This window comes from Cydia fagiglandana, chromosome 17 (genome assembly GCF_963556715.1).
Source record: "Cydia fagiglandana chromosome 17, ilCydFagi1.1, whole genome shotgun sequence".
Lineage (NCBI taxonomy): Eukaryota > Metazoa > Arthropoda > Insecta > Lepidoptera > Tortricidae > Cydia > Cydia fagiglandana.
Genome location: NC_085948.1, coordinates 4,456,784 through 4,722,661, shown reverse-complemented (window position 1 = coordinate 4,722,661; position 265,878 = coordinate 4,456,784). Strand labels below are relative to the sequence as shown.

Here is a 265,878-nt window from a genome sequence, read left to right as displayed (position 1 = left end):
ATCCTCCTGGCTCTGCGCTCCACTGAGTCCAAAGCGGCGAGTTGGTATTTAGCTGAGCCATCCCACATGATATGAATTACGAAAACTGTTATTACAGTCAGCGTTTTAGTTACTTACTCAAACAGCCTCAAAAACACACATCAAACGTCAAAAGTAGCCTTGCCCATAGACATAATATATATATAGACGGTGTCTCAGCGAGCTGTCACTGTTGCCACTTTTGTTTAGTGTACGATTAACAATGAGGCCCACGTTGCTGTAGCCATGTCGATAAAGTCATATCGATAAACTATCGACATTTCTTGCAATTTTAATTTTACTTCAAAGGCTTAACGATACCTATAATGACCAAAAACGCTTTTATTCTTTATTGTGGTTATCAGATCACAATTTTATAGTCACGCCCCAGCAGGGAACCAAGGGAAAGTTCAGATATTTAATTAAAATACATACATACCTCCTAAAATAGGTGTTCCGCAATAATTGAATTATATTATTATATTATAATATATTCATTATCCATTAGCATTTCAATTATGTTTATGTTTAACGAAGATATTGAAGCTTCAATTAATCGCTATTTCGTTCCGCTGTGCAGCGTTTATCGATATATAACATGATTAAAATCGACTTTTCACATCCCTAAAAAAGCACACATATACGCTTTTACGCACACATACACAGCCTGGGCGCATCAAGAAAGGCAACACTTGATTTGAAGTCCACCTTGTCAACAGTATGGTTGTCCTTTTTTGACAAACGGCATTTTAAAAGAGCTAGGAGAGAGAAATGATACTAGTTGCTGCGTCGTGAAAGAGAACAGAAAACGTTGGCCCCTTGGCCTTGCCTTCGTTGCAGGGATGCCAACTTAGTGGTTTTACCACTAAATTTAGGGGGAAATAAACCAGCTAGGGGTTTTTTTAGGGGCTAAATATTTTGTGGTTTTTTTTGTAGAGTAGAAAAGTGCGGCAATTTTGAAAAAATGTAGGCGTGAAGGGATATCGTCTCATAGAAAATTTGAATTGCGCCTTTTTCTACTGACAAGATTTTCTTGACCATCTATGTATAACGTTCATATGTATGATCATTAAAATGTCGAACCGGTTGAAAATCATAATAATGTTCTAAATTTGGAAAATCTATAATAATTTCTTTAATTTTTTATTTAGTGGGTTTTCCAAAATAATAGTACAGTTTTAGGGGTTTTTAAGTTGAGCTCAGGGGTAAAAAAAAAATCGAGTTGGCAACCCTGCTTCGTTGGTTGGTTGATTACTTTTCAATACGCTTCTCATTGCCTCGATTTACGCGCCAGGCCAGACGTTCAAAAATTAGTATTGAACGATTTTAAAGTTCACAAGTTAATCTCCATTATTACAGCATAATGAGTAATATAAAAACTGTTATTGCTCCCGTAAATATCGCAGTGATTAAATATTGGGGAAAACGCGACGAGGAATTGATATTACCGTTAAATGATTCCGTTAGTGCTACTTTGGACACAAGTGTTATGTGTGCCAAAACATCTGTGTTTACCGGCCCACAACTTACCAGCGACGAGATATGGCTCAACGGCAAGAAGGAATCTTTTACAAATAAGCGGCTAGTAAATTGCCTCGAAGGAATAAAAGCTATAGCTGCTAAGGAGAAAAGTGTGGACGAAGAATTCCTAAAATGGAAAGTTCATGTGTGCTCTGTCAACAATTTCCCGACGGCGGCCGGCCTCGCATCCTCTGCAGCTGGGTATGCGTGCCTAGTAACTGCATTAGCGAAACTTTATAATGTGAAATCGGATGTTAGCTGCGTCGCAAGGTTGGGTTCTGGCAGTGCTTGTAGAAGTGTTTATGGTGGTTTTGTTCAGTGGCATGCAGGAACGGATCCCACTGGCAAAGATTCCATCGCAACTCAAATTGCAGAAGCCTCTCACTGGCCTGAAATGAGAGCTCTTATACTAGTGGTTGGTGACAGTGCAAAGAAAACTAGTTCAACAAAGGGCATGAAGATAACGGCTGAAACCTCTGAACTTCTCAAACACCGGATTGACTATTGTGTGCCACAGAGAACCACCAATATTATTCAGGCTATAAAGGAAAAGAACTTTCCAAAGTTTGCTGAAATAACTATGAAAGACAGTAACCAATTTCATGCGGTCTGTCTGGACTCTTACCCACCTTTTGTATACATGACGGAAGTGTCCCACAAGATAGTTGAAGTGATTCACAAATATAATGAGGTCTGTGGTGAAGTGAAAGTTGCTTATACTTTTGATGCAGGCCCAAATGCTTGTTTGTACCTCTTAGAGGAAGAAGTGCCAAAAATAATTTCTCTTGTAAAATATGTTTTCCCTTCTTCATCACCAGATAATTTTGTAACTGGTCTCAATTCTAAACAGCATGAGCTAAGTCAAGATTTTCTGAATAAGTTTGGATTGGAACCAGAATCTGTGGATTTGTTGAAATATATTATTCATACTAAAGTAGGAGAGGGGCCAGCAGAAGTCACTGATGGCTCACATTTGTTAGATCAAAATGGTCTTACTCTCTAAATGTTGGTGTGGCCAATGTGTGGGGTAGAAATAAGTGGATGAATGGGTATTTTATGAAATAAATTATATTAACTTCTAACTTAAGAATACACTAAAATTATATTTACAATTTTATATTGTGTAACTACAAATGAGTGAGAGACGAGAGCATATATTTGAAATGTTAAATATGATATTACATTACAATGGAATGGTTCAGAATAAATTACTATCTCAAAGCTACATCTTTTTTAGATAAGGATGATAATGAAAACAAATGTAGTCAGTCCTTTCATTTATTTTTAGATATTCATATTGGATATAGGCATAAAATAAATGAAACCACTTTATCGGGCGGAGACTGACACCTGCCATACTCGGATGATGTTGTCAGAGTATCCAGCAAAGAGGGTTTGACCGTCGGTGGACCACGCGAGGGAGAGGCACTGGGGCGGGTCGGCCTTGGTGGGGTTGATCACATCAGGGCGGAGTTCCTCAACCATCTCCTTGCTTTCCAGATCCTAAACAAAAAAAAAGACTAATTATGAAACATTCATACATACTAAAATACGTCAATATGTAAAATGGAATAAGACACCAAACTTTGAACTGCAGTAAAGATTAATAAAATCTTCAATTGGTCAAGTACTTGTGTCAGAAAAAAAAAAAAACTGAGGGACTTCAGAAAGAATAACTGTTAGTCATATAGTCATACATACCCAGATCTTGATGGAAGGTCCATAAGCAGCGCAGAGCCAGTATCTGTTGGGCGAGAAGCAGAGGGCTGTGATGATGTCATTGTGGTCCAGGGTGTGCAAGTGCTTGCCATCATTCAGGTCCCAAAGCATGGCCTTCATGTCCTTGCCACCGGAGGCGCAGAGGGAACCATCAGGGGAGACGGTCACTGTGTTCAGGTAGCCAGAGTGGCCGAGATGGTTGATCTTGAGCTTGCAGTTGGTAAGGTGCCAGACCTAATAGACAAAGAGGAAATAAAATATTAATTTTTACAATGACTAGATTTCGCTAGTGATGGTATCTGTAGATTCCTGACACAGATTATGCAGAGTAATTTTATCTGTACATCATCAGTCATCATCATCATCATCTCGCAATTGGGCTTAATAGTCATTTGCGGAAGTGTCGCACTCTTAATAAAGACGCTCTTTAAACCATCATCTTATTGATGTGACAGGCCAATGACGATGATGACATCATCAGTGTATTGCTTTCATATACCTAATTGACAGAATGGAACACCTGAGGAAATTTAGATACCTATAACACATGACTAAATAGAAAATGTGTGAAATGTAATATTCCAGTTGAGTAAAAACAATGTTATAAATTACCTTAACAGTGCGGTCCCATCCAGCAGACACAATGATGGGGTTAGCATGGTTCGGGGAGAAACGCACGCACGAAACCCAGTCGCTGTGGCCATCATCCTGAATTGTGTACTTGCACTCGGCGAGGGTGTTCCACAGCTTGATGGTCTTGTCTCGGGAGCCAGAGACAATCTGTCTGTTGTCAACGGAGAATGCCACTGAGAGGACATCCTGTGATAAAAAGTTAGGTTAGTTACAGCTTGTATGAAAAAGACAATGTATATTGGAATGTGGTCTTACAAACTACTACTTACTGACAATGGATATCAGCGTAATAGCTTATAATTCTTCTGTCTCGTTAAGACGCAAATGCGACGTCGAATCTTCTGCCTCGCATAGGCGCAAACTTTTGTCTTCTGCCGCGCATCGGCTCTTTAACACTAAAACCTTTTAACACAACAGTTTTAACATTTTATCACACCTTAGTATGGTCTTCGAAACGACGGGTGGTCTTGCCGGCAGCAAGATCCCACAGGCGGAGGGTCTTGTCCCAAGATCCGGACAGGGCGTAGTTGCCGTCGCTCGAGAGCACGACGTCAGAGATGAAGTGGGAGTGACCATACAGGCGCTTCTGTGGCAGACCGTAGTTGGTCTCGTCTCTGGTCAGCTTCCATACGATGAGGGTCTTGTCTGAAAAGCAAATAAAGATTAATCGATTGTTAAGGTCGCACCATACGTTAGTTGTAGAGATACTAACGTCAGCCCCATATCCGCTTGCCGCTCAGGACTCGCGTGGCAAAGGTTTTTGTCATCATTTACAAAAATATAAATGGATTCATCGAAATAATAGCTTTATACAGCAAATAAAATACATAGTCAACTTATATGTGCTTGGGTAAGATAGATGAACATGGATATAGATATCAATTTAGGTTAAGTATATCACTTATAACCTTACCTCGAGAAGAAGACAGGATCATATCAGGGTATTTAGGGTTCGTCGCAATTTGCGTAACCCACCCATTGTGGCCAACGAGGTTGCCTCTATGCTTCAATGTTTCAGTCATTTTAATATTTTTCACGGCTGAGCACCGGACAACGACACTCAGCAACGCTACCGAAAAGAAAAAGACAGATTGCCACAGATTGTGCAAATAGGACTCGCCACAGATAATGTAAATTTATTTGATTGCTGCTCTATGGTTATGGTTGCTGGGATATGTTTTATTTTATTTAATATTTAGTTTTATTATTCTAAACAGGGTTTTAGAACAGAATATTGAAATTAAAATATGTACAACTGCCAGCTTTCAAAAATATTTGAAAGCTGTGTGGTTTGTCTATAACGATAAAAAAATAAAGCGTAAAAATATCCAACAGGAACCATAACTATACATTACTGTTTTTATGCAAATAAATAATGGAGGCAATAGTCGTTAATTAAAGTGAATATTAAAATTATAGCAAATATTAAGATAGCTTTTGTTTGATACATATTGCAGAAGATATACATTGTTACAAGTTTTTTGAAGTCCTTAAGTAAATATTTCTTGGTAATTGTAGTTTACAGTTTGTTATTGTAATTCATAATATACAACACGACCTAATGTTTTACGTTTACTTAAAAGTATATTAACTTTATAAAAAAAAATACAATGCCGCTTAATAATAGTATTAAAATTTGCACATTTTTGAACTGTTACTAAGCTTTGCCGTTAGTATTGATTAGCAGATTATGCGTTGGTCGGATCGTTCTGTAACGTATGAATAGCTCCTTCGTAATAACTGACGTCACGCCAGTGGTACGCCATTTTGTAAGTGTCCGCCGTAGTCAATTTTCTCGGTATAGTGAATAATAGTTTATTCGCATGGTTTTGTGTACGCTTAAAAGATAAGACACTTTTTAAACCTAATTTAACGTCTCGTACGTTAATTTCACAAACCACAAGTATGGAGGACAAGGCGGCGCTAAAGGAATTGGATCAATGGATAGAGCAGCTAAACGAATGCAAGCAATTGACAGAAAATCAAGTCAAAACGTTATGCGACAAGGTAATGTAGCTTTGTTAGTCATGTTTTATGTGTAAGAATTGGTTTTGCGTATGTTTTTAAAAGTGTTGTGAAGTTTCACGCTCGATCGAAGCCTATATGTCGTATGATTCATATACCTACATGAAGTAGTAACAATAACGCATACCGACATTAGTGGAAGCGGGGGCTATCCGTGGGGAGCTAACTGTCTGTTTGGAGTTGCGGAGGGTTGTCTGGTCGTCGCTGATTCTCGAGCGAGTGATAAGATGTAGGATGCACACCTAGGCAGGGCACCACACCCAGCTATCTATCCTTCCAGTGTAATATAGCCTAATTGGACAGGATATTTTTAGACAACCTGCGGAAATGATGCTGGCTATTTGTTAATTCGCGGATCGAAAATAGGTGTTCTGTTTAGTTTTCTGATAAGGTATCTCTCAGTCACATTTAATTAATTTCTTATTGAGGGGGTAGACACAGGTATGTACATCATGAATGATGTTCCCTCTTCAAGTAGGTACATTAAAACTGAATTTAGATCATTTTTAAAGATAAGTACCTATTGTAAAATAGTTTATGTTGTCAGATAAAGTTTGATAACACTAAAATATGGCTGGTATTTAAATGTTTAGTTGGCTAATAACCATTTTCAGCAGTATCTTTTGAACTTCCTCTAATTCTATCTGATGATGTTTGAAATATTAAACTAATACGATTTTACTTGTGACCAAAATTACATAGTTATATAGGAAATTATGGAATCCATAAATTATTATCAGAAATATGTCTTATGCTTTTGTTTTTACATCTGTCCCTGCTATAGATACTTGTGCAATAAACTTAAGTTATCTTGATAATGAAATCATTGACATGATAGGAGACGTTAGGTAAACATTAAACAATCTTGATTAGAGTTGCATTTAAATGATTGTGTTTAACTTTAACAGTGGATATGATTGCATAATTCTTAATTAATGTTCTAATTATAACATTACTGCTTTGATATTATACTGGTGGCAGATAATGTTAGAAAGAAGAATTAGATATATACTATAGGTTTCAGTAAACAGATTTGTACACATATTTAATTACACAAACAGGTCTACCGCAATATACTTTCATTGTTTTTACCTTAAATTCCAATGTTTCAGCTGAATTTAAGACTTATATTGCGGTAGACCCATTTGTGTAAGTAAATATGTGTACAAAACATGAGAATTTAAAGTGCACAGAACACCGCCTCTAGAAACCTAATATTGGCCATTTTGTTCGCGACGCAAATCACCAAACTGTGAGGCGCGGGAGGGGTGCTCCCGGCGTTGCGATTGGTCGTTCCAAACATGGCGCGCTGACACGTGTAAGCGTAGGGATGGGACATGTTCATTACTTGCAGTGGTACTGGTACCAGTGGTACCGTAATCTATTGTGGTAAAATAATTCTTCTTCTTCCTCGCGTTATCCCGGCATTTCACCACGGCTCATGAGAGCCTGGGGTCCGCTTGTCAACTAATCCCATGATTTGACGTAGGCAACTAGTTTTTACGAAAGCGACTGCCATCTGACCTTCCAACCCAGAGGGTAAACTAGGCCTTATTGGGACTAGTCCGGTTTCCTCACGATGTTTTCCTTCACCGAAAAGCGACTGGTAAATATCAAATGATATTTCGTACATAAGTTCCGAAAAACTCATTGGTACGAGCCGGGATTTGAACCCGCGACCTCCAGATTGCAAGTCGCACGCTCTCACCGCTAGGCCACCAGCGCTTCAAACAACAGCGCTTGTGGTAAAATAATTGTTATCAATAAAGTCCACAGATTTATTACTTCAGAATATTCATACAATATAATACAATATAAAAAGAGTTCCCTTGCACTTCTTCAAAGTTCATCATCAGGTATTAGGTCCATCTCGTGACCTAACTGCTCACCTGGATTCTTAAAAAAAATTACATCATTCATTTATTATTCATAAATCAATCATAAATTTCAAAAATACACTTTGGTGGCAAACGCAGCCTATGGAAAGCGATCATCCATTAATTACGTCACACGAATTTCTAGGTTTTTTGACCCCTCCCCCCTCCTTGTCACACTTGGTCACATTTTGCAAATCCCTCCCCACCTGGTGTGAAGTCATATTATAGGCAATTTTATTTTCAACGAAATCGGCAATACTAACTCGGAATTATTTTTTGAATTTAAAAATATTTTAGGTAAAACAAATATTAGTAATTTTATAACACAAAATCATTTAGGAACGAAAATTACCTAAATTACCTTCCATAACCTCATTATTTAAATGTACAGCGACGAATAAAAAAATATAAATTAATTTTCGGTTTCTGATGAATAGTGTTGAGGTTAAAGTGACGTCACAATGTTTGTGACTCGCCCCTCCCCCATGTCACAACATGTCACATTTTCTTGACCCCCCCCACCCTTAACGTGTGACGTAATTAATGGATGACCCCAAACTATACTACTAACTAATGGCGCTTGCAACTCCTAGTTGTGTCACATGTCATGTCACATGGGCGTTGCTCTAAAAACCTGCTAAAATATGATTATTTTCTTATTTTGATGCTACCTCAATAATGGTACTATAAGTATACTAACTAAAAACTAAACTAACATACTACATATACCTACTAAGATAAACTACCAAGTACCTAATTAAAACTGTAGATTCTACAGATCAATTTTATTTATTCTCAGTTAAAAATAAAAGAGAATCACAATTATCTTTTACATTTCTTAAAATGGTACAATATGGTACGAGCGAAAGCACGAAGTTACCGCAATTGACAAAACCATCACCATCACATCACTAGTTGTTGACGTGAAAGGGATAGCACATTGCATTTTCAAGTTGACGGAAAAGGACGGGCTACTTCACTGCCGCTCAGTACAACCATATTGACCAGTATAAAATGAACCCCGCGGACAAGAAACAATTTTCAACAAAATAGTGAATTTGACTTCCTGCGGAATGTTATTCCATCTGTTTTATAACTGGAAGTCTTAGATGACTTGCCACACCATTTTACACTGCAAAATCCCATGATTTCCCAATGAGTTAAATAAAATTGCGATTTATTTTCGTAAACACGCGCACGCTGTTAACAGGTCGTGAATTTGGACGCAACTGATCGGAGCGGCGCGCGTGCAATATTTTATAAGCGCTATTGCTCCGATGAGTGGAGGCCGCGAGTCGTCCTATAAGCTATGTCTATAGGGGTTGGTCTGTGTTAAAGTGTTAAACAGAGTTGTATTCGTTTTGTTTTGTTCAATTTTCAGACAAAATAAAACCAACTCTATTTTCTGCAATATAGGTTTAAATTTCACTGGCAAATTTTGTATTTTTATTTTGCATTGATAGATTAGTAGGATAAATAGGTTTGTTTTTGCCAGCAGACACAATAGTGATGTGAACCCTTAAAAAATATTTAACTGATTTGCAAGACCGAAGTGATCCCATAAGTGTTCCGTAAACAAAGTTTTGTACGGAACACTAAAAAACCAATGACTAAAATATATAGCCTCAAGACTATTAATCCATACTTTTATAGATTGAAGTGAGAAATAAATATTTTTGTATCATGATAACAACTCTTTGTTTAATGAGTTATATATACAAATTTGTCTTTTTTCTATGTCTTTTTTCTTCTTGTATGTTACCTCCCGTGATTCTTCTCACTTGATGGTCTCATCGGAAGATCAGCACTGGAAGTCACCAGCGACATGCTGAGATGGGGCCATTTCGTGGCACTTTAAACTTATTTTGTGTTTTCTTGTATATAATGTATTGTACTGATTGTTTGTGCTTACAAATAAATCTATTCTATTCTATTCTAAATAACAACAATATAAACATCTATATCTTTTGTTCTATATTAAATTGCCAACATTGTCAATTACCAACATGGGGGCAGGATAACTTAGCTTGATAAGACAACTCATATGAATACAATATGGTCAAAATGTGTGGGCTGCATTCACAGATAAATTAAACATTAAAAAGGCACCTTCGTCATCCTCTATATTCGCAACATGCATACTTGTAATGTGTGTTATATATGCTATTATAGTGTATCTATAGTGTAACTTTTGTAAAAAATACTATGCCCATGAGTCTTGGGTTATTTCTAATTTGTTTCCTTTTTTCCTGTTACGATTTTTCTGAGACGTGATGTTGAGGCTCAAGTTACAGAATTTATGTAAACATATTTTTCACTTTAAATTTTACTTTATGTTTATGAAACGACATTTTCAAAGGGTTTTCAAAGGGAAAAAACTATTTTGATAGAGTTTCTGAGAACTTTTATGAAATTATGACGTTTAAAATAACACTTGCGCAGTCTGTGCTATCAAAATCACTGCCAACCTAGCTTGGTCTAACTCTAGATATCCTGGATAATATCTTAAATTGACCTTGGAGCCAAGCAGTGATTGAATTGAGGCAATCAAGTAGCTCAGGACAAGTGGTAGCCTTAATTTGACACCAGCTGAACTGACAATAATTGGACAATTACTGTTTTGTCCAACAATCCAAATGTTTGATAAATGGGTTTCCGTTGTGGTAGAAGTGTAAAGTTGGCAATCGCCAGATATCTCATTAAATTATTGAGTTTGATTGATTGAAAACCAGATTCTGTAAGACAGTTTAAAGTACTCGTAATTGTTATTGTACTATGTTTCTTGTTGACCTAATTGTGATTAATTTATTTTATGGGCTAAGTAATATCTATACAAATCCCAAATTACGTAATTACAAAAAGCACACTATAAGTTCAATTTTATAGAATAGGTACTTGTAAAAGTACAAAAATTGCGCGAAAATGTTCTTGTTGTATTGAGCCATAGTATTAGTAAGATTTTTTATAATTTTCCGCTTCCTAAAGATAATTTTAAGTACATGAAAGGTTATTGCAATGTACTTGAGTTTGTGTACACGCTACTTACGCAATTGTCCTCGGCAAACTTAACTATCTACATTGCAAGTTACGTAGGCAACCAATTTGTAGCATTCAGTGTTTATATAGCAACGTAAAAAGCAATGTTTATAATGACAATGTTCACTAAAATTATTGTTGTTCTCTTATTTACGACACAGAAGTTCGATTGCAGCAAAAATTACTGCTGCCTCTAAAATGTCTACATGATTGTTGATCTTTGTTGAGTATTTCTACTATAAAAATACTAAGTGCCGATGCAGACGAACTGCAACACGACTGCAATTTGTATGGGAACTGCACGCCAACTGCAACGTCCGCGTGCAGTTCCCATAGAAGTTGTAAGTCGGGATGCAGTCCGTCTGTACCTGCCTGAGTACAAGCTAGTTGATATCGTGCAAACATTTCTTGAGAGCTTGTTAGGTGATTTTTTTAGGGTCTATTAGAAGAAAAAGTATGTTTCGGTCAATTAAGCATCTTGGCCCCATCCCATTCAATTTTGTGGTGGTAACAGACAAAAACATCTGTTTTTATGTAAAGCCTTTCATTTTTCATCTCACGCTTACTTACTCTCTTTGCCGCGCATCATGTAGGTTGAGAACTCCCGATCTAAATTCTGCAATACATCTTCATTACCTTATTATGTACCCATTACTAAAGTGGGTACTTTATTGAAAACAAATTTCAAGTATTGATCAGCCTCGAATGATACGACGCGCACTCTCCACATTTATGATAATGGCAATGTCATTTGAATCGTCGGCATCGTTCCACTCGATAAATTGCTCCCCGGAGGGTGAGATTCCGGATGTCACCCAATCTAGCTATAACCTCGCTTTTGTTTCACCCACAACCCCGAGGTTAATGTTCTGGAGCCACTGAACTCTGGGGTCATCGTGTACCCTTGAAAAGGAAAATTCTTTAACTGGTATATTACTACTCTGACTCACTTGCGGGTATCTGTAGAGGCGACAAAGTGGTTCTCCTCATATTTATCCGATCGTGTCCAGGCAGTCCGTGCTATCCGCTCACTATCTGATTGGTGTGCACTGAACACCGGTGTTCCTCAAGGTGGTATTCTTTCGCCCTTTTTGTTTTCCGTATTTATTAATTTGATTACCACCAATATTCGTAGCTCTTACCATTTGTATGCGGACGACCTACAGCTGTATGCTCAAGCTGATGTGAATGATATCAATTCTGCCATTTCTTTGCTAAACGCTGATCTAGAACACATCGCTGAATGGTCTGGCAGTTTTGGTATTAGTGTTAATCCATCCAAGTGTCAAGCCGTAATTCTGGGGAGCCAGCGCCAAATCTCAAAGCTTAGTACAGTCGCTATCGCACCAATCCTGTTTGATGAGTCTGTCATTCCCGTGTGCACTAAGGCTAAGAATTTAGGATTAATTCTTGATTCTACCCTTTCCTGGAGCAGCCAGGTAGCTGATGTGAGTCGTAAGGTCTCAGGCACACTAAGGACTTTGTATAAATTTAAGAATTTTCTCCCAGTAAGTACAAAGAAGATGTTGGTGCAGGCGTTAATTTTGCCAATTATTGATTATGGCGATGTGTGTACAACGAATGCCACTCAAGAGTCCCTTAATAAACTTGAACGTCTCCTCAACAACGGCATACGATTTATCTTTGGCCTGCGTAAATACGATCGTGTTTCCTATTACCGTCGCCAGCTCAATTGGCTCTCCATCCGTCGCCGTAGATCGCTTCGAATACTTTGTACTCTATTTTCAATCTTGTTTGAGCCTTCTGCTCCTGGATACCTAAAGAATAAGTTCCTGTTTGATACTCCTCGTCCCGGCTGTGAGCTGCGTACATCTCGTGTTCTCAAACTCTCAATTCCTGCTCACCGCACTGGGTTTACGACTAACTCCTTTGCTGTCCAGGCGAGTCGTCTCTGGAATTCACTCCCTCTCAATATTAGACAAGCCCCGAGCAAGTTAGCTTTCAAGCGGTTGCTACATAAGTATCTGCTGAAACAAGAGTTCGAGTAGTGTCCATCATTATATATTATATATTATGAGTATGTATGAAATATGTAGTAGTATATTAATTATATATATTCTAGTATATTTATTTGTGTATTCTATATGTAGTTTATCAGAATTATTAGTTGTTCGTTGTTCAGTTGTTTTCCAATGTTCTAATAAATGCCTCTGTTCTCCTTGCACCATTTTTACATGTCTCTGTTTGGCCCGATGGTTGACTGGTAGAGAATGCCATTAGGCATTAAGTTCGCCATTTGTACATTATTTTTATGTTTTGTGCAATAAAGTTTAAATAAATAAATAAATAAATATATTTGTACTGGAAGATGGTACCTAATGTCTTATTCACACGCAATGCGGTGTGCGTAAGTTTAAAATTATCATTAGGCGTTAGTTATTTTGATTAAGGACTCTATGTTTGTGAACGTTAGTGTCAATAACAATAAACTGGTAGAGTATTCCACTTTAAGTCATAAAAATATATAATAAAGGTTATGATACTTATGATTTTCGTATAAATCTACGCTGGAAGTGAATGGTTTCTTTGCAAGTTCAAAAGGACAGACTAATCCAATTGGCTTCATGCATGAAGTTTAAATTTCATTCAAATATTTTTTATTCGGATGATTGTTACTATTATATCATGTTACAAATGCATTTCCGTTATTAAATTATCATTGAATTGTTTAAAATAATAAATAAAAAGTACAAAAATTTGCCCGCGAAAAGCTAGTGAACGAAACGCAACGCCATTGGTCGAAACGTCACGTGACGTCACTCGTTGAGTTTAGTGTCATTTTATTTACGCATTAAGCATGTGACCCCATATTAGATCCAATACACTGCATGTGATATTTCTGAAAACATGAATAATAAAGATATCTTTTATTTATAATTTTTATAACCATGAAACTTTGTAAGTATCTGAACGGTTAGTGCTGTCATCTAATTTGTCATTGTCATGCGCACGGGATACTCAAAGCGCGCTATTTCAATTTTATCAATGCAAAATATCCAAACAACAAAGCGGTGGAAATTTAAGTGAAATAGAAAATATAAGTATTTATCAAATAAAACGACGCCACCGAGACGATGACGGACAGCGGGTTTGTCAAAGCGCAATCGGACAATCTACAACACATATGTAGATGCTTTCATGATGTCTGCATATTTCGCCAACAATAAAAATTTCGTTTCCGCTGAGATGAAAGGAAAGAAAGCTGAAAGGTAAATATAATAATATAATGAATTTTACTATGTGTGTGTGTAAAGCTCAAAGTGATAGCAAATGTATAGTTACCATAATAAATAACCTGTAAACTGTGTATGTATATTATACTTTGAAAACGCAAAGGACGAGTAACGTTTTATGCCCATGTATGTATCAACATTGTTGTAATTTTACAACAATGAAAAGTAGTTTTGGGGTTTAGTTTTCCTCTTTACATAAGTTTACTTTACTTAAACATGTCGTTTGCGTACTTTCGCATCTCTTGGCACGTCAAAAAATGTTTTCTCGGGTGCATTCATGGTAGTGTTTCTAGACATTGGTACTAAACAATACCTATTAGAAGTATAAAATGTTTTTTTAGTTTTTTCCATGTTATTAACAACAATACAACGAGTAAACACAGAAAGAGCGGAGTTGCTTGCATAAGTTTCATAGAAGAGTAAATAATAACAAACGTCAGTTAGTTCACGATCCAACGCGTGACGTCATCGCGTCATCAAGAATTCGCGCCAAAAATTATGAGCGTTTCAACCGCTCAAAATTTTTCAACATTTTAAATATTTTTTAATAAATTAATGGGAAACTTTATAAAGTAATTTTTATATTTTCCGGTGTTCAAACGATGTAAATAATGATTTGAAAAATTAAAATAAAATCACGCATGGGGCTAATTGCACGGCTTGCCTCATATGTTTCGTTACGTTTACAACATTATTATATTATATTATGACTGTAGATTTGAAACCGGCATTTCTTCGAGAAGGGTTCGATTCGTTTGCGTGACACGCAAACTACCCACTCTTTCATACTGTAGAAAATAGAAAGAGATGATGGGCATATCGCGTGACATTGAGTTGTCCGGTCAGTTATTGTGCTAATTCAAATATAGAAAAGGTGTTTTCCAAATTCCAATCCAATAAAAAACATATACACGCGACCTGGTAGCCTGGTACACTAGATTTGAATTTGAGAAAAACAGACGTTTTGAAACATGAAGGCGAACCCGAACCGCTACTTTTTCTTCTTCTCGTGTCGATGGTTTCGTTCATATTAAGCGTATACGTAACATACAATATCAGAAGTCCGTATATAATCCTCACGAAAACTCAAACAATAAGACAAATAGTTTTTTCTTCCTTTCAAGTTAAGAATTGCTCGATCAAACGAGCCCGCCGAAGGCGGGCGAAGTTCGATCGAAATTATACGAAGCGTCTCGTTCGAAGATGATAGATAACATGTAGTACTGTTAAGTATGCTTAAACTTCACAACGTTTAGAGATTTAAATTTGAAAAATATTCCCGCGCCCGACGCTATCACGTCGCGCGCGCCCGTGCCGGACGCCATATATTTTAGAGTAACTATGCGATATCACAGTTTCGTGTAAGATGATTACAGGGATGGGTTTCACTTTTTACGGTATTCATTTGAAATATCACTTCTTTTTTATGGGTGGGAAGTGATCATCTTCGAACGAGACGCTTCGTATAATTTCGATCGAACTTCGCCCGCCTTCGGCGGGCTCGTTTGATCGAGCAATTATACTACGCGTCTCGTTCTCGATGATAGATAACATGTAGATTTTTAGAGTCTGTGATAGAGCTATGTTTAAAAATATTTGTACTCTTTAAGTATAACATTTAAATTAAATGATACAAATATTTTATAACTTCGGCACAGTCTTTATTAATTATTCATAATCAACAAAAAAAAATAACAATTACAATATTTATGACATGCATATAATTAGCACAGCCTTATTTATCTTTAGTTAGAATACTAATAGCGAACTTATTATTTGTTTCTATAATAGGTTTGTTATAGAAACGTGCGAATGTTGTTGACCCTTCTGTCCAACCCGCAGTTCTTCTAATTGTATCAATGTCTATACCTCTCCTATAAGCAGTAGACACAGAGGCATGTTTTGCACTATATGCACTAAATTTTTCAGTATCAATGCCAGCCTTACCGAGTAAGGATTTGATCCAATGACCAATTGTCTGAGGACTGATTGGATTGTGAGGTTTCACCGATGACAGAAATAGTTTTTTATTTCCTCCTCTAATTGTTTCTGTTATTTTTAAATAATGAAGGATTATGGTGGCTACACAAACTTTTGGTCGTTCTCTGAAGAAAGGAATCATGAGTAGGGGTTGATTTTTTCCAAGTTTTGATGTCTTTATCCTATCAGGAATTTTTATTTGGAGCCCTGATGAACTTATATTTATCTCATCTATATTAATCAAGGCTATAGTTTGTAACCTATGGGCTGTAACTAGAACTAATAGTGTAGTCGCAATCTCTGATATTATTTTTAGGTTTAGATTCTCTAAATTACCTTGGCTTTCAATATATTCTAAAACTTGCTCGATATTCCATGTTTCTGAGTATTTAGGTGCAGAAGGACGTCTTCTGAAAATGCCCTTAAAAAATCTGGATATAATGGCATCATTGGATATGTCTCTTTTTGCTATTAGAGAAATTGCTGATCTTGTAGAATTTAATGTACCATAACTTGCATTTTCATTGAATCTCATTGTCAAAAACTCTATAACATTAGCACTGGTAGGATCAAATATGTCATATTTATTACTTGTAGCAAAATGTATCCATTTTTTGAGACATCCTTCATATTGCTTAAGGGTGGATTGCGCTATTGAGTCTATAATAAAATCAACCGACATCTCTGGAACTCCTTTTTTCAGGTACGCCTCCCTGATAATTTCCCTACCACTAGAGAAAGTTTGTGTGATAGAGGATGTATTCTGCTCCTGCAAGGAGAAAGGAGTAGGTCAGTTGAAGGTTCCAATATTATAGGTGATTCACACAAAAGTGATGTAAACATGGGGTACCACGCTTGCGTGGGCCAATTTGGTACAACTACTATCCCTGTTGCTTTATCATTAATTATTTTCCTCAATACTGGTAATATTACAGCAAAAGGGGGAAAGGCGTAGAAATGTTCTTTTTCCCATGAAATCGTAAAAGCATCTACTACTGATGCTTCTGGATCAGGGTAACGGGAGCAAAATGTTTTGCATTTGGTATTAATTCTGGATGCGAACAGATCAATACTACAGGTACCAAATTTTTTTACGATTTGCTTAAAATATTTGCCGGCTAGCTCCCATTCGGTGTCTAAGTTCGTATCGCGAGAAGCAGCGTCTGCGTCGACGTTTTCTTTTGACGCAATGTAAGAAGCTACTATCCATATTTTTCTGCTTTCACACCACTGCCATATTTTACGGGCTAATTCACTCAAGTGGGGAAATTTGACACCTCCGGCCTTATTAATGTAAGAAATAGCTGTAGTATTATCTATTCGCATTAGAATTTCACAGTTACTGAGTTTAGAGGCAAAACACTTTAATCCGAAAAATGCAGCTAGGAGCTCAAGATAATTTATGTGAAATTTTTTATCATCCTGGTTCCAGAATCCACGGGTAGTTATTGAATTGGATTCTGCGCCCCAGCCAGACCTAGATGCATCTGAGGAAATAATTATTTTGTATTTCTTTGTGCGTATGGGGTTAGAACCAGTCAATACATTTAAGTGCCACCAAGTAAGATCTTCTTTGACATAATCAGTAATTTTCATATAGCCTTCAAAATCATCATTATTTACAGTTAACGCTAGCCATTTAGCTCTCTCTAGTCTCTTACAATATATTTTACTATATTGAACTGCATGTGATGCTGCAACTAAAACTCCTAGCAGTTGCGCGAAAAGGCGGATCTTGTACTGATTTCCTACTTTAAAATGCCTTATGAAATTTATAATTTGATTTTTCTTATCATCTGGTAAATCAACTGAGTATTTTTCTGAGTCTAAAAAGAAACCGAGGTATTTGCATCTTTTACTTGGATTTGTATGGCTTTTCTTATAATTTATAATAAATCCTAGTTTTTCTAGAAATGTAATAATACTTTTTATATTATTTTTACAGGATTCATATGTATCACTAATGCACAGTAAATCATCTAAGTAAACTAAGGATAACCAGCCATTTAAGCGTATATTATTCATAACGGGTTTCATGATTTTGGTAAAAATATAAGGACTGGTGGATAAGCCGAATGGGAGACATGTGAACTGATATAAAATACCATCAAATCTAAACCTTAAATATTTTCTGCTATTTTTACACATTGGGACTAAAAAATAGGCATCTTTTAAGTCTAATGTTGCCATATACATATTTGGGGAAATTAAGTCTCTGGCTGCTCTAAGATCCTCCATTTTAAAATGAGAAGTTTCTATGAACTCATTTAATTTTTGCAAATTAATAATAAATCTATGGGATCCATCTGGTTTTTTAACTAGGAAGTAGGATGACACAAATTGTCCCTCGCAATCTGAACATACTTCAATAGCCCCTTTAGATAGAAGTGTGGAAATTTCTAATTCTATCTTTTTAAATTCACCCGGAGGCCAGTTGAGAGTTGGCTCTCGGTATTGAAAAGGTTTGTTTTTGAAAGTTATACTATAACCTCTGATACAATTTATAATAAAGTCATCAGTTGTAATAGTTTTCCATATATCCACAAAATGTTGTAGGCGACCTGCAGTATAATTTACCTCTACTTCTTCGATGCAGGACGGTTTTGTTTTTGTGTTGTGGAGCGTCCTGCATTCTGTGAAGACTTCGTCTGGAAAGGTTTCGGTTTGTATCTCACATTGGTGAATTGCCTCCGTGGATAATAGCCCACCTGTCTGGGTCTCGCAGGTGGGCCTCTCCAGTTTACCTGGTAGGGCTGATAGGAGTAATAGGGCTGTTGGTATGGCTTCTTAGCTGGTGGTTTTTCTGGTGCCTTAAGTGAAGCTGAAGCCTTCTTAATATTTTTGGCATCCTTTACTTGCTCATTTAGTTTGATACCATAAAGCCATTCGTCAGAATCTGTCGCTTCTAGGGTAGATTTAATGTCCTTATCAAGATTTGGTGTAATGAAAGATTTTCTTGCAACTGAGTGTTGATGAAATATATCTGACATAATTTTTCCAGTGTCCCAAAGATATTTCATAAGTTGCATGTGGTCAACTCCTTCGGGGTTTTCCATTAGCATTGATATAGCTGCCCCGAGTGAAATCAGTCCAGTACCCACACAATTTTGGGTGTCCACAAAGTGTTGATCTCTCTTTTTAGCAATTTCTGTTAAGTGGCTCACTATCTCCATATTTATTTTGGGTGCTTCGGTGCGAAGAGGTCCTTCTCTAGAATATTTTTTGATAAGACCCTTTCGAGTCTCCTCTGTTAGACCCTTTGTGATCCAATGAGTCCACTGTTTCTGTATAGTCTCATCAATATTTGTGGTTGCATTAGAGCAGGGTAATTCCTCTCCCATCATTTCTAGGAACTCCTGGTTCCAGTCTTGTGGAGCTTCAGTTGATTCTTGAATATTATCCTCGGGTGTAATAATATCAACATCGGAAGAAGGGGAAAGTTGTAAGTTATTAGCAGATTTGTCAGAGTCTTTATTAGATATCTCTGGTATATTTTCTTTATTAGCCTCCACAACATCTGTAAATGAAAATATATGTATAATACATATATATGACGTATTACGGTATTGCACTTGTAGTGACGAGGCAATTCTTTTTAAAAATGAGTACTTTTTGTACAAAAAACGAACAAGTTCTTGTTGAACTTCGTCCGATTACAGCAATAATTGCCGTATTTTAAAGAAAATATGCTTGTATTTCGAATGGAAAAAATAATAAACTCATGTTCGTATAGAACTGAACAAGCTCGTGTGGAGCTGCTCAATATATGATGTTCGCATAGAACGTTCATATTTAGTAGCTTTGACATACAAAACACCTTTATATTCCTTACCTGGAGCATTGTTATCCTTTTTTTGGCTTTGGATAAACTCCGTCATACATTTTGTTAGGTTATCAATTTGTTCCTGCATTAACTTGAGTTTTTTACAAGTTTTTCGATCTTCCCGGTCTTTAGATCGCGAACGTGACCTCTTTGACATTGTTAAAACGTGGTTGAAACACAATAAACGATAATAATTAATTAATTTAGTTTCTCGAACGTCAGAAGCTTTGCACAACAAAAACAATATATGGCGTCCGGCACGGGCGCGCGCGACGTGATAGCGTCGGGCGCGGGAATATTTTTCAAATTTAAATCTCTAAACGTTGTGAAGTTTAAGCATACTTAACAGTACTACATGTTATCTATCATCGAGAACGAGACGCGTAGTATAATTAATGTTAATAAAAACATTCATTAGGCCCGCGCTTAATACATGCGTACAATGTTACCTAACCTTAATTTTTTTTACAGGCAAAAGAGATTCTGACTAAGGAATCCAACGTACAGGAGGTGAAATGCCCCGTGACCGTATGCGGCGACGTGCACGGGCAGTTCCACGATCTGATGGAGCTGTTCCGCATCGGCGGGCGGTCCCCGGACACCAACTACCTGTTCATGGGGGACTACGTCGACCGCGGGTACTACAGCGTCGAGACTGTCACATTGCTGGTTGCACTTAAGGTCAGTTTTCCACGACTAGATGGAAATGTTCCGCATCGGCGGGCGATCCCTGGACACCAACTACCTGTTCATAGGCCACTACGGCGGTCGGCGACCTCTACCTACGCTGGAGTCAAGGCAATGTCACAGATCTAAAGCAAGCCAGCTCACTCAGCATGAGACATCTAAGGGTAAAGTCATTATTCTGAAGGCTGTAAACCATTTCAATCTTGCTGATGCTGATGCCAAAAGTGCATGCTGCAAGAAATAGTACCAGATTTTAGAACACTTGAGCAGCTATGCTGCATATCACGCAGTTGAGTTCAGCAACAAGATAGGCAGGTTCTAAATCTGCATAATTTGTTTTTATCATCTTGCCGAGCTGAACATATTGTGTTACATTATCGGAAGTCGTCATTGATCATATCATGATATAGTTATCAAAATCACGCTAAAAACATTAGGTATACAAATAATTCTAACCATTAGGTATTATTTGTGAAAACTGTTATTGTATTCGTATAAGAACATTAAGTTAAGAACAAGCACGTAAATATACTTTTTTAAGTTCTCAAGGCTGTCAACTATTTTGCTTTAGGAACTTGCATTTAACGCGTTGTTCGTTTTTTTTTTCATTTTAATTTTACACATTCAGTGCCGGAAACCCGACTATCGGGTATTTTATGATTTCGGTCCCAGGCCGGACGACCCGATAGTCGGGATCGTGGTACATAATTTTTGTGACCTGGAGCGGATGTCTTGTTTGCCTAGGTGACAATGAATGCGTTAACAAATGTAATTTGAGCCGTACAGATAAGCCTCGAAATAGCATCACACCCGATTAATAATCTGAATTATACCAGATTTTACGACTTGAAATATGGCGCATATTTAGAAACAGTAAAGTTTGTGTCCTTTGCGTCACTGTTATCAACGCAACAACTTGCATCTTATCTTGCCGCCTTTGAATATTTTAAATAGGTACTTATGAAACCACTTCACAATAGAAAATTATGAAATTTAGGCCTCTTAGGGGTCAGCTAAGTTGGCAAACTTTACTAAACCGGGAGTCGTGAAAATTAAGGGGAGCTGTTTTGGCAGTGGGATACTCAAACTGATAGCTTGCTTGATTGTCAGCTTGTTTTCTTGGGTCTAGGTTGATCTGTGTAAGACGTCCCCTAATATTTACATATTTATTTATATCGGCTAGTAAACTAAACGTTTGTTAGAAGAGCCACAGTTTACCGAGCCCCGGTCTAGGAAGTGTAATTATCCGAGGTGTCAGTGTCAGTCAACGTGAGACAGCTGTTCGCGATTCATCGCGTAGAAAATGTCACGCCAATCTGTGTGTCACTAGAGAGCGAAATTAAACTTTACTTCAAAGGATGTCGCTTTACGCATGGCATGGTTGAATGCACCGCGCCCGAACATGTTATGATTTGGCTAGTCATGTAATAAAAACAAGATAAAGTATTGGTCTAATAACGCAATTTTTATGGACAATATAGTAATTTATTTGTTTTCAGCATCAAATAAATTGACACGGACAATGTAGCCAAATATATCGTATCACACCATTGTTGCTATAGAAAAACACTTCATGCTGCCGTGCCTACAGTAAATGAGGTTGGAAAGATGGACAATTGGACACATAACATAATATTTATCGTTTTGGAAGAAATAATCGTTTATCGATTAGGTATTTCTAAATTTTTTACTGCTTTAATGCATTTGGTTAATGACCAATATACATATGTCATTTATCCTCACAAATAGACCAATCAATAATTATCAATAACAATAATAATTAACAAACAAATCAATAATTATACCAAGCTAATGAATTATACCTATCACTTTGCTAATTAGTCGTGGCGTGAGTGTTTAATCGATTTTCGTTTTCTCATGTTGTCATTATTAGACGGAAGTGCCAGATGGTTGTTATTGTTGTATGAACGCTTGATATCCAAGTGAATGTTTTCACATGCCGTACTAGTTTATACTGCGTATAAGTTATTGTGTCTGTTAAGACACGACGAAATAAAAACTAAATTGTGTTGCTCTGAAAGAGAATATTTTATTAAGTACAAAGTACAAACAATGATATTTTAATATCACAAAACATGAATATACAACTTAAAAAATATTTATTAATTGAGTCAATCTAACAAATTTAAATAAGAAAAAATCTGTAGCTATAGCATAGCTACGCATTCAAAAATCATTGAAATCTATAACTTATTATTTAGTTTACTTGATTAATACCTACTCATGAACACGTGCATGGGAGAAGAGGAAATCATCATCATTTATTTAAGAGTTAGACTCTTTGTCGGTGGAGCTTTTTCCATCCATGTCGGTCCTCTGCCATCTCCTTGACGTTGAGCTTTTCCTTTACTTGATCTATGTACATAAGAGGAAATAACAAAATATATTCTCCTAGACTGTAAACAGGTAGAAGTGTACCGGAGCAAATACCTAGGGAATCCGTGCACACTGAAGGAGGCAGTTAGCAACTTGAAGAGTTTGCTAGGTTTCGCGGAGGAACTAGGGTGGTTAGAGTAGGGCTACCTCGTTAAGCACAGTGGATGTCGATTACTCAAATCTTATAATAAAATTAAAAATTGTTAGGTAAGGCCCCCCCCACATCTGGCGTCTTTCGAGCGTAGGCGTCTACAATTCTATGGCCGCTGCTCGACGCAATGTCGACGCAGCGTCGACGCAACTGCGCAGCAACGTCATTTTCCATTGCGCTGACCAGACGCCGACAGACGCCGACGCTCGAAAGACGCCAGATGTGGGGGGCCCTTACTCGTATTGCAGTTTATCCGTCTTCTACACTAAGGGCTGATTTAGACGGCGCGCGAACTCGCATGCGATTTTAGTTACATTGCGGACTGTTGGTTACGTCCAATTCAACCGACCGATCAAAAACCGCAATGGTATGAAACTCGCATGCGAGCTCTCGCATCGTCTAAATCAGCCCTTAAAGCTAAATCTGTCTCTACTCTCGACACTCGCACGTCAGTACTTTTAACGATGTTTGGTTCTAATTGAACTACAGTTGTAATTACATTACATCCTCTTTTTACTTTGACGCCCGGTTGTTTTCTCACGCCCTCGGTGTACGATACGAAACAGCTGTACTCCAACTATTCCCAGCCGATCTCGACATTTATTTGACCTTTTTGCTCACTTGGGTACAGAATAAGTAAATAGTACTACCGTGCAGAAAGGAATCCGTACAAAACCGATATTTGACAGCGGTTCAGGGACGAATCATGTCCCCTTCTAATGTATGGCACTATCCCTTTCGTCTAATTAGGGTTGTCAAAATTCAATTAATTATCTTATCTGTGGTTGTGCACGCAAAGGGACGTCAACCTGTGCTAAGCCTAATAATTGGTCGCAGCAATGCTGAGCTGAGCCGAACTGAGCCGAGAATGCCCGAACGCTCTAGTATCACTATCCTACCCCTGACTTGGGTAACATTAAGTCGTGTGTGCACTTTAATTAGCTGTGTTTAGCGAAATGTGCGTCCTCGCGTGAATGCCCGCCTTTAGAGGCCGGAACGTTCAATTTTTATATAATTCCCTTCTTTTGGCCTTTAAGTGTTTATTACTTAAAAATGTACATTAATATTCAAATAAGGCGGTCGAGACCGCAAATATTACGGCGCTTCGTCACCAGGGTATTACTCTATAAAACTAACAAACTAGTAACGAGTTAAAAGTATTTTTGAATAAATTTCGTTTCCTATCGTTCGTAATGTGTATTTTATGCGGAAACTGACTCACTGGTCAGTCCTTTGCCCTTGATTATTCACTGACAATTAACAAAGTTCAAAGTTAAATAACATACGAAATAACTATTTTGAAAATTACCTGAACTCTAGTTCAGACAAACCCTGACTCAGATGGTTAGGTAGATGTCCAAACAGCAACACTGTACATCGATGGACCTTATTACAAAAGGCATAAGGTCCACCGACGTACGGTTAACAGTGTGGGAGATGGTACTGGCACTAAAAAGAAGAAAAAAGCTGTCTTCTGATAACACCCGGGGGCATTATACTCATTGTACGAACGAGTCTTGGCATACGTGAGAGGAAACGCGCTTTCTTATCCCTTATCTCAGATAACTGTGTTGACATCACTTCTTATCTCTTTATAAATACTTACATTAGCGCCCGAAATTGTTTATTTACGTTCGACCGCACCTTTGTTTTCCCTTTTTTAGGTTGATTAAAATTAGCCAAAGGTTATTTTTGCGTGTCTGTTGGACCTTAACGCAGCGGATCGATGAATGAACAATGACGGTGATGTACCGTTTAAATATAGTAGGCGGTGACCCACAGCGTGGCTAAATCGGCAATGTGATTATGTAGATTTTCATAAAAAGATAGCGCAGAGCGTGAAAATTGTATTATAGGTAGTCGTACTCATTTATAAGGACAGAATTGGACTGCTCTTTATAGGATATATCGCGCAGTGATGTCATGTCATACAATATTTAATATATTATTAAGTCAATTGCTTAACAAAATGGTTTATACGAATACATCACAAATACTTTGATTATTCAATGGGGTTGGCAACTGTCAAAGGTTTGCATAGATGGCGCCATCATACCTTGCCCCTTTTTCTATGAGATTTGGCATTATCCTTATTATTGACATCCAAGGTATTAAAAAAACAAGACATAATTCTAGGGATTGACGGGACAAGCTATGATGGCGCCATCTGCTAAAAATTTCCACCGGCCAACCCCATTGTTTAATGTTATAAACAAAATTACGGCAAGTTATGTTACACATGATTTTGTTTCTGACATTATCCAGATCCATTTTCGTTTAAAAAATAAAACATATGTACATACATACCTTTTATGTTTAGTTTTAATTCAAACGAAGAATGTCGAAGTGTTATCAAGGATGTACATAATTTAATATGGCTTTTAAGTAACTTAGTAGTCGAACTTAAGGTTCAATATGGCATACAGTGTATTCTAAAATCTTAGCATTGTATAACCTTTGTACATTGTTTGCAGGTGCGCTACCGGGAGAGAATAACGATCCTGCGCGGCAACCACGAGTCGCGCCAGATCACGCAGGTGTACGGCTTCTACGACGAGTGCCTGCGCAAGTACGGGAACGCCTCCGTGTGGAAGCACTTCACCGACCTCTTCGACTTTCTGCCGCTCACCGCGCTCGTCGACGGACAGGTATGGAAACTATACTCTGTATCTTAAGGTATTTAAGTTAAAGTAAACAAATAATTCGTACATTTTCGGTATAACATTTATCGGTTAACCAACCAAATGCAAAAACGCCTGGATCTGACACTGAACGACCTGACTTTAACCTACATTATTTGACCATGTAATGTTTTCATCTTTAAATTTTGACCATGTAATGTAGATCTTGTTTACTTTTATTTAAATACCTAAAGGTACAGACTATAGTAGAGATACCGCGGAGAACTATGAAACTTCCCCTGCAAAAAAATAACGTATGCGGAGTGAAATTTGGACAAAGTTCAATATTATTTGAAATAAAAAAAACACCATCCTTTTTTAAAATAATTATGTTTTTATAATAATGTCAAGGCTTAGTGTAAAAAATAGGTTACTCCCATGCGAGATGCTTTACGGCAGTTCTGTGGTACTTTGTCCATCGCTGTCGAAAACACAGATGTCGGCATTTTATTCAGCTCCGATTTTATTTTTCGAATCAAACTGTAGATTTTTGGGACGAAAATTATTGCAATATACTCGCCTCTTTAGATTTGCCCAAAAATCTTCTATAGGGCGAAGTTGCGGAACATTAGGTGGATTTGATGTCTTCGGTACGTATGGGATGTTTAACTCCGCCATTTTGCAAAGGGTTTTTTTGGAATAATGGCTTGAGGCTAAGTCTGGCCAAAACACTACATTTTCTCCTCTATGACTCGTATTTATGAAATCCCGCACTAATGGCAAACAACGCTCTATGTAGCGGTCGGCGTTCACAGCTAAACCTGACTCAAAGAATACAGGCTTAGGCATTCCGCGTCGACTGATGGCAAGCATAGCAAAACTTTTTTAGGAAATTTTGTATGCTCAACATATTTCACGTTCTCATCGGTTGGACCATTGGTGTTCTCAAAATAGTAATTGCCTTGCCACTCGTTTCCATCTAACGTGAAATATGACTCGTCATCCATAACGCAAGTGACATTGTTTCTAGCGTAAAATATTTCTTTGACTAATTTACACAACCGTACTTTCTGAGTGATTTCTTGGTTTTCAGAGACAGTGGGCTTAACTTTTCTACATCGCTTATCAATGCCCATGTCTTTAAGATATTTTTTAACAGTTTTGCCGTCAGTTTTAAATTTTCTTCCGAGCTCTCTATAAGATTGTGCGACACGGCCGGCCGTAATTTTCTTTAATCGAGCTCTCTCAGAAACCTTGCTCAAGCTGGAATAGTTTCCAGAACCAGGCTTTCTGGCAGTGGTTTTCATCAAGGCAAAGGACGCCAGAATATTGTAAATAGTGCTTCGACTCTCACCCATTTGCACAAAATGTTCCACCACCTTTGATTTCGGCCATAGGGGATGGCTACTATAGAAATTACATACTGTTTGACGACGGCGTTCTTGTTGATTTACCATAATTACAAAATTAAACAACCAATCTTTATGAGACTTACCAAACTGATTGACAGATATATTGGCTTTACATTGACAACACATATTTTTTATTTAGATTTTTGTGTTTTTATATTTTATATAACAAACTTTGACCAAATTTCACTCCGCATACGTTATGGCGAACGTTTTATCGGTGACAGACTGCATGGTGCAACTGATTCTTAGATGATTTATGCAGAGACCTGCAGCGAGCCTGTCGACAAATTTAATTGTGTACGCAATTCAGTTAAGTCAGGTACACAGTGCTAGTGCCGAACCTTTCCCCCGGGATGATTTATCTGTCTATGTCTGTGTGCAAATCACACACCCCCTTACATTTACATTTTACCCCTTTACATATCAATGAAAAGACTTTTCGCGCTTTAAAAAGATATATGTATTAACCTATCTAGATCTAAACATTATTTTCGTACTGAACAATAGACAGTCTTGCTAATAGCGATATTGTCCAATCATAAGATTCATAACAAGATAGCGCTAGCGGAAAAATATCAATTTACATTTCAATGCTAATAACCATTTCACAGTTATGTTACAAAAAAGTTATCATACTCGCGAGTGTTATGTCTAGAGCAAATAAACAAAAGCGTTGCAATTCCAGATCTTCTGCCTTCACGGCGGTCTCAGCCCGTCCATCGACACCCTGGACCACATCCGCGCGCTGGACCGCCTGCAGGAGGTGCCGCACGAGGGACCCATGTGCGACCTGCTGTGGAGCGACCCCGATGACAGGTGAGACACGTTACATAGCATCAGGCGGTCTAGCGTGAGTTGAGTTCTCGCGCGCGACTCTATACATCTGGCGCGACTTCAAGTATGGATTCGCGCGCGAGAACGCAACTCATGCCTGAAGTGACTATCGTCCCGATTCGAACTTTAAAATATGTCAAATATGAGGTACAGAAACGTGAAAAAGATACGTCAGTGTCATACGAGTGTCAAAAGTGATGCATTTGTTTCAAGAAACGTCACTTTTGATTTGACACGTTTTGACGCTGACATATCCGATCCATATCGTTTCTATACCTAATATTTGATGTATCTTAAAGTTCGAATTGGGCCGTATGATCGACACTATCATTTAACTTAAGGTTCCGTCACACAAGCGCGTTTTCTGGGCGGGACGTGAGCGCGGCGTAAGCTTTTTATATGTAAAAGCGGCGCGCCCTGCTCACGCGCCGCCCGCAATACGCGCCTGTGTGACGGAGCCTTTAGGTGGTTGTAAAGTAGTTGCGTGGTGGTTCTCTAGTAGAAGATAGCTTAGAAATTTACTAAAATTGGTTGAGATATTACATGGGATTGAATGGGGAGTTTAGTAAAACAGTTTTTGTGTCCCTGAATTGTTAGCTATTTTCATAGGCAACTTTTATATCGATACAGGGTCTTAGGGAGGTGGGGTTAATCATGGAGTTAATGTTTAACACCAATAAATACACTGCGAAACGAAATAGACTAATCATTACTTATTGTAATGAGAAGGTCAATGAAACAACAATAAAATTGACATACGATATGACCTCTTTAAATGAAGTCTGGGAAAACGCGCATTTTTGAGTCTTTATGTTTTCCGAGTAAAGCTCGGTCTTCCAGATATTATTAATCATAAAAGATGCCTTATTTCTGTCATATTTTAGATAACAAAATCCTTGTTATGACTAAGGCAAATTAAATTACGCATCGGCCAAAAGTTATCAAAACGTGCCGTATAGTACGGTTGAAAACCTGCATTTTGGAGGTTATCTTGGGCATTCCAAAACTATCAAATACCTACATTTGAACTGCTGTGAATGAAATAGTACAAGCCAAGGGCATTCATCTTCCGCGTACTAATTAACAATGATAATAGCCCTCGAGATTATAATGTTGTGTCTCGCCCTGGCTGATAAGATAGCGTGATGAAAGTATTGTATTGATTTTATATTTTTATGATAAGTTTGTTGATCCTGTCAATGCAGTTATTTTTGCGATAAAGTGCTAATTGTGGTTGATAGTACTTTTTTAATTGCGTTAACCTTGGACCTTTGAATTTAATTGTTTCTACAAGACTCATCGGTTTTCTTGGTAGTGAGACAGGTACAAGTACCATCGGCCGTAATTGTGTTATAATAGAAAACTGCACAAGTTTCCTTATAACATGACAACACTTTCAAAAATACCGAGTGACACATTTTTGTAATACTTATTGAACATTGAACAAAATCCTATCACGTTAGGCACGTTGCTTCAATAAGTAGTATAATAGATAACACCAGATTTAAAGTAAAGTAAAGTAAATACACTTTATTGCACCACAAAGAAAAATACAATAACAGATTATTAATGAATGAATACAATTATTTTCAGGCAACTATTGGCCCATAGATAAATAACTTAAAACTAGCATACATATTATTACAAAATATAATAATACTATACAAACCCCAGTACCCTCAGTCTCATAAACGCTGCACTTGTTTGCAATACGGTAACTCATTATGTTAATTAGCATCTTTGGGTACCTATTCCATATTAGACGTATGTTGGTACATATTCCAATCACTTAGCGCTGTTAAGTCGAGCGCAGACTAACCATACATACCAACGCCCACACTGTTAACAGGCAGTTCGTAAACCTTATTACAAAAGGCATAAGGTCCACCTATGGACAATGAAAAGTGTTGATGTTTGTACTACATACTTTTTTCATGTATTTTCAATGAAATTGCATGATCACGAGCTGGGACGCACAGGTAACTGTCTGCGTTATCGGGTTCTTAGATGGCGGATTAAATGACCACGTATGGCACCTTGGAGGATATAACCAATGGAGACGCCATGTCTAAAATTTTCGGTACAAAATAGTCTGCCGTTTTTAGCGGGGGAGGGGCACATCAAATGTGTAAGTACGTCATGTCAGATAAACGTCAGTCCATACATATGGTTGGCATGTGGTTGACCATTGGCCGCCTATTTTCGACAGAGGGGAACGCCTGTTAATGGCGGCTCCATTGTTAATTACTCCGAGTATGGCACGTATGCCGCAGTCAGCGCGCGTCTTTTGTTTATATGTTTAGTTTTTTATTGTCAATGAGCGAGAAATGTGTGCAAACATTTTGTAAATTTTGTGTGTAAATAAGTAACGACCGTTACTTGTATATATTATGTTTCTTCCTGTGCGATTGTGTAAATTTTGTATTACATACTGTACAGCCAAAATTTTTCGCGTTTCATTCAGCATCGGCCCGACACCGTATTCAGCATCGGCCCGATGCCTTATATGCATGGAGGACGCCCTTCCATAGTCTTTGAATCTCCAGGTCACATTTACGCTGGTTGTCTCAGTGGTCGGTTCAACCGAGATCCGTTAGCAAAGAGATTATCGGACTGCTAGACTCTAGACTGGACTGCACTGTATAATCAGTGGTTTTCGCTGGAAAACTCCGGTTCCATACATCCGACGCAACTACACGTCTAATCGCTTAATCGTGTTGACTAATTATAGTCTGTGTGTGGAACTGTGTGGATTCTGAGAAAGTGTCGTATTAACGTCGATTAACTCGTCACTGTAGGAAATAAGCTACAAATAATTATATCAGAGCACTGCAATCAAAACTGAACAATAGAAACCAAACTTAGAATAGAAGATGTAGTTATTTCAGTATAATTATGTGGATTATGCAGCAATAAACGATGCCTTTAGCTCAATTAAATATAGTTTTCCTTATTAATTGTCGAAACTCATTAGAATAATTATTACTTATTTATTATAATCTTACCTAACGCTCCATGGAGCTGGTTAACATATGACTCTTTTCCCCAGTTCCTTTTGCTTTCTGTAGACGGTATGGTGTATGGTATTGCGCAGGGTGAAAAGTTAATGTATTTAGTAAATCCTTTTTATCAGGCAAGTAAAACTCTTTTTCTCTCGGGTAGTATTTTTTTTCAAAAAGCCACACTTCGGGTCTCGATCCTGACTTGTGGGAGCAGTGGCAGTGACTAAGTAGAGATTGCGCGGAGCAATCCGTATGTATGGTTTACGATTATGACCGCACACAATGGAGACAAATTATATTTCTGCACGATTCTTAGCAATCGAGAAAGAAGTCGTCGTAAATTTAAGAGTTAGACTCTTGTCAGTGTAGCTCTCTCCATTTGACTATATCCAGGGCCGCCTCATTGATTTCCTTATACGACATTACAGCTACCTTTTATTTGTGTTATGTAGCTTATCCTCGGTCTTCCCCTTTCTCTCTTGCCTGCAATCTTTCCTTCTATTATGTTATTTATAAAAGCGTCATGTTGTATAAGGTGACCAATCATTTTCCCTCTCCTACTCTCTATTGTCCTCAACAGTTGCCTTTTCTCTCCTACTCTTTTTAACACTTCCTCATTTGTGGTTCTTTCTAAAGAAACTCTTCTTACTTTCTCCTTACCTTTATTCTTCTTACTTCTTTGGAAAGAAGTAGAGATTACCAAATTTCATGATACTAATTGAGTGTTTTTTTCGCAGAGGCGGATGGGGCATATCGCCTCGCGGGGCCGGCTACACGTTCGGGCAGGACATCTCGGAGACGTTCAACCACAGCAACGGCCTGACGCTGGTCTCGCGCGCCCACCAGCTGGTCATGGAGGGCTACAACTGGTGCCACGACCGGAACGTCGTCACTATATTCTCAGCGCCCAACTACTGCTATAGGTCAGTCTATTGGCACAGAATAAGTAATAGTATTACCATACAGAATGGCCACGCGCCGCCCCGCCCCGACTCGCATTACCTCGCCCCGCGACATGAATCTGGCGGACTTCTGGCGTCCTCTCAGCAAAGCGACTTACCCACACATACACAATGACGCGTGTACAGACGTGCCGCGCAAACATATAAACGCAAATGATTTTGATTTATAGCGTGTCCGCCCTGTGCTATTGGTCCCTTTACTAGGACTCATTTAGATGGCGCGCGAACTCGTATGCGATTTTAGTTACATTGCAGGCTATTGAGGTTACATCCATTTCTGCCGACCGATCAAATACCGCAATCCCGTCCCGTCTTAATGAGCCCTTAGGCCTGTTCGTTGCGAAACGCGATGGACATTTTTCAATTACTCTTTATTAAGGTAAACTTCGCGAGGAAACTTGTTTACATGTGTGTGTTGTTTTACCATTACAAAAAACTTGCTTTTACTGTTTAACTAAGTAGAAAAGTAAAATTAAGTGAAACCGAAAACAGTGCTCTAATGAATACAGTAATTGTAATTATTGTTTTATTTGAGATTAAGATTTTACTGCCGATTAATCTGTAATACTACGACTAATTATCAGCATAGATTTCCTGAAATCATTTACTATTAGCTTGGAACTTCTCCGGAAATAAACCCGGGATTTTCACAACAAGAAGAACGTAGACTTGGAATATTTACTTTTTTACTTCTCTCTCTAACTCTAGATGCTAATGGCCGTTACATAATATTTACAGTACATTGACTATAATCGATTGTCCAAGCCCGATGTTTATCTAGTGCGAGTCACAATGGCTGACAATGTGTTTGTTGCAGGTGCGGCAACCAAGCCGCCATTATGGAATTGGATGATGCGCTTAAGTACTCATTGTAAGTATCTGTTGTTGATTAAATACTGATAACTATTGGGTAATTTTGCTGATAAGTATAGTTTTTGACAGATATCATTGAATTAATTTTCCAGTAGGTTTGATAGGTTACAAAATCTTGGATTTTGTTCTAATTATCCGTTTCAAATATTATAATATGAAAATGAACATGTACATTTTGTATATAAAAGGAGATTGTAAAATGTTTAATGTTTTCTTATTATAGTGAATTTTAGGCAACTAATAGGCCCATAAATACCCACTATAACCTCATTAACATAACTTAAATGTATTCAGATAAAACTGGTATTACCAGAATGGAATGATTATAAGCGCAAAGTGATGACGCGAATTTGATTGTGGTGATCAAATTCCTATCGATTACATCGATTATATAATGGATATTGAAGTTTATGACCCATTGTGTGTATAGTTAGATGTGTGTTGTGTGCGTGTGTGTGCTGACGAGTGTGTGTGTTTGCAGCCTTCAGTTCGACCCGGCCCCGCGGCGCGGCGAGCCCCACGTCACACGGCGAACGCCGGATTACTTCATGTAGGCTGCACGTAAGTGTTTTCATGTTTTATTTTAGAAAGTTAGCTAAATATGAAAATTTAAAGCAGTTTTATTGTAAGGAAAATCAATGAAGATGTTACTTTTGTTTTTTTAGCAAATAGATTTTTGTCTAGATTTTGTGTTATTGGTTACTTAGTTTAGAAATATTTTATAGATGACAAACGTTTTACATTTGTGGGTGATACGTGATTAGACTAATTGAGCCGTTTATAGTTCGTAGGTTTCAAACAGAGTCCGAGCTAATCCTATTGTCTATTGTTAAGTAAAACCGCTCGTGCCACGTGCCACCACCACCTGCATAAAAACCTGCGTACTTCAGTTACTGAGTGCCGGCGAGTCGAATGCTACAGAACCAGTCTAAAATGTGTCATCGAGATGCGTATCAAAGGCGCGTTATCGGAGAGCGCGACTACACTGGTTTTTTGAGCGTTAGACTAGCCCGCGCTCAGGTGCCAAATAGAATAAGTATGACCCTTTTTTGCAGGTAAGTAGCACGTGCGGTTTTACTTAACAATAGACAATAGGATTAGCCGCCGGGCTCAGTTACGAAGCTACGAACTATACCTCAAGTATATTTTTGTATATCAATAGCATATAAACCGTTTGGTATCGATTTTCAATGGCGCCCGTATCAAGTTGAGATTTATCACCCGGTAATGATAATTTCCTGGATATTTCTGGGTCGGTAAGAAGCGACGGTATCTAGTGTCAATGTTTATGTGCGCTCGTCGGGTCAGCGAATTGTCATTATGAGGTGGCATTTGCTAGCTCGATAGGTTTCGAGGGCGGTTTTCGTCGGCGACAGCGTCGAGTGAACGTTCCGTGGTTATAGTTCGTTTTTCTTAGCATTAGAAAGAACTCCGCAGAAGCAAGCGTGCAGTTTTTATCAGGCTCGTTAATTGTTAATAATTATTGAATTATCTAATGTCGCATGGTCAATACATATAATTTACTTCAAATTGTTACCGCTAAAAGTGCCAGATTTAGAACCACAAGCGAACTTCTGCGAAGTTCTTTCTAATGCTAAAAAAAACGGACTATAGAACTGCGTATTAAGTTTGTATCTGTTTGCAGCGGAGGCGCACATGAAGCAGTCGGGCTCGGGCGGCGGCGGGGCAGGCGGTGTCGGCGGCGGCGGCGGGGGAGGGGGAGGGGGAGGGGGGGTGAAGCGGAGCCGCGGGCGCGCGCGCGCGCGGCGGGCGGCGCGCCTGCGCGGCCTCGCGCGCGTCGCCTCCTGGCTCGCCGCCGGCTGACTCCACCCCGCACACACCCGCACCCGGGGAACACACACACAACACTACACGGAACACAAGAGGACTAACGCGGCCGGTGCGGCGCGCCCCGCAGCGTCAGCCTACACATTAACGCCCTGCAACGCGGCCTGTAACTTACCATCACACGTTCGGTATCGCTCGGGGAAGTGAAACGTCCCGCGACGGAGACTTAGGTTAATATATAGCAGTAATTATATGTTTTTTTTTACTGTTAAGTGTTATGCGATATTTCTAAAGCGGGGTGGTTCACTTCTTCGGCGATACGTTGTCTAATACCTACCCAAATTAACAATATGTGTAGTAAATCGCTTAAAAAACGTCGGCATGTAAAATTGTTCTATAAGTAAATTACGCGTCAAATGGAAATACTAAATCACAATCTTTAATTGAATGAGTGTCGTCCATTCAAACATGTATCTCTTATTCTTGCTGTTTAAGCAATTGACTTGCACGTGGTCGTCTAGTTTCCTCACGTGTCTCGCCTACAACTTGCCAATGGAAACGTGCACCACATTAAATAACAGATATAATATAATATTATGTATACCATTTGTTTTTTCAAGATTGAAGTGTTCCATTTGACGTTTTTTTTTTAAATTTACGCGAGGAATCAAAAAACGTGCCGCTGTAGTTAGTTTAGTTCTGTTGTCAGAATATATTGTGTAAGTTCCCCGTCGTTCCCGCGCCCGACGGCCGCATGCGCATGATGGTTCACCGCGTCTCATCCCGCACCTCTCCGCCCCGCCACCGACCCACTACAACATCAAACCTTATCTAGGGATCTCTGTAAAAAACCTCTGTTCTAATGATGAACAGTATGGAAACGCGGCGACTTTTGTTCGTAGAATCATAGAGTAATATAAGTAAAGAAAGAGTGGTAACTCAATACATCAGTTTTCTTACCAAAACTCGAGCTATTTCGTAGCCTCGTGCCGCCCAATGTACATTAGGATGTACACTCAGTTTCGTTGAAATGTCAACCTTAATTAAAAAGAAAGTAGGTAGCATTTCATTTGTCTCGTAAAATTTTCGAACAAATGAAAATGAACCCAATTGAAAATACAACAAGATTCTAATTTCCTTAGCTATAATTTTGTATGGTGAGCGGCACGAGGGTAATCGACATCTAACGTCAAGTAGTGGATCTATCAGTACCGCTACTTGACACCAGATTTCACAAGTGTCGCTACTGACGAAAAATGTACTACTAAAACAATTTGTCAACTAATATTATAAGCAAAAAGAGTTAAAAATAGACTTTCAGTTAATCCGGTTATAATATTCGCTGAAAATTGTTGAGCAGTTTTCGTTCGCCGCGACATCTATTGTCAACTAGCAGTACTGATAAATTCCGGTACATGACGCTAGATGTCGACTACGAAATAACTCTCGTTTTGGTAAGAAAATTGATGTATGGAGTTACAACCCTTTCTTTACTTATATTAGGTACTCTATGGTAGTAGTTAGTCGGTGGTCGGGCGGCGTCCCACCGCGAGCCGCCAGCGTGTGCCTGTGCCGCAGACGTTGCCGACTCGCGGTCGGTTAGTCGTAGCATAATTCCTGTACTTGTGTCTAATTATTCGGCGTCTCGCCCCGCGGCAGTCTATGCTGGTATGTTCATTATAACCTGTCCGGACCTATTGTATGTACACTTATGTATCAGACACTTAGACCTCATTAAACAGCGTGCATTTGCTATCACAGTCGTTTTATTTCGCCACCGTCGACAGTCACCATTGACCGCGGCCCGGCATTATGGACATACCACCATGAGTCTCTGGTGACGCCTCACACCCCATGCTTGTGACCCATTCAGATCGTCGTGTCGCGATATAATATTGTCGGGTGACAAGCAAAAGTCACTAAGTACTATCAAAAAATTAAAGTAACAATGCACTTTATTACACTTGTAACACGGTTTATTGTCCAATAATTTCAATGGTGTTAGTGACTATTGCTTGTCACCCCACGATATGTTTATATAATTTTTGCAAAACTAGGTTACTGTAGATCAAATCCCGTGGAGTCCATTTTATATATCTTTTGTTTTTAGTCGACCACTTTTATATTTTAACTATTGAATGAATGTAATTGTTTGATAGTAAATTTTAATATATTATGGACTTTGTTTTACACATAGACTGGATGAAATGAATTTTCACGTAAACTCTACGTTCTTGCGTTCGATTCTGGACGCATTCGAAATACCCAATGTGTATTGCGTCTCACATTTTGTTTAATGAGAGAGTGAGACGCAATGAGATTGGTCAAAGAAATTGGACAGGTGGAATATCTTAGGCGTGATTACTTTGAATCGGACTACTAGAGGGGTAATAGTATGTAAACTAAAAAAAATAGGGAACGCTTGTTTCCTGACAGAATGGCATTTAAAATTATTTTATGTAGAGTTTTATTTATATGTGATGTGCCCCCCCGGAGTCCCTAGATAAATAGCTGTAGCACTATATTATGTTCAAAACATGCCCAGTGAGGCCATTCTGCCACGAAACGCGATATCGAGTCATGCTTTATCGGGTTTAATTTTCTAAATTCTCCTTTCCTTGTGCCACAGTACTTGTACCACAAAACAAATGTTTCACAACCGTGGAGCTTTAATAGTTTGTTTAAAAAAAAATATAATCAATTTAGGTAATCTTGTAAATACCTAAAGATCAAGGCATTACGTAGGTTGTTATTATTTAAAAATAAGTTTCAAATATTTCCCGAAACTACTTATTTCAACTATATAAAGGCAAGGTAAGTATATAAATTTATAATGGTAACATTTTTATATGATGGAAGCGATGGATGGTATTGAAATAGAGTGTTTGTACAGTTCGGCTCCGCCCGGGGGCGGCCCGGGCCGAGTGCACCGATGGCGTCGCCCGCGCTTGCTATCGTGATTTCGATATTCTTGTATCTCCATCTCGGTCACTCCAGTGTGCAGTGTTGCAAGAGCGATGGAGGTGGAGATTCCCGAATATACCCCCCAGGGCCGATCGACATCGGAACACTCGTTCAGCGTTTAGCGAGGCATTTCTTTTCACTTAGAATTTATTTATACAAATTATACTGAAATTTATTCCATTATTATTTGACCCAAAGTCTAACGGACTGTTTGTCACAGCTTTGGCGTGGTTATTTTGTGATCCCGGCTCGAAAGATTAATGTTTTATTATGTATGTACTTCTAAAACTGCACTTCGATTGAAACGCGTGTGTAATAATTTATACAAAGACTTTACCCACCAATGTCACCTGAAGCCACACGTTTCGTTGATCTAAGTATTAAGTATGTAAGTTGTAGGTAAAAAAAAGTAATTATATTACCCAAAAATACAAAAAAAAGAGTATGTATGATGCGGAGCTTCGTTTGAGCGAAATAAGCCAATTAGAACCTAATTACTGTACGCATAAGGTTGATTTGACTGCTTAATTTTTGTGTTATTTCTCCCAAACGAAGCTAGAATAAAATTTACAATAAGGCTTTCCTTGCAAACGGCATATAATTTATAAAATAAAAGTATCTGTTACAATGATGACATTTTGTAAGAGCCGAGTTTTGAATTATATCAAGGACTCGAAGGAACTGCAAATATATAGGTTATTGATAAGATAGAGAAACCTGGAGTCGTATTCCCTCAGTAAATAATAATGTAAACAACCGGAGACATACATTTATTCTTGCAACTGTATTATGCCCGTTGATAGGAATTAGATAATAAATAAAATTAATTATAAAAAGATTTTTCTTTCCAGCCCTTGCGATGTACCTTACAAAAAAAGTGGTAACTGGTTTAAAAGAAACTACAAAACACCTAAATGAAGTATAGGAGTATAAAGGTTCCGTCACACGGGCGCGTTTTCCGGGCGGGGCGTGAGTGTTTTATATGTAAAAGCGGCGCGCCCCGCTCACGCGCCGCCCGTGTTACGGAGCTTTAAAAGATCACACTAAAGATACACTCATACTCTCATACTAATTCTTCTTGGTATTAAGCCCGCTCCACACTCGTGCGCGAATCGCGGCGCGAAGCCGCGAACGCGAGTCTGGAGTCGATTTCGCATATCAGCGAACTAGACTCCACACTCGCGTTCGCGGCTTCGCCCGCGATTCACGCGCATAGTCTGGAGGGCGCTTTAGATGCAAATGCGGCTCGCAGCTTAATATTCTACTATACTCTGTGTCTTTAGGTATTTAAATAAAAGTAAACAAAATCGACCCTCAAATACTCGTAGCTTCAACCTTTTGGCCGCCGGACCTAGTCCGCAAAGACGCTCACTCACACGCCAGAGTAAATTCTAAGTAAACAACTAATAAAAAGGTTAGGGATTGCAAAATGTGATATCGATATTTACAATTTATGGTAAAAATCTTCTCAATTTGGCTTTGTTCTTAACCAACTTTAATTTATTTCGAGAATGCCAAAAATTAACATAGTTTTTACACACGACAATGTTAAAAATAAAGGTCTTTATCATTAAAAACAACCACTAAACAATATCGATTCATGACGTAATATCACCGCACTAGGCTCTACGAGAAGTCTTGTATACATGACAACGGCGCGCATGGACTGCCCGCAGTGCAGACCGACAAGGACCGTTTCCGCGCGGATTAAGTAATAATAGTCTCTAGGTCAACGGCGTAAGCGCTTGTCGGTACGTAAACTTTATTAGCGTATGGTTAGAGCCGCGCATCGTGTGTCGATAATATAAATGTACCGGAACTGCATTGGGGAAAATGACACGTGGGTTGAATTGTCAATGAGTGAAGAACAATAATATTGGAAAAGGGTGGGGATCAGAAATGTTCGGGAATGCATGTTTCACATTCGACATGTTCCTTAGAAGAGCTTGTCAGTTCCCGTATTACACCCTCCCTACCATAATAATTTTTCGTCAATTTCAAATACATAACATTCTCATAGTTAGGCGACACTGACTAGTCCGAGCGTCCGCCTGTAGGTACCATTCTTGTGCGAAGCGGTCACTGCAGGGTATCACTCCCCACTACACTATCATCTCAAAATGAATCATTTGTTCTGCAAATAGACCACAAGGACAGATTTACTTGTCTGACTCTACTATGGACAGCTGAACAAGTTCCCTGAACTCCAGCTATAGTTATGCCTGTCTCTCTCTCGTTTAACGTATTCTAGTTACTAGTTATCACCAATTGGCATTTAACAGGTGTTCAAATGCTTAAATAAAACCAGATTGGCCACTTGATATTTATTTTGAATATTCTCTAGAGATGCACCGGATATTCGGTTACTATCCGGTATCCGCCCTATCCGGCCAGTATTTTAATATCCGGCCGGATACCGGATAGTGCCCTACTATCCGGCCGAATACCGGATAGTACCATTGTTTGATTTTGGAGTAAACAAATTGGATTTAAGAAACAGTCACGGTCATAATCGTACTTGTTTATTATTTTAAAACAATTTAGAGATTCAACTAACTTGCACGCGCACTCATTTCGAACCTAGAAATGTGTCCGCGCGAACGTTCACTTAGAAACAGGTCAAAACTGCAGAATGCGCACCTGAAAAACCGAAATGTAGGTGCAGCTCTGCTGGCCGATATTCGGCGGCCGGATACCGGATATTCGGCCGATGGTCAGGCCGAATATCCAGTATCCGGCCAAACAACTATCCGTTGCATCTCTAATATTCTCATATCGAATTAACATTCCCATCCCTAGCTGTCTTGTATACAAGACAACGGCGACGAGGAACATGAAGAACGTTGAAAACTGGAGCAATTTTTTTGATTGCCTTATTATAAAAGAATGGATTTATTTATCTGCTTTAAATGCAATTATTTAAAAAATCAAAGACCTAAAACATTAACACGAGTGTAAAAATATACTACAATTGATGTTTTTTCACATTTACCGAGCGGTTGAATTTGTGTCTTGTATACAAGACAGCGGCGCCAGTGTATCGTTCTATCGTTGTCTTGTATACATGCCAACGGCGGTCAAAGGGTTAAGCCAGTTGTTAGTGTAAGTCTGGTCGTTCAGTGACTGAGCCAGGCGGTTTTGTATTTGGTCGGTTAACCAATAAATATTATAACTACCCGAAACTGTACAAATTGTTTACTTTTATTTAAATACATAAAGATACAGATAGTGCAGGAGCGCCTATACTTCGTTTTTTTTAGCATTAGAAATTAGGTAAACAATCTTGACGTGTCTTTTAATTGAAAAACACATTTTAAAAATAAGTTACGGCAAATTTGTAACAATTATGAATCTAATACGATCATTTATATTCGTCTGCTTTCATAAGTAATAGTTATAGATTTTTAAAAAGCGTTTTTCAATTAAAAGACATGTCAAGATCGCTTACCTTCTTGCAAGTTCTTTCTAATGCTAAAAAAAACGAACTATACGTTTGGTGACTGGTGGGTCTTCGTTAACGGTTCATAATGGCGTGGGGTAGTCCATGAAAAGAAACATACAGATCCTTAAAAGAAAATAATTTTATTCTCATAAATACAGCTTTATGTCGAGTCTCGTGTACTTTTTGTCGCGCATCTTTGGTATTGATACATTTTAATTCAACAAAATTGTTCAATACGTTAATTACCTGAACGTTTATTTTTTGCCGTTTTTATATATTGTGACCTTTTTTGCCACTTTTGTGTTATTTATTACTACTCAAATTCACGAGCACTTTCGATCCTAATAGAATAAAAAAATGTCCCAGAATCTTTTCTGTGGTGTTACCATTTCCCCATATACTTCGTATGGCGGTAACAAAAAGGAAAAGTTTGAAAAATGTATGCAAAATTTTAGGACACCATTTTTCTCCTATAAGGATGAAAAGGGCGATCCTGACTAGATAACACAAAAGTGGCAATAAAGGTCAAAATATATAAAAATGGCAAAGGGCTTGTGCACAAATCACGCGAGGTTCGATAGGGGGAGGGGGGGTCACGAAAAAATCACGATAGATCACGTTGGGCTCCCCCGAATAAGGAAACCTCACGTGTATTTTTCTACAGTGAACGAAACTATGAAAAAAACACCTACCACATAAGTAGATACTCTTCAATTGACAACATAAATCTTCACTTTGCACTTCAAAATAGCTAGTGTATGTAACGAAAATAAAAAAATAAACAAGATTTTCTATATACAATACAATTTTTCTTAAAATTAGGTCGAATACAAAATTTTCAAAAAATATACGTGAGGTTGTCTGGGGGGAGTGGGGTAGCGGAAAACCTCACAAAATATCACCAGGGGGGAGGGAGGGGTCAAAAAGTAGCCGAAAACACCTCGCGTGATTTGTGCACAACCCCAAAAAATAAAAGTAACGCTCAACTACGAGTGCCGACTAATATAATATACCTATTTAACACAAAATAAATAAAAACTTGTCCAAAAATAAACTTTAAACGAAAGACTCTTCTAAACAATATCATCAGATACAGAATGTATTTTGAATTTGTTGGAATGAATTGTTTTAAACTATCTATTTATTAATTTATACTGTCATGAATAAGAGAACCTAAACTTGTATACATTATATATATACAAAATTGATGTCAACATATAATATTACCTAATTAAAGAAGTTACTTAGTATCGACAAAATGTACTACATCCAGTAGAGCAACACATACCATAACTTCAACATATAGCATTCTTCTTTTTCTAACAGAATACAAATGAAAGAGATGAATACTATGTAACAGCGGTAAACAAGCATGTGGACAATTCGCAGAGGGGCTACCGCGAAAACCGAAATTCACAATTTGCGGGCATCTTTCTGTTTTACTCCAATGAAGGCGTAATTCGAGTGACAGAGAAAGATTTGCGAACTTCGACTTTCGCGGTTATATCCCAGATCATTATTTCTAGGAAGTGAGTGTCGTGGTAAGAAAAGTGCAAACATATGGTACCTTATACTATTATTAAAGCTACATAATGAGCTCAATACTATATACTTATCATGCTCAAATTATCGTCCTAACACCTACCGTACAAAAAACTTGCCAGTTGAATGAGAAATCAACAGTGAAGGGAATATGGTTGAATTTCTTTCGTTTTGGAATCAAACGAACAAAAACAAATGCTAATCAGTTGCGAATGAAAATATGTAGTTTAAATTACATTGGAGGAATTAGTACTATTGGTAGGACAGTGGGTATTAAGAGGTTAAATTTAACTAGAACTAGAACCAGGATTTTAATTCTTTAAATTATTAACGCCATTTAATTAAATAATTAAATGAAATGAAACGCAGTAACAGAGACCTATCTGTAACCAGTGGCGTAGCTAGCATGGGTGGCACCCGGTGCGGAAATTGTGGGTGTCACCCCAAAATTCAATGAAAATTGTAAAATGTATTTAAAAAGAGTAATTGTAATTTATGTTAAATAGCTCAAGATTTACTCCATCGCTTTCATTTTACATGATTTTACGAATTTTTATAGGTGGCACTACTAATGTTCACGGTCGGGTGTCACCCTTAAATGGGTGACACCCGGGGCGGACCGCCCCCGCCGTCCCCCCCTAGCTACGCCACTGTCTGTAACGAAACCACTGAAGTATGAATATAAGAAACTGTAGTTTATTATAATACTTATGATAGGTGCTTAACAAGATTTTAAAATAATACTGCCGCACCATACATCAGTGGCAGTATTCTGGTGCTGTGTTTCATAGGAATTAAAATAAAAAAGATCGCGGATTTTTTTAGAGTAAATGCCCTAGTAACGAAAATAATTTGTACTGCAGAAATAATCGACTACGTCGTTTCGGTGTAATAAAAAAGAGCTATTTAATAGCGGAGATTAAACTTAAAGCCTAAAATAAATAGACGCCGAAATATTTTTTACAGTACATATGGTCCTATTTTCCCGCACTAGTGCGTAAAATAGCACTTTTCGTGCGATGTCAAAAGTTTAAAGGGCCATATGTACTGTAAAAGGTTGTACGATACACGTGCGAATAGGTAATTCGCAACTCGTGTCGATAAAATTATTAAATAACTATTTAAGTCGAATTGACGTTTCTTACGCTTAGCAAGTAATGTCTTTACAAAACTTTCTTAACCTTCGTTTTCTTAATTTTGCTAAGTATATGCCAGATTAAACTGAAATTAATTTGCCATATTTTAACAATATGTGACGTCCCACGGGTAAAGGTACCTTATGGCGGTTGGCGCTTACGCTATCATTAACGCCGCTCCAATATTATTGCGGTGCTATGCGACGTAAGCGCCGACCGCCATAAGGTACCTTTTTCTGTGGAACGTCACATATTTTACTGGTTCAGTCTCAATCTTACAATATCCTCTAGCCGCCCAGAGACCTATAAAAAGGTCTCCGGTTCCATTCTAATTACAACCTTATTTTTGCCAAAAATGCAATTTTGATATTGCATTTTTGGCAATATTTGACGTCTGGCCGGCTAGAGGATATGACAAAACCACATGTCTCTGTCGATAATTCTTTAATTTTCACCTTTACTTTAAAAGCAAGAGAGTAATATAAAAGTGAAAGGCAAGCGTAATAACTTTTTTACAAGCCCGAACATCTCGTCCAGTGCATGTGGGCCATGGTATAATAATATACTCCGCCTGGTACCCTCTTCCCGTCTTTTCGTGGTCACGTGACTGACACAAGCCTACGTCATCATGCGACAGCGCTATATGATAATGGCCATGTTATTGTGACGTAGGCTTGTGTCACTCTGGGAAGAGAAGACCATGTTTATTAGACTATGATAAAGATGATGAGAATTCACATTTTCTCCAAGTTTTTGTCGCTTGTTGCCACAACAATTTCGTCATATAAAGCTGTACCACGATCCCGACTATCGGGTCGTCCGGCCTGGGAACGAAATCATAAAATACCCGATAGTCGGTTTACGGCACTGAATGTGTTAACAGTGAGGGCGATGGTATCCTTAACTGACCATCGGTGGACCTTATGCCTTTTGTAATAAGGTCCTCCAGTGGACAGTGAGTATGGGCGATGGTATTTACGCGACCTTCATGCCAGTGTCAAGTTGGAGCAGCTGCTTCATGAGCTCGTATGTTGAGAAGGAGGTCGCGACCATGGGTATGGCGCGGATGTAGTTGATGCTCATCCCGCGGTAGAGCCCCTTCGCGATGCCGTTCTCGCGGTAGATGAGCGTCAGCGTTCGGATCATGCCGGTGCTGAGAAAGGCCAGGGGTAAAAGTAAGTTTGATTATAAAAAAAAGAAATAAATTGGTTCATAAATGAATCAACTTTTCCTCGTCACTTGTTGCCGTGGTCACTGTGACTGTTAAAACCCCGGTTTAGGTAAGCTTTTATCGCTGACTGTACTTGTCCAGTACTAACGACGATTTTTTTGACTACTGTCTAAAACCAACCTAAAATATTCATTCACCAGGAATCGAACCTGAACTCGTAACATTAAAAAGCAAAGTTCACAACAGCCGTAGCGTTAAATTGATAAATGCTATCAATAATTTGTAACTCCGTAGTAAACTTGAAACTGATAACAACAAATATTGGGTCAAGACCACGCGATGTTAAGATTCGGTTAGGTTAGGTAGAAAACATTTGTCGTATTATAAAAGGAAAAGAGGCTGATTATTGATATTAGTGCGCTCGATTTCGTCACTTGAAAAACTATGGAAAACGGCGAAATGCTATTTTTTAAATACAAGCGATAGAATTGGGAATCTAGTTGTAATGACTACACGTTTTCAATTGTATTTAGTAGAATCTGAGAGCGCACCAGCGACGCTCTCGGCGGCAGAAAGCAGTCGCTGTAGCCGAAAACGGCTGGGATGATGATGAGTAGAATAGAGGGCTACTGTTACATACATACATACATACATATAATCACGCCTATTTCCCGGAGGGGTAGGCCCCTGTTACAAACAAATATAAAATAAAAAGTGTAACCCACCTTCTGTATTGTTGCCCACACAGTTGCAAGTCATGCAATCATACATAAAATATATCATTAATACATTTCACCACCACCAGTGCTATAGATAATAAAGAATATAAAATACATGTGCAAATCCGTACACGGCGGGAAGAAGTTGATAACTCGAGATATTTTATTGAAGAAATTCGAACTTAAAATAAAATAACATAAAGTTCAAATTTCTTCAATCTTTTCCCGCCATTTATTTTTTCCCGCCGTGTACGGAAATATGAACATATGTTTAGGATATAGGTTATGTGTACTGACGGGCATATAATATATGGTATATTCCCATCTGTCCCTGCTCGTCACATCACTGCCACGAGACAGGGGCAGAAGCAGATGGGAATGAACTCCTTCTGTTACTTCCTGAACGTGTTGACGTTTCAAGTTTTTACAATACATATGTATACTGGAAATTGGTGTTAGTTACTCGTAAAAATAAAAAAAACAATTCAGCCTATACACGTCTCACTGCTGGGCACAGGCCTCCTCTCATGTGGTGTTAGTTAAATAATAGTACATTACTACAGAGGCCGGGACGAAAGGGGTTCCGGCCGAAGACATATAGACGGCCGAGCGAAGCGAGGCCGGATAGGTCTGAGCGCGGGCAACCCCATTTCCCGCCGAGGTATGTATAGTGCTTTTCTCAAACATGCAATGAAATATATAAAATAAAAAATCCACGAAACCCAAGTTTTATTTATAGATAAAACTAAAAGTAAACTACACCCAAAATATAACCAACACGTACCTATATCATTATCACGCGTATGTTTTACACGAGTCGTGTATTTTTACTACCCGTATATTTTCATGTATCTTTGATTTTTTCACCTTGTATCCGTCTGACTGTCGTTTTCGTCACATAAGTTAACATAGTCTTTCATGTTGATATCATGTTTCACATACATTGTTGCTTTATGCATGGAGTAAATAAGTATAATTTCCACAGTGTTGACGAATTTGTAGTTACATTCATTTAAAATATGCCACAAAACTGTTTCTAATAAACTGTAAGCCATTTTTCTTAGTTTCTCAAATAATATAAAAATTTTACCTTCCAATAAAATTATTATTATGTTTCCTATCCACATCGGATATCTTCATTGAGAGAGTAACGCGATCGTTGACCAATGATGCCGCTAGCGTCTATGTAGTCGCTCCGCCCCACGCCGTGACGTAGTTCCGCTTCCACTTCCTGCGAACCGTTGCTCGCTTCCCGCTACTCGCCACCGCCATGTCATTGTTGAGGAGAAGTACCGTCGGCATAAAAGTAGCCTAGTAGCCTGCCAGGAAGGCATTACTCAGATATCCGATGTGGATAGGAAACATAATAATAATTTTATTGGAAGGTAAAATTTTTATATTATGTGTTCCGTACTCCACATCGGATATCTTCATTGAGACCTGTTTATTATCTCCTGGTGGCGAGTTAGCGGGCGCGCAAGCGATAGGGCTACACCTACTGTCATATATAGAACTCAGAGAAAGAATAAATATGTATACACCATATTGCAACCCATGAAATCACAGTGACTCGTTATAATGTGAATTACAGGAAATTGAGAATTGAAATTGTAATCTCAGGTTCGAATCTGACGTTAAACTGGTTTAAGAGAATTCTCATTCGAAATCGCATCCGGTCCGCAGAATCTCGGCGAGTCATGTTCCCAATTAACATAAGCGAAAATATCGCTAAGTGAATAGCTTTCCAGCCAATTTAGTTATTAAGTACATCGTGGATCAAAAGCAATCGTAGGCGAGGCCGGCTTGGATGAGACTGTGGCTGAAAGAAATAAGCGAAGTGTCCCCTAACATTTTGTGTAATTCTCGCAAGGTGACGTACCCAGACTACCTACTTATACTGGGTCTATACTTTATTCCGGAGCTTCTAAGAGTCCAGTCGGTAAGACACGTTATCTGGTTTAGAGCCGAATTTCGGACACAAAATAATAGCGTTAAAGTTATCTATGTAATTGCCCGGGCTACAGTGTAGTAGAGTAAGGTCATTGACCCTGCGGCCTGATGCTAACAGCAAAAGTGCGGCAGCTATTCTATCGTACTTCTTCTAACGTACCTAACGTTGTAGGGCTATTTAAATTAGGGCAAGTAGATGTCTCGCGTCCCAAGCTCGTGCTTTGGGAGGCGCTGGTCTCGCTATTAATGGCGTTGGAAGAAGGCATAGTGTCCGATAGTGGTTCATACACAGCACTTGTGAGAGGCTTATGAACGAGTATCGTTCTGAAAGCTAACATGAATAATAGAAATAGACGTCTGAGATATGCACCATAAAGACCGTTTCTACATTGTGGCCGTACATGCAGCCTAGACAAGGGGACGATCTAGGGGCTCCCGTTACTGTTTTCTATACAAACACAGTACCGGAATCGGGAATATCCAGTTCTTCCATATTAGTGAGACAGTGACAGTTGCGTTTCGTTCGCTACGTAGCGTTAGACCTTGGCATGTTATATGCATGCGCCAGTCACGCCAGTAGCGGATGTCACTCCTGATCCCGCCAGCTCGGTGTTGGAGCGTCCTATCTGACAGGAGCTACGCCTCATTCTTAAGGTCGTTGACTCGTAAGGGAGGGCGGTCTGACGTTGTGTTCACTAGGACCGCCAGTAAATTGCAAGCTTACCACAGCTGCTTTAAGACTCCTTATCACGCCGTCGCAGTACACAGACTAGGCTGGGAGGTGGAGACATCCATGCCAAGTCTCACAGGCAGCTGTCAAAGGTCGTGGTAGCAGTTCAATGAGTCTGTTAAGAAATACCGTGGCACAGTGCGAGGGCTCTCGAAAGCGGAGGCCGGCCAACAAGGCGCCTGTCAGGTGAAGCCAGTCTCGGCGGCTGCTGGGCGCAGCTGCCACTCGGGCGCGCAGTGACTTCTTGATAAACCGTCGCCCTCGGGGGTTGTACCGACCTGGCAAGTAGCAAGCAACCAGCGCGACCTGTAGACGATCTGCTGGCATCAGCAGTTTTTGCGACAGCCGTAGTAACGGAAGGGATGTAGTGTCGCCGTCGTTTTATGTATACTGTACCGGTGCGGTTGTATGTTTACACTTCTGTCGTCAGCGCTGCAGATGCGGCCCGTTAACGGTTACTCTTCGCTGAAAGGGCCTTACCTCGTACATTGTCTACCAATATTGGAGATTGTAACGGACTGCTTGCATAAGATGAGGAAGAAAGTGGTGCGAGGCTTTCGGCAGCTCCGTGTTGCTGGGGACTGCGAAGGCTTCACCTTCCTCCATGAACTAAAGTTTGCGAATTTGAGACTGAACAGAAGGCATTGGGTCTCATTTCTGCGAGAAACTCTGCAGCAAGGCAGGCCTGTATGTCGTGAAAAAGAAAACTTTCAATCGGTGTGTTGTGCCGCGTGTCCCACGTGATGTCTAGGAGCGTGATGGTCTAATTCGCTTTATCCGAAGAGACACCCTATATCGAGTTAGTATAGGGCATCGAGTTAGTAGCATGCTTTTAAGGAAATCGAACTGATGAAATCAAGTCTAAAATCGATTTTGGCGCTTTGCGTAACAAAAGTGTTTCGATAAAGTCGAATATAGACAGATGGAAACTGCTGGAGTCCTCCTGGCCCCTTTCTCTTAGCACCGGAAACTCAAGCTTGTTCAGGCGCAGCGGGTTTATTTGTCCCATTTTGTTTATTATGGCTTTTCGCACGAGTTCGTCTTTGTAAGACGGAACTTAAGCTGGAGAGCGCGAGCAAGCAGAGATAATTATGTGAAGTCTGCAGACCTTTTCGATGCCTTTCACCTCGGTTTCGAGTGGTCGCACAGGGCCTTGTCGCTAGCTGTTCTCCGGTTGGACCACTCCATGGCCTCGAGAAGTCGTAGGAACTTCGAAGCGACACAGCGAAGTCGATCAGCACCTTTATGAAGCCCGGGAACACGACGTATTTTCCTCTGAGTATCGACATATCTTACCGCTTTCAACTCCGGGCAGTCGAGCCGCACTAGGACGGGGCTCTTTACGACCTTGTCTGCCGTCGCCGGAGGATTCTTTACCCGAAACCAAGAGCTTAGCGGTCTGTTCGTGCTGTACCATACCATACCTATACCTGCACCATAGCTATAGGCGCCTGCGTACCTCAATGGAACCATGTGGACAGGACAAAACTGATACTGTGGCGCCCAGCGAGCAAGGGACGACATCGTCGTAGTTGCAGCATCGGTGGACAGCATCGGCGTGATTGTGGCAACCGCCGCCGCTCGGGAGGCGCCGGTGCGTGGAGCTAGGGGCGCCATCGTGGCGGCCGGCTCGGGGGGGGGGGGGGTGGGGCACCGGTGCCTGAGGCCGGGCGGCTCATGGCGGCCGCCACTGGTTCGGGAAGCGCTGGTGCGTGAGGCGAGGACCCATAGTGGCGGCCCGCTCTAGAGGCGTTGTCGCGTGAGGCGGGCGGCTCCATCGTGGCGGCCGCCGCCACCGGCTCGGGAGGCGCCGGTGCGTGATGCGAGAGGCGCCATCGTGGCGGCCAGCTCGGGAGGCACCGGTGCATGAGGCGGTCGCCGTCTGGCTGGCTGGTCTGGGAGGCACTGCTGTGAGGCGAGAGGCGCCATCGTGGCGGCCAGCTCGAGAGGCGCCAGTGCGCAGGTGGTGGTGCCATCGTGGCGGGCGGCATCATCGTGGCGGGCAGTGCCATTGTGGCAGCCGCCGCCGCCGCGTCGATGCGTAATGCGAGAGGCGCCATCGTGGCGGCCAGCTCGGGGGGCAGGCGGCGTCATCGAGCGGGCGGCGCCATCATGGCGGCCACCGTCGCCAGGCTCAGGTGCGAGAGGCGCCGTCGTGGCGGCCAGCTCGACAGGCGCCGGTGCGCGTGACGGACGTTACCGGCACGGGAGGCGCCGATGGCTAGGCTCGTAGCTGCACACATCATCACGGCGACGCTGTTGCCCTCGGCGGTGCCATCGTGGTGGCCACCACCGGCGCGTAGGTCACCAGCGGCGTCATGACGGGCGGCAACCAACGCGGCGATCGTCGCTGTACTCGTAGCATTTCCACTGCTTACACGTAACTTACCTTCCTTCCGCTAGAGCAGTCGGGACGCAGAAGCGGTCCGCCTTCACCTTGGCGCGATCCACCCGCGATGCGCCCGCAGCTGCAGGAGCGGGCGTGTGACGTCTCGCAGAGCCACGCGGATCTCTCGGAGTCCCGCTGGACTGGAAGCGTCCGCACCGCAACTGCAGCAATAGGAGCGGGCGTGTAACGTCTCGCGGAGTCCCGCGGACTGGAGGCGTCCGCACCGTGACTGCAGCAACAGGAGCGGGCGTGTGACGTCTCTCGGAGTCCCGCGGACTGGAGGCGTCCGCACCGCGACTGCAGCAACAGGAGCGGGCGTGTGACGCCTCTCGGAGTCCCGCGGACTGGAGGCGTCCGTACCGCGACTGCAGCAACAGGAGCGGGCGTGTGACGTCTCTCGGAGTCCCGCGGACTGGAGGCGTCCGCACCGCGACTGCAGCAACAGGAGCGGGCGTGTGACGTCTCTCGGAGTCCCGCGGACTGGAGGCGTCCGTACCGCGACTGCAGCAACAGGAGCGGGCGTGTGACGTCTCTCGGAGTCCCGCGGACTGGAGGCGTCCGCACCGCGACTGCAGCAACAGGAGCGGGCGTGTGACGTCTCTCGGAGTCCCGCGGACTGGAGGCGTCCGCACCGCGACTGCAGCAACAGGAGCGGGCGTGTGACGTCTCTCGGAGTCCCGCGGACTGGAGGCGTCCGCACCGCGACTGCAGCAACAGGAGCGGGCGTGTGACGTCTCTCGGAGTCCCGCGGACTGGAGGCGTCCGCACCGCGACTGCAGTAACAGGAGCGGGCGTGTGACGTCTCGCCGAGTCCTGCGGACTGGAGGCGTCCACCGTGGCCCGCAGCGTCGCGGTGTCCCGGAGTCACCTTGGACGACAGCAGAAGACGCGGCGCGCGCGGGCGGGGGCGGGCGCCGGGCCCGCGCCCCCGCGCCGGGGGACGTCCCGGTCGCGCCGCAACTAACAACACGAGGTACTCCCAGGCTACTGCCTGAGAACCCTCCTTTAGTGACGAAGTAACTTCTAGAATATCTTAAACTGGCTCACCGGATGGTTCGAGACAATCCAAACCTCCTTATCAGCGAAGCGCGGCACCCGGCAGCGGCGCGCGCAGGCCGTCCGCCGTCGCGCCGCCCCCGCCGCCGCAGGCACGATGACCGCACGTTCCCTCTCCGATGCGGAGCGACTTGTTACCACTTGTTAACAAAAACCACTGACGCACTTCCTACTTCGATCTCGAAAATGCGAGTTAACGGTAACGATTTTAGCAGCATGGAATGCGAAAATTAATTTAGCAAGAAAAAAGTGGGTAGAATCGAAAAGCACCGTTCGATGGCTTCGATCGCGAGACCGCCAAAAGACTAATAGTGGCGATCTCTGCCATATCTCACTATTTTAATCGACCGAGCTTTGGATCGGAAATGTTAAAGCACCATGCTGCAAAAATATACGCAAAAAATATTTGCGGACCATCGGTCAAGACGGTCGACGAAACAATGACATGGCGGTGGCGAGTAGCGGGAAGCGAGCAACGGTTCGCAGGAAGTGGAAGCGGAACTACGTCACGGCGTGGGGCGGAGCGACTACATAGACGCTAGCGGCATCATTGGTCAACGATCGCGTTACTCTCTCAATGAAGATATCCGATGTGGAGTACGGAACACATAATAAAATTGCCATAAGAAACCATATACATACTTCGTCTTTGGCTTGGCGGCAGAGGCAGCAGGTTATTTAAAATCAATTCCGCTTACGCTGCCAATTCCAACACCTACGATTACAATTAATATTAATTTCATTATTTCGTCGGAACTCATATTAAAGTAAAAAAATCAACAACGCACCATAAATCCAACTAAACAGAATGAAATTTTTTCAACTTTACCTCCATAACAGTTTAAAAAAAAATACTACGCGTGTTTGAGTAGACCTTTTTACCGCTAACGTTTAGATGAAATATTTTAAATGTTTTAAATTATTTGTGTAGTTAAATTTATAATTTAAAATTATAGAATTTGGTTAATAATGTATTATTTAATAAGTTCATGTTGATTTTATACAAATAAAACTGCAAATTATAGCAAACATTGTTTTTTGTTTTTTTTTATAGGCGTAGTGGCAGAGTGTCAATACTAACCATAAAGCAAATACTGCCTCTAGTTTTTTTTAATGGATGAATGCCACGAAGCTGTGTCACAAATATCTGTTGAAATCAAAATTAAAAAAGAGGACTTTGCCGGCCTAGGCCTGCAAGATTTGTATGAAATTCCATTAACGACCTTTTGTCCTAGCCGGACCTGAAACGTCATACTTCGCAGCCTATTATAAGGAACATAACATCAATATTTCATTGCATGTTTGAGAAAAAGTTATTTACATTTAATATTAATACCAGTAAAATTAATTAATAATAAGATGCCCGTAACCGCCTATTTCGCATTGCAATGTGAATTAGTCACATAAATGTTAGTTGAGCGTTTTACAAAAAAATGTACATTTCATTCATGTCTTCAAAATATTGACATCTTGGACTCATTTTACTCAGAATCATTTGTACATTCACGCCGCATACATGAAAAAATGTGTCCCACTATAACAACAAATTCTAAAAACAAAATAAAATAAATATTTAAGGCCCACTTGCACCATTCCACTAACCCGGGGTTAAGCGGCTAAACCTAATAACCTAATGTCAAATTGTACTGGTAACCATGGTAACTCCAGGTTTAACCGGTTACTAGAATGGTGCAAGTGGGCCTAAGTGGCGCTCACAAACGTGATTTTTTGCGTAATGGTACGGAACCCTTCGTGCGCGAGTCCACCTCGCACTTGGCCGGTTTTTAAATTTTTACTCACCCGAACTGCGCGGTGGCGGGGTCCATGCAGGCCAGCTGCATGCGTCGCCGCGTCACGTCGAGCGGGTACGACACGCTCTGCGCGACCGCGCCGGCCAGACCGCCACAGAGCAGCTTGCCGGGCACCGTTAGTACAAGACCGCCTGAAAACAATTCGCGCAAATAAGTTAATTTTATGGGGCAATTGATGTGCAACGAATAATAGTCCAGGCGATCTAGCACGAATTGCGTTCTCATGCTAGACCGCCAGGGTTAGCAAGCCGCGACTCGCTCTAACACTAGCGACAGAGTGAAGGGGTAGATCATGTAGATGAACATGAGGGAGGGACAGAGCTGTCGGCATGACTTGAAGCTACGACTTTAACTTCTACTTTAGTTGTAATTGTTAGCACAATCTTATCTCATGTACTCTGCGTCAATACGCCTTAACGCCACACTTTAACTTACCAGTGTTCCTCTCACACTTGCGACACAGCGACCTGGGTCGCACTTCATGCAGAAAAACTGCAGGGACTCGAAGCAGTAGAAGCTGAAGCCGGCGTAAGGGACCATCCCGCAGAGCGTCGGCACGAAGCCGCGGTATAGCGCAGTTGCATGGCCTTATCTCATGTACTCTGCTTCAGTATGGTTAACGCAACACTTTTCATGACTTACCAGTGTTCCTCTCGCACTTGCGACACAGCGACGTGGGCAGATACTTCATGCAGAAGAACTTGAGGGACTCGAAGCAGTAGAAGCTGAAGCCGGCGTAAGGGACCATCCCGCAGAGCGTTGGCACGAAGCCGCGGTATAGCGCAGTCGCATGGCCTTATCTCATGTACTCTGCTTCAGTAGTGGTTAACGCCACACTTTTCATGACTTACCAGTGTTCCTCTCGCACTTGCGACACAGCGACGTGGGCAGATACTTCATGCAGAAGAACTTGAGGGACTCGAAGCAGTAGAAGCTGAAGCCGGCGTAAGGGACCATCCCGCAGAGCGTCGGCACGAAGCCGCGGTATAGCGCGCGGATACCGCCCTCCTACAAAATGTAAACATTAATAAAAAATAAACTAAAAAGTCGTGAAAATATCTTGAAGTATTTAGGTGGTTTGCAATCGTCCGTGGGTGGGGAAGAACCAAACAAGTTAATTGAGATAACGCCTGCGGCCTTCGTCTAATTAGAAGTACAATATACACTTAGAGTTAGCTTCTGGAGTAAGTTGGTTAAAAACATGTGACGACATTTGGGGAAGGATTTATCTGAACTGAACTATGTCTAATGAGTTGATGATAAGTCAACTCGTGGGTAGCCAGCGCCGGCGCCCCGCTCGCCACGAACTTGTGTGTGATGTGTGTTTTCTCAAACTATAAAGCCGGGTACTCACTAGCGAGCTGTAACTGTAACCGTTGCATGTACTGTAACCAAAAAACATAGTGTGTACGTGGTTCGCAAACCTGCTGCGAGCGGTACGCGAACGGCTCGCAGCGAGCCGACATCTACAACGTACTCATTTCTGAACCCGTAACGTTGCACGTAACTGTAACAGTTACTGTTGCCAAAAGCATAGTGTGTACGTAGCTCGTGAGCCTGCAACGAACGCTACACGAGCGGCTCGCAGCGAACCGACGTTTACAACGTACTCATTTCTGAACCCGTAACGTTGCACGTAACTGTTACTGTTGCCAAAAACATAGTGTGTACGTGGCTCGCGAGCCTGCAACGAACGCTACACGAGCGGCTCGCAGCGAGCCGACGTTTACAACGTACTCATTTCTGAACCCGTAACGTTGCACGTAACTGTAACTGTTACTGTTGCCAAAAACATAGTGTGTACGTGCTCGCGAGCCTGCAACGAACGCTACACGAGCGGCTCGCAGCAATCCGACGGTTGTCGGTTTTTGTCGCGAACCAAAGGACGCTTGCACTGCGCTCGTGGACGTCAAGATTAGTTGTTGCTAGCCGCTGCGAACCAGCTATATATCGAGTATTTATTCGTCATGAGTGAATGGTCAGAGGATAAATGTATTTTTCACATCACCTATTCGGAAAAAGGCTTTTACTTCCCTGCAAATAGGAGGGATCAAAGTGGCACTTTTCTTCCCTGCTAGGAGGGATCAAAGTGGCACTTTTCTTCCCTGCTAGGAGGGATCAAAGTGGCACTTTTCTGTTCAAGCACACTATTTTAAATTTTTTTTGCACATTATTTTTTTAGCTTAAATAATCTGTTTAAGCATCAGATTGTGTCAACACTAAGATTTTTTTATTTTCCTCATAGTTGATGTGAAAAGCAGTATGTGTCACACGGTATCAAAATTATTTCGTCTTGGGCGTTAACACTTGAATCCCTCATTACGCTCAGGATTCAATATACGCCCTTGACGGAAATATATCATTTTGCTCCCTTGTAACACAAACTACTATTGCTGATAGACGCCTACAGGGAAAATAGTGTACTATGTAGTGTATTCTATGGAACTACTTTCCCGATAAATTCTATGAATCCCACATCTTCGTGGCCGTTTATGATCATCGAGTAGGCATCTAGTATGTGTTCTGCACATGCGCAAAATAGGTACTCGTCCGACATCGTGGAGTTACAAACCAAAACTCAGGATAGATCCGGCTTCCAGCGGCTTGGCCTTCTCGTACACACTAGAACCTCGTTACTGTATCTGTTCGGTTACAGTTACAGTTCGCAAAATGAGTACGCTCGGTGAAAGCGTTCCGCCGACGTCGCGAGCCGAAACTGTAACATGCGTACACACTAGAACCTCGTACTGTATCTATTCGGTTACAGTTACAGCTCGCAAAATCAGTACGCTCGGTGAAAGCGTTCCGGCGACGTCGCGAGCCGAAACTGTAACATGCGTACACACTAGAACCTCGTAATGTATCTGTTCGGTTACAGTTACAGCTCGCAAAATGAGTACGCTCGGTGAAAGCGTTCCGGCGACATCGCGAGCCGAAACTGTAACACGCGTACACACTAGAACCTCGTTACTGTATCACGCATGTTCGGTTACAGCTCGCTAGTGAGTACCCGGCTTAACGCCAAACTAACCGTGCGGAGCATGGTGGAGGCGGTGTGCGCGATGCCCGTGTAGCGGTGCTCGCCCGTCACCTGGAACGCGAGCCGCGCCCGTATCGTGTCGAGGGGGTACGTGAGCGTGACGGCCGTGACGGCGGCGCCGGCGCCTGCCACGAACTAGTGTGTGATGTGTGTATTCTCGAACTATAGCGTCAGGCTAACCGTGCGGAGCGTGGTGGAGGCGGTGTGCGCGATGCCCGTGTAGCGATGCTCGCCCGTCACCTGGAACGCGAGCCGCGCCCGTATCGTGTCGAGGGGGTACGTGAGCGTGACGGCCGTGGCGCTGGCGCCGGCGCCTGCCACGATCTAGTGTGTGATGTGTGTATTCTCGAACTATAGCGTCAGGCTAACCGTGCGGAGCGTGGTGGAGGCGGTGTGCGCGATGCCCGTGTAGCGATGCTCGCCCGTCACCTGGAACGCGAGCCGCGCCCGTATCGTGTCGAGGGGGTACGTGAGCGTGACGGCCGTGACGGCGGCGCCGGCGCCTGCCACGAACTAGTGTGTGATGTGTGTATTCTCAAACTATAACGCCAAACTAACCGTGCGGAGCATGGTGGAGGCGGCGTGCGCGATGCCCGTGTAGCGATGTTCGCCCGTCACCTGGAACGCGAGCCGCGCCCGTATCGTGTCGAGGGGGTACGTGAGCGTGACGGCCGTGACGCCGGCGCCGGCGCCTGCCACGATCTAGTGTGTGATGTGTGTATTCTCGAACTATAGCGTCAGACTAACCGTGCGGAGCATGGTGGAGGCGGTGTGCGCGATGCCCGTGTAGCGATGCTCGCCCGTCACCTGGAACGCGAGCCGCGCCCGTATCGTGTCGAGGGGGTACGTGAGCGTGACGGCCGTGACGCCGGCGCCGGCGCCTGCCACGATCTAGTGTGTGATGTGTGTATTCTCGAGCTATAGCGTCAGACTAACCGTGCGGAGCATGGTGGAGGCGGTGTGCGCGATGCCCGTGTAGCGATGCTCGCCCGTCACCTGGAACGCGAGCCGCGCCCGTATCGTGTCGAGGGGGTACGTGAGCGTGACGGCCGTGACGCCGGCGCCGGCGCCTGCCACGATCTAGTGTGTGATGTGTGTATTCTCGAGCTATAGCGTCAGACTAACCGTGCGGAGCATGGTGGAGGCGGTGTGCGCGATGCCCGTGTAGCGATGCTCGCCCGTCACCTGGAACGCGAGCCGCGCCCGTATCGTGTCGAGGGGGTACGTGAGCGTGACGGCCGTGACGCCGGCGCCGGCGCCCGCCACGAACTTGTCGCCGTGCTGGACCATCGGGATGCTTAGGCCGCTTAGATACTGGAAAAGAAGATGGATGTGGTCACGAGACTATGCGGAAAGTAAATTAACAGTGTCATCGAGAAAGGAATCACTCCATAGACGGAAACGGGTCGCTTTGTATGTACAGTCGACGTCAAAGATATGTTTTCATTTTTCGCCTTATTACAAAGGCATAAGGTGCAAAAGTGTAAACATATCTTTGACGTTGATTGTACCCTGCGAAAAAAAACATTGAAATTGCATTAACGTTTAATGCTGTAAACAGTTCTATAGGAGCCTTTGAAACAATGCAGTAAATTTTACTGTTCGTACGTTAAATTTGTTGATATATAGCCGTCAATCTTAATGAAATCACTTAAGTGTGAATCACTTTAATGTGTGCTCAAGAGATCATATTTTTTTAGTGTATAGACTATAGAGAACACAATTTTCCATATAAAGTGAGCCGTACTCATTGGTCTCGGGTAAAAATTCTGTAGTAAGTACTTCAATTTAATTTAATTCCATTCAGTATGTCAAAATGTACTGAAATGAGAATGACAACTATATCTCGACTCAACATTGGCGTTATGATGAGTGGCGGACTACTTTAATATAAATCGATAGATGAGCTATTATACATAGTATTTGTGAAACTTGTTGACAAATCACAGCTTTCTCGACTAATAACGTATGTAAATGCACGCCAGTTGTAAGTGTCGAGTAAGAAAATGACAAACTCACAAGATGTTAATAAGAAAATTATAAAGATTTGCATATTATGGCCGTTAATTCGTTAAAATACGACAGACCTCTCAGTGATCATTTGATCATCTTTATGCATGAACATTATTTACTTGTAAGTAGTAGTAAGGGGCTTGCCAAACCAGAGACCCCGGCAAGGGGGTCAGTGGGGCAGACTCGAGACAGCATTCTTGAGAATCGCGATATATGTGTGAACGCGCGTTTTGCAGTTCCCGAGATATTTTGGGTACAATACCAGGTGTAGGTATACGTCTACAGTAACGCGTGATGAGGGAAAAATGGAAATTTTTATTGAAATATCTCGATTCCGTAGCCTAGTATTGCAAAAAAAATGCAGTAATATTAGTAAATACCAAAGATAAATATGTAATACGGGGTTACATATACCTATCTATGGTTATAGTGTTAGCGCCGCATGAGACCCAAATTTCTGATGTCGCACGAGACGAGTCTCGCGACCAGTGACGTCACCCGAAGGAATTCGACCATCGGTACATAGCTGTCTCGGTGGCCCTCTTCGTAGATTTTTAATTTCTAATGACCAAAACCATGAGTAAACCGGTTGCGGACATATTAAGGACTTTTTGAAGAGAGAACTCAGAGCTAATCGTTTGATCTTTTAATCCTTTCCTTTTAGTTCTATAGTTTAGAATCCGTAGTAGACTTAAATAGTTTCCATAATTTTTACTAGTTAATATGATTCAATATATCTAATTATTATCATCGCCATCAGGTGTCATACAGGTTAATTTGTAAGCTATTTATAATTCAAACTACTGACAATACACGTTCAATTATATAAACTGCGTAAGTAAATAAAATAAAGCAAAGGCCGTCGTTTATTTACTTCAGCGCAGCTAATTGTTTTTACAAATCGTTCAGCTCGTTGACATGACATTGACGTAGAAAATAACATACAGTTAGCATATACAAGCTAGCAAAGGTCATGGTGGCTGGTGGCGGGTTCGATGGACTGCAAACTGACGAACGATTGTGGCCTGATTGTCATGATAAGTTGGCTTGGGCCGGTAACACTTTGGTCTTTGTGTTATATCGCCGTGTCATATGGCCACTATCGCGTCTTAGGTGCATAGATTTAGTGTTCTTCTTGGTCTTTCCTATTCGCAATACGAATTATAAAATTATAACAATTTTGATACATCCACTAAATAAGTAGTCCAGGAATTCTTTCTGTTACAGAAACGACCATTGTTTTGAATTTCGAGCTACTTAATAAATAATGTGGTTATTAACTTATTAGTCAGTGGAAATAGACTATTATATCATTTATATCGGTGTTAGTAAATGTTTAAAACATTATCAATTTGGAAGTAATCTAGTCGTTAATTCTTGTATAAATTAGAAATTGAAATTGTTCCTTAACAGCTAGTAATTGTAATATTTGCATAGATCGTTTAGATGATTGATTTCTTAATAAATATAGTTATATTAGGTGTAAAAATAATATGTTTGATTATGTTCCAGTTTATTAGAAATAATTGAAACACAATACAATGCAAGTCTTGTGCGAATGTACAAAAGCAAAATAATAAGAGCTGTTTCCCACTGGCAGTTTTTTGCGGGTACGGTTTTTTGCAGAATCCCGTTTTCTGTAGTATGCATGCAGGATCCCGCAAACAGAATCCTCGTGTGAAATATTAGCACCTAAGTATACTATATTAAAACGGGACCCTGCAAAAAACCGTACCCGAAAAAAACTGGGCGTCAGTGGGAAACAGCTCTAATGGGATACCTATTAGTATTCCTAGTAAATTGGTCAATCGAACTGGAATAGTAAAACAAAATTTAGATACACGGCGCGTCACCCTCCGACTACATACCGACTGTATAAACTAGGGTTGCCAACTATTTTTTGGTGGAATATATAGTATTTTCCAGAATATGACATCAAAAATATAGTACATTTCAAAAAAATATAGTACTTTTAGATAAAATACGAAACATAAGTGTACCTACGTTTAATCGGAAATATAGTATTTTAGCGTACTATATATTTTTCCAAAAGTATATAGTACAGAGAACCAAAATATAGTACAATACTATATAATATAGTACTGTTGGCAACCCTAGTATAAACATAGAATACTTGTATTTAAGGAAATCGGAAGCTATTTTAAAGGAGAACTTTGGTCGGAACTCCACCTGCCGTTTCTTGGCAATGCCATCGTGATGTATGCCTTGCATAACAAATTATTTTTAAACGCGAATACACGATTATAGATAACGCTATCCGCAATCTCTTTGTATACGAAATCTTTACTTTGAAAAAAATAATTAAAAAACAACTCTATCCCTTTTGTAATAGGGTTTAAATCCCATAAGGCGTTGCTTGGGATTAAAATGCTCATGGCTTTAATAACAATTGGAATCACGTATTGTATAGTCGGGTGAACTGCGATTATCATTAAGGAATTGCGAGATCAAGGATGGCTTTAGCAATCTCCTATCACGTGTTTGCACTATGTGGAACGTTGGAACTTAACATGCGTGGAATAGGGTCGCTTTTCTAACGGTATCTCAGTGTTATAAACCCTAAAGAATGAACTGGAGGCAAAGCGTGACAAAAGAAGTGGATGCGGATGTGACGGGAGATGGAACTGTCTGGGACTAAAAATAGTTTCCCATAAATATTGGAAATGGAGTTTTGAAGTCACTTGAACTTGGTAGACTGTAGTATTTACAAGTACCTGACAGGATTTGATTTGTGGTAAAAATGCACTTGTGCTGATGGTTACGACATCGGTATAAAAAGGGTATTTTTAAATAACTATATTTTAGACTTACAATACTTTAGTACATCAGAAGTCGACATCGACTTTTAAAGTGCTTTTTTTGTCCTCGTAATTGAAACGTAAGTACACAATTGCTATTGTTAAACGGTAATTAGATAGTTAGGCATTGAAATCTTTGAATAGGTATTTCAATTTTAAACTCCAGTCTTACCTAAATGAGCTACGGCTTCGCGATGTAAGTAATCGTTGCCGCCCTAAAAAGAAAAGGGGCCTTCCACGGAACAACACCTAATGATTAAATTGAGTATTACGCATAGTGTCGCGTGCTCATCGAGTCATCGCCGATGGGCATCGAAGTCACTTTCATTTCATATACGCTTTCGATTTCGCCGAACAAATCGTGCTTCGTCAAACCTCGTAACGACCACCATAAAACATTGGGACGGCACGATCACGAAACTTTTTATGTAGGTATCTAACCTACACTATAAAATATTAAATAAAAATATGGAGATATTTTCATTTCTACAACTCGACGTACTGACTGCCGTCTGGTCGGGCCAGTGCCAGGTAGGTTAGGTTCGACCCTTGGAGATTTGAGAGATAGCTACAGAAAAAATTGTTTAAAATTTTCAGTTAAGTAGTCAGTTAGCTCTTATTGGAGTTAGATTTTGCAGGTTCATGATACAATTTGGTATGGATATATTGGCGATAGTTTGAGGCCCGGGTAAGGACAGGATAGTTTTTATCAATAATCATCAGACAAGTCGCGGGTACAAGCAAGTATAAAATAAATTAAATACCTACATAGTCACATAGAGATCATAGAGTATCGTGAGTAGTAAACGTGGATATTAGTAGGTGTCTACTAGTTGTTAACTACGTGCCATAACTGCGAAACACGAATCGAGTCTTTGAGGCACCTCGATTATCTCCTACAGCTTATTTTACTACGCAAATAGCAGGGAGCGTACTATGTACTAACGTACTAATTCTTGTATTCTTCGATTAAATACAGGACTAACAAATGTAAAAGCGATACAAAATGTTAAAGAAAATACTGATTAAAAAAGATAGATTGATTTTGATTGATATAATATATGCTAAACATTGTAAGAATTCAGTTTATGTCTTATGTCGGATATTCTGTATGAATGTGCCACGCCTAGGTATAGAAAATTTCTTATGTATTCAAATGAAAATCCGTGTTGTCCGCCTACAAGTGCCTGTCACACATTCGCGGCAATCCGGAATAAATTGAATAAATTTGTATTTATTGACGGCACAACCAAGGATATCTTTTATTATTTTGAAGTATACGTCTAAGCTAAGTCTGCACCGCCTAGGCCATAATCATAACCGTCATATTTTCAAAATATTTAGTTAGAGGTTATGGTTGCCCTTCCACACTTTGCCGCTGCCAAGCGCCGTCTTTCATTAAACTTAACTCTAGTAAAAACGCTACAGTAAAAATACAGATACGAAATCGTCGATTAAATAATTTGATTGGTAGGTATATACATTTTTATATACTCCCTCTTATTTATCGATACTATACCTACATCAAATAAAAGGGAACAGGAAAAGAAGAAAAGAATATAAGTACATCTATTTGATAGGAACTTTCTTTCTCGTTACATTCTTTTGATAGGAACTTTCTTCAATATAGTTTCTTCTTCTTTCTATAGTTTTCTTCAGTCATTTGCTGGTCGTATTTGCGCAAATGTTACGCTACTCTCTAATACACAATCCTCTGCTTTCTACACGGTCGTCGGAGACGCGTTGGACAGAAACCGGTGGAGGCAGATCATCCGCTCCAGATGCAACCCTGATACTGACCACGACCCTGACATGAAAAACCGATCAAAGAGAGATTTGCGCAAATGTTACGTTACGATACTCTCTATTTTTGTCTATATAAAAAACAGATGCAACATGAACACTGAAGTAAACATAACAAAGTTAAGTAGATAATAGAGAATTGCAACGATATCAGGTGCAGGTATTGTTCACACGCAATTCGCAATAACGGTCGCCCTCCGACCGTGACCGAATACGGCTGTCCGGTGTTTAAACACAACTTTGTTTGTATTCCAAATTTAAGCTCAACTCTATTCTCTACGGAATTAAGTTCAAAGTCCAATGGTCATTTTTTCGGTTTGAGGTTTAGAATACCTGTTTGCACGAAGACCGGAGTATTCTGATATGAGCTTTATGTTATTGGAAATTAGGCTTATATTGCACTGTTTGGTCTGAGTAAGCAGTACTAGCAGTACAAACAAGGATTTGTTGGTTTTCTTATACCTATTACGAAAGGGTTAACTAAGATCTTAGCGAGAATAAGGACCTAAAACATTGCAAATAAGCACAGCACAGCTAATTGGTTTCGGTCGGACACTAAATAAAATTAACAGCTTTCAGTGAACCTTATGTGTTTACAATAAAAATTACGAATTGTCAGTTAAGTTTAATTAAGTACCTAATGTACCTATGTAATCGGATGTTCCAAAGATAGAGTAGATTTCGTCTTATTACAAAGGGACTCTTATTGGCTAAGGTGCACCTTAATGCACCTTATTAACTAAAGTGCAAAAGTCCAAAATTTTGTTCAAAGGTCTTTGACGTCAACTGTACCTATGTCTGTACCTATTTACTTAATTATGAATAACAACTTCAAAGTACCTACGTACCTATACGTATTTTTATATTTTTTAGAATCGAAAATACCACTCAATTGACGCAATGCAACAGACCGCACAATTGTGTCAATGGATTGTGGAATGTTTTTGTTATTGACTATAGAATATTAATGTATTAATTATTATCTACCTACCTACTTTATTAGCTAATAATAATTATATTGGTTACAGCACCTTTGACTGGGCTCCGCAACCACAATAGTTTTATTAAGAAAGCATTAAAATAAAAATAAAATAATTTTTATTTTATTTATTTTGCTTTTTCAAAGAAATGCACCACAGGAATGTATAGTACCTAACTACTTAGGGGTAAAACGGGAATCTAGAACCGCTTTCAAAAACGATAATAATAACGTCATAACATAATCACTAAATGACAGGCGACCAATGACTGTCGCATCGTTTCAATAAGCAGAAATTCCAAATTTTGTAAGAATGCCTCTCCAAAGGTTTTAGTCACCCAAATACCCAAAGAAACTCGTTAAAAAAATTAATAAGTAGCCTACCTATGACTCAGAATTTCTACAATGACTTGGAAGTACCCGTGACGGATTCTGATTGAACTTGTAACTGGAAAACAAAAGCAGAATGTTCGGATTATCCACGCATTAACGAAAAACCGGTCAAAGACGTAGTTTGAGTAGTATTTAAATTCCTACGGTGACTTGCATGTAGCCTTGGAGTGGAAAACTAAGTTAGGTTCTAATACTTAATGTTGAATGTAAAAACAACTGCTGCCTGTATATGAGGTCGAATCAATGGTAGGGGAACCATTAGTTAAGTTTACCCTAAATCCCTAAAACAAGATGCTCCTTGACACCACCAGAGATCCTAGGGCTGGCTCATTCCTTGGCCAAAGAATTGGAATGGCCATTCAGCGGGGGAATGTGTAGCCAGAATTATGGCCATCCTTCCGCCGGGATCAGATCTGAGGGACTATTTGTGTTAGTTGTAATTTAGCTTTTATTTAATTGTAATTTAAAAAGATATAAAGTAGAATTATCTTATGATTACTTAAGAGAGTAAGATGGCTAATACTGCTAATAGTACTCAATGCGCTGCGTGCGGCTCAATGAAAAGTTAGCTTCATTAGAAATATAAACTATAGCGACCCATAACAAATTATACATCTAAATCTTCATCAAGAATCACTCCAGTTCAGTAGTTTTTAGTTTATCGCAAACATACAGACAGACGCGGCGGGAAACTTTGTTTTATAAGGTGTAGTGATACAACCATAAAGACCAAATAAAGGCAGCAATGGACGGCCCCTTGCACGAATGCGCTAAACGCGCAGCCGTCAGGGAGGAGTGGAGGCGAGCCGTCAAACGTGTCACAAAGGGAGACTTCCAATGATGACCACGACCGCTCTGTCAAGAGTGACCCGATCAAGAAGAAGAAGATACACATATTTAACAGACACTGTTGCCGATTTTGGAGGTGCGATATATCGCGTCAGGAATGTCAATAAGTAATGGTTCATTTGGTACTCGTAACTCTAATAATAGCGTTGGAAGTTCATGGTTTTGCGATAACGTTAAACGTACCTAGTAAATTATCTTTAATAGAATAATAGACATCTCGAGTGTTTAAATAAGGGTAACATCTATTGTTAATATAGTCTAGTAATAGTATTTGTTTTTGGTTATTTTTTAAGGAGAATCATACATACATTTAAATAAAAAATATAAAGCTTCAGTAGCTTTCAGGTGCAAAAGTAGCAAAACAGTTTTTTTTTTGTTTTTCTGTTTTATTTTGAAACCTGAAAACACCATTCTAATAGGTACTAGGTAAGTTTCAATGCGTAGTTGCGTAGGTACTTTAATGATGTACCTATAGTTACATATGCTATTTATGCATCATTTATGTATAAGAAAACCAGATATAGGTATTATCCGTTTCTGTTTGCAATTTGCATACATATCCTGTTTATTCAGAATATAATACAAACGGGAGATTATATCTACCGACGCACAATATTATCAGTTCAGATAACTGAGAATGAGAATACCAAAGATATTGCCAAAGAGAGACTTGTTTAAGATGATATTAATATTAGCATAATATGCAGGTATATGCCGTAGGTATAAGCTTATGTATCTAATTGTTACCTACTGTCTGTTAGGTAGGTATTAAATTTATCGAACGAGCGCGTAGCGTCTCCATTTTCGCTTGAACAAAAAGCTTTCGTATGTCTGGTTGTCTTCCTCTACAGGTGGGATTTCTCAACCGATTCTCATGTTTTTTTATGAGCTGGTTTGATAACGATGTATATTATGCAATTTACTGCAGAATAAGTTTCGAAAAATATTCAAAATGGCGGAGCATTCACTCCATTTAAAGCTACGCAAAGACAGACTCCCGAAGTCAGCTCACGTACAAAACAGATGTAGGTAGTGCATTATTGTTTTCCATCGTATTTTCTCGGAAACGTTCGTATTTGGCATGCTACTTCAGTCAACCTCAGTACTTTTTGTTCCGAGACTGACTGAAATAGCAGACGTTCGTACGTTTCCGTGAAAATACGATGGAAAATAATTATGCACTACTTACATCTGTACGTAGCCACTAGTAAATAATACGCCTCACCTTTATAGGAGGAAATAATGGTCCTAAAACGAGTATTGAATATATAGTGGGTTGGGGTGGTAGGTATAATAGTTAGGTTATCAACTGTCTGGACTTTGTCTGGCTTCAAGGCGCGTGGTAGGTATATAGAAATGTGAAGTTACGAATTTGCTATCTATTATGAATTGACACTTATAGTATAATTAGATAATGCTCTACCTACAGCATAGTGTCCGTTTTTTATCTTATAAGTAAGTTTTTTAGCAATAAAGAATAGATTAATAATATAATATTGTAGGAAGCTGATCAAAACATTCTGCCAAGTCATATTTAGATGAAAATAAAATGGATCGGAAGACGCAACTAGACAGACCAATAACAGATAAATCTTTAGCTCACTCACATATTATTATTTAAACAAAACACATCATAACATGACATGTATGTATGTATGTATGTAGGTACTTAAATAAAGTGATAAACTAAAGCTAGTATTTATTTTAGATTTGGTTTTAAATTTCGTAACTTTTATGGGGTGTGATATTTTGATTTCTGATCAAATGGTAACACAAAGCAAATGGGTTCCAAGTGCATTTCTAACCAATCAAGTTAGGTTTTGGTGTAGGTTTAGGGAAACCCTTGTTTCTCTCCCCCACAGTGTAGTTGCCTAAAATTTTGATGCTGTTCATAGTCCCACAAGAAATTGTAACCATAAAATGCTTAAACATGGCAACAATTTAGTATGAAATTTTTTTAGTTTTATTTAATTTAATTTCTACTATTTTACGGCACACTATAATGGCTTACCTTTTTGTAAATCTCGAAGCTTGTAAACTGTGTAGCGGCATACGGGAATATCCGGACCATTTGGGCTCCATTCCCCTTGTACAGTGCCAGTAGGGACTCCTGCTTGACTATGGCCATGAGCCCTCCAACGACTCCATGGTGCTTGTAGTGTATGGACTGGGCTTGCAGCAGGATCTTGATGCGGTCTAGGGGGGCTACAGTTGTTTTGGCGCACATGCCGGCGACACCTGTTGGAATATACTTGTGGGATGCATTTTGTGTCAAGTGTTTTTGATTACTGACTTTGAAAAGTGATGTTTAGTATGTTTTAACCCCCTTCTTTATAAACGCGCTACAAGCCTCAATTAGTTAATAATTGTTTGTCTTTATCTGTCATTTTATAACAGCCACTTATGTATTTGTAAGAAAAGGATAAAACATTCATTTAACTAAATCAGGCCTGTAAAATTTTATGAATAAGGGGGTTAGTAATTACTCAAGAGAGTTTTATATTAGCTACTTGAGTTCTTTATAAAAATATAGGTAATAAAATAAATTAAAAGTGACTGAATTTGCATTAAATATATTAGGAAATGATATAGACATTACAAAACAAACAATATAAATTCAAAAACAGGTAACAGACACAGTAAAAAGAACTTTACTATAAATGTCTGCACATACCTATTTAAAAATAAATTTAATTTATGTGCAATATAAATATATTTATTTACACATTAAAATTCCTAAAAAAAGGAGGCAAGTTAGGAATATTTATATTTTGGTAATATATACAGTTATAATAGTAAATAAATAATTATATTACTTAACCATGGCAAACAAAAATTATTGTAATTAAATAGGGATAAGATAAAGAGATTAATTATTTGATAAGATTAAAATTATATGCCTATAAGGTGAATCTAACTAGAATTATTCCTATTAGAAGTATTAACTGAATTTTGTCACTAGAAAATAGAAAATATTATTGTCAGATTTTTATGATTTTCTATCTTTTTTCCTATTACATTCAATTTAACAAATAATTACTTTTTCCAAAAACAAATGGCATGAATATCAAACGAAAATATAAATTAAACTTACCTCCAGCCAACAAGCTCTTCATAATAAAGTCAAGATCATTTTTCTTCTCCATTGTTAGGGCCATGTTTAGTTGTTATTTATGTCTTTACGGTAAAATTAAATTCCGTTTGTTTTATGTGCGATATTCTGCTGGTGTATACGTGTCACGGCCCGCACTAATCCATGGTGTACTCAAAATTCTTGGTTTAATTTATTAGCCGCCGCCACTGGTCATTTGGCACGAACATCGGCACTTTCACCTGCAAGCAATCAGGTAATGAAGTATTCCTCAAAATATTCGGAATAACTTCGAACTCCGAAAACAATAAAATTCACAATGAACTCAGTTCAATTTTACCACATTATTAACACAACTAATAAAGTAATCCAAAGGGCTTCAGATGATATCGAACTTAATATAAACTGAATTGAATAACAAACGATACATACATTCCCGTTAACGTCTTTCTGAGAAATAAAAAATAATACTTTTTCTTCTTTGATTTCAATTATTGTAACAATGAACTTCAAAATTCATCCTCCTTCTATTGGCTGATAAAACCACATTCCGTTGAAATTGGTACATAATAAACCAATAGCAGAAGAGTATGTATTTTTTCATAAACAGTAAATAAAGAACTTACCTTATTTTGACGCATGTCAAAACTGACAGCTGACAGCATATACGTGTTCCGTTTCATCTACGTGTCATACAAAAAATAACAAATCGATTCTGTATGTGAAGTATTAAGCCTATTATTGATAGACTGACCACTCTTCAAAATTCTAATTAAGTTGCGTGTAAGAAAAGATGTGCTATGAATAAATGTTTCAATTTTTTGTAAATGTTTAATAGTATCATTACAATCCTAATTGCGTATAACGGAGTAGCGTGACTGCCAATAGCAGTGACATCTATTATATTTAGCTGCAACTACTTAGGTGCAGAGAAAACAAATGTTTCGGGAAAACTCCTAGAGATGGCAGAAATATCACATTACAGGTCAAACAAGGAAACTGAAAAGGGAAAATGTTTCCTTTTAGAGGAGGTTAGAACTTCAGGATGCGCGATGCGTATGATGTTGTGGGAAATCTTAATTACTGACGCAATATGCCAACTGAAACCAAATTAGATCAAAAGACGCCTCACTTGTTATTAATACCTAGACTCTACATAGGTAGTAAATTGTCTAGATCAAATTGTTAGTGAAAATTATTTTCAGTTTCATTGATCCCGCCCGTTTGTGGAGGTCACCTTGAGCGCGAAAGCTCAAATGGGAACAAGTTCGGTGGAAGCGTCACACCACGGAGAAGCTCCGTGAATGACGCCGCGCACGTATGGTTAACACTTTGATATTTAACGTAAATACGTATTTAAACTTAGTCAGAGCAGATTTCACCATGTTACTAAATGGTAACGCGTCGTGTCAATAATATACGCGGTACCGGTGTGGTGAATTAAATACGAACATAATTATATTGGACAGTTGATAAACTTTATTAATAGAAGTGAACATGGACGTGCCGGCAAAGGGAAATGTTTTGGGCAGTAAGTACCTACACTATTTCAGTAAATGAGACTTGCGAAATGTTACGTCAATGTTTTACCGGTGAATTATGATTATGAAATTAAAAATGTTGAATGGGAAGTTTCAATAACACGTACTTACCTATTTAATTATGTTAGGTACTTTACATCGCTTTTTACATGCTATTATAAGTTCGTTTTTTTTAGCATTAGAAGAACTTGCAAGAAGGTAAGCGACTTTGACATGTCTTTTAATTATATTATATTAAAAATATGAAACGATTACTTATGAAAGCAGAAGAATATAAATTATCGTATTAGATTCATAATTGTTACATATTTGCCGTAACTTATTTTTGAAATGTGTTTTTCAATTAAAAGACACATCAAGATTGTTTACCTAATTTCTAATGCTAAAAAAAACGAACATAGTGTTTCAAATACCTATTTAACACCACTCGTGGATTATTTATTCTGTACTCGTGGGCAGAGATGTGAAAAATACTTTATAAAAAGTATTTAAATACAAAATACAAATACTTCCTTAATATTACTATTTCAAATGCAAAATACAAAATAGTTTTTGAATTTGTATTCAAATACAAAATACGAAATAGGTATTTTCAAAATACTTTTTAAAAATACAAATACTTTGCGATAAAAGGTCTGAGTAGTGAATACCTAGTCTGAATTAAAAAGTATTACTCAGAATTTCCAAGTTGAAAAGACTCTTTATTCTTTGAAATCAATCCTCTATCTAAAGTGCAAATTTCTAGTTGTTTGCTCATATTAACTGGTAGGATATGTAGGTATGGATGATGGTTTTTAACGGCCAACTTTTAAAGCATTAATTTGTAATGTTTTACAGCTAGTATAATGCCTCTCGTTAGTGTGATGAAAACGTCTCGTTTGTATTTCACCAGGGCAGAAAAGTTTGTTCTCCTCTCGTGCCTTGAAACCCTCGCAACACTCAAGATTCCACTTTTTTAACCACTCGCTACGCTTGTGGTCATGTGCGACGTTACTAAACAGATTCAATAGTTCCATGTTAAAAGAATGAGAGAGTTGACAGGATTGTAACATCAGAAGAGATTGTAACTCCTACCTACATTACCTACCTACTATAAAGTATTTGGTGTATTTTGAAAATAGAAAATAGGTCTCAAAAACTATTTCAAATAAAATACAAAATAGTTTTCTTCAAAAGGTATTTAAATATAAAATACAAAATAGGTATTTTGCATTTTGTATTTGCATTTTAAATACAAGTATTTCAAATAAGTCACATCTCTGCTCGTGGGCACAGCGGGTAATAGGAATAACTTATAGATTAAGTATAGGTTACCTAAGTGAATGTTAATTGGATTCACTTATAGATTAAGTATAGGTTCCTAATTGAATGTTAATTGGATTCGGTGCCTTTAAAAAAAAGTTAATTTTGTGTTAGGAACCGTCCCGAGCAGTCACTTGATGCAACTTGAATGCAACAGGTGCTATAGTAAACTATGGTATTATCTACTCTACAACGTAGAGTTAATACTTAGTGGGCTAATTACTCCAAAAAGGGGGCGATTAACATTACGATGCCATACATTGTTTATACTGCTTCTACTTATTTAGTATATGTGTGCCTACAGCAGTCTATAGGTAAACTTACCGGATCTTTTATTTATTTATTCAGTCCACACAGCGATGCGATATATTTAAAACCCATAGCGTGGGCTATAGTGCTATAGTGTGTTTTAGCACCTACCCAGGCATATTGATAAGTTTACACAATTTACAACGGTCATTGACATTATTGAGTCGCTTAACTTCAAACTCGGGTAAATCCATCTGTCAGATTAAGCGATTTTATTGGTATTAAGAAAACGTAATAGGGTAGATATTTGCTGAGAGGGTCCAATGGATTTACCCGAGTTTGAAGTTAAGCGACACAATTACCTATATAGAACCCAAAGGTGCATAAGAATTTTAATCACGAGCGAATTACAAATACTTAATAAAAAAAGGTAATAAAAATATTAAAATTCTGCCAAGCTGATCAAATAAAGTGTAAGTAAGTAAAATTTTCTTAAAAATAAAGTCTTAAAGTCTGACTGATATATGCGTGCAGACAAAACCAAATCGAATAGGTAGGTACAGGAATGTCCTTGGCGGGTCTGAAGGTCATCTCCGGTTGCACTGACGTGAGGTCACAGGCGTTCAAGTACCTATTACCTAAAGTCTGAGTGTCTACGGTGGTCTACGGACTCTACGGCTAACATCGATAAAGTACATAAAGTAAGCATTATAAAGAATAAAGTAGGTACCCAGCAAACATTTTTGGTCGATATTCCGAAAAAGGCACCTATTTTAGGTCGCACAATTTAGGAGACCAAAATGAGGCACGTCGAATCGACGTCGTGGGCACGTCGAGTCGACATAAATGGGGAAAAAACGCACGTGCCGGCGACGTATTTATTGACGGTAAATTAGTGATTACAACCATTAGGTCAACACTAGGTCATGTTTCCGACGTGGATTCGACGTCGCCACGACGTGCCGCGTAGTGAAAATGTACTAATTTGGTATTCTTTACCACCTTTAGACGTGATGGCGACATATTTTTATCCATATAATTACTCTGCGAGGCAATATTTAGATGAGACGCGATGAAGAGAAAAAGAGACACAAACATTACGCTTATATATTCTTTTCACTCAGAAACAAAATGTCTAACAAGAAAACAACTTTAAGTTGTGCAATGATAATGGCGGCCACTAAGTCATTTAAAATAATTTAGGCCGATTACGCTGATGAAGAACGATGAAATCTAGTGCACAGAAATTTTTTTCGTGCAGTATGTTAGGTTTACATACAAAACTATCGATGGGCTTTTGAAATATTTAAGTTTTCAACATTTTATAAAATCAAAATGCATATATTTGCTTGTAATTGAGTGTTGTAATTGAATATTTGTGTGTGTGAGTGTATTGACTTGATCAAAAATATTGTTTTATTTTGAATATTAGCACAATGAAGTACCGTGCGATGGCACCATTCAAGATATAACAACTTAAATTATGCAATTTCATATTTAGCATCTCGTTATAATGAAAGAAAATGGCGGCACAACCTTATGGTATTGATAGTACTTTACAAGTGATTTTAACTATATGGTCGCAATTTGGTATCTATTTTAAGTAACATTTACCTAAAATTAGTAGCTAAATCGACATAAAATCGACGACCTAAAGGTCTCCGTATGAGAAATAATTACGTCGCAAATACACCTAAAATGTCTTATTAGTACATTTGACCTATTGGTCAGCCTTTGCAGTTAATTTTACCTAATATTTCGACTTATTTTCAACCATTAAGTCCCTGACTTCATGGTCCCCGTATAAGAAATAATTACGTCGCATATACACCTAAAATGCATTATTAGTACATTTGACCTATTGGTCAGGGTTCGAAGTTAATATTACCTAATATTTCGACAGATTTTCAACCATTAAGTCCCTGACTTCATGGTCTCCGTATAAGAAATAATTACGTCGCATATACACCTAAAAGGCCTTATTAGTATATTTGACCTATTGGTCAGGGTACGAAGTTAATTTTACCTAGTAATACGACTTATTTTCAACCATTAAGTCCGTGACTTCATAGTCCCCGTATAAGTAATAATTACGTCGCAAATACACCCAAAATACCTTATTAGTAGATTTGACCTATTGGGCAGGGTTTAAGGTTAATTTTACCTAATATTTTGCCTTATTTTCAACCCCTAAGTCCCTGACTTCATGGTGTATTTATGAAGTGAAATTTACGTTTTATTATCCCTATATTTTGACTTGGAAGTAAAAGTGTACAATACGTAAAATAATTGGTGACTTAGGACGTAATTTTCACTTAAATTGGTAAAATCTTCTTCGAGCCTAGGAAAAAATACTTAAAATGTTTGCTGGGTACCTACTTACTTAATTACACAATTTTTTTTTCGACACTAATAGCAAGATTAGCAAGTAATAGTAATTGTGCCTGTGACATTTATCATGTAACGGCTTGTAACGGTACCTACCCGTACCCGACTGTCAATTTGAAGCGAACGGGTAGTAACGTTACGTCTTACGTAGGCGAACAACGCGCGAACGCGGCGCGGCGCGGCGCGGCGAAAGCGGCCGCCGCCGCGCCGCGCCGCCTGACATTCGCGTGCAAGTCGCGCCGCACCGCGTTCGCAACGAGATCGCTTACGTAGGACACTTCTATGGGCATCAAAGGATTGATTTCGCCGCGCCGCGCCGCGCCGCGTTCGCGCGTTGTTCGCCTACGTAAGACGTAGCGTAAGTAGATACTTAGGGCCACTTGCACCATTCCACTAACCCGGGGTTAACCGGTTAAACCGGGAGTTACCATGGATACCAGTACAATTTGACACCGGGTTAACGGTTAAAGCGGTTAACCCCTGGGTTAGTAAGATGGTGCAAGTGCATGGCGCTTAGGCGAAAACGCTCTTGGTTCTTGATGGTCCTTGGACCATTGGTATGCAATGCAACTTTTATTATTATTGCATTTAGGTAGAAAATCAAACGAAACAAAACCTTCCATACGAATATCTGTTATCTCATTGGCATTTCTCTATTGTTTACTCATATGCCAGTTAAAAAGCTTACCTGACCGGCTTTTGTTTCACCCAATCGGGGTCAATGACACATATTCAGACATCGTAAATTTTATAGCATTTTTGTTGCTGCGGAGTGGTGTTAACGGAATTGGTATAGATAATTCCAACTGAAATTGTAAATTAAGGTGAGGTATGCCCGGGGAAAATTTTCAGATTCTGTCAAATTACCCCATTTCACACACAAGCACGCGTCACGCACACTACCTCACTTTACCGGGACAGGTCAGTGACCCATCCTGTTTTTTTTAAGATGCAAATGAGAGTATTTTGAGTTTCGTCTTAACCACTAGCCTCCTTTGAGGAAGAGAAACTCTAAAAAAGTTCCATTGAAAGAAGGAAGACAAAACAATATATTTTATCTTGTTCTCCTTGTCTGTTCATGTCACATGTGACGTACTTAAATGTAAATTAACTAAATAATCGAATTCATTAGATACTCGAACTAAATAAACCGAATTGATTTGTGCCTTATCGAAAGCCCTATTGATTAGAGTAGTACCTAAATAACGTTTTTCATGTCAAATGAAAAACGTTATTTAGGTACTACTCTAATCAATAGGGCTTTCGATAAGGCACAAATCAATTCAATGACAATTCATGAAAAACGTTATTTAGGTACTACTCTAATCAATAGGGCTTTCGATAAGGCACAAATCAATTCAATGACAATTTCATTAAAATCATATGTGTATTCCGATGATGTTATTATTATATAACTTACCTTAGCTTAGCTTCAGTTTGTATATATTTAGTTATACTACCTAGCTACTAAGAAAAAATTGCATGCTTCTTCAAGTGAAATGTAGGGGAGAGCGGGGACAAAAGTAACTGCGGGTGGAAAGTAACTATTGCTCTGTAGGTTTATCTAATAGACAAAATACCACTCCGCTGCTATTAAGTGATAGACAGTGGTGCCCCCTTCACTCAGTCAGCGCATTCAGTCGAAACGGTCGCCACGTGCTATTAGGTTGTGTGAGAGGACGCAACGTGATTTTTCGAATCTAAAGTACGTGTTTTGACTTTTAGTTATTTGATGTTTATGTTGTATTAAAATTCATACATTTTCTGAATATTTGCATATCCCCTAGAGTGGCATTGTCTGGCTCCCAGTCTCTATGGTGGCGGGGAGCCGGGAGACGGACAGTCATAACAAGCCGTTGAATGGCGGCGCCTCAGATTTAACGGTGGCTTGAGGTTGAGTGGCGCGGCCAATTTAGAAAAATATACGTCTAGTGGCGTGGCCTCCATGGGTGGTCATCGCGAATTTGGCGTGTGTTAGAAATATGACCATTTCTTTAAAAATATGTATGAATGATATTAATTATGTATCATTGAATTCAGCATAAAATGGCTTATTTGATTGTATACCAATGAATTTCATTATATTTATGTGAATTATGCTGGACTTGATCAAATCTCATAATACCAATTTTTTTTTCTTTCATGTATAAAAATACGTATAATTAGGAAATAAAACAATTGATTGTAGAAAAAGCAGCCTTTATGACAAAACATTACATTTAACACGATTCACACAGTTTATTTCACTTTTTATCACTGCGTATTCCATTTGTATACCTTTGTAAGGACAATGTTTTTAGCAAATAAATTTCTGGTTTCTAAATGTTCGCGGCTCGAGAGTCGGGTTCCGTAGCTCAAAAAGAAAAAACGGAACCCTTATAGGATCACTCGTGCGTCTGTCTATCCGTTTGTCACAGCCAATTTGCTCCAAAACTACTGGACCAATTAAGTTGAAATTTGGTATACATATGGAAGTCTGCTACCCAAAGACGGACATGTAATATAAACAAATGAATTTTAAGTATAGGCGGCTATTTTAAGGGGAATATGAGTAAATTAGAAAACCAAGTTTTGCAAACCATATCGTGTTACATAATAAAAGGGCTTATTTTGAGGATCTATATATTTTTTTTATAATTTTATATGAAACAGTTTAAAAGTTATTTAAGAAAATAGGCAAAAAATGACCGTCCCCCCCTCCCTCTTATCTCCGATAAAATTGGGTCTAAAATTTTGAAAAAAAATACACAACCTTCTACCTCTAGATGACAGGAAAACCTATTAGAAATCTAGAGTCCAGCGTGAGTCGGACTTAAGAAAAAAAAACGCGGTTGGGCTGTTTTAGGGACACAGCCGCAATTGTTTACGTGAAACTGAAACGTGGTGCGGACAGCTAGTGTGAAGGTCGATGGCCAAGCTCTGCGTTGGGCCGAAGGCCTGAAGCAAGGCCTGTTCACTTCCTAAGAAAGTTATGTCCCCAAATAATTGCGCATGTGTGCGCCTGAAGCTTCTATGTGTGCGTTGGCCTCCGAGAAAAAGTTGCGAGTAATAAAAATAAAAACATTTTTCTACAGCAACATTGCTCCCAACTCTGATTTAAATTATCACGAATTTTATACATTATTAATCATAAAACGGGACTTAAAACGCTTAAAACTTAATTATACGCGATTCAGTTTTAAAATTGAATATTTGCTTCCAACTGTCTTTATCAATGTCCATAAAATATATGGAGGGTAGGTACGTCTACCCACCATAATAAAAAATATATTTGTATAAAAAATATATGTGACTCTGTCCAACTGCTGTGGTTAAAGTTCATAACGAAAATTTTATTTATTAAATCTTTAAATAATAAATACAACGTAGCGATACTACCACTTAAGACTGTAAGTCTGTACCTACATGGATTACAGCAATGCACATAGAAAATGTGCTAAATGCGGAGCAACGGCTGTTGAAGCAGCCAGAGTGAAATTCACAGTTTTAGTGGGTTCAGAAGGAACCGAGTCATAATGCACCTGGAAAGCGTATTAATTAACCGTGAAGAAATGTATGAATACAAGTTGGAAATCTGTGTAAAATGCCGTGTGTAAAGTGTGTCTGTGTGTAAAGTGTAATAGGTAGGCATGCCTAATGTTATTTGTATTACACTGGAAACTTTGTGAATGCGCTTTATTAATGTCAAATTTTTATTAAGTTGTCAGGGTTTAATTTTCAGTGTATATTTCTATGTAAAACATATTTTTAATAAATAAAATTATACAATGTTATAAACATAAATATGCCTTTTATTTAAATCAATTGAAAATACCAAAAACAAGGGGTAATATTTGCATTTTTCATATATTTCGTGATATGAAGATAACAAATATGTTTATCAACAGAATTACTACCTACCAATACCCGCCAGGCTAAACCGGTTGTCAACTTTAGTTCTTGGTACACAACGCGGCGCTACTAGTATAAACGTATAAACGTTTGGGGACATTTTTTTCTATGGAGTTATCGTTCTTCTCCTAGTGAGTATTATATTCTTTGGCCTGAAGCATCCGAGAGAGCCCATACAACCATTTCCAGTCGCCGTTACGACGCGGTGTAGACACATCTTGTGTCGACACCGTCTGTTTCGGTCACAATTCCAGTCGCAGAGTCGTCGCCGTGTCGACACAGTTACCAGAAATGGGGAAGGGTCGACACATGACACAAAGTGACATAAAGTGTGGTCGCCGTGTGCACACATTGTTTCGAGTTTGCGACTACTTTATGCCAATATCATTCGTTCATTCGTTCATTTTGTTCCTGTCAAATGGAAACTGTCAGATGGAAAAATTGTTAAATAAAAATAAGTGACATTAATACGCCATCTCTAAAACGGATTACAAGACGTAATTATATATTGTTTGCATTTATATTACAATAGGACTAAAATTATAATGGGGTATTAAACTGCTCGAGTGATTTGATAAACTAAGTGTAATATAATCAACGCGCCACCACATTGTTTTAGTTTAGCCGGAAATGAAATTGTTTACTTCTCAGTGCCTGTGTTCATAACCATATTATTTGATGCATTTTTAGTACTTCGATGCGTATACTATACTTAAATAACAGAAATAACGCTTTACATACTACGAAACTTGTTAATTATGATGTATAAATATGGTTTAAGGCTGAGAAATATTGCAGTCACAAAGTAGTCGCAAATGTTTCGACTTTGTGTCGACTCTGTGTAGACACATGACACGCGCTGTCAAAAGTAATAACAAAGTTACTGGATTTGCAAAATGACTCCTTGTGTTCATTTGTTTTCAGATATTCTCAAAGTGTAAAAATGCCGTGGTCAGAGATGGGACTTAATAGATTAACTGTTTATTCGACTAATTAATGGAATAAAAAAAGTCCATCCTCAAATTTTAATCGCAATTAGTTTAGTCGACCTATAGATAGAAATTGAATTAATCTGAATATTAATCGAATAAATCTCGGTTGGAAGTTGACAGGGGGCCATTTTTGTACGTAAAAATAATAGAATAATAGAAATGTCTTGCATGCAGATGGTAGCCAAACACTTTGTCATAAAAGTCGAGATGGGTGTCGTTTTATACGTTTTAGGGGGCCCCAATTTTGAAAATGATCACCATTTTGGAATCCAATATGGCGGCCATGCACTATGTTAAAAGTCGACATGGATGTCGTTGTATTGGTCATGGTCATCATTTTCGAAATCTGCTCTTCCTAACACCTATAAATCAACATCTATGACGGCTTATATGAAAAAGTGCACGGCAGACATCTTGGAATCCAAAATGGTCATCATTTTCGAATTCTGCACTCCCTAAAACCTATAAAACGATATCCATGACGACTTTTATGACGAAGTGCACGGCACACATCTTGGATTCCAAACTGGTCATCATTTTCGAAATCGGCACTTCCTAAAACCTATAAGATTATATTCATGACGACTTTTATGACAAAATACGTAGCCGCCATCTTGGATTATAAAATGATCATCGTTTTCGAATTCTGCACTCCCTAAAACCTATAAATCGACATCCGTGACGACGCAAGTTATCTTTATTTTCAGATCTAACAAATTGCTACAGAATACAAAGGACAAAAAAAGAAGCGAGGAGGTAATGAAACAAGCAAAAATACAGATGATTCCTCGACGCAATTGGATGCTTCTTAAATTGTGTCCAGATTTTTTTGTCATAAAAGTTTTTATTTTTCACATATTACTCTCACAAGTTCCGTGATATTTCGACCTTGTAATTTTTTAAGTAAATGTTTTTGTTTATCTATGAGAATCTAACTAGAATAATATAATCAAGGTATGTTTATATTTGATGATTGAAATAGTACCGCGAAAAAAAAATATATATTTGTGTCTTATATTCCTGCCGAAGACTTTTATTTTTCCTTTTCCTTATACACAAGTTTGGCCAAGTAACAAGAATTTAGGGCTCTCAATTTTATTTTGACTTCTACAACAGTAAAGCTACGAGGCCATGTTTGGTATCGTTTTCGTATAAATTCGCAGTACCAAATTTAGTTATGGTATCACATTGACACCATTCCAAAGTAAAAACATATAAACTTATTAAAATACTTTCTTTTAAACTCCTCTTCACGCTTAAACTGCTGAACAGTTTTAATTTAAATTAAGTACACATATATTTTGAGTCCCGAGACAGGACATAATAAGTTATCTCAAAAATCATCCTTTAAAGGTGTGAAATGAGGTGTAGGGGGGAATTCAGAATTGACTTCTTGAAGTTAATACTGTTTAAGTTTAGGTTTGAAGTCATGTTTTTTTATCATTTTTAACTAAATCAAAGATGTAGACCATCCCAAATTTCATATAAATCGATTCAGCGGTTATTGATTTCCCGTACAAATTTCCACGCCACTTTTCACACCTTCAAAAGATGATTTTGGTTATAAGATCTATCCTATGTCCTGTTCCGGGACGCAAACTATTTCTATACCAAATTTCAACGAAATCGGTTCAGCGGTTAAGCGTCAAAAGGAGTTTTAAAAAAACCGGCCAAGTGCGAGTCGGACCCGCGTGTTAAGGGTTCCGTACATTAAGTCCGACTCGCGCTTGACTGCACATTTCTAATAGGTTTTCCTGTCATCTATAGGTAAAGAACTATTTTGTGTATTCAGACGGACAGACATACAGACGCACGAGTGATCCTATAAGTTTTTTGCTTTTGAGGTACGGAACCCTAAAAAGATTTTTTTTAATTTTGTGGAATGGTGTCAATGTGATACCTTAAATGGATTCAGCAACCCAGATTTATACAAAAACGATACCATACACGGCCTAGCACCTTCACTGATGTAGATATATGAAGATAAAATTGAGAGCCCTAAATAAACTTTCAAGAGCGGATATCTCAAAAACTATTCAACATATCGAAAAAATTGACTGAATAAACTTGTAACAAAACTTAAACTTGTGGAAATTAACTTTCATTTTGTATAAATGGCCATGTCGCTAAGATGCATAGTTTCCGAGATATAATCGAAAAACCGGAAAATGGGACCTTCAAACAAAGCCCCCTCTCTTCCTCCCGCTCAAGGGCTACGGCCGGGGACTTTTGATATGTTCACCTCCTAACTTGCCCAAACCAAGTTACAGAGTCAAAAATTGTGTTCCGAGCATTTCCCTCTACAACTTTTTGGAGCATTCGTTGGCTGACCTAAGTAGCTTATTGCATTTCTTTAAAAACTTTTCTGTAAAAGGTTGACGGGTGTTGGGTGTTTATATGGTTTTGGTCAATTATTATCATTTGCATCGCCCATGATGACTTACTAGAATTACTTACGAGCACACGAGACACTAATAGTAGTTTGTCAAACCTTGGTTTTCAAGAGGTATTTTATATTGACATTTGCTGTCACAAATTTGCTGTCAGATTTAGTCGCAAACCGCACGCAAAGTGCACACAAATGTGTCGACACCTTGTTACGGAAAAGTGTACACACGGCGACGACACTTTGTTTCGAAACAATTCTAGACACATTGTGTGGACTCTGTTACGACACATCTGACATTTAGTTACCACTTTGATGATTCTGCGACTGGAATGGTTATATGGGAGGTGCACCTCCACGCAAGGTCGAAGCATGAGCTTTAGGAGGTTAGTGCTCAAACAGAACAAATAATTGGTTTAAGTACGAGTAGCTAAGTGAGAAGGCTGAACTGCCGTATATCGCGACCATCGAATTTCGCAAATTGCGGGGATTTTTCTTTTACACCAATGAAACCGTAGGTAATTAGAGTGACAGAGAGAAATGCCAGCAATTTGCGAACTTCGATTGCCGCGGTTATAGCCCTGTTATCTTGAATTAACAGAGATACGCCTAACAATGAAAAAAAATATAGGCACTATGCTTAACATAATACTTGAACAAAAAAAAAATGGGTAACTAACTATCCTAAGATAGCCAGCCGTGTGTGGACGAATTGAATAAATAGTTGAATGTACTTAAGAACTTCGCTTTGCTCGCTCGTTCAAAAATGTGTGCAGTACTGAACCCTTGGGACGCGAGTTCGACTCACACTTGACCGGTTTTTATTTTGATTTGATATGTCATATTATATTAAATTACAGCCCACTGTGTCTTGTTACTTTTGACCCACAACGTGTTACTTTCTGCACGCCAACGGGGTCATTAGTAACAAAAGACGATTTTTTTAAAACAAAATACACAATTATAATGTTAGTCAAGACGTTAATGTACAGAACATGCACTGACGTTATATACGAGTATGACTACATTAAACTCATCAAAATAATAATGGCTAACCAGAAACTAAGGTCAAAGTACATAGTGTTACGTTTCTCCCCGCTCTACCCTACGCATCCAAAATTACTGTCCACCTATGTTCATCACTATATTTTTTGCAAATAAATATATCGTTATCTTTATCAATAAATAAAGTCCTGGCAGGGTGGAAATTTCATTTTGGCGGATTCTTTCTCTCTGCATCTGACTGTACCTACAGCTATTACGGCATTTTTTTGGTAAACTTACGGTTATATGTTCAGACTCTGAATCTCTATAGTTAATATTTAAGATATATGGACATATCGGTATCGGCATATTTAAGATATATGGTCCTTGAACTACGTCCAAAGAGAGGTATGGGAATGGGAACTGAGAATGACATCTCGCTTTGTGTGGTAGGGCACAGCACAGCGGATGTCATTCCAGATCTAGAGCAGAGCTCAACCTTACAGAAATCTGCAGCCAAATAACACTAGCACTAGACCCTACTCATAGTGTCCTTCCTGCCGGTGAGTATGGTTGCCAGTTATCAACGAGGGGTGCGGAGTGTTAGACTCGGCAACGCGCATGGAGTTGCAGGCATCCAAAGGCTACGAAGATTGCTTATCATCAGACGGGCCGTATGCTTGTTTGTCATCGACGAGGTATAAAATTAAATATGCACAGAATATCATTGAACGAAAAACTTTGTTTTATTTTATAGTAAATTAGTATAACACTCGATACATAGGCAATCACAAACCAGGCACCGCAGTGGTTTTGGGCTGTAAGCCTCGTAGGCCAGTATGTATAATGTATATCTCGGCCTCACAAGCCGCAAAAACTCGCTGAGGCTAGACCATAGCCGTTTATTTATTCTTGATTTCATGAAGGTTTGCAGAACAGCACGTAACCGCATTATACATCTATCTTAGACGGACCTCACAGCAACAAAATAGGTGTACCACTGCACGATTTTCAAGTAGTACACGAAATATTTACATAATGTTCCGTATTAATAGGTAATATTTGAAGATCAAAAGTTCTCTAACATAAATACAAGATCACAACATTGTCATCACAGTTCATTGACGTTGACGTACAAAAGTACGTCAAATAGGTATGCAATATTAATACCAGCATAATGAAAATTAATTCCAATCAATAAGTATGAGTCTTCAAACTTTTTTCATTCTAAGCCGGGTTTCAAGGAGCAAATTACTTAAATGATATTGGAATCGTATTGTTTTAAGATAGTTTACTGCGTTTTTCAACCATTATGCCCCAACAAATCAAATCTAAGATGAGACTCGAGCTCCATGTGATGATAATTATTTACCCTGTTTTTTTAAATACTATTTGTCTACTGGTATACTTTTTCGTATATGTATATGACTTAATGTCGAAATAAATGCGAAAACCAACTGTCATTTTAATTAAATTCGCGATACGTGTGCTTTGATCCGAGCCCAGCGGGCATCTGATCAAAGAAGTTGCGTGCACGGAACCGCTGATATCATATTTTCGAACTTATTTAGTGAATGTGAAATTAAAAAAAAAAAGGAATCCTGGTAGTCGTTCAAGCATACAATTGCGCGTACATAGAAGCAGTTTTCATATTTCTATCTTTTGTGCACAAATTGTTACGAATCTTTAAAGTCCGTTTTAGACCTATGTTCGTGATCGTTTTCTATCGAGCAAAAGTCAAAAACTTAGGATTCTAATCCCTCCACTCACTAGAAAAAGCCCTCAAGTTTGCTAATTGAATGTATGGCAGCCGTATTGTGATCCAAAAAAGAGCTACGGCTTTTAAAAAACTCCGTTTTCTGAACTCACTGCACCATTAGGGTTTAAATTGTTTATACCAATTCCGTTAACACCACTCCGCTGCACCGAAAATGCTATAAAATTTACGATGTCTGGTAATAGTAATAGTACATGTGATATTTTATCATGTAACGGCTTGTAACAGTAGTACCTAACGCTACGTCTTACGTAGGCGAACAACGCGCGAACGCGGCGCGGCGCGGCGCGGCGAAATCAATCCTTTGATGCCCATAGAAGTGTCCTACGTAAGCGATCTCGTTGCGAACGCGGTGCGGCGCGATTTGCACGCGAATGTCAGGCGGCGCGGCGCGGCGCGGCGCGGCGGCGGCCGCTTTCGCCGCGCCGCGTCGCGCCGCGTTCGCGCGTTGTTCGCCTACGTAAGACGTAGCGTAACGGTAGGTAGTAGGTACCCGTACCCCGTACCCGACTGCCAACTTGAAGCGAACGGGTAGTATATAAGTATTATATATCGATACTTAGGCCAAAACGCTCTTGGCCCTTGATGGTCCTTGGACCATTGGTATGCAATACAACTTTTATTATAAATTTTATATTAAAGGAAAAAATGGAAAAATTACGCTTCCGGCAGGACAAATAAAAAAAATTAACTTTTATTATTATTGCATTTAGGTAGAAAAAGAAACGAAACAAAACCATCTATATATATGATCGAGTCTCAATAACATTTTCTATTGTTTACTAGTATATGTCAGTTAAAAGCTTACCTGACCGGCTTTTGTTTCACCTAATCGGGGTCATTGACTCATAATAGGCATAATCCCGTGTGTTTAGAAGTGTGTGTGTGTGCGCGTGTGTGGACCTGATTGATTGCTGTTGATACCCAATTGGACCGATTCTTCTTTTCCGTTATATTTATATAAAATTTTACGGTTTTGAAGGGCTCGTTCTGGGCGTATTCTACTTACCTCAATACTCCTCAATACTACTTAGTGTCTTTTGAGCATCGGTGTCTAGTCGTATGCGAGTGTTTCACAATAACACGCGTTGTTGCAATTGACTTCTCGCACGTACATCACAGCCTAATCTAAGTATGTATGTATGTAATTTTCAGTTTAGATGTTTGCAATGTAAACATGATGATATCATTGATAGTCTGTATGAGTTGCGATATTTGCATCATATTTAATTTAGAATTAATATCGACTGGGTTTTGATTACTTAAACCAATCTTTTCTTCCCCAGGGGTAGTACCAGCGCGGTACATCCTCGCCATCCTCGGCTCCATAGCCATGGCCATCGTCTACGGGCTGAAGGTCAACTTATCCGTGGCCATGGTCGGCATGCTCAACTACACAGCCATCAAGACGTTAGAGGGAGACGCGGGGAGCCACTCAGCTGCTGTCGACTCTGGCAACGACTGTGGAAGCAAAAGCGCTGGGAACGTCACTCATCAAGAAGTGAGTTTGTCTAATAACTCTGGCAGTCTAGCATGAGTTCCGTTCTGGCGCGCGAGTCTATACTTGAAGTCGCGCTTGATGTATGGAGTCGCGCGCGAGAACGACTAGACCGCCACTGTAGGTACTTTCAGACTGTGAAGATTAACGTCTGTAGATTAGCAGGTATGCTGAGCTACACGTACGTGGGCCATAATGAAAGTTTATGGATTCTGATATTATGAGACGACTTATTTTTTCTAAGTGGCCAGTCCAGGAATTTTTGTATGCCCTAAGTACAATAGGGCATCGGAGGGAGGCATATGACTTCATACTTATATAGGTGCAGCGGCAATTAAATAACTGTTGTGGTCAGCCATGGACAGGGAAAACTCTTGGACACGGTCTGCGCAAGACCGTTATGTTAAAAATATAGGAGGGGCTTTGCATTGACGTTTTTCAGCCAAAATTACAACTGCACCGTATTTAATTTATTCATCAACAACATTCGAAATTGATTGGCGAATTGAGGCTAACTTCTGTAGTAAACATGCCACTGCGCCGATTGTTGCTTCTGCATCCATAATTGTGCTCCCATTTAGTTTACTGGGACGTGTATATTTAGTAATTGGGAGTGGGACAGTCATAAACTTTAAAAGATTTACATGGGTTAATAATAATGAGACATTCAAGAGCCTGCGAAAACCGGCAAAATGCGCATCTTAATTGAGTCAGCTGAAAATGCTGAAATACCCAATAAATAATATTGGAATGAATCCAAGGAATTTTGTTTTCAAAGCGTGTTTAAGTTGAGGTAGATTTTAGAATTGTTAAATGGTCATAAGTAATTTATGTTTGACATTAGGTATGTGGACGGACAGATAAATAGAGATAGGTGATGGACATACGGACACGATAAAACTAAAAGGGCTCCTTTTTTGCCACTTCATCAGTAACTATAAAAGGGCAAAAAAGAAACCCCATTAAAAACTGTCCTTAAATGCCTGTCTACTGTGGTTTATGTTTTTATTTGTGCCTTGGGGCAAAGGTTACATAGGGGTAAAGTTGGTATACTTAGCTACTCAAAAGCAACTGGGAGGTTCCTTTACTTTGACCTCTTTAGGCCCTAGAGTAAATACGCCCTCTGTAGTGGAAAAGAGACAGTATTGGAAGTGGATGTTCCAGTTATTGAATACTATGAATATTTATTATGTCTTATTTCATATCTATTTATGTTGTTCAAGTTGGCGAACAATAAGGTTATTTCGATCACCTAAGTGAGACATGATGCATCAAATTTCAATAAGATTCAATGAAAACGAATGGTCAACCAATTAAGGTTGGAGCAACAGCGAATTTAGAGCCATCGATTTTCACGCGGAGCCATCGTGTACAATGAGGGTTAATAATAATGCGTACGTTTCTCCTACTATAAATTTGATGATTTCAACGCTCTCTAACAGAATGAAGGTCATTTAAATAACGAAAATTGTTACTTTCACAACAAGGCATTAATCGATTTTAGAACCCCTTTGACGGCCGGCTACTCTGACTTCCACTGATGAGCAGAGCTGACACATTCCCGGATCTAAATAGAAGTACCTATATCGGTAGATAAATTCATTAAAGTCGAGTTTGCAATTAGAATTTTAAGTTATGATTAAACCATATCTGCTCTAAATAAATAAATATATATAAACATGTCACACTAAAAAATACAAATTATTATTATGAAGAAGTTGATGTAATTACACATACATTAAATTAATTAATTTATTTTAGTTTAATTTTAATTAAGGACCTCTTAACGAGTAAAGGCCTCCTCCAAATTATTCCATGCCTCTCGGTCGTTTGCCTTTTTCGTCCAGTCTTTACCTGCTACTTTGTAAATCTCGTCGCTCCATCGTTGTTTTGCTCTAAATATATATAACAATTACTTAAAGGTACATACCTAAAAAATCTATCTCTTTTTGTATTTCCAGATCGACGGTCCATTCACGTGGGGAAGCACGACGCAAGGCATCGTGATGAGTTCTTACTTTTGGGGGTACTTCATCTCGCAGATTCCTGGTGAGTTTCCATATTGATCTTTTTAAACTCGTTTTTATTTCCCTGATACTAAAATGATAGCTCTGATAACGGACATAAAAGTGCTTTCACGTAACTTTCGGCGACTTGTAGTAAGTGGCCCGCAAAATGCTTAAAGGGCCCAAAATGCCCACAGATTACCAGTTCGCCGGACGATATCAGCCTGTCAGTTGTTCAGAAAAGTCACCTTCTGTGATTAACTGACAGGCGGATATCGTCCGGCGAACTGGTAATGGCCCCTTTAGTCGAACACGATAATTCTCCCGTCATTTTGACCAGAATGATGGACTGAACTGACGCCAGAATTGTAGGTAACCGATGTCTAAAAGGCAGCGGTCGGCAACCTTTTAGCAGCCAAGGGCCACATAGTAGTTAACGAAATAGACGCGGACCCCACTTTGTTAATATTTATGACTTTATCAGACAATGTCGTTTATCAATCAATATTACCTACATACTAAAATAGCCAGGGAGGCTCAAGGGCCGCAAGTGAAGGGTTTGGCCTGTTGCCGACCGCTGGTCTAAGGTGTTAAACATTTAAATGTTCCAGGGGCGCGGATAGCGGAACTGTTCTCAGCCAAGTGGGTGATGTTCTTCAGCGTCACCATCAACGTGGTGTGCACGTTGCTCACACCCGTGATGGCTGAGTGGGCGGCCGCGGCCGCCGTCGTCATGAGAGTCGGCGAGGGGATTGGCGGGGTAAGCATTGCCGTTTCGTAACGAACCTTAAAACCTCCCAACTTATATAGTCCAATACTGCAACTATGGTCCTCAAGTTCAAAAGAAAATTAAGTATCAATACCAATATTCCTTTTAGTTTACTCTGAGTTTTTTCTTCCATTTATAAACATATCTTGCCTTTAGAACTACAAAAAATACCTACAGTAATAGTCACACCTGAACGAAAAAAAATATAGTTAATTTTGGACCATAGTTGACAGCTTTGGACTATAGTCACAGAATAAATAATAGTACTACCGTACAGAAAGGAAGCTTCCTACAAAACCGAAGTTTGACAGCGGTTCAGGGTCGAATCATGCTATCCCTTTCTAATACATGGCACTATCCCTTTCGGCTAATTAGGGTTGTCAAAATTCAAGTGATTATCTTATCTGTGGTCGTGCACGCAAAAGGAAGTCAAGTGGTGCCAACCCTAATAATTGCTCGGAGCAATGCTGAGCCGAGCGGAGCCGAGTTTGGCCGAAGTCAGGAGCTTCGCACCCCTGCTATAGTTGGGAAGTTTTACCGAACCTAAACTATTATAGTACAATTTGGCCATATAAATCAATCAATTGGCGATGGAGCGAGCTATGTTCAGGAGTTCCTCTGTGAGACCGCAGTAAAAACGAGGAAACCAACAAGAGAAAAAAGGGGTCGTCGCATGACCGGCATGACATAGATGAAAAGAGTTGCCAGAATTATCCGGCAGTCAGCTGAGCGGGTCTTGCTCGAAGAACCAATGCACTCAGGGCGCAGGCAGCCACAATAAGGCCGGTTGTTGTGGATTTCCAGCAGTGATCGTATTTCGGTTGATATGAACGGGAATACGGTGATGGTGTTAACATCGTTCATTTTCCAGGGCGTCACGTTTCCCGCCATGCACGTACTGCTGTCAAAATGGGCGCCGCCGGCCGAGCGGAGTGTCATGGCGGCCCTGGTGTACGCGGGCACGTCGCTCGGCACCGTCATTTCCATGCTGCTGGCAGGCATACTCACAGCTCAGCTCGGTAATTCCTTTAAATTTTAAATAACATTTTGAATACGGCAGTCGGGAAAAGGGCACAGAATTAATGCCATTGACTCCATGAACTCGGTGATATCTAGTAATAGATATTGCCACACTATGCTTGGTTGGGTATTGGGTAGACCATCTGGTCAATGAGAGCAGATTAGCATTAAGTCTGCCGATTTACATAATTGTCATCCATGGACAGTAAAGTTCCTATTTTTATTACAAGTCCAATTTTTTATTTAAATGTTCCTTTTGGCTGAGATCATTATCGAAATGGCCGCCGAAAACAAGTTATCGTCTCGTATGTTCTGATTATATTACATTACACGATCATGATCGAGATCTGTTACCAGCAGTCAGTAAATTAGATCAACCCAAAGAATACATTTATAAGAAATATCTTTACATACCTATTGTTCTTACAGGTTGGGAGAGTGTATTCTATGTGATGGGAGGACTGGCAGCGATCTGGTGCTTGCTGTGGGTGGTACTGATCCAAGATTCTCCGCAGCAGCAGCCTCTCATCAGCGCGGAGGAGCGGAACATGATCGTCACGTCTTTAGGAGGGAAGAGTGATGATCACGGTCATAAGGTATTCATCATCTTATGAGTCCCGTCCCGTCTTCGCCATTCCGAGCTGAATTCATTAATCATTCTTGTTTCCATCCTAAGTTGGCTACCATCCGACTGTTACACCACTTATAATAACAAACGACGAACGGATTTACGTCACGGACATGTACGAGTAGTCCCATAGGTACAGCTGTTAAGACAATTTTCGGGCAACATACTAGGTACCACAAGCACCCCTACCACAGACGGTTTGGTGCAACTGGGAAACGGCTACAGAGAGCCTTACTATTTTGATTCTATCTTCCTCCTGATTCTTGATCCTCCTGGTTGTCCTGATCGAAATACGATACGTTGAATGGAGAAAACTTCGGAGAACTTGATAATTTCCGATCAAAGCTGAATAAAGTCAACCAAGCAACAATAATTTATATATAGAAAACAGCAATCTTATCTTTCGCTCGCACCTATCATCCTGATAGTTTCCTAAACGATTGTCATCTTGTAGCTGCGGCCTCTGTACAAGAGTATACCCTAAAAGAGGTGCGGTACCATTTTACCAACCGTTGTTTTTTCCGTAGAACCTGCCAGTACCATGGCGCGCGGTGCTGACGTCACCCCCGTTTCTGGCCATCCTGGTGGCGCACGCGTGCTCCAACTGGGGCTGGTACATGCTGCTCATCGAGCTGCCCATGTACATGAAGCAAGTGCTCAAGTTCGAGATGACTGAGGTCAGTACACATATCAATAGAGTTCGTGTATATTGCCAGTGCCATGGGTGCTGATATCGCCTCCACTCCTGGCTCTCCTGGTGCACGCGTGCTCCAACTGGGGCTGGTACATGCTGCTCATCGAGCTGCCCATGTACATGAAGCAAGTGCTCAAGTTCGAGATGACTGAGGTCAGTACACATATCAATAGAGTTCGTGTATATTGCCAGTGCCATGGGTGCTGATATCACCTCCACTCCTGGCTATCCTGGTGCACGCGTGCTCCAACTGGGGCTGGTACATGCTGCTCATCGAGCTGCCTATGTACATGAAACAAGTGCTCAAGTTCGAGATGACTGAGGTCAGTACACATATCAATAGAGTTCGTGTATATTGCCAGTGCCATGGGTGCTGATATCACCTCCACTCCTGGCTATCCTGGTGCACGCGTGCTCCAACTGGGGCTGGTACATGCTGCTCATCGAGCTGCCTATGTACATGAAACAAGTGCTCATCAAGTTCGAGATGACTGAGGTCAGTACACATATCAATAGAGTTCGTGTATATTGCCAGTGCCATGGGTGCTGATATCACCTCCACTCCTGGCTATCCTGGTGCACGCGTGCTCCAACTGGGGCTGGTACATGCTGCTCATCGAGCTGTCCATGTACATGAAGCAAGTGCTCAAGTTCGAGATGACTGAGGTCAGTACACATATCAATAGAGTTCGTATATTGCCAGTGCCATGGGTGCTGAGATGAGATCACCTCCACTCCTGGCTATCCTGATGCACGCGTGCTCCAACTGGGGCTGGTACATGCTGCTCATCGAGCTGCCCATGTACATGAAGCAAGTGCTCAAGTTCGAGATGACCGAGGTCAGTACACATATCAATAGAATTCTTTATTGTACGGGTGTAAGAGCGTGTAACGAAAACAATACTTTAGCGAGGTTCAAGTCCTCATTTGCACGTATAACTAAAAATGGCACACTTTTTGAAAAGTAACATAAAATTGTCGAACGTTAAGTTTTCATATCAAGTATTAAATCAAGTACCTGATGCCTACTTATGGCGCTCCTATGGGAATTATGGGATATTTTATTGTCAGATTGTCACAGTCTAATTAGTGCTCCATCTATTACCCTCTGATTTTTATTCTGTGTGACAGTGTCATGGAAAAACTACATAACATTAGATTCATGTACTTCATACTGTTTACAGAATGCCGTTACCACCGCTATGCCATTCCTGACCCTTTGGTTCTTCAGTATGGGGCTCAGCAAGACCCTGGATTGGCTGCGGGGACGCGGCAACATCACCACAACTACGGCTAGGAAGATTGGCACTTTGTTTGGTAAGTGGGTCATTCTATTACCTAACATCTATTGCCAGAAAAAAGTATGATAGATATTGAATTTGTTTATAAAACTTTACAGTCATAGGAAAAGGTGTGCGCACCTCCAATCTCCGACGGTGCGCAGACCTCTTCTTCTTAATAAACTGTCGCAGCAACAATCAACTGTCCAGATGCTGTGGCCAATGATGATATAAAAATTGTATTTCCAAATTATACCTGAACTAAATAATAGTTTGTTGACCAAAATTCATACATTAATATTGGCTAATGTAAAAAGATGCCAAAGATGTGGTAACGCAGAGGTAAATGTTTTATTTTCATACAAATCGAGAGACAATCAAGGACCTCTGAGTTATTTACATTTGTTATTTATTATAGCAGCAACGGTTTGCCACCTTGTAGCCTGAATCGGAAACAAACTTTACATTGACAGTTCACGCCAAATCAAGTGCTGGTCTCTACAGTTCACGTGCATTGCACGTTCTGCCATCTCGTGGCCTACATTTGAAGATGAAACATGATATTTACACGCGCTAATAAACAAGGTGGCTCGACCTGTGCTGCCCCCTACAGTAAACGCTCCCTATTGGCAAAGGGACAATTGACGCACATTAACTTAAACCACCATTTTGTATTGATTATCTGATTCAGAATCATTGACACTATTAAGCGCCATGGATGCTTGATCTTCCCTGACTTTTGAGGTTTTTAGGGCCTGGGATTAAAAAAAATCTGATACAGCCTTCAATGTTCCCGATCGACTTCATCAGCTCACCATAATTTGAGATAAGAACACTTATTTCAATGTTTTTGTTCCCAGCTTCTGTGGTGCCAGCGATCTGCCTGTTGGCGGTGTGCTACATCGGCTGCAACCGCGCTGCGGCCGTGGCTCTCATGGCGATCGGAGTGACTTGCGTCGGCGGCATGTTCTGCGGGTTCCTGTCCAACCACATCGACATAGCGCCTAACTTCGCAGGTACTTAATAAAGCCATAAAATGTATCCCAAGGCCTTGGTTTTATCCATAAACTTTGTTTGCAACTATCCTACAAAAAAACGGCAATTCCAACCTCTCGTTAATAAGTTGTGATTCAACAAAATTGCTAAAAAGGGATATCCAGCTTGATTTTTGGTCGTTGAGTAACGCACGTCAGGGCTATAACCGCGAATTACTTTGTTCATGTATTTGCCTCTCTATCGCTCAAATATGCAATGCAATTAGACAATAATGCCGAAAATTAGTAGTAGTTTCTCCCCTCTCCTGCCACCACCGTCGCTCGCGCCGAGGTATCGCGGAGAGCTGCAGCCCGCAGTTTGCGATGGTCCTGAACGCTTCTCCCGTTGAAAATGCTTCTCGATATGGAGCGAAACATTTCGAGCAATCGTCGACTTAAAATGCGCGAGTGACATATGGTTTAGTATATTAATATGACTTTATCCATTCGTTTCAGGAACGTTGATGGCGATCACGAACACCGTGGCCACGATCCCTGGCATCGTCGTCCCTATTTTCGTTGGAGAAATAACCAAAGGCAATGTAAGTATTATCAAAGAGAATTTATTGTAATAGAGGGGTAAAGTCTGAAAAAAAAACGTGCCCCTAAGTTTGGCATCCAAAGCAGACAGCGCTGTACTGCGCCATATGTATTGCGGTCACCGAATTGTCAAACGTCAACTTTTGTCAATCAGAGTTACCGCAAAATGCATGGAGATGTACAGCGCCATCTTGTATCATCATCATCATCTCAGCCATAAGACGTCCACTGCTGAACATAGGCCTCCCCCTCTTGTATACCTGTCAAATTTGAAGCACGAAATTGTCTTAGATTTTACGCATCTTACCCAATAAATATATCTTTGGTATTACCTTTAACTTCCAAAATACTGGACGGAATCTTTGACTTTTTGATTTGTCCAGACGTTTCGAACTTAATTTTATACGCGAACTACACGGCATACGTTGCTAGGAAGCTCAAATGTTTCTTCACACTCATATTTTGCTACTGCATTCTACGAAGGCGAAATCCTCTGGCACTCATAATTGAAATTCCGATGAATACAAACATGTATTCATTCTTTTAACCTTTTAACCGCCAGCAATTTTTTATCGAGCGTGCTCATGTCGCCACCGACAGTAATAGTACCACGCAGAGTAAGGTTGGCATAGTTACGGGAGTTATAAATGTGCTGTAAAAACCAAATCGGATCTTTGTCTTATTTATCAGACTGTGGCGAAATGAGCTGGATATGTAATGTCTTATATATCAGACTCTGGCGGTTAAAGGGTTAATCTTTTATCATATTTTTCTGCAAAGGTATATGTAGATGGTCAAGCAAATCTTGTCAGTAGAAAAAGGCGAGAAATTCAAATTTTCTATGAGACGATATCCATTCGCGCCTACATTTTCTTTGCCGCCTTTTTCTACTGAAAAAATCTGCTTGAGCAACTTTATTTAATTTGTTCCAGAAAACCATAACCGCCTGGCGCGTGATATTCTTCGTGACCATAGCGTTGTACGTGCTGGAGATCCTGGCGTACACGATCTTCGGCTCCGGTGAGGAGCAGCCGTGGAACAAGGTGGCGCAGGAGGAGCCCGCGGAAAACAAACCGCTTAACAATGACACTGAGAAGACACACGTGTAAACTAAAAAAATATTCTGGTGCCGTACTGTTTATGTTGGTTTAACGTGAGTTAATCTGGGGAAAATCACATACACCCTTTCTGTTTCTGTTGTCAAAATTGCTTCAGTCTCTAATCGTTACTGTGCTTCGCGCATAGTTAGAGTGAGACAGGGTTATTCAACACGCTTTCACGCGTACCTATAGGTAGATTGAGGCAGATACATATTTAAAACGCTTCACGTTCTTATCAATATGATTGGGGCTTTAAGATCATTACGTTACATTACTTGTTTCATTTAATTGTCTACGGTTACCATATGGTCTACATAGCAACCCTCGGTCTTCTTGACCGTAGCCCTGTACGGTACGTGCTGGAGATCCTGGCGTACACGATCTTCTGCTCCGGCGGGGAGCAGCCGTGGAACAAGGTGGCGCAGGAGGAGCCCGCAGAGAACAAGCCGCTCAACAATGATACCGTGAAATGTGTACACTAAAAAAAACATTCTGGTGCCGTATTGTTTATGTTGGTTTTACGTGAGTAAATCTGGGGCAAATCACATACACCCTTTCTGTTTCTGTTGTCAAAATTGCGTCTTCAATATTCAGCGTCTTTTTCTTTATGTGTGAATTTTCCGTACGTGGGTAGGTACAGTCAGCAGCAGAAGTTGCTAAACAGGCCAGGTGTTCAAAATGATCTTGACGCGACTTTATTGTTAAGAGAATAAGAGCGTGTCAAGGTAATTTTAAACACCTCATCCGCTTAGGAACTTCTGCTGCTGCCAACGGTACTAGGTATCCACTTAATTTCCAACTTTATACAAATTTATATTATTAGCTGTTGACCGCAGCTAGTTAATGTTTGTGGGGTTCCGTACCCGAATCAATTTTAATTTTTTCTCTAAAATAAATAAACATTATTCGATGTGGTTGAAGAAAAATCGTCCAAAGCATTTAAATAAATAATTAAGCCTGTCAGTCGAAGCGTGTAATACATTCGAAAAAAATATTGCTAAATTGTGATGGTATTTACAAACAGTAATACCCTTAACTGTCCATCAGTGGACCTTATGCCTTTTATTTACCAACTGTAAGTGAGGGCGATGGTATGATATGAAACTATTATCGATGTTAAAAGTGCAACTCGCAATTGACCGAATTACAATAGCGCCAAATGCGCCAATGCATTTCAGTGTGAATCTAGTGAAGCTGTATTTGAATTTTTATTTTTACGGTGATGTTATTTTATATGTAAGTATAGGTACATATGTATTATTTGATGTTATCCTCGTAAGGTCCACCATATTATTATAAAGTTTCATATTTTGCATTTGAACTTTTTTATATAAGTAGTCAATTGGGATTAGGTATAATTTCACTAATTTCGTTTGCTTCAGAAAGCAATGAAACCAAATAAGTGCTATTTTATATTTGGTTTTGGAGGGGGTTTTAGGGGACGGAAAATCGATCTAAGTAGCTAGGTCTTATCTCAGGGTAAATGCGCATTTTTGAGTTTTTATATATTTTCCGAGCAAAGCTCGGTGTCCCAGATATTAAGTATTAAAATTACTATTAATCTAAATAAGTGTATTTTATGTTATGTCTCAGAATACTTACAGCTTTAGAAGGATATCGGTTATTTTTATAACATTTAGTACTTATACATACTTATTAAGAACAATTTTCTTAAGCTTTTGACGTAACACATATGTTATGTAAATTATGTATTAGATACTTGTCGGCTACATACAATATTTAGTAAGATTCTTTTTCTTGATCGGGTCACTCTTGACAGAGCGGTCGTGGTCATCATTGGAAGTCTCCCTTTGTGACACGTTTGACGGCTCGCCTCCACTCCTCCTTAACGGCTGCGCGTTTAGCGCATTCGTGCAAGGGGCCGCGCAATTAAGGCAATTTAGTAAGATTGTATGATAGGAAATTGGTTTAATTCAAACGTTCCAGTATTGTTTTTATTATTAAGAAATATAACATTTATATAATCATGCAGTTTTAAAATGTTAAATCAAAATTAAATAAATTAACATAGATAGTCTGATATTATTGACAGACATTAAAGCTACCATAAGTAATGCATAAATATAAGTATGCAAGCGGTATGAAGTAAGGATTAATAAATAATTTTATACGTATGTTCTACAAGATATATATTATTCAAAACATACCAACACATTGTATGTATGAAAATTTATAAAAAATATTTAAAATTATAAAATTAATCGATTTAGATGTCAATTTTTAAAAACGGATTTCGTAATTTTTAGATTTTTAAATACTTATACCAGTAAAAATTAGATTAAGTTATGTATGACTCGACTACTCTACTTGTACTTATATGTATTTTATACTTACATATACTTAATATAATTATAGGTGGTTTGCCAAAGACATACTTTGTTAAGAGTATTTTAATTTTCTAGATTTAGAACAAGATAAATATCTAGAGTAAGATAACATTATTATGTCCATGACATTTTGTGCAGGCTAATAATAAATAAATGATGAATCTGCAGCTTTTATCTTTTTCTACAGATAATCAACATTAAAGTACTATTTTTATTTATTTATTAATAAATTGATGTTTGCTAAATCAACATTGCGTTTTATTTACAAGGAAACGTTTTACTTATTCATAGATATTCGCTTTTAGGGAAGTTTAAATTTTATGAATAATTAGAATACTACCTCTACCTAGTTAATTACCTATCTTGAGTAAACTTTAATATTTGTGGATTTAACATTTAAGGGTCGATCAACTTTTTTATGTCATATCGTGTCCCAACGATATAAAAATTCAAATCTTACAAATCGTAACAGTTTTTAAATTTATCTGGTATATTATAGTAAATTAGCCAAATAATTATTCAAACTAGAACTTAAAAACTGAAAGAATTATTTTTAAATATAGTTTTTTTTTGGTGACCCAGGAGATAATTTTAGACTCCCATACAAAAAAAGCATGTCTCAATCGCATGTCGGCTTCGGTTTTTACTTAACAGTGTAAAAAATGTACTCCACCATATTCACTACTAACGCTTAATTAAAAAGGTATTGACATCTAATTTACAAATTCGATGCTAAAATTTCGCTAGATTTCGTAGATTTATTTAAAAAAAAAGTTCTTTTTGCGTCCCGAAACAATGATTCATTTTTAAGTCCCCTAACTTACCACACATTACAATGGCAACGAAGGCTCAAAGTTATGACACTGTATCGCCCAGCCAATAGGCAGCCGATCTAAGTATCACGTGACAAGATCCACCATTACGGTTACTTTCTTATTCGCCGGCCATTTCGTCTGTGGTTCGAAGTGTGACAAGATGTGTTAATTGTCGGTCTGCTGACTTACTGTGATATTTCGTAAGTAGTTTTGTCTTTTTATATTAATTTGTAGCTTTATAGATCCTTCTTAGCTCTAATATGGTCTAAAAATATACTTTTTTGACATATTTTTGTGGATAATAACTAAAATTATTGATTTGACTTTAAATGTCTTCTGGGTCACCGTTCCCCCGGGTCACTTTTCTGGTGACCCAAGAGACTGTGATGGTGACTCAGGAGACTTTATCAATACGTTTTGATAAATTTGCTTCTTTTCATGGATATATTAACTTTTTAATAGAAATTAGTAATAAATTATTACTATGTCTCTTTGAGACACTGACTATGAAGAGACTATATTGAGCGAAACCAAGGCTCCAAAGTGTTCGCAAAGGACAAGTCTATTGGGTAAAGCCAGCTGACAAAGCTGAAACAGGAAGATGGCAGCATAACGTCGAGCAGAGCGGAGGTTTTAGGCGAGATCGAGAGGTTCTATGGACAGTTATACACTTCGATCCAAGATCCAAGCTGTCCCGACATTATACCGAAGATATCTCGGACATCAGTCTGTACGAGATTAGGATGGCCCTGAAGCAGCTTAAGAACAACAAGGCGCCGGGCAAAGATGGAATCACTTCAGAGCTTCTGAGAGCGGGTGGAACACCGGTACTTAAAGTCCTCCAGAAGCTCTTTAATTCCGTCTTGTCCGAGGGCATAACGCCTGACCATAGACCACATCCATACGCTGCGGCGAGTTATACAGAAGACCGAAGAGTATAACTTGCCATTATGCTTAGCGTTTGTGGACTATGAGAAAGCCTTCGATTCGGTGCAAACATGGGCGGTGCTTGAGTCTCTTCAGCGATGCCATATTGACTATCGGTACATCGAAGTGTTGAAGTGTTTGTATAGTAACGCCACCATGGTCAGAGTACAGGAGCAGAGCACGATGGCGATTCCATTGCGAAGAGGCGTAAAGCAGGGAGACGTTATCTCTCCGAAACTGTTTACTGCCGTAATGGAAGACGCCTTCAAGCTCCTGGAATGGGAAGGACTTGGCATCAACATCAACGGCGAATACATCACTCACCTTCGGTTTGCCGACGATATCGTAGTCATGGCAAAGTCGATGGAGGAACTCAGCATGATGCTCGATGACCTCAACTGAGTTTAACAACGGGTGGGCTTGAAAATGAACATGGACAAGACGAAACTTATGTCAAATGCCAATGTTGTGCCCATCCCAGTCTCTGTTGGGAACTCGGTACTCGAAGTTGTTGACTCGTACATCTACCTAGGACAAGTAGTCCAATTGGGTAGGTCCAACTTCGAGAAAGAGGTCAACCGCCGAATCCAACTCAGTTGGGCAGCGTTCGGGAAACTACGTAATGTCTTTTCGTCCGACATAACTCAGTACCTCAAGACAAAAGTTTTTAATTAATGTGTGTTACCAGTGATGACTTACGGCTCCGAAACGTGGTCTTTCACTATCGGCCTCATCTCAAAACTCAAAGTCGCTCAACGAGCTATGGAGAGGGCTATGCTCGGAGTTTCTCTACGTGATCGAATCAGAAATGAGGAGATCCGTAGACGAACTAAAGTCACCGACATAGCCCACCGGATTAGCAAGCTGAAGTGGCAATGGGCAGGCCACATTGCACGCAGAGAAGATGGCCGATGGGGTCGAAAAGTTCTCGAGTGGAGACCACGGACTAGCAAGCGCAGCGTAGGACGTCCACCCACAAGACGGACAGACGACCTTGTTAAGATCGCCGGAAGACGCTGGATGCGGGTCGCTTCCAACCGGCACGTATGGAGGTCCAAGGGGGAGGCCTATGTTCAGCAGTGGACGTCTTATGGCTGAGATGATGATGATGTCTCTTTGCTTATGAGCGGAAGTGGTCTAAAAACTTTGTGCAGACGCAGGCGACGCACAGAGCTCGACGTTAAGCGTGACGAGCTAAAGGCCAGACCACCTATGGCCATCACGTACAATTATATCGGAGGGGTGCTGACCTGCAGCGAATGTAGCCGCACATTTGCTGCAAAGATTGGCTACGTCACTCACCTGAGAGCACACCAGCGACGCTCTCAGCTGTAGCATAGCAGTCGCTGTAGCCGAAAACGGCTAGGAGGAGATGATGATGATGATGATTTTTGAGCCTTTATGTTATTGTTTATTCGATATTAAACTTTCGTGAGACATATTTTAAATTGTTTATACGACAACGGTTTCACTCACTTGAATTTTTAGTCGCTATTGGCGACATGTTTCGGGCCCGTCGGGGGTCCTTCCTCAGGCTCGAGTGCTCGCGGCGGCTGCAACTCGTGCACTGATCGCGCCGCTCGCCTCGTCGCTCGTTGCGCGCGCGCTGACAGAGCGGGGGCGGGGGGCGCGGTGCACTCCGCAGCCGGAGTTGTCAGGTCAAGGTCTGGTAGGGCGGCTGCATCGACTGGCATCAAGCACACTGCACTCACTATGTCCACGCGATCGTCACAACGCACATCCCGCCTAATACCAGGAATTATAGGCTTCCATGCAGGTGGCAACATCCAGCCTCCGTCTCGATTGAAATTAGGTCGGCGTCCAATTTCAATCGCCTCGCGAATCTTACGCGGCACAAAACATTTCTCCCGTACTAGTAATCTCGCTCTATCGAATCGAATGAAATGGGACGCGCCTGTATCGTACGCGTGCTCTGCCACCGCTGAATTCCTGGTATCCATGTTCTTTACGCTGCGTATGTGTTCCGACAACCTCGTGGAGACATTCCTTCCAGTCTCACCCACGTACGCCCTACCACAGTCACAAGGTATCTCGTATACCCCCGGGTTCCCCAGCGGGTCCTTGTCCTTTAGACAGATGCTGCGCTCTCCAAAGGACAAGGACCCGCTGGGGAACCCGGGGGTATACGAGATACCTTGTGACTGTGGTAGGGCGTACGTGGGTGAGACTGGAAGGAATGTCTCCACGAGGTTGTCGGAACACATACGCAGCGTAAAGAACATGGATACCAGGAATTCAGCGGTGGCAGAGCACGCGTACGATACAGGCGCGTCCCATTTCATTCGATTCGATAGAGCGAGATTACTAGTACGGGAGAAATGTTTTGTGCCGCGTAAGATTCGCGAGGCGATTGAAATTGGACGCCGACCTAATTTCAATCGAGACGGAGGCTGGATGTTGCCACCTGCATGGAAGCCTATAATTCCTGGTATTAGGCGGGATGTGCGTTGTGACGATCGCGTGGACATAGTGAGTGCAGTGTGCTTGATGCCAGTCGATGCAGCCGCCCTACCAGACCTTGACCTGACAACTCCGGCTGCGGAGTGCACCGCGCCCCCCGCCCCCGCTCTGTCAGCGCGCGCGCAACGAGCGACGAGGCGAGCGGCGCGATCAGTGCACGAGTTGCAGCCGCCGCGAGCACTCGAGCCTGAGGAAGGACCCCCGACGGGCCCGAAACATGTCGCCAATAGCGACTAAAAATTCAAGTGAGTGAAACCGTTGTCGTATAAACAATTTATTGTTTATTCCTTTTGAAAACTGTGTATTTGAAATTCGGATGAGGCGAGCTTTTCTTTAGCCACTTTGGCTGTCACTATATTTTTGATGTTGATTGTACTGATTGCTGAGAATCATTTACTTTGATTTTTGTTTAATTGTTTTGATTTCTGAGTGTTTTTAGACTGATTAGACTTACTGATAAGTTAAAATGTGAAAACAGAATGACAGAATGTCTCTTGAGTTACTAAATTTGTCTCTGGAGGAACCAAAAATGTCTCTTGGATAACTAAATTTGTCTCTGGGAAAACTACGATGTCCCAAAAATTTTTAGGCATGTTTCGCATTTTTCTGGAAATGATTAAAGTGAAGTGGAAGTGATTAATAAATGTTTTTAACTATAATATTTTGATTATTTCGTAACATTAACATATTATTCCGATAGGTAGAATATGCATGGTTGCGGTATTTGAGTAATATAAAAACTTTTCGTACATTTTACGACATAAGTGACTCAGGAGACACTATTAGTTGATTTTAAGGAAAACCAAAAAGGGTCTCTTTAATTTTAAGTTAAAAGAAGCAAAGAGTTTATGCTCCTTTATATAATAGACGAATATGTATTTCGATTAAATGAAGTTTTATTTAATAAATCCCGGGTAACCCAGGGGACACGTTTTGAGACAGCACAACATATATAACACCAAAAGTTGTCAAAATAATAAAATTTGTGCGCGGCCCGTAATCGCATACAAAACTTTAAATGTTCTTGTACGCTAAATGTCTGAAAAAAAATCATAATTAAAAGATTTATTTTTTCGAAAAAAATCTTTCTCCATGACATGAAAAAGTTGATCGACCCTTAATGTTTTTAAGGCGGTTAACACACTGACGCTGTAGCGGATGCTTAAGTAACTGTCCGTGGTAGAAATGATAATTAGTCGGAAATAATAAAACGAAAATTATGTTGTAACACAAACAATATATTTACAGGTACTTTCATACAAACTATTAGTAGCATACTATGACGTCCATGATATGACATCTATGACGTCCATATCTTTTAGATTCTACAATCAGGGTTTTTGGTTGCACACTCCTGACCAATTAAATTTCAACCGACATTCTATTTTTAAAGCTATGTAGTTCAGTGTTTAATCAGAAACACTTTCAATTTACTTTCAAAGGAATTTGAATCTTTTGTACAGTAAATACATTCCATATTTAAATGGCAGCACCGCACTGCGCAGCGTCCGCGACTACTCGCCACCATTTGCGTTGCCACTAAAAAATGAACTGTAACTAATATATTTAAGGTCCAAATTCCTTTGCTCCTAGTACGCCGCGCTTTGGTTTCAACCGTTTGATTTGAATCATACATTACTTGGTCAAATAAAGTTACTTAACACGGACTAGCCTGGCGATGTAGGAGGGCCCGAAGTTGGCATCGTTCGTGGGTGTGACCAGCTGACCGTAGCGCGGCGCAATGGATCCAGCGGCCAGGGATAGCGTGCCTGCCAGGTTTGCGAACGGAGCGGATAGGTCTCTGCAATGGTTAAAAAAAACATATTATGGTTATAAAATTCATTCAATAGACGAATGACTTATTGTGTTGTCTCTGGTCTGACTTAAACTGCGGTGTATGTATGAGGAAAGTAGCTACGTCGTATCTACTAGCTAAGTTGTTTTCATGAACTCCTGAGTTGACATAGCTAATTTAAATAGAGAAGTTGTGGTAACAAACAGGTAAGAACTAGGGCTCGCGGTCGAGTCCGTGTTTCGTTTACACGTTTCGGATACCCGTTTCCGAATAACACGTACACGGTTTTCTGGCCCGTTCCGCACGTGTAATTAAGAAACGTGTAATTGAGATCCGTCTCCACGGATAAACGGGTATTCGAAGAAACGGATCTTATTTACCCGTGGCTCCGGACACGTCCTTGACGAGTAGCAGCGAAGGAACGAGCCGGCGTGGCGTACTTACTTAAGAGCTACAAATAAATAGACAAAAGATTCATGACGAGTTTCCGTCATATCTAACCTTATTACGTGGTCCATAGAGTCGAAATTCAACAAACGGTTTAAATACTCGTAACCCTTTTCTGAGCAGGTAGTTTTTGCTTGCAATGTTGCAATACGAGTAGAAAATTAGAAATACAGTATACCTATGCTACTTATCAAAATAGTATTTTGTATAAGACTTCAAATACTAATACTTTATGGTTTATTATTAATAAATCATTTGCTTCGATATAATTGCTTCTTTAATTTTAGCCGCTGTATTTGTTACAATTTCATGTATGTGTTCTGTACAGGTTCTCCTTAGTACACCGACATAAAGCTTAGAATTGGCTATGGCAGGTCTGATAACGATTTGGGATGCTACTTGTTTTCGGCGATATCAGACAAAAGGGTATTGGAAAAGAACACGTTGAATGGAACACCACCGGCCGGCATTTATTACCTGAGCACTAGTGTGAAAGTGACCCAAGTGAACATGAATGATTACCAATTTTGAGATCTATCTTAATGTATTTAACAATATAATTGCAAGGTAACCAAGGTAGCATGGGTTTTTAAAGTTCTCGCGTGAAATCCTGCGTTTCAAATGCCGCTTTTGTGTACTTTTTTTTGCATCGTTGGTGGATTTGCTGTTCTCGCGCAACAGTTAGGTAATTGATAAAATAACAAATGACCACAAAGTAGTAGTTGGTGGTATTTATCTGCACACCTATTATTCGCGAAACTATATAACTTACACCATTATAGGTATATAAAATGTGTTTCTTTGATTGAAATGTAAAATGAATGAAATTAGCTTAAAAGCAATAATAGTAAAAAAAATTAAGGTTCTAAACTAGGGACGGGTAGGTTTAAAATTAAAAATAGTAGACTATATAGAATAGGGACACCTACCTCCATTCATATATTGTATAGTTGGCTAAATATGATATATTAACACATGTGTTAAAACTGTTATAAATAATTTTAAAAATTCTTACGCCAAACGAGTTCATCTGAAGTTAACATTCAATACTAGACCTTGCATACCCAGACCTAGAGCATTGATTAGCTCAAACTGTTTCAGATCCGTTCGGGCCGGTGTTAAGTACCCGTGTAAACGGAGATACGTATCTGAGAAACGTTTCTTGGGAACGTTTCTTGGATACGTATCCGGATCCCGGCGGTTCCGTGTAAACCGTGTTCTTAGCACCGCCGGTCTTAAGAACACGGGTATCCGTTTCGGCGTGTAACACGGATACCGGGAGCCCTAGTAAGAACGAAAAACGAAAAGGCGTTTAAGGGCCACCCCACACTAGCGTCTCTCGAGCGTCGACATCTAGTTAACGCAGCTCGACGCAGCGTTGACGCAATTGCGCAGCGACGCCATTTTCCATAGCGCTGAATAGACGGCGACGCTTAGAAGACGCTAGTGTGGGGTGGTTTAGTGATGTGTTTGAACAACACACTCGTTTGGACGTAGCTGAGGATGGTATTCCACCTGTCCAATTACTTTGTCCAATGTCATTGCATCTCGCTCTCTCATTAAGGCAAAATGTGAGACGCAATACACATTGGACGGATGGAATACCACTCTGAGTGATGAATACTTTATAGACAGCCGAGCATGAGTGAGGCCATCTCGACGTACGAGTCAGGCAAGAATATATATAATTATACCGCGTGTGGCCTGTAACACGAGCAAATAATTAAAACATAGATTGTACTCCTCAAACGGTAACACGTTACTTTTGTTCAACAACTTTTACAAATTATGAAGTATTTAGGCTCCCTATTTTTCACACAAAATAAATATCATCTTCAATGGCCGCCATCGCCACACCATATCATTGTGATTGACGTTGCTTGTCACGCCTTGAACATAACAAAATTCGCAATACATTGCGTCTTAGAATAAACTTTAAAGTGTATTAAAAATCAAACCACAAATTATTTTTAAAAGTCGCTGAACAAATGTTGGTCAGTATGAGGAGTACAGCCTACAGTTTAATTTTTTGCTCATATTACAGGCTACACCCGGTATAGGTACGAGTATTTATAAAACTTACTTGACAGTGGCGATGACTCCATGCGTTTCAAATGCATGCTTGAGCGCCATGTGGACAACGCCATCATTTTGGACGGGACTGAGCGAACACGTGGAATATACTACTGCGCCGCCTACTCGGACTAGCTTCAAGGCGTTCCTGCAAATTGTACAATATATTTTTCACCTCAGCAGCTCGAACAAGGGTACTTTGCTTCTTAAAACAGTGAGCAAAATGCGATTTTGCTCACAGAGTCATTTTGTCTCACTCAGTGAGCAAAATCACATTTTGCTCACTGAGTGAGACAAAATGTCATTCAAGTGACCTTTATAGTAAAATGTCATTTCAACATGCGGGGTCTAATACAAGTTCGATATACTTGGGTTCTATTATCTCTGTCCCTCTAGGTATGTTCTCACTGCTTAGGGTGAAAAATTTTGTGTACTACACGAGATCAAAGTTATTTACATCTCTTGCGCTTTTGAATCCCTTACTACGCTCAAGATTCTAAATTAGATTCACTCGCTACGCTCTTATATTTTCTAGAATCTATTATAAAATCTTTCGCTTGCACGGGACAAATAAGCACTCGAAGAAATATCAAACTTTGATCTCTTGTTGTACAAATAACTATAGCATAGATTCATGAATTTGTGGAACAAGAGGGTGGATTATTGCTACGAGTGTTATTGAGACTCAAGCGAGCTATATTCGACAGTAAAATTTAGGAGTGTAGCGAGTAATTCTTTTTCTTTCTTCTTTATATTTAAGAGCTATGCTCTTGTCGGGTAATTCTTACGCTTAGTTTAACATATCAATAAATCTCTAAGTCTTAGTAATAATAACCTTACTCTTACATTTATTGCATTACCATACAAAGTTTAAACTAATGCAACTGTTTTCGATTGAATAGTTAAACACGAAAACAGAAGATTTAGGTGTATAATTTGAATAGTTAACAAATTATACACCTAAATCTTCCTCAAGAATCACTGTATTGACAGGTGAAAATCGCATGAAAATCCGTTCAGTCGTTTTTAAGTTTATCGTGAACAAACACACAAAAACAGACAGACGCGGCGGGGGACTATGTTTTATAAGGTGTAGTGATAAGTAATAACAATAAAGAAATAGGCAAACTTACGTCAACAACTGCGCCTGCATTTCCGGCATACGCAAACGTTCCTTCACCCGATCCGGCCTGAAGATGTTATTCTCATCCTCGTTCATGGTGTGTCTGTCCGTCGTGCACGGCACGTCTACCAATACCTGCAAGGACTTACCATTGTCAACGTCACGTGGATTTTGAGGCTTATTGCGACGAGATAAGGTCTATGTTAGTACGATAGCTTGAAGTGTATCCATTCTAACTTTGAGAGACTGCAGCGGTGTAGTTTTACGGTGAGTTTACTACGGTAAACCCGGCTAACGTGCGAGGGAGGTCAATATACGGGTTTTTAACCCTTAGCCATACTTTGTGAGATAAAAATAGTGTTAAAAAGTGGTTAAAAATAACTGCATTCCCGTGCGATAGGCCAATATACGGGTTTTTACCCCTTATCCATACTTTGTAAGGTAAATAACTAACCCCGTTATTCATAAACGCGTTACAAACCTCAATTAGCTAATAATCGTTTTTGTCTTTATCGGTCATTTTGAAGAAGAAGAAGAAGAAAATAAATTTATTCAGGACGCTTACAGTATTGCTTAAAACTAATACAAAACTTTTATAAGTATAAAACATAAACGTCACTGAATAGGTCTCCCCTCAGCTTGATGACAAGTTACCTTTCAGGTATCTTGACGCTGGTCTTCCGTGGAGACCTGTCCAAGCGATCGCGTCAGCACGTAAACTTAACTAACATTGGTTAAACTAAATCGAGATCAGAACTAAAATCACAAATAAATATTACTTCAATTTGACCTATTAAGTATATATAATGTACGGCTTATTTAATAACATATTTGTAAGACTTAGAATTTATATAACTATTTGTATAAACTATTGCATTAAATCATTCACTGAACTAAACTTATGATTATGACAGACAAAATTGAAAGATCAGAGATTGGCACTTAGGCGTGATCTACTCTTTGAGCAGATTTCTGCAAATTCAAAATATACTTTTTGTATTTTACTTTAAAAGATAAAATAGAGTGAGAGTTTCTTATGGGCGGCGGTATGTTGTTCCAGCATTTCGTGGCAGAATATCTAAAACTACCACGAAATGCAGTTGTATTGTGCCGTGGGCAGATAAGACGAGTAGCTTCTCTAACAAGCCGCTGAGAGAATTGCATTTTTTTAGATAAATATTGGGGTGTCAATGACTTAACAATGCCAAATAGCATACATGCGAAATGCAAAGAACGACGTGACTCCATGTTCATCAGCCCGTTGTTATTAAGGTAAGGTGTTATATGAGTTCTGGGCGGTATAACGAAACAAAATCGAGCACATGCGTTCTGCACTCGCTGTATGAGCTTTTTTGTTTGGTATAGAAGGCATCTTCCTATAACCGTATCTGCATAATTCAGTTTTGATAAGACTAGAGATTCACAAAGAGCAATTCTAACATCAGTTGACAAATATTTACGAACTTGGTATAGTATTTTAAGTCGATAAAAACAGATTCTCGAAATATCTATCACATGGTTATGGAACTTTAGTTTACCGTCCATAAGAATGCCTAGGTTTTTAGCTTCTGTGACCTGATCAATGCTGTCCTTGCCGATTTTAATAACAGGGTTACAATTGATAATCTCACGTCTTTGCTTATCAGAGCCTAATATTATGAATTTTGACTTGAGAGGGTTTAAAACCAGACCATTTCGGCTGGACCACTTAATTATCCGTTCCAGATCGTCATTGATTTTATCGACTACACTAGGAGTATCTATAGGCTTGACAGGCAAATACACCTGCAGATCGTCAGCATAAATATGATATTTACAGTTCTGAATAGAATTAATTATATCTGCACTATATAGAATATATAAGATTGGGCCTAATATTGAACCCTGGGGAACACCATGGGAGACAAGGGAAGCTTCAGAAGTCTGGCTAGAACCACTCTCAGTATTTAGTTTTACTCTTTGCAGCCGACCGTTTAAATAACTAGAAAACCATTTCAGGGTAAGAGAATCAAAACCATAAAATTTTGACTTATGTATTTGTAAGAAAGGGATAAAACATAGTTAACAACTTTAATAAGGTAGGGAACCAAACCCTATACAAAAAATTGGCTGTCTAATATACTCAACATCGACGTCGGATTAGCAAAAATGTATGAAACAGTCGATTTTTTCACGATTTACCCCCTTATAAACATTACGGGCCTGATTAATTTAGTTAAATTATGTTTTATGCTTTTCTTACAAATACATAAGTCAAAATTACAGGTAAGGACAAACGATTATTAGCTAATTGAATAGCATTTATGACGCCCCTTTATTCATAAATGGTTAGAGGTTGATCCCATAATGAAAGTAGCAGTGGCGGCGGGTCCATAAAAGCCGATTCCCACCGGCTTTCCTGTTTCTGGACGTTTAAGCAGAGTTGTAAAGGAAATATGTAAGCCAAATTAGCCCCGGCTTGCCTATGGATATGTTTGACGCGCCGCCACTGGAAAGTAGCTCAGTATTTCCCATATATTCATCTCACAAAGTATGGCTAAGGCAAAATGGTAATCGCTTACGTTAGCAAGTAAGGCTGTACGTCTGGTAAACCGAGGCGGTCTTTGACCCGCGCCAGGTGGTAGACCAGGTTAGCGTCTTGGTTGATCGTCCGTCTGTCTGTCGTGCAAGGCGCATCCACCAACACCTGGAGGGGGGAGTAGGTTAATAATTACCCCCCTTATTCATAAAACTTTACGGGCCTGAAAAGGTATCATGGTCGCATTTTTATCACCTGCCATGCCATGCGTCACTTTCACACTTACATATTTGTTAGAACGTGACGGGCGTGGTGACAAATGATAAAGAGCCGACCATCTTAGCCCTACTGATTTAGTTAAATTATGTTTTATCCCTTTCTTACAAATACATAAGTCAAAATGACAGATAAGGACAAACGATTATTAGGTACGTGAGGTTTGTAGCGCATTAATGAATAAGGGGGTTACACTTTAGAAAACAGCGTTCCTCGGAAGTCACTTGTACAAACACTAGATGGCATTGATTTCAAATAAGATTATAACAAAAACTAAGTCATTTAGTTTATTTAGGAACTGTTTTCTATAGATATTTTCTTTATTAACTTAATTCCTTCCTACAGGAGCGGACCGGCTTTTGTCTTTTATATATGTCGGCGGCCGATAGTAAGATCAGGCAGATCGTCATAATGTTCCTGTGTAATGTTTTGACGATAGTCACATTAAACCAATATATAGGTAGGATAGGTTCGTTAGGTTACTTCAGATGCCCGAAGGGCAAACTACCCAGAAATAGGAGCCCCGCGTAGCGGGGCTCCGTCGACTCAGGGTACGAGTCAAGGATTTTCACGTTTCACGATATGCCTGACCTTACGATCGGCCGCCGACATATATACTTTTATGAGATTCTATAATATCTTTGGGCTCGGATATAACAACAAGAACTAGTAACGCCATCTTGTGTAATGTAATGTAAAAACAAGACGCTTTCTACAGTTCCTACGCACACAGTTGCCGGGCTGACCGTTCTAAACTCGCGCAATGATCACATGCAGTCCCTTGCGGTACGGTATGTACGTTGTTGCCAAAATTATATGACGATGAACTGCTGCACCAGAACATTGCTATATTTGGCTATGGACAAGTAGAAGAATACCTATGTAAGTATGTTTTTAGGGTTCCGTACCCAAAGGGTAAAACGGGACCCTATTACTAAGACATGGCTGTCCGTCCGTCGGTCTGTCACCAGGCTGTATCTCACGAACCGTGATAGCTAGACAGTTGAAATTTTCACAGATGATGTATTTCTGTTGCCGCTATAACGACAAATACTAAAAACAGATTAAAATAAAGATTTAAATGGGGCTTCCATACAACAAACCTGATTTTTGACCAAAGTTAAGCAACGTCGGGAGTGGTCAGTACCTACTTGGATGGGTGACCGTTTTCTTTTTGCTTTTTTTTTTTGTTTTTTTTTTTGCATTATGGTACGGAACCCTTCGTGCGCGAGTCCGACTCGCACTTGCTCGATTTTTAATTGAGCTAACGCAAATCTGCGATTTCGAAACACCGAGTGTGTTGCGTTGCGGACTATATTTTACTACTTGTATTTAAACCGACAAATGGACATTTAAAAATTAAATTCATAATAAAAAAGTCCTCATTACGTACCTTATCAAAACCGACGTCGTCAGTGAATTCCCGTCCGTCGCGCGTGGATATGAGGACGCGCTCGCGCCACGAGTTGCTGGTATCGAAGTCGATCAGGTAGTCGCGGAATATGCGGCTGATCCTGGAATGTACACTTGACTTCAATCGGGGATTCATTTCTTTTTTATAGTCCTTTTTTTTAAATATTATAAATTGTATATTAACTCACATTTATAGACAGGTCTAATGCGAAATTACCTCTTACCTCTATGAAATTATGATGTATAAATAACACTTGCACTGCGTGGGCTATCAAAATCGCTGCAGACTTTTCATGGTCTAACTCTAGTAGTTACAATCAATGTTACCCCGGCTACACACGTTAACTATAAATCGTAGCGATTAAACTGTGCAGTCCGATCGGACTGGACAGTTTAATCGCTACGATTTATAGTTAACGTGTGTAGCCGCATTATATGATATAATACTGATGATTACCTGTTTGTCCTTGAAATGGAGGAGTCATTGCACACTATGACGTCGGGTAACAAGGTCTGGAGCGCGACGAGGGCCTTGCCTCCCGGGGCGGAGCACAGGTCTAGCACGCGGTCGCCGGGGGACAAGCATAACGCTAGCACTGCTAGCACGCTCCCACAGTCCATTGGATAATAGTTCATTACATCTAAAAAGGGTAAAAAGACGTTAAGACGAAACAGGAGCTGAGTATTAAATATTTTAGGTAAATATACCCGTCTCGCTAACGGAAGCGGCTCCTAAAACTAGTGCGATAAGGACAAGGCGAAAAATCCTGCGTAAAAATCTCAAAAATCGAGGTACGAAACCTACTCGACTGTTTCCTCCTCCAGAACTTAACCAATCAAATTTGGAAATCTAAATGATTATGAAATTATCTGTGTCGGACCGTTTTGCTTTTTTGGCTAATTGATATCAGTTTTGAATACTACGCCTCTAATTGCGGCATAGTCAATGACGCCATTTTGGCCATTTTTGGAGGGCTCTAGACCCCTTAAAAAACAAAAATATCAAAAAAAGCAAAACGGTCCGACACAGATGTTGACAATACTAATCTGTGTTGAAAAAATCATTGCTCTATCATCAAAACCCACGGAGGAAACAGTCGAGTACGTTTTTATGGAGAAATGACCACTCCTGTTGGCTCTTAATAAAATCCCATGTTGAATTTTAATAACCAAGGATGAAATTATTGCCAGATCAGAAATGTAGATCCTTGCACAATTCGTTTAAAACAGGGGGTATTACTGGAATGCTCTGCCGCCAGAGTGCAGCACGAGCACCCATCGTAAACCATAGAGTAACTTAATACATACTGCGCCTTAAGGTCTCTTCCCACTACAACGTATCATACCATGACCGTGCAGTGAACGTATCAGGCACGGAATGTAACGCGATACGGACTACTATGCCCACTACACCGTGTCTACATTGTTTCATATCCGTACATAACGGATTTAGTGGCCGTAGTAACCGCGTATCATCCGCCCAGAGCATCCGCCTATGATCCCCGTAGCATCCGCGTTTCATCCCCTTAGTACCCGCGTTTTATTCGCGAGAGCAAGACTCGTCAGAAAGAGCTAGCGAATAGTTATCAGACTGGCAAGAAATATGGCAACGCGTTTATAACGGGCTTAGAACGGTCACCACAAGCGGTTATAACCCGTATGCTCACCGTTTCTCCGCCTGCACGCACCGTTCTGGCAACGTTGCGTGCCGTGCACGGAGCGTTTCGGCACCGGCAAAATATCCTCGCCGACAATTTTTGACGGTCCGTGCATGGCACGCGACGGGTATGGTCGGTGACGGAACGGGCTAGTGAGTATAGTCTCATACTTTTTAATACAAAGAATATTTTTTTGCCTGAAACGTTACTACTACGGTCATGGTATGATACGGTGTAGTGGGCAGAGACCTTTAAACGGTTGTTTGACATGTTTTCACAGACAATAAAATATGACATTGATACATCAAGGCGGTTTGTTTACAAATGGCCTACCGGGAAACGCGAAACTCAGCTATCTGCCTCTTTATCGGTTGAATATGCAAGAGCAATAGAGAGGACACATTTTCGACTCTCGTTTGCGGTAGACCCTTAGATTTTGACTGATTGTGGTAGTGGCGCCCCCTACGCAGTGTTTCCCTATTGAATAGCGGGAAATGTTCGGAGACATACAGCCCCATCTTACTGTCATATTCGAAAATACGATTTTTTCTTAGACTTTACAACTCTTTTACAATTACATAATAACTTTTACATTTTGATACCACTATCTAGCGTAAAAGTCTGGCACTTTATACTACGTAATATTATAAAAAAATAAAAGTAAAATAAGACACTGCTACTTACTAGTTTTACATCTCTTTGGTTCAGGAAACATGCTCCACTCGCTGCCCATTTCGTATGTGTACACTTTGAGGTGCTCCGGAAAACTGAATTCTGTCTCTGGCTCTATTGCCAACGGGAAGTCTTTATCTTCTGTAATATGTGAAAACAACCATGATTTAGGAGAACAGGGTTTTAATTACATATGTGGGTCTAAATTGTTTTCGTTGTCTTGTTTTTTGTCCCCAAAAAATGTGAGAGAGTGGAGCTTTTTGTATGAGGTGAAATTTTGTTTTTAATATGTCTCATTTAAAATACAATTTACAGCTAGAAAGACATGCGGTAGTACTCGAGTTTTTTTATTTATTTGATAGAAGACGGAAATACAAGCGTGACAGAGTGGTCAGAACAAGATAACGAAAAAAGTTTTGACGAACTGGTTTCAATTGTCTTTCGTTATAGAACCAAAACGTCCATACAGTAAAGGGCCAAAAAGAATGCACATCGGCAATCATCGCATTTCCGAATACAAACGAATGCTCATTTCCATGTACATCAATTATTAGGTTAGTCGTTTATCAGAATTTGAATTTAGAACTAAGTACTTTATTGTTGTTTTGTTTTGATTTCACGTGAAATATATAGAGCTGTAAAACACGATGTAACAATTTTTAATTATTGCTATATTCTTGTTAGGGAAAAATAATCTTCATAAATATATATTTTATATAAGATCGACAAAAAGTGTAATATTGTAATGACAAATCTCTGTTGAACCTTCTTAAAATAATTACTTACATTAACATCCTCATGTTTTTTTAAATTGGTTGGCTTCAGATAAAAAATATTTATAAACATTGTGGATAATTTCGCGTGACTGGTAGAGTAACGGCTTACCTTTTTTCCCTATAGATGCCATAGTACAAATTTAATTGTATAGGGGTTTTAGCAGCTCTATATATATATTGACTTAGATAGGCGACTGCACTCTCTCGCATTTGAACCATGACTGACAAAACAAACGTCATGGTGTGTGCGACACAGATATCGCTATACGAAGTCGAAATTAGCCGATTGCCTCTTTCTAAAGCTCGATGTGCATTCTTTTTGGCCCTTTACTGTACATTTATGTTTCAAATTCTGAACCGAAGACGAACGACACGACATTGGAGTGCGCAGTGGGTCCAACGTCCCACCGTCCCAATTTTTCAAGGGCCGAAAATGCTCGGCAAATGAGCGCGCGCGGCGCGCCACATTCGTCATGTAAAATAACAGTTGGATTAAGCAGATAATTATGTTTTTGATCCGGTTTCAAAACATTCCTTATGTTTTAACTTTATGTCTCAAAAACCAACATACGAGCATAGTAAGAATAATGCAGCGACTCTGGCACCCACTCATCCATGCCCTTCAGCTGCGTGGCCGGCACATACTGGTACAGGGCCTCAGAAGTGACCCCCATTGACGGGTCGATGATGCGGGACATGTCCATCTGTGCGCTGGCCAAGGATTCCTCTAGGGTCAGGTTTTTAAGGGGCCTGGAAAATAAAAAGACAACAAGATTATGTATCTTATCATATTGAGAATATTTGTCTATTTAGGTCTCCGTGCCTTCGCTTGAACCACATTATGAGATAACACCCTTGTAACTCAGCCCTAATTAACCGAAATTTATCAACTAGTAGCGCTATCTATCACATACTAATGTCGCCCGGTTGCTTTTTTCTCCTTAGTACGCTTTTGAAACTCAGCCGAGCAACACGTTTACAAAGCAAAAGTGTGATAATCTCAGTACCTGTCTGATCTTTCTCTTTAAATTATGTCACAAGTTATAGTATGAATTTTATGAGATGATTTTTGGTTCGGATTCTTGTGTGCGGTTTTACTTACTACTGACAATGAGTTAGCCGTAAGGGCCAGCTTGAACACTCTTCTTCTAGCAGTCTGTGCCACTCTTGTCCCTTGGACAATTGGAAAGAACAACAACACACAAAATTAGACCCACCCAGGCATCTTACAATAAATGCAATGCATTATTGAAATGAATAAATATTAGGGGGCATCTTACACAAATCAACTTTGACCCAAACTAAGCAAAGCTTGCATGGGTGCTAGGTGACTATATACATACGATATTTTAGTCCTAATATGATTGATTATTGTCACACTTACTGTTTCTCAACTTCCTTCTCTTCCTCGCTACTTCTAATCGTCATATCACTTAGCTCCAGCTTCTCGGGCAGGCAGTCTTGCGGGTATATGCTGGATATGTCGTCCGACTGCACTTTGGCTGTGTACTGTTCTAGGCTGGTTGTGTGTGTGTCTGACTGTGTGGGTGTGGGGGGGTACTGCTTGTGAAACTCTTGCTGTACCGACATGAGGGCTTTGAGGCAGTGGGCACCTGGAGGGAATGGGTAGCAGTTTTAGATAGAGTTCAATCTCTTGTATTGGTCAATCATGTTAGACCTGTCTTATAAAATAATTAAGGAAAAATAGTATTAATTGTGAAAGAAATATGTAAAGTACAAGGGTTTTTTTTAAACATATGCTTTTATAGTAATATAGGTATTTAATATAGACAGTAACATTAAAATATAGAAAAAACATTATCCAAAAACAAATCCTAGTTAAATTGATTTCTGACCTTTTTAAGCACCTATGTTCCTAAATTCTATAAATTCATTATCATTAAGCAGGTTTTGCAGAAAGAGCTAAACAACTAGAAAATATGTTACAGACACTAGACAAGGAAAGCGATGAAGTAGGCTTACAAATGAACAGAAGCAAAACGAAGGTAATGACTAATAGCCTTGACACCCCCATCAATGTAAAAGGAAATACAATTGAATATGTAAAGAAATACATATACCTGGGCAAGCAAATTTCCTTTTCACGGACTAATAACGAGGAAGAGGTAGATAGAAGGAAAAATATTACATGGCGAAAGTTTTGGTCATTCAAAGAAATTCTGAAAGGAAAATTTAGTATGAAGATAAAAAGAATAGTAATGGACACATGCCTTCTGCCTAGTTTATTATACGGATGTCAAACGTGGACTTACACCAACAAGATCAAACAAAAAATAAACACCACACAACGAGCCATGGAAAGAAGCATACTGGGAATAAACAAAATGCACAAAATTAAAAACGACACTATAAGAATAAAAACAAACGTCAAAGATGCGCTCACACAAGCCCTTAAGCTCAAATGGCAATGGGCAGGACATATTTCAAGATATACAGATGACAGATGGACAACACTAACAACAAGATGGAAAGGACCATTACCAGCCAAGAGGAAAGTTGGCAAACCAGTCAAACGGTGGACTGATGACATAGTAGAGGTTGCAGGAAAAGACTGGATGTACAATGCCAAACACAGACATTTATGGAAGAAATGGGAGGAGGCCTTTACCCAAACGGGATCCATACCTCACGAAAGGAGGAAAAACAACAGAAACAACAGCATAAAAACATATTTTAACAGAAACTAAAAAAGAGTTATGGAAATAAAGAGGCTATAATAATAAGAATAAGCAGGTTTTAAAAGCTATCTACAAAATATTGCTTTTATAAATAACATTCTGCACACATTCTATTCCATTTTGCGAAATCATTACTTTACTATGCCTATAAAGGCACCCCACCAGTGGCGGATTTGCAGTGTTGGCCGCCCTAGGCCCTGTACTAACTACTAGCCGCCACTTTCTCAGCACGCATCATATAGATTGCCACCTCTAATGTCTTGCCGCCGTAGGCTCGGGCCTGCTCTGGCCTTAGGGCAAACGAAATTTGAAATCAATGATTGTAGGAACTTGCAAGTAAATATAGTTACTTACCTCTCTCGGTGAGAAAATCAATAGTTTCTTCAGAGTCCCCGTAGTTGTTGACCACAGCTACGTACTTGGAACGCCGCAGCATCGCCTCCTTCATCGGAGGCCATTTCCCGCCGAACACCGACCCGTAGAACTCGTCGAAGTGATTCTGAGCCTTGTACTTTGGACTAGTTTTCTTTTTTAATTTAGCCTATAGATATAAATTAAACGAATTATAAAATATTTTCATTATAACTTCACAAAATAAAAACAAAGTAAAAGTTAGTTACCCAATGTGTTTTGGATTTGTATCTTATTTGTTGCACTAGTAATGCATTTATGTGAATATTTTTGTAAATATTTATAACTGATAACATTTTCTTAACGTAATAAATAAAAACAAATAAATATTTTTAGGTTATACGCAACACAGCTAAAAGTTTGACAATAACACTTGACGTTTAGGTCAGTGTGACCAACAAGTAAAATATAGTTCAAATTAATCAATATCCATGAATGGTTTCCTTAAGCTATTTAAGCACAAGTTTTAGCAGTCTTAAATATAATATGGGTTGTCAAAATGACAGCGACAAAGAAAGAACGAGCATACTCACTCCATCACATTTGCGCCCGCGAACAGCAAATTGAATTATTGATTTGTTTACAAGGACTCAGCCAAGAGATTTTTCAAGTATCTTATAATTATAGGTATATCTTACAACCTTGAAGAAGCGATTTAAAGATAATATCCCGGCTTAATTACAACCTTACGTGTTGAAGCCTTATCAGCTGTCCGTACCACCTGTGCGCCGCGCCGAACTAACTTTTGAGGGCTTTGAAAGCTTAATTAGCTCTGCCTGGGTCGAGTTGTTTTATCGATTGCATGCCCCACTTGTGCCTTGGTACGTTGGTGGACCTCGGAACCAGTACGAGACACGATAAGCATCTAAAAATGCGTCGTGAATCGTCGCTGATGGTCGCACTGTCGACCGGAAAATTGGGTCAATCGTAAGTAATTTTAAAGTGCGATTTTGTGACAGTTAAATGAATAATATTGTGAAATTATTATTTGTTTGTTTATTAAAGGTTTGGTAATATCTGCGGGGCGATGGAGGCTTCAGAGCTTGTAAATTGAAGTGTTTGGAAGAATAGCTGTAGTCATGTATGGAATGTTGTCGGCTGGAGTGACGGTGGGCATTAAGGAATGGATAGCGGCAGGCTGGAGGCAGTCCCGGCCGGGGCGGTGCACCTGGACACTGTGAGGGCCCTGCACCAAACTGTGGTATCTCTACGGACAGCTTTAGAAATATCTAAGAACGAACTGAAGGAGCTCAAACAGAAATATGAGCAGCATTCTCACTGCATTGAGTATGCTGATGTTATAGAGAAACTGACCTTGGAAAATCACATCTTAAGGCGTAAAATTATAGACACTGGTCAGGAGGACTCGGGTTCCCAAAAAGTGAAGCTTGAAGTGACATACAGTCCTCACTCTCAGCATGTAGATGATTATAGTGGAAGTGAAGTGGTGATTAAAACTGTGAACAGTGAAATAAACAGTACCATAGAGACTCTAGAGCCAGACCCTGAGTATGGGGAAGAGGAATTAGTATCTTCAGATACCAAAGAACCAGATTTTCAAGAAGATATAAAATCTGCTGATTCTGATAGACTTTCACCAATTAGTGAACAAGCATCAGAAAAAAAAGAGTCATCTGTAGAACAACCCTCACAAGTGCAAGAATCGGTGAGCCTAACTAGCTATAATAAACAAACAAAAGACAGTCAGCCTACTTTCCAAACGAAACTAGAACTCTTATCCAAATTCGATGTTCAAATAAAAGTGCGTACATTGAAAGAAGGTGTAGAATTTTCCAGTACCACATCTGAAAGTGGTTCAACGGTTGAAGATAAGAAAGATAAAGATACAGAGAAACGTGATCCTGAAGCGACATTTTACTACGAAGACCGCAAAGAGCATTTTGAGGATACGGAGCATATTAAGGCGAGTAGGGTGAATACGGTGTGCGAGAGTGTGAAGATGGCTGTGCCGAATGACGGTGATGCTAAGAAGACAGATAAGTTTGACGTACAGGTCCGTATTACCTCGGAGGAGAACTTGGTGGTGAAGGAGCATGTGGAGCGGAGCCGGAGGAAGGACACGCTGAATTTGGATGTTGATGATTTGAGTTTGAGGTAAATATGGAATATGAACTACTTCTATTTATATAAATAGTTCTATATCTTCTTAACTTCAAATAAATGAATCATGCATGTTATTCTAACATATTTTATGATTCATTTATTTGAAGTTAATTTATATTTTCTATACATATATATTGTACCAAAACTAGAGGTGGCATAATAGGCAGTATAGAGTGATGTATTTCATGTCTTAAAAATTACTCATTCTAAAGAATGGTCATACATAGTACATACACCTTTAAAATGTTGTGTAATAAATTTTTGTGGACAGTCTAATCCTATGTGATAATTTTGTGATTTCAATAATATTACATGCATAGATGTTACAGATAACCTTTTTTTGAAGTTGATTAAAAGAAACAGCGCCGCTAAAGAAGTTTTCACTACTTGTCACATTTTATAGTTTGAGATCCACTGCCAACACTTCCAACATAGTAATTTCCCAGGAGATCATTATATTGGCTGAGATCGCTTGTTTTCCTGCTTCAATTTTCTATGCGTGCAACGTAGGTTTTCCTGCTTTGTTATTTAAAGAAAAATATGAAGCACACATCACACATGCATTTATCCCAAAAGGTTTTCAATCAACTTTGAGTACTTAATTGAATACGGTAGAGCGGTATAGTTTATCTATTTAGGTATAAATCACGTATCTTAGGCTTAACTTTCTCCGTCCTCTCTAAAGTAAAGAGCTCACTTAGGAACTATCAAATAAATACATTTTGGACATCTGTCCAAAATGAATACCACCGACGGGCCGTAACGCACGTGTATTATATATTTACATGTGTGTGTCGTATGAGTAGGTACCTAATACTTATTACTTTTTTTTTCAGGTCTCTCTCCGAAGGTGACAACTCTGTGTTCAGTGAGGGCGTGACCACGCCTATAGACCCGCGTGGCGACGAGAAAGAGACGGAGAACGCGAGCGGCAACGAGTCAGAAGAGGTCGACGATATAGAACTCATATTCACCACCGACGAGTCTAAAGATATGAGTAACTTGCAGGTAACCTTTCTATTACATAAGGCTTATAATTTCTAACACTATACACTCTGTATCTTTAAGTATTTCAATAAAAGTACACAAAATCTACCCTCAAATGGCTCCTTAAGCCCCTCTATCCTCACCCTCCCTCTCCCTCTCTCCCTCTACTCTCAACTGAGGGTAGATGAAAACATTACATGATCAAATAATGTAGGTTAAAGTCAGGTCGTTCAGTGACTGATCCAGGCGGTTTAGTATTCAACCGCCATCTCCTTTATTGATAAATTAAATAGATATAGAATTTTACATGTCAGGTAAATACAATGTTTAATGCTAAGTCTTATAATTACTACTATTAATTAATCTAAGAGCTTACTGACTAACTTATACTAAATCTAAACTACACCACGAATTAAATATAAAAAACCTCACCAAAGTCTCCTGCCTCTGGAATGTTGCCCCTTGTATTGTTGTTTTGTATTTGGTCGGTTAACCAATAAATGTTATAATTATAACTACCCGAAAATGTACAAATTGTTTGTTTAATTATTTTTTAATACCTAAAGATACAGACTATAATACGATGGTAAACAAGCGTATTGTAAGGGTGTGTGTGACACACGTGAAACAGCTTATTAAAAAAAAGTCCCAGTAAGTGGAGAGGTGTATGGAAAAAAATCGTTACTTACCTACATTTACAACATTACCATAATAATGTTGCTCTGTCATTTTAGAATCTCAGAATTAATCAATTTGGTAATATCGTAGGTATTGTGTAAAGAAATCTGTAAATACTATAACGTCTATAACTGTTTCGACGATACATGGCGACCTTGCCAAGATAACTAATCTTTATTTTTACAGGAGGACCTAGTATCCATTCGCGAGACCGACCACTGGCCTCCATCGGCCTCCACGACGCACTCCACACCCGTCCTCATCAAATTCCACACGCTAGACCCCGACTTCCAACCAGGAGAGACCACTGAAAACGCTGAAAACGAGAACCAAGAGAACAGCGCTCTACAGGGGGTAATAGCCGACTCGAGCTTGAGAGCTAAAAGGGTGTCGCTCCCTAATGATAAAGAGATACGCCACGTCGCTTTCAACAGCAAAGGGAGCTTAGATCTGCCAAGTAGAGGGATTTTAAAGAGCTGTGATAACCGCTCAGATAATACTCTTTATAAACGCAGCCCAAACACAAGTACTAGGAGACTAGACAGCGTCGACAGTTTAACATGCGAATACAACAGAGGCCTAAGTTTTGACAACACAAAGTCTTCAAGCTTCGAACTAGGCTCAAGTATGGATATACTCCATAGAGACGAAAGTGTGGACAGTTTTCATAAGGCTAGTCACTTTGGGCATAGATTTTCTGTGTTCGCTGAGAGGGATATCTCGAAGTGTGGGACTTCGGAGGACGATTTGTACAACAATGTGAGGAGGAATACTTGCCCTAATCCGTTTCAATACAGGTAAGTTTACTTTTTTATAATAAATAAATTAAAATAAAATTAAAATTGATATTGATTGATTGATTGATATTGAATTTATTTAAATTGATAGCAATTCACTGGGGTGTTTTGCGATTGTATTTTTGTCTATATTAGGTACTTATTCTATTGTTAAGAGGGAGTGCAAAGCCAGGAAATAAAGAATATGGCGAGCCGCATGAAACTTGTGACGGAAGATATGGCCGTCGTGCGGCCTTTTATTTCTTTTACTTTGAAAATATACTTCTGTTGCTGTTCTTTGCTCGTCAGATCCCACGATTAAAACTAAAATATTACTTTGCTAATCCGCGAAAAGATAACGTGCTAATAAGTATAACGGGTTAGCACTGATTGACTAGCCCGTTATCTTTTTGCGGATTAGTAAAGTAATATTTTAGTTTTAATTAATATGGATTTCCGCAAAGTAACGCCTGATTCTATTCACTAGATCCCTCGGATATATCGCTTACTATTTAATACTAAAATTGTACTGCTATGGTATGCAGGTAACGATATACAATAGAAAATTTGTTGCCAATTGTAACATATGTAAGCTTTTCTTAATGTTATTTTTAAAGAAAACAGCCTAAAGAGGTATTACCCATATAACCATTCCAGTCGCAGAATCTTCAAAGTGGTAACTAAATGTCAGATGTGTCGTAACAGAGTCCACACAATGTGTCTAGAATTGTTTCGAAACAAAGTGTCGTCGCCGTGTGTACACATTTCCGTAACAAGGTGTCGACACATTTGTGTGCACTTTGCGTGCGGTTTGCGACTAAATCTGACAGCAAATTTGTGACAGCAAATGTCAGTATAAAATAGCTCTTGAAAACCAAGGTTTGTCAAACTACTATTAGTGTCTCGTGTGCTCGTAATTCTAGTAAGTCATTATGGGCGATGCAAATGATAATAATCGACCAAAACCATATAAACACCCAACACCCGTCAACCTTTTACCTACCTACCTACCTTTTACAGAAAAGTTTTTAAAGAAATGCAATAAGCTACTTAGGTCAACCAACGAATGCTCCAAAAAGTTGTAGAGGGAAATGCTCGGAATACAATTTTTGACTCCGTAACTTGGTTTGGACAAGTTAGGAGGTGAACATATCAAAATTCCCCGGCCGTAGCCCTTGAGCGGGGGGAAGAGAGGGGGCTTTGAAGGTCCCATTTTCCGGTTTTTCGATTACCTATATCTCGGAAACTATGCATCTTAGCGACATGGCCACTTATACAAAATGAAAGTTAATTTAATTTGCTACAAGTTTATTCAGTCAATTTTTTCGATATGTTGAATAGTTTTTGAGATATCCGCTCTTGAAACTTTATTTAGGGCTCTCAATTTTATCTTGATATATCTAAATCAGTGAAGGTGCTAGGCCGTGTATGGTATCGTTTTCGTATAAATCTGGGTAGCTGAATCCATTTAAGGTATCACATTGACACCATTCCACAAAATTAAAAAAAATCTTTTTAGGGTTCCGTACCTCAAAAGCAAAAAACGGAATCCTTATAGGATCACTCGTGCGTCTGTATGTCTGTCCGTCTGAATACACAAAATAGTTCTTTACCTATCTATATAACAGGAAAACCTATTAGAAATGTGCAGTCAAGCGCGAGTCGGACTTAATGTACGGAACCCTTAATACGCGTGTCCGAATCGCATTTGGCCGGTTTTTTTTTTAAACTCCTCTTGACGCTTAACCGCTGAACCGATTTCGTTGAAATTTGGTATAGAAATAGTTTGCGTCCCAGAACAGGACATAGGATAGATCTTATAAGCAAAATCATCTTTTGAAGGTGTGAAAAATGGCGTGGAAATTTGTACGGGAAATCAATAACCGCTGAACCGATTTATATTAAATTTGGGATGGTCTACATCTTTGATTTAGTTAAAAATGATAAAAAAACATGACTTCAAACCTAAACTTAAACAGTATTAACTTCAAGAAGTCAATTCTGAATTCCCCCCTACACCTCATTTCACACCTTTAAAGGATGATTTTTGAGATAACTTATTGTGTCCTGTCTCGGGACTCAAAATATATGTGTACTAAATTTAAATTAAAACTAAGCGTGAAGAGGAGTTTAAAAGAAAGTATTTTAATAAGTTTATATGTTTTTACTTTGGAATGGTGTCAATGTGATACCATAACTAAATTTGGTACTGCGAATTTATACGAAAACGATACCAAACATGGCCTCGTAGCTTTACTGTTGTAAACGTCAAAATAAAATTGAGAGCCCTAAGAAATTCTTATTACTTGGCCAAACTTGTGTAGAAGGAAAAGGAAAAATAAAAGTCTTCGGCAGGAATATAAGACACAAATATATTTTATTTTTTGCACTACTATTTCAATCATCAAATATAAACATACCTTGATAAACAAAAACATTTACTTAAAAAATTACAAGGTCGAAATGTCACGGAACTTGTGAGAGTAATATGTGAAAAATAAAAACTTTTATGACAAAAAAATCAGGACACAATTTAAGAAGCATCCAATTGCGTCGATGAATTATCTGTATTTTTGCTTGTTTCATTACCTCCTCGCTTCTTTTTTTGTCCTTTGTATTCTGTAGCAATTTGTTAGATCTGAAAATAAAGATGACTTGCGTCGTCACGGATGTCCATTTATAGGTTTTAGGGAGTGCAGAATTCGAAAACGATGATCATTTTATAATCCAAGATGGCGGCTACGTATTTTGTCATAAAAGTCGTCATGAATGCCGATTTCGAAAATGATGACCAGTTTGGAATCCAAGATGTGTGCCGTGCACTTTGTCATAAAAGTCGTCATGGATATCGTTTTATAGGTTTTAGGGAGTGCAGAATTCGAAAATGATGACCATTTTGGATTCCAAGATGTCTGCCGTGCACTTTGTCATATAAGCCGTCATAGATGTTGATTTATAGGTGTTAGGAAGAGCAGATTTCGAAAATGATGACCATGACCAATAAAACGACATTCATATCGACTTTTAACATAGTGCATGGTCGCCATCTTGGATTCCAAAATAGTTATTATTTTCGAAATAGCGCAGATTTCGAACCTATAAAACGACAGCCATGACGACTTTTATGACATACTGCATGGCCGCCATTTTGGATTCCAAAATGGTCATCATTTTCGAAATCAGGGCCCCCTAAAACCTATAAAACGACACCCATGACAACTTTTATGACATAGTGCATGGCCGCAATTTTGGATTCCAAAATGGTCATCATTTTCGAAATCAGGGCCTCCTAAAACCTATAAAACGACACCCATGACAACTTTTATGACATAGTGCATGGCCGCCATTTTGGATTCCAAAATGGCCATCATTTTCTAAATCTGCGTCCCCTAAAACCTATAAAACGACATCCATGACGACTTTTATGACATAGTGCATGGCCGCCATTCTGGATTCCAAAATGGTCATCATTTTCGAAAGCGGGGCCCCCTAAAACCTATAAAACGACACCCATGACGACTTTTATGACATAGTGCATGGCCGCCATTCTGGATTCCAAAATGTTCATCATTTTCGAAAGCGGGGCCCCCTAAAACCTATAAAACGACATCCATGACGACTTTTATGACATAGTGCATGGCCGCCATCTTGGAATCCAAAATGGTTATCATTTTCGAAATCTGCGCCCCCCAAAACCTATAAAACGACACCCATGACGACTTTTATGACATAGTGCATGGCCGCCATTCTGGATTCCAAAATGGTCATCATTTTCGAAAGCGGGGCCCCCTAAAACCTATAAAACGACATCCATGACGACTTTTATGACATAGTGCATGGCCGCCATCTTGGAATCCAAAATGGTCATCGTTTTCGAAATCTGCGCCCCCTAAAACCTATAAAACGACACCCATGACGACTTTTATGACATAGTGCATGGCCGCCATTCTGGATTTCAAAATGGTCATCATTTTCTAAATATGGGCCCCCTAAAACCTATAAAACGACATCCATGACGACTTTTAGCCCCACCCATCCCATCCATCCCACCCACCCCATCCGACCCATCTCGACTTTTATGACAAAGTGTTTGGCTACCATCTGCATGCAAGACATTTCTATTATTTTTACGTACAAAAATGGCCCCCTGTCAACTTCCAACCGAGATTTAATCGATAATTTATTCGATTAATATTCAGATTAATTCAATTTCAATCTATGTTAGGTCGACTAAACTAACCGCGATTAAAATTTGAGGATTAACTTTTTTTATTCCATTAATTAGTCGAATAAACAGTTGTTAATCTATTAAGTCCCATCTCTGACCACGGCATTTTTACACTTTGAGAATATCTGAAAACAAATGAACACAAGGAGCCATTTTGCAAATCCAGTAACTTTGTTATTATTTTTGACAGCGCGTGTCATGTGTCTACACAGAGTCGACACAAAGTCGAAACATTTGCGACTACTTTGTGACTGCAATATTTCTCAGCCTTAAACCATATTTATACATCATAATTAACAAGTTTCGTAGTATGTAAAGCGTTATTTCTGTTATTTAAGTATAGTATATGCATCGAAGTACTAAAAATGCATCAAATAATATATTTATGAACACAGGCACTGAGAAGTAAACAATTTCATTTCCGGCTAAACTAAAACAATGTGGTGGCGCGTTGATTATATTACACTTAGTTTATCAAATCACTCGAGCAGTTTAATTCCCCATAATAATTTAAGTCCTATTGTAATATAAATGCAAACAATATATAATTACGTCTTGTAATCCGTTTTAGAGATGGCGTATTAATGTCACTTATTTTTATTTAACTATTTTTCCATCTGACAGTTTCCATTTGACAGGAACAAAATGAACGAATGAACGAATGATTTTGGCATAAAGTAGTCGCAAACTAGTAACAATGTGTGCACACGGCGACCACACTTTATGTCACTTTGTGTCATGTGTCGACCCTTCCCCATTTCTGGTAACTGTGTCGACACGGCGACGACTCTGCGACTGGAATTGTGACCGAAACAGACGGTGTCGACACAAGATGTGTCTACACCGCGTCGTAACGGCGACTGGAAATGGTTGTATGGGTAGGCTCTTTGGCATGCATGAGCCTACCTGTGTTGAGAATAATTATTTCTAATTCAGGAGGAGATTGTATCGCGATGATTCTTTGAGCATAAGGCAGAGGGAATATATTACCCACCTGATTTTGAACTTTATTTCAAAGTGATAGGGTCCAATTTTGCATAATTGTCAACCGTATGCCTTAAACGTTAGAATATATTTTTCATCTCTCCTGTTCGGAAAGTTCACCTTTCATAGGCTGATAACCGGGTGGAAAATTTAATTTCCCACTCTAGGGTGGAAAGTAATTTTTTTTAAATTTTTACTTCGAACAACTGCATATTATTCAGTTAAAAGCTCTCATTAGCTTCCGCATGACTGAAATTGGCGCCGTTTACATTTTGATCGAAAAAAAATCGAAAACCATAGACAATCCAATCTTAAATTGGGATGTATCTGAAACGGCCTTAATGTATACGCGCCTTAAAAAAAGTGAAACTGAATGAATGAATGAATGTAATTTCTTGTGATTGACTTTCCTCATAGTCGAAATGAAAAGTAGAGTGTTTAACTCGAGTAAAAGTAACCATCTCACCCTCGAACTATTGGCGCTCTCTCTTCGTTCGAGCGCCAAAATATCTCGGGTGAAATGGATCACTTTCCACCCTTGGTTAACAATCTACTATTGGTTCTCCCCCAGACCGGCGGGCTACCGGCTGCCCCGCGGCCCCCTGAAGGCGGGCGCCCTGGGCCGGGGCGCGCGGCCCGTGCTGCGCGACACCGTGGCCGGCGCCCCGCGCAGGGACTCGGCCGCGCAGACCGACGTGTGCGCGCTGCCGCCCCGGTGGAGCTCCGACCAGTACCTGGCTAACAAGGTACCCTGCACTCTGTTAACGGATAGACCTTAGGCCGCCTTTACACCTGTAAGTTTTACTTACGGAAGTCACTTACGTAAGCGACTTACGATAATTTTTCAAGTGTAAACAGTTATTGTAAATGACTTATTGTAATTTCTCACAGCTTACGGAAAATTACAGGTCTAAACACGTTCGAGTTTATTTACGGAAGCGACTCAAGCTTATCGAACTAAATTGAGAAGAGTGACCATGTTTCTCAGCTGATGAAATAGCCGGTCGAAAATGTGTATCATTTTTTTTTTATGATTGGTGCAACTTTTTCCAAAAGATATTCAAAAGTCGTAGAATTCATTCTTATAAAATTGAAAAATTTGGTCTCGGTCTTCCAGTCTTAACTCCTTCAAAAGATTTTCAAATGCATCTCTTGCCATTCTTCTTTCTAGCCATGGTTTTATCCAGCATTTTCTTTTCTTTTGCTTTCGACTATTGGATAAAATTATGTATGCAGCAGCTGCTTGATCGTGGCGACTGTGAGAAGGCATTTTATTACTGATTTGGGAAGCATAATGTAAATGGGCGTGTAATAATTTTTGCAAGTTTAAACTTACACAACTTACGTAAGCATTATTTACGTAGGCATTTATTGCAAGTGTAAATGCAACCGTAAGTAAATTATGTAAATATTACGCAAATAACTTACAGGTGTAAAGGCGGCCTTATTGTAAACATGTAAGGTCCACCGATGTTCAGTTAAAAAGTCAGTGTTTCCAGAGAGATTTGTCCTGCCGCTGCGGTGAAACTCCAATAGTCCAACTTCGAACAATTTATAATTCTCGTTCGAAATTCAAAATCTCGAACACATTTCGCGCGACGGTCCGCCCGGATTCCCGGTTCCGCCCGGTTCTTACAGCCAAGTTTGTGCAAAGTTAACGTGGACAAAGTCTTCGTCTGACTCATGTAGAAAAATAAAAGTGATCCGTCAATATCTTTCCGTAATTTAAAAGAATGCTTATAAAATGATATCGCTCGATACTACCCCGGGACATAAATTATGACATTATGAGGTGAAATTAATAATAGTCACAACCAAAGATTAGACCTAATATTGGCCATCATACTCGTATCTATCTACCTTGGCTGTCAAATTTGCGGCCGGAACATTACCCGGACATTACCATTAAAGCCATTAATTTTAGGTGTACCTACCTAAATTAGCTAACGTTGACTGTGGAAGTGTGCATTGCCCATAACCTGTCTTGAAACCGTGAATAAATAAATCATAACATATCATAACTTGTCCTTAGATAACCCTGCCGTCGCGCTCCATAATGCCGACGCTGCCGACCCGCTCGGCGCCGGGCCGGCGGCTCACGGTGCCGGCCCCGAAGCTCGCCGCGCCCGCCACCTCTGAAGACCCACGTGTGTTACTCAGTGACATCGGTAAGGGCTGATCTAGACGATGCGTGAACTCGCATGCGAGTCTCATACCATTGCGAGTTTTGATCGGTCGGTTGAATTGGACGTAATTTCATGATTCAGCGGTTATTGAATCCCCATACAAATATCCTCCTCCCTTTTCACACCCTTAAGGGATGATTTTTGAGATTAAAAGTTTGCTATGTTATTCCCTGGGACTCAAACTATCTCTGTACCAAATGTTAACTACATTGGTTCAGCAGTTTAAGCGTGAAGAGGAATTAAAAAAAAATTGTTTTCATATTTTATGTGTTTTTACTTCGGAATGGTGTCATTATGATATCAGAAATGAAATCGGCACCCCCGATTTATACGAAAACGATACCAAACTTGGCGTAGTAGCTTAAATTATACAAATATCAAGATCAAGTTGAGAGCTCCCCCTCCTCCTCCCAAAATTTACATCAAAAATCTCGGTGGCTCCACTTCTTGAATCCATCCTTGGGTCCTAAGAACCAATCCTGCCAAAGGAAATCTCTTGTTCATGCAACGCCGGATGTTAGGCCCAGCACCATCCGCTAAATCCTTCGTGCGCGAGTCCGACTCGCACTTGGTCGGTTTTTAGGGTTCCGTACCTTAAAAGGAAAAAACGGAACCCTTATAAGAAATTGATCTGAGGATCTTATCACTCGTGCGTCTGTTTGTCTGTCCGTCTGTCACAGCCTATTTTCTCGGAAACTACTGGACCAATTAAGTTGAAATTTTACACACATATGTAAATTAGTGACCCAAAGATGGACATGTTTTTTTTGTAATTTGAAAATACATAGGTCCGAAGTTATTTAAGAAAATAGCCAAAAAATTATCTTTCTCTCTGAAACTACTGGGTCTAAAATTTTGAAAAAAATACAAAAATAGTTCTTTACCTTTAGATGACAGGAAAACCTATTATTAGAAATGTGCAGTCAAGCGTGAGTCGGACTTATGTCCTATGTGTGACCCTATGTATGTGACCCTAGAAACGCGAGTACGACTCGCACTTGGCCGGTTCTTTAATTGTTAACCTTGGCATAGATAAAAACCGCCACGAAAAAATTTAAAGGTGTCTATGAAGTCTCCAAATTGCATTCAGATAACTATACTAGCGTTGGGCCGAAAGTCCTCTTGTTCAATGGCAGTGGAGTGGCTACAAAATTTCTTCTCAGCCCAACCGCGCAAGGTTTTGAAATCCTCGTGATGATAGAGGGACCAAATACCGGTATATTTTTCATACAAATTAACCGGTATTCAAAGGTATCATGGTTGTTTATGTATATTTTTGCACTCAATTTAGCTAATCTACTCAATAATTATCCTTACCTAAATCTAATACCTTTAACCAAGCAATTGTTGTTTATTTATTTATTTATATGTATGTATATTTTTTTGATGTAATTTGTTGTATGGGGGTTTTTGGAAGCGATAAATCGATCTAGCTAGGTGTTACCTCTGGGAAAACGTGCTTTTTTAGTTTTTATATGTTTTCCCAGCAAAGCTCGGTCTCCCAGATATTATTATTCTATAAGATCAAACAAAAGTGACTGTTATGAGATATTTTGATTTTTCCCTGTCCCTGTCGTGATGATAAGGCTGGCGTCCACTAAGGTCGCCTCCATAAACTCGCGAACTAAATTGACATGAGTTTGACAAATAAAATGATACCAGGAATAGCAAAGAAAAAATAGTCACGGGTATATGTCGATAAAATGATATCGATAAGTAAAATATTGCACTTACTACCCATGTCATAATTATAAAGGGGTCACAAACGATTTCGATTAATATGAATGTGACGAGAAAAGTGGTTAATTCGATTGTAAGATTGTGTCGTTACCAATCAAATCAGGAGGTGCGGATGAGAAACTGACAAATTTCAGTGTCATGTTAGTGTGCAACAACTTGCCGTTCTTTATTTCAAGAGCTCGGTTGTCGCCATAAATCTAAAATTGGTCATTTAATTTTATACATGTGGCCGGTAGATGAGATTGATCCATAATTATTTATACTTGGTCAAGCAGATCTTGTCAGTAAAAAAGGCGGCAAATTTGAAAAATGAAGGCGCGATGGGATATCGTCTCAAAGTAAATTTGAATTTCGCGCCTTTGTCTACTGACAAGAGTTGCTTGATATTGACCTAATTGTCAACTTAAACGTCCAGTTTAGGGACTGGTCTTCACAATCGAAGCCATAGGATACCGAGGCGATTTAATTTTTGCGTCCACACCACTCGAATTAAATGAGAAATTAATCACATTATACGAAATATTTCCCCGTCTGGGCCGGCCTTTTTTGTATTTTGAGCCAAAATCACTTTTTCTATGTTATCACCTACAACTTAATTGTTACTCTAGCTGTAAGTTTTCCTAACAAATAAAACAAAATAAATATAATAAAATATTTATTTAATTACAATATGTTTATTAAATATCCTTGTCTCTATTAGGTACTATAAAATTGCACAATTTTGGAAATACCGACATTCTCTAATTCAAACTTTTTTGAAAATATCGATATGAACAACACTGGCCAAACTGTGGTATCATTTGTGCACATTGACCTGTCAATTTAGTTCGCGAGTTTCTGGAGGCAACTGTAGACTCGCCGAGGCGAATCGAATCGAATCGCAATAATTCGCCTCCTATATTTTCTATGCAACTGCGTCCATTGACGAATAGCCGCGGCGCGCCGATTCGACTCTCCGCGCGTATTGCTCGTCAGGCGAATTTCTGCGGCTACGCGTTTCGACTCGACTCGGCGAGTCTAGTGGACGCCAGCCTATAGAATGCAACGTTGGTTCCAGGGTTCACGTCGATGGTGCCCGAGCTGTCCCGGTCCGCGGACCCGGTGTGGGCGCTAGGGCTGCGTGCCTCCATGGACCTGGAATCCATCCCCTCTGAGCCCTCCAAGTGAGTTTAAGCTTCGATCGAGGTCGTATGTCACCTACAGTCAGCAGCAGAAGTTGCTGAGTGGGCGAGTTGATCAAAATTACCTTGACACGCTCTTATTCTCTTAACAATAAAGTCGCGTCAAGGTCATTTTGGACACCTGGCCCGCTTAGCAACTTCTGCTGCTGACTGTACAATATGTAACAAGTGTTCGGTTTACAAATCCTCTCCGTATCTCGGGTGTCTCCGATAATCAGACATAATTTCAGCATGAGCACTTTTTTAATATTCGGAAGGGGTTCAACAATAGCTGAATAGGTACATTCACCTGCAATAATATGTTGCACAACGAAGACCACAAAAATATCTTTTTTTTTTTTTTTTTTTTTTTTTTTCTCTAGTTTTATCTGCAATCAGTCAGACTATAAGCAGATTGGTTGAGTGCTTTATATCATGACGAGCGAGTCCTCCAGCGAGGGCTTCTACTCATTTCGCTTTGACAATTTTGGATTGTCTATGTATGAGGGAAGATGTCTTTTCTTTTTAGTCTTTTATCATATCCCTTGTCTGTTAGTTTTGCTGCCAGGTCGTTTGGGTGGTGTCTTAATCTATGGTGATATGCCTTAGTTGCGTGAAGGATTTCTTCCTTCACAGTATTGATTTGCAGGTATTTATGTATTTCAGAGTTGGTTGTGAACCACGGAGCGTTGCTTATGGACCTCAGTATGTTGTTTTGCATTCTTTGTATTATTGCGATGTTGGAGTTGCTGGCACTGCCCCAAAGTTGTATGCCGTACATCCATGCTGGCTTAAGAATAGTTTTGTAGATTAGGAGTTTGTTGTCTATGGAGAGTTTGCTGTTTCTTCCAAGTAACCAGTAGTAATCACGAAATCTAAATCTTAGTTCTTCTCTTTTTGTTTTGATGTGTTGTTGCCATGTAAGCCGTCGATCTAGATGTAAGCCGAGGTATCGGACACTGTCATGGTGGGGCAGTGTGGAGTTTTCCAGAGTAACTGGAGGGCAGTTTCCTTTCCTGAGCGTGAAAGTAACTTGGACAGATTTTGATGCACTTGCTCTTATCCTCCATTTTTGCAACCATTTTGTTATGTCCTCTAGCGCGTTTTGTAACTTAAGTGATGCGATACCAGGATCCCTGCTACTTGCAAGTATGGCAGTATCATCAGCAAAAGTGGCCGTGGTGATCCCATCCACTTGTGGTAGGTCAGCCGTGTAAATCGTGTAGAGCACCGGTCCCAACACTGAGCCCTGGGGCACTCCAGCTTTTATTTCTAAGAGCTTAGAGGTCTCATCATCCTCTTTAACTTGAAATAGGCGATCTGATAGATAGGAGTGAAACAAGTTAAAGTAACTGTGGGGTAAGTATGTGCGTATCTTGCAAAGCAGCCCTTTGTGCCACACTCTGTCGAATGCTTGTTGAATGTCTAGAAAAGCTGAAGAACAGTATTCTTTTTCTTCCAGTGACTTTCTGATTCGCTCCACGACTCTGTGAACTTGTTCGATTGTGGAATGCTTTTGTCTAAAGCCGAACTGGTGCGTTGGTATGACTTTTGTCTCTTCTAGTATCGGAAGGATTCTTCTTAGGAGCAGTTTTTCACAGACTTTTGACAGGATCGATAGTAGGCTAATTGGCCTATATGAGGTAACCTCGTTAGCAGGTTTTCCTGGTTTGTGTATCATCAGTATCTGGGAGACTTTCCACAAGCTGGGATAATATTGTACTCTTAGGATTCCATTGTATAGTGTCACCAAGAATACTACTGCTTTTCTCGGTAGATGCTTTAGAACTTCTTTTGAGATGAGGTCGAATCCTGGTGCTTTTTTATCTTTCAGGTCATTGATTACTCTCCAGACTTCGCGTACTGTTACTGGAGTTGGTGGGAGTGACATTTGGAAGGGCTGGTTTAGTGTTTTGTCTACTTCTCTTTCAGACTCTGCATCATTCGCGGCATTCGGGTAGAAGACATTTTGTAAGTGTTCTGCGAAGGTTTCTGCTTTTTGTCGTGGGGTTCGCGCCCAGCCTGTACTACTTCGAAGAGGTGCCTTAGCTAGTTGCGGTTGGTCAAAGTGTTTCGTAAATTTCCACAACGAGTAGTTTGTTGCTGCTGTTCCTGTTAGTGATTCTAGTTGCGTCTCTAAGGTGATGTTATGCCAGTTTTTTAACATTTCTCTTAATTTCCTAGCTTCATTCTCAAATGCAGTTTTATCTACATCCAATCTAGTTTGGAGCCAAACCCGCCTCAAGCGTCTTTTGTTTCGTAGAATGCTTTTAATGGATAACGGATAATTATCACGTTGCTTGCGGTTGTGGTTTGCGGGAGTGGTTAACCAGCAGGCCTTTTGGATGAGAACAGTGATATACTTAGCTGCGGTTTCTATGTCATCAGGTGTCTTAAGCGCAACTTTTAGATTAACCGATTCCTCTAAGTAGTTCTTGAAAGCCTCCCAGTCTGTGTGTTTATTATACATCACTTCTGGCTCTTTTTTCTCAATCAACATAGTGCTTATAGTTAATAAGACAGGTGTGTGGTCAGAAGAGCTGTCATAGCACGGTTCTTGTTTGAGATAGTGCCTGGTCAGACCTCTTGTCACGAAGAAGTCTAGCAGGTCCGGGAGCTTTTTTGCATCTGCAGGCCAGTAGGTTGGTTCAGAGGTGGAGAGTGTTAGAAGGTTCAAATTTTCTATGCTTTTTAACAATTGTCTGCCTCTAGTGTTAGTTAGCCTGGAGCCCCAGTAAGTGTGTTTGGCGTTCCAGTCTCCGCCAGCAACAAATCTATTTCCAAGCGTCTTGAAGTAATCTTCATACATTGCACAGGTGATTTTGTGTTTGGGTGGACAATAAGTTGCAGATACGCTCAGATACCCCGCTGCATCTTCAACGGTTATTGTTGTGGCCTGTAAGTGTTCTGTCCTGTACTCGGGCATGACAAAATGTTTGACTGATTTCCTCACAATCAACGCTGTACCGGCATGACCTCTGCCGTCTGGATGTAGGGTTATGTAGCACTGGTAATCTCTGAATTTGACATTAGACGCAGGTGTACAATGAGCTTCAGATATTAATAAAATGTCTAGATTATGTTCAGTCATTACTAGGTCAATTTCATTTTTGTTTGGAGCTAGTCCATTTATGTTCCAGGTTGCTAGTCTTATTGCACTTATTTTGTAAGCTTATCGACTAGTTTTGTAATGAGCGACATAAAAGCACTCATTTGTTGTAAGAAGAGATCAAATTTCTCATTTTGTTTCAGCAGTAGTTCTTCAATCTGGGATCCCGGGGTTGAATAGTTAGGCTGTGTGGTTGTAGCCACATTGTGTGCATTAATAGGGGATTTTATGGCTTCTGCATAGGTGCTATATTTATTCGGTCCAGGATTGGGACCATTATATCCCTCCTTCTGTTTATAATTGCTAGTTCTTCTAGCTAGTAGTTCTCTATAAACCTCACAGCCCTTATAGCTAGCAGGATGGTCAGCTCCACATAAGCCACAAACGGCAGGGGTTTTTCGGTCTTTCTTACATTGGGAGGAGAGATGTCCTTTTCCACATTTGACACAGCATGGAGGACGCATACAGTAGTTTTTGGTGTGTCCATATCTTTGGCACCTTTGACACTGTACAATTGTTTTTTTCTTTTTCGGGTCTTCAATAACCACCGATTGATGATATATGTATTTTAGTTCTTTGATCTTTTGGTTATTTGGTCCTGACAATACATTAACAAAAAATGTTGAAGTGGGTTTTTTCTCCGGTCCATACCTAGCATTAATTATTTCTCCTGTAACAGTATTACCGGTAGCCTCTATTTCATCTTTGATAACACTTATCGGGGTGGATGGATGAAGATCTCTTCTTATGACTACTCTGTAGTTTCTTTGGCTTTTTATGTTGAAAGTATTACCAATTAGACCTGACTCGCGCGCTTTAGTCATAATTTTATGATAGGCTTCTAAGCTGGCACTTCTCAGGGTGATCTTATTTTTATTAATCTTGTAAGTGAAAGAATTCTTATCAACTGCTGTTTCCAATAACATAGTGAGCTGGTTTACATCTTGGACTCCATATAGTTCAATTGGGGGTGGTCTACTGACTTTAGCTGGGTTCTGGCTTTTTTGGGCCGTGTTTTCATTTACACTGTCATCTGCCTGGTCAAGGGGCAGGGTATCAAACCTGTTCTCAGTATAAGAAGATCGAGAAGTTCCAGGTTGCGGTGGTGAGCCGCTGGTCCTTCTGCGTTTGTGGCGATGAGTTTCCGGCACCTTCTGCCATATTGGAGGTTTAATATAGCCTTGTGGCCATTCCTGTTGATCTTTCTCCATCTGTGCTTCTTTTGGAGCATCTTCCGCAGGGGGGGTTGTTTGATTTACAAACATACTCCTATGGAATACTTGTTGCACAAGGTTCTTGCTCTTTGGAGTGACAATATTTCCTCCGTTTTGTGGTGTGTTGTTATTTCCCCCATTTTGTGGGGTTTCACCGAGGGACTCCTTATGCATAAGTGGCAACACTGAATTAAATGTCAATCATAATGACTTTGACAACTCCAGGAGAAAGTTGAAATATGAGGGTAAGCTTTTTAAAATGTTCAGATGGGCGATCGGTTTTCTGTCGAATTTAACATTGTACACTAGTTTTTCCACATAGATAACAGTATATGAGGTTCACTAGCACTTAGTGCACACGTAAATCACAGATTTGTGTTAAATCATACACTTTTAGTGTTTTTTTCGCTCTAAATGATCACAGCACTGATGTTCACACACTGACAGCTGTCAACAAAAACCCAAAACCAAACCAAAACAAAAATATCTGACACGATCTTATTTGTAGAGCCCTAGAGCCATAAGAGCGTGTCACATATTTTTGCGGCCTTCGAAGAGTAACATATTATTGCAGGTGACTGTACAGTTCCGTACTCAAAGGGTAAAAACGGGACCCTATTACTAAGAATCCGCTGTCCGTCTCTCTGTCACCAGGCTGTATCTCATGAACCGTGATAGCTGTATAGCAACTGTATAGTTGAAATTTTCACTGATGATGTATTTCTTTTGCCGCTATAACAACAAATACTAAAAAGTACGGAACCCTCGGTGGGCGGGTCCAACTCGCAATTGTCCGGTTTTTATTTTAACACCGAATTAATAAGGTACCCACATATTGACAGTTACTCCAAGTTCCTGGCGCGCTCCTCACGCTCCCCGAGTACTAGTATGGACCGGAGCTACGACCGTTTGCCGCACTACACACCTTCCTCCAAAGGTAACTTTATTAGGATGGTGTTCCAATCTCTTGCTCCAATGTGTATCTACGTCTCATCATCATCATATCAGCCAGAGGACGTCCACTGCTGGTCATAGGCACAGAATAAATAATAGTACTAAGTACAGAAAACTCTTTAACAAAACGCGCCTGTTACGATCAGGACAGATATGGCCGCTAGGTGGCGACAGCGCCACGCGCGGCTAATGGCTAGCCACCAAAATTGGTGTGGGACGGATGTACTTGTAGCATGTAGCTACAGCTACCTGTTGCAAAGCGACGAAATCGAGGAGTGACCCACGCCTGACATAGGCCTCCCCCAAAGAGTGCCACTATGACCGGTCTTGCGCCACCCGCATCCAGCGGACTCCCGCGACCTTTACCAGGTCGTCAGTCCACCTTGTGGGGGTCTACCCACGCTGCGCCTTCCAGTACGTGGTCGCCACTCGAGCACCTTGCGTCTCACATTTTGCTAAATGAAAGAGTGAGATACAATCCACATTCGACAAAGATATTGGACAGGTGGAATACCACCCTTATCTTTTCCTTCGTTTAATACTGGCTTTATTTTTTATATTATAATATATCGAAATCCGAGCCAATGCGAAATTTCATGAAAATTGTAACATGTGCACTCGTGACCGTTTTGCTGCCATGTATAACAAATAGGGTAATTCATGGATAGATGCCCCACTTTATAAAAAAATGCACTGCTCGATGGGGTCAATTCGATCCCGAAGGTACTTAATTTTGGCGATTTTGATGGATAGATTTGATGTCTAAAACTTTTTTTGTTTAATATTTACATGAATATTTTTATTATTTGCAGTGGAATATCGGCTGTGGCGCGGATCGTTGCCAGATGTGCGACGCGACGACACAGACGAACTACTAGAGGAGGCTGAGACGTATCTTCGGCGCTCCATCGACAATCTGCGCTCTACCTCCACGGACCGTTAGTATATATATTCACCAAGTAGGAGATAACAAAATACGTCATATTTAAAAAGGGTTGTAACCAGGGACGAATACCGGTATATTTTTCATACAAATTAACCGGTATTCAATTTCGGTATCTTGGTTGTTTATGTATATTTTTGAAGTTAATTTAGTTTATCTTATCAATCATTATCCTGACCTAAATACTATTCTATAATATCAAATCAATAATGTGAAAGCTATGAGATTATTTTATTTTATATTTAGATTTTTAGTTATACCGGTAACGGTCCCTGATTGTAACTACCACATACCTAAATAAATAAATGAAAATTTGGTAATTTTTAATCCTACTAAGGTATAAAACCATAGTTTTAATAAGTTACCAAGATACGAATTCATAGTAGCGAGTGTCACCGTATACACATAACATACACATTATGTTTGGGTAGTACATGAGTGAATAAATTTTGTACGACATACCGTACACGGCGGGAACTAACTAGCGGGAAAAAATTGAAGAGATTTGAACCTTATGTAATTCTATTTTAAGTTCAAATTTCTTCAATTCTATATCTCAACTTCTTCCCGCCGTATCGTATCGTACAGTTTTGGCAAATAAAAACTATACCATAACTGTTTTATCGACAGACGATCGCGCACAAAGCGCAGTGGGCCAGCCATACGTACCAGCGGAGCCGCGTCAACTGCGCCTCGGCCATGCCGTCAAACTTATCGCCCCGCACGGCCGCATCGCCGTAGGCCGCGTCCGGTAAGCTAACACTCATCTAATCTCTGGTAAAACTGTGCCTTGTTTATCAAAAGCTTGTAACTTGTATTACAAGTGGAAGTCCCTTTCTAACAAAAGCTGTCAAGGGACTTCCACTTGTATTACAAGTTACAAGCTTTTGATAAACAGGGCACTGATATCCTTGTAATAAGATTTAAAAACGGAGTCATTTTGAATTTTAAACGTATTATTTAATTTATACGTTTTATTTTGACGGCTGATCTGGCCTAGTGGGTAGTGGGTAGTGACCCTGCCTATGAAGCCGATGGTCCCGGGTTCGAATCCTGATAAGGGCATTTATTTGTATGATGATACAGATATTTGTTCCTGAGTCATGGTTGTTTTCTATGTATTTAAGTATTTATATATTATATACATATATCGTTGTCTGAGTACCCACAACACAAGCTTTCTTGAGCTTACCGTGGGGCTTAGTGAATTTGTGTAAAAATGTCCTTAATATTTATTAATTATTTATTATTATTATTTATTTAAAATGGTTCGTTTTGCCACGACAATCACGACATAATGACACCCTTATGTATTTATTATCTTATCTTATCTTATTGTTTTCGGGGGCCCTGCGGATACACTTCGACCCATAGGGATCTTTTGTGCAGTTACCCCCTAGAGAAGACCCGTCAGATACTCATGAGCTTTTTCCACCATATCCATGTGTCGGATGATGGAGCTTATGGGTAGCGTTTTAAAGTCCTTTGGTTCCAGATATCCTGCTCCAAAGTCCTTTATTCTTTGTTTGGCGAGGGCGTGACATTCACACATTAGGTGTTTCACTGTCTCTTCCTCTTCACTACACATACGACAATCGGTGTTGTCAGAGTGTCCCATTTTAGCCAGAATTCCTTTGACCCCGTAATGGCCGGTAAACACCCCCGTTATGATTTGGAGCTGTCTTTCTAAGTTTCCAAAGCTTTTTGCTCCAGCCGGAGTCTACTCCTTGCATAAAGAGCTTTGCATGCTTTAGACCCGTCAGACCGTCCCATTATTATGTATTTATTAACTCTTATTCCTATGTAGGTACGTGGGCATCGCGGGCGGCACGGCGGCTACAAGCGGCGTGGTGGTAGGTGCGGAGCTCCCCCTGGCATCGTGCCCGGGTCTACCCAGGAACGACGGCACCTACCGCGGCCGCCGCTACTTCCTCGCGGCCGCGGGGCACACGGCGCTCTTCGTGCCCTTCAGCAAGGTCGTCATGGCGTGGGCTAACTAAGTGTGTGAGTTTTACCCGTGGCATGTTGCCCGGGCTTACCCAAAGGTGAGTTAGAAAATCATGTTACTTATAGTTCGTTTTTTTTAGCATTAGAAAGAACTTGCAAGAAGGTAAGCGATCTTGACATGTCTTTTAATTGAAAAACGCTTTTTAAAAATCAAAAACTATTACTTATGAAAGCAGAATGATATAAATGATCGTATTAGATTCATAATTGTTACATATTTGCCGTAACTTATTTTTAAAATGTGTTTTTCAATTAAAAGACACATCAAGATTGTTTACCTTATTTCTAATGCTAAAAAAAAAGAACTATAGAAAAGAAGAAAGCATATTATTGCTTTTAAGAAAAGCTTATAGTCTCTGACTGTGTAGAGCGAAGTGAGTTTTCTTACCGCTTGTGTTCTTCTTTGTCGTCACACTCTTGTCAGAGTGGTCGTGGACATCATATCAGCCGGCCTAGCCAAAGTTACAATCGCTATCGCTTCGACAACGAAAAGCTTTATGTCTCTATATCATTCTTCCATATTAGTGCGACAGTGACAGTTGCGTTTCGATCACTACGGAGCGTATAAGCGATTGGCATCTTGGCTACCCGGCCAGGGCTGGTGGCAAGCTTCATAATCCGTCGCCATTCCTCCCGTACATTCCGCCCTTCTTGTACATTCATGGAGCGGTTCATTGAACCGCTTGTGTTAAGTGATTACAATATGGAGGATTTTGGTAATGGCACGGTCAAGTCAAGCTGGGCATGGTTACGTATATCCTCTAGCCGCCCAGAGACCTATAAAAAGGTCTCCTGTTCCATTCTAATTTAAACTTTGTACGGACAAAATAAAATTTCATTTTGCTTGGCAAAGTTTGACGCACGGGCGGCTAGAGGATATTATACCCGGCCCGCCGGGTACTTTGGGTATTTTTCAATAGTTAAAAATTATACTTTTGTCCGAATATGAACTCTATTACCATGGAACAAAGTATTTGCTTGGGGATTTACCTAGCCAAGCGTGGATTGAAGTGAGGAATTGGACTATTATGAGAGGTACCCGTACCAACGTGAAGGCACAGTAAGAGCTTTAAGGGACTCAATCCCGAGATTATATAACTACTAATACAAGAATTGAGTATAGGGAATGCCTCTATTAGTAGGATTTTTACCCGACTACGGCAAAGCAAAAGGAGGGTTATGATTTTGACCGGTATGTTTAGATATTGATGCAGTTTCGAATTATGACTTTGAGTCGAGAAGGTTGGTTGTGTATATTGAAGTATGTACTTAGTATTGAGTCCGGCCTAATCCCGGCCTTCTAATATGGTAGGTAAAGTTGACGAAATATAAAGTGAGTGAATCTTGTTCAAATATGTTCGATCGGCTCACTTTATATTTCGTTAACCTTACATGGAGTTGGAAATGTTTTAAAGGACGTTCGGAATAACAAATTACATTTATCTAAGATCTCATATGATCTCATGATCGATTTTGGTGTATCTAATAATTGTAATAGTAAGTCGATAGAACTAAAAAAGACTTTCCTACATTTGAATGTCTCTTCAAAAATCAGTATTAAAATTTTGTGAACTTCAGAGTGAGTATAGTAATAGCTGCTAATCTTTGTGAGAATTGCGGCGTTTCGTGTTGTGTCATGTATTAAATGTAAACTTTTGTAATTAACTATATCAAAGAAGAGTGTATTAAAAATAATGTAATTCAGCTTTGTACCTTGAATGACCAGCGATGAATCTATTTTAAATAATCACGACAAAAATACATTCTATTAACTACTTACACTACGAGTCAAGATTAAGTACTTACTTAAGACATTGGGAAGATTGGGGACTTTTACATTTTCCACCGTGGCCTAATTACTCTATTAAAATCTCTAAGAAACTAAACTTCTTGTTAACAGTCTTAACCTATCATTCAAAACAGTTTTAAAGAAAAAAAATAAGTTTTATGGTCAGTGACTCGCAATGTTAGTGGCCAATGGCCGTTCGTGTTTCCTGTTCGATTCTGCGTTACAAATAGTTTATACAATAATTTGTTGTTTTATATCTTCATTGTGTAAAATGTAGGTATGTTAGGTGTGTTCTTTATTTATCTGCCTTATTAATCTTATTATTCATATTTCATCATCATCGTATTTTATACGTAATTTTACTACTTTAGGTACTATTTCTGTTCCTAGAATGTTTAAAATCATAATTTATGACATTTTAACATATATGTTGTATGTAGCAATATAATTGTAGAAAGTAGAAGTACCAATATGAAATACAGCATTACCCTATTCTTATATGTAGAAAGTTGATAATGGTTTGTAATTACGTGTTCAATATAACGTAGGCTAGTTATATGCATAGTAAATGTGTATTAATATATGCCGCAGTGTCTAGCTTCGGTCTCTTTCCTATATATTTTCTCGATATAAAGGTAATAGGGATTTTACCGACAGTATTTTCATAAAGACGTAATGGAATCCACGTCTTATTGAGTTAGGGTTTAAAATGGCAAAGAAAGGTATTTACACTAACCATTTTTTCACTTTTTACACGACAAATAAAGTTTATAGAATTTCTACGAAATCTCATACAGACGATCTTTCATCAGTTTGAATAAGTACATAATTTTACATTCCAATCACACTTGCATATTACCAAAGATATACCTTTAAATGAAGTAAATACGAAATATACTAGTTGAGTCCATTAAAAAAATAAAACGGATTCAAAACGGTAGTCTACTAGTTTGGTAACTAGTTAAACTAATAAAAAGATATTTTACCGATAACCTCTCCTAGTTTTATATGTTGTCAGGTAATTACTTCTACAATCAAACTGGCTAGAAATGCACTGTATTGTAATAAAAAACTGTATAAAAAATTGCTCACACTTTTCTAAATTATGGTGCTCTATAATCTTAGTCTGTGGTTATTATTTTAACATTTTCTCGCATACAAACCGTATTTTCTGAGCTGTTTACCGAGTAGTAAATTTAATATTTTATTTAGTGTTGTAAAAATATTTTCGTCCACGTATTTCGCTTTTTATATCGTTTTTCATTATACCTTTTCGGGTATTGTATTGCTTTCTACCATAACGTAACATTAAGCAGAAATAGCGATGTATATGTATTCTTGTATGTGTATTGTTTGGACTTAGCTGTTTACATTGTGTATTTGATGTATAGTGTAAATTATAAGTAACATATACATTACACACCTAAAAACTCAAATATACTTAAATACATGCACAATCAAAATTATATTACTAAGTACAAACTTTGTATATGTATTTGTATGGATATCCTTTATTACGTTATTTATCAACATTATAAGCTTATACCTACGTATTATTTTTAGTAGAAAATACATGAAAAGTATTATAAATTACAAAACTGTCGATTTTGAAGTTCTAGTACTCAAACTGCAAACTGTACATATCTATCGACAATATTTTAGGCGGTAGTCTATTGAAAATAACCTTAAAGTGGTCACTCTAAGAGTGTATTTTTGAATGGACATACAGGGTGGTGCTGGAGTGGAGGTATGATCAAAATTTCGTCAGTTGACAACCGAAAAAACACTAATTACTTACAAAAAAATAATTAAACATAAATCAACCTACTACTACTACGGTTCACTAATATGGCTCTGAACTTGTGGCAGTATTTAATTAGTGAGTTTTGTTTGTTGACAATATTCTTTTTTTAAACATCTAACAAAGATTCTTGATAACTTACTCTGACTTTAATCTTACGCAAAACAATAAAGTCGGACCAAGTTAACTATGCACCGATTTTGACTTTCTAACAATGTGAGTCGTCATTCCTAATTAACGTCATATTTATTTTTGGAAATTTTGACCGGCACTTCTACACACAAAGGCGATGTAAAGTCAGCTTGATCCGACACTATTTTTTTTCCTTTTATTGACGGGTTCAGCTTAGAAAACAAATTCTCTTAGTATGAACCTGGTACGGATTGTTTCGATCACATCTCCCGAGCCACCCTGTATTGTCAAGGTCTGAATGATATCTCATCGCTCATGTGTCCTATTGTGTGGAATTGAAACGGAACGTAATGGAAACACGATGTGATTGTGTGACAGTGTCTTATTAGGATAGTAGGATCTTGTAGGACGATCTGGTAAGCACCACCTGTACGGCTATGCTATTTTGAACGTTAATACTCTCAAAATACAGTTCAATGTTCTCTGTCATTTGTAAACTGAGGGCTAAATAATTTCTTCCTTTGATCGTGTTTTCTTATACAATAGTGCTGTTACGGGTGGTTTAGTACTGCAATTAGTAAGAGTTGTAAGTGGATAAGGCAATGAGCATATGGTATGTATAAAATCCTTAGAGAGGTAGATCATTTACTGAAGTAACTGATGTATTCTTGACTTGAAACAAACTGTCGGTGGTCACGTACATTTATTACCTCATAAAAATAGGATATATTGACAGCGTGATTAAATAATCAACAACCAACTAGTCAAGATGCATATATAATAATAGATAATTGCAATTTGCACATTGCCAAAATACGTACAATCAAAGAATTTAATTTCCGTACTAATTCGTACCTTGTACCACAGAATAAGTAATAGTACTAGGTGCAGAAGACTTACTCTCTAACAAAACGCGTCTGTCACCATCAGCTCAGATATGTCCGCTAGGTGGCGACAGCGCCACGCGCGGCTTATGGCAAACCCCAAAATTGGGGTCGAACGGATGGACTTTTAGCTATACCTGTAGCAAAGCGACGAAATCGCGGAATGAGCCACGCCTGCTTGTAAGTACCTTGTCAAAGTGACAATCAATATAAATATAGTCGCACCAAACAAAGTCTGCAGCGGATTTGATAGCCCCCGAAGTGTAAGTGTTATGTATACGTCATAATTTCGTAGAAGTTTGACGTTTAAAATGACACTTGCACTACGTGGGCTATCAAAATCGCTGCAGACTTTTTACGGTCTGACTATATCGCTAGGGACCTCATACTATTGTCACTGTGACACGGTACGAAATGGTACTGAAATTAAATTCCTTGACCCTACCGTAAAACCCAACTGTTGGTTTTAAGAATACGAGTACATCTTCACTTCACGTGTTTACAGTACTCAAACTGTAAACTGTACATATCTATCGACAATATTTTAGGCGGTAGTCTATTAAAAATAACCTTAAAGTGGTCACTCTAAGAGTGTATTTTTGAATGGATATACAGGGTGGTGCTGGAGTGGAGGTATGATCAAAAGTTCGTCAGGTAACAACCAAAAATCACTAATTATAACAAATAAATTAAACATAAATCAACCTTGTTTTGGTTCTACTACGGTTCACTTATATAGCTGTGAACTTGTGGCAGTAATTAACATCTAACAAATATTGTTGATAACTTACTCTGACTGTTTATTATTAATCTTATGCAAAACATTAAAGTCGGACCAAGCTAACTAATATGCACTGATTTTGACTTTCTGACAAATGAGTTGTCATACCTAATTAACGTCATATTTATTTTTGGAAATTTTGACCGTCACTTCTACACACAAAGGCGATGTAAAGTCAGCTTGATCCGACACTATTTTTTTCCTTTTAATGACGGGCTCAGCTTAGAAAATAAATTCTCTTAGTACGAACCTGGTACGCTTTGTTTCGATCACGTCTCCCGAGCCACCCTGTATTGTCAAGGTCTGAATGATATCTCATCGCTCATGTGTCCTATTGTGTGGAATTGAAACGGAACGTAATGGAAACACGATGTGATTGTGTGACAGAGTGTCTTATTAGGGTAGTAGGATCTTGTAGGACGATCTGGTAAGCACCACCTGTACAGCTATGCTATTTTGAACGTTAATGCTCTCAGAATAAAGTTCTCTGTCATTTGTAAAGTGATGACTAAATGATTTCTTCCTTTGATCGTGCTTTTTTATACAACAAATAGTGCTGTTACGGGTGGTTTAGTACTGCATTTAGTAAGAGTTGTAAGTGGATAAGGCAATGAGCATATGGTATGTATAAAATCCTTAGAGAGGTAGATCATTTACTGAAGTAACTGATGTATTCTTGACTTGAAACAAATTGTCGGTGGTCACGTACATTTTTTTCCTCATAAAAATAGGATAAATTGACAGCGTGATTAAATAATCAACAACCAACTAGTCAAGATGCATATATAATAATAGATAATTGCAATTTGCACATCGCCAAAATACGTACAGTCAAAGAATTTAATTTCCGTACTAATTCGTACCTTGTACCACAGAATAAGTAATAGTACTAGGTGCAGAAGACTCACTCTCTAACAAAACGCGTCTGTCACCATCAGCTCAGATATGTCCGCTAGGTGGCGACAGCGCCACGCGCGGCTTATGGCAAACCCCAAAATTGGGGTCGAACGGATGGACTTTTAGCTATACCTGTAGCAAAGCGACGAAATCGCGGAATGAGCCACGCCTGCTTGTAAGTACCTTGTCAAAGTGACAATCAATATAAATATAGTCGCACCAAACAAAGTCTGCAGCGGATTTGATAGCCCCCGAAGTGTAAGTGTTATGTATACGTCATAATTTCGTAGAAGTTTGACGTTTAAAATGACACTTGCACTACGTGGGCTATCAAAATCGCTGCAGACTTTTTACGGTCTGACTATATCGCTAGGGACCTCATACTATTGTCACTGTGACACGGTACGAAATGGTACTGAAATTAAATTCCTTGACCCTACCGTAAAACCCAACTGTTGGTTTTAAGAATACGAGTACATCTTCACTTCACGTGTGTCGTTATTTGTTAAAGTTCCTATTGTGTGGGAACTAGGTCGATATTGCAACGTCTGATAGCGAAGATGTTGAGACAGATTGCGTTGTTTTGGAAACTTTCTAGTCATTGTTTAATTGTTAATCTCATTATTACGTTTATTTTTGTTAAACGGGGCGAAAGAGATAGTGTGGTAATCGAAACAATAGCCCCTATGTAACTTACGATCTAAGCTGTTTTATTTTCTTAAGAGTTAATTTATATGTTAACAATCAGTATTATTTGTGTTCAATGCACTATAGATAATTAGTCGTATTTTTAATAAGCTGGTACTAAATACGCAATTCGGGCCTCTCAACTCGAATATTTAAATAGTATTTATACAATTTTACCAAAGTAATGGTTGTGTTTTGCTTAAGGTGCTTATTATTTGCAGATTCAAATATATTAAATAATGTAAAATATGTAACAATTATATATGGACAGCCGAAGAAAACTGAAGTGTAAGAAAAGCTTGATAAGTATTCGCTTCCAAAAAAATAATGATGAACAATTGAACAGAAATTCAACTTTTTTCCTGAGTGTATTAATGTTTAATGTTCTAGCAGATAAGTTAAAAAAAACTAGTGTTCATCGAATTGTGCCAAACAACTTGGCAATATGTCAATGCGATTGAGAATGTTCAAATTTCCTTATAAAAAAATATAGAATTTCTTGTAACGCGTGAGGTCGCGGTTTAGTCACGACGACCGAGTTGTGTGTTTCCCTTGTACAGTCGAGTAAAGAAATTGTTGCAACTGTAATACCATGAGTAGGTTTAATACTGCTGAGGTTATTTAAAAAAAAGTTTAAGTTGATCGAATGTACTTATAAAAAATAAAATAAAAAAGCCTTTAATTCCACACAATACGAACAATACTTAAAAAATAATAATATAGCTAACATACCTAATTATTGATATTAAAATGAAAAACTTAATTACTATATATCACTATGATTGGTGGGCCTCTTCGCTAAAGTTTAGGCCTTTACTCGCGAAGAGGTAGAACACCATAAGTACATTCGGTTCAGGCCTTTACCCTTTAGGCCCTAAAGGGTAAAGGCCTGAACCGTATGTACTTATGGTGTTCTAATTGACACATACCTACGTCTAAAAGGTCAGTTTGTCAAATTAGTTTACTTGAACAAGTGTAGTTTTGGTAAACTTAAATGATAAGATAATTCGTTTCAAATACAGCAGCAACTAGCTTGCTACTGGTATTTCAGTGTATCAGCAATTTCTCGAATGAACTCGACTTTACCTTCAGTTCTGATGCTTAAATTTCTTCGGCTCTAACGATTTAACTGTTAGTATATGTATGAGTGTACCTGTAAGTACATAGCCACCTACTGTAGATCTAAACTTGTTAGTAGGTACCTATTCTATAATCGTGTACTGTTAACGAGATCAAAAGAAATCTATTTTAAATATCATTGTACGAAAATATATGTTATCTGTATGAAAATAAAATGCAAAACTTCAGAGCGTGCGGTTTTATTAATATTGCGTATTAATTAATTGTGTGTTATTAGCAATACCAAATTACATTTCACGATGATGATAGGTGTGACTGATGGTATATACTTATATCTACCTCTTCATTCCATACATAATATGGTTAGAATCAGTCAAGGAATAAGGTTCTTGTGAAAAAAGGGACAAAAATATAACAACAACAAATTTTAATAAAAAATAACAACATCATAAAAATAACAATACTGAGTGACAGACTTTTCTAAAGCGTACCAAGCTGGTAAGAACAAGAATGAATAAAGAAATGAAAAGAAAGAAGTAAAGAGGTGAAAAGAAAAAGGCGAAAAGATTAAGATTGGACTCATGAAGGAATTCAAGATGAAAAAAAATAAACCATGAAAAGGGACTTGATTACAAGTTATATATGTAGGTATATATTAAATAGTAAAATTTTAAACAACAGTGATATCTTAAAGAAAAGAAATAAAATTGAAATAAGGTAAGAGGGCTATCGTAAAAATAAAATCAGTAAGATATAGTAAAAATAAAATCAGTAAGATATAGTAAGAAGAAGCATAATTGAAGGAAACTTAAATGAAAAATTTAATAGAGTGAAGAGTAAAAATAGAATCAGTAAGATATAGTAAAACAAGAAGAAAATATAAGAAATAGTCCGATATAAAAGTAATATTCTAGGCAAGGTGAAGCATAAATGAAGTAAACTTAAATGAAAAATTTAAGAGTGAAAAGTAAAATTTAAGTACGTCATTTCTATTTCTATTATGATAGTGATAGAGTAGCAAAGATAGTAATAGTAAGAGAAGTAGATAGTAATGTTTAAGAAAAGGAAAGTCGAAGTAGTCGAGGAGAGGAAAAGGTTCAGTAACTATAAGGTGCTAGAACAGGCTAGGTAAGGTAAGATATATTATAGTAAATGTAGCTGATAGGCAAGGTAAAGTAGAAGATAATATAAGAATAGTCCGTTATGAAACTAATATTCTAGGCAGGAAAGAGCAATAGAGGAAATTTAAATGAAGAATTTAAGAGTGAAAAGTAAAATTTAAGTACGTCATCACTATGATAATAGTGATAACTTAGCAAGGATAGTAATAGTAACACAAATATGTATGGTAAAAGTAATGTTTAAGAAAAGGAAAGTCGAAGTAGTCGAGGAGAGGACAAGATTCAGTAAGAGAAAGGCTAGAAATAAGGTAAGATATAGTAAATGGAAAAAGATAGGCAAGTAAAAATATAAGAAAATATACAATATATTCTGATTGGAAACTAATATTCTAGGCAAGAGGGTGAAATGGAGGAAATTTAAATGAAGAATTTAAGAGTGAGAAGTAGAATTTAAGTATGTCATGACTGTCATTATAGTTATAGAGTAGCAAAGATAGTTACTTATAGTATGATAATAGTAAGAAAAGTAGTGAAAGTCGAGGAGAGGAAAAAGTTTAGTGTAACGTGCTAGAACGGGCTAAACCTGCAGCCGCTTATAATATTATATTCGTTTGCACATGTATGAATGAAGGCCAAATGTGATGTAATAAATGGTGAATAAGGAGAGTTGCTATGCAAGTATTCATATGTGAAGTAAGTGCAATGTACATAAAGAAATGAGCGAAAGGAATGAAGTGATATCGTATCATAAAATAAGGCAAAGCAAGAGTGAGCAAGGTAGAATAGGAAATATGAAAATAGTTTTATGTAATAGTGAAATGAATGAAAGGGTTTTGAAACGTGTGGTAGCGTGATAAATAAAGAGTATGAAAATGGGAAAATTTCCAAGAAGGAAAGTCTATATTATTCAAGATTTCATGGGTAAAGATTTAATACACAGAGTGTGATAGAAGAAACTAAGAAGAGCAAAAGGAAAAAGAGAAATTAAAAGAGAGAGATAAAGAGAGACAGAGAGCAACAGATAGAGAAATATATAGTTGAATAAGTGAACACTATTCAAGTACAGTTACTAATACCCACTGGTGAGTACAATTAGCAAGCCATCAGTGACAAAAAAAACAGATAAAAAAGTAGTGTTCTTATAAGGACAGTGTGAAACAGGAAAAATAATTAAAATAAGTGTTCAAGATTTGATAGGAAAATACGATTAATCCAGAGAAAACGTTAAAAGTAAATGAATGAAGGCTTGTATAACTTTAAGTATAACAGAAAAGAAAAGTCGAACAGGTAGAATGAAGTACTTAAGAAAAGTAGGAAAACAAGAGTAAACAAGAATAAATGCGACACAAACACATGTCTGCATAAATGTAATCGCGCATAAGGCTGATGATATTATTATAAGAAAGGACAGATACTACAGTAAGATACAATAATAGTGATAGTGTAGAAAATAAATCGAGACTAGAAAATATGTAGATAGACGTTCATAGGGTTTCATTAACTGACAATAAAATCGGATAACTCCTGAAGAAAGGAAATAAAAAATAGCTTGGTTTTATTGTGTTGATCAATGTCAAGGAGTAAGAATGAAATAAGGCAACAATAAATATAGAATGAAAAAAATGATTGATAGTCTATAAAGCAAATAAAAAAATCACGGAAAAAGAAATATAGAAAAGAAGATGAATAGAAGACACTATGGAGAATAGAAGTGTAAAGTATCTAGGTAGATACCTTGTAAATAAATGTTACTGAACAATTTCTAAGACGCGTAATAATAATAATGCAGAAAAGAAATATGAAGAAAATGGCACAGTCAAAATAAGAGAGATAATTAAAATCCAACACTCAAATTATTGTCGTACACCAGATAGATACAAAAACACAAGTAAGAGATCACAAGAATAAGAAAGTATAGAAGGAATAGGAAAAATGTAAGGTAGGCAAAACAAGTTGAAAGTGAAACGAAAAATAGAGAAGAAAGCAATAAACAGATATAAGAATGAAAACAGTTAAAAATTAAAAGAAAAAATAGTTAAAGTGGTAAGTAAGAATGAAAATGAAATTTATGAAATAAAAATAGATAGAACAAGACTATAGTTACAATTACGCTTAACATATTGTAATTGAATCACCATATTGCATAGTTTATACCACAATAGTATATAATTATATAATTCAATTGTACACGTTGTCATAACAATATCAAAACTTATTCACATGGTGTTAAATTAAGTTTTATCTGTTATATAATAATGTACATGTGGATCCGAAATACGACTGTCATAATGTTTTCGTATAACAAGTAACATTTCGAAAAATACCGTTTAGTAAAGTAAGGAAGATAATAAATGAAAAAGAAATTAAGTGCGAGAAAAGCAAAATAGATAGTAATAGACAAAAAAAGGAAGACAGGAAGACTGACACAGGGAAAAAATATTGGAAAACGACAGGAGCTAGTAAAGGCACGAAAAGAAAAATGTGCGGAAGAAGACAAGAGAAGGAAACTGAGGTTATAGTATAATAAAAATAAGTGTCAAGAAAACTCACAAAACACGAAAATAATAAAGATAAGTATATTAAAAGGATCAGCTAAGGAAAAAAAACAGAAATGACTTTAGAAATATAAGAAATAAAGAAAATGGGCAGTAGTAGAAGAACGACAATGATAAAGATTAAACAGTGTGAGCAAAGGAAAGGAGAAATTACTTTAAAGATAAAAGAAATAAAGTAGACAGTAGTGTAGTAGAGATCAGAGGACAATAGTTAAAAAAGGAAAAACAAGAAGACAATGTCAAAAGGTAGGCAGACAAAAGGAGGTTTTGAAAAATATTCGTCTTAGTAAATAACTAAGATATCTGCTAAATTATAAAATGAAGATGGTGTGATAATGATAATGTTAAGAAAGAAAATAGAAACTGTATAGAAGAAGTCGAGGAATTCGAGGTTTAAGTCTTTTGCAAGAAATAACTATGAAATAAAGAAAAGTAATAACCCTTGCTGAGGGTTATTTTTCTTGTAAAGTTGTGGTGTAAAGGAGTAGATGAACATAAAAAATAAGTAAGAAAAGGGACATTTTATAGAAAGAAATAAAGATAGATGAAGGTAGATAGATAAATATATAAGTCAAAAAAATAAATATAAGTGAAATTCAAGAGAATATTTTACAATTGTGTTCACCTATTAAACTCAAATATTCATAAAAATAGTAAAAAAATACCATATACGTTAAAGTTATGAATAGTGTGAATGTAAAGATAGAAAAGACAGATTCTTGGGTGAATGAAAATGTAGAGTTGAAGCAGAGCGATCTAGTAAAATGATGACAGTGGTGGTGAATAGCCGAACTAATAAAAGTGTAAAATAAAGAAAAAAGTAGTTGGAAAGTGTAAAAAAAAATGCAGTGATATAGTAGCAGAAAAGAAATGAAAGCAGATGATAAAGCTTGAGTGAATAATGAAAGACAATTATAAAGAAAGATGAGTGTAATAATTAATAAACAAGAAGGAAAATATGACAGTAAAGAAAATAAGCATGAGTTTTAAATAGAACAAGTTATAAGTGGCTACTTAAGCTAAATAAGGTGAAAAGAAGAAATAGCAGCGACTAAAAGAAGTCTAAAGCGTGACAATAAAAACAGACATGAAGTCCAATAAATTAATAAGAAATAAACAACATAGTCTTATAACAAAGAAAGTAGTTATACCAGTGAATAAAAATAACATTTAGAAATTAGACTATATTGTTTTAAGTGAATAAACATTAACACCGATAAGTAATATTTAAAAAAAAAATGCAATATTTGGACATGGTAACTTCGTTAAAGTATGAAGCGAAATAAATTTAAAATAAAGGATTGTAATAAAAGAGCAGAAAGGAACAGTAACAAAAGCAGAAGAGTAGAAAAAAGTTTCTAACTTGGTACGTATCACAGTGTTCTTCAAAAAACTTAACCTAAGTGAGGAACTAACGTTAAATATAAAAATAAGTGCAACGCGGAATTAACCGTTTGAAACAAATGTGCGGTAATTCGGCTCTACTAACTACATATCACTTGGATCGAATACTGTCTTTGGTAATACTCCCACTAATTAAATAACATACCCAGATCAAAGGAGCGACGATGACAATGCTTCAAACAGTGATTCATATCGTAATATTAGAATCAATAAATAGGGTATTATTCTATTGGCAAGTGTTGGGCCTTTGGCTTTAATACCCGACTGCGAGTAAGCTCCTCGATATTAATAAATGATAAATGCTATCAAATGGCTCATCTTTATCATTGTGTGTTCATTACAATGACCACATTTCTGATCTGTTTTCATTAGTCATAAGTTTATTGACTACAAATAATACTGTGCAAGTTCCATCTAACCAAAGTGCATGTGATGACTGTCATCCCATAGAGAGCCAAACTTTAAAAAATAAACGAGCATAACTTTGCACTAATATCTCGCAGCCGGGTACGTATAACCTCGCTACTTCCTATAGCTATCCTCATGACCATTGACGGGGTAGTCGGCGTACCAGCCAAAGGCACCGCTGTCTCCTGTGTGCGCGCCGAAATCCACGTACTCGCCGAAGTCGGGCGGCCGCTCCGCCAGCGCCGACGCCGCGTTGGCCACATCGCGCTGCGCGGGCGCTTGGATTTGTACTATTCTCGCAGGGGCCTCTGGTTCTGGGGCTAGTGCTATTGCTGAAATGGATAAAGTGTTCTGAGGTAAGATTGGTAACTTAACACATTCAGTGCCAAAAAACCCCTGCGTGGGTTCATTTTGTATTGATAATGGGGCACTTGGCAAAGACTTGGCACTGATTATTGCACTAGTCGCAGTAAGTACTTTGTCAAATTAGACTTCAATGTAATTACGAAACACTCGAACACTCTTATTATAATAAACAACAAACGCCATTAAGTGTTTGGATAAATACTGCAATTGTAAATGTAAAAGCTACAGCGGAAACAGTATTTTAGCGCACTTAGCAAACACCGAAGTGATTTGCATGCATACATCAATTGTTAAACTATTGCATAACCCGCTCAGCGTGTCGATGTTATCTCAAAGGTAACAATAGAAGAAAGCGAACTGAACGTTTTTCGTCCGCCTTTTGTTCATTTGTCAAAAAAGTTTCACGTAATAATGAAGTCAGTGCAGCTATTTAGTGTGGAACTGGTTAATTACACTACAATATCGGTGTTCTAGAAAGCTATAGCTAATCCTTTGTGCAGTGAAAGTGGCGGTGATATCTTGACGGGCGGAGCAGATTATGAATTCATTTCGCTCTCTTTGACTTTGACATTTGGTCTCGCTTAGTTATGCGCTGTTGCGAATGAGGAAAGTTGATTGTTATTGACCGTGCGTGACCTTTGCTCATAATAGTTGATAGCTATCGTTTGATTGAATTACAGTTATTAAAGACTTCAATGAAAAGGTGTGAATTTTTATTATAGGATTTAGAGGTAACCGCGCGGCACGATGACCCGCGTTATGATGTCATTGTGCGAAAGGTTGGCCTCAAATATTCCACCTACAATTATGTAGGCACTTAATATTTCATGGAAAATAAAACTAATTGATTGTGCGAATGTGCGCGCTCAATTATATTTTATAACTTTTTGAAATACTGACAGAGGCCGATATTACTTAATAGTTCTTTTAGGCTATTCCTTCAATAGACACAATTTGATAATGATCTTGGAACCGAAATTTTGCAAATCACTTGATATATGCAGCTGTTTTTTATGTGTTAAATAAAGCTAATTGCTCTTGCTGTGTAACTTTTTTTCTTATTTAACAACTGTTTACTGTATGTTATTTCTGTCTTTTTTCTTCTTGTCTGTTACCTTCCGTGATTCTTCTCACTTGATGGTCTCATCGGAAGATCAGCGCTGGAAGCCACCAGCAACATGCTGAGATGGGGCCAGTTCGTGGCACTTTAATCTTATTTTGTGTTTTCTTTTATACTATGTACTGTTCCGATTGTTTGTGCTTACGAATAAATCTATTCTATTCTATTCTAATTGAAGCTGATAAAATAAATGGCATTATCCGGACTCGTACCTCAGTATTTGTTCCCTAACATATCTCACCATTCATGTGTCATTCATTCTTAGAAGGAATTCCATTGTGTTGTATACTGTCATCGCCGTCTGCTTCTCTATGTCAAGGTATCAACCGATTAAATACCTCTGTATATTTCTTGCAGATATCTCTCTAGATATCTGTAAGAGTCTGCTGATAGGCCTTTGAAAATCGGGAGTATTGAGTCCTTCACAGTAGAATATTGAACTTGTTACTCACGTTGCTGTTGGTACTGAATTGGATATTCCTCTTGCTGGACGTATTCATGCACCGGGGCGGCGTACTCTCTATACAGCGGCGCCTGCTGTAACTGCGGGGGTGGCGGGGGAGGGGTGAGCGTCTGTCTTGGCACCCGTCGCACGCGCAACGCCGACAAGTCGACGAAGGCGATCTGATCAGCCGGGACTGCTATGTAGGAAGGCATGGCCGTGCAGGCTGCGAAGAGCGGCAGGAACAGGAGGACGTGCTGTGGACAAATAATTACAATTAATAACAACATACACTAATAACACACACACACACAGCTGGTGCAACTCAGCTGAAACGTCGGAATTAAAGGTAAAAACAATGAAATTATATCGCGGTAGACCCGTTTGTGTAATTAAATAAACATACACTAATGTGGTAGACGCAACTGGTGGTAGTTTAGCAAAATTTTAAAGTAAAGGAATACCTACTTAATGAAGCAGGATATGCACATTTTTAAATAATTTTGTTAATAATATATAAGTACCTATCATTATGACGTTTAGTAGAGGTTCTACTTGTGTGAACAACACATGCACAAAAACGGAAATGGCAATATATAAACACTTAATTCCTCAGTTTAATTAGGATATGAATTTTTAACCGACTGTAATCGTAAGCACTACCTGCAATAATAATTAATTTTTCTGAATAATTACCTACTGTATCCTTATTACATGCTCTATTATCTGAATCTAATTTACTTTTATAAAGGAAATCAGGCAATTTTAATCACACCTATTTTTAGCTCAATCAAAAGCATCACAAGGTGTATGATTATTAGTATATTTCATAGGCACATGGCACAAGAAGTCATAATATCGCACACCACATTATGATATATTTTAGTGCTCGTCTCTTTACTAACACGCGGTGTCAGTTAGTGACATACGTATGTTACGTTTGCTGATCCTAGGCCTGAGGTAAAGGTAGTAGGTAGCAAGCTTTCTGAACACCTCTTACCTAATCCAATTTCGCGGTTGTCCGATCCAATCACCGAACGCATTACTTTGATAATTATCTAGTTTGTGTTTCGTATTTGTGTTTCGGTCTAATGTTTACACTGTAGTCGCCTTTAGATATCAACACGAACTAGGTAGGATCTATGAGTAACAAATTCTCAGATGAGGCCTTTCTGTAAGTGTGTAATCCCACCAAAAACATTCTGTAAAAAACTAGCCAAGTCTCGATGGAGCTGCTTGTTTATCTCTAAAAAGTAATGAAATCTAGACAAAGTCGTGCCAAGTCTAAGGTTCCTTACTGCGATTTCTTTATTATTATAGTTAATGTTGTGTGACTTGGCCGTTGAAGGGTACACAAGGGTACAAAACCAGGTGCTCCGTGACACCATTGCACCAATTGATTTATTTTATTAGATTTTCTTATTTAACACATTTTTTTTCTTTTTAGGAGTAGTTTTTTTTATTATTACAAATCTTTCTTTTCTTTTTTTCCGGTTCTGATTCTTGTACAGTAGCAACAGTTTTTCGTATTGCCCATTCATTAAATCTAATAATTAAATAATAATCAGTAATCCGTCACTAATCATCATATAATGACTTGGCAATCGCACATAATGCTTTACTCGTACCGTACTCGTAAATATGTGTAATGCTCAAACTGCAATTAGCGCTAGCGTTGTGTTCAATTAGAATTATTTTTAATAGGTGACGATGATCCTTTTGTCATTATGCAGCCGTGCGATGGCCAAGTCATTATACGTATTACAAATTAAAGATATCTTATTGATACGGTTTTAACACCCCCTGGCACTAATTAAAATAACCGACTTGGTTTCACATTACATCTCAAAACTTTTTTGTAGTAAAAGCGTTGCGAGACTTGCACCTTTTTACATGTAATGTTTTTGATGGGATCTCATCTCTTTTTGTAGGCAGTCCTTCTTTTCGGGTACTCATACCCATACTATGTATACACATATCATAACTAAACATATCTTCATTCATACTCACATCGTACATCGTAGAGTACCTTTACTTTACTTTACCTACTCTTTGTAGGAACTGCAACAGTAACTTTGTAATATCATATATTTATATGGGATTACAAACTTACTTATGCAGTTCTTAGATCTTTAAAACGTGACTGATATTGCAATATTTTTAGGTTTTCCCTTTATGTGGCCATTAAACCCTAACTCTGTACCAAATTTCAGCTCTCTGAGTTTATGGGAAATACTAGTTCTATTCTGATGATCATGAGTGAGTTTCATAAATGCGAAACTTTGCTTTCGCTTAACTTCGGAACTAAATGACTTGAAATTTTGGATTTTAAGTATGTGATTATAGCTTACTGGATGACCAAAATTTCTTCGTTCTGGTCTTATCCAGAGGTTCTCAAATAGGGGCCTGAAAATGCGGCGAAATGGTTCCAGTAAATATGGTACGGCAGTGTTTGCTTCGCGCTCGACTTGGCGGGGGCACTGCCGTGCCCCCCGATTTTGTTATTAGGTCAGATCTTTAGGTACCGCCGAGCCGAGAGTATAAACCATGGAGATTCCGGTTTCTAATTTCAGACCGTATACGCCTATGGCCCTACCTGACTTGGATATAAGAAGTCGCTGCCTGCTACATTGGTGGGGCGGGGTGTGTCTCGACCCCGCAACTTCACACCAATCAGAAAGGAATACTGCGTAACTCACTAAGTATTTCGAAAAAGTACTGATTACTCAGTGAAAACTTAAATGGTTCATGCCATCTCCCATTTCGTCGGACACTTTGCGCTAACTTTAATGCTGAGAGGGACAGCGAAATAAGAAACCACATATATTTATACGTCCCTAAAGTTTCTGACGAAAAGGTAGGTATAATAAGCCCTTTAGGCGCCAGGCAATGCCGTGGTAAGCAACATTAAATACCATTGCAACCGTCTTACGTCGCAACGAGGCACGAGGTATGAAGTCCGGCGTTGCGCAATGCCAAGCAATTGGATCGTGCCTGTGGCCAAGTAACGTTGCGTTATGCGCCGGCGTCTGTGACACCAATCATTGATCGCTCATTTGAAAATCGAATGACGTTGACTGCTAAGTAAGTTAGAGGGTGTAAGTGATGTTGTAAAGACTGCTGGGGACATCGCCTGAGACTTTCTGTTTGTCATTGACATATGCTTTTTATAAACATGTGTTCTTTTATAATTTAGACGTAATAGTCCATGGCCCCGACGGAAGACCAGCGCTAGCCTTTAGGCTAGCACCTGCTGAGTCGGGACCATTTCGTGACCGTGGTAGTATTACCTGTTGTTTTATCTATTAAGTTTTGTCACGAATAAAAACATTCTATTCTATTCTATTCTATTCTATTCTATTCTATTCTATTCTATTCTGCCAATCACAAACTAGAAATAGCCAAGGTGTATTTATTAAACATGCTAAAGTCATATCTACATCATAAATAAAAATTTGTGTTTTACCCAAAATTATTTAAGTATCGTAAAACGGGGTGAGTAGGTTTCGCGGGGAGAGGTGGGTTATGAATGGGGAGAGAAGGTTTGAGAGGGGGGTGAGAAGGGTTTTTAAGGCGACTGCTACAAAAATAATGTATTCCAATTTAAAATGGGGGCTATAGTAATACGCATAATAAAAAAAAATCGATCCAACAATCTTCCAAAATCACCTTTGTATGAAAAACCCTCACCCCAAATACGAGGCACTACGGGGTGAGGTGGGTTTTCCTCTTTATCGTCAAAGTTATGAAATGGAACTACCCAAAATAAAATACAAACTAAAATACAAACGTCTGAACCACTTATTATATACACCATTCAGTTTTCACATGTAAAAATAAAATTTTATCGAGGTTTTTTGAAAGTCAAATTTCACCCAACTCACCCCATTTTACAGTATATAATATTAGTTTCATCCTAGGTTTCCTAGGCTAATTGCAGCAGAACCGTAAAATTTTAATTTAAAAATACGTATTAATAACTAACGGCTAATCTATTGTTTGTTTTTACCTCCGAGTTTAAGTTTTAATGTTTATGATCTATTGTTGTTTCATGTAAGTATTGAGGCAATTAATAATGGATATATTTTGTTATTGTACCTAACGTAATCTTTATGTTTGTTTGCATTTAATGTCCCGATATACGGTCATAGGTAGTATGAGGCCTGAAGGCAGAAAGCTATGATTGGAACAGTGTCATTTCTCGTAGGCGTAAGTCCCGCCCACATTGCCCTTTGTGTTTCCCAATAAATCACCATCGAAAGTTGGTTATTATACGCCTACATATGTGACACAATAGAATAAAAGCTTTCTGATGATGTTCTAATGAGAGCCTACTATAGAAAATCACCGTACAGAGTACGACAGTATACCAACTCGTGTATCGCCTTACGACAACGGAATAAGGCTTATATATTTAGACTTAGATCGTAGCATCGCCCACACGGTTAACTGTACATCGGTGGACCTTATGCCGTTTGTAATAAGGTCGACTGATGTACACAGGAGTGTTGCTGTTTGTACATCAGCCATTTAAACATTTTAAACAAAGGCAACGGCCACTGTTTACCATAAACGCCCACGTAATGATGCATTATGCCTATAGAAAGTGTATTAGATACTAAGTTAAAGAAGGCAAGTACAATCACACCGGCCCTTCTCTCCGTGTTCTCTTGTATAGATAGAATAAGTAACACAGTTTTAGAACTGAAACTATTTTAAGTACTTGCTTATTATCACAACTAAGTGATTGCAAGGTAAAGCCACACAATGGTCGATTAATCTAGTTAGTTATATATATCGGTGTTTGTCAATCTGTGGGTCACGTCGCGAAGCCTTTAGGCAGGTATGGCCGCGTGGACTCGCAAAACCACAAAAAAAAACATGTCGAAAAAAAATACAAAAACACACATAGAATAGAACATAGTCGCCACCAGATATATCGGAGCAACCAAAATGTTCAATAATATCTGAACAAACGTTCCGACTCCGTATCGTGCCAACTGTAGCCGTACCTATCTAACACACAATTTGGCCTAGTCCCTTATTGAACAAACTACTACGTAACATTACGTGCTAAGTACTGTCATTGGCCGCAATGGTTTCTTATTACCTCAGCAACTTTCAATTCGTACGTCAATAGCAAATAAGTTGTCTGTTTAACCTTATTAGGCCGGTCGTAAACGAGTTAAGAATATTTTCAATTGCAAGTCACTCGCGTTTTGCTTTCAAACTGTCTCTTTAAAAGCGAAATTACGTTACGTAACGTGGTTGTCATTCCAAACTTAGTACACGCGTGTCAAAGCTTTAAAACCAGTAAAAGTTCGATCTGCGATTAACAAATGTAGGGTCTGTGCGGAAAGAGAAGAGTCGTAGAATTTATGGGCTCCCCTACATCTCACGACTCTTCTCTTTCCGCACAGACTTATAGTATTTGTTTGACAGAGACATGAAATACCTTCCATATCCTAGAAGGCCGTTTTATAAATCCATTTGTTAGAGTTATAGTATACCTGGCTACCTACAGCACAGTATAAATAAACTAAGCATACAGGGTAAATTTTTAATCGGGATAAAGAAAAACTTACGTGTAGGTATCCACCATTTTTTAATTGATTATTATTTAAAAGGCTATTTAATTAAAATTGGAACCCTAAAACGGTTATGATTCGCTATTTTACTTAAATTATTAAGCCTGTTCACAGGTCACGTTACTCTGGTTATGTGATCACACGGCCAATTACGGCAGATTTGGCGCCAAAACGCTCCGCCATGTTTGCTGTTACTTTTGAAATTGTAGCAACACAATGATAATACATATTTGCTTTTAGAAAGTAGATGTAGATTCGATTTCGTGGTTGGGATATTAACTAAGCGGTTTGGTTTAAGTAACATGTGGTACTTTGATTGGAATGATAACGTAATCGGATAGGCTGTACACATTTGTTTAGGTAGATTTTCACGGAAATTTTAAAGTGGGTCGATAATTGTATACCTACTAGTATTATATATAAAAAAATGTACCCGAGTTGTTAGATAATCATTAATTTCTAAATTAGTGTGAGTTTTGGGGCTATTTGTAACCAAAAAAGGACGATTAGGTAGAGCTCGTAGGGTCCCGCAAAAAAGGGGATTTTTATTTAGTAACACTCATTATTTAAAGCAATTTAAAATTTTCATAAGTAATTTAGCCTAAAATTGAGATAAATAAAACACACTGATATAAAGCTAAGCACGGTCCGCAGGTATGCAAACCTAGAACTTGACCTTAGGTTTTGTAACATATCTACCGGATTAACATAACATAACACATTCACATCGAGGTGTAATTTTGAAAGAGTCGTATCTTAATCAGTTACGTAGGTATTTGCAATCTTCGTACATACAAGGTATCAAATAAAGCTCAAATTTAATACTTAGCCGGCTTCTCAATCTTTTAATTAAGCACTTAAACATTTAATTCAGTTGGTGCCGTGATCAGGATAGTAGCTTTTATAGTTTCTAAAGTTGAGCGGGTTAAATCTTTAAAAAATAGCGTGACTAGGATTTTCGTGCTGTGAGGTTTTATATTGGTACTAGCTGTTGCCCGCGACTTCGTCCGCGTGGACTCTTATCTTGAACATTTTACATCTTGAGTACCTATAATTTTCATCGATGCAAACTTTATAATACAAACTTTTAAAATAATGTTAATGCCGTTTTTACCATGTTTGAAGTTCCTAGCTTGAAAGCTTGAAATTTTTTTTTTGATATTCATACAAACTTTCAACTCCTTTTGCGTTAGGGGATGAATTTTCAAACACGCTGAAATTAGTTTTCTTGTAATTTAATTTAATACCTTTTTGCAAAGTTTCAAGTTCCTAGCTTAAAATAAAATTTGCACCCCAAGACGAACTTTCATCCCCCTTTTAACCCCCTTAGGGGTAGAATTTCCAAAAACGTTACAATTACTTTTTTTTTTGTTTTCAGCTATTACGCCTTTCTAAGAAGTTTCAAAGCATTTGTAATGGATTCAAACTTTCAACCCCTTTTTAACCCTGTTAGGGGATGAATTTTGCAAAACGCTGAAATTACTTTTCTTGTCTTTTAATAATATCCCCAAATACAAAGATTCAAGTCCCGCGTTCGAAAAAAAGTTTGATATCCATACAAACTGTCAACCCCTTTTGCACCACCTTAGGGGATGAATTTTCAAAAACGCTGAAATTAGTTTTCTTCTATTATAATTTAATACCTTTTTGCAAAGTTTTAAGTTCCTAGCTTAAAATAAAATTTGCACCCCAAGACGAACTTTCATCCCTTTTTTAACCCCCTTAGAGGTTGAATTTCCAAAAACGTTGAAAAAACTTTTTTTGTAATCAGCTATTACGCCTTTCTAAGAAGTTTCAAAGCATTTGTAATGGATTCAAACTTTCAACCCGTTTTTAACTCTGTTAGGGGATGAATTTTACAAAACCGTGAAATTACTTTTCTTGTCTTTTAATAATATCCCCAAATACAAAGATTCAAGTCCCGCGTTCGAAAAATTTTTTGATATCCATACAAACTTTCAACCCCTTTTTCACCACCTTAGGGGATGAATTTTCAAAAACGCTGAAATTAGTTTTCTTCTATTTTAATTTAATACCTGTTTGCAAAGTTTTAAGTTCCTAGCTTAAAATAAAATTTGCACCCCAAGACGAACTTTCATCCGTTTTTTAACCCCCTTAGGGGTTGAATTTCCAAAAACGTTGAAATAACTTTTTTTTTGTAATCAGCTATTACGCCTTTCTAAGAAGTTTCAAAGCATTTATAGTGGATTCAAACTTTCAACCCCTTTTTAACCCAGTTAGGGGATGAATTTTACAAAACGCTGAAATTACTTTTCCTGTCTTTTAATAATATCTCCAAATACAAAGATTCAAGTACCGCGTCCAAAAAAAAAATTGATATCCATACAAACGTTCAACCCCTTTTTCACCACCTTAGGGGATGAAATTTCAAAAACGCTGAAATTAGTTTTCTAGTATTTTAATAATATATGTTGTTACGAAGTTTCAAATTCCTAGCTTAAAATAAAACTTGAACCCCATACAAATTTTCATCCCCTTTTTAACCCCCTTAGGGGTTGAATTTCTCAAAATCGCTTCTTATCTCTTGTACACTTTATAAATGTAATCTAGTGTGCAAATTTCAACTTTCTATCTTTTGTAGTTTCGGCTCTGCGTTGATGAATCAGTCAGTCAGTCAGTCAGGACACTTGCATTTATATATATAGATTATACTTAGTGATTTTACTGTAATATCAAGTAATATGTTTGTAATAAAATTGAATTGACCAGACTGTTAAATTGGTCTATTGTGATACTGATATCAGATTGGCACTCCCCAGAAAGCGAAACTTGTAAATTTACCAAACCCTTGCCGATTTCAACCGTGATGCGTTTCTTATAGGGTCTAAAGTAAGCCCGTACTTGCCCTACAAGGAGGTTTTATTAACCGGTTGTAACCAAGAGCAAGTTTCAGCCTACGCCCTCGGTTCCTGCTCGCCTTCGCTCATTTCCGACCAGTGAAAGGCCAGAATGCAACCAATAACGACAATAATATCTTGAGAAAACCAAGGTTGATTGTGGAACCGACTGTTGTAAAAAGATATTACTTGAACGGAATCAAGGCTGGAGTTTTTGCGCCTGTTATTGAATTGATTGTGTTTCAATTGGAATTGGAATGGCTGTGTCTGTGACAGATTGTTTTGATTAAGTTTCATATAATTATTGTTTGACCTGGTAATCTGGAAGTGATACGTTCTTGAGTAGAAATCAATCATACCATTAATAAATTACTTGAATACTGATTATCCAATCGATTAGTACCTTTTTAATTATGAAGATAATAACTAAGACTTACAAATGATCTCTAGCTAGAGTTACAAAAGTGAAGTAATAGTTTTTTTTATTATTCTTTGAAAGTGTTAATATTATACGTACATATAAATGGAAGTAGATACCTACAGGTGTTTTATTTTTCACACAGTATAGGGATTTACATATGAACGTGCACCGTGCAGTATACTGTACCCTGTAGGGTCACCGTGAATTACTGTCCGACCGAAACCGGGACCGAACCGAGCCTTCGGCCAAAACATTGTTTTTATGCCGAGATCTGCTAAATATTTATTATTATCGGAGCTTCATCAACCAGTAACCTTTATTCTGTTTCCCTTTTAATCATATTTTGTTATTTAAAATAGGTACTTAGAATAGGAAAAAACCGGGCAAGTGCGAGTCGGACTCGCGCACGTAAGGTTCCGTACCACAATAGAATAGAATAGAATAGAATAGAATAATTTATTGAGAAAACCTTATTGCTAATGTTGCATTATGCGTAAACTTTTACATTTTACGTACATTGTTACGTGCGCCTGAACTAGGAATATCCTGTATCTCAGGCAAAGAGATAATATACTAATTTAAAGAACAATAAACAATGAAACAAAATAAAATCATGAACATAGAGACATAAAATAGGTATTGAATTATCTTACACTTAGTAACCAAGTATTGCTGTGTCAGTGTCTGTAATGTCTATAAAGTAGGTCAGTCGTGTTTATTTTATTATTAAATACGTTGTTATTAGTTTACCTTAAAAATAGTTACAAGGCAAGAATTGCATTTCGATAGGTTTACAGGTTATAGTAGGGCAAGTTAAACATAAGGTTGATGGGTAAATAAAGCACTTATTGATGACAGTTTTATACAAACATTAAATACTTAGGTATAAAAAACATTATCGATCTATACGTCGATTACTAATGATAATAACTACAAACCAACTAATTAGGTATACTTAGACAAACAATTAAAATTAACAGATAAGTAATCTTTTAACATGTACTTATTAGTCCTCCCCATAATCAATCGAGTTTATGTACCGTCGTTCGGCCATTTTCCTGACGGGACAGTCAGGGTCCCCAGTTATATGGCCATTGCGTTTTTTGAAGAGACTACATGATGCGCATTTGGGATATTCTGATTTAAATAGGCAATCCTTGTCCGAGTGCCCTAGATTACTGCAATGTCCACAGGTGGGCTCCGATTGCTTGCATGTTTTGGCAGCATGGCCGTAAAGATGGCACTTGAAACACTTTGTAACAGTTGTGAAGTCTCTGACAGGACACGATGACCAATTGATGAAAGCTCGGTTCTGAGATATGAGAGCTCGTCGTATGTAGGCTGGAACTTCTATCACGTAGTTACAGGACTCTGCATCTTTCTTACCCGACTTATGGCTTAATTTGATAGACGCTAAGAAATTTTCCCGAGTTAGGTCTGGAAACTTGTCGGCTATATTCTGTTCATATATACAACTGTAGACCTCTTGTTCCCGTAGAGCCGATGGTACCTACGCCTATTATTACAACTCTGGGCCTGCGCTTGAAGGGTTCATCGATGGTGAGATTCGGGGATGTGTTTTTAAATGTCAATTTCAATTTTTCTATGTCGTCCTTAGTATCAGTGCTGATGATAACACCGCCATTTTTAACTTTACGCAGCGCTCTTACGTGCAGTTTCATTTCTTCAGGATTAATAATTTTTTGTACTAGGTTTTTCGTACAATGAAAATAAAAACGGAAAAAAAAATGCAAAAAGATACGGTCACCCATCCAAGTACTGACCACGCCCGACGTTGCTTAACTTTGGTCAAAAATCACGTTTGTTGTATGGGAGCCCCATTTAAATCTTTATTTTATTCTGTTTTTAGTATTTGTTGTTATAGCGGCAACAGAAATACATCATCTGTGAAAATTTCAACTGTCTAGCTATCACGGTTCGTGAGATACAGCCTGGTGACAGACAGACGGACGGACGGACGGACAGCGAAGTCTTAGTAATAGGGTCCCGTTTTACCTTTTCGGTACGGAACCCTAAAAAGATAACAAGATAACTCAGATTCACTTTGTAGGTAGTCGCTAGTTTTTATTACTTCTTACTATCACGGTATTCTAAATTTGGCCGTATAGTTAAGGAAATATTAAAACAAAATGCATCATCAACCTCAGACAATGCCGAATGAACGTCATAACTTTTAATGAAGATTATGAAAACGGTTCTAGTCGACCGGTGTATTGCAAGTGTTTAGTTGTGTAAAGCTAATTCGGTGGCCTTGTGTTTACGCTCTACTAACGAACTAATTAACTCGCAATAAGTACATCATTATAACAATGCAACTTTAATTATTCACTATCTATAGGTGGTATGTTTAATAGATTATTATGATTAGTAGCAATTAATATTTTTTTGTACTTTTTATTTATTTTGTATTTTTTATTTTTGTATTATTTAGTAGCAATTAAGTCATTTAATAAGAGTTCATTATGTATCTGATCTACTTACAAATCAATACATACAAAAAGTACCAATGTAGGTAGGTAATTTAATGTATGTAGACCTACATAGTACCTGTACTTAATGTAAAAAAATAATTATATGTATTAAAGTATGAAAACAAGTTCTTATCATATTGTTTCACTATAAAATGATACGATTACCTCAAGAAATTCTTAAAAAAAATCCAAAACAAGAAACAAAGTAGGTACCTACTTTAAACATTACGTGGAAGAAAACCGATTAATTTACGTTAACTAACGACATTGGCAAAAAGGTTTGATTACATCACGTACCTGAAAAAAAAACAAACGAAAGTGAAATGCAACTGACCATTGTTTTCCACCGCTATGTTGACAACTTGGCACTACGTCACTTGAGGGCGCGCTCGCCTCGACTGAGCTCGCTTTAGCAGCTGCTACAATTTTTATAGCAACCTTTCGACAAAGCGGTTTCACTTTCTACTTGGGTCCGGTCGAACATGATCCACTTTTTTACGGTGCGCCTTTAAAGGTAAACAAAGGCGCCCGTTTCACCCCCTGGTGCCTGGGCCAACGTCCTCGGAGGTGGCGCTTGCCATATGCCAGGGACCATTATATCCGGGGATCCGGTTTGGTTATGAGAAAACACAAGGCTCGTAACCTCAAGTCAATGTAACTTTCGCGATTTCAATCAATTCTCGAATCAGGTATTTAAGGATTCTTTAGCAAATATCAAAATCTAAGTTGAATACCTTATCAGCTCCGTGATTCTGTAGGTAAGTACCGACTCACCGGAAAAACTCTACTTAAGTAGCTATTCATTTAAATAAATCGTTAGCGTTACTCTATCCGTTACTCCCTAATCCCTAATCGTTTCAGTGATAGTCTCTATAAATCACTGTACTGCTCATCTATGAATTTATACGTTTTTTATTATTTCGCCGACCCCTAGATTCGCTTGACACAGAGAGTATTCGGAGGTCAAAAGTCGAATCCGACTCGGAAGACAACTTGGCTGCTTCTGACCTATGACCTAGCGTCACAGACATAGCATATGTTCCTTGTTAAATACTTATTGGGTGAATTTGCAATTTTGCAGTTTCTCTGTTACCTGGGTACTCTAGCTGCACAGGAGGCTTTAGTCACATAAATGCTTATAAGACATCACAGCGATACGATATTGAAGTGTCAAAAGTGATGTTCTTGATAAATTTGCAATGTTATCGACACTATTAATGCCCGCTTCTATTTAATACTATGCCCTCCTCAAAGGGGTTGATTTCTTTTGTAATACTATTTCTATGTCACCATCCGACACCATATAACCGGACATTTCACAAGTTTTTCCTTTTAGTACAACCTCCGTAGAGCCTATATAAGTAGACAATCGTCGGTTACTAAACATTTCGGTAACGGTGCACGCGACATTGTGCATTGCAAGCGGCTATGTAGAGCATGTTTTATCACACAATATATTAATTAATGGCTTGCTTTCGTCATCTTTGCTTCACGCATTACCGGCTGATCATGATGAGATTACAATGAACAATTTCGTGAAGTACCTACTTTGGCTGATGCGCCATTAAATATTGCAATATGTTGATGTTATTTTGTTTTATTTATTGGAATGGCGCGGGTTTTAAAAGTTTACATTTTATCTACTTATCTTATACAGACTAGCGACCCGCCCGGCTTCGCACGGAATAACAAATTATACGCCTAAACCTTCCTCAAGAATTACTCTATTGATATAGGTGAACCGTTCAATAGTTTTTGATTTTATCGCCAACATACAAATACACAAACAGACAGACGCTGCGGGGGACTTTGTTTTATAAGGTGTAGTGATATTCTTCATGTGTGTGTTTTCCATGATATCTTTTTCTTTTAATTAATATTAGGTACATATAATTTTATTAATATTGTAGGTACTCGCACTGGGCGTTAGCTAGCACCGCCAAAATCGAAAATCGTTATCTCCATCGCTCTTCAAGCGAGAGAGAGGCCGACAAACGATTTATTCGATGTTGGTGGTGGACATTCAGACCTTCCACTCAAAGAACTGAAGATTATCATATGTACTTGAAGCGTCAACTGCGTTAGCCTAGAATAATTAGAACTACCGACTAGAGACGCCATAGAAAGTACTTCGTTAAACTCGTATCTCGCATTGCATCATTTTATTAGCTACCTTTTCCGCTGCAGATAGGGCTCCTTAGGTGGCGTAGCCGACGATATAGTGCACGCATGACGAATACTAAGCGTCTTTCACAATATTTTCTACTAAGCATAAGAGATAAGGAGAAATTGTAGAAACGATTGCAGCTGGATTGCAGATATAAAATATGTGAGTAATTTGATCATGAGATTAAAATAATCACTATCACTTATATTATAACTAGATAACTCAACTTACACAGTTGATTGTTTAAATTTTTCGCCATACCTAGAGGTATAAACCAATGTGGGAAGCTCGCGTTATATTATAAGCTCGGCCCGCACAAAAATTTTGTAAGCTTGTAGGTTGTAGGAGTAGGTACCTCATCATCATCTCAGCCATAAGACGTCCACTGCTGAACATAGGCCTCCCCCTTGGACCTCCATACGTGCCGGTTGGAAGTGACCCGCATCCAGCGTCTTCCGGCGACCTTAACAAGGCGGAGGAGGCGAGTTATGGAGAGGGCTATGCTCGGAGTTTCTCTACGTGATCGAAGCAGAAATGAGGAGATCCGTAGACGAACTAAAGTCACCGACATAGCCCACTGGATTAGCAAGCTGAAGTGGCAATGGGCAGGCCACATTGCACGCAAAGAAGATGGGGTCGAAAAGTGCTCGAGAGGAGACCACGGACTAGCAAGCGCAGCGTAGGACGTCCACCCACAATTAAGAGGTAAGTACCTATTTTAGGTATTATTATTGCCAGGCTATTGTGTTGTATCTGGTCAAAGGCTTCCCCCTTCACTCCAACCTAGTAGTACTTACTCTGTTTTATATTATTACGGCTTAGACTTTCTGTAGTTATAATTTATCTTAAATTTAAATAAATAAATTCGTAACGAAAATAGAGCCATCGATTCAGCACTCAGTGGTCCAAGTTAGTTCCTAAAAAGTGCATTCTTCTGGCCATTTTTTTATACTACTTCGGTAGCAAACAAGCAAACGGTCCGTCTGATGATAAACAGTCACCGTAGTCTATGGACGCCTACAACTCCAGAGGTATAACATACGCGTTGCCGACTCTAACACTCATTCTCATTTAATCTTTTCCGATCCAATATAAATAAGAATCAAGTATTACCATCGCTACACAGTACATACCTACTTAAAAGTCGTAAGGCACCTTATGGTTTCCTCAAAACTCACCCTTTCGAAGCAGTGTGTGCCAAATAGGGTTGCCAGATGAAAAGGCGCTATTATCGGGAAAAAATATAAATTTTTCGGGATTTTGGGACTTAAGTCGGGAAAAAAACATTCCAACTAAAGTAATTGTATCTACCTATTAAATACAACGATATTTTACATTATTGGCACTAGATACATCAGCTGCTGGACGCAGGTCGCTCGCTCGCTCGACGACAGTTCGCAACTAGAAATTGTTATTTTATAACGTGAAGCTGTTTTACGGGACACTTTTCACTTGACGGGAATCGGGAACCTATACTAAAAATCGGGAGAATCCCGCCAAATCCCGACCATCTGGCAACCCTAGTGCCAAACCACGAATACCACGTACGTGAAAGTTGGGATAGGCTATATGTCGCGGCGTATCGCGTTTCCGACTGAGATAAACTGTATTACTTACGTCAAAACACGTTGCAATACTTGGCTTGTTTATTACATGCCTACCTACTTATCAAATTAAACTACTTATGCTGTCAGTATGAGTATATCTTCTTCATTATTTCTGTTGGTAGTATTATAGTATATACATATTTCATTACCTACATCTCAACAATATTCAGGTAGGTATCTGGTGGTACCTGTAGCTGTATCTGATTAAAAAGTCAGTATGAATGTTTTTCTAGAATATACCTCATAGGTAATCAATAGCCACTGCATCCGTGATGGATGATTGTTGCGACGCTAAGCCAAGAGCGGTTGAGATGGCCAATGCATTTCCGCTTATGGTTTAATGCTTATCGCTACACGACTCTTCTTGCCGGATAAGCCGCACGCATGTATTGGGCATGGTGAACCCCTGGTAACACACCGCTTGGTGACGACTGTTAGTTAACTTACTGTTAGTTAGTTTTGCTGGGCATTTTCCGCAAATCGACATCCTTTGGTGCTTGTGACTGACGACTGTGCTTCTTTATATGTTTTAAGTTTTCGTTTTGTTTCGTCATGTTTCCTCACTCCAACACATAGGTACCTAGAATTAAATATCATAAATACAACCAACATTTCTAAACCGCGGCGTAATATAAATGCATGCCTCGATAAGTCGATACCCTACCCCATCAATTTTGAACTCATCAATAAAATTTAGCAATCACACCCATAATCATATCTAGGTTAACGATAATTGAGTATTCTAAATTAAAGAAAGAGAGATCAGTCAATAATAAAGACAATTAATATAGTTGTCGTAAAGTAAACACTTACTTAGCGTGTTCAATGGGGCCACCAAACGCCTCTTTGCGATGTGGAAGCGTGCTGAGCCCATAGTTTCCCTCTTTGCCAGGATTAGAAGGTTTGCTATCTGAGAGAGTTACTGTATCAATGACAATCGGTAAAATAATTTAAAAGGAAAAGTGGAAAAACTCACAGTCTCGGGCGAGACCCGAACTCGCGCCTCCGGTTGACAACGAGTTCCGAGTCTCGCCTGAAACGGTGTGTTTTTCCACTTTTCCTTTATAAGCAAGCAATGCAGTGGTTTATTAACGCGGTACAGTGTTAAAAAATATGTCAACGCATGTAATGACGAGGGACGTAACTTTGACTGTATGAAGACTGCTAGTCTATATTATAAAATTGTCTTTGATTGCAGGAGCAACGGTTGGGAATGTTGGGATTGGTATCAATAAAGTACTTAAGTAATGAGTATATCTATTATAATAGTTAATATTCATAATATTGAGTTACATAATAAGTTATAAAGTATATAAATATTAAAGACTCAATCTCCATATAAAATTGTGTTGCCCCTACTATGCGTCAATTTTATGATTAAACGCAACATCATAAACAGTCTTTACTATTTGTCCCTGTCTCTATTTTATAGTTAGGGCGACCGCAACTCGATTTTAAGTAAAAACCGACATGTGTTTAAGGATTGCGGTACGCGCCTTATAAGATGTGTTGGGAAAATATTTGTGCTGCTTATGATTCTGAATTATGTCTAACGTTTAATATATATCAAAATACTGTAAGTACATGGTAAACATAACCTCGTGATTTTCCAAAAAAAGATAAGCGGTATCAGAGACACAGCCACTGCAGCGTATAGTTCGTGAAACATATTGTGCGCCCTATATTCCATGTTTTTTAATTAAAATATATCTACCGTTTAACTAAGGCGATTGGTATGAAGTTATAAACCATACAACACATAAACCAGAGGATTTTGCCAGTACTGAATTTATATGAAGAAAATCGCGAGGTTTTGTGACTAATTTTAATGTTTTTCTACAGAAAACCAATATCGGGAGCTCCCTCTTAAAACATACCGTAAAATCTGGTAAAACTTACTTCTACACTCCATAGGTAAAACGAAACGCCTGTCACTCTATCGCGGTATAATATGGAAGAGTGAGAGACACTTTAGCGTTTCGTTCACTACGATTGTCATATTGGCTAGGCAGGGGGCAGATATTCTCTATTTAGAAAAGTTAGATGGTGGCATATATGCCCTTTTGGTGCGTTGTTTTCTCCGCTACAATGAATGCTGACTGTACCTAGATCTAATAGACTTATAGGCACTGGTCCCACCGCGAGCTAGTAAGCTATGAGCTATCGGCTATAAACACGAACAAAAGATAAGCACTCCCGTGTAAATAAAAGAGACACGGCGATATTTATAGCTCACCGCTGGGCGAGTAACTATAAATATCGCCGTGTCTCTTTTATTTACACGGGAGTGCTTATCTTTTGTTCGTGTTTATAGCCGATAGCTCATAGCTTACTAGCTCGCGGTGGGACCAGTGCCATAGATACCGGCACCATCGTCACGGGGAGTGCTTTTGTCTCGCTGTGATATCATTTCTTGTTTAATTTAAGTTATTTTCTTTCCGTGACGACTGACGACAGCACCTCGTCGCTTGGTAGCGTAAAATCGCGTGATTTCAGTTACGTCATTTGGATCTGAGTGAAATAATTGATGCATTAAACCGAATGGTTACAGCTGCTGTTACATTTTCAATTTACGTTTACGTAATTTTCGGCTGTCTTTTTAAGAACAAACTGATATTGCACCGCTTTCGAATCTACAGTCGTATTCAATGTGATATTTACGATACAACTGATACTTAAACCTAACTATGTAAACCAATAGATTATGGTAAATGCTGTGGTGTGTTGTGCGATATATACACGAGTATAATTACTGTACCAAGAGTACTTACCAACCCAGATATTTGCAATATCTATCCATCCTATCCTGTCGCAACTGCTTGCCCCAACCGATGCAGTGCTAACGACTAACGACATCGCAAATGCTGCAAATTAACTAATTATGTATTCACTACTGTACAGTCGCCATCAGATATATCGGAGCGGCCAAGGTGTTCACAATATCGGAACACGCACTCTAACGCCTTGACAATAGAGGCGTGCTCAGATATTTGTGAGCACCTTGGCCGCTCCGATATATCTGATGGCGACTGTACACGTTTCCTAGGAGGTATGCTGAACCTGAAGATTTATATCAACTAATGGGAATCAGAGGTTTTACATATTATTATATTGGTAGGTATATTAGGTTTTAAGATTTGGAAACAGCTCTGACATGTATTCCTATGCTCCAAGGCGAGTCAACCTTTCGAGCTCCAGTGTAACCGTGACTACGAAATGTGTGACAAATAAGGGTCTCCCCAAATATATCGACGCGCATTCGGCAAAAGCCGATAGGAAATAGTATTTTATGCAACAGTTTTATAAGAGGGGTCAAAAAATGTGAGTGGCGTGGGTAACAATGTGAGCCGAAGGCGAACATTGTTAATAAATACGCCATGAGCATTTTTTGACTACTTATACAACGTTGCATACAATGCTTTTTCTATGAGTAGGCAATATTAAATAAAATACAAAAAATTATAAACAAAATTTTATTTATGAAAATGTCAATGTAAATTTTGGATAGTAGGTATTACTATATGTATGTAGCTCTTGTCTGTGTAAGCACCCATAATACCAAGTATTACTGCAACCTGTAACAAGAAAAAGGAGAATTAAATAATATTCAGTTTCAATGCAAAAATATAAAATGTACATAAATATAGCTCGTTGTACTGTGTACCCTAAATCAATTTTTTTTATAACATATACCAACCTTACTTAAAAGATAGATCTGATCCGGTGCTTCCAATTAGTCTTAGAAAATACACCAATAAGTAGTTTTCCGAGAATGACGAAGTTTTGTGCTCCAATCTCCACGCCATGAACTTTTCATAAGATTTGTCGTATAGGTGCTGCGATTTAGTACTTTATTAGGCAACAAATTTTCGGTCGCTGCTTGTGCTGTAGCGTATATTTCTTCAAGTGTAGAAACAATGTTGTCCTCTATGTCCATTTTCAACACTTTTTATAATAACTTTAACACTTTTTAATAGTAACGCAAAGTGTAATAATACAATATATATTCAAAGAACAAGAAATTACCGGGAAAGGCGGGAAACGTAAAAACAAACAAGTAATGTCTATGGTTATGTTTTTTTTAAAGCCGTTACACACTACCGCACCGCACCAGGGTCGTGATGCTGTAGGGTGTAAGTGTGTTACAGGCCTTATAAGTCCACCTTCCAACAGTGATGATACCAAGGGCCCAACCTTTTCTGTTCTCTTTCACGACGCAGCAACTAGTATCATTTCTCTCTCCTCGCTCTTTTAAAATGCCGTTTGTCAAAAAAGGACAACCATACTGTTGACAAGGTGGACTTCAAATCAAGTGTTGCCTTTCTTGATGCGCCCAGGCTGTGTATGTGTGCGTAAAAGCGTATATGTGTGCTCTTTTAGGGATGTGAAAAGTCGATATTAATCATGTTATATATCGATAAACGCTACACAGCGGAACGAAATAGCGATTAATTGAAGCTTCAATATCTTCGTTAAACATAAACATAATTGAAATGCTAATGGATAATGAATATATTATAATATAATAATATAATTCAATTATTGCGGAACACCTATTTTAGGAGGTATTTATGTATTTTAATTAAATATCGGAACTTTCCCTTGGTTCCCTGCTGGGGCGTGACTATAAAATTATGATCTGATAACCACAATAAAGAATAAAAGCGTTTTTGGTCATTTTAGGTATCGTTAAGCCTTTAAAGTAAAATTAAAATTGCAAGAAATGTCGATAGTTTATCGATATGACTTTATCGACATGGCTACAGCAACGTTGGGCCTCATTGTTAATCGTACACTAAACAAAAGTGGCAACAGTGACAGCTCGCTGAGGCACCGTCTTTATATATTATTAAGTCTATGGATGATACCAAAAAAGTATTTTTTATTATGTTGGTAGCAATGAACTCAGTACAAATTTGTTTTTTTTTTTAATAAAAACCGTATGCATTCAATCGTTTGTCACGTTGGTAGCAATGTACCGGTATGTGGCACCTGCGACCCTGCACTAGCTTACCGTATCGTAATGTCTCTAAAGTTGCTAACACACTATCGCACCGCACCAAGGTCATTGTGGGACGCACCCATAAGTAAGAGGGAGAAAGAGATATCGCTTTCTCCCTTTTACTTATGGGTGCGTCCCACAATGACCTTGGTGCGGTGCGATAGTGTGTTAGCAACTTAAAACGACACAAGTGCTTTTTTGGGCAATAGACTATAGACTTTTAAGGAGTATTAATAATGTATGCCCTTATATGTTCGTTCGTGACTATGTAAATGACAGATAAAAGTACACGAGTAGAAAAAAGCTTTATATCCACGCAATAAGAGCGAAGAAGCCGACGACGCGTCGGCCGGCGCCGGCCGATGCAAGCCGAGCCGAACGACGACTTTTTCGCTCTTATTGCGCGGACATAAAGCTTTTTCCTATCGGCTTTTGCCGAATGCGCGTCGATATATTTGGGGAGACCCTAAGGGTAGTTTTTACAATTCCAAAGTAGATACGAAGTGGCTGGTCTTATATTTCACGATCCGAAAACTCCGATGTGCAAGTTTCGATTAAGTTGAAAAGTTCTCGGAAATTTCAGGAATATTTCACTGGAAACAAAGGAAACTTTCATTTTGTCAATTTTGATTTCTATAGGTACCTACAAATATATGTGAAGTTTCCGAAAACTGTCCAAGTGGAAAATTCTCAATTTTGGAAACTTGCCGACGGCACATCAGTAGCTACAACTGAGAAAATACCACTATAGGTACCGTACCTCTATTACCATTGTTAACCCTCTACCTACCATTAAAACTTGTAACTTGCATTTATTTGTTTCTTTAACTTTTTGAGGTGCGTATATATATAATAAACAGTATACAGTATGTTAATAAAGCGCAATTATATATTCTGGTTCCTCCTAGCTCCAACTCACCACATTAGAATAACCCCTCCTACGCCCGGAGAAAGGCGCTCGATTGCTACGATAACTGGAAATTTCAATACCTTAAGTAGCTAAATAACATAGGATTAACATACTTCCATACTAGGTATTTCCGTTTTTGCTTACCGAACAACTTAAGCCCGGCTATTTAAGACGTCAAACTACACTATATTCAAGTGGTACTTTCGTTTTCCGCTGCTAATGGTAAATTAGGTACCTACAAGTGGTGGACGTTTTCCATAATGTCGGAATGTAAATCTGCGTGATAATGCTCCCTTTCCATGGAATAATAATGACCTAATGTTGAATCTTACATAGCTTTTAAATATATACATTTTATCTACGTATTTAAAGAAAGATACATGCCATACCTATTCCATACTTTATTAACCGTCGTGCACGAGTGTTTTGGCCTCTACAAACTTTAATACCGATAATCGCATGCGATTTGATCGATCGATTGGATTCGTTGCACCTATACTTAAACGGCAATCGGGTTATATCGGATGCTGATTGTTGCAAGGGCTGGAGCCGGTCTGCATGTGTAAATAAAAGTCATCATCATTGTTCTTAAGAGCCTAGCTCTTGTCGATGGAGAATTCGCCATTCCGTTATTTTCTCTGCCACTGTTTTGAGTTCCTGATACATCACTACATTAATTTTCTCTTTGGCCTGGTCAATATATGCACGTCTCGGTCTTCCTCTGCCTCTCTGTTCTTCTATTCTACCTTCAATTATAGACTTTATGTACCTAAGTATCATGACGTATCAGGTGCCCCAACATGTTTCCCCTTCTGTTTTCGATTGTTTTTAGCAGAGATTTCTTCTCACCTACCAAATTCAATACTTCCGTATTTGTTTTCCTCTCTTTCCAGCAGTATAAAAGTATTTGCCTTTAAAGACTTAATGAGATTTAAGTGTTAGTGCGACACAATAGGTACTAATGTGCACCTAATAGTACCCACATACCTTTTATTAAACATACTTAAGCACTTATCGCAAAACTACGTAGGGTCGTAGGTACATTTTGCAAGTCCTCGTGAAAAGCCGACGGCGGTATCAGACGGATAACGAAACCGAAAGTACGACGTACTCTTGTTAGGCTTGAGTTACACTTGTAAGTTTTACTTACGTAAGTAGGGACAAAGCTATTTGTTAGAATGAGATAACGATATTCATCTCTCATTCTGTAGTATAGCCGTGTCCCTACTTACGTAAGTAAAACTTACAAGTGTAACTCAGGCCTTACACCATTCATGGGCTACATTCAGAAACGAAAACTCAATGCCAATAGGCACAATACAATACCAATTCAATGTAGTTGCAATGCACATGACATTATTGGGATTAGTCAGGTCTCAGCATGTAGAATATCTTTCTTTAAGCGAAGAACAACTTATAATACTTACCCACTTAAATATGAAACTATATTTTGGACTTCAGTTCTAGAAGACTCATTAGTACGAACCAGCGCTGCCTTCCTACTGCGTTACAGCTGTAGGTAACTATAATACGGAACTATAAACACTACCTAATGGTAGTTCCGGGTCCGGGCGTGTAAGATAAGCTTTCACGAACTCTTCCGGCTGTGGAATGAAGCTGCCGAGGTTTTCGCAACAGATTGCAGTATTGGAATTGTGGAATGAACTATCGCCAGCGGTATTTATATTTCTCTGACCCGACACCTGGTCTCAGGGGGAAGCTTAACCTCATAAGACCCAGAAGCACTTGTTTAATATTTAGTGATGTGCGTATAATGATAGGTGACAGTCCATTTCCAACGACAGCTGCATTACTGTTCATTTTACTATGGAAATTGACAATAACACCGACACGTTCAGTTCCAGTAGTGCAGCTGCGGTCAGAAATGGAATGTTACCATTATTAGTCTACTGCCGCGCCTGACCGCGTCACGACCTGTCATTCTGACGAGTCAAATAGGCCCCCATCAGTAAATTGACCTACGAAACGGCAACGCCCTATAAACAAGGTGTTACTTCTAGCCTGGCATAACGAAGTGGCGTGATCCGGAGTATTATCATTTAGGAGAGAGCCACTCGGTGAACCGCGTCAACCATTGTTTACGCCAGCGATGGCAAACCAATGGCACACAACAACACAACAGAACTTTGTAGACAAGCCTTATTTGACTTATTTACGCTTCCAGATGTATGAAACAAGGGGTCCAATTATCATAAAATGAGCAAGCAAAAATCTAATGGCTCCTCTACACGATGGGCCAACGTCGGCCACTCCAAGGGACGCAGCCATGCGGTAGAATGAGATAGCAATAAAATCACTTGCTCCCTCTAACGCATAAATGCATCCCTTGGAGTGGCCGGCGTTGGCCCATCGTGTAGAGGAGCCGTAATGTAATTGTTCTCTACGGGCTCTCCGCCACGCGCGAATGCATATGATGGCTTCTCTACACGATGGGCCAACGCCGGCCACTCCAAGGGACGCATTTATGCGTTAGAGGGAGCAAGTAATATTGCTATCTCATTCTACCGCATGGCTACGTCGCTTGGACTGTCCGGCGTTGGCCCATCATGTAGAGGAGCCATGAAACTTATCTACAGTCAAAATACGACATGGTTTTTCAATTTATAAATACTAATATTATCATATACCTATTATAAATAAGTAATAATTTAATCGAAGTCTGTTACTAGTTCACCACCCCTGGTTTACGCGGTCAATTGTTTGCAAGTTTCATTCCGAGCCACCTTTAGTCTGACTGAGGCGATGACTGTTTTTACTCTTGATGATACTCGTAAACTTAATTGTTAGTTAATATTATAAATGAGAAAGTAATTTTGTTACCTCATCACGCTTAAACCGCTGAACCAATTTAGATGATATTTTATAAGTATTGAGATACTTAGTTTGAAAGCCCGGGAAGGATTTTATCATCATCATCATTTTACAGATGAAGTCGCAGGCACAAGCCCGTTCCCAATATTCCCATTGTGTTTATTTATTTTATGAGGATATGGCAAAAGTATCAAACGGACCAAATTTCTATAATTGATTTGATTTGAATTGATAAAAATTTTTGGTTGATTCATACATTTTGGCTGGTTTATTTTCTATGGGAGGGTAAATCATAGAGTATATCTTCGGGTGACAAGCAAAAGTCACTAACTAACATCATTGAAATTATTGGACAATAAACCGTGTTACAAGTGTAATAAAGTGCATTGTTACTTAACCTCGTGCCGCCCAAGAAAAAAAACGCAAGATCAGCTAAACGCCCAGTGTGCAATATATGAGCCATAATATTTTGAAGTCGTAACTGCCCACGCACTTCAAACTTTTTTTTTTTACACAAAACTCGAGCAGGATGTTTTTTATTTTTTTCTGGGTATATGTGAATAAAAATGAATACAGTAAACTGAATTCCACCTTCGTATCTTTTGTTCATTTAAATGCACATTGGGTTTTGGACTGATGTTATAAAGTAATAAAATATATTTTTTTAAATCAACTTTAAGGCACGTAATCGCGATATCGTAGCCTCTGACTATTATTATTCTGCTTAAATAGTTACATAATAAGCCACGTAAGTCAAAAATAATTAGAAAACATTTTTTTTTGTGTTGAGCTACTTTTTTATGTATGTTAACATTTATATTTGACACTGAAATGCTTTATAACAAGGTCTGAAAAATAGTTCATAAACTTCCTTAACATAAAACTTAATATCCTTTTTAATTATATATAAGTTATTGTATGTTTGCTGTGTTTCAGTATCACGTCCTTCGAAACTTTATTTTTCACTAAAACTGTAAATATTTGGTTCATCACCAGAAAGTTGGTATTCAGGATCACAAATTTTATTGTGTGATTGCAAAAACTCTTCCAGCTCGTATTCAACAAGTAAATCATCATGCAGACCTAAAATAAACTATAAATAATTTTTAAGAAAAAAAAACCGACTTCTATGGGGGCCGGTGAAAGATTATTGTAGATGGTATACCTACTATGTAGAAAAGGAGGTAAAACCACCCACTTTTCTACTAGCATTTCGCTTCTGTAAGGGTCGTAGTTCTAGCCTAACCTAACCCACTTCTCTGATAGCAGTTCGGTTCTGTGAGGATCGCAGTTCAAACCTAACCTAACCCACTTAACGGCGCATGCGGTGCGGTGTACGGGGGTTTAAGCGGGAGGGGCTAGTAAGATTGGCATCATCATACTTATATACTTACACATTTTATGGTAGGTAATCATAGTGGTTTATTTAGTTAAGGTATCATAGTGGTTTTCCGGATCAAGGTCCGGGTCCGAGTCCGGGTCTGAGTCCGGGTCCGAGTCCGGGTCCGAGCCCGGGTCCGAGTCCAGGTCCGGGTCCGAGTCCGAACCGGATCCGGGTATGAGTCCGGTTCTGGGTCCGAGTCCGGGACCCAGTCCAAGTCAAAATCGAAATTCGTAATCACCAAATGTGTGCTATGCGTTGTTGAAGAGTTCTATTCTGGTCATCATCAGCAGTTCCATTTCATCAAATGTGACAGTTTTTAATGTAAATGCTTGATTTTATGATGAAAATACAAAAAAATCTATGCGTATGCCTTTAATATTTGAGGAGTTCCCTCGATTCCTTATGGTTCCCATCATCAGAACTCGAGCTTGACAAAAATGTGGCTTAAAAACTTAACTTGCTTAACAAACATAACGAAGAGGAAAAATCGCCAAACATGAACTATGCGTCGTTGAAGAGTTCTGTTCTGATCATCATCAGCAGTTCCACTTCATCAAATGTCACTTTTTTGGATGTATATGCTTGATTTGATGATAAAAACTCAAAAATCACTATATGTATGCCTTTAAGATTTGAGGAGTTCCCTCGATTCCTCATGGAACCCATCATCAGAACTGGGTTTTGATAGAAACGGGACCAATCTGTATGCATATACATTCAATCAAAAAAAGAATTTTCAAAATCGGTCCAGTAATGACGGAGATATGAAGTAACAAACATAAAAAATAAAAAAAATAAAAAAAATAAACATACAACCGAATTGATAACCTCCTCCTTTGGGATTTGGAAGTCGGTTAAAAAAGAACCTTCAGTTGTAGGTTATATTATGTATTTTTATAACAGTAGCGCCCAGTGTGCAATATGATGAACATAATCTCACGATTAAGAAAAAATAATTTATATTTGTGCCTTTGTAAAAAAATAACAGTATATTTCAATAAAACAAACATTTAGGATAATTTTTATATCACTCTATTAAACGATAAAAGCCATGATTCATTTAATAATTCAAGATTATATACCAAAGAATATAATACTCACTAGGAGAAGAACGGTAACTCCATACAAAAAAATGTCCCCAACCGTTTATACGTTTATACTAGTGGCGCCGTCTTTGTGTACCAATGGAACTAAAGTTGACAACCGGTTTAGCCTGGCGGGTATTGGTAGGTAGTAATTCTGTTGATAAACATATTTGTTATCTTCATATCACGAAATATATGCAAGATGCAAATATTACCCCTTGTTTGTGGTATTATCAATTGATTTAAATAAAAGGCATGTTTATGTTTATAACATTATATATATTATTTATTAAAAAATGTTTTACATATAAAAATATACACTGAAAACTGGCAACTGGCAACTTAATAAAAAAATAGACATTAATAAAGCGCATTCACAAAGTTTTCAGTACCTTTTATACAAATAACATTTAGGCATGCCTACCTATTACACTTTACACACAGATACACTACACTTTACACAGATTTCCAACTTGTATTCATACATTTCTTCACGGTTAATTAATACGCTTTCCAGATGCGTTATGACTCGGTTCCTTCTGAACCCACTAAAGTTGTAAATTTCACTCTGGCTGCTTCAACAGCCGTTGCTCCGCATTTAGCACATTTTCTATGTGCATTGCTGTAATCCATGTAGGTACAGACTTACAGTCTTAATTGGTACGTAGCGGTACACGTTGTATGTATTATTTAAAGAGTTAATAAACAAAATTTTCGTTATGAACTTTAACCACAGCAGTTGGACAGAGTCATTGACAAATATATTTTTTATTATAGTGGGTAGACGTACCTACCCTCCATATATTTTATGAACATTGATAAAGACAGTTGGAAGCAAATATTCATTATAAAACTTAATCGCATGTAATTAAGTTTTAAGCGTTTTAAGTCCCGTTTTATGATAAATATTGTATAAAATTCGTGATAATTTAAATCAGAGTTGGGAGCAATGTTGCTGTAGAAAAATGTTTTTATTTTTATTACTCGCAACTTTTTCCCGGAGGCCAACGCACACATAGAAGCTTAAGGCGCACACATGCGCAATTATTTGGGGACATAACTTTCTTAGGAAGTGAACAGGCCTTGTTATATACCCATGTGTCGCGCGTCTTTGAATAATTGCGGAAGTACAACATTTGTCTATGAATATCTGTCAAACGTCAGCTGTCAAAATGGTCGCCACTGAACCGACTATTCACGACCTCTAGGTAAATTCCAATTATGCGCGAAAATTTTAAACTTACATCTGATAAACTTTTATGTACAGCGTATTGCACACTGGGCGTTTAGCTCTGAATTTAATTTCTAAAGTCCGGGCAGTTATGCTGAGTGTCACTTTGTACAATGTATTGCACATTGGGCGGCACGAGGTTAAATTTTTTGATTGAGTTTTGCTTGTCACTCGACGATATTGGGGTAATCTTTCACCTGCAATGATATGTTACTCATAAAGTATATTGAATATTAGGGTTGTTACCCTTCGTAGGCCGTAAAAATATGTGACACGCTCTTATGGCTCTACAAATAAAATTAGGAGGTTTATGGTACAGTAAAGGGCCAAAAAGAATGCACATCGGCAATCATCGCATTTCCGAATACAAACGAATGCTCATTTCCATGTACATCAATTATTAGGTTAGTCGTTTATCAGAATTTGAATTTAGAACTAAATACTTTATTGTTGTTTTGTTTTGATTTCACGTGAAATATATAGAGCTGTAAAACACGATGTAACTATTTTTAATTATTGCTATATTCTTGTTAGGGAAAAATAATCTTCATAAATATATATTTAATATAAGATCGACAAAAAGTGTAATATTGTAATGACAAATCTCTGTTGAACCTTCTTAAAATAATTACTTACATTAACATCCTCATGTTTTTTAAATTGGTTGGCTTCAGATAAAAAATATTTATAAACATTGTGGATAATTTCGCGTGACTGGTAGAGTAACGGCTTACCTTTTTTCCCTATAGATGCCATAGTACAAATTTAATTTTATAGGGGTTTTAGCAGCTCTATATATATATTGACTTAGATAGGCGACTGCACTCTCTCGCATTTGAACCATGACTGACAAAACAAACGTCATGGTGTGTGCGACACAGATATCGCTATACGAAGTCGAAATTAGCCGATTGCCTCTTTCTAAAGCTCGATGTGCATTCTTTTTGGCCCTTTACTGTACATTATGTTATTTAAATAAATAAAAAACTATATTTCGATGACTGTTTTATTTCCGAAACATACAAATATTAATCACTACACTTCTATGTAGTTATTTGAGACTCAAGAAATATCTGAATAATATAAAACAAACAACCAAGTTTCAACCTAATTGTTAGGCAATAAAGTTTAATTTATAACACCGATATGCCTAATGTTAAGGGTAAACATAACAAGAAAAATTTGCAAAATTAAATTTGTACTGTAGGCTATGGCAAACAAAAGTACTAATAAACTATAGTAGCCACTGGTTATTATGAAATATGAATCCTATTATGTATTTTAACCTTTTCGCCGCCACGTCAATGATTTAATAAAGTGTCATCAACGCCAAGCAACATTTGCACGTAAGCAACTCGTGTAACATATCAAGTCGTGGCGTAGAGCACGAAATGTACTGACTTTATATCAAGTAAATGGCGGCGAAAAGGTTAATATGGCGCAAAATACACACTTCGCCAAACGCCCCTTCTTAAAATTACGTATTTCGTCTGTCCCGTCTTTGTACTTTTTCGTACCGTCTAATATAAGTACACACATCATAGTCAGTGGCGGATTTGCCCTAAGGCACAGTAGGCCCGGGCCTAGGGCGGGGCGGCAAGATATTTAGGGGCGGCCAATTGTGACAAAAAATTCGCTGATGGTAACAAGAAATAACTCAAAATGTAGTCAATATTGTGGGTGCCTTGAAAGGGGCGGCTACAGGGCCTGGGGCCTAGGGCGGCAAAGACTGCAAATCCGCCACTGATCATAGTCAAAATATGTCCCATAGCTCATATGTCAGTGAATTAAGAACTATGGGACATATTTTTAAGTAAATTATATGCACCCACTTTTACACTTTATTGTACCACTTCGTAGTATTTGAGCAATTCTCAAAAAGTTTGTACATCACATCTTAGATTTCTATAAAATCCTTTTTTGTTACCAGACTTCCTTACACTTTTGGTAACAAAAAAGGAATGTTACTTAGAAACTTTCTGGGACATTTTGGGAAATGTGGTGGAAGTTGTTCAGCTTCATGTACTTTACCAGCATACCAATTTTTATAGAAATCTAAGATGTGATGTAGAAACTTTTTGAGAATTGCTCATTTACGTCTTAGATTTCGTTCTTTCAAAAATTTCCCATCTGCAAAAATAACGTTTTATAAAAAAGGCATTTGCGAGTAGGTGATTAATATCGCGGCACCACTATTTCTACGTTCGTAAATAAGAAGCGAAACACTATCCGACTAGACCTAGAACAACGTAAGTAACGTCTTCTTAAGAAAAATACTAATTTCAAAAGTCGTAAACCTAATTGAAAATCGTATAAAAATTACAAAGCTGTGAGAAAGGTTGTAATAAATAATACATTGATGGGATAAAATGCTGAGTAATACAATTTACGTAAGCTAAGGACCCTATGAAGCCCATATTACAGCCTAAGGAGGTTATGCTGTGTTCTATATCTACATATGCAACAGACCGACACAGTTGAAATGAAACGATTATTCTCTGTATCTTTAGGTGTTTAAATAAAAGTAAACAAATAATTTGTACATTTTCGGGTAGTTATAACATTTATTGGTTAACCAACCAAATACAAAAGCGCCTGGATCTGTCACTGAAATACCTGACTTTAACCTACATTATTTTGATCATGTAATGTTTTCATCTACCCTCAACTGGGTTAAGAAGCTATTTGAGGGTATATTTTGTTGACTTTTAATTAAATACCTAAAGATACAGATGAGAGTATAGTTCCCGTTTTGCCGGATTCCTGTTTCGACGGATTTACTTTAGTACGGCTCAACGGAACACAAGATCCAGCGAATCGGCACCTAATCAATGAAACTTTGTGACAGATTCTGGGATTACTTAGGCAAAAAGCGGTGCTTTTCCCCCCAAACTAACACTGTTAAACCTTCGTATGCGTTTGTGAAAAAATTGCCTCTGAATTAATAACCTTGAAACTGTAAATTACTGTCCATATTGTGTGATATGTATACGGGACAACCCGGACAACACATTCGAAATGTTAATTTGTATGTCTTTGAAGGGTTAAAAAAAATTTGCATTGACTGTACAACATGTTAGTATAAAACAGTATCAAACATTAAATGTGATAAGTTTAACTTTTATAATAATAGACATTTTTATAATTTAGAGGTAGATTGGAAGAAGGTATGATTTACAAATTATTTACTATTTAATAAGATATATTAATTATAACAACCAAACATAGTTTTACCAAATTAGTTTGTTGCCCTGCAATATTACTCTGTTACCGTTAACAATGATATCTTTATATGTATTTGACGTATACATATATACTATATACAATACACTACATAAATATACAGTTAGTTGCAAAATATCTACAACAACACAATAATATCTTAACTATTGCACTGACAAGCAGATGTTTTGCAGCTAACTGTACCATTTTATACAAATACGTATGTACAAAGTAAAACATACTCAACTGACACCAAATAGACCTTACGACATTAGAATAAGGTCCACATTTGGTCGACAAAATATAGTTCTTCGATAATAGGCCGCAAAAGGTTTTACAGGCCTTCATTTACTATCAACAAATTTTACGATAAGTACTTTGAATGACTGATACTATTATTCATTTGGATGTAACTAAAAAAGGCAGTAAACCATTCGTCCTTTACCAGCAAGTATGTAAGTGCGAGAGGGACGAACGGACATCGGACAAAGTTAATCTTAAACTACAACTACAATACATATTGGTTTATATATTTGTAGGATCACAGTAACAAATCTACAGGTAAAACAACAGAAATAATCACTTGCCACGATTGGCTATAAATACATTTATGTTAGCTTACCTCTATGACTGTACCATAGATAATAAAAAAAAACGCTGCTGTCATATGCCCGCCACAGAGCACGAAGATATTGCTCATGAACTATTGGGGGCAGCATAGGAGCAGTCATTTTTTTGGCACGAGGCTTAAATGTGAAGTTTATGCTTCCGATGTAGCCCACAAGATGGCAGAACCTACTATGCACAAGAAAACGTACTACGAGAACGGCAGCACTTGCTTTGGCAATGTACATGTTTATGTTTGCGATTCAGACCACAAGATGGCAGACCGTTAAACGCGCATATCACTCTTAATACTTCGCGCCCGCGTCGAGCCATATCTCAGTAAGATTTTAAACCTAACCGTAATTCAAAGCCCTTATACTGATTATTGTCTCTTTTAATCTGAAGTAAAAACCTAAACCGCTATCTAATAGTCATTCTTAGATGTTCACAAAAGACTTTTGAAAATTGTGGGCCATTGAACAGAGGACCAAGAAAACAAAATATGACACCACATTAATTGACATTCAAAAGTGAACTATATACTATAATGCAATTAAAAGCTGAATACCGACATAATGAGCTCAATAGGATCTCCACTCTTAGGGCCACCTGCACCATATACTAACCTGGGGTTAACCGGTTAAACCTGGAGTTACCATGGTTACCAGTAACTTTTGACACTGGGTTAACAGTTTAACGGGTTAGTGGAATGGTGAAAATGGCGCTTAGAGTCAATCGATTCGAGTGCACATTAATACTCTACATGTGTAGGTACATGTAACTTTTTCAGGCATATAGTATGTATTAAATTTTGACTTGCTTGTAGCTTTTACTGTTGACACCAAACAATGCTACCGTGTGCCTGAAAATGTAACATGTACAGTCGACGTCAAAGATATTTATACACTTTTGCACCTTACTCCTTTGTAATAAGGCGAAAAATGTAAACATATATTTGACGGCGACCGTATGCCTACTTGGATTTAATAATAAATATGTGTACACTTAAGAACTTTATCGCCAAGCAGAACTAAAACGTACACATATTTATGACAATAACGAGCTTATAACTCATGCAATCTGCCCAAAGATTCTAAATTACCATGATGCGAATCGATCCTATTTATATTAGCTTTCAATTCATCTATGGGGGTTTTGTGTAAGTCGGGCGTGTGAGGAACGTCGTCGGCCTCGTGTCGTCTCTCGGCCTCGTGCCGTCGTTCGGCCTCGATGAGGTCGTGGGAGCCGTTCTGTTTCGGCCTCGAGAGGTCCACATTGGTCATGGAGACCGGGGTGTGCGAGGCTTCGATGCCGGAGCCTAGGGATTTCGAGGTGGCGAGGTGAGATGCTGGAAATAAGAAAATTTTATTTGTAAATGATTTGATACCTACTAAGTCAAATAATAGTAGATCATTAGAAATTATATTTAACTACTTATTTATCACAATTAACTGTTTTTTAACTTTAATATTTTTGTTTGTTGACAATATTAAACTCCGATCCGTAACCCGTATCAGGCGTGTCCAGCGAACTAATATACAATATATGCGTTCACTGGGCGTGTCTAACTCCGCGATTTCGTCGCTTTGCAACAGGTAGCTAAAAGTGCATCCGTTCGGCCCCAATTTTGGGGTTTGCCATAAGCCGCGCGTGGCACTGTCGCCACCTAGCGGCCATATCTGTGCTGATCGTAACAGACGCGTTTTGTTAGAGAGTGAGTCTTCTGTACTTAGTACTATTATTTATTCTGTGCCCGTATGCAGCTCTTTCGGCCTCAGTTTCGGCTGAAGACACTCAAACAATAAATTATTGCAGGACTTACCCAGTCAATTTAATTATTGTGGCTCTTTGACATTTCTAAATCAGGTATGGTGCAGCGGGACTATTTCGACTGCGGGGTAATTTCAACTAATCGAATTATCTTCCATGTTTTACATTATTAACTAGAGTGCCGCATACGTCCAGATAGCGAAAAAGATGTGCTGTGTGTGTTGTGTGTGACTCTATGATTCGGTCAAATTGTGTTTTTTGAAAAACTAATTATAGCCAGCAATCTATGAATGTAGTATGATACCTTTGGGTATGGTGCTTTACGCAGGCTAGCGTCCCGTCCCCTCCCCCTGACGCAACCCCCCCCCTTTTAGCATAAATATGTCATAGAATGCTATACTACATTCATAGAATGCTGGCTATAATTAGTTTTTCTTGCCCATACATTAGAACATAATTTAACCGAATCACTAGTTAATAATGTAAAACAAGATATCGTCGGGTGACAAGCAAAAGTCACTAAGTCTAAGTACTATCAAAAAATTAAAGTAACAATGCACTTTGTAACACACTTGTAACACGGTTTATTGTCCAATAATTTCAATGGTGTTACTTAGTGACTTTTGCTTGTCACCCGACGATATTTCGATAAGAAATTTTCAAAATTGCCCTGCTGCACCTTAATTTTATTATAGTTTGATATTCTCATAAAAAGTTTGCGGAAACCTATTCTAGTTTTATTGCATGAGACGTATCAGCCAACCTAATCATCTAAACGTCATTGGGCGAGAAGTACTGCCGGCCTAGCCAAGGTTACAATCGCTATCGCTTCGACAGCGAAAAGCTTTATGTCTCTCTATCACTCTTCCATATTAGTGCGACAGTGACAGTTGCGTTTCGATCGCTACGGACCGTAAGCGATTGGCATCTTGGCTACGCGGCCTGAGCACTTTAGTGCTATAACTTATTCTATAGATATACCGCCTCATTCATAAACGTTTACTAAAGTTGACAAGCCGATAATAATAGTTTGTCCCTTTTCGACGTATTGGTATGATGGAAAGGGACAAACGATTATTAGCGGCTTGTCAATTTTAGTAGACGTATAGGGGGATAGTATTTAGTATTTACCTTGTGTGTTGTTGTTATCTGCAGCGTGGTCTTCCTTGTGGTCTCGAGGTAAGGACGAGCTGCGGTTCTCTACCATCCCGAGCACCCTGTATACAAACATTGTTTATACAGTCTCCTTTATTATATGCCAATGAGGATAGTCGCGCAAAACTTAACACAGATGGCGCTGCAACGTTGAAAAACAAAACATGTCATTAAGGCACTTGCACCATTCTACTAACCCGGGGTTAACCGGTTAAACCTGGAGTTGCCAGGGTTACCAGTGCAATTTGACACTATTTAACCGCTTAACACCGGGTTAGTGGAATGGTGCAAGTGTGCCTAGATGTCTCAAATCCAAAGAAACTTAAATCATAGACTCACAATCTACTAGAGATTTCTGTCACTTTTGGATCCAGTTGCAACTAGTATAATCTATGGGTTTTTAACCTCATTTATTCTACATATTATATTCGCCCATACGTCAAACCTTGCCAAGCAAAATGAAATTTTATTTTGTCAAGACAAAGTTCAAATTAGAATGGAACAGGAGACCTTTTTATAGGTCTCTGGGCGGCTAGAGGATATAGGTGCCATATTAGATAAATTTCTAATTGCTTCAGCTATATTTATGGCATTCATGCGACACAAGGGTGTAAATACTACAGTGAAACCTGGTTAATTGGCACCTGGATAAATGGGAAACCTCTATAATTGCAACCAAACGTCCGGTCCCGGTCCCTTGAGACCAAAAGGCCTGTATAATTAAAATTTTTGAATGTCTATAATAGGGATGTTGACAATTTTTTAGATCTGTATTCATTTTATAGACGTAATGATTACAAAAAAATATAATTAAAAATTTTATTCATTAGTTTTAAATACAAAATAAAGCTTAATTAGTATAATGTTTAAAGTTCGAGCCTAATAAACGCTCCAAGCTGTCACGTGACGTCACGAACACATATCAAACATCAAACATCAAACATCAACATTTATTCAGCAAATAGGCCACAAGGGCACTTTTACACGTCAACATTGAATTTACATAAAAGCAAAAATAATAACATCAACAATTTTATAAAATAAAACTAACAATTCAATCTAACGTATTACAATTACTAAGAGATGTATATGGTCTCTTAATGTCGAATTACATACAAAATACAGATAAAAAAACACACACAAAAAAAATCTATAATATTTAGAGGTGTAAATGTCTCTAGGTGTCAGAACTATAAGATTATATAGTTTATCAAGTTATCCTTAGAGATGTATAAGGTCTCCAAGAGTCAATATCCTGTATAATTAATACATTCATTAAAAGAAAAGAAACATACGAGAACAGAATGAGGCGTCTCACTGTAATTAATTAATAAAAGTTACTAAGTATAATAGCTCGTGTTAGCTTAACAGACCAGTCTCCACAAACAGCACCCGTTCACGAGTATGACGCGTATCTCAGCCATCGCCTCCCTCAACCTTCATTCGGGAAAGTGGCGACCCGATCAACAACGCCACCGTAAGCAAAGACTTTTAAGCGAGCATGACATGTTCAAGCTACCGGCCTATATTAATATTAAAATAGTAATAACATGTAGCTGTAAGACACGGCATTTTGTGCTCATATGTTACATAAAAAGACAGTAATATAGCTTCACATAATTACTAGCCTAAGTTGACTTAGAGATGTAAAGGTCTCTAAGTGTCAGAAACATTAAAAATATAGGTAAGTATGTATAATCAAAAATAAAAATCAAATAAATAAATATGTACTTAGAGATGTATAAGGTCTCCAAGTGTCCAAAACTAAAATTAAATTAAACAATATAATCAAGCGAGAACATCATTGTCTCATGTGTCAATTCTACTGGACACTAGCATATTTAATTCACAATGTAAAAAAAAAACAATATTTATTTAATTCTTATTATACTAATGAAATCAAGCTACCGGCTTAAAAGCATCTCTATCGTTTATAAAATCATTTACAGTGTAGTACGCCTTACGTAACAAGGAGTGCTTAATGTGCGACTTAAATTTATGAAGTGGTAAATTCACTACATCAGTGGGGACTTTGTTATAAAAACGTGTACAGTTCCCGACGAAAGACGTACTAACCTTACGGAGGCGGTGGGCGGGCACAGCAAGTTTATGTTTGTTTCTAGTGTTATAGTTATGGATATCACTGTTAACCTTGAATTCGTGGATGTTTTTCCGAACATACATAATATTCTCTAGTATGTATTGAGATGCAACGGTAAGAATGTTAACTTCTTTGAATTTCTCTCTTAGGGATACTCGAGCGCCCAGTCCATAGATGGAACGTACAGCTCGTTTTTGCAGCACAAATATTGTCTGAATATCTGCCGCTTTTCCCCACAACAGAATTCCATAAGACATAACACTATGGAAGTAACTAAAGTATACCAGCCTGGCCGTCTCTACGTTTGTCAGCTGTTTGATTCTCCTCACTGCATAGGCTGCTGAACTAAGTTTTCCGGCTAGAGTGCCTATATGTGCATGCCATTGCAGTTTGGAGTCTAAAGTGACTCCCAGGAAAACAGTTCGGTCCTCAAATTCCAGCGTATCACCTTTTATTTTAATCTTGCTGTTATTTACCTGCTTGACGTTAGGTAGCGTAAACTTGATGCATTTGGTTTTCTTGGCGTTCAAAAGCAAATTGTTTGCCGTAAACCAGTTTACAATGGTAGATAGCGCGTCATTAATGCTCTCGAAGCTATTTTCCTTTCTGTCCACTTTAAATATAAGGGAAGTGTCATCTGCAAATAACACTATATCATGTCTATCTTGCACAACTTTTGGTAAGTCATTAATGTATACCAAGAACAGGAAGGGACCAAGAATTGAACCTTGAGGCACTCCGAGGGCTACCGGGGACCCCGCCGATTGAGTTCCATTAATAACTACTCGCTGAGTTCTATCCGAAAGGTACGATGAGACCAGGTCAAGGGCACTAGCTTTTATCCCATAGCGGCTTAATTTTCTCTTTAAATTTTCGTGATCAACGCAATCAAATGCCTTTGACAGATCACAGAAAATTCCAACAGCATCTTGAGCTTTTTCCCAAGCATCAAAGATGTGTTTTAGAAGTACCGCACCGGCGTCAGTAGTTGATCGACCTTTGGTGAAACCAAATTGATTGCTGTCAAGCAGTTTGTTTCTGTTGAAATGTGACAATAGTTGATTCAGAATAAGTTTCTCGAACACTTTGCTTAATGCCGGTAGTATTGAAATCGGTCTAAAGTTCGTGGGATCTGTTCTCGTTCCTGATTTAAACAGAGGGATAATTTTGCTATGTTTCATAATATCTGGAAAAATTCCAGCATCAATGCATCTGTTGAAAATCTCAGCTAAGTATGGTGTAATTGACTCAATGATGGAATCTAATACTTTGACAGACAGGCCCCAAAGATCTTCTGTTTTCTTTAAATTTAAAGACCTAAAAGTCTTAAGAACTATATTCGATGAGACATACGAAAATTTGAAGATTTCTGTACATTCTGCCACATTTGTCTTCAAAATTTCTTCAGCGACGTCTGGCGATGAATTAAGGGATCTTGTTGTTTCTACCGGGATATTCGAGAAAAACCGCTCAAAATGATCTGCCACTTCACGGTCGGAACTTACTAAAGTGTCAGCAATTCGTAGGTTGTAGTGCGGATCCTTCAGTTTACGTTTTCCAGTTTCATTACTGATAACTTGCCATACAGTTTTGACTTTATCGCTGGAATTTAGGATCTTTTTCGACAAATAATCGGCTTTAGCGGCGACACACAACATTTTAAAAGATTTAGAATAATTTTTGACGTACTCCAGAAATTCCGGTCTTTTATCAGTTGCCTTTAAATCATATAAGTCGTAGAGCCGGCGTCTTTTCTCGTGAATATCCGGTGTAGCCCAGTCGCTAAATTTAGTCTTAGCCTTGCCTTGCACCTTTTTCTGAATGAAACAGGCATCAAATTCCTTTTTAATACAATTAAACAACTCGGAACTCAAACAGTCAGGGTTTTCCTGGGTACATGAAAGACAACATAATTGTTTAGTAAAGCCTAACAAGTTCCTTTTTAGCCCTCGCCACGTTGCGGATTTTCGATGGAACTAATTTATTTTAATGGCAATTATTTTGTTTGACATCCGACATTGAAAGTCATTGAATGTCACCGATGTAAACAAATCGAAAATGATTGTAAATATTTCAGGATAATAATAGATTTTGCAATCAAAATGCCCAAAAAAATTCACACCGATGCTAAACAAATAATTTTAAATACATTAAAATACTTGCGACAGAAAAAGGATACGGGATTCAGTAGCATTCCATTAAACAATGTTGTGAAATTATTTGTTGACATGACGGGTACTGATTTTCATAGTGAGTTTGTAATAAACTGGTTAGTTTTGTACTAAATATGAATATTAATTATTAAATTATTATTTTTCTCATTTAAGGCGTCTTTAGTGCTATAATCAAAAATATTTATTATAAGAATGAGCCATTACCACCACGAGTGACTGAATCTGGTAAATATATATACGGAGGTCGAATATTTAGAATCAAATTATGGCGGATAGGTAAATTATTCATACTTAATTATCAACTAAACATGCTCTTTCGATTGGGTTTCGATTGGGAAACATACTTCTACAACTCACATGTACATAATTGTATACCTCACTCGCTCTTGCACGATGCCAATACACACTGTCCCGACTATTCATGACGTACACGTATTGTTGCTATATGTAAGCTGTTTGTAGCGACATTATATCAGGGCTAAAAAAGAACTTGTCAGGCTATAATATTACGATTGAATAAACCTAGGCGACTTTCGGAAATCGGCCTACACAAAGTGTCTTGAGGAATTTCTTCAGTTTTCCCGCTGAAAGAAGCTTTTAGTCCACAGTGGTCAGAACTTAGGTTGTTAATAACAGATTTACTAATCGCGTCATTATTACTAAAGATGTTATCTATACATGTAGCACTGGTTGCTGTGACTCGAGTGGGTTCACAAAATAAATTGACTAAATTGAAGGATTTAAAAGTATTTAGTAACCTTCCACAAATAAATATACAAACTGCTGCCAAAATGTCAGTCCTAGCGTATATCAAAAGCTGTACATAGCTGTACATGTCCAGGGCCAGACTAGCTGCCCAGGGCGAGCGTAGCTGTCTAAGGACAATTAACTGGCCAAAGACATATCAAAGAGACAAGACATCTCAAAAAATTAAAATACAGTAAAAAGAGTCAAATTTTCTACAACAGTGGTGTCGAAGACCGTGTACTTAAGTCACTGAGACACGTTAGCCCACCGCTCACCAAGAGGGCCTGGATAAACACCACTTCGGACCGAGGCTTTCACGCACCATGTGTACCCTAACACATCGTACGGAAAATCACCATCCACCTACCAGTTAACGTCTAAAGAAAGCTTTCCTAGCTTTCTTAAGACGTATCAAAGAGCGGCGGGAGTAGCTAGCTTCACTACCTGCCTGTGTAGGAACGGACTCTCCGACTGACCTTTTGACAGAACGTATTTAAGCAAAGCGACGCAAAAAACATTTAAAGCGCGATGTGGAACATTGCCTATAATAAACATGTAATTGATGATTTGGACTCAATTTTGTTGGGTAAATAATCATATGATTTTATTTAAATGATTTTAGTATGTAATAAAGATTTATTTACATAGTAAATAACATGTTTTTTTTCTGGCGATTGAAATAGCTATATGCGGAATTATATTGGCGTGACGGAGAAAGCAAGATAAGCATCGCCTGCGCTGGCGACAGTGTCACCATCTTTGAGTTAATGTTCGAAACCTCACTGAGCGATCGATAAGGCTTAATGGTTGTGCAGAACAAAAGCGTATTTTATCAGTTATTGATAAGAATGACCTATATTGCTAGTGCAATAAAAGCTTAGCGGAATCTTATAACTAGGCCCCTTGTTTTTGCATTATAGCATTGTATTTTTCTGGTTTGGCCGTTTGTGATTTTGTATACAGGGTGGTCCAAACCACCCTGGGACGCCCAAAAAATATTTTTAGATTCCTCAAGTCGTGGGCTATCAGAATATACGCCATGTATGTTAGCCGATTTTTCGTACTATTGATTTTTTTAAACTTTTAACTTTTGTTATGAAATTCTGGGGTTTCCGTACAGGCTGGCTAAAAAATAGCTGCATTCTCATTGCCTGGGAGGTTTTGGGATTATATCGACCAACTTTTACTAAAGAACCAACCCTCAAATCGCGAAATAAAAAATTAGCTGTTTCATGCATTTTGGCTGGTCCATTATCTATGGAAGGGTACATTTTTGTTTCGCGATTTCGTTCTATCTATCGACTACTTATATCGTTCAGCAACTTACTTATTTCATTGTTAGTCAACTATGTCGACGATGGAACACAGAACCACCAATCCGCTAGTTTAAAATAGGTTACCCTTAGAATTTAACCCTTTAATATTTAGACGTGGTTTAACGAAAAAGATCTATCCTCAAAACCTTTTTTTTTAACAGAAAGTAATAAGTTTATTGACAGATTCAGTGGGAATTGTGGAATGTCGCTTTTTACACAAGTTAATTTCTGTAGAAGAACAGCCACAGTTTTAAAAGTTAAATTTCATAAAATTTATTGCAATTAAATGACAAAAACTTTTGCAAACTCAAAAACGGAAAATACGATAAAAAGAGAGTCAAATTTTCTACAACAGTGGTGTCGAAGACCGTGTACTTAAGTCCCTTAGACACGTTAGCCCACCGCTCACCAAGGGGGCATGAGTAACCGTCACTTAGGACCGTAAAGGCTCTCAGCACGATGTTGTACTACCCCCTCGTACCTGTATACCTCTTCAACCTCCAGTGGTACTGCCTCGTACTGTACTTTGGGTACTCGTGGTACTGTACAGTACTGCAATCCTCGCACACATCGAACGGAGAGCAAGCAGCACCGTCCATCCGCTCGGTTCAAACACGCCCCACTAGTCCATGTCAGAGGAAAGACGAGCTTTCCAAGGACATGCCAAAGAGCGGCGGGAGTAGCTAGCTTCACTACTTGCTTGTGTAGGAACGGACTCTCAGACTGATCTTTCGCTAGAACGTATATAAACGAAGCGATGCAAAAACTTTGAAAGTGCGATCTAGAACATTGCCTTAAATAAACATGACGACGATGATTTGGACACATTTCTTAGGGTGAATAAACATATAACATTACTAAAATTATTGTAATACGTAATAAAGTTTCATTTTCATAGTTAATAACATGTTTTTTTCTCGCGAATGAAATAGCTTTATACAAAATTAGGTTGGTGTGACAGAGAAAGCAAGAAAAGCAAGTGATGCGCTGGCGACGGTGTCGCCATCTTTGGGTTAATGTTCAAAACCTTAATTAGTGGTCAATACTTCAACGACGGTGTACAGCAAAAGTGTATTTTATCAGTTAGTAATAAGATCGATTATTATCTGCAAGAAAAGTGGAAGTTTATAATTAGGCCCGTTGCCTCTAATCGCCACGTATTTTTCTGATGTACTAGTTTGTGATTTTGTATTTTAAGCGTTCCTTTGTAGAGAATTTAACAGGTAGTTTATTAATATATTTATAAGAAAAATATTATTATGTTTGATACACAATCTTTGAACGTGGATTTTTGCGAATTAGAATAAGATTTGGTTCTAGATTAAATTGATACTTACTTGTTTTGGTCCTAGTAGGCGTGAAAACAAAAAATAACAAAAATATAACGCACAAAGAAGTGGAATGAAAATCAGTAGAATTTACAGATTTATTGTTTTAGAGAACCATTTTCTTCAGCGATTTTTGTTTCGATCTTAAGGTTCCGTACTCAAAGGGTAAAAACGGGGTTCTATTGAATCGGTCAAATTGTGTTTTTGTAAAACAAATGATAGCCAACATTCAATTAATGTAAACAGGATCGCGAGGAGAATATTATTAAGAAAACGAATGTAAATGGAATCTAAATTAACGGTATTTATTACGAGCTTTTATTTAGTTTCACCTGACCGTTGTCTGTAATCAAATCTTGCAAGTTAAATTTGATCCACTTCCCGGTTTCCGATTGAACTGAAATTTTGCATCCATGTATAAATCGGATGACAATGCAATCTTATGGTACCATCGAGCTGATCTGATGATGGAGACAGGAGATAGCCATAGGAACTCTGTGATGAAACAACGCAACCTAATTGTGTTACGCGTTTTTAGAATTGTCTCGATGAGTATTAGTTGTCTGTCGTAAGAAAAGTACAGTCAGCGATAAAAGCTTGTACCAAAAATTAATTTTTTGCCAAAAACTTATTATTTAGTTTTTATCATTCAAATTGATTACTTAAAAGTGTATTTGTGACGTCCCACGGGTAAAGTTACTTTATGGCGTTTGGCGCTTATGCTGTTATTAACGCCTTCAACATTGTTGCACTGTTATGCGACGTAAGCGCCAGCCGTCATAAGGTACTTTTTGCCATATTTTATCAGGCAGTATGGGGAAACAACTCTAAATTTGCATTTCATTATGTGATCATACTTGTCTCACTTGGTCGTTGTCGTGTATAAAATGCAACTTTTTCATCAGGTTATGAAGAATAAAGAGAACCTTTAAGAGCTGGTGCGATGAAAAACTCATTGCATAGGTAGTATACAGATTCTGTACAGGCAGTACCGTCTTTACCATAGGGGCACACGAGGCCCGTGCCCAGGGCCCTCATTTTCAGGGGGCCCCGAAGGACAGACAGTACTAATATATTTTTTATTACCCATAAATGTGTCGCTTAACTTCAAACCCGTGTAAATCCATTCGACCCTCTCAGCAAATATCTACCCTATTACCTTTTCTTAATACCTGAATTGCGTAACCTGACAGATGGATTTACCCGTGTTTGAAGTTAAGCGACTCAAATGCCCATAATAAATAGAAGGACATTGTAGAAAAATGTTAGTTTAATTCGCTTTCCAGAAGGGCCCCTAATTCTTATGTGGCCAAGGGCCCCAGTATAGGTTAAGACGGCCCTGCGTGTGTGTACAGGCAAGTCTTGCGGGTGTGTACCTGGAGGCACCGAGGTCGCCGAAGGGCGAGGGCGGCGGGCGCGGCGGGGAGGCGCGGGGCGTGGCGGGCGCGGCGGGCGCGGGCACGGCGAGCCCCTCCGCCACCAGCACGGCGCCGATGTCGATCTCACCCTCTGTTACACGACCACACAGAATTAATCATACCACTAGCTATAGAACACTCGCTCTCTAACAAAACGAGTCTGTTACGATCGGAACGGGTATGGCCGCTAGGTGGCGACAGCGCCACGCGAGACTTATGGCTAGCCACCGAGCTTGGTGTGGACCGGATGTATTTGTAGCTACCTGTAGCAAAACGACGAAATCACGGAGTGAGCCACGCCTGACGAGGACAAATAACGAGATGGAGATAGAGACAACTCTGCAACAATTTTGTTAGTACTTTTTTTTTTTTTTTTTTAACAATTATGGCCTGGATGCGAGTCCTTTAAGCCAAGTCTTTATTTTGCTATTGTTAGAACACTTCATTTAAAGAGTTAAATGGCAAAGAATGCACTAATAATTTTATTACAACACACTTCACTTTATATCTTCAACACTGTTGTTTTTATATACTTGTATAATGGAACGTAACTGTCAACATTTTTAAGAATATCAGTGAGGCGGCGGGGGACATTATTATCAAACACTTCACTTAATTCACTTGCAAGGATGAGTCTTTCAAACGCAAACACTTGGCATTTAAATATAAGGTGTTCAACATCTGCAACGCTACCATCCTGGCAGTGAGGACATGTACCATCGGCTATAATCGAAAATCTGGCTAAGTGCGCTGGTGCACAGTTGTGACCAAACCTCAATCTATTGATGGTGGTAATAAAGCTACGACTTCCAATCTTTATCTTCTCATACCAAGGCTTTCCAGGTAAGTCGGTTTGAATACTAGCGTACCATCTTCCTTTTGTCTCTCTATCTTTGGTCCATAAATCTATCCACATCTTAGCCACAACAGTCTTAACAGAAGCTTGACAATCAGTTAGTGGAATTCTAGTACTACATCTTACATCTAATTCGTTGATACCTAAATAAGCAGCTTTGTCTGCAACTTCATTCCCTGTTATACCAGTATGGGATGGAATCCACATAAAATTAATATTTACATTATTATTTTTCAGTTGTAATAACAACTTTTTAATTTGGTACAATATAAAATTATCTTTATAATGCAATTGATTATTCTGTAATCCATAAATTAAACTAAGTGAATCAGTGAAAATAAAGAAATGCTTATATTCTGACATTCTTAATATAACTTTCAGGGCTTCAAATACAGCATATGCTTCAGCCGTAAATATGGAACATAAATCATGCAACCTAAAGCTTTGTACAAATTTAGTCTGAGGATCATACACTGCACATCGAACATGGGACTCTGCTTTACTACCATCTGTGTATAATTTGTAATAATTGGGAATTTGTGACAAGAAATGTAGAAAATCAGTATTATTATTGATAGATTTTGTGCATACTGTAATGTTTAAAAGTTTACTATTAAAGCTATCGTCATAACATGGCCAAATTTCATTTTTATATATATTACTAAACTTAGCTTCCACCTGTAAGAGTAATGCTGTTAACTTAGGAATTCTGGGATGACCCTTTATTCTTCTTATTATACTTTGATTATTTTTAGCATATATCTTAATTAAATATCTGTAAGCTAACAACACCCATCTGACAGGTAAAGGCATTGTTTTTGTCTCTACTTCCATTGCTCTTATTGGGGTTGAACACATTGCCCCCGATATTATTCGCATTGCCTTATTTTGAATTATTTGTAACTTATGTGTGTGATCAGTATTAATATGTACAAGAAAACTATAATCAAAGTGACTTCTGACTAGGGTTTTGTATAGTAAGGACAGTACTTTAGGGTCGGCACCCCAAGATATACCGGCAAGACATCTCATAATATTTAAACCTTTAACAGAATTACAAATTATGTGCTTAGCATGTAGCTCAAAATTTAAATGATTATCTATTACTACGCCTAGAAACTTATGAGAAGGAACTTCTCTAATAATCTCATTATTATATACAATATTTACATTTGTTGTGTCTTTGCTCAATATTAATAACTTGCTTTTGTCAGGATTTATCTTTAAGTGTAAATAATTATTGTAATAAACATGAAGTTCATTAAGTGCATTATTAATGTGAGCTTTAGCTACATCTAGATTAGAATTAATAGAATATATTACAAGATCATCTGCAAATTGCAGTATACTAACATTAGAACTATTTACAAATGAGTTTATCTCGCTAGTGTACAAATTATACAGTAAAGGAGACAGCGTTGCTCCTTGCATTGTGCCTTTGGAAACTTGTCGTGGTCCATGTAATATGTTATTAAATTTTACATATAGCTCTCTATCATCTAAGAAATTAAATATCCATTTGCATAATTTCCCAGGGATATTAATATTAGATAGAACTTTTACTAGTATTGTAGGATCAACATTGTCAAATGCTCCTTGTACATCTAAAAATATACAAACAGCATGTGACTTGTTATAATTAGCTAATTTTAAATCAGAAACAAGAGATATGAAGCTGTCAGAACAGCTTCTACCTCGTCGAAAGCCGTTTTGAAATGGAGGCAATATGTTGTTTGCCTCAACATACCAATCAAGTCTAGTCTTTATCATATTCTCAAAAACCTTACCAATACATGATGATAGAGAAATTGGTCTATAAGAATTGGCCTCACTAGGAGGTTTATCTGGTTTCAAAATAGGTACTACACATTGTGTTTTCCAAGATTGAGGTATTTTGCCATGTATCCAAAGTAAATTCATAATTCTTAGCAAAACTTTTTGACCATTAACATGCAGCTTCTTTAAAAGTAGGTATGGTATATCATCTAAGCCTGGGGTAGTATTTTTCCTAGATTGCAGACTTACAATGAATTCCTCCCAAGTAAAAGGTTCAATAAGGTACTTAGACTCATTATTATCATTGTTACTTTCAAATAAACTTTCTATAGAGCTAGAATCGTTACTACAACCTTGGGTTAGTTTAGTTATAAATGGTTCTATAAATTCATCATTTTTAATTATCTGTTTAGATTTTAATCCCTTAAAACGTTTAATATTGTTCCATATTAACCCAATAGGTGTACATCGATTTAAAGAAGCACAAAAACTACGCCAACTACAAGTTCTTTCCTCTGCTATTGTGCGTTTTTTAAGAGCAACAAGTCTCTTGTACGTAATATAATTTTCTATGGATGGATTCGCCCTGTAATATTTTAATGCCTCGTAGGCTTTAATGACACTATCCTCACATTTTTTATTCCACCAAGGAACCGGCGGTCTGCTAATAAAGTTTGTATTTTTAGTAAGTTTTGGGATACATTGTATTTTTAATAGGTGGAGTTCAGAAGTAAATTTGTCATATAATTGTATAGGATCATTCTCATTTAAAGGAAAATCCGAAAATACCTCTTCTGAAAGCTCTTTATATTTACTCCAGTCAGCTTTAGTATATATAAATTTATCTATAGGGTCACTTATTTGATATTTTTCAAGAGAGGTCAATATACTAACTATAGTAGGGTAGTGATAACTGCCCATAGGGTCGTCGTGGACTTGCCACTCGCACAGAGGTGCTATGCTTGCACTGCAGAAGCTAACATCGATCGCTGAAGGATTTCGATTAGGGTAAGTAACTGTAGTTGGGTTTCCGTCATTTAAGATACATAAGTCTAAGTCACTTATAATATCGAACAGTGTGTTACCTCGGGATTGGTTAGTAGCGCAACCAAACGCTGTATGATGTGCATTGAAATCTCCTGATATTATTATAGGTGTTGGTAATTTTTCAATTATATTTTTAAGTCTATTTAGTCTTATGTGTGGACGGTTTGGAGGACAGTACACACATAAAACTGATAAAGGCCCTCGGTCAGTCACAATTGAGATCGCTACATTTTGAATACTTTCATAAAAGTTAGTTTGTATAAAAGTATGTTTGTATATATTTTTAACAAGTATAGCAACTCCGCCATGTCCATTTTTACTATATTTGCAGTAAATATTATAATTAGGTATTCTAAAAGCAGTAGTTGGTTTTAACCAGGTTTCATTAAGAAGACAAACATCAATATTATTAAGTTTTAGAAAATTAATTAGCAACGGTTTTTTATTTGAAACAGATTGAATATTGAATTGAGCAATACGAATGTGTGTAGGATCCATTATTTAATGTTTTTAATAAGCATATCTTTAATAGAACTATTAGTGATTGGGTTGGAATCGGTCTTGTTGGCTAATTCTATGAGAGTGCTAACCAGTGCATTCATTAAATCTGTATTCTGTAACAATTCTTTTTTAATGTCAAATTTCGGGATTTCTGCTGATGTAGAAGGAACAGGTTTTTGCGATTGTGTTTTTGGTGTTTTTTCAGGTCTTACAGTTTTGCTTTTGTCAGGTAACGCCGGAAACTCGACTTTTCTCGTGTCAGCCTTAGAAGCATATGTGATGTTTGTCTTCTTTTCCATTATTTTTTTAAGTTTTACAGGACAAGCTTTTGAAATTGCCAAGTGGGGGCCGCTACAATTGGCACAACATAAGTCATTCGGTTTGTCACAGTCCTTATAAAAGTGGTCGCCCGAGCAAATGGAGCAACGCTGTTTTCCGTTACATACTTTAGCTGCATGATTAAATTTAAAGCATTTGAAACACTGCAGTAGTGGAGGCACATATTCAAATACTCGGTACGAGAATAAATCGTACTGTACATTGTCCGGTAGTACATGCGACAAGAATGTAATGCTCACCGTCTGTAAGGGAACACGATCCTGTCCGATTTTTTTCGTGAAGCGGCGGACCGCTATGATCTCATAAATAGAGCTCAACTTTGTGTATAAATCCTTGTTCGAGATATTGACTGGCACGAATCGAATTATCCCAGTTTTTTCGATTTGGGTCGCCGGTATGTACGCCTTCATGTTGTTTTTGGTCAAAAATGCAGTGTTGCTTAGAAAGTTGTTTGCATTATTATATTGCTTGAAAACGACTGCAATTTTGTTAGCGTTTACGCGCTGTATAGCTGTTACACCTTTTATGCCATTTGTGAATATGTGGTTGAGAAATATTGGACTTTTATTTCCCAATCTGTCCTTTGCGTCCACATGCTCTACAAAAACTTTAAACTCTAGTTTTCCCGAGTTCTCAGGGTATAGTCTTTTGTAGTCCGGTTTAAAGTACGGTAAATAAGCACTATTAGTTTGCTCACCCCCGCCGCCATCGTCCGTGCCGCCTTGGCCGTCGGTTTTGGAGCGCTTGAGGGTGGGCGGGTTTTCCCCGCCCCCCTCGTTATCTCCCATTGTTAAAACACTATCTATAATTATTTACAACTTTTAACATTAAATATATACAAGTTAAGTCAGTTTAAACTACTTTAAACTAATAAATAACAATTTTTAAAAGTTGGAGCGAAAATTTTCCGTCTACTTTTTTTAAATTCCCGCCAAAGAATCCTTTTGTTAGTACACGAAGAGGTGTTATTTATATGTCATAATTTCATAGAAGTTTGACATTTAAATAGCACTGTGTGTTATCAAAATCGTTGCAGACTTATCTTGGTCTAACTCTAGTTATTTCTAATGGTTAATTCGTCGATCCTGAGATGCTCAATAACCCACGTGGACCCTCGACGCGTCCCTCCTGCTTTTCAACAAATATAACGGCGATCGATCGTGCCCGGTTGAAATGTGCGTGTCGAGACATAAAATGTTATTGTATGTGAAGTTTCATACTAAGTAACTTCGATCAGTCTATCGAGTGCAGCGAGCCCTTAGTAAAAAAAAAAAAATCATAGAATAGATTTTTTACACATCTGTGTCCTACTACATAAACTCAATAACGCGTATATTGTGGGTACTAATCAACGATATATATATACTTATATATTATTTATAAACACATGCATAAAAGACACCCATAACTCACGAACAAATATTTGTAATAAACACAAAAATAAATGCCCTTACCAGGATTCGAACCCGGGACCTCCTACTTCATAGGCAGAGTAATTACCTACTAGGCTAAGAAGCCATTGAAATGTTTTTTTTAGGGTTTCGACATTTGTAAAACAGAAGAAAATTCGAAATTTAAAACAACTCTCTACTTTCAAGTCAATTTCATTCAGTTAACCTTTTGAACACTACAGACGGTAATTGACGTCAACGCAAAATCGTGACATCGACTCCAAAGACGGCATTAGACGTTGATCGTTTTTGATGAAAATCTATTGAAAAACACCCCACTTTTTGGTTGGCATTATTCACAAAACTAAATTTTACCCCCGTGGCGTCAATAGCACGGCAAATGGATGCGCCTTTTGGTGTTCAAAAGGTTAAATAACATCCCATAGTTTCACTTAAAATTCTAATAAACGATCAATTTACCTTCAGTGACGTCATACAGTTTAATGCCGGGTATCTCCTTCTCTTTCTGGTCTTCCGTAGCCGTCTTCTTGTACGTGCAAGTTTTTGACACCAGGGGCTTCCACCGCGCAACCTTATAAATAAAATATATGTCTTTAAAATATATAACTTAAATTCAACTTGTTAGTAATATATCTTAACTGTGTTTAAATAATTAAAAACCATAATATAATTATGAGCGTTTTTTTTATTTTTTGCCATTTTATTGTGACCTTTTTTGCAACTTTTGTGTTATTTCTATTCAGGATCGCGATTGTTGGTATACAATACATATTTTTTTTAAATAAAACGTGAGGAATCGAACAGTACCATAATTTTTATCCTATTTAGAAGTTGAAAAAAAATTTTTTTTGTGGTCGCGTATTTTTTCATTATTCCCATATATTTTTTAAGTTTCCAATGTATTGTGATAAATTTGCTATCTATTAACTAGATTTAATTATACAACTCAACATGTGTTAACAACACTATTGTGGTGGTGCAACTGGCCCTTAGGGCCCCCTCACATCTAGCGTCTTTCGAGCGTCAGCGTCTGTCGGCGTCTGGTCAGCGCTATGGAAAATGACGTCGCTGCGCAGTTGCATCGACGCTGCGTCGACGTTGCGTCGAGCAGCGGCCATAGAATTGTAGACACCGACGCTCGAAAGACGCCAGATGTGGGGGGGGGGGGGGGGCCTTAATCTACAATAGCTGACCTGCGCGAGCTGCTCGAAGCGCTCGACGGCGGGTGCGGGCCAGTGCTCCCAGCGCTGCCCCGCCGCCGTCACGCGCACCACGTCCTCCTCGCGCCCCGCCGGCCTCACGCCCGCCAGGAAACACTCCATGGCCTACAAACATGTACCAATTACAAGCACCTTAAATTAAATATAATTATTATGTATAATTATAGACCAGTTAAAGTGGAGATAACATATATCGATCTGTTTGGACACAGGACAAGTGCAAATCAGACTCGCCCACCGAGGGTTCCGTACTGTTTAGTATTTCTTGTTATAGCGGCAACAGAAATACATAATCTGTGAAAATTTCAACTGCCTAGCTATCACGGTTCATGAGATACAGCATGGTGACAGACAGACAGACGGACAGACAGACAGACGGACAGCGGAGTCTTAGTAATAGGGTCTCGTTTTTACCCCACGAACTAACTTTTAGTCTGGGGCCCACGTTATAAGACAACTTTTATATGACAGTACCTGGAACCGCAGCCGTAGGAGGTCGGCGCGCAGTTCGCACAGTTCGTGAGTCGCCACGTACTCGCTGTCTCCATAATCTAAGTAGAACACATCCGCCACCTGTGAATGAAAGAATATTCATTATCAGTCGAATTACACATAGCAAAGATAATATAGTGTATAGAGAGTTACTGTCAAAGTAAATTATGTAGCCACAGTAAATTTACTTCCATCTTTCGACAGAAGATTAAAACTGTTAGAGCGCCATTTGACTTTGATCTTTATTCTTTCACTGATATGTGTTAATTTATGGCGCCATCGCTCGAAAACATTGCAACATACCTTCGTCGAGTAGATGGCGTTAATATTAATATTTAATAAGTTAACACATATCAGTGAAATAATAAGGATCAAAGTTAAATGGCGTTCTAACAGTTTTATGTTCTGTCGGAAGATGGCAGTAAATTTACAGTGGCTACATAATTACATAATTTACCATGACAGTAACTCTCTATACACTCTATTCTCTTTGCCCATATATACAGATGTAGTGGATAATTATTTTTCATGGTATTTTCACGGAAACGTTCACATTTGTTGATATATAAGTATATAATATGCTATATTTTACACCACAACCACAATCAGTAACTTTCTGGCCTACGCTACGTTACCTGTTTGGTGGCGTCGAACTCGTTGGGTCGTATGTCGTGCACGCGCGCCCTGTACCAGCGCCCGTCGTGCCGGAACACCGCCGCTACCACTTGCCCTACTGATACTGATGTCAGCTGAAATATAAAATAATAGTTTAATCATTTTCACCACACCAGCTCGGAAAGGCTTACTTTGCACTTCAAAAACTGATAGCAAAGTTGCATTTTATTCACATGTGAGGCAAAGTAATCAAATGCAAATTTTGAGTTGTTTTCTTATGATTGCTGGTAGAATTGACTTTTAAATGATAATTTTGGATGATAAATATTGAATAACATTCATTTGGATTTAATTTGATTTGCTACGCTCGTGGTTCAAATTTGGAATCTTTCGCTTGCTCGGGTATCAATTAATAGCACGAGCGGTTAAACAACAACTTTGCCCCCTTGTAAAACAAATAACTATTTTCTACTCCCGTACTTTTATTTGTCATCCTTTAAAACCCTACCTTATAGTTGTCAAGACAAGTCTTTAGTTTATTCACCAAAAAAGTATTCGTGCATACACGCAGTATCTTTTTGACGATTTTACGATACTTCGTGTAATGACCACTTAAAAAATATTGAATGAAAAACAGTGTTGCCAACCTTATTTTAAACGTCATCTCTGACAAATAAGTGAACCATAGACATTTTTTTTTAATTTTATTCATTCATTCATTCATTCTTTTCCCGCCCGTACCCTCCATTTTTGCTACTTCTTGATTTAATTATATTTGTTAAATTTACAATTTTATTTCAAAGAAAGTGCTTGGTCGTAGAAAAAGTATTGTATGCAAAGTTGTTTAACTGAGTCAAAAAATACTCGTGGCGTCTTTACTCACGCCACTCGCCTTTTTTGACCTCTCTTAAACAACGGTTGCATAATAGTACATTATTGTCGAGGCTCGGAAGTAGCTACTTGCAGCAAGTAGCCAGCCGAGTCATATATAGTGCTTTTCTCAAAAATGGTGCAAGAAATATAAATATCATAGAAATATTTTACAAAAGCAACGTTCTTACGTATATATTTTCACAAAAAAAAGCCCTTGCCGCCTTTTTATTTTTTTAATAAAAAAATAGAAGTGTATTTTTCTGCCAAAAATACGCCAACCTATTTGAGACAGCTAAATAATCGCGGTACTAATCATCTGTTTGGCTGTTTAATGGGCCTGTGCCTTCATTTGATATGGTCATTTCAACTTTTAAAAGTTTGGAACTCGACAAATAATGGAATTTGTATGCGACATTGCAGTCCCAAAATCGAGACTGCAATGTTTTTAACTTTTTAATTTTTGACTGACCATAAACTGCGCGCTTCGCGACCTATTTTTTAGATGGCAAAGTCGACTTTGCCGTCCATTTTTGAGAAATAGTACATTATTGCAGAGGCCGGGAAAGGGCAATTCGTGGATAAGTTTCGATTTTGTCGGACGACGCGAAGCGGAGTCCGACAAAGAAGACGAATCCACGAATTGCTATTCCTGCCGAGGCATATATAGTGCTTTTCTCCAAACATGCGAGGAAATAAGCTAAAATAATTATTATTTAACCATCAAGCATCACTCAAATCAAACCTTCACATCCAAAATGTCAAAAACAATTTCCCTCTTTAATTAATTTTTAAAAGTTAAAGTTACAAACTTATTCTGCCATTCAGTATTCGTTCATTCAATATAATTGTGCAATATAGTAGGTCAAACCAACTTTTCAGTCAGTAAGAACCAGGAAAACTATACCCATCCTTTTCTTTTGGGTGCTAGTACTAGTGTAAGACAAAGATAGTATGATTCTCTTTGTCTATGTTTGAAATGAGAAAGTCCTTTGACAAACTATATAAGCTTTATGAACACGGATGAGATTTAAAAAAAATATAAAAATAATCTTTGATTTTATTAAGCAGTATTCGCACGATCATACACGTGAAATGATAGCTGATCGGGTCGTGTAGAAGCGGCTCGCGGCAATAATAATTGGCCGTTTGCGTTTTTTATTATTAAAAAGTAAAAAACACTACTTGGCTACGGAGGTGTTCTACTTGAAACTAAATGAATGCATCTCGCAATGCGTGCCTCTGAAAAAGCCAAACAGCTCTCATAATAGCCGGTACAATTATCCATCTTGGTACACTCCTGAGATAATTAAAACTATAAAGGATAAGTACTTTCATTTAAAAAAATATAAACAACTTGGTTTGGAATTTAATAGAGAACTTTTTAAATACTATAGGGGACGTGCCAAAACACTTATTGACTCAGCTTATAGAGAATATATTCGCAATATTGAAAACAGTATATGTATGTAATGAACCAGCAAAGTTCTGGGATTTCGTCAAAAATAAGCGTAAAGATAGACAATCATGTAGTGAATTACATTACAAAGATGTGGCTGTTAAGGGACAGGCGGCAGCTGATGCCTTCGCTGAGTACTTTGGCTTCGTTTTCCAAAACAGAGTACCGCAACTGAACGCGGAAGCGGCCGCACGATGCGCCGACGCTAACGCGACCTGTGTTGTGGTTGATGATGTAAGTGCGAGGGAGATAAGGAAAGCAACTAGCAAACTCAAACCGCGCTCGGCGGCGGGGCCTGACGGTATACCACCTTTTATTGCCAAAGACTGTGTATCTGTTCTTGAGAGACCACTACTCTACATATTTAACTTGGCTCTGAAGCAAGCTAAATATCCTCGGTGTTGGAAAATCTCTAGAGTGACCCCTGTGCCAAAGGGCTGCGCTGGCTCGGATATTACACAATACAGACCTATTGCAATACTCTCAGTATTTGGTAAAATATTTGAAACTATCATAGATGTGCGCATTAATCAACAGATTTCTTCTAGTCTCGATGAGGCTCAGCATGGTTTTCGTAGCGGTAGATCTACAACTACAAATCACATATGTTTTGTGGACTATGCGGCATCAGCAATGGATCGTTGTCGACAGATTGATGTGGCATACTTCGATTTTAAGAAGGCTTTCGATCTAGTGGACAATGATCTATTGTTGCAAAAATTTGCAAAGCTCGGATTCATGCCTAGGCTTATTCACTTTTTTGCAGACTACTTGTGCGATCGTAGTCAGTATGTGAGGCTCGGTGGGTTCCAGTCAAAACCATACTATACAAGGTCAGGAGTAAGTCAAGGTAGTACACTGGGACCTACCCAGTTTCTCATCATGATTAACGATTTGCCTAGCGTTGTAAGAGCGGCTACTTGCCTCATGTATGCGGATGACTTGAAGCTTTGCTTAGAGGTAGGACACAGCGAGGATTGCATTAAACTCCAAAGTGATATTGATGCCGTTGCTGAGTGGAGCGTGAAAAACAATCTGCACTTCAATGTTTCCAAATGCAAAGTCATGACGTTTTCTAGAGTCAAATCACCCATTACTTCTACTTATGTTCTCCAAGGGATCCAGCTTGAGCGGGTTCATGAAATCCGCGATCTGGGGCTTACTTTAGATGTACAACTTAATTTCCGTAAGCATATTATGACAATCTGTAAAAGTGCGTCTAAAACTTTAGGTTTTATTATTAGGATGACTTATCTGTTTGGTAACATAAGGGTAGCGCTGATGCTATTTAACGCATATGTACGTAGTAAACTAGAATTCGGAGCTATTATATGGGACCCATATGAATCAAAGTATATCACTATGATTGAAAAAATACAAAAGAAATTCGCAAGGTATTTATATAGCAAATGTTTTGGTTACTACCCTTATCTATATCCCTCCCTTTTCGTATCGGGGATGGTAGGCCTTGACACTCTCGAACTGAGGCGGAAAATGTTGTTAATGGAGCACTATTATGGCATCAGTAACAATAGGATAAACAATTCGTCTGTATTGGAGCGAATGGGCTTGCATGTGCCTGCGTGGCGAGGGTTGCCTGAGCTGGAGATGCCGCCGCTTGTACGCGTGGCTGCGCGCGCGCACCCGGCAAGCTGATAACGCGCCCACGGCTAGGGCACTGGCGTTAATAAATATGATGGCTGTTGAGGGTCATGATATCGATATATTTGCGGATAGTGGTGGTGGATTTCGCAGAAAATGTTACCAAATTTTAAATGCTCTATTTCCCTGATGATTTCTGTATACTGTATAAATTTGTATCTAATATTTTTTAATTTGAATTTTTTATTGGTTTTTAAATTATATTTGATTATTTTCTATAACTGACGTTTGTAGGTATATAGTTTATTTTTACAATTATTCGACTATGTTATATCACATTTTTTACATTATTATTAAGTGTTAGAATTAAGAATTAACATGTAAACGAGTTGGTGACTTTACTGTAAGTTTATTATGTATCTTGAATAAATGAAATGAAAATACAGTAATAAGTTATTACTGTAGTGTTTTTTTACTTCCCGTCCGCTAGAACAGGACAGCGATAGTTTGATGTTTTTTAATTAGAGTTTGACATTAACGAAGAACTTCCCGTAGTATTTTTGCTACAGTAAGGTGAACATTTCCGAGCATATTGGAGAAAAATACTATTTCATATAGATAGATAGATAGATAAAATCTTTATTCAACCACAACTTACATGCTTTTTGACACAATAAATAATAACAAGAGACAAAAAGAAAGTTGACAAGAGATAAAAAAAAAGAAAAATGCAACATACAATTTTACACTACAATAGCAGTAATAGCAATTTACATATTTGACATATTTTAAGTAGAGGGTCATGTGTTGTGGTAAAGAATAGGCGCTGACTCAGCATAAATACTGCGGAGACCGCAGCGCTGATCTTCCGTCAGGACCTTAAATAAACCTACAGTTATGAACGACCAGTGCAGCGCTGGTCGATGTATGTATGAAATATATATAATTAAAATTAAAATTATATATATATATATATATATATGTATGTATCTATATGTATTTGTACAATTGTAATTGTGGATATTATAAATAATTGAAAAAAATAAAAAATAAAAATAAAAATAGAATAATACATAATGTGTGTCGAGGAACGGTGTGTGTGTATGTGTGTGTGTGTACAAAGTATGACGTATAGTTAAATACTTACTTGTAGTAATTAAGTATTATAAGATTAATATGATGTGAACGCAAGTGGACAGGCGGCGATAGATATAGGTAGGTAACGGCAGGTAATGGCAGGTAATGGTGTGAGGGGTGGGGTTAAGTTTAAGCATTTCGTTTTTGTGTTTCTAGTAAGTATTGGCGTAATTTTTTTTTAAATTGAGGTTTACTTTTTAATATACGGATTGGTGGCGGTATGTTATTCCAACACTTTGTAGCACTATACCTAAAACTTCCCCTAAAGGCAGCAGCCCGGTATTTTTGAGGCTGCAGCATCAGAATACGCGGGGCTCTAACAGAGTGACAGCTTCTGTTTGTTGACCAAACCAATTTTTTGTATAGATAGCTTGGAGTCTGAGTGTTTATTACATCAAACAGTAAGCATGCCAACATTAGTTCCTGACGTGGTAGCATTTTGAGACAGTTACCGTTATTTATAAATGGAGTGACATGAGTCCGCGGGGGAATATTGTAACAAAACCTGGCACATGCGTTTTGGATCCTCTGAATGCAGCGCTGCGAGCGCGCCAAGAGGCAAGGCCCATATACAGTAATACAGTAATTTAATTTCGATATAATAAGGGCTTCGCATAGTCTCACTCGCAGATCGACACTCAGAAATTCACGAACGTTGTATAAAACTTTTAGACGGTACATACAGTACCGGAATATTTCAGCAATGTGACCTTCGAAACGGAGGTTACTATCCATCAAAAGACCAAGATTTCTCGCTTCGGTAACTGGAGCCACATTCATACCATTCATTTCTATTACAGGATTACAGGCTGTTATAGAGTTTGTCTGGTGCGGTGAACCCAGAACACATCCAAACTCAGATTGATCGGGAGACGGGACGGTGGCAGGCGTAACTTGGCAGGTCTTGCGACAGAACCGAGGAATCCTATCTATTCGTGTATATATCAGTGGTAAGCGCGGAATGGGGCGAGCCTTGGGACATAACTAGGGAATGCAATAACCGGTCAAACTTCATAACCGGTTTCGGTTACGGTTATGCCCGAAAAATAATCGAATATCGGTTATAATCGGTTACGATTATTTTCGACAAAAAATTATAAATTTACAACGAAGTAATTAAAAAAATACAAAAATCTTTATTTTAGTACCTACAGTATTAGGGAATGTGAGTAAAAGTCCTCGTTTTTTAATAAAACACACCAAATACAGTAAAAGTAAAATATGACCTTAGACGTGACACAATATTCAATAAGAATAAGAGAAGGGTCATTCCACCGTTTCGGGTGTTACACTTGAACTCATAAAATAAGGTTTTATTCGATATTGTAACAGGAACTAGGAGGTTATAACTATTGATTCATCTACTACTTTGATAATATTTTCCTTTCCTGTACGCACATTATTAAAGTATAAGAGAAATAACGAGAGAATCACTAAAAAGTAGCTGTTTCGGGCGTTACGCAAATTGGCCTATACCTTCTGACCATCAGTACCAAAATGCATAATTAAGCGAATTTTATCAAGTAAGCTCCAGTTTTATTTATGTCAAGTAATAATAGTTAGTATAGTCTACTGAAACACTGAAGTAACACTTAGTATCACTTCTTATTTAATTTTAATAAAATAAATTACCTGTTTCGGGTGTTACTCATGGTTCGTTTCGGGTGTTACGAGTACGAAATTAAGACAGATTTATACGAAATTATGGCTCATTTTATTGGAATTATTGTCTTTTTAATAAATTCGATTAAAAATATAAGTAATAAATGGTGAATTATTTTAAAATACATTATCTTAACAATAAAAACTGTTTCTCGAAGATATCATAATTATTTTTCTTTCGATGCGAATATTTCCGAAAATATTCACTTAATCAAAAACTTGTTGATGGTGATACCTATTCATTTTGAAAGATCTATCCAACGACACCCCACATCACAGGATTAAATGCAAAAAAAATTTAAAAATATTTTTTTGTACAGGAGCTACCATAAAAAAACATATTTTTTCGGTTTTTTTTTGTGACATGAAGGTTCGGTATGTTTTCTATGGAAATAGGTTAGTTTTGACTTCTTAAACCAGTTTTCATTTTTCAACCCTTTGGTAGCGTTTCTTATGGAATGACCCAGAAGTAAATTTGGTATATTTTAGTTATTAAAGTCCTCGAATGACAAAAAATATAGTCACAGGCGTCACAGCCAAAACAGGCAGGATTTAGTAGTTATTAGATGATAAAAACATACAATCTAAGTCATAAATAAATAACCGAAAATAACCGTAAGCGGTTATTCGAGTTTCCAATAGACATAACCAGAAAATCCTATCTACTCACGACGTCAAAGGGTGGTATTACATCTGCCCAATTTCTTTGTCTCATATTTTGCTTAATGGAGAGTGAGAAGCAATGACATTGGGCCAAGATATTGGACAGATATACCACCCTTAGACACTTAAAAATATGTATTAAAGATAAATATCTATATTTACTAACCGCATGTGCTTCGCGGTTCGCCTTGTCGCCGTAGTACTCCGTCATATGTTCGACCAGTTCATCCAGCTGAGAGATTTGCGGCCCGACGAACTGCACCCAGAAGCGAGCCAGGGAAGAAACGATCGACACGTCGACTCAGATGCTAACCGCATGTGCCTCGCGGTTCACCTTGTCGCCGTAGTACTCCGTCATGTGTTCGACCAGTTCGTCCAGCTGAGAGACTTGTGGCCTCAAGAACTGCACCCAGAAGCGGGCGGGGGACGAAACGATCGACACGTCGACTAAGATACTAACCGCATGTGCCACGCGGTTCGCCTTGTCGCCATAGTACTCCGTCATGTGTTCGACCAGCTCGTCCAGCTGAGAGACTTGCAGCCCGACGAACTGCACTCAGAAGAGAGCCAGGGACGAAACGAGCGACACGTCGACTCAGATACTAACCGCATGTGCCTCGCGGTTCGCCTTGTCGCCGTAGTACTCTGTCATGTGTTCGACCAGTTCGTCCAGTTGAGAGACTTGCGGCCCGACGAACTGCACCCAGAATCGAGCGGGGGACGAGACGGCTGATACGTATACTTCGATACTGGACGATGCGGCTTCTGTGGAAAAAAATTAAAGGTGCATTGAAATAATATTATTTTTTGTAGAAATGCTTCACTTATGTCTTATGTTTATAACTAATAATTAAGCTTATCTTAAAAAATGCAACGGAATGTATTAAGTAGGTACATTATAATAATAGGTAGCTTTAATTTGTGTAATTTTACTAATTCTGTCAGAGGACACCTTGTCAATCATCGACAAGGAGTTAACGACATGACAATTAAGTTGAAAAGCAAAGCGGCGATACTTGTGTGGGCTACTTTCCCACTTACACTTATACTTACACTACACTTATCTAATATTAATACACTTATATAAAACATAATATTAATATATACACATATTTATTTACATACATTTTATACATTTATTTACATTTACACAATAATCATATACACGTTATATTTACATATCGTCCGTCAATTCTTGATGTTGCCAACAAGTCGGGTGCAATGCACACGCGCACCGCGATAGCAATCCTTTGTTCGGAGCGCCCGGTTCTGAGACCCGCTCCGTGCCGGCCGGCCATCGCCGCTCCCCGCCTCAGTCTATGCACAGTACTGACGCGAAACGCATGTCGCTTGTGACCGCTAGACGCATTACGTTCGCTATCGCTTATGCTTTTGTTGACGCTTAATTTCTATTTCTATATTTCTTCCGTACTGTTACCTTCTGTGTTTCTATCTTCCGAACTTTGGACATTCCTTCTGTGTTGTATATATTCTTGACATTATAATATTTATTGGAGAAAGTGGACGTTTGGATTACTGTGGCTGTGATACGTCACGCACCCTATCTACATCCCCATACTGGTGACCCCTGAAGAACACAGTACCAAGAGGATAACATCAGAAAACCGTACGTAGAAGTGTCGAGCAAAATAGACAAAGGAAATACCGTTATGTCGCCCATCACACAAGTACCGGCGGCAGTGCCTGTTCCCACTGCACCATCCGTCACAACTGCGCCGCTCGGTTCCACTACAACAACGACTCCGTCATCCGAAGTTTTTAGAGTCGGAGTACGACTTCCACCTTTTTGGCCGGAGGAACCCGCGATTTGGTTCTCGCAGGTTGAGGGTCAGTTCGACATAGCCGGCATCACCAATGACCTGACAAAGTTCCATTATGTCGTCAGTCAGTTAGATCGACAGTTTGCAAAGGAGGTCAGGGATATTATCACCAATCCACCGGCATCTGACAAATATGCTAAGCTGAAGAGCGAACTCATCAGTCGCCTGAGCGATACCACCGAGCGACAGATCCAGCAACTCCTGCATCATGAAGAGCTGGGAGACCGTAAGCCGTCTCAGTTCCTGCGTCACCTGCAGGCTTTGGCAGCTAAGCGCATATCGGACGACGTTTTACGCATGATGTGGACCAACAGATTACCCGCGAGCATCCAAACTGTCCTCGCAGGGCATCCAGATGCTTCGTTGGACATTATCGCAGACCTTGCTGACAGGGTCCACGACATCGGCCCACGCTGCGCTTGTTCGTCACACGTCGCTTCTGCAGGCTCCGAGCAACCTGGCTCCAGTACTGACGCCTTGGCAAGGGAGATAGCTGCGCTCAGGAGAGAGGTTCGTGCCTTGAAGATGGACCGTGAAGGAGGAAGATCCCGCTCAAGGAATCCCAGCCGCTCCAGAAGGCAGAGTCGTTCCAGCACCAGGTCCCAGTCCAGTTATAGGAAATTCCCCATCTGCTGGTACCATTCAAGACATGGCGAGAATGCTAGCAAGTGCGTGCAACCCTGCGATTACAAGAAGTCGGGAAATGCCATGGGCAGTCGGTAATGGCGACTCCTGACCGCCCTGTCACATCGCGTCGCCTGTTTGTCACCGACAGAAGGTCGAAGCTGCAGTTTTTGGTCGACACCGGTAGCGACCTCTGCGTCTTCCCCAAGTCGTTACTGCACGAGCGTCGAGCACCGACGGGGTATAACCTTTCTGCAGCTAATGGGACACCCATCGAAACCTACGGTTACGCGCATCTTAACCTGGACCTTGGACTTCGACGCGACTTTCCGTGGCGTTTTGTGGTAGCTATGGTTACTAAACCGATTATAGGGGCAGATTTTCTAGCGCACTATAATTTAATTGTAGATTGTGGTGGTAAGAGGCTAGGTCGTATTGTAGATAACATCACTAGTTTATATGTTAATGCTGTTTCTGCTATTAATACTAGTGATATATTTTCTGTAAAGGTCATGAACGGCAGCGATTCCTGCTACCATCAAATATTGTCACAGGAATATCCTGAGATCACACGACCTGCTGGCATACACCGCACTATACCACACAACACACAACACCACATTCGCACCACTCCAGGTCCCCCGGTATCCTGCGCTCCGAGACGTCTTGCCCCTGACAAGCTGAAGCTGGCGAGGCAAGAGTTTGAAGGTATGTTGGCTAGCGGCACGGCACGACCATCAGAGAGCCCTTGGTCTTCACCACTGCACCTGGCGCCTAAAAAAGATAATGGGTGGCGCCCTTGTGGTGATTACCGTCAGCTCAACGCCCGTACCGTCCCTGACAAATACCCCATCAGGCATTTGCATGATTTCACCCACAGCATATCTGGTTGTAAGGTCTTTAGTACCATTGACCTCGTAAAGGCTTACAACCAGATACCTGTATGTCCGGAGGACATACCGAAGACGGCCATCACTACACCCTTCGGTATGTTCGAGTTTCCGTTTATGACATTCGGACTCCGGAACGCAGGCCAAACCTTTCAGAGGTTCGTGGACGAGCTGACACGCGGGCTGGACTTCGTCTACTGCTACTTGGACGACTTCTTAGTCTTTTCCAGAGACGAAGAGCAGCACAAACAGCACCTACGTGAAGTTTTTACCAGACTCCGAGACTACGGCATGGTAATCAACGTGTCTAAGTGCGTCTTTGGGGCTCCACAGGTAACTTTTTTAGGTTACCTGATTTCTGAGAGCGGTACCAAACCCTTAGACACGAAAGTCCAAGCCATACGTGACTTTCCACCACCCAAGGACGTCAAGCAGCTGAGGAAATTTTTGGGTATGGCCAACTTTTACAGGCGATTCCTGCCACATGCCGCTCAAATCCAAGCACCTCTCAACGCACTCCTGGGTGGAGCAGTCAAAGGTTCCAAACCCATCAACCTGACCGGCGATGCTCTGAAGGCTTTCAACGAGACCAAGGAAAGCCTATCCAACGCAGCGTTACTTGCTCATCCCGATTGTCGGGCTAAGCTGGCGTTGGTCACAGACGCATCAGACATGGCACTGGGTGCGGTACTGCAGCAGCAGCTGCAGGACCAGGTATGGCAGCCGTTGGCTTTCTTTTCTCAGAAGTTGAGTCCATCCCAGACCAAATACTCGCCGTATGATCGCGAACTGCTTGCGATCTACGAGGGTATTAAGTATTTCCGGCATATGCTAGAGGCGAGGCACTTCACGATTTATACTGACCATAAGCCGATCAGTTTTGCTTTCCATGAGAGGAAACATAACTGTTCGCCTAGGCAGTTTAGGCACTTGGACTACATATCCCAGTTCACAACCGATATAAGGCACATATCCGGCAAAGACAATGTTGTGGCCGACACCTTATCTCGGATTGAAGAACTGGCGATACCACTCGATCTTGCCGATCTAGCTAGATCTCAAGTGTCTGATCCCGAGCTTGCTGAGTACTTGGCCTCGTCATCCCTGCGCTTGGTAAGAATGCCATTCCCGGGTAGCCCTGAACCCTTGTACTGCGACGTCAGTACGCCGACTCCCCGACCATTCGTCACCAAGCAGTACCGAAAAGCCGTTTTCGACAGTCTCCACTCCTTAAGTCATCCTGGTGCCAACACAAGTGCTAAGATTGTAGCCCAGCGTTTTGTATGGCCCAGCGTAAGGAAGGACTGCCGAGACTGGGCACGAGCTTGCGTGCCATGTCAACGGTCTAAAGTGAGCCGTCATGTGTCTGCGCCTCTAGGCACATTTGAACTCCCTCGGGCTCGCTTTCAACAGGTACATATTGACCTAATCGGTCCCCTCCCTGTTTCACAAGGCTTCCGCTATTGCTTGACGGCCATAGACCGCTTTACGCGGTGGCCAGAGGTCGTACCAATAGCGGACATCACGGCAGAGACGGTGGCCAAGGCATTATTGGCTGGCTGGATATCCAGGTTTGGGTGTCCTGTAGATATTGTCACAGATCGTGGTCGACAATTTGAGTCCACACTGTTTCAATATCTATCTAAGACCATCGGCTTCCAGCATAGACGCACGACCGCGTACCATCCAGCGTGCAATGGCATTGTGGAACGCTTCCACAGGCAGCTCAAGGCCGCCATTACATGCCATGCGGACGCCAATTGGTCCGAGATATTGCCTCAAGTGCTTCTCGGCATACGCAGTGCTTTTAAAGAGGACTTACAAGCGTCCTCAGCCGAAATGCTTTACGGCGAGCCGCTGCGACTTCCAGGCGAATTTTTTGACCCAAGCTTACCCGGTACCACAGATATCACCGATTTTACCGCACGGTTACGCTCATTCGCCTCGAAGTTGAAGCCTACGCCAGTTTCACGCCACAGCAAGGACAGGATCTTTGTGTTTAAAGAGTTAGCGACAGCTGAATACGTCTTCCTCCGCGAAGACGCTTCACGCGCTCCTCTAACGCCTGTATACTCAGGCCCGCACAAAGTCCTGGAGAGGACTGATAAAGTTTTTAAACTCCTCATAGGTAAACCGGTTACCGTGAGCATCGACCGATTAAAACCAGCGCATTACCTGTCCGAGGACTTGAAGCTCGCTGATCAGGGGCCGACCACACCTGCCGCACCAGAAAACATCCTGCGCGGGAGGCAGCATAGTGACCCTGGGCCAAGTCAGGCTAACGTACCTAAAACTACTCGTTCGGGAAGGCAAGTACGTTTCCCAGATTATTATCGCCCTTAACCAGGTCTCTGGGGGGGAGTGATGTGGGCTACTTTCCCACTTACACTTATACTTACACTACACTTATCTAATATTAATACACTTATATAAAACATAATATTAATATATACACATATTTATTTACATACATTTTATACATTTATTTACATTTACACAATAATCATATACACGTTATATTTACATATCGTCCGTCAATTCTTGACGTTGCCAACAAGTCGGGTGCAATGCACACGCGCACCGCGATAGCAATCCTTTGTTCGGAGCGCCCGGTTCTGAGACCCGCTCCGTGCCGGCCGGCCATCGCCGCTCCCCGCCTCAGTCTATGCACAGTACTGACGCGAAACGCATGTCGCTTGTGACCGCTAGACGCATTACGTTCGCTATCGCTTATGCTTTTGTTGACGCTTAATTTCTATTTCTATATTTCTTCCGTACTGTTACCTTCTGTGTTTCTATCTTCCGAACTTTGGACATTCCTTCTGTGTTGTATATATTCTTGACATTATAATATTTATTGGAGAAAGTGGACGTTTGGATTACTGTGGCTGTGATACGTCACGCACCCTATCTACATCCCCATACTTGTAATGTAAAAGTGAATGTATTTTTGATCTTAACTCCTTAATCATTTCTAATAAGGCGTAGTGGTGAGGCATTTGGGTCGTCGATAAACAAGTGTCATAGCTACCAACTTGAGTGGTATGTTTGTACCTAAATTCATTTAAATTAAAAATATTAACTGTATGAAATTTCCAAAGGAAACAAAACAAATACATATGTAAAAAACATGCAACAAATACACACAAAAACAACAAAAATAACTAGTATGAATTATGCTGCCTACCCTGACCTTTCAAACACCAACAAACTATTCAAAATATATATCTAAGGGTGGTATTCCATGTCCAATATATTGCTCCAATGTCATTGCGTCTCACTCTCTCCATTAAGCAAAATGTGAGACAAAATACAAATTGTAAAGGTGGAATACCACCCTAATAAACCTCTACCATCATAACACATTCAAAATACACCTTATCCATCTGCTCTAATACCTTAGTACTTCTAGACTTCATAATCTTCATATCCCATAGTACAAAAACTATTACATAGTTAATATAAACAGGTTTACCAACTATCAATCGCAGCTAAGGAGCTGCCTTGCAATTGACCAGATAATAAGTAAACACTAATTGAATTTTATCGTCAAAAAATAGCTTTCTGAATGTAGCCTAAATGAAAGCAACGAGAAAAGCTCTGTCGCAACTGGGATTTATGATGTTGTGCTTCGTATTACGAAACGGCCTCGCTTGCGCTTGGCTCGTCTATTGCACTCAGCCAGCGCCAATCCCACATTTCCTGGTAATAATGTACGGTCACGGACTTTAATTAATGACCCAGTTATAAGTAAATGGCTCAACAATGAAAGTTCTAAAGAAAGTGAGAATGTAAAGTATTTATGTGTAAATATGTTTAACGAAGTTGTATGTCTTGACAAATCTACATAAGGTATTATCACAAAAACCAAACTAGGGGATAAGTTAGGACATCACAACAGGGGAACAAATACGGGGATCAACCAAAACTTACATAATACAAATTTTCAAACATTGGGTCCAAAAATCTCCTTCACTTTGATGATGAAGGCTGGAGATTTTACAAATTTTGTGTTTGAGCGATTTCAAAACTTCGGGATGTTTGCGTCGCAGGTATACTACCGGCGGTCTTTTCCCTAAAGAGTAATTACATACTTCCACACAATACATTTTGAATTTATTTTGTTTTATTGTATCTTAACCTGTCTGATGTACTTTCAATTTTTGGTTGGAAAGGTTTACATACTCTTTACCAAGATATTTATATTATTTTTTTGTGTTACTCCTTGTGACTTTGTAAAATATGGCCTTTTTAATTGGGTATAAACAAAAAGGTAGATAGTACTACCGACCATTGGAAGACCTTATCTATTTGCAACAAGGTTTACAATTGATCAGTTAATCGTATCAACGATAACACTTTACAAAACCGACTCAAGAATCGTCATCCTTGATCTTAGAGCATTTAATAACTGGAGTCGCCTTTAAGAGCTTACCCCTCTGCCGAAAACCTTGCACAATTGTGCAGACTTTTGTATGGACTGACATGGCTATTTGTACGTTACGTGCAAATCATGTAGAAATAGCAATACATTTGACGTCCCCCGCAAAAATCTGCAGACGCCATGACGTCTCCAGTTACTAAATGCTCGTCCTTGAGCTACTGAGCCGTGTGCGAGTTGGGATTGTCAATTAACACCGGAGAGACGTGAGGTCGACAATGTAACGATTCGCAAATATTTGTCCGGTCAACACGTAGGTACTCGTGTAATCCAAGTGTCACGAATAACGGTGGAGGTGCTATGATGTAATGTTTACGTCATCGTCGTATTAACGAATGACATGTATTTTTTCCAGCTACTTATTAAGAAAATGGGCATCTAATCTCATCACATTTATATTTTATTTAAATTTGGCATGTATGCATTGTTATATATGTATATCTTCCAATCTTGGGACATAGAATGTTCATGAAATAATACAATTGAAACGGATTATATCGCGTATACAGGGTGTCCCAGAATTCGACGTCAAGCCGTAAACGGATGATAGACCAAGTCATAACAGTTATCATAAAAACAAAAAAAAATCCAACTCATGTTCTTTAAAAATTATGGTCACTTTAAAAATTCACTAAAAAATCCACACCCTGTAATTATTCAAGATTACACAATAATAAAAAAAATAGAATAAATTATGGAATTTGTAGTAACAATAGTTAAAGAACCATTACAGGGTGTGGATTTTTTAGTGAATTTTTAGTGACCATTATTTTTAAAAAACATGAGTTGGATTTTTTTTTGTATTTTTATGATAACTGTTATGACTTGGTCTATCATCCCTTTACGGCTTGACGTCGAATTCTGGGCACCCTGTATTGAATACATACGAATGAATGAATGCTAAAAAAACGAACTATACATCCCGACGTTTCGAACCCTTTACAGGGTTCGTGGTCAACGGGTGACTGAGGAAAAACTGTACTGTGCAAAAGCTACCCACTTACAAAATAATGAACCATCATAAAATCATAAACTATGAATTTTAAGGCCAATTATACATGCAAAATTGGTTCATAAGGTTTCGTTTCAATAGTTTTATTTCACAACTACCGCGGTAACGGAAAACTATATTAAATAGAATATTATTTATTGATTTACTTATTTAGTATGAGTACAATGCAACTGCATAATAGCATAGAGTTATAAGTAGGTATAGCCTTCCAGACCTCGCTTCCGTCTTGTGCGGCAAAAGTGTACTAGGTAGTAGGTAGATGTGTATTATGTTCTTTTCATAATAAGTAATTATTTTAGAGATTTTTTACTTATCTTCTTTATAGCTTAAATTTATGGCACAGATTTTATTTGAAATCTAATTTAATGTATTTATTTATGTTAATATGAACACTCTTAGCCAGGGTAAAATAATTTGTGTATAAATATACTTCCAGAGCCAAAATGAATGATTGTGCTTTTCGTTTATATACAATTATTTTACCTTTGCTAAAGTCGTGAGCGTAACAAGGTTCTGTAAATTTTTTATGATCTATGATATCCACACAATAGTCTATATATGTGAATATAGCGTTATTGTCCCTTAACATCGGTTTTCGTAGGATAGCGGTGCCGTCATATATTGGCGGCCGTCTCCATACTAGATAATACGGCTAAATATGGATGTATTTGTATGGAGACGGACGCTATATGACGGCACCGCTGTCCTAGGAAACCAGAGCATTAGGCTGCGGATTAAATTCGTACAATCGACGGTAACTGCCCAAACTGTCCAAAACAGGTTCATTCAAGTCTAAACATTTTGATCGATTGGCGTGAATCACTGCCGAAGCTTTTAAAACAATACCTTATTACGCCAACGACATACAAGACAATACAAACAAAACCATGCGGTTAGCAATTCTTACCATTCCGCTTATACTTGACGCGTTTGGGGTCACCTGGCGATTCCTCCACGTGGTCGCCGCCCGCTCTCGCTTCCGTCCCCGCTGCCGCCTGTGCTGCCCCCGCTGCGCTCGTGGCGGGTTGGACTTGGACGTGACGCGGACTGCGCTTTGACTGTTCGATCTCGCGACGGCATTTCTCTTGAGCCACCTGACGGATTTAAAGTATTTGTTATTTGAAAAAAGTTTAAACACACCTATTCATATAGGTAGTATGTACGTCCCTGAGCGGTTGTGGTGATTCAAATGGATTTAAATTTCCTCAGATGACAGCGAAAATGCACTACTTAATTGCAAAAAAATATTGAACTAAAATCAACCTTGTTTTGTTTCTAGTATGGTTGACTATTTATCGGAACCCCAATACCCCAAGTATTTGGTAAGTGACTTTTGGTTTGGTCGACACGTAACTATTTGTACTTTTACCAGTGGCGGGCTAAAAATATACCCGCGATGCTGCCGCGATCTTTAACCTTCATGCTAGTTCATACTGTCATTATATGAACAGCTAACTTACACAGTTGGATACCAGCCCCTTGGCAACCTCGATTTGCTCCTTGGTGCCTCGGAAGGTGACATGCCTCTGCGAGGCGTTGTCGGCCGTTGGGGGCCCCTCTACTTTGACCCGAGCTCCGCTGCGGTGGCTGATGTCGTTGATTGTCTCACCGCCTGAGCCTAAAATATAAACGTTTTATACAAAATCTACAGTATCAAGTGGTAACCCTACCCTTTATTCTAAGTGGCGCGAAATCTTATCGACTTTACTCTGTATCTTTAAGTATTTAAATAAAAGTAAACAAAATCTACCCTCGAATGGCTTCTTAAGCCAGTTGAGGGTAGATAAAAACATTAAAGTCAGGTTGTTCAGTGACAGATCCAGGCGATTTGTATTTGGTCGTAGTCTTTGTCCAGAAAAGAGATCCGTTTTCACTGATCTAGAGTGTAGAATAAGAAATAACTCACCTATGATCCTGCCACAAGCCCAGTTGGGCACAACCAAAGTATCTTCCACAATCACGGGCTGCTGTTTCATGAAATCCCTTATAAGGTTCTCAGCCGTCTGCGAGGTGTGGCTCTCGCCTCGTATCACACATATGTCGTAGTCTTTGTCCGGGAACTTCTTGAAGTTTATCTTGGCACCGGATTTGTGTTCTATGCCCTTTATGTTGGCGCCGCTGCGACCTGTAAATATATCATCTTGTAAGTCCCACCTTTAGTACCAGCAACACTCAACTAACCATCCGTGGACCTTATTACAAAAGGCATAAGGTCCACTGATAGACAGTGTTGGCGATGGTACTAATTAAGATCAGATAAAATTTTAATAATTTGTAATAAGAGAAAAAGTACAAACAAAGCATTATGTGCAACCTTGAGAACTAACAAAAAAAAAACTCGCGCACGAAGGGTTCCGTACTATTACGCAAAAAACGGCAAAAAAAATCACATTTGTTGTATGGGAGCCCCACTTAAATATTTATTTTGTTTTGTTTTTAGTATATGTTGTTATAGCGGCAACAGCAATACATCATCTGTGAAAATTTCAACTGTTTAGGTATCACGGTTCATGAGAGTCAGCCTGGTGACAGACAAGCAGACAGACAGCGGAGTCTTAGTAATAGGGTCCTATTTTTACCCTTTAGGTACGGTACCCTAAAAAATATTATAAACTAAATAGGTACCCAATGCATGGCATCACACCAAGGTACATTTAGACAATTTCTATTTATATGTAGACTAGACATATACAAATATTGTTGTAAAGCAGCAATTATCTTATGAAATGCTCATGGACACAAGTAGAGGTGAGTAATAGCTTAGTCATGAATATACTTGTAGCCACGCTTTAATAGAATTATGATATGTTAATATACTACTTATCTACAAGCCATAAAGTATATTTATCCTAGGCAGATAATGAGGCCAAAAATGCCAAAATGTATGTCAGGCATAGAATTGTTGATAAAAGGTTTTGATAGCAATTGTATAATCTATAATATTTCAAGATCTTAAATTAAAGGATAGTCTAGCAAACCTAATTTGTCAGTAAATATAAGGACAAAAAAAAACTAAACTCATTCCTTTCTTTTTGGTGCTAATACTAGCCTAGCGTAAGACAAAGACAGTATGATTCTCTCTGTCTATGTTTGAAATGAGACAGTCACTGGCCAAACTAATTTGAAATCTAAATGTTATTACCTAACTTATAAATAAGGTGGTATTTATGATCATACACATACACAAATCATTCATATATTAATCTATTGCAAATATGCTTGTGAATAATGGGATAGAATTTTGATAAACTCCCACTTATCTCACAGCTATAAAACATATTTATCCTTATAAGATAAAGAGCCTAAATTAGGTCACATTTGATAATAGTGAAACTATTAGCATAATAAATTCAGTCCTTCGAATTTATTATGACTGAATGAGGTGCACTAGGGTTACTTTCGACAATGAGGTAATTTTGAAAATCACTGATATCTATTGAATTAGATTCACTTCATACTTCAGCAAAAATCATACTACTGCTTAATAAAGGTATCTAGTTTACTGTTTTACCAGTAGAAAGGGTTCTAATTTAGACAATTTAGTAGATATTACCAAATTATTAAATTACCCCACTTTCAAAATTACCCCAAACCAGCTTACAATGTCTCTTATATATAGTTTTATAGGTTTTTGCGGGCTTGGTTACAGCAACTCGAAGTCATATTATTGCGCCTATTTTGCGTGACGATACGTTACGTACGTATAAATATACAATGTCTCTTTCTACAATACATTGATATATTTGGACTGTTGCTTGTGATTTGTACAGAGGCTCGTCACCAGTAACCTTGACGCAAAAATTGCTATTTAAATTTTCTATTTATGTTATGGGTCAAGGCCATGGCATACAAAACATTAAGATCATTCTCATGCCTCTGAAAACATACAACAAAACAACCAGGTGACATATGATATGATGATATAGTATTTTTTATGACTTTCCTGTATGGTTGTAAGGCCCAGAGTCCTACACAAAGTACTAAACCAGCATATACAATATTCCTATTTTTAATTTGAACCTTGTTGTACAGGAAATTGGGATGAATTTAGTTTATTTAAGAAAGCAGTGGAACACAAGTAACACAACAAATGCTACTTTATTTGTATTACAATAGATTCTAATTAGATTTAAGCGGAATGTAAATTGTAATGCATATTGGGCCTTAAATACCATAACCATTATGAATTAGAATAGAGGGGCATTTCTTTTGTTTCATACAAAACAAAAAAACAATCATATTTCTTAAAATATTTTAAAACTGCCAATTTTACAAGGGTATGGATATACCACATACAAATACTTACCAATTAAAGCAGGGACCAGACTTTTAGGAACATTGACTTCAATGGTGTTCACCCGAGAAGTGGCGATGGGCTTGGAGTCTCCGGACTCCTCGTCCTTCTTGAAGACATAGTACACCACCAAAGCTGTAACGGTGACTAGAGACAAGCCAAGGGCAGCGGGCACTATGAATTTAGCGGCAACAGGCATTGTCTGCAACAATCGGATTTTATTAAAATAATTTTATAATACTCTATAGTTGTATCTTTTAAAGGAATTTCAGCCAGAGCCAACTGGATGCAGCTAAGATGAGGAATAAAGTCTAAGCTATACACTTATATTTTGTAAGATTATTGATAGTAATCTTAATTTTTAATAATTAAGTAGTCACCTAATTAATAAATAATTTAAGCTTCAATAAATTATTCCTAATTTTATTTTTTTAACAATTATCAAAGATAATTTATGATGTACTTTAGCTTTGTTGATAATACGAAATATATGTTATAGCTTAAGACACTAAGGGTTAGTAACAGTTAGACAAATATTAAAGCAGAACTTAGATTTTTTTTTAATTAAGTAAGGTTTAATAGACAAAGTTACTAACAATTTTCAAACTTGTGTGACAAAATAAATGGCCTTGAAATTAGTAACACTTTAACCAACAAACACCAACAATACTGCATGTAATACATAAATTAGTTTCACTATAAACTACACCGGAAAGTAATCTATTCCTTAGTTGCTGTTAAAAAACTAGCTTATACTTTGTTTAGGCACTTGCAGGGTGAAAGCAAATTTTCTCAATAGAGTAATGAATTTCTACTTGTTAAGTTAGAATACTGAAATAATTAACGAAATAAGTGTAACTTCGTAAATATTTGAAGTCAAGTATTCTATTGCCAGCTATGACATAATAACATAAAAATTACTTCACTGAAAGTAATGTGACACCCGCAATAAGACAACTTTAAGAAATGTGCAATTAGTTTCAGGAAAATAAAATAATATTTTACATACCGTTTCCTAGAAAGTTTTCCGCGTCTTTTAAATGCAATTTGTTAATTTCTTATCACAACACGCATTACCACCACATAAAAATCGTAAATAGAATAGATATGAATGAAAAACGGCGGAACTTTCAATCGCGTTTCGTTCGCTCGTAATGTTTGGCACATTGTCATCGCATCGTTTTTGCGTTTTGCTAACTCGCTACTGACAACCACTTGACAACGTGATGACATTATTCATTAACGATGATTTTAAATGTACCTCAAACATACTGACTGAAGTTTTTATTGGCGGGCTTTTGCACTTCAATACTATCTTCAATATCGGTTACGCTGCGCGCCAAAGAAAATATTAACATTTAATTTGCGATGTGATCAACTTGTGATTAAAATAAAAACCGGCTAAGTGCGAGTCGGACTCGCGCACGAAGGGTTCCGTACCAAAACGCAATAAACTGCAAAAAAATCACGTTTGTTGTATGGGACCACTTGGGGTCACTTAAATATTTATTGTATTCTGTTTTAGTACATATTTGCTAAGCTGTTATAGTATAGGCAGTATAGCGGCAACAAAATACATCATCTGTGAAAATTTCAACTGTGTAGCTATCACGGTTCGTGAGATACAGCCTGGTGATAGACAGACAGACGGCCAGAGGAGTCTTAGTAATAGCGTCCGTTCTTACCCTTTGGGTACGGAACCCTAAAAAGACCTATCAAACATAATAATATATACATACAAACATGAACGCTGAAAACAATACACTCTTTTTTTGTTTTGGGCAGTCGTGTAAAAATAATGTGTTACTCGCTTTGGTTACTCGTGTGACTTGACAAATTAATGTCAATACATGTAAGTATCTGTCACGTATCTGTCAATAATATTTTGAAAATACATTTACAGATAAGCGTACGTTTTATTACAGTTAATTTTTTTGCAATAATTCACATACATCTCCATAAAAGCTCATAGAGTTATTTAAGTAAGTATTCCTATTTCAATTTACATAATAAGCGTGATTGCGTGCCATATTTGGATCCTCGGAATAGTCTGTTCGCAATTTTTATTTAAATTAGCCAATTTGGTTCTGCAGCTTTCATTTTCCCACGTCTACCCCTGATTTAAGTGTGTCCATGATACACAACGAATTCCTTCTTTCTTTTCAGTTAAATCATGTGGTTTTAAAGTAATAAATATGAACAACTAAATGGCAGCGTGGGATATAACTGAAGGTAAGAAAAATAGAAAACGCAACTGATTCTAGCTATATTCGGTTTGGTATGCGTAAGTACATTACGTGCCCATATTTGTGAAGTTGTTGTTATGAATCATGACCGTTTTTCATGATATTCTTTCATTTCCATAAAAATGTTGTTTCATAATTTGAATACACGATTTGCGATAGTTACCACGTCGTATTGGATAAAAAGTAGGACTCCTATCTCATAGTTATAACTTATATAATAATATTATAACATATAGGAGAACACTCCTACCTACTTAGGAATGATTATAAGCAATCGATAACTATCATGCGGAAGAGATTTCTCGCGAAACATTTGGGATTAGGTATCCTTGTACAAATCCTCCCAAGTATTTCACACTTTTCGAGAGCAATAGTCTGTCGTCTTCGAGTCATCTTCCTCTTCCCAGCGTTATCACAGCATTGGCTGCGGCTCGGTGACCGTCTAGTAACCTAAACTCAAGAATTTATTTTATTTATCGTATGGCAATATGTACACACACTTATTAAATTTACACTTAAGATCAAAATTTACAATTCCGCAGATACAAACTCGCGTTTATTGTCAGGTTTTTAAAATCCTCAACTGGGCCATTATATCTGTTAACAGGGCACTGAAATACCATGTGATATATGGTCTGTTCTGGGTGTCCACACTCGCACGCCGCCGACTCGCTCCACCCCCACTTGTGCCAGAGGTACGCACAGTTGCCGATACCAGTCCTTAGACGGTTCAGTGCACACCATATTTGTCGGCTTTCGTTAAATCCTTTGGGCCGTTCCTGTGTGGTAAACTCAAAGATGGAGTTGTTTACATTGTTCTGCTGCGCTTCCCATTCTTTTTCCCATGCTTGCCTACCATCCCATGCTAAAGAATTGACAAAGGCTATAAATTTTTACGAAAGTAACATCTCCTTGCCCTCATTGGGATTAATCCGGTTGAATATTGCCCGACAATTATGCTTTATTTATCAATGAATACCTACACATGTCCCACAAAAAACCGGTGATGTGCTCAACCGACTATTGAACGTGCGCCCCAATAAAAGCGTAATAGCCGGATTCGTCATATTTTTATTGTGCACACAATCACGAAACCCCCGCGACTCTCAGTTGCCAGCTGAGTTGCGAAGAATCCAGTAAACTTTACTTACTCTAGTAATACTTTTACTGAGAACAAGAAGGGTTTAACGGTGTCATCATGCAACGTCCGTATGCTCGCCGGTATTTGCGTCCGAATAACATGCACGAGTCTTCCTATGGCGGTAATGTAACGTGTCTGTTGTTAATTATGTGAAAAACAATTGTTTTAGTAGGTGTTGAGTGAATGATTTAATCGTCCAAAAATTCATAATGTCTCGGGATCCACCTGCACCAGCTCGATGATGTTATTCAAAATGATCGCGTGACATCGTCACTTGACAAATACTACCCTTCACTTTCTAATGAATAATGTGAGAGACGGGTAAATCGGATGATGGCTTAATAGTTAATACGAGTACAATATACTGTACATATATAGAGTCAATTTTAAGGACCCTGTAGCCGCCGGTGATAATACATTCGCGCCCTAAAAATCTTTATATGTGCTCCTAAATGGAAGTTAAGGATATTCCTAGAAAGATAAAATTACCGTCATTTTATGATTTCTAGATTTCGAATATGTGGTGACGAAAAAAGATCCCCCGCGCGTTTGCTTCGGAACCGGACTGGCCCGAGAAGTCCTTCCCACCGAAGGCCCATGTATTAGTCCTTTCATGAGGCGTATGACGCAGATAGGATGTCCCAAATTAGGCCCTGGCAGTTATAACGGCGGCCACGATGCGCTCTACGATGTAACTCATAGGGTAAGTATATACTTTGACATTAATTACTTGTAACGGAGATATACTTGCATACAGATGTCAAATTTTGCGAAAAGGTTTAATAGTGGTCTTTCTTTATCAAACTTGTGGGTTGTGGGACTTGTGGGTATAATCGACAATAAAGGATAAACTAAACCCACCATTTCTGAAATTTTCCACTTATTCGTTTTCAGTTGTTGTCGGCTTATTGGTTTATTTATTGGCTTTCCAAGAAACACTTTGTTTTAGTTTTACAGCAAATACGGCCTCGGACCGAGAGGTCCAAGATTTCCAATGAGGCACGAGTACCAGCCACCTCCCCGGGAGCCTCCGCCTAAGAAACCTTTTCCTCAGAACTGTGCGCCATTCAACCAAACCGGACAGAGAAAGGGAATCTTCAAAGCTAATCCCTATCCCTCGTCAGTATTTTGATCTAATAAGTAACCCTCTTGTAAAACACTGAACATCAAAGTAGAGTCTCAATGCCTCTTTAATTTTGCAGACCTTGTGATTACTGTCCGGAATTTAAGAAGAGACAGATAAAATTTGCATATAGTTTTTCTGGGAAGAAAGTTTTACGCTGCCCTGTTATGGTAAGAAACCTACTCAAAAATATGTCTTGTTTTGTTTCTATCTTAAAATAAATGTTGATTCATAGGGGTAAGTTTCTCTAGCCTTATAATTTAGTTTATAGGTACTAAACTTGTTCCGTGCGAGGAAATGATTTACGTTTTTTTGTAATTCAGATCAAATGTGTACCCTATAACTTGGATGCTTGCGGATATTGTGGATGCTCGTGTTCTGCACAAGGGGACTATTGGCAGTTTGAGAATCGAATCTTTCTCTGCAGAGAACATTATGAACACTTGTTCAAACATTGTCTATCCAAATTCCAAGGCGCGAAGTTAGCTGATTTTAAGGTGAGTTTTACTTTAGTAATTCCTACATTTTGATTCCATGTATATGAAAACGTTGCTAGCCATACCATGTATCTCTCATAAAGTTGGATATGAGGATCTATTTTAACAAGTTATATCTGTATTGCTGTGGCAACGAACGGTACAAAATAGGTAGTATGTTGAACTGATAAACCTTTTAAAGGTAATTCTAATGATTCTATTCCATATCTTTCATCGAACCTACTTTTTGCAGTCTGTACGGGATTGTTTCTTTGCCCACGCACACAACAGCTGCCAAGCAGCTTTAAAAATAATGACAAATGAAGAAATACAGAAAAAGCTGAGAAAAGAAGCCTACCTCGATCTTTACTTTCCGCAGCGGCGTTTCTGCGCAGGTGCCAACGGCTAACACGACTTATTGTATATATTATTATAGTTATTTTGTATGGACATTTCTTTCATAATTATGTGTATATATTTATATTTAAAATGTATTAGTTTTAAAGTCGGTCAAACAAATTTGTCAGTAGACAAAGGCACGATATTCAAATTTTCTATGGGATGATAACCAGAGCTCGGATAGGGTGAGCTATTTGCCTTATATATGACATAAGACATGTCAAATTATAAGGCAAATAGCTCACCCTATCCGAGCTCTGATGATGTTGGCCCAATGAATAATCAAAGTTTGTGACCTCGAGCGCCGAACGCAACTTTGTCAAAAATCTAATAAACCGCAATTTTTTTTAGATTTGGGCGATTATAACCCTAAAGTACTAGTTTTTGATAGTAACTTCCTAGGGCGTTTTTAAAGTAGACTAAATTTGCTACAATAAGACACTAGAATTGTCTCTGTACATCTAATATTTTCCGAGATAAAGCCTTTCAAAATTTTATAATTTTACATCAGTTCTTAGCTATAATATAAGGGTTAGGTAGGTAATTTATATGGAATTCATCACCGCCACGTTCTAGAAAATATTTATTTTCAATAAAAAAAATTTTGTTTTCAAATAGGCACTCATATATTTTTTTTATGGAAAATAAATATTTTCTAGAACGTGGCGGTGATGAATTCCATATAAATTACCTACCTAACCCTTATATTAAGTAGCTAACACACTACCGCACCGCACCAAGGTCATTGTGGGACGCACCCATAAGTAAAAGGGAGAAAGCGATATCCCTTTCTCCCTCTTACTTATGGGTGCATCCCACAATGACCTTGGTGCGGTGCGATAGTGTGTTAGCTACTTTATAGCTAAGAACTGATGTAAAATTGCGGTTTATTCAATTTTTGACAAAGTTATTCATTGGGCCAATATCATAAACAAGCCTGCAAAAAATCAGAACTACCGGATTTGACGCAAAATAGCCAGGTTAAAAAATTCGACAAAGTTACTGGATTATCGTGGCTACTTTTTTATATTTGCCGCTCTTTTGTACTGACGGAAAGAGGACGGAAATGGCTTGACAGATATACTCTGTCAAGCCATTTCCGTAATAATTAACATAATTAATACATTATACATATTTATATATATGTAATTATACATTGTACATATTTTTTTAGAATTGTTTTAAGAAATATTGATATGTTTAAAAGCATTTACATGGCAACATTCAAAGTAAAGCTATTTATATGGCAACATTTTTATCATCAATCATCTGACTTTGTTCCAAAGTGGATTATTTATTATTTATTTTGAAAACGAATCAATATTTTGGGTGTATCGAGTCAACTTGTAAACTACGATGAAATTGGACTCAAATAACAAGCTGATCCGAGGTGAAAGCGGGTCAGACTCGCCTGAGGACGTCGTGGATCCGCGGCAAAATGCAGAGGACATCATTGATGAAATACTTGCCGAGTTTACGGAGTCGCGGTCCCCTGACGCCGCACGCCACGGTAACGGGATCCCGGATAGCTTGTTCAGCATGATCCAACCGCCGCAGACGCGAACACCAGCAAATTCGTTCTCCGAGCCCGCTACACTGGACGACATCGATCCTGCATCGGATCTCGGCACATCGATACGAAATAAATGTGCGGAACTCGAAGAGATACTACAGAGCTTGAAGTCGCGATTGAACCACGTAGTCTTGGACGAAAACATCGTGTTAAGCCCCGACGCTAATTCCATGGAGGCGCAACTTGAGCATGATTTGGATACAGACTGCCAAGAAGACCTTTCATTGCAAGAATTTCTGGAACTGCTGCATTCTCAGAACGAAATCAATCCCACTGGCGTACAATGATCATGTACTCGAGCCTAACATAGTGTTTTAAGGTTGAAAATCATAGTGTAAATCTGGTATAAAAATATTATATTTAAATTGAAGGAAATTATGATAAACAAAATTTCGGACCTAATATTCAAACTATTATTTTTAAATATACAATAAGTGAGGTAATTAATAAAACAATACTATATATAAATCAACTTCTTTATTCATATCATAACAAAATAAACTTTACCTCATTTTTCAAAAAAAAGTAACACAGCCATATTAAATGAACTAAATCATTTCAGCATACAAATCATTTATTTCAGGTTTGATAGACAGTTCTGTGTCATCAGGAACAGTGTCATTCTCATACAGTTGACTGTCTTCATGATTATTCTCTGCATCATATGTACTTGCGGGATTTTCCTCTTTAAAAATCAAAGACAAGTTCATTTCATTGATTTTGTTGATAACATCAATATTGTTGCGAGATATAAGTGCACTTCTAAATGTAAGCAACCAAGTGTTGTACGGAGATGGATCAACTTTAATACATTCATGTCTGAAGAAGGCCATGGCGCCTAATGCTTTGGAATAGTTTCCATCCAAATTACAATAGATAAGGCTTTCTATAGCATCTGTCATGTCACCAGCAAGATCAGATAATGTTTTGCCGTTATTTGCAAGTGTTTGGTAATCATCAATGGGATCTATAGTTCCAATTCGTACTGAACCTTTATTGTTTAGTATAGATAGTTGGACTTTAGGCATGTCTAAGTCACCATTAGATTGGTCTTGATTACCAGATTGGTCCAGCACGGTAGCATCATTACTTCCTTGGGCCTTAGTTCTTCGTTTTGGTTTTTCTTCTACCTTTTTCAACTGCAACAACTGTTTCAGTTTATTTATTGGATTCCTAGATCTTTCCTCAATCAATGGGGGTATTCTGAACAACATCATAATGTCATCTCTAGGCTCTGGTAGAGGCTTGCCTGGATTCATTGCTCTGTATGCAATACAGTCCAAAACATACTGAATGGTGGGACTGACAGTTTCTGCAATCGGAAATGCTTCACTATCATCAAAGGTGTCATCATAAGCTGAAGTTAAATCCATGGCTTGAATGAGATCTTTGAAAGCATTAACTTGCTCATTGGAACAGGCAAATTTCTTAAATTTTGTTTGAGGAAATGCCATATTTTTAATGTCTTCTTTAAAACAAATCCCTGCCAGGGATAAACAAAGAAAGTCTTCTATTGGATCTATCACTGGCATTAAAGCAAACATCTTAGGAGCATTTCCATTGTTGAATACTCTTCTTACAAGCCCAACTAAATTTAACTCATGCAGGCTCTCTGCCAGGCATCTTATTGCATACTGAGCTTTTTTGTCTGATATCCTTCCAAATATATATTGCAGGCCATCTCCATTAAGATTTTCCCATTGAATATTATCAGCATGAGTAAACCCATAAACAGATAAGGATTTCTCGCCAGGTTCATAGAGCATAGATTTATCAAAATCAGATAATGGTATTATTTGCTGGCCATAATGGTAGCCTTTTACAATATCTACAGCTTCTACTGTGCTGTAGTTTTCAGTGTTTACCAAAACTTTGTTTCTCATTACTCCCTCAGTAGTGCTAGAAGTAGATGTGACAGGATTTCTGACAGCTTTCTTCCAAGGCTTTACCACAGGTTCGTCTTTCGTTCTGATAAATGCAGAGATTGGAATTTTAATGTTAGGGCCAATACTCAATTCTACATTCCAATGCCATGCAGAACTGGTAGCCTTCTTTTTATGAAAGAGCAAATATCTCATGGCATAATCAAATGTAGCTGTAGCACCTTTGGTCTCTTGTACAAAATGGCGTGCCAAGTCAATGTCATCCCCTTTATGACTTTCATCAGTAAGATCAAGACCAATGACATCAACTTCAAAATTCTCCTCTTTGAATCCATTTACAACCTGCAGAAACAAAAGAATATGAAAATATGGTTGCAAGATTTTGAAATTACTCTGTTCGGACTACAAAGAGAGGTGACTTATGGAATATATAGGTACCAAGTACCAATGGGGCTGCGATCCTCGCTCTGGGTCGTATCTGGTCCAGCAGGTTTCCATTGCAGTTCAGCGGGGGAACGCAGCGGGAATAATGGGGACCTTTGAGCCGGGTATGATTCAGGGTGGTTTATTTTAGGTTATTTAATAATTTATGTATTGTGCTGTGTTTATTTGTAGTTTTAGTATATAAGTTAGGTTATAGGTATTTATTGTTATGTGATTGCCTGACAGTACCAATACATTTTATGACTCTTTTTCATATCATATCTAGTGCCAAGTGCCCCATTTCTAATACAAAATGAACCCCAGCAGATTCTTGGCACTGAAAGTGTTAATTGAAAGAAAATTTGTGATCTGATAACAGTGATAACTCAAAATAAAAAAAGTGATGTATGCTACATGATGGTATAATGAAAATAATTGAATACAAATACCTTACCATTTCAACCTGGTCATCATTAATTTTGGCAGGCGACTGGAAGTTAGTCATCAGAATAATCTTCTTGTTCAGAATATTTGTTCGTTCCATTTCATCCTTGAACTGATCTGCAGCCACAATCAGGGCATCAAACCAATCACCTCTGCTCTTAGATGGCTGAAATTATTGTCATAAAAAATAAATATATGCGTGACAAAACCCCTTTAAAAAAAATGTAGAAGAAATGAAAAAAAGGCAAAATACTGCCCGCAGAGTGAGGAACTAATAACGCTAAAATTACCCCCTTCGGCATATAAGGTACCCAGTATTTAGAAATAAGTTTTATTATGTTTGTTTTTGTTTATTTAATTTACTTTTAATAATTTCCAACTGGTTCTTACCTCCTCTGGAAGATTTCTTATCATTTGCCATGTAGGGGTTTGCAATGGGGATAGAACATTAATTTGCCTGAAAGCTCCCGCAACTTCCTCAGCCATTTTGTTGTTGGTTTTAGACCCCAATAACGTGACACCCACAAAGTTATTAGCCCGGGTCATTATCTTGCGTTCTATGATACGAGCAGCGCATTCTTTGGCTTTCTGAAAGAAACTGCTGTTTTCTTCTGCCGACTCATTTTTTTCTCCCACTGCCGATACATTCCTTCCTACGTCTAGGATAATGATAGTACCTTGATCTACCTTCGGCGCCATTGGAGCTACAAAAAATAAATTAATACATTTTCACCCAATTGCGCCATGGAATTTACAATTGCCGGAATTATGGAAATTCCTCGTAAACTTACATTGACTACTCCAACGTAGTACAAATTTCCACTAAAACACTGTACGCTTTTTTGGATTTAAGTTTAACTATTATAAAAGGTTTGAAATCAAATAAACTCCGACTGTTCTGTTTGCTGTCTGTTGCTGTCTGTTCAGTTCAGTCGGTCAACCAACCAACTCAACTATTTGGTCAACAAAACAAAACAGGGAAACAAGTTCCGACTCGTTCGTTTTTAGCGCACGTATGATGGTTGCAGTTAACAACGTAATTGTGTTGTGAGACAATGATGGTGTTCTGTTTCATTCAATTACGTTATGTTAAAAAGTAAAGGAGGAGCTATTACGTCGATAGGTGGTCGATAGCGACAATAGCTGCGTCCATCATACGCCCTCATCTTGTTTGAGCTATACACAAAACCGCTGACAACATAAACAAATTTCATTGTACCTGACAGCTGTCACATTAGTTTTGTGCCTGTGCTACTTTTGATTATAATCTGTGGTCCTTCTCCTTTCACAAAAGCAAAATCGCCAGAATCCGAAAATTTGAGATGATGTACGACGGCAGTATTTGCGGAAATTGTTTAACTTGTGTATTTATTTAGTATAGTTTAGTATTTTGTGTTAGACTTCAAGTAAACATGAATTCAATTAAATTCAACTATTTGCGTAGGCGTAGCTGCGAAATGTTATACACAAAAATAATTTAAGCGTTCATAATTAACTCGAGAGTGGGTTTTATCTGATAAGAATGGTCTTGAATTAAAGTATGCCGCTTACAATTGTAAACAAAAGTAAAATGATTGCTGAAATCATGAAATTTTCGTTTCACCATAGAGCGTTTTACTGCTATGTTGGGATGAGTATATGGATCTGTTTCTTAATAACGGGTGAGTAATTTTAATACACAAATATTTTTTCACCACACCAGTTCGGACAGGTTTACTTTGCATTTAAAAAACTGATAGCAAAGTTGCATTTTATTCACATGTGAGGCAAAGTAATCAAATGCAAATTTTGAGTTATTTTCTTATGTTTGCTGGTAGAATTGACTTAAATGATGATTTTGGATGCTAAATATTAAATAACATTCATCTGGATTTGATTTTGTTTGATATTTTACATTTAATATTTGCTTTGTGTTGGTGTGGTGAAAGTATTATTAATTTCCTTAGGTAAATATAATCTTAATAAAGATATATACAACTAAATACTGCAGCTTTGTTAAAGAAACTGTGTTATTTTTTATACTCTTACTGACTTTGGAAGGCTTCAGTAAATTCATAAATTCATGTTTTCTAGTAATGTACAAATACATATCAATTGGAGAAGATGCAACTGTGATCAAGAAGATTGTGCAGAATGAATACATATCCAAAAGTGATATCAAGTATAGGAAGATATATCTACGCTCATGTAATCCACCCGACAGTATTGTGAGGGGTGCTGAAGGTGATTAGATTTCTTATCTTCTAAGTATTTAAAATTAGTGTCCAAATTATAAATCAAACAAGATTCTGCTGGAAATGAAATTTGATAGTACAGAATCTGTACATCTGATGTAGTGCATAATTGTTTTCCTTCATATTTTCATGGAAACTTACAAACTATTTCAGTCAGTTTTGGTACAGGAGGTAATGACATTGATTCAACTAGCACGACAGACACAAATTTTTCTGAGAAAATATGAAGGAAAACAATTATGCGCTACATCTGTAGTATCAATCTGTTTCTCTTTTTTTTTTTTTTTTAATGTTTAATGGATAATTTATTTCATAGGAAAAAGACAGTAGAAAAACAAATAAATAACTTATGAACTAAATACATCTATAAATAATACTAAATTAAAATTAACAACCCTAAATATATCTAAAATAAAATAATCTGTTTCTCTTCATGTTTCATATTAAAATTGTTGAGATTTAATTAATCATTAACATCATGCACATAAACTTAACATTTGCTGCCCACTGACCAAATTTTATTATTAATCTTTTATATTTAAGTATGTAAAATTATCCATTTTAATAAACTCTGCTGCTAATTATGGCTTTTTCACATCGTAACTTTCTATAATGGTGTTCCAGCTGTGGTGGACAGTGATACTTGGCTTCTGCAAGGAGTGTTAGTTGTTACAAGACATGGTGACCGAGGACCCCTTACACATCTGCATGGGGGAGACAAACTGCCCTGTGACACTCCACCACCGTCAACTTTGTTAAAGAGGTAAGTTAAAAAATTGGTCAAGTGCGAGTCAAACTCGCCTACCGAGGGTTCTGTATTTTTTGGTATTTGTTGTTATAGCGGCAACAGAAATACATCATCTGTGAAAATTTCAACACGGATCATGAGATACAGCCTGGTGCCTCCAAATACCACTATTAAGTAACAAAATAACAATGCAGACGGTTTTTTTTAATAAATTCAATGCATGCCTATTCCACGTGAGATTGAGAGGGAGTGAGAAGAGACCAGGTCAAGGCAAATCTCAAGAGGGGGTTTAAAAATTCTCAAAAACACCTCACGCAATAAATGCATAACCTAATCGTGCGTTTGTCTCGGATAAGGTATGTATTTGTGTATATTGCTGCTTTGTGCAGAAATTATCTCGTGACGACGACCTCGATTATTTATGTAGGTTATATCTGTAGGTACGAAGAATGGGTGTCGAACACGAGCTCGACGGGGCGCGCTTGGTGGGTGGCGGGGCCGGGCCCGTTCCACAGCTTCCCCGCGCTGCCGCCGCGCGCCGCCGCCGGCGCCGCCACGCGCTGCGCGCTCGGCCAGCTCACGCCGCAAGGCCTGCTGCAGATGCTCACCGTGGGTATGTCTTGTACTCGTTACTTCCCCGCGCTGCCGCCGCGCGCCGCCGCCGGCGCCGCCACGCGCTGCGCGCTCGGCCAGCTCACGCCGCAAGGCCTGCTGCAGATGCTCACCGTGGGTATGTCTTGTACTCGTTACTTCCCCGCGCTGCCGCCGCGCGCCGCCGCCGGCGCCGCCACGCGCTGCGCGCTCGGCCAGCTCACGCCGCAAGGCCTGCTGCAGATGCTCACCGTGGGTATGTCTTGTACTCGTTACTTCCCCGCGCTGCCGCCGCGCGCCGCCGCCGGCGCCGCCACGCGCTGCGCGCTCGGCCAGCTCACGCCGCAAGGCCTGCTGCAGATGCTCACCGTGGGTATGTCTTGTACTCGTTACTTCCCCGCGCTGCCGCCGCGCGCCGCCGCCGGCGCCGCCACGCGCTGCGCGCTCGGCCAGCTCACGCCGCAAGGCCTGCTGCAGATGCTCACCGTGGGTATGTCTTGTACTCGTTACTTCCCCGCGCTGCCGCCGCGCGCCGCCGCCGGCGCCGCCACGCGCTGCGCGCTCGGCCAGCTCACGCCGCAAGGCCTGCTGCAGATGCTCACCGTGGGTATGTCTTGTACTCGTTACTTCCCCGCGCTGCCGCCGCGCGCCGCCGCCGGCGCCGCCACGCGCTGCGCGCTCGGCCAGCTCACGCCGCAAGGCCTGCTGCAGATGCTCACCGTGGGTATGTCTTGTACTCGTTACTTCCCCGCGCTGCCGCCGCGCGCCGCCGCCGGCGCCGCCACGCGCTGCGCGCTCGGCCAGCTCACGCCGCAAGGCCTGCTGCAGATGCTCACCGTGGGTATGTCTTGTACTCGTTACTTCCCCGCGCTGCCGCCGCGCGCCGCCGCCGGCGCCGCCACGCGCTGCGCGCTCGGCCAGCTCACGCCGCAAGGCCTGCTGCAGATGCTCACCGTGGGTATGTCTTGTACTCGTTACTTCCCCGCGCTGCCGCCGCGCGCCGCCGCCGGCGCCGCCACGCGCTGCGCGCTCGGCCAGCTCACGCCGCAAGGCCTGCTGCAGATGCTCACCGTGGGTATGTCTTGTACTCGTTACTTCCCCGCGCTGCCGCCGCGCGCCGCCGCCGGCGCCGCCACGCGCTGCGCGCTCGGCCAGCTCACGCCGCAAGGCCTGCTGCAGATGCTCACCGTGGGTATGTCTTGTACTCGTTACTTCCCCGCGCTGCCGCCGCGCGCCGCCGCCGGCGCCGCCACGCGCTGCGCGCTCGGCCAGCTCACGCCGCAAGGCCTGCTGCAGATGCTCACCGTGGGTATGTCTTGTACTCGTTACTTCCCCGCGCTGCCGCCGCGCGCCGCCGCCGGCGCCGCCACGCGCTGCGCGCTCGGCCAGCTCACGCCGCAAGGCCTGCTGCAGATGCTCACCGTGGGTATGTCTTGTACTCGTTACTTCCCCGCGCTGCCGCCGCGCGCCGCCGCCGGCGCCGCCACGCGCTGCGCGCTCGGCCAGCTCACGCCGCAAGGCCTGCTGCAGATGCTCACCGTGGGTATGTCTTGTACTCGTTACTTCCCCGCGCTGCCGCCGCGCGCCGCCGCCGGCGCCGCCACGCGCTGCGCGCTCGGCCAGCTCACGCCGCAAGGCCTGCTGCAGATGCTCACCGTGGGTATGTCTTGTACTCGTTACTTCCCCGCGCTGCCGCCGCGCGCCGCCGCCGGCGCCGCCACGCGCTGCGCGCTCGGCCAGCTCACGCCGCAAGGCCTGCTGCAGATGCTCACCGTGGGTATGTCTTGTACTCGTTACTTCCCCGCGCTGCCGCCGCGCGCCGCCGCCGGCGCCGCCACGCGCTGCGCGCTCGGCCAGCTCACGCCGCAAGGCCTGCTGCAGATGCTCACCGTGGGTATGTCTTGTACTCGTTACTTCCCCGCGCTGCCGCCGCGCGCCGCCGCCGGCGCCGCCACGCGCTGCGCGCTCGGCCAGCTCACGCCGCAAGGCCTGCTGCAGATGCTCACCGTGGGTATGTCTTGTACTCGTTACTTCCCCGCGCTGCCGCCGCGCGCCGCCGCCGGCGCCGCCACGCGCTGCGCGCTCGGCCAGCTCACGCCGCAAGGCCTGCTGCAGATGCTCACCGTGGGTATGTCTTGTACTCGTTACTTCCCCGCGCTGCCGCCGCGCGCCGCCGCCGGCGCCGCCACGCGCTGCGCGCTCGGCCAGCTCACGCCGCAAGGCCTGCTGCAGATGCTCACCGTGGGTATGTCTTGTACTCGTTACTTCCCCGCGCTGCCGCCGCGCGCCGCCGCCGGCGCCGCCACGCGCTGCGCGCTCGGCCAGCTCACGCCGCAAGGCCTGCTGCAGATGCTCACCGTGGGTATGTCTTGTACTCGTTACTTCCCCGCGCTGCCGCCGCGCGCCGCCGCCGGCGCCGCCACGCGCTGCGCGCTCGGCCAGCTCACGCCGCAAGGCCTGCTGCAGATGCTCACCGTGGGTATGTCTTGTACTCGTTACTTCCCCGCGCTGCCGCCGCGCGCCGCCGCCGGCGCCGCCACGCGCTGCGCGCTCGGCCAGCTCACGCCGCAAGGCCTGCTGCAGATGCTCACCGTGGGTATGTCTTGTACTCGTTACTTCCCCGCGCTGCCGCCGCGCGCCGCCGCCGGCGCCGCCACGCGCTGCGCGCTCGGCCAGCTCACGCCGCAAGGCCTGCTGCAGATGCTCACCGTGGGTATGTCTTGTACTCGTTACTTCCCCGCGCTGCCGCCGCGCGCCGCCGCCGGCGCCGCCACGCGCTGCGCGCTCGGCCAGCTCACGCCGCAAGGCCTGCTGCAGATGCTCACCGTGGGTATGTCTTGTACTCGTTACTTCCCCGCGCTGCCGCCGCGCGCCGCCGCCGGCGCCGCCACGCGCTGCGCGCTCGGCCAGCTCACGCCGCAAGGCCTGCTGCAGATGCTCACCGTGGGTATGTCTTGTACTCGTTACTTCCCCGCGCTGCCGCCGCGCGCCGCCGCCGGCGCCGCCACGCGCTGCGCGCTCGGCCAGCTCACGCCGCAAGGCCTGCTGCAGATGCTCACCGTGGGTATGTCTTGTACTCGTTACTTCCCCGCGCTGCCGCCGCGCGCCGCCGCCGGCGCCGCCACGCGCTGCGCGCTCGGCCAGCTCACGCCGCAAGGCCTGCTGCAGATGCTCACCGTGGGTATGTCTTGTACTCGTTACTTCCCCGCGCTGCCGCCGCGCGCCGCCGCCGGCGCCGCCACGCGCTGCGCGCTCGGCCAGCTCACGCCGCAAGGCCTGCTGCAGATGCTCACCGTGGGTATGTCTTGTACTCGTTACTTCCCCGCGCTGCCGCCGCGCGCCGCCGCCGGCGCCGCCACGCGCTGCGCGCTCGGCCAGCTCACGCCGCAAGGCCTGCTGCAGATGCTCACCGTGGGTATGTCTTGTACTCGTTACTTCCCCGCGCTGCCGCCGCGCGCCGCCGCCGGCGCCGCCACGCGCTGCGCGCTCGGCCAGCTCACGCCGCAAGGCCTGCTGCAGATGCTCACCGTGGGTATGTCTTGTACTCGTTACTTCCCCGCGCTGCCGCCGCGCGCCGCCGCCGGCGCCGCCACGCGCTGCGCGCTCGGCCAGCTCACGCCGCAAGGCCTGCTGCAGATGCTCACCGTGGGTATGTCTTGTACTCGTTACTTCCCCGCGCTGCCGCCGCGCGCCGCCGCCGGCGCCGCCACGCGCTGCGCGCTCGGCCAGCTCACGCCGCAAGGCCTGCTGCAGATGCTCACCGTGGGTATGTCTTGTACTCGTTACTTCCCCGCGCTGCCGCCGCGCGCCGCCGCCGGCGCCGCCACGCGCTGCGCGCTCGGCCAGCTCACGCCGCAAGGCCTGCTGCAGATGCTCACCGTGGGTATGTCTTGTACTCGTTACTTCCCCGCGCTGCCGCCGCGCGCCGCCGCCGGCGCCGCCACGCGCTGCGCGCTCGGCCAGCTCACGCCGCAAGGCCTGCTGCAGATGCTCACCGTGGGTATGTCTTGTACTCGTTACTTCCCCGCGCTGCCGCCGCGCGCCGCCGCCGGCGCCGCCACGCGCTGCGCGCTCGGCCAGCTCACGCCGCAAGGCCTGCTGCAGATGCTCACCGTGGGTATGTCTTGTACTCGTTACTTCCCCGCGCTGCCGCCGCGCGCCGCCGCCGGCGCCGCCACGCGCTGCGCGCTCGGCCAGCTCACGCCGCAAGGCCTGCTGCAGATGCTCACCGTGGGTATGTCTTGTACTCGTTACTTCCCCGCGCTGCCGCCGCGCGCCGCCGCCGGCGCCGCCACGCGCTGCGCGCTCGGCCAGCTCACGCCGCAAGGCCTGCTGCAGATGCTCACCGTGGGTATGTCTTGTACTCGTTACTTCCCCGCGCTGCCGCCGCGCGCCGCCGCCGGCGCCGCCACGCGCTGCGCGCTCGGCCAGCTCACGCCGCAAGGCCTGCTGCAGATGCTCACCGTGGGTATGTCTTGTACTCGTTACTTCCCCGCGCTGCCGCCGCGCGCCGCCGCCGGCGCCGCCACGCGCTGCGCGCTCGGCCAGCTCACGCCGCAAGGCCTGCTGCAGATGCTCACCGTGGGTATGTCTTGTACTCGTTACTTCCCCGCGCTGCCGCCGCGCGCCGCCGCCGGCGCCGCCACGCGCTGCGCGCTCGGCCAGCTCACGCCGCAAGGCCTGCTGCAGATGCTCACCGTGGGTATGTCTTGTACTCGTTACTTCCCCGCGCTGCCGCCGCGCGCCGCCGCCGGCGCCGCCACGCGCTGCGCGCTCGGCCAGCTCACGCCGCAAGGCCTGCTGCAGATGCTCACCGTGGGTATGTCTTGTACTCGTTACTTCCCCGCGCTGCCGCCGCGCGCCGCCGCCGGCGCCGCCACGCGCTGCGCGCTCGGCCAGCTCACGCCGCAAGGCCTGCTGCAGATGCTCACCGTGGGTATGTCTTGTACTCGTTACTTCCCCGCGCTGCCGCCGCGCGCCGCCGCCGGCGCCGCCACGCGCTGCGCGCTCGGCCAGCTCACGCCGCAAGGCCTGCTGCAGATGCTCACCGTGGGTATGTCTTGTACTCGTTACTTCCCCGCGCTGCCGCCGCGCGCCGCCGCCGGCGCCGCCACGCGCTGCGCGCTCGGCCAGCTCACGCCGCAAGGCCTGCTGCAGATGCTCACCGTGGGTATGTCTTGTACTCGTTACTTCCCCGCGCTGCCGCCGCGCGCCGCCGCCGGCGCCGCCACGCGCTGCGCGCTCGGCCAGCTCACGCCGCAAGGCCTGCTGCAGATGCTCACCGTGGGTATGTCTTGTACTCGTTACTTCCCCGCGCTGCCGCCGCGCGCCGCCGCCGGCGCCGCCACGCGCTGCGCGCTCGGCCAGCTCACGCCGCAAGGCCTGCTGCAGATGCTCACCGTGGGTATGTCTTGTACTCGTTACTTCCCCGCGCTGCCGCCGCGCGCCGCCGCCGGCGCCGCCACGCGCTGCGCGCTCGGCCAGCTCACGCCGCAAGGCCTGCTGCAGATGCTCACCGTGGGTATGTCTTGTACTCGTTACTTCCCCGCGCTGCCGCCGCGCGCCGCCGCCGGCGCCGCCACGCGCTGCGCGCTCGGCCAGCTCACGCCGCAAGGCCTGCTGCAGATGCTCACCGTGGGTATGTCTTGTACTCGTTACTTCCCCGCGCTGCCGCCGCGCGCCGCCGCCGGCGCCGCCACGCGCTGCGCGCTCGGCCAGCTCACGCCGCAAGGCCTGCTGCAGATGCTCACCGTGGGTATGTCTTGTACTCGTTACTTCCCCGCGCTGCCGCCGCGCGCCGCCGCCGGCGCCGCCACGCGCTGCGCGCTCGGCCAGCTCACGCCGCAAGGCCTGCTGCAGATGCTCACCGTGGGTATGTCTTGTACTCGTTACTTCCCCGCGCTGCCGCCGCGCGCCGCCGCCGGCGCCGCCACGCGCTGCGCGCTCGGCCAGCTCACGCCGCAAGGCCTGCTGCAGATGCTCACCGTGGGTATGTCTTGTACTCGTTACTTCCCCGCGCTGCCGCCGCGCGCCGCCGCCGGCGCCGCCACGCGCTGCGCGCTCGGCCAGCTCACGCCGCAAGGCCTGCTGCAGATGCTCACCGTGGGTATGTCTTGTACTCGTTACTTCCCCGCGCTGCCGCCGCGCGCCGCCGCCGGCGCCGCCACGCGCTGCGCGCTCGGCCAGCTCACGCCGCAAGGCCTGCTGCAGATGCTCACCGTGGGTATGTCTTGTACTCGTTACTTCCCCGCGCTGCCGCCGCGCGCCGCCGCCGGCGCCGCCACGCGCTGCGCGCTCGGCCAGCTCACGCCGCAAGGCCTGCTGCAGATGCTCACCGTGGGTATGTCTTGTACTCGTTACTTCCCCGCGCTGCCGCCGCGCGCCGCCGCCGGCGCCGCCACGCGCTGCGCGCTCGGCCAGCTCACGCCGCAAGGCCTGCTGCAGATGCTCACCGTGGGTATGTCTTGTACTCGTTACTTCCCCGCGCTGCCGCCGCGCGCCGCCGCCGGCGCCGCCACGCGCTGCGCGCTCGGCCAGCTCACGCCGCAAGGCCTGCTGCAGATGCTCACCGTGGGTATGTCTTGTACTCGTTACTTCCCCGCGCTGCCGCCGCGCGCCGCCGCCGGCGCCGCCACGCGCTGCGCGCTCGGCCAGCTCACGCCGCAAGGCCTGCTGCAGATGCTCACCGTGGGTATGTCTTGTACTCGTTACTTCCCCGCGCTGCCGCCGCGCGCCGCCGCCGGCGCCGCCACGCGCTGCGCGCTCGGCCAGCTCACGCCGCAAGGCCTGCTGCAGATGCTCACCGTGGGTATGTCTTGTACTCGTTACTTCCCCGCGCTGCCGCCGCGCGCCGCCGCCGGCGCCGCCACGCGCTGCGCGCTCGGCCAGCTCACGCCGCAAGGCCTGCTGCAGATGCTCACCGTGGGTATGTCTTGTACTCGTTACTTCCCCGCGCTGCCGCCGCGCGCCGCCGCCGGCGCCGCCACGCGCTGCGCGCTCGGCCAGCTCACGCCGCAAGGCCTGCTGCAGATGCTCACCGTGGGTATGTCTTGTACTCGTTACTTCCCCGCGCTGCCGCCGCGCGCCGCCGCCGGCGCCGCCACGCGCTGCGCGCTCGGCCAGCTCACGCCGCAAGGCCTGCTGCAGATGCTCACCGTGGGTATGTCTTGTACTCGTTACTTCCCCGCGCTGCCGCCGCGCGCCGCCGCCGGCGCCGCCACGCGCTGCGCGCTCGGCCAGCTCACGCCGCAAGGCCTGCTGCAGATGCTCACCGTGGGTATGTCTTGTACTCGTTACTTCCCCGCGCTGCCGCCGCGCGCCGCCGCCGGCGCCGCCACGCGCTGCGCGCTCGGCCAGCTCACGCCGCAAGGCCTGCTGCAGATGCTCACCGTGGGTATGTCTTGTACTCGTTACTTCCCCGCGCTGCCGCCGCGCGCCGCCGCCGGCGCCGCCACGCGCTGCGCGCTCGGCCAGCTCACGCCGCAAGGCCTGCTGCAGATGCTCACCGTGGGTATGTCTTGTACTCGTTACTTCCCCGCGCTGCCGCCGCGCGCCGCCGCCGGCGCCGCCACGCGCTGCGCGCTCGGCCAGCTCACGCCGCAAGGCCTGCTGCAGATGCTCACCGTGGGTATGTCTTGTACTCGTTACTTCCCCGCGCTGCCGCCGCGCGCCGCCGCCGGCGCCGCCACGCGCTGCGCGCTCGGCCAGCTCACGCCGCAAGGCCTGCTGCAGATGCTCACCGTGGGTATGTCTTGTACTCGTTACTTCCCCGCGCTGCCGCCGCGCGCCGCCGCCGGCGCCGCCACGCGCTGCGCGCTCGGCCAGCTCACGCCGCAAGGCCTGCTGCAGATGCTCACCGTGGGTATGTCTTGTACTCGTTACTTCCCCGCGCTGCCGCCGCGCGCCGCCGCCGGCGCCGCCACGCGCTGCGCGCTCGGCCAGCTCACGCCGCAAGGCCTGCTGCAGATGCTCACCGTGGGTATGTCTTGTACTCGTTACTTCCCCGCGCTGCCGCCGCGCGCCGCCGCCGGCGCCGCCACGCGCTGCGCGCTCGGCCAGCTCACGCCGCAAGGCCTGCTGCAGATGCTCACCGTGGGTATGTCTTGTACTCGTTACTTCCCCGCGCTGCCGCCGCGCGCCGCCGCCGGCGCCGCCACGCGCTGCGCGCTCGGCCAGCTCACGCCGCAAGGCCTGCTGCAGATGCTCACCGTGGGTATGTCTTGTACTCGTTACTTCCCCGCGCTGCCGCCGCGCGCCGCCGCCGGCGCCGCCACGCGCTGCGCGCTCGGCCAGCTCACGCCGCAAGGCCTGCTGCAGATGCTCACCGTGGGTATGTCTTGTACTCGTTACTTGCCCGCGCTGCCGCCGCGCGCCGCCGCCGGCGCCGCCACGCGCTGCGCGCTCGGCCAGCTCACGCCGCAAGGCCTGCTGCAGATGCTCACCGTGGGTATGTCTTGTACTCGTTACTTCCCCGCGCTGCCGCCGCGCGCCGCCGCCGGCGCCGCCACGCGCTGCGCGCTCGGCCAGCTCACGCCGCAAGGCCTGCTGCAGATGCTCACCGTGGGTATGTCTTGTACTCGTTACTTCCCCGCGCTGCCGCCGCGCGCCGCCGCCGGCGCCGCCACGCGCTGCGCGCTCGGCCAGCTCACGCCGCAAGGCCTGCTGCAGATGCTCACCGTGGGTATGTCTTGTACTCGTTACTTCCCCGCGCTGCCGCCGCGCGCCGCCGCCGGCGCCGCCACGCGCTGCGCGCTCGGCCAGCTCACGCCGCAAGGCCTGCTGCAGATGCTCACCGTGGGTATGTCTTGTACTCGTTACTTCCCCGCGCTGCCGCCGCGCGCCGCCGCCGGCGCCGCCACGCGCTGCGCGCTCGGCCAGCTCACGCCGCAAGGCCTGCTGCAGATGCTCACCGTGGGTATGTCTTGTACTCGTTACTTCCCCGCGCTGCCGCCGCGCGCCGCCGCCGGCGCCGCCACGCGCTGCGCGCTCGGCCAGCTCACGCCGCAAGGCCTGCTGCAGATGCTCACCGTGGGTATGTCTTGTACTCGTTACTTCCCCGCGCTGCCGCCGCGCGCCGCCGCCGGCGCCGCCACGCGCTGCGCGCTCGGCCAGCTCACGCCGCAAGGCCTGCTGCAGATGCTCACCGTGGGTATGTCTTGTACTCGTTACTTCCCCGCGCTGCCGCCGCGCGCCGCCGCCGGCGCCGCCACGCGCTGCGCGCTCGGCCAGCTCACGCCGCAAGGCCTGCTGCAGATGCTCACCGTGGGTATGTCTTGTACTCGTTACTTCCCCGCGCTGCCGCCGCGCGCCGCCGCCGGCGCCGCCACGCGCTGCGCGCTCGGCCAGCTCACGCCGCAAGGCCTGCTGCAGATGCTCACCGTGGGTATGTCTTGTACTCGTTACTTCCCCGCGCTGCCGCCGCGCGCCGCCGCCGGCGCCGCCACGCGCTGCGCGCTCGGCCAGCTCACGCCGCAAGGCCTGCTGCAGATGCTCACCGTGGGTATGTCTTGTACTCGTTACTTCCCCGCGCTGCCGCCGCGCGCCGCCGCCGGCGCCGCCACGCGCTGCGCGCTCGGCCAGCTCACGCCGCAAGGCCTGCTGCAGATGCTCACCGTGGGTATGTCTTGTACTCGTTACTTCCCCGCGCTGCCGCCGCGCGCCGCCGCCGGCGCCGCCACGCGCTGCGCGCTCGGCCAGCTCACGCCGCAAGGCCTGCTGCAGATGCTCACCGTGGGTATGTCTTGTACTCGTTACTTCCCCGCGCTGCCGCCGCGCGCCGCCGCCGGCGCCGCCACGCGCTGCGCGCTCGGCCAGCTCACGCCGCAAGGCCTCCTGCAGATGCTCACCGTCGGTATGTCTTGTACTCGTTACATTTGTAGCTGCCCTCAGCGGCCAATCCTTTGTCTATTGTTAAGTAAAACGGCGCTTGCTACCTGCATCGATCACTTTTACCGGTTATTGAATTACAACTCCTATGGAAATTGCAATAAGATTCAAAGTGAAGAAATGGAAAAACAAATTTGTCACTTCTGGGCCAGCTACAAATCGAGCAACTATACATATCTACTTCAGTGTTAAAAGAAAAATTTAGGTCACTTAAGCTGTTGATATAAGAATAAGAAAATAATAAAAGAAAGAGATAAATATACAGATATTTCAAAATAAAGACTACAACAATAAATCTAGTGGATTTCCGTATGCTTCCAAAAGGTATTTCTTATGGAATGTGTGTTGGTTTAATGTTTAACGTTTATATTTCATCTTATTTTCAGGCAATATTCTGAAAGAGGCGTATGGAGAAAAACTTGGGCTAGATAATTCAGATCCGACGGGAAAACGAGATACAGGTTAGTCAAACTACGTTAATTTATGTTGTTTCTTAGACATACCAAGTACTCTTATAAAATTTAACTAGTCAAAATGCATATGGTCTAGCAAACCAAATTGTTAGCATAAAAAACGCTAAATTCAAAATTTGAATGGGAGATGCACTCTTTGCACATGAATTTTTGGGTGACCTTTTCTACTGACAAAATTAGCTTTCCATGTCTGGCCAAGTTCAAAGAATATTTTAAAAAATCTCACTTTTATAACTGCACATTCTATTTTAAACTATTGTAACTCTCAGTACATTGTTTTTAATTGATTCCAGGAGAAGTAATAATGTACAGCACGCGATACCGCCGAACGTTCCAGTCCCTAGCGGGGCTCGCCTGGGGCTTAGCGGGTGCCAATGCGGGCGCTCGGCTCGCTAGAGCGAGAGAGAGCCATAGCGTCGCCTTCTGCTTCCGCGAGTGTGCGTGTGCTGCACACCACGCCTTGAACAAGTCAGTACCTTAGCTCGTTGCAATAAGGTGTGTAGTCTCTTGTTCTCACTAAACCAAAGAATTTGATTTTGGATGTATGCTATTTTTCTAGATTTTATTACTGCTGTTGTTATTCATTATATCCATGTACCACGATGTTTATTGTCGTAATATTGTTAATAAAACCCAAAACACCAATCTTCACCCACATGCATTCTTCCAGAAAAATCAGCATCCAAGCAAAACACCGCCTGGACAACCACCCAGCACTAAAAGAGCTGGTCACCAAGCTCTCCACCGTGCTCTTCGAGTCGCAGGAGCACCCGGAGCCCGACATGGTACGCGACGGAGTCCTGGCTCACATGTGCCACGACTCGCCGCTGCCGTGTGTGAGGAGACCTGAGAAACAGAAGATCAGCTTGAAGAGGAATAGGAGGCTTCGAGAGGATACCGTGCCGGGGAAAAAGTTGCTACAATATAAGGTAAATGTGGATAATAGAAAATCTGAAAGAGATATATTAACCAAAGAAGTACCGGGAAACGGTGATGAAGATATTTCTATTAAAAAACCTGAGAAAGAGAAGCTAAGCTTGAAGAGACATAGAAAGTTTCACGAGGATACTGTTCTTGAGAAAAAATTACTAGAATATAAAGAGGTTACCAACATAGATAACAGAAATCCTAAAGAACAAATACCAAACGCACAAATACAGCGCGAGTCTCCTAATAAGGATAGTAATAGTTCAGAAAATCTTAAACTAACTGTAAAAGGACATGAAAGTTTCCACAATAACTTACCTGAAAGGAATAATATGAGAAAAGCAGAATACGAAAATGAATTGGAAAATCGCAAAGACACTGTGCCTAAAAGGAATTTATTAGACATAGATATAGACACTCTTAACATGGAATTGGATTACATTAACAACCAGTTAGACTTCAACAACGAGATAGGGAGGAAAGCTAGAGATATCATCGGTAAATATTACGATACTAAAGATAAGCAGAAAGCTCCTTTAGATTTCGATGCTCAAATGGAAAGAGAGAAGCTATTATACTATCAGCAGAGATATATGGATAATGCGGATGCATATGATGATGTTGTCATAGTTAAAAAGAATTTAGACGCAGACTTTAATTTTCCAAATGACGCTCGCATGGATACAGATTTTGATGAGGAATATAAGGAACCTACACCAGAAATAACAGAGGAATTTTGTATAAGAAAGGATCATATAACGTCTTTATTCGCGTATTTAGAATGGAGTTACAGACAAGAAATCAAAAATATACATAATAGAAAACGAGGCTTGCTTTTAGCGTACGGATTAATGCACAACATAGTGCAAAATATGATTAGAATGATCTCAGAGAATAAACCTAAAATAGTCATATATTCTGGACATGACAAAACACTGCAACCGTTGATTTTAGCACTTGGTTTAACTAATTATCAACACTATAACGTACACTATGCTTCTAGAATGATCTTCGAAGTTTATAGAAAAAAAGATTTACGCGACGAATTCAAATTTACTAAAAGGAAAGCGGTAGCACAAGATTTTTACTTCAGGGTTGTTTACAATGGGGAAGATGTTACAAATAAATTGAGTTTTTGTAAAACTAAGCAGAGTATAGTGATGAAAGTAGTGGACCCGATAGACGATATGAAGACGTATAATACTTACTTGTGTCCTATAGAGAACGTTGTTAGGTTTATACATGACGATTATTTTGCTATTTTTAACGTGACCAACTTTAAGGACGCTTGTGCTACCTATGGGAATCTCAAACATGTTTAGGTTAACAAATTTGTTAAACTATTATTATTAGATATTAGCGACGTCTGAAGTGGACTTAAAGACTTTGTCTTAGTACTACGAATATGTAATTGTCGCTGTCTCACTGCATGTGCTGACAAAATGTGGCTTTCCATCACAGAAGGGTCTTGTTGATTCATGTGCATAAGGACCTTTCCATTAGGAATCCACAAATAACGTATGTGATTCAAAGTAACATTCGCTCTCTTATAAAAAAAGCCGTACTGGCCTTTTAAATATGGTTAATTTTTCTTATTATGGCGCTAAAAGTAACGTACTGGCATGAATGTAGTGTCCGACCGAAGGTTCGGTTTCGGTTTCGGTTTCGGCCAGTTTCGGCCAAAAAATCATGTTTCGGCTGTAGTTTCGGTTTCGGCCAAAAAACGGCCGAACCTTTCGGCCGGGCCGAAACTTACTAAATGGTACTTCGGAATAAGACCAAAAGTTGGGGAATAAGTAGGATAACAATATTAATACCTACATATTATACTGATTCATGTATAAGTACAGAAATTAACTGGTTTATTTATTATAAAACACAATTCCACTAATGAGGGCGCCCCTGGACGGTCGACGCAGTCTTAAGGCGCGGTGTGTAGTAAAATGCGCTTTTTTGTAACCATATTTACAGACTTTTACAAGGATTTCATGCATTATTTTCTAGTATGTATAACTTTAGTCCTTGAATTACGTTATTGCTTGTCAGAAACACAACGGCTCATTATTTTCTCGATAGAATCTTAAGTTGAAAACATGCTTAAAGCTGTCTTTTGATCCATATTTTAGAAGTACTACGACGAAAATGGATATGAAACTTACCTCATTCGATAGCTTTTAAGTAAATCTTCGTTTTTGCTGGTCCTTTTATCGATACGTTAATCTTTTCATTCATAATTTTATGAATTCAACTTTTGCCTACTAAATTACACCCTACGCGGCAATACCTTGCGCCTATTCCCCGCGCCAGTACGCCCGTGGCCACTGCCAGCGTCGGACCTATGCTAGTTTAGTGGACGTTTCATAAAATGGGTAACCACTGTATAAATATGCAAATATGTTATACACACAATGTTTTTCAACATTCTTACGAAGAAAAGCAAAATAATTCTTAATTACTGTGACATTTCAGACATTCGCCCGTCATATTGTCAATTTATAACAAGTTGGGAAGCAAAGGCACACACCCGTCTAACCAATCCGGAATTCAGTCACGATTGATAAATTGTGTAAACAAATTTTATTAAAGGCTATTTCAAATTGAATCATTTTTAAACATATGTGTACGGGATTCAAATACCTATGTGGGAGTGTTTAGTGTATGGTGGTACCCTTGAAGCAACACCGGCTTCCGAGTGGTACCTAACCATTTCACCGCTTTTAGTTTCCGAGTTACCTACATGCGTTTTAAGGGAAGTGGTCGAAAAATGCCTAAAATGGTTTTGTGTTTAATATTAGGTAAGGTAGAAGTACTAGTGCTCGACGCTGCACTAGTATTCGACATGGGTATAGTGTGTAGCTTTCAAATAGAGCTCTACGGCTAATCCTTTTTTTTTATTATGAATGGGCTTACTCATGGCCACAGACTCCTATTGTCTATTGTTAAGTAAAACCGCTCATGCCACGTGCCACAACCACCTGCATAAAAAATACGTACTCCGGTTATTGAGTGCGGCGAGTCGAACGCTACAGAACCAGTCTAAAATGTGTCATCGAGATGACACAAAGGCGCGTTATCGGAGAGCGCACCTACACTGGTTTTTTGAGCGTTGGCCTAGCCGGCGCTCAGGTGCCAAATAAAATAATTAAGACCCTTTTTTGCACGTAAGTAGCACGTGCCGTGCGGTTTTACTTAACAATAGACAATAGGATTAGCCGTTGAGCTCTATTTGAAAGCTACACACTATACTTTATGTCAAAGTAATATAGGTTAAATTTGAACGGCGACGATCTTTCTGTATTCAAATTTAATTCTTGTCACTTTGACATAAAGTGCCCGTGTCGAATACTAGTGCAGCGTTGTGCACTAGTACTTCTACCTTATTTCCGCCAAGTCCGTACCGTGCGATATGGAAATTTATTCCAAAAAATGCTGTTTTTATATACCACACTGGTGGCAAGCCAGCATACGACCCGCATTCACCATAGCCTATGGACGCCTGCAGCTACGGGGATGTGATGTGACACATCATGCCAAATGTTGATTGATTTTATATAAAAGTCCTAATATATAAAATAAGCTTTCATAAGTAATAGTTACTGATTTTTAAAAAGCGCCATTCAATTAAAAGACATGTCTAGATCGCTTACCTTCTTTCAAGTACTTTCTAATGCTAAAAAAAACGAACTACAGTATTCCTCCTTATTTTCAATACCTACTTGCCCGAAATTGACTTCTAGAATTAGACCAAGTCTGCGACGATTTTGATTGCACACGCAGTGCAAGTGCTAATCATAATTTCATGAAGGTTTGTCGTTCAAAATAACACTTACACTGCGTGTGCAATCAAAATCGTTGCAGAATTTTCTTGGTCTAACTCTATTATATTTTTAAGGTAAGTACTTAATAAGTACTAATTTCTGTCTCATAGTAATTGGGTATAATTTGATTAGGTTCTTAGTTTGTCGGGGTATACTCTCATATTGTATATAATTTCATTAAGTACTCATTAAATTACGAATTTGCTAATAAACCTTATTCGATATTATTTGCCGGAAAAAATCCCGGAACTGACAAATCAGAATATTCAGAATACCGATGGCGCCAGAATAAGGATGTAGACGTGCTGCGCGGGAATGGTGCGGCGGGGTGCGCGGGGCGCCCGCCCGCCTGTTCTACCACTCGTCTGCTTCACCCCCTCGGAAACGTAAAACTCAACTATAAGAGCGCCTTAAGAGGCTGTCAATACCTATAACGCACACACTGTCTAATTGTTTCGGAGTGAATGAGTGATTTTACCTCAATTTACTATTGGTTTGTGTTCCACATGTCCTCTACTTCAGCTTAGCCTTTGGCCTCGCTGCGCCATGCTCGGCCTCCGGTCTCGCTTTTTAATACAATGGACATTGGTTGGAGTCTGTGCTCAACTACTTATCCTGAAGCCTGAAGCACGGCTTTGACTTCGCATGAAAGTTCGCCTCACTGGGGCACTTCAGACTTTTAGGCCCAGGTGAAGATTGGTACTCGGCCTTGCGATATTGTCAACAAAAAATTTCGCGCTCGCGTTTTTGGTTGGTTTTTTGGTTGACCCTGTGTCTACATGTTAACTTGACTGGTGAATGAATAGAGTTAGACCAAGAAAATTCTGCAATGATTTTGATAGCATACGCAGTGCAACTAGTGCAAATGTTATTTATACGTCATAATTTCATAGAAGTTTTGACGTTTAAAATAACACTTGCACTGCGTGTGTTATCAAAATCTTTGCAGAATTATCTTGGTCTTAAAAAACTGCTGGAAAAGGTCTCAAGGATATTGGGTGTTGACAGCCCCATAATATGAGTATATAATTTTTAAGAAAAAAAAACCGACTTCCATGGGGGCCGGTGAAAGATTATTGTAGTTGGTACACTACGTAGAAAAGGAGGTAAAACCACCCACTTTTCTACTAGCATTTCGCTTCTGTAATGGCTCCTCTACAGGATGGGCCAACGCCAGCCACTCCAAGGGACGCAGCCATGCGGTAGAATGAGATAGCAATATCACTTGCTCCCTCTAACGCATAAATGCGTCCCTTGGAGTGGTCGGCGTTGGCCCATCGTGTAGAGGAGCCATAAGGGTCGTAGTTCTAGCCTAACCTAACCCACTTCTCAGATAGCAGTTCGGTTCTGTGAGGATCGCAGTTCAAACCTAACCTAACCCACTTAATGGCGCATGCGGTGCGGTGTACGGGGGTTTAAGCGGGAAGGGCTAGTAAGATTGGCATCATCATACTTTATTTAGTGATTTATTTAGTTAAGGTATCATAGTGGTTTTCCGGGTCAAGGTCCGGGTCCGAGTCCGGGTCCGAGTCCGGGTCCGAGTCCGGGTCTGAGTCCGGGTCCGAACCGGATCCGGGTATGAGCCCGAGTCCGGGTCCCAGTCCAAGTCGAAACCGAAATTCGTAATCACCAAACGTGTACCATGCGTCGTTGAAGAGTTCTGTTCTGGTCATCATCAGCAGTTCCACTTCATCAAATGCGACAGTTTTTAATGTAAATGCTTGTTTTTATGATGAAAATACAAAAAAATCTATACGTATGCCATTAATATTTGAGGAGTTCCCTCGATTCCTTATGGATCCCATCATCAGAACTCGAGCTTGACAAAAATGTGGCTTAAAAACTTAACTTGTTTAACAAACATAACGAAAAGGAAAAATCGACAAACGTGAACTATGCGTCGTTGAAGAGTTCTGTTCTGATCATCATCAGCAGTTCCACTTCATCAAATGCAACAGTTTTTAATGAAAATGCTTGATTTTCTGATGTAAATGCAAAAATCTCTATACGCATGCCTTTAAGATTTGAGGAGTTCCCTTGATTCCTCATGGATCCCATCATCAGAACTCGAGCTTGACAAAAATGTGGCTTAAAAACTTAACTTGCTTAACAAACTTAACGAAGAGGACAAATCGCCAACCGTGAACTATGCGTCGTTGAAGAGTTCCGTTCTGATCATCATCAGCAGTTCCACTTCATCAAATGTCACTTTTTTGGATGTATATGCTTGATTTGTTGATAAAAACCCAAAAATCACTATATGTATGCCTTTAAGATTTGAGGAGTTCCCTCGATTCCTCATGGATCCCATCATCAGAACTGGGTTTTGATAAATACGGGACCAATCTGTATGCATATACATTCAATCAAAAAAAGAATTTTCAAAATCGGTCTAGTAATGACGGAGATATGGAGTAACAAACATAAAAAAAAATAAAAAAAAAAAAAAAACATACAACCGAATTGATAACCTCCTTCTTTGAGATTTGGAAGTCGGTTAAAAAGGGGTTTTATGACATTTTTTCAACGATTTTAACAAGTCTACAAAAGTTTCGGTTTCGGTTTCGGTTTCGGCCGAAACTAGAGCCAAAGCCGAACATTCGGTTTCGGTTTCGGTTTCGGCAAAAAAACATGTTTCGGTCGGACACTACATGAATGGATATGTGACTACGGAAATATGTATATTTTGTACATCATTTGAACTATTTCTACCTGCCGAATGCACGAAGAGCGGTCCAATTTCTAATGAAATGTGTTTAAATTGCATAAAAGTAAAAATACAAGTCTCTCTTCTATCGAGAGACAATGAAAGAAACATCTTTGATTAAGAATATGATTTTATTAAATATAATAATAATGATTTAAAGGCAGCTAAGCATTAATTTTTGTCAAAACAGGTTCAATAAATAGCAGTGTTCCTTTTTTACCGATAGGAATTCATAATTTATGTCATTTTATATTTTTATAAATTATAATGTATACAAGTTAATATAATTTATTTATTGCTAAACATTCCAGAGATAGTTTATTATTTGTGACTCGGATCTCATTTATTTAAGTTAACGCCGTACTTAACTATACATATCTACTCATAATGAGTACATTATTACGTTGTAATTGTGTTTCAAAGGCTATATATAAATAGTAACGTTATTCTTAGTTAATCCTACTGGGGTACAATGAGATCCTACTAAATGTGATTGAACTAGGTATTTACATATCATTCCTTTCCTTGCCCATTAGTATGAGTGTAGAATTAGACTATGTAGTGCATAGCGTCGCGTGACAAGCAAAAGTCACTAAGTACCAGTGGCGGCGCGTCCATAAAAGCCCATTCCCACCGGCTTGCCTGTTTTTGAACGTTTGAGCAGAGTTGTAAAGGCTTGTTGTTGAGGCTTGCCTGTGGATTTGATTGACGCGCCGCCACTGCTAAGTACTATCAAAAAATTAAAGTAACAATGCACTTTATTACACTTGTAACACGGTTCATTGTCCAATAATTTCAATGGTGTTAGTTAGTGACTTTTGCTTGTCACCCGACGATAGTGCATAATTATTTTCCATCGTTTTTTCACGGAAACGTACGAACGTGTCTCGCTATGTCGGTCAGTCTCGGTGCAAAAAATACTGACTGAAAGGTTGACTGAAGTAGCATGACAAATATGTACGTTTCCGAGAAAATACGATTGAAAACCTTTATCGATAGATGCCTGTACAGCAGTTCTTAAATAACTTTGTATTGTTTTAGATTTTGGTAGTTTTGATGTTTTACGACACAGAAAGATTTGTCGTAAAATGCATTTACTGTGAATTGAATATTATTTCTTTGAATTAGTATTTAACTAATACGACTTACATATAATATGTAGTGGACATGTTGTTTTTAAATAGATTGAATTCTAAGACTGTTTTAACCATGCATAAGATGTGTTAAGATATGTGTGTGATATGTTAAGATGTGTGTATAGTTCGTTGTTTTAGCGTTAGAAATAGACAACGCGATCTTGACTCTAAAAATAAGTAACTATTACTTATGAAAGCAAAATAATGTAAATAATCGCATATGATTCATATCTAGTTGTTATATATTTGCCGTGACTTATTTTTCAAGTGTTTTTCAATAAAAAGACACGTCAAGATTGTGTACCCTCTTTCTAATGCAAATAAAACGAAACTATAACAATTTGTATTTTTAGTTACTAATTTATAAATGAAATCATACATTCCATTTGTTTGTACAACTGTAATAAATTATTAATATTATATTTTACGATACATTGTAAAGGGCTATAACTAAAAATCTTAAGCGTATTATTATTAAATAATCTTGAAAGTTACCGCCGAGATTTTGACCAGTTTTAGTTAATAATGTATGAAAATTTCAAACACGAGTTGGTCTACAACGTACTGGCCAGACCACACCGGCTGCGCGTGTGTAAACATGCACGAGTTATTGGAACTAAATTGTTGGAGCCGTGCACACACAAGTCACGCAAGCGGTGTGCCGGCTCTCATAAGGATCTGTATATTACAAGTTACAATGCACACGCATCGGTTGTGCAAAGGCCTTAAAAGATAGAGACTTCTTATGTTCCTAAAAGTCATTTAACCCTTTTTCATGCCGCTGATGATCAATTTAAAGAAGAGTCAGTTTAACGAAAATACAATGTAATTTGAACGCGTTTAACGAAAATACAATGTAATTTGAACGCGTTTAACGAAAATACAATGTAATTTGAACCCTAAGTCTTAGAACTAAGGTTGAAATCCTATTGACAGTCTACGAGGAATGAAAAAGGGTATTTTAGGGTATTTTAAGAATTTCATTAAAATAACTATTGTGCCATGCCTATTTTATTTACTTAAATCGATCGATTCAAAGGTTCTGTTACTGTTTATATGATGTAGTTGTTAAATTATTTTTAAATGTTACCACATTTTTGTCTTAAGACTGCAGCTATAACTTATTGTTTTAATTTGTGATATTTCGAATCTCTGAATAACTATATTTTTTACAGAGATCTGTTTCTAATATTAATAATCGTACTAACCTACATAATATTTGTTTTCCAGAAAAATGTCATTAGATTTGTAATCTAATAAGAAATGAAAACAAGTGCATTTTCTGTAGAACTTGTATATAAACAGCCCTACAACGCATAAAAACCGTATGGGAATTTGACCAGTTTTAACTTGTACTTTACTGCGTTGTTTTATAATGTATCATACCGTTGTATACGGGCCACCCCACACTAACGTCTTTTTCACCACACCAGCTCGGAAAGGCTTACTTTGCACTTCAAAAACTAATAGCAAAGTTGCATTTTATTCACATGTGAGGCAAGGTAATAAAATGCAAATTTTGAGTAGTTTTCTTATGTTTGCTGGTAGGATTGAGTTTTAAATTATGATTTTGGATGATAAATATTTAATATTTAGATATGATTTGGTTTGATTTTGTTTGATATTTTACATTTAATATTTGCTTCGGGTTGGTGTGGTGAAAAATTTTGTGTTTCACTCGGGGGCAAATTTTGTTTAACCCTCGTGCTTTGAAACCCTCGCAACGAGTGGATACCCCTAGCGAGTGGTTCGAAAAATGGAATCTTGAGCGTTGCGAGCGTCTCGAGGGTTAAACAAAATTTGCCCCCGAGTGAAACACAAAATTTTTCACCACACCAACCCGAAGCAAATATTAAATGTAAAATATCAAACAAAATCAAACCAAATGAAACCCAAATGAATGTTATTAAATATTTATCATCTAAAGTCATCATTTAACAGTCAATTCTACCAGCAAACATAAGAAAACAACTCAAAATTTGCATTTGATTACTTTGCCTCACATGTGGATAAAATACAACTTTTCTATCAGTTTTTGAAGTGCAAAGTAAGCCTTTCCGAGCTGGTGTGGCGAAAATAACTATTGAGCATCGGCGTCTAGTCAGCGCTATGGAAAATAGCGTCGCTGCGCCTGTAGCTGACTATACTAGCCCTCAATCAAACTGACGACCGGCGTCGTAAAACTTCTCATTCATGCTTACGTGGTCATGCCAAGAGTGAGAGAGATAGTGATATGACCTCGGTCGTCAGTTTGGTGGAGGGCTAGTATAGTCGCCGACGATTGGGAGACGCTAGTGTGGGGTGGCTCTTAATGTATGCGTAGCTTATAACGTAGCCGTGCGCCGCAGTGGGGTGTCACCGTAATAGTATGTTCCTAATCCAACCCACCACATTTTTCACGACTAACCAAAAATTTACCGCTGAAATTTTTTCATGGTCCTTACTTTTGTCTGTAGCACGATTTTTACACACAAAACTGTCAATGAGACCAGCGGGCCTATTATGGTTGCCTTCTACTATCGCACGGTGGCAAAAAGTGAGTACTAAATTATGTCGTTAATAGTTCGTTAATAATAATTCTCTGGGTTCAGGTTCCTCTCTCACTCTCATTGAGCGTAAACGTGAGCGAGATGGCTGTGCCCGTGATCGCGGATTTACATCTCACAAAAATATTATTTTTTATAAGTATGAACAAAAAACAAGTAAAAAATTAATCGATGAGTTTGATCAAAAATTAAATTGCGCTTTTTTAGGGGCCGTTTTCATATTTTTTAGCTTTTGTGCAAATTTATTACAAGTTTTGAAGGTGCTTTATAGATAAAAGAGCTATGTTCGTCGTGATTTTTTCTATCGAGCGAAAGTCAAGAAATCAGGCTTCCAATCGATGAAGTTACTAGAGAAAGGCCACAAGATTGCTAATTAAATTATTGGCAACATATTTTGATCTAAAAATGCGCTACAACTTTGAAAACTGCTGGCTGAACCAACTGGTGCAACCATTATAGGCCCGTTAGGAATCAATTAGTTGAAAGATAGCCGTACTGTAAGTAAGTTAGCACCAAACATGTACAACAATACGTAGAATAAAAACGATGTCACTGTTAACTGAATTGATTAAACTTGAAAATAAAATAATTGCCATTACAAGTATATATTTACTTACTGTTTCTATTTACCTTGGTTTCATTGTTTGTATATGAATAACACAGTGAAAATTTTTTTATCACTTGTTTTTCATTTTTTTTTTATAAAGCGGTGATAGGCGTACGAGTTCTAAAACGGAAATTGTGGGTATAGTTCGTAGCTTTGTAATAAAGCCCGGCGGCTAATCCTATTGTCTATTGTTAGGTAAAACCGCACGTGCTACTTACCTGCAAAAAAGGGTCATAATTATTCTGTTTGGCACCTGAGCGCGGGCTAGTCCAACGCTCAAAAAACCAGTGTAGGTGCGCTCTCCGATAACGCGCCTTTGTTACGCATCTCGATGATACATTTTAGTCTGGTTCTGTAACGTTCGACTCGCCGGCACTCTTACTGAGAGTACCTACTGTACTTTTTATGCAGGTGGTTGTGGCATGTGGCACGAGCGGTTTTACTTAAGACTGCATCGAGCAAAATCAGCGAAAAAGGCAGTCACCGTTTAGTCGCTAGTGAAACGTGCTATTTTAAAGGGATTAAATAAATTGCAAAGCTCCGGCTTGTTCAAAGAAAGCTATAGCACGTTAGCACAAAAAAAATGAAATTAAATACTTAGTAAAAATGTGGTGTCTAAAATTGCTTGCTAGAGGAACCTAATTTGGGAGATGAAAAAGCGAACACAAATTATATTATAGAAACTTTATTAATCCTAAGATCTTGCCAGTGGTAAGTTAGTGATTTAATCCTAACCTGCGAATCTGTGTGAACCTTTAACTTGATTTGACGACACCTAATTTTAGAACTTAGCTCAGTGGAAAGCTGGGCCGCTTAACAGGTCCAGAATAAAGCTTCACACAGAATTCTACTTATTTAAGAACTAATTTATTTTAATACTAAATAACTATGTACCAGGATTTTCAAATGTCTTTATCTTACTTTAGTGGTTGCTCAAAATTCTAAATTTACTCTAACTTTGCAGCTGGCGCTGATGCCTTACTAAATTAAATCATGGAAAGGACCGACCTCAGAATTTAAACGTTCCTCAGATGCAGCGGGGTGACAGGCTGCTTTCCCCGGTGAAGCTTGATGCTGAGCGGTGACGTAGAGCTCAGGGGCCGCGCACGTGGTACCAAAATGACGTGGCCGAGGCAGATGGCGTGCTTAAATTCCTCGCTCCAGGAGGTCTCCAAAACTAAATTGACTTCTAGGATTTTGAAGCTTTTGAGATAAATTACTCAACGCATGAAATAAATGAATGAATCAATGAATGAATAAATAAATGAATTAATCCCGGCTCCTGAAAACCGAGAAAAGGTTATATTAGCCTACGCCCTTTATGGCCTCTAGAAAAGAGATGAAACCATTGGAAATTTGGCTCACCGCACTGGTAGCTGCTAAGCCTTCTGGCGGAGCGCTCCCTTCCCTCGAGCAGGAGTCTCTCTGCAAAGAACCAAAATCTGGTTAAGAACAAACCCACAACGTCTCGCGCCATTGTGGAGTTGATCACCACGAAATTTAATTTCTACTCACTCAGTGGAGCTTCCGAAGGACTCAAGCCGTTTCCATCTTTCAGACCACCATGCCGAAAGTGTGGTCTTCCCACAAATTGGGCTCTTGCGAGCGAGTGTCCCCAGAGGGGTTCCCAAATCAAATGTGCCTATCATTCTCGAATGATCTCCAATATGGAGTCCCTGAGAGCCCTATTAACAAAAGGTAGGGTGGCAGTCCCTTGAAGACACAAATCCCACGAAAATTCTGTCTGAATTATTTAGACAATATCACTCCTGAGCCTAAGAAATATATTTTTACCATTTAATCTAATATTGTTTCATTCCAGAGCAAAGAATATAATACTCATTAGGAGAAGAACGGTAACTCCATACAAAAAAATGTCCCCAACCGTTTATACGTTTATACTAGTGGCGCCGTCTTTGTGTACCAATGGAACTAAAGTTGACAACCGGTTTAGCCTGGCGGGTATTGGTAGGTAGTAATTCTGTTGATAAACATATTTGTTATCTTCATATCACGAAATATATGCAAGATGCAAATATTACCCCTTGTTTGTGGTATTATCAATTGATTTAAATAAAAGGCATGTTTATGTTTATAACATTATATATATTATTTATTAAAAAATGTTTTACATATAAAAATATACACTGAAAACTGGCAACTGGCAACTTAATAAAAAAATAGACATTAATAAAGCGCATTCACAAAGTTTTCAGTACCTTTTATACAAATAACATTAGGCATGCCTACCTATTACACTTTACACACAGATACACTACACTTTACACACGGCATTTTACACAGATTTCCAACTTGTATTCATACATTTCACGGTTATTTAATACGCTTTCCAGATGCGTTATGACTCGGTTCCTTCTGAACCCACTAAAGTTGTAAATTTCACTCTGGCTGCTTCAACAGCCGTTGCTCCGCATTTAGCACATTTTCTATGTGCATTGCTGTAATCCATGTAGGTACAAACTTACAGTCTTAAGTGGTACGTAGCGGTACACGTTGTATGTATTATTTAAAGAGTTAATAAATAAAATTTTCGTTATGAACTTTAACCACAGCAGTTGGACAGAGTCATTGACAAATATATTTTTTATTATGGTGGGTAGACGTACCTACCCTCCATATATTTTATGAACATTGATAAAGACAGTTGGAAGCAAATATTCATTATAAAACTTAATCGCATGTAATTAAGTTTTAAGCGTTTTAAGTCCCGTTTTATGATTAATATTATATAA

At 39.9% G+C, this 265,878-nt stretch overlaps 11 protein-coding genes and 2 long non-coding RNA genes across 14 annotated transcripts; 7 read left to right on the top strand and 6 right to left on the bottom strand.

Annotated features, from left to right (window-relative positions):
• The first annotated feature begins 1,254 nt into the window (after positions 1-1,254).
• Positions 1,255-2,689, top strand: LOC134672928 (diphosphomevalonate decarboxylase). Its single transcript, XM_063530879.1, has one exon. It carries the CDS (start codon positions 1,382-1,384, stop codon positions 2,540-2,542), a length of 1,161 nt encoding a protein of 386 aa, XP_063386949.1. The 5' UTR covers positions 1,255-1,381; the 3' UTR covers positions 2,543-2,689.
• Positions 2,690-2,803: 114 nt separating this feature from the next.
• LOC134672929 (small ribosomal subunit protein RACK1) lies at positions 2,804-4,982 on the bottom strand. The gene is made up of 5 exons (XM_063530880.1): positions 4,805-4,982; positions 4,328-4,536; positions 3,871-4,077; positions 3,241-3,492; positions 2,804-3,042 (listed from the first exon to the last, which is right to left on the bottom strand). The coding sequence occupies exons 1-5, from the start codon at positions 4,911-4,913 to the stop codon at positions 2,869-2,871; spliced, it is 951 nt and encodes a 316-aa protein (XP_063386950.1). The 5' UTR covers positions 4,914-4,982; the 3' UTR covers positions 2,804-2,868.
• A 654-nt stretch (positions 4,983-5,636) lies between these two features.
• Positions 5,637-34,534, top strand: LOC134672969 (serine/threonine-protein phosphatase 2A catalytic subunit beta isoform). Its single transcript, XM_063530923.1, has 8 exons — positions 5,637-5,898; positions 20,358-20,567; positions 25,596-25,769; positions 27,840-27,970; positions 31,728-31,913; positions 32,770-32,823; positions 33,307-33,386; positions 34,471-34,534. Exons 1-7 carry the CDS (start codon positions 5,797-5,799, stop codon positions 33,377-33,379), a joined length of 930 nt encoding a protein of 309 aa, XP_063386993.1. The 5' UTR covers positions 5,637-5,796; the 3' UTR covers positions 33,380-33,386; positions 34,471-34,534.
• A 10,032-nt stretch (positions 34,535-44,566) lies between these two features.
• On the bottom strand, positions 44,567-69,052 carry LOC134673002 (solute carrier family 25 member 16-like). The gene is made up of 7 exons (XM_063530962.1): positions 68,943-69,052; positions 68,514-68,752; positions 67,431-67,657; positions 57,689-57,877; positions 54,375-54,531; positions 53,513-53,654; positions 44,567-44,850 (listed from the first exon to the last, which is right to left on the bottom strand). Exons 2-7 carry the CDS (start codon positions 68,575-68,577, stop codon positions 44,673-44,675), a joined length of 957 nt encoding a protein of 318 aa, XP_063387032.1. The 5' UTR covers positions 68,578-68,752; positions 68,943-69,052; the 3' UTR covers positions 44,567-44,672.
• A 621-nt stretch (positions 69,053-69,673) lies between these two features.
• LOC134672927 (sialin) lies at positions 69,674-94,621 on the top strand. The gene is made up of 11 exons (XM_063530878.1): positions 69,674-70,041; positions 85,307-85,521; positions 87,480-87,567; positions 88,136-88,284; positions 89,165-89,312; positions 89,743-89,909; positions 90,469-90,618; positions 91,820-91,952; positions 92,776-92,931; positions 93,406-93,491; positions 94,422-94,621. The coding sequence occupies exons 1-11, from the start codon at positions 70,008-70,010 to the stop codon at positions 94,596-94,598; spliced, it is 1,503 nt and encodes a 500-aa protein (XP_063386948.1). The 5' UTR covers positions 69,674-70,007; the 3' UTR covers positions 94,599-94,621.
• An 8,192-nt stretch (positions 94,622-102,813) lies between these two features.
• LOC134672867 (tudor and KH domain-containing protein homolog) lies at positions 102,814-228,911 on the bottom strand. The gene is made up of 17 exons (XM_063530816.1): positions 228,755-228,911; positions 227,758-227,947; positions 225,358-225,576; positions 224,912-225,069; positions 224,359-224,545; positions 215,251-215,408; positions 207,271-207,384; positions 206,618-206,716; positions 206,117-206,248; positions 205,383-205,494; positions 198,951-199,083; positions 189,885-189,970; positions 188,191-188,331; positions 108,726-108,736; positions 106,609-106,733; positions 105,486-105,623; positions 102,814-102,961 (listed from the first exon to the last, which is right to left on the bottom strand). The coding sequence occupies exons 2-17, from the start codon at positions 227,942-227,944 to the stop codon at positions 102,814-102,816; spliced, it is 2,148 nt and encodes a 715-aa protein (XP_063386886.1). The 5' UTR covers positions 227,945-227,947; positions 228,755-228,911.
• Positions 148,386-167,367, bottom strand: LOC134672981 (uncharacterized). The gene is made up of 3 exons (XM_063530939.1): positions 167,272-167,367; positions 155,589-155,835; positions 148,386-153,982 (listed from the first exon to the last, which is right to left on the bottom strand). Exons 1-3 carry the CDS (start codon positions 167,272-167,274, stop codon positions 153,765-153,767), a joined length of 468 nt encoding a protein of 155 aa, XP_063387009.1. The 5' UTR covers positions 167,275-167,367; the 3' UTR covers positions 148,386-153,764.
• On the bottom strand, positions 184,144-188,180 carry LOC134673007 (uncharacterized). The gene is made up of 2 exons (XR_010099402.1): positions 184,886-188,180; positions 184,144-184,675 (listed from the first exon to the last, which is right to left on the bottom strand). It is a non-coding gene; the product is annotated as an uncharacterized LOC134673007 (long non-coding RNA).
• On the top strand, positions 199,377-200,489 carry LOC134672686 (uncharacterized). Its single transcript, XR_010099370.1, has 2 exons — positions 199,377-199,835; positions 200,230-200,489. It is a non-coding gene; the product is annotated as an uncharacterized LOC134672686 (long non-coding RNA).
• Positions 228,912-229,757: 846 nt separating the features above from the next.
• Positions 229,758-233,171, top strand: LOC134672971 (uncharacterized). Of its 2 annotated transcripts, none has more exons than XM_063530926.1 (6): positions 229,758-229,977; positions 231,642-231,835; positions 232,082-232,251; positions 232,335-232,425; positions 232,579-232,752; positions 232,985-233,171. In XM_063530926.1, the coding sequence occupies exons 1-6, from the start codon at positions 229,953-229,955 to the stop codon at positions 233,138-233,140; spliced, it is 810 nt and encodes a 269-aa protein (XP_063386996.1). In that variant the 5' UTR covers positions 229,758-229,952; the 3' UTR covers positions 233,141-233,171. The 2 variants fall into 2 exon arrangements, with proteins under 2 accessions (XP_063386996.1, XP_063386995.1); XM_063530925.1 differs by lacking the exon at positions 229,758-229,977 and adding an exon at positions 231,177-231,253.
• Positions 233,172-234,354: 1,183 nt separating this feature from the next.
• On the top strand, positions 234,355-235,171 carry LOC134672979 (uncharacterized). The gene has a single exon (XM_063530937.1). The coding sequence runs from the start codon at positions 234,487-234,489 to the stop codon at positions 234,988-234,990; it is 504 nt and encodes a 167-aa protein (XP_063387007.1). The 5' UTR covers positions 234,355-234,486; the 3' UTR covers positions 234,991-235,171.
• On the bottom strand, positions 235,166-238,470 carry LOC134672948 (X-ray repair cross-complementing protein 5-like). The gene is made up of 4 exons (XM_063530899.1): positions 238,245-238,470; positions 237,844-238,157; positions 237,464-237,619; positions 235,166-236,928 (listed from the first exon to the last, which is right to left on the bottom strand). Exons 2-4 carry the CDS (start codon positions 238,150-238,152, stop codon positions 235,252-235,254), a joined length of 2,142 nt encoding a protein of 713 aa, XP_063386969.1. The 5' UTR covers positions 238,153-238,157; positions 238,245-238,470; the 3' UTR covers positions 235,166-235,251.
• Positions 238,471-238,738: 268 nt separating this feature from the next.
• On the top strand, positions 238,739-253,905 carry LOC134672926 (2-phosphoxylose phosphatase 1). Its single transcript, XM_063530877.1, has 7 exons — positions 238,739-239,114; positions 239,527-239,676; positions 240,312-240,450; positions 240,876-241,048; positions 251,298-251,372; positions 251,678-251,852; positions 252,055-253,905. The coding sequence occupies exons 1-7, from the start codon at positions 238,994-238,996 to the stop codon at positions 253,631-253,633; spliced, it is 2,412 nt and encodes an 803-aa protein (XP_063386947.1). The 5' UTR covers positions 238,739-238,993; the 3' UTR covers positions 253,634-253,905.
• The last annotated feature ends 11,973 nt before the right edge of the window (positions 253,906-265,878 follow it).

What these genes read in the sequence shown, in the direction of transcription:
- LOC134672948 (XM_063530899.1), bottom strand. Translation starts at nt 238,152, where the DNA reads ATGGCGCCGAAGGTAGATCAAGGTACTATCATTATCCTAGACGTAGGA. An exon ending in TAAGAAATCTTCCAGAGGAG is followed by an intron (nt 237,620 to 237,843) that starts GTAAGAACCAGT and finishes CAATAATTTCAG; the next exon opens with CCATCTAAGAGCAGAGGTGA. An exon ending in ATGATGACCAGGTTGAAATG is followed by an intron (nt 236,929 to 237,463) that starts GTAAGGTATTTG and finishes TTGTTTCTGCAG; the next exon opens with GTTGTAAATGGATTCAAAGA.
- LOC134672926 (XM_063530877.1), top strand. Translation starts at nt 238,994, where the DNA reads ATGCCGCTTACAATTGTAAACAAAAGTAAAATGATTGCTGAAATCATG. An exon ending in GATCTGTTTCTTAATAACGG is followed by an intron (nt 239,115 to 239,526) that starts GTGAGTAATTTT and finishes CATGTTTTCTAG; the next exon opens with TAATGTACAAATACATATCA. An exon ending in GCTGCAGATGCTCACCGTGG is followed by an intron (nt 241,049 to 251,297) that starts GTATGTCTTGTA and finishes TCTTATTTTCAG; the next exon opens with GCAATATTCTGAAAGAGGCG.
- LOC134672971 (XM_063530925.1), top strand. Translation starts at nt 231,190, where the DNA reads ATGCAACGTCCGTATGCTCGCCGGTATTTGCGTCCGAATAACATGCAC. An exon ending in GCACGAGTCTTCCTATGGCG is followed by an intron (nt 231,254 to 231,641) that starts GTAATGTAACGT and finishes TATGATTTCTAG; the next exon opens with ATTTCGAATATGTGGTGACG. An exon ending in TCTACGATGTAACTCATAGG is followed by an intron (nt 231,836 to 232,081) that starts GTAAGTATATAC and finishes ACTTTGTTTTAG; the next exon opens with TTTTACAGCAAATACGGCCT.
- LOC134672981 (XM_063530939.1), bottom strand. An exon ending in AATTCAGTACCAACAGCAAC is followed by an intron (nt 153,983 to 155,588) that starts GTGAGTAACAAG and finishes TATCCATTTCAG; the next exon opens with CAATAGCACTAGCCCCAGAA.
- LOC134672929 (XM_063530880.1), bottom strand. Translation starts at nt 4,913, where the DNA reads ATGACTGAAACATTGAAGCATAGAGGCAACCTCGTTGGCCACAATGGG. An exon ending in GATCCTGTCTTCTTCTCGAG is followed by an intron (nt 4,537 to 4,804) that starts GTAAGGTTATAA and finishes TTTGCTTTTCAG; the next exon opens with ACAAGACCCTCATCGTATGG. An exon ending in GATGGGACCGCACTGTTAAG is followed by an intron (nt 3,493 to 3,870) that starts GTAATTTATAAC and finishes TTTGTCTATTAG; the next exon opens with GTCTGGCACCTTACCAACTG.
- LOC134672969 (XM_063530923.1), top strand. Translation starts at nt 5,797, where the DNA reads ATGGAGGACAAGGCGGCGCTAAAGGAATTGGATCAATGGATAGAGCAG. An exon ending in CATTGCTGGTTGCACTTAAG is followed by an intron (nt 20,568 to 25,595) that starts GTCAGTTTTCCA and finishes CATTGTTTGCAG; the next exon opens with GTGCGCTACCGGGAGAGAAT. An exon ending in GATGCGCTTAAGTACTCATT is followed by an intron (nt 32,824 to 33,306) that starts GTAAGTATCTGT and finishes GTGTGTTTGCAG; the next exon opens with CCTTCAGTTCGACCCGGCCC.
- LOC134672927 (XM_063530878.1), top strand. Translation starts at nt 70,008, where the DNA reads ATGGACGTGCCGGCAAAGGGAAATGTTTTGGGCA. An exon ending in GTGATGATCACGGTCATAAG is followed by an intron (nt 89,910 to 90,468) that starts GTATTCATCATC and finishes TTTTTTCCGTAG; the next exon opens with AACCTGCCAGTACCATGGCG. An exon ending in GAAGATTGGCACTTTGTTTG is followed by an intron (nt 91,953 to 92,775) that starts GTAAGTGGGTCA and finishes TTTTGTTCCCAG; the next exon opens with CTTCTGTGGTGCCAGCGATC.
- LOC134673002 (XM_063530962.1), bottom strand. Translation starts at nt 68,577, where the DNA reads ATGGCCCTAACAATGGAGAAGAAAAATGATCTTGACTTTATTATGAAG. An exon ending in GAAGAGCTTGTTGGCTGGAG is followed by an intron (nt 67,658 to 68,513) that starts GTAAGTTTAATT and finishes ATATTCCAACAG; the next exon opens with GTGTCGCCGGCATGTGCGCC. An exon ending in GCTTCGAGATTTACAAAAAG is followed by an intron (nt 57,878 to 67,430) that starts GTAAGCCATTAT and finishes CTTCTTTTCCAG; the next exon opens with TATCTAAGCGGCCTAAGCAT.
- LOC134672928 (XM_063530879.1), top strand. Translation starts at nt 1,382, where the DNA reads ATGAGTAATATAAAAACTGTTATTGCTCCCGTAAATATCGCAGTGATT.
- LOC134672867 (XM_063530816.1), bottom strand. Translation starts at nt 227,944, where the DNA reads ATGCCTGTTGCCGCTAAATTCATAGTGCCCGCTGCCCTTGGCTTGTCT. An exon ending in AGGGGCTGGTATCCAACTGT is followed by an intron (nt 224,546 to 224,911) that starts GTAAGTTAGCTG and finishes TAAATCCGTCAG; the next exon opens with GTGGCTCAAGAGAAATGCCG. An exon ending in ACTGTATGACGTCACTGAAG is followed by an intron (nt 199,084 to 205,382) that starts GTAAATTGATCG and finishes GTCGTGTAACAG; the next exon opens with AGGGTGAGATCGACATCGGC.
- LOC134672979 (XM_063530937.1), top strand. Translation starts at nt 234,487, where the DNA reads ATGAAATTGGACTCAAATAACAAGCTGATCCGAGGTGAAAGCGGGTCA.